The 270,498-nt window shown below is 41.2% G+C and overlaps 3 protein-coding genes and 1 long non-coding RNA gene across 8 annotated transcripts; 2 read left to right on the top strand and 2 right to left on the bottom strand.

Annotated features, from left to right (window-relative positions):
• Positions 1-32,355: 32,355 nt before the first annotated feature.
• Positions 32,356-39,282, bottom strand: ISCA1 (iron-sulfur cluster assembly 1). Its single transcript, XM_052777689.1, has 4 exons — positions 39,128-39,282; positions 37,497-37,550; positions 35,662-35,767; positions 32,356-32,803 (listed from the first exon to the last, which is right to left on the bottom strand). The coding sequence occupies exons 1-4, from the start codon at positions 39,206-39,208 to the stop codon at positions 32,655-32,657; spliced, it is 390 nt and encodes a 129-aa protein (XP_052633649.1). The 5' UTR covers positions 39,209-39,282; the 3' UTR covers positions 32,356-32,654.
• A 3,898-nt stretch (positions 39,283-43,180) lies between these two features.
• On the bottom strand, positions 43,181-80,742 carry TUT7 (terminal uridylyl transferase 7). Of its 5 annotated transcripts, none has more exons than XM_052775962.1 (29): positions 80,629-80,742; positions 75,090-75,610; positions 69,509-69,684; positions 68,832-68,948; positions 67,648-67,825; positions 67,075-67,163; positions 65,998-66,049; positions 64,116-64,185; positions 63,118-63,244; positions 62,244-62,363; positions 61,120-61,251; positions 60,189-60,369; positions 58,683-59,827; positions 58,407-58,557; positions 57,657-57,743; positions 56,714-56,814; positions 56,164-56,221; positions 55,375-55,478; positions 54,312-54,401; positions 54,110-54,223; positions 53,924-54,001; positions 53,114-53,291; positions 52,344-52,391; positions 52,137-52,228; positions 51,537-51,652; positions 47,497-47,822; positions 45,564-45,640; positions 45,316-45,379; positions 43,181-44,186 (listed from the first exon to the last, which is right to left on the bottom strand). In XM_052775962.1, the coding sequence occupies exons 2-29, from the start codon at positions 75,577-75,579 to the stop codon at positions 44,119-44,121; spliced, it is 4,629 nt and encodes a 1,542-aa protein (XP_052631922.1). In that variant the 5' UTR covers positions 75,580-75,610; positions 80,629-80,742; the 3' UTR covers positions 43,181-44,118. The 5 variants fall into 5 exon arrangements, with proteins under 5 accessions (XP_052631922.1, XP_052631924.1, XP_052631923.1 ...); XM_052775964.1 differs by having other exon boundaries at positions 43,181-43,646; XM_052775963.1 differs by lacking the exon at positions 80,629-80,742 and adding an exon at positions 76,312-76,329.
• On the top strand, positions 79,770-83,650 carry LOC128136665 (basic proline-rich protein-like). The gene is made up of 3 exons (XM_052776585.1): positions 79,770-79,791; positions 79,945-81,067; positions 83,602-83,650. The coding sequence occupies exons 1-3, from the start codon at positions 79,770-79,772 to the stop codon at positions 83,630-83,632; spliced, it is 1,176 nt and encodes a 391-aa protein (XP_052632545.1). The 3' UTR covers positions 83,633-83,650.
• A 6-nt stretch (positions 83,651-83,656) lies between these two features.
• On the top strand, positions 83,657-152,374 carry LOC128136427 (uncharacterized). The gene is made up of 7 exons (XR_008233361.1): positions 83,657-83,690; positions 85,562-85,648; positions 136,094-136,222; positions 136,751-136,857; positions 137,693-137,844; positions 147,600-147,652; positions 147,741-152,374. It is a non-coding gene; the product is annotated as an uncharacterized LOC128136427 (long non-coding RNA).
• The last annotated feature ends 118,124 nt before the right edge of the window (positions 152,375-270,498 follow it).

Raw genomic sequence — 270,498 nt, 5'->3', positions numbered from 1 at the left:
AGAATAGATTTTTTTAATAATAATAATAATACGTACAATAGCTTTGTCTAGCTCAGAAACAGAAATTTATCTTGCAATTTCAAAGCCATGTTGGATCATATCCCTCTAGTTAGGGAGATATGTGATTTCCCAAGTGGGAGCTTTTTTCCCTTCTTTTTCAGTTTTTAAGGATAAGTGGATCCTTCTTTAGCAGCCCAGCACAGCCAAAGTCTAGAGTTATAATTTGACTAAAACCAGGGTTTCAAATGTTTAGGGAACTGAACTCTTCTTTGAGATTCATAAAAACACAACGAGACTCAGAAATCAGCTCATTCGTCTTTGTCAGTAAGACAAGAAGACATTAAACACCAATAAAAATATTCATCAGGAATAACTGTGCAAGCAGAAAAAAAAAAAAAAAAGAGGACTGTCTTTAGCTGGGATCACTGGTTGACTAATTTTGCCCTGCTTGCTTACAGGCAGCTAAAATTCTGGAGACATAACCCCATTATTTTCCCTGTCTCGCAAGGTTATCTTGAGGAGAGGCAGTTCTGTCCAGAAGATCGGGGGGGGGGGGGGGGGGATCATTTAGCTATAGAAATGACTGACAAGTCTCAAAACCTGATTGACTATAAAGCCTGTCTTTAATAGGGAGAGTGAAGGTTTTATTAAGTCCAGCACTGTCCTCAGTATGGATCCAATGAGAAGAAATTAACTTGATTTGAAAAAATACAGTGCTATGCAGTTTGCAAAAACTGATTCTAAGAGCACTTAAACACATTGATGGTGACAGAACTAGTTAAAAATATTTATCAGCAGTCATCACTTACCAGTGTTTCAGAAAATACCAGTAACTGGCAGAGAGGAAGTTGTGAAAAGCTCAGATGCTGCAGAGCAATGGTACTTACGTAAAAAAGGAGCAAGTGCTCTATTTAATCTTCATAGCCATCATTTCTTTCCCTATTAATTAATACTTTACAACTATAACCAATCTTGCAGAAAAATTAGGGGAACATGCAACATTAATAAGAATGTATCTTTATTTAAAAAATTAACAGCCATGTATTTTAACAGAGAACTAAGAAAAATACAAGTTTTTTTCTTTAAACATAAACGTGGTAAAGCAAAGAAGTCTTGAAAGAAAACCACTCATTTTGGTTTAGAAGAACAAAATGGATGGCATATAGCAGTCAGACCACTCAGCATGGTTTCCTGTTTGCTATATAGTCACAATCCTACGACAATCTTTCAGAATTGTATTCTAACACTGCTTTGAAGCCAATAGGAACGCACATCTACATATGTTAAACTGCAGAAAAGTTGAGGATCTCAGCAAGATGTCTTGGGACCAGTACCAGAAGCAATACACTTCATAAGGGATTGTTTATATGGGCTTCACAGGACAGCATGACCCTCAACCCAAGGGTTGAGCTGGCCTTGAGAAGGAAGCCAGATTTGTACTTGGAAACACTACACACTAGGACTGAGTGTTAGTGTCTTACTGCTGCCAAAATACTGTGTCTGAAGAGCGTGGTCTAGTGTGGTGTGTTGACCCTGGCTGAAGGCCTGGTGCCCACCGAAGCTGCTCTATCACTCCCCCCACTCAGCTAAAGAGGGGAGAGAAAATATAACAAAGGGCTCGTGGGTTGAGATAAGGACATGGAGAGATCACTCAACCAATTACCGTCACGGGCAAAACAGACTCAACTTAGGGAAAATTAATTTATCGCCAATCAACCAGAGTAGGGTAATGAGAAATAAAACCAAATCTCAAAACACCTTCCCCCCACCCCTCCCTTCTTCCCGGGCACAGCTTTACTCCCAGATTCTCCACCTACCTCCACCAGCAGCACAGGGGGACAGGGAATGGGGGTTGGGGTCAGTTCACCATATGTTGTCTCTGCCGCTTCTTCCTCCTCAGGGGGAGGACTCATCACACTCTTCCCCTGCTCCAGCGTGGGGTCCCTGCCATGGGAGACAGTCCTCCATGAACTGCTCCAATGTGGGTCCTTCTCATGGGCTGCAGTTCTTCAGGAACTGCTCCAGCGTGGGTCCCTTCCATGGGGTGCAGTCCTTCAGGCACAGACTTCTCCAGCATGGGTTCCCCATGGGGTCACAAGTCCTGCCAGAAAACCTGCTCCAGCATGGGCTCCTCTCTCCGTGGGTCTGCAGGTCCTGCCAGGAGCCTGCTCCAGCACATGCTTCCCACGGGGTCACAGCCTCCTTAAGGCACCCACCTGCACCAGCATGGGGTCCTCCCCGGGCTGCAGGTGGATATCTGCTCCACCATGGACCTCCATGGGCTGCAGGGGGACAGCCTGCCTCACCATGGTCTTCACCACAGGCTGCAGGAGAATCTCTGCTCCGGCACCTGGAGCACCTCCTCCCCCTCCTTCTTCACTGACCTTGGTGTCTGGAGGGCTGTTTCTCTCACATGTTCTCACTCCTCTCTCCAGCTGCAGTTTCTGTGCCCCCCGCAACTTTTTTTTCCCTTCTTAAATATGTTATCCCAGAGGCGCTACCACTATCACTGATGGGCTCAGCCTTGGCCAGCGGTGGGTCCATCTTGGAGCCGGCTGGCATTGGCTCCATGGGACATAGGGGAAGCTTCTAGCAGCTTCTCACAGAAGCCACCCCCGTAATGCCCCCGCTACCAAAACCTTGCCATACAAATCAAATACATCTAGAAGTAAAGCAATTTGCAGAAGGCTACTGGAGGTGGATCGGCTGCATAATTCGTATCTGTTCCAGAGGTATTTTTGAAAATCAAAACTACTGTCTAAAGTGAAGCAAGAAAATTAGATGTGCTTTGAGAAAGAGGGATTAAAAGCACTCAGATCTGTATAATAATGGTTATTTATCATTAGATAAAGTGGAAACACAGCAGTAGATAAGTGATCATTGACATATGCATATATATAGCTGGCATAGCACTGAAACCAGGATGGATTCATGTGCAAAAATTGAAAATCAGCAAATTAGTCAATGGTAAAGGAACAAATGTCAATGGTAAAGGAACATGTTTATCTATGTCACAAACATTAAAACTGATGGTGGTGCACATTTTTTTAACATTGAGAGTTATCCCATGAAAGATAAAAGTATTCAGCAGATGACTTTACTATACCAGTTTTGTCATGTTGCTAGGACTCTGCACAGAAACTTCATTATACACAGTAGGTTTTGATAGATGTTAAAATGTCCTTAAAAAGAAAACACCTGAGGTACAAAGTACTTTACAGCTGATGCTATGGAAATAGGACATTTGTTTTTTCTTGAACTCCTGGACAAATAAATCAGGAGAGTTAATCCGTGTGAAAGATTGTTCTGAAGTGTGGGTGTACTATGTTTCCAGGGGGTGCCTGAAATATAATTGCTTGACATGTACAATCTACATTTTTTAGATATTACCAGCCCAGCATTATGTGTCTGTGCTTTATGTGATATTTCTGGTATCTCCATGAATGAACAAAACTAATGCTAAAATCCCTCAATACCTCTTTCTCTTTTCTATTTTAGAAAATATCTTCTAATTTTGCATTGTGCTTTTTCCATTAACTGAAGTACAAGGATGCTAATTGTTTACCTTTCTAGCATATGGGGAAAGAGCTATAGCATTTTTAAGTGCTGTGTTGTAACTATTAAGAAGGGATAGGTTAAGCCCTGCTGAATAAGCCGTGCTTGATTAGTTCAGGCCCTTCTGAAAGTTTGTTAGTTAATTAAGATGTATTACCTCTGTGGCTTGATGTAGAGTACATCTCAAACACAAACGTGTTTTCTTTTCTATGATTCCATGCAATCTGGTACGTTACCTGAATTCCTGAGTGCGTGTAAAATGTATTGTAACTGTAATCATAAGATCTGTTGATCACACAAGCAGCTGATCTCTTTGATCTGCACTGTTTAAACACATGTGTGAGAGATGTGGATGTAGCCTTTACTTCAAATGCCATCATTTTCTGCCTACTTGTGAGGAAGTGCATTTTTTAAGTCGCACTGCCTTGCAGTCAGAAGAGAAAAATAAATGTCTTACTATATTCCTTGCAAAACTAGCAGTTTAATAATCTTGATCCTGAGGAGTTCACTTGCAATTTTTTCGAGGGGGTTTCCTGATGTTCTCTATGGTCATTGTACATACATACAAATGCACAGGTAGTGCATCATTGCTGTAACCAAATTTCCCCATGTACACTAGAGCATTCCTATTTCAACACCTATACTCCCCCAGACTGTTAGATGTGAGCTCCACCTCTCTTGTCACCTCTCCAATACTACAGAAACACTGCCAGTTCATCTTTAAAAGATATTAAATTTTTTGTTCTAGCTGCACTGATCAGGCAAGAAAGCATTGGTCTAGCAGAGAGAGAACAGATTTTAAGAACTTTGATTCAAATCCCATCCCTGCCATTGGCTTCCGTGCAGGCCTGGGCAAGTCATTTAAAATCTTAGATTTGAAAATGAGTATCTGTCTCATAGCCAGGGAAATGATACAGAGCTGGTGTAGAGTGAGTTTTGGCAATCACTTTTCACTTTTTTATACACATTACTACTACCCCTGGATATTTTTAAAATGAAATTAAAAATCAAATGCTTATGTACCATGTTAACTATTTCCCTTACTACCATGTGGTTCATGTGTATCCTATGTTTCAGAACTCCTTGAACTGGTAGAATTTCAGATGATAATTCATGTCCGTACTGGAATAAAAGAATTGACAAGGATTTGGTTTTTATGGAAGCTTCCACAGCACTAGTAGTTGAAGCTTTGTATTCTTTCTTCTGTTATGAAAACACAACACATACATATAAGAAGATCAGCCACAAGAGCTAATGATGAGAAAAGATGGAGACTTACAGTGATTTCTAAATGCTGAAGAACTCTGAGTATAACTCCAACTTCTGGCCTAGATGAAACAAGATTCAGGGCATTATTTTTAAGTCACCTTGGTCACACAGAGTAGCATCATAATGATAGACTTGTTCTCACTGTCCAGGTTGAATGCATCTTACACACAGCCCTCCTCCTGCCCCTCTCCCCATCCCTCCACCCCCCCCCAAAAAAACAAACAAAGAAAACAGATTATGTTACAGAAGAAGCAAATGTAAGAGCAATCGTATTCAATTAGATCCTCATCTTTAGACCCCAGACTCATGCTGAAATTTAACCCAAACTATGACGTTAGCTGGGCTCACCTTTCCTTTAGTAAAATCCTCCCCCCCCCCCCCCCCGTGTCTTTGGTATGTTGACAGCTCCCTTGTCCTACTGTGGGAAATAGGTTTTTCATTCATAGGATATCCCTGAAGGTTGCTTCAGAATGTTCATTGATTAATGTTACTCTTCAGCATTGGTTGCTGCCATTTTCTCAGGAAAAGTAGTACCTGCAGGCAACGGCTGTATTCACTCTTGATGGTTCACCTTGGTTACATATGTAGCCAGAATTAAGTCATTCTTTTCTCTTCCAGAACAATATATAAAAGATTGAGTCTCTTATTTTCAACTTTTTTAGCTTCCATATTTGTAAGCCAGTAAGGGGAATGCAACACATTCTTTTCTATGGATGTTTTACTGATGGACAGATTTCTGTGATACCAGTTGCATATGCAGTAAAGGATGCCAGATTTGCAAGCATTTGCTGCAGCCTTGTGCATATGTATACAGTCACATGCACAGGTCACAGGCTGAACCTGTTTCTCCCAGAACACGGGCTGCCATTTGCAAAACTTTGGCCTATTTGACCGAAATTCAGAAAGTGCAGGTTCTAGCCTGACCTCTGCTGTGCACAGTTAAAGTACAACTCAATCTTCTCTATTCTTAATAAGTCAGAACACTAATGCTTTTTCCACCTAATGAGGGCACCGAGAGGCTTAATTTATTAGGGACAGCACATGGCTAGTCCAATATAAATACATAAAACAGGGTAAAGGTTACTAAAGCTCTCTCCAGACCTTAAATGTCCACCCAGGAAACAATGGCCTTGGTCCATATTTTCTAGAAAAACTGTCAGTGACACAAAGCTGCAATTCTGCAGGGAAGGGCGGTGGTAACTGACATGGTAACCAAGTACAGTTTTGGCTAACTTGCCTCTCTTCAGCTTATAGGAAGCTAGAACATATAAGGATCATTTTATCACTTCTTCGTGCCAGGGTCGCACTAGGTAGCAGGATATGGTAACGTATGATTGACTGTGTAATTACCTGTCAGCCACAGTATTTAGCTTTGATGGTGCATCTTGGTACAGGGGTCTGGTCCCTATAAAGCACAGGCTGATTTACACCTCTTTACACGAATTCTGCACTACGTTGTACACAATACATGTACTGCATATGCAGGTATAGGGCAAAAAGGGAAACAATGATAGAGATCATGTGGGAACTGCTAGAAGTACTTTGGAAATGCAAGTGGGAAACTGAGAATTATCCAGCAAGGCAGTCTGTCTATAAATGCACGAGTAGTAGCAAGACAAAAGAAAAAGTATTTTCAGTTGAATTTACAGAGGTTCAAAGCACAAGTTTCATACAGTGATATTTGTTAATGTGAAGGCAATGCTGTGTTTTCTGGGACTGATGCCTGTGAGGCACAAGTGCCTGTGTGTGTGAACCTCATTTGCTATCTATCTCATGAGGCACCACAGGGAGCTAGTGTAGAACCACAGCCTTACCAGTGATTTAGCATGGAGACAAAGCAAAACATTTCCACTAGGGCTGCTAGCTAATTGTTCACACTTGGGCTGAGACTGCTGCCAACATTAACTCACTGGCTACACGAGCCAAATCTCCTTTTGTCATCAGCAGTTCAAAGATGGTATGTACAGGATGCCACTAAAATTGAGCAAATGGTGTTTCTATACTCCCAGCATACCACCAGGAGTAAGAATGCATCGCCTTTGGAATGTGTCACATCAACAGCATTTCCAGGTTTTGCACTGTAAAAATATAGGTACCACAGCAAAGTCTGAATGTTCAGGTTAGACACAGCCTCTGTGACAGTCTGTTGCTTCTGCAAACCTGCAAGAATTGATACTGCACAACAGGCACATTTAAAAAAAAAAAATCCATTAATTTTGCCTCGCTGTTATTTGAAGGGACAGAAATAATTAGCAAATAAATATGCAGCATATGGAGATAGCCACCAGATGGTAGCAACCACATAGTATGGGTATCTGTTGAATTTTCTTAATTATATTGGATTTCTTGAAACCATGAACACTCATGCATGTGTTTATACATGTGAGCTCGATAGGCTGCCCTGTAAAAATACTACATAAATTGTGAACAACTGCTCAAACTCTCCTACATCAAAAAACACCAGTAAGAAACATCCTCCACGGTCACTTTGCTCCTGTTAGCAGAACATATCCTTTATGTTCCTTCTGGCAAACAGGTGAGACAAAATTGGGATATTCACGAAAATCAGCAACATGGTTGACAGTAGTCTCTAGTCAACTGTTGTTGCATTGTCAAATTTGATTCTTAACCTAAAGTCAAGATTACTTTAGTGCTTACTAAACTCTTTTGCTTGATAGCTTCTGCATAAAGGTTTTAAAAGGGAATAGTGTGCAGTGGAAGAACCTTTTTCATGGTATTCATCCACTACTCTATGCTAATACCATCTGCTCACCAACACACTAGTGAGGCCCTGGCCTCTAGACTGCTCTAGGCAAACACAAAAATCTGCCCTGTCCCATAGAAAAATAAATACAGAACTCCTGATCAAATAGTGCAGTTTGCTATATTTCTGCTGACCCTCATTTACACAGCTACAGGGACTGCAGCAGGCTTCTATAGTCACAGCTTCTCCAGACATCAGAACAATGTAACATTTAGGAAACAAGGCTTTCCAAAAGTGAGTGTGTGTATAAGGGAGAGTACCTCAGGCCTTCTGGAAGCTTCCCCTGCCTTTTGTTTCTGGGTGAAGCGCAAAAGCTTGCTTATGGCATGCTAGGGCTAACTCCTGAAGTCAATTCATACTCCTTTGCACAACCATGGACTGCCTTAGGTCCAACAATAAACTGCACATAAGCACCTTTCATGAGCTGGCTGCCTTGCAGCACCAAAAAAGCACAGCTGGCCCAAAATAGACCAGTTCATTAGATCTGCATGTCATCCACTGCACTACCCTGAATAGCTCTTTGTGGCCACCACTTTTAGAAGTGCAGTCAGAGCTGGCCCTGATCCAACATCCATGGGCCTTTATAGACTTGAAGGCTCTAAAAATAATGCATTTGAAATAATATACTCAAAGCAAGAATGTGACAGCCCACTGGAGCATAGCTCAGCACAGACTGTCTCTCTTGGTGCCTGAGGAGAAGTAAGTGGGGACTAATTGCATTGATCATTTCTCTCCCCTGATTTTATGAACATGATTTTTAAGAGCCTGGGATCCATTGCAAGTACAAGCAATTACAAACCTGAGAACTGTTTCCCAAGCTATTGCTGCCAAGAGACTTATGCCTGCCCCAGAGTACTCCAGGACATAGGGAGAGTGCAAACTTGTTCTCACTTTTTTTGTAATGGCTGCTTAGCAGTGCTCCAAGTCTGCAGACCTACTGTTGGGCATGATCTCTGTGCCACTCACCTTGCTAATATTAATCCCCCATCTCACAAAGAAAGAACTTTTCAAAATCTTCCCTTATAACAAGGCAACCTTAGCAGGAAAAAAAATACCCCCCCACCCTCCCATCCCCAAACATTAAAGAAAACAGGGATTTCCTACCTAGACCCCATAATACATTCCCACGTCTGCTTTCTGAGTGACTGCAATTTCAGGCGGGAAAGAGGATCCAGGCTGTCTTGAGGTGTCTCCATTCAAATTTAATGATCCCCCTTCCCTATACAGAAGGCAAACCCATGAAGCAATTGGAAGAAGAGCCTAGCAGCTGTCCTTTTTCATATCTCAGTGTATCTGCTGTGATTTGTACCACATCTCCAACACTTGCCATACTTCAGGCTCTAGCATTTTCTTCAAAAACCTGCAGCCTCTAACTCTGTTCTCTGCAGTCCCTCAGGAAACCAGAGACAGGGCCTTGCACCTGCATTACACAGAATTTATAACTGTTAGTTGTGACAATCATTTACATGTAGCCCTGTTCGTGCTACTCTGGCAATGCACAGGGACTTCTGCAATCAAGAGAAGCATAGTTTATATCTGCTTTGAGACAGTGCATGATTTACAAGGCATAATAAAAGATACTAAAGACAATAGCTCTTGAATATTATTTCCAGCTGTGCTACTTTGTCGGTGTGACCGTGGGAGCGCAGACTCTCTATTTAAGTTTCCATGCATATGTTTGTTCCTTATAGTTGCCCTAATGCTTTTTTAGCTGGTAAGGTCAGTAGTTGTCCACTGTGTATAGGTGCACCATGCATATAATACAACAGAAATGTTAAGCTACAACATCATACAAAAGAAAGCAAGTATGTTAAAAAGCTAAAACTAACAAGACAGCAATATTTACTTGTACACTGGGGCGGGCGATATTACCTTGTAAATGTTTTTGAAACTTTCTCTTACACTGCCCTGTTCATGCTCACAGCTTGAGTCACCAAGTGCCTGTTTCTGAGAGCCTGAGGACAGCCAGTGAAATCCCCACTGAGATTTCTAAGCCGTGCATGAATGCAGGAGAACAACGCCACTGTCAAGCATTACTTGAAAAACAAGCAATCACACAACCTAACAAACTTGTTACATGTTAGAACAAATTGTTGCATATTGTAGCGTGTTACACATTATAGCAAGTCTGTACAAGGCAAACAGTTACTCCACTGCATAACGGAGAGAAGCTTCTGCTGCATCATACCACCACCACATGTTACCCTTAAAAGATAACGATAAAGCAAGATTTTGGTGAGGATTATAATGTTCTGGTGGGGATGGACCACTTCTTTCCAATATAAGAAATGTCCCTGGTTCTTTGTGTTTTACATATAATTTACAAAAGAGCCTGGTCTTCCATGCCATCTACGGTATAATCGTAGAGTGAAGCTGTGCTTCAGATGTGAGAAAAAACAACCCACTGTGACACTAGCCATTCCTAAATATGCAAACCATTACAGTACTGATCACGGAGCAAAAAAAAATGGCGTTGCCGCATTGGCAGTTGTCAGAGGCAGCCTTAAAAGGACAACCCCCCCCTTTTTGTTTTATGTATTCTCTTTGTTGCATGAGAACCCACACCACGTTTGTAAGCCTGAAATGTCAGGGAGCTAAAGAAAAGTTGCCTAGAGTGACGGGGTGGAGGGGTGGGGAGCAGAAGAAGGAGGAGATGGGAGAGGTTTAAGATCAGCTTTAAAGATGTAACTTCTAATCATCTTGCTGTTGCGGACACATATTTAGCTAATGGTCACAAAAGTATTCCAGACGCCTTTAGAAGGCCTTGAACAGAATAAACAAGAAGACAAAAAAAGAAAGATGCCAATTAGAAGAACACAGGTGCACATTCCAAGACAAAGGGAACTTGGCACGAAGAACCTCAATTCGGCAGTTTATCTTAACCAATTAGGCTGAGACAAGTTTCGCATGTTTTAGTTAGTATAACCAATTGTGTCCTATGTTTAGGCGCGTGTACAGAGTTAGTATAACCAATTGTGTCCTATGTTTATGCACGTGGACAGAGATAGTATAACCAATTATATTTTAGCTTTTGGCGTGTGGACAGCTGATGTTTAGCTTGACAAGGTATATAAGCACGCTATTTGGGCAATAAAGGGAGAACAACTTTAACCGTATCGGTGTCCGGTTGTTACTCGGCTCACGTCTCCAGATGGTTCCCTGCTACAAGTGGCACCCGAACAGGGACCGTCAGCTTGCTGAAACCTCCAAAGCATCGCAGAGCAGCGATACCGGGAGGCTGGATCCGACAGCTTGCTGGAACCTCCAAAGCATCACAGAACAGTGATACCGGAAGGCTGGACCCGACAGCTTGCTGAAACCTCCAAAGCATCGCAGAGCAGTGATACCGGGAGGCTGGATCCGACAGCTTGCTGAAACCTCCAAAGCATCGCAGAACAGTGATACCGGGAGGCTGGGGACGTGAGCAGAGGTGGGCACGAGCCGAAAGTAAAGCATCGGAGCCTGGAGTTCGCGCAGCTGAGCGACCCTCTGCAAAGGTAAGAACCATCATGGAAGATGAGGCGGCGGTTCGGCTCCTCGCAAGTATCCTCTCTATGAGAGGGCTCAAGGCAGATATTAAAGGGATTCAAGCCCTTGTTAAGTGGGCCCGGGAGAAGGGACGGTGCCAGTCAGCTCTGCTTTTCTTCAGCCCGCAAGAATGGCGAGAGGGGGAGGAGATGGGGTCCACGCTTTCCCAAGAAGAAGAAGCAGTAGTTAAGCTCCTCCAACATATACTCTCAGAGAGGCATAAAATATGATGAAGCTTGTTTAAAGCGGCTTTTACAAGGGAGCAAGGACAGAAACCTTTTAATTAGTGTGGGTACAGCTTTTGAGCTTAGTACCTGGGAAGCTATCGGAACCTCCCTATGGGATGAAATTAGTGACGGGTCTAAAGAAGTTAAAGGTCTTGCAACTTTATGAAAAGTAATTAAGACAACTCTGCAAGAAATGAAAGCAGATCGTAAAGCGGCTGCGTCTGCTTTTGCTGCTCTCTCTCCCACCACAAGCGAAGGGGAAATGCAGGGAGAAAAACATAATGCAGTGAGAGAGACTTTTGGCTTCCCTGGAGCTTGTCCGCCTGCTTCTGTGCCCTTGAATTCCGCTCCACTCCCTGGGACTGCTGATATTAATCAGCTATCTGACAGTTCCCAAGCCTCCCTAACCGTACGCTTAAAGGAAACCCTACAGAATCAGGAAGTGAGTAAAAATCCGCCTACGAGAAAACAGCCCCCAGATATTGCCGCTCAACATGAACAAATTATACCTAGCATATACCCTCTGTTGCCTCCGTCTATGCCTGGGTCACCTCAAGAGCATGAAGAGGGGCTGGAGCTCACTTTGCAGCAGTTGCAGTCAGTAATAGAAAAGCTGGCACAGCTGGAGGCTGCTGTGAAGCGAGAAAAACTGCCAGCCGTATCCTTTGATGCACCCTTCCCCCCCCGCCCCGCCCTCTTCCTCCTCCCCATCCTTCAAACCCTTTTTTACCTCTGTCCCCTCCTTGTCCTACACCTATACCTCTGCCTTCTCCACCTCCCAGGGAACCGATCCCCACCTTTCCAGAAACAACGGACCCCCGGAATAAACGGCGGGGAATTATTCGTGATGCCTTAATTGAGGGAGAAATCACAGCAGCTCCCACAGCGTTTCCGGTTATTGCAGGGGCTGGGGGTGGACCTAATAAATGGGTTCCATTTGATTGGAAAATCATAAAAGAAACAAAGGTTGCAATTGTTCAGTATGGTTTAAAATCTCCTTTTACGCAGGCAGTTTTGTCCCATATATTTTCTGGGTCAACCTTAACTCCACATGACTCGTGAATGCTTGCTAAAACCTTGTTGTCGCTGTCACAAGAGTTTTATTTTTTCCATAGGTGGCAGGAACTCTGCGATGATGCAGATGCAGGAAATAGGGGACGTCAACAAAACGATCCCTTATTTCAATGTGCTGCTCAAATGCTGATGGGTTCTGGACCATTTTCAAACGCCACTTGGCAAGCTCAATTTGATACTCAAGTTTTAATGCAATCACAGGAATTGGCATTTAAAGCTCTCCAAAGCATACCCGAGCAAGGAAAGGTTTCTCCTTCCTATGTTAATATTCGGCAGGGAGAATCTGAATCATTTGCTCAGTTTATAGACAGACTGCATACCGCATTGGAATCTCACACAGATCTTGATAGTAACATGAAGGTTAAGTTGCTTGATCAGTTGGCGTTTGAAAATGCAAATGCGAAAACAGAGCAAGTATTGTGCACGTTACCTCGAGGTGTTACTGTTAGTGAGATGTTAGAAGCTTGCGACTGTTTGGGTGAACAAGGGAAAGCTGCTCTTTTTGCTTCTGCATTTGCCACAGCAGTGCGACCTCTGCTACAAACAAAATGCGGGGAAAGGTCAGGAGGTGCAATGTAAAGTTTATGGTAAGGTCTCTGGTGAAACACAATGCGATCGATGTGGGAAAAGAGGCCACATGACTAAAGAATGTAAATCAAAGTACCATGTCAGCGGCAGGGTTTTGGGAAACTCCCAACTGAGCGCGAGATCCCCGCTCGCTACGACACAAATACAGGGTGTCTGGACAGCATCCCCTCCGCCACAGCAGGAAGTGCCAGAGTGGACGTGGCAACAGCAGTAGAAGTAACTTTGTTGGACACAAAGGTGCATTGCATTCCATCAAACATGAAAGGACCTCTTGGTCATGGATTATGTGTGATATTGTTGGGGTGATCGTCAACATCTCGACAGGGGATTTTTGTCTTACCAGGAGTAATTGATGCTGATTACACTGGTGTGATCATGATCATGGTCCAAACAATAACGCCACCCGTGAATATTGTGAAAGGTGCACGCATAGCGCAGTTAGTTCCGTTTGAATCCCGAGTACCAAAATCTGGCAAACTTTTGCGAGGAGATGCAGGATTTGGATCCCTGGTTCACCTGCAGTGCTATTGGCCTTAAATATTCAAAAGTCTAAACCAGAGGAGACAGTGAGAATTATGGGACCAAAAAACGAAACCATTGTTTTAAAAATGATCATTGATACGCGAGCAGATGTTACCATAATTCCCAGAAGTAAATGGCCTAATAAATGGCAGCTAATACACACCACTGAAGAGATTTATGGAATTGGTGGGATGCGATCCACTAGTGTGAGCAAAGAGCATTTAAATTTCTGTTTTCCTGACGGCTCTGAGGTGAAAACACGACCATACGTTTTGAACGTTCCCATGGCATTGATTGGGCGAGACATCTTGAGTCAACTGGGTGAGAGGCTGACAACTCAGGGTTTTTAATCACGGCCATTGAAGGACTGCCAATCCTAAAACTGAGATGGAAAACTGAAACACCGGTATGGGTTGATCAATGGCCACTCAATGCAGAAAAGCTGTCCAAGATTCAAGAGTTAGTACAAGAGCAGCTAGAAGCAGGACATATAGTTCCCTCTACTAGCCCATGGAATAGCCCAATTTTTACCATCCCAAAGAAAAATGGGAAATGGTGTTTGTTGCACGATCTGCATGCGATCAGTGCAGTAGTGCATGATATGGAAGCCTTACAACCTGGATTGCCCTCCCCGGTAATGATTCCAGTACATTGGAACATTTTGATTATTGATCTGAAAGATTGTTTTTTTTTTTTTTACTATACCGTTACATCCTGAAGATCAAGAGTAGTTTGCTTTTACAGTACCATCAATAAATAAGGCAGAGCCTGCACGATGGTATCAATGGGCAGTTTTACCACAGGGAATGAAAAACTCTCCTACCATGTGTCAACATTTTGTTGCTTGGGCTTTGAAACCAATCAGAGAAAGATTTGCTCAATTTCTGATCTATCACTATATGAATGATATATTGAATGCAGGGAAAAAAATCACGGAAAGCAGCTTGTGTGTGGCAGGAGGATGGGAAATGGCAGACGCACATGCTGCAAGGAGACGGGCAAGATAGCCTGCAGACCTTAGAGCTCAAGGTGGTCTGTTGGACGGTCTTAAAATGGATTGATGAACCTTTGAATGTGGTGTCTGATTTGCTGTATGTCATCGGAGTAGTGCGCCGCATAGAGGACGGCCTACTGAAGCGTACTGCCAACCCTCGGCTAGGAAGTTTGTTTCAAGAATTGCTGCACGCCATTAACACAAGGCAACATCAGTATTGTGTCATCCACACTAGAAGTCATATGTGGGACATTGGCCTAGGGGAAGGAAACGCCAGAGCAGATGCTGCAGTCAGTTGGATCACACACGTGCCTCCCTTGAATCAGTTTGAACAGGCATGGAATAGTCATGCAAACTTTCATCAGAATGCCCGTGCGTTGCGAAAACAATTTAGACTTACACATGCGGAGGCCCAAGGAATTGTTCGAGCATGCCCCCAGTGCAGCCGTCATGGCCCAGGCCTCGGTTTGGGAGTCAATCCAAAAGGCTTGTGAGCCCTTGAACTGTGGCAGATGGACGTTACCCATGTAACAGAATTTGGGCGTCTGAAATATGTGCATGTTACAGTTGATACATTTTCAAAATTCATTTGGGCCACTGCTTTACCTGGAGAGCGAGCTCTTCATGTAAAGAAGCATCTCACAGCTTGTTTTGCTGTTATGGGGGTCCCAGAACATATTAAGACAGACAATGGCCCAGCTTACACAAGTCAGAGCGTTTCTTGATTTTTGGCTACTTGGGGGGTAAAGCACAGCACTGGACTCCCGCATTCTCCAACTGGTCAAGCTATTATTGAAAGAACACACAGAGTACTAAAGGACTATCTTGCCAAGCAAAAGGCTACAGAGGAATTAGACCCTGTACAGCGACTACACAAGGCTCTTTTTACTTTGAATTATCTGTGCTTAACGGAAGGCAGGGAGGAGCTGCCTGTGGTCATACATCATACAACAGGTGAAGGACCATTGTGGGTACCAGCACGATTTACCCGAGCTGCACAACAACCGAGAGAAGCCGACAAGAACGAAGAAGACATCTGTGCCTCCACAAATCAGCAGCCCTGCTGGCCTTTTAGACAGTGTGTGTGAAGTTTGAGAGAAAGATACCTTGTAATATTAAGATGAGCACTAATCAAAAGATTGGCAATCGTTTGAGCCCAAAAGGGTACCATTTGTGTATAACAAGTCTGTTCCTACAGTGCGTGATGAGCGTCATAGCCATACATCGCATTAACCCTCAGGTAAACAAGTGGGTCACATGGGCAAATGAGACGGGACAGCACTCTTTTTGTTTGGCAATGGCATCAGCTGCAGATCCATTTCGCACTTGTTTAATTGGAATACCCCAATTTAATGCAGAGGATTTTAAGAGTCATAGCACTGGAAACTGTAGCAAAAGTAAGTCAGTAGCACGGTGTGCTGCGCAATTAATTAATATGGCAAACGTCTCGTTGCCCTGGGACCCGCAAGAGCTAGATCTGCTGGGTTCAATGCCCATTGACAACTCTACCAAAAACATAACACAAACTTGTTTTGTATTTGGCAGTTCGTTATTTGCTGGCACAAACATGTATAAACCTCAGAGTTGGTCTCAGTGGACCGATATAACAAGCCGCTCTACGATATATGGCTATATGAATGCAGGAGATTTTTGTGGTACCAGCCGCACCGAAAGTCAAAAACAAGGCCTTGGCACCTTAGGAGCAGAAACAAAAGGCAGTAAGCAATCTATATGGGTAAACAATACTGCTAAAGCCTTACCCCCTGGAGTGTTTTTAATTTGTGGCGACCGAGCTTGGCAAGGCCTGCCAAAAAATGTAATAGGAGGACCGTACTATTTAGGTAAGCTCACCTTATTTGCACCTACCATTAGGACTTGGAGGAACCTTACAAGAAACCACCCTCGGAGCAAGCGAGCAATAACGCAGTTGACTCCCGAGTGCAATGATAATGTGGAACTTTTGGGAACACCTGCAAGGGTAGCGTTGTCTCTCCTCCTCCCGGGTGGTGCAGCAGGGAACGCTTTGAACAATTTAAATAAGCTTGCTTGTTGGACGCAAAAGCACTTTAACACAACTGCTGACGTAATCATGCAATTATTAGCTGATCAGAGTAGCTTGTGCCATGCTGTTTTACAAAATAGAGCTGCCATTGATTTTTTGTTATTAGCCCAAGGACATGGCTGTGAAGATTTTGAAGGAATGTGTTGTATGAACTTGACTGATCATTCTGAATCCATTCACAAGGCACTGTCGCTGATGAAGCAATGCATGTCTCATATTACAGTGTCAACATCTCCATTTGACGAGTGGCTAGCCAGCTTGGGCCTTGGTGGATGGCTGGGAAACTTATTTAAGGAAGGAGTTCATTTGATTGTTTATGGATTGATATTTGTTTTAGCAGCATGTATATGTGTGTCACGCATAAAAAAGGGTTTAGAAAAGATAGTAAGTCAGGCCTGGCTTGTCCAAAAAACAAAAAGGGGGACTTGTGGGAGATTCATGGAAAATGGGGGACATTTCTTTGAGCCTGATTATTTAGAGTTAGCATAAGTAGGCCGCAGTTAGCATGAGTGGGCCAGAGTACGTGACAGCTGCAATATGAACGGACTTTGAACCACCAGCAAAACAATGGACGTGAGGAACTTGGACAGTGGAGCAATTAATAAACAAGATAACAGAACTGCAGAGGCAAGAAGGAGCTGCAAGAGCTTTAACGCAATTAAGAAAGCTGTCATTTCGGCTTAGAGCATTTAGCTGCGGGATGGGGATTTAGGAGTTGGTTTGTATCTTTGTTAAAAATCGGGGTTTCTTTTATTCTTGTGTATTTTATTAGGTATAATATTGCTTTTACTGTTTAATTAATTGTGTTCATAGATCTTGTAGGTTACCTTGATCAACGTGAAGGGTCAAGATTCTTTGTGCATTGCAACTGCATCACAAAGCCCATGAACCAATAGACAGGGTGGCTATGACTCGTGCAGTGCGCCTGGCCAGCAAGCGCATGTGTCATAGGCTCCCCACGTTGCAACCGAGGCGGATTTTGGCACCTGCTGGCCACGTGTGCTGAAATCCGTTCCTCTGCAGATGTATAAATACCGGGATTTTCCGAAGAGCATCGGGCTGGTGTATGGCAAGGCCATCGTTGCCTACGTGGGGACGCCCACATAAAGCTGGCACCTACCGATTGCTGGGCTGAGTTTGCGGTGCAAGACGGCACAAGAATGTATGGATGGTCCATCTTCCTCACAGTCCTCGGTTGGATGTAGTCACGGATACTGCCGCAAGCCAAAGAAAACATCTGGATGACCCTGGCTGACGTGACCGGACAAGATTGCTTATGCCTCCGTACGGCAGCACCAAGCAATCCCTTTTTCACAGGTTTAATAGGGGGTTCCACTGGCATCAACGAAGTTTAAGAACTTATTGATGGAAACAGTTGATGAAAAAACAAAAAAGGGGGAATTGTTGCAGACACATATTTAGCTAACGGTCGCAAAAGTATTCCAGACGCCTTTAGAAGGCCTTGAACAGAATAAACAAGAAGACAAAAAAAGAAAGATGCCAATTAGAAGAACACAGGTGCACATTCCAAGATAAAGAGAACTTGGCACGAAGAACCTCAATTCGGCAGTTTATCTTAACCAATTAGGCTGAGACAAGTTTCGCATGTTTTAGTTAGTATAACCAATTGTGTCCTACGTTTAGGCGCGTGTACAGAGTTAGTATAACCAATTGTGTCCTATGTTTATGCGCGTGGACAGAGATAGTATAACCAATTATATTTTAGCTTTTGGCGTGTGGACAGCTGATGTTTAGCTTGACAAGGTATATAAGCACGCTATTTGGGCAATAAAGGGAGAACAACTTTAACCGTATCGGTGTCCGGTTGTTACTCGGCTCACGTCTCCAGATGGTTCCCTGCTACATCTTGCTGCATAGCAGAATTCAAAGACCCACATTAGACAGTGAGGCTTCCCCTGCAGCGCACAGGCAGAGTGCGGTGAGCCAGCTCCAGCACCCTGCATGGAATAAAGCACTTCAGAATTAAACATCCAACATCACAACCATCACTGAAAGTTAGACTCTCACATCTTCTAATAAAGGTAACTACAGCTGAGGGGTAATAGCTCCAATTACTCCTCAAAAGGTGTAGCAGATACTGAAAGCTTGGAAAAATAGACTAGATTTCTCCTACATAGCTTTCAGTTACTCAGATTCAGCAATGATGTTAGAATAATTTGTATTGAATTCTTTACTGTAAAAGCTACTACATCAATAAAAACATTGATACAAAACACAGGTTAGAGTGCCTTCCTCAATCACATTTGCTTTCCCTCCATGGACTTCTCCAAAGACTCTTAAGCAATTTTACTTGTTTTAGCTTGTCCGTGAATTTTAAGCATCATAAATACAGCCAAAGCTGACCTCCTGGACATTATGCAATTTTGTTTTATACTAGGAATTCTGTCTTTTCTGCAAATTACAAAGAATGAATTATTATGATAATGCTACAACTGAAGCACAAGCACTAGTTTCCTTTTGTTTTATAGGCACTTGTTCTAAGATCTACACAAGCTTTAATTTGTGTCATATATTCTATTCCAGCAGTATAAATTCATCTAAATAGAAGTAAGATTCACATTTGGGGTATGCTTCTATGTGCAGAAAGAATTAGAGGTATAGAGTCTGCTTTATCATTCTGTAGATCACTTTGTGAGGGAAGGACACTCTCCAGTGTGACACTACCATCAGGCTGTGATGCAAGAGTCTCCAGGAGCTAAGGCAGAGTCTTGCCTTTGGGCAGCATTAAAACACCTTCTTTCTTTAAAGGAATAATTTTTACAGCGAATTTATATTATACTCCTTCATCTAGAACACTTTTGCACACTGTTTTTCAGAGGCAGTGCTTTCTCTCAGCAGTACATATCTGGGAAATTGAGCTACGTATCCTTTCAAAATAAAATTCTAAGGCAGGGACAGCTATTACCAGAAAACAGCCAGGATACTCACTTACTAGTCATCTTTCTTACATCAGAAGAAATCCATTTCACACTTTATGGTCCTAATCCCAAGTTCACTGAAGCCTGGGAGGTTTCACTAATTTCGATGGGGTTTAGGTCAGATCACTGAAAAAAAAAAAAAAACCAACCCAAAAAACAACAACCAAACAAACCACAAAGTAGTACTTCACCACCTAGCTGCCAGCCTCTGGGTGGGGATACAATTAAAGCTGAGCAAAGTAGAACCTAGCTGAAGTTCTCACTCAGCTCTTTCCCACACCCCTTATGCATCTGAGAAGAATACTTTACAGCTTTAGAGCAAACCTGAAATTCTTACACAGCTCTCACCCAGTGGGATTTCTGAGAGGATGACTAGTGGTGGGTAGCTAAAGCAGCTTCAGCACTCTTTCCTCAGGTATCTTCATAAACACCATCTGATGCAGCAGGACTGCACCTATGCTTGGTATCTCATCCTTGAAGAAATGACTGTTTTTATCTGCTATGTTTAACTGTCACAGGTGCCTCCAGGGAATAACTTATTTGCATGGTGAAGACAGAAAAAGAGCACAGTTACCAGGCAGCTGCCAGCAGTGGAGACCTCTGAATAGCTTGAAGAGAATGGTTGTGGGTGTTCTGGGCACCTGGAAAGAAGGGAGTCTTTTTGGCAAGGCAACAACACTAGACTAACTGATTAGCAATGACAACCAGGCAAGCCAAAGATGTTGCTAACACTTGGAGGCAGGGTTGTAGGTCTGGCAGAGAGATCTCCTTTGTAATCAGAACTGAGGGAATCCTGACATAAAGCAGGAGACTCTGATGGGTCAAAGGAGAATGGAAGAGGAGGGAGGAATACAGCCGGGAAATTTATCCCTGAAACAAAGCAAACTGAAAGAGGGGCTGTTCCCCAGGCATTTGGAAGTAAAGACTGCTTCATGACTCACAAGGGTAGACTCTTGAGAGAAAAGGTGATTAAAAGAAACCCAAGTCATTGTTTGGAAAGAGGGTAGAGGACAATGAAGAAATACATAGAGAGATGGATATGCAAAAATAAGAAGAGAGAGAAATAAGAAGAAGAGAGAGGAGGAAGGACATACCTGAGTTCCTTAGTCTGGGCAGGGCACAACCCTGTTAGGTAAGTGGGCTGATTAACCTAGAACATGCCTACTCTCAGGATCACACCTAACCTAGGGCTATCTCAGAGAGCAGTTAACTGAGCCAAGCTCTCTAGACTGGGAATTACACTGAACAGAAAAAGACATACTACTTGTTATATAAACAGCAACTTATTATGTTCCTGCAGAGAAAAAGAAATATGTGTACTTTGCCTGAAAGGTTATGTTTCCCTCCAGCTGTTCCACGTCTGAGTAACAGCACAACATTTGGGAGAGAGTAATTTTGTTCTGCTGTTGTTTGTACTGCATGAGGAGGTCATGCTCCAGGCTCAATTTCAAGCTACTACTACAGTCTGAAGAATAATTTAAAATAATGATAGCTTTTTAATTGCCTACAGCACTTACAGTTTTATTTGCTTTCTCTGCTGAGCTGCAGTCATTCCTGTTTAAATTCACAACGCAGAACAAGATATGCAGGATAAACAGAGAAAATTATTGAATCCTTAAAAATCAAAGGGAGGACATAGTGTGCCTTCTGAGTTTTTCCCTGTAGTATCTTGAAACATCTGTAATCTGCTTCTCTCAAAAAATTTTGGAACGGCTGTTTCCTCTTCACAGTGCCTTTATACAATTTCCATTGCAGTCCCCTCACATTGTGGAAGATCACATAAGGTATTTCTGACACTGGCAAAAAAGTATGTATTATGTTAAGATATACGTAATACAACTTTTTCTCTAAAAAGAGTACACTGTAACAAGGCAGAACACTGACCTCACCATGCTATGATTTAAACTGATGTTCAGGACCCAACTCTTGCAGTGAGGGATCCACACTGATAAACACCTACATTGTTTGTTGTTGTTTTTTAGAAAAAAAAAAATAGGCCTAGTCCTGCTTCCACTGAGACAAGTAGAGAGATTTTTACTGATTACAAAGTCAAGAGGAAAAATAATTCATATGTCATCATCACTGTTTGGCACTCATATTGCCAGTCTCAGGCACTATGCCAAAAAATGGCTAGACATCAACACTTAACAACTGCATGCTCTCACAGATGTGGGTTGCTGGCAGATCATAGAAGACAGGTTTGTACTGATGCTGCCTATGTTACTTCTGCTACCTGAAGTAAAAGACAGATCTTATTTCAGCTTGTTTCATTCTGTTCCCATGTTAAAGCCTCCATGGTCATTTAGGCATGGATTTTGTTGTCGTTGGCCTCTGAGGAACATCTTTGCAGAAACAGTATGAGAACCAATTGAAACTAGCTTCCTATGCAGTTGTCAGCTTCTTGAGGGATGTAAGGAAGTGGACGCTATGGCAGTCTTCAGGTGCAGAACCACCTAGCCAAAAGTACTGTAATTGTGGAAAACATACCGCCTCCACCAAACTGTTCCTTGGAGGTTCAAGGTTATATCTGAGAATCCAGAAGCTCTAAAAATGGGTTTAATTCTTCCTAAGTTATGCAGGAAGGCCACTTGGAGCCATTAACTGGTGTTTTTCTCAGACATGCATGCACACACAGACACAGAAAGTAATATATGAAAAATTGATACAAAGCCCTAAAGTACTTCGAAGTCATGAAGATGGGAAGGAGGGGAGAAATATGGAAAGTGTTGCTTTGGCACAGATTATCCCCTCTGTTGTTCAAATGGGATCAAAGATGCTCTGCTATGGTAACCTCCACACAGAATGGTCACAGTGTATGCAAGCCATTAGCTGTAGCAGATCCATAAAAAAAGCCTGTTAATACACTTCAGAGCAGATGCAGATTTAAAAAACCAAGGTGTCATTCATTTGAGAATCCAGTGTTTTGCTCGAATGAGGAGAAAATTGTTTACATGAATCCAACTCCCACGGAAAACCAAACCAAAATTCCCACTGAATACAATGTCAGGAGCAACTAATGAGCTTGTAAGAATTAACTACATCTGCACGCACAGATCTGAGAGAGTTCCCAAATGCCTGTCATGATTTTGTATATGTTTTTGATATCTCTTGCAGGGTTTTGTGGAAAAATATGTGTTTGGTATAAATAAATGTAGCAGATGTTTGCCCACTTTTGCTTTGACAAACATCTTTTTCCATGTCAGAGATAATCATGTTTCTATTATTTGGAAATTGTTTCAGAGTATAATATCTGAGTTCTTACATTCAGGAACTGTCTCTTGAAATTCAGGCTCAATTATTTTCCTGCTTTTAACTTTTGGTCTGTTGTTCCTGGCTAATCTCAATTGTGCTACTCTGAAGCATCCATAATTATCAGTACAGACTGCTCACCATCAGAAGTGTGTAATGTAGAAATGGAGGAAGTCTCAAATGTTGGCTGGAGCTTTTTCTTTTTGCTGAAATGTCATATCTTGCATAATATCTCCCCACCGAAACATTTGTCTTGGATCAAAGAAACTGGCATAGGAAGGCAATTTTTGATCAAAAACACATAAGGGAGTATAAGTTTTTGCAGTGGGTCACAAACATCAGCTTTTCTGTGCTCTTCAGCAACAGATATTTTTTACTTTGGTTTAGACAGCTATTTGACATCTTCAGATATGAAACTGTCTGGGATTCTCTTTCCTGTTCTTGGTGATTCAGCATTTTCCTTTTCAACATCTATTTGTGAACAACTGCTACTAATAGACTCATTAGAAAGAAAGCTGTGTTTGTTACATGGTGCACCATTCCAGTTGTTAGATCTTACTGCTGACTGTATAGTATAAAAGAGAGAGATGTGTGCTTGCTCCAAAAGTGATGGATACTTTTGCTGCTCATTTTTAATATTTGTGAGGGGTGACAACAATTCTAGTACCTGAAAAGAATATAGGAACTTTTTCACATTAATGGCATAGGACTGTAAAAATAAATTCTATGGATGACTACGAAATTTTCTTTTATTAGTAGTATTATTATTACTTAAATTTTTTAAAGACTAGGATTTTCAGTAAGAGTCACGGTTTTGTAGCCATTGATCTTCAAGCAATACAAACAAATCATCCTTGCCACAAAAATCTTACAATCTAAACATAGTATAAAAAGTACTCATGGGCTAGGTATAAAGATAAAAAGCAAGATGATCACAGAAGAGACCAACAACCCATGTTCCCAGCACGCCACAATGACAGAATACATTCTCTTTGGATTGATTTGTTACATTATGCGTATCTTTTATAATGTTTATAACAGACTGTAGATGTCAACTGCTCCATGAAAAAAAATCTCTAATTTTCCACATCATGCCTTGATTAATAAAATTGTCCAAAACTAGTTTAAAAATGTAACCTGTCTGGAACAATGTGTAAGGATATATGTATAAAACAGATCATTAAGAGGGAGAAAGTGAACCTAAGGAAGCTGTAACATTGTGTATACCTCTGCTTAGCTCACCTCCAGCACCCAGTGCCAGCCAATCTCTTACTAGGAAGTTGCAAAGGCGATGAACCAAACCATGAGAAGGTTGTGCTATTTGTTTGCTGTCCTATACTATTAAGTATGAGATCCAAATATTATGCATTAAAAATAATTTTATTTTACTGAAAACTCATGAGAAACTGACCATTTCTGTATAGATGTAAGCAGCATTACTTAGTCTGGAAACTAGTCCAGACAGACTCCCCCTGTTGTTGGGATTGCAGTGGCTTGTTGGTTTATTCAAAGAGTACTCAAAGTTTATGAAAGAAAGCAAGTGAGCTGTTTTCATTAAGATAAATGACCATTTAAGGCCACACAACCTAAGGGACAAAGCAGAATCGGATACCTGCCTCTTACTGATCTTCTGACCAAGTCTACTGATATATAGAGCACCACCGAGAAACAAAATCACCTTTCCATTTATGACATGAAGATAAGACAAATACTTATTTTTTTCATAACAGGGGCAAATGATACTAACTGAACTTCTGTGCCCATAACTACGGAACTTGAAATATTAAACTGTTACAAATTCTGGTATAAATTCTTTTTTCACCACAAAAATTCAGTACAAATGTATTTGTGACTCTTAGCCTAGAATATCTTTGTACTCTGACAGTTCCACTATATTGAACAAATAAAAACTTGGTACTGTAGAGCTACCTAGTCAATCAGTCCATAAAAAAAATCAGCATAAAAGAAAGTAGATGACACAGAAAACCTACAAACTGCTTTTACACTGTTACAACACTCACTTTCAAATCAAGAGAGAATGACTGTTTCTTCTGCTCGATATCTTCTGGCAGTATATCTTTCCCATTTTGATCCGTTGTGCCTTCACCATGCTGAAAAAAGAAAAGCAATTTTAATTAGTAATTAAAAGACATGAAAATGATAGAGAAACAGGATTAAAAGGAGATGAAGAGGAAAAATACAAATGCCCAAGAGGGAGTCAGTCCCTTATTGCCCAGTGTCTGGTGAGCTGTGGTTCATCTGTATTATGCATCACAGCACTTTGCCCACCAGAGTTTAAAACCTTCTCAAAGATGGCAGGATTTCTCACTTTCCTTGTGAGATGATTCCCAGGCCAAGAGATTTCTGCAGCAAGCTCATCCTAAAATACTAGATTTTCCTTACTTAGCATGATTCTTTTTTTCCCTGGTTTCCCTTTTCCTGCCATAGACAAATCCCCTGCTTGCTTGCTGCCTATGCATCCTGGAAGAACAGCATTTTCTCTCCTTTGCTTACATTTTGCCAAGGCACACCGGTGCCTTCTAAGCTCACTTTATGGGTTTCCCTAGTGGCCTTCCTGCTGTTGCTATGCTTTCCCCTGAATTCATCTTCCACATCCCAGGAAGGCAGACAGGAGCAGAGCAGACCCCCCCAGGGGGCTCCTGCTCAGCCGGGTGCCTGCGGGTTGTGATGCTGGTGACAACTTGGGCCTACCCAGCTCTGTGGGCCCTGCCCCTGGTGGGCCCCGCCACACGCTGCACACAAACCACCATTCTCCCCGTGAGATGGAGTTCATTAGGTAAGGAGGGCAATGAGGCCTGCACAGAAGAGCGGCTGGCCCCTCGCCCCAGGGCCAGGGAAGGAACCACCACAGGGAATGCCCACGGCCATCTCCCCGCCCTCAGCAGCCTCGCTGAGGAGGGTGGGGCAGCTGACCAGAGAGAACATGATTGGTGTGCTTGGTGGGTGGGGCGGGGACAGAGCTTGAGTTAGCCAATAGCTGCTCAGGACAGTGTGTTCAGGGAGTGCCAGAGGGTGCTGCGGGGCAGCGGCGGCCAGGGTTGGGGAAAATGGCTGCCAGTGGCAGGGCCTTAGCTTCCCTGCGCCTTGTTTTCTCTGGTTGGCTCCCCAGCAAGGAGGGAATGGGGAGGCTTGGTCCTTCTCTCGCACCCAAAAGGGAGGGGAAACCCCACGTTGTGGGACTGCAGTCCCTAGCTCTGGTTTAGCAGGTATAACTGGAGGGCAAGGCTGGTGTCAGTCACCGGGTAACTCTTGGGGCTCAGGTTGCCCCAACAACAAGCATCAGCAAATGGCAGCTCAGGTTGGCACGATGACAGATACAATACTTTATAGTTTTATATGTATTTGGCTAAATATTTTACCTTGGGTGAAAAATTCCTGTTTTTCTGCCTGTTTTCACTCTTCTCTCACCTCCTGCCCAAAAGGCCACGTTCTTGAATTAGAAGTACGCCAGCCTGTGGCAGGCTTGCTTTAGACAGTGGGTGAGTATGAGAGAAGCTTCTTGAGCTGTCGGGGCCAGAGGTATCAAGCAGAGCAGAAACAAAGACACAGCCTTCACCGTGCACCAAAGCATCCCCCATGCAAAACTCAGTGCTGGCGAGTTCCCACCAGAGTGCTGTTTTCCAGGAAATATTTTTCTAATTCATAATAAACCAAGGCTTCCATTTTTAAAAGTGCGCTCATGCAAAAGCCTCTTTATTGTGACATATGGGCCTAGTTATAATGCAGGACTGTTTTAACCAGTTTAAGTACAGCACTGACAGCACAAATTTCAGTAAGATGTAGGATGGTGAATGTGTAGTTCTAATGTGAATAGTTTTCTTTTAAAGCATCCAAACCTGGAGTTCAAAATCATTTTTCTGAGTCTTTTTAAACTGCTTCACAGTTCCACAGTAGGCCGTGCCTATCAAATGGGGATGGCAAAGTTCCATGTCACATGTTTAACAAGCCTTGGGTTTAAGGGTTGCAAGAGGATTTTAATGTTCTAAATTATTTGTAGAAACCAGAGGTTCTTCATGAAAAGAATATTGTGGGTGCCAACTTGCAATATCCTCGCAGGAGGTGTTTCAGGCTCCCTAAGGCATGGGCAGATGAGCTCTAGTTCTTGATAGGGTAGTTTAAGTAAACTGCACTCACTGTATAACTATTTATCACTTTGCTGGGGTTTTCCCCACATTTCAGCAAGACTGAACAGGTTCCTTTCTTGGAGCAACTAACTTCACAGTGCAACACATTAATGTAAACTCGCTGTCAACAGTTGAGGCTCAGGCACTTGTTTCACAAACATGCCGTAGCAGTGGCAGCCTCAAACAGAGGGGACAAGTACACAGGAACTTCCTAAAACCACTTCAGCAAGATTTGCCAATGTTTGTTTGGTTGAATCTCAGTTCATAGCTCAAATAGTAAAGGCAGAAATTCAGAAGATGTATGTCAAGGGGAAGCAATATGATTTCTCTTCTCAACAAAGTTTCCAAACAGCAGTTTTACATTACCACTTTTTATACCCAACTATTGGATTTTCTATTTATTTATTTTGGGGGAGTATTCATTGGATAGTCAGCAGAAATAAACATTGACTATACGCTTCAGCTAGCTCTCATTTACAAATGGGAGGACTGCACGCTGCAAACCTCTTGTGAAAACAGAGGCTGGCAGGAGGGACTGGTTCCTGTTCTCTACCACCTATGTGTTTCATGAAATCCCACAACATTACATGCATTAGCACCTTGCCTTTTCTCCTTATTTGAATACTTACTTGCATTTAAGCTTCTTATGTGAAACAAACACAAGGAAGGAAATAATATAAATAACAGCAAAGTAATCCAACTTAAACATGGTTTTGCCAGACTCCATACAACTATTTAGTATTTAATCAGGAGGACTACTGTGATTAGGAATGAAAGGTCTATGTGAATGACTCACCATGAGCAAATTAAGGATTAAAACATGTGGTTGAAAAAGGAAGTGGCTGGCTGCAAATCCTCTGTATGAACCGAATTCTGCTACTTAGGTTATTTCAAATTTTTGGAGGCTGTCTCGTTTCATTAGCTAGGAAGGGGAGCTTATTCCTGCTGTCTGGGCTTAGCTTCAGTAAGCTACAGAAGGAATTTTTCATTAAAATCATATGCAATAAAATCATTATGCAATCAGCAAAAAACCCCAGATAAGTAAGGTGTTGGGGATGAGAGTATTTCTGTTGTGAGTGGAGACTATGCTGTTTTGTGAGATTCTTTGTCCCGCTGGACTGTACCATCCTAGCAAGGAACTTCTGTTACGCTTAAAGCAAACCGTCAGAAATAAATCTGCAGTAATTTGGAGACGGACACAACATTGATGAGGTACATTAACACACTACCAGCAAGGGGAGGAATGGTGAGAAAAACATTGCTTCAACAGCCAAGGCTGGTCAGAAAACTCTGCTCTGCTCCTCTCTGCATCGGGAGCTCTGAAGTGATGTGACAGACATGTTGCATTTCTGCAGTCATCTGCCATCCTTCAGGAACAGGTAAAAAGCACGGAACAATGCGAGAAGGACAAACAGCAGAGCTGAACAACAGTACAAGCCAAAGCACTCCGGTATTCAGGAAATGCAACAGAAACTTTGAACACGGGGGTCGGGAAAGGGGCGATTCGCCTTTTGAAACGCATAGGATGGAAACTTGCTGCCACCCCGTGGCAGCAGGTGCCCGCTCCCATGAACTAGAACCCCCAGCCGTCTAGGAAGAGAAGCGGGGCCTCGGCTTAGGACCCTGCCCCGAGGCAGACACGGTCTGGCACCCCTGGGTTCCACCGGGAGGAACTGCACCGCGGGAGCGCTGCTGCCAGCGACAGCACGCACAGCCTGAAAAACGGCCCACGGAGAGGGGCCGTAAAAGACGAGGGCGAAGGCCTTGCCTAAATTCAGCGGTTCATCCTCCCTCGCTGTCTCTCTAAGAAAAATGCCAGATATTGCACACAGAAGTTGCTACTGAAACGCTGCTCAGACCCAAATGCGTGTGGGATTGTGCTAAGTACCTGCATTTTTGCTCACCATGTTGAAGCAGCGTATCTCGTGGCTGTTAAAAGTGGCAGTATAGAGCAAAGCAGCCTGAACCGCTCACTGTCTGGCAGATGACTTTACAGACAAAAAGCTGTACTGGTCACCATAAAAAGTAATTTTTCAAGTACTATTTTGAGGGTTCTTTTGCAATGAACACAGAGGTGTACACTCTGCCACATCAGACAACTATGGAATTCTTCTTTCAGAAGAGACTGCAAAATTTTAGCGTTAAAAAAATTAACCTAATAAATAGCCAGGCAGCCAGTGTAAGCACAATAGTGGTACAGTTGGAGAGTTTTTCCACTAGTGAAGGCACTGATTTAGATAAATGAGGAGAATAATTACAGTAAACCCCCCAAAACTTATAGAAGCAACCCATGGCAGACAGGATTTAACTACAAAAGAAGAAACCAACCTGTGTTTCCTCGACTAAATTTCACAGTCCCATTACCTGCATCTGATTTTTAATATTGGAGTTCAAATTGATTTTTGTCCCATTACCTGTTGTCAGCATGACTTGCGTATTGAGCTGCTCAATGTTTTCCTAAACAAGTTGTTCTTCCTGAGCCATTCAGAGAGAGCTATAAGAAGGGATGGATCAGGAACACTGACTTGCAGGTGCAAGCAAGTGGTTTTTTACAAGTTCTGTAAGAACTCCAACAGAAAGGTAACCGTTGCGTTTCCATGCTCCCGACTGTATGAAGGCTTTGGTTCTCTCACTCCAACATCACGAATATGCAATTGAACCAACAATCTCTAGCATTTTTCCAAAATCTATTACTTCGCCCCCTATAGTTCAGAATCTTCATATAACAGGAAAAGGAAAAATGGCTTTAGAGGTGGAAAGACTGTATCTAAGAGAAAACCCAAAATGTGTCATAAAAGTAGTACACTATGGCATATTAGTGCCATTATACAGCACTGAGGTGGAATGGCCAGGAATGCCCTTTGACTGTCACCCTTAAATTGCCTAGCCAATTAAAAACCTTTTATGCCAACAGTTACTTTGATCAAAATCATTATCCTGCATTAAAACACACCACAATGACTTTTTGGCATGTAGAAGCCTTCAAAATAAGCATCTTGCCTGTTAGAATTTTTACCCTGAGAACAGCGTATCACAAAGTTTAACAGAAATTTATGCATTAACAGCCCACCCTTCCAGTACGTGTAAATACCTTTCTGTACATAGTTAATTAATTTTTTTGCCATGTTTCTATGGTATTCCAATGCTGTTAATATTTGGAAAAGTTTAATATTTCTGAGAAATATTAACTCAGGTAACAGTAATATTCTATCTGCTTTGTAATCCCAGCATACAAACCTATTCTCTCCCCCCAGTGATTGTTTATTACTGTAAACAAAATCTTTCAAGATAAGAATATTTCATGTTTACCAACAGGCAGTGTTTATTACTATAACTGAGAACTCTACATACAGTATTGCACAAAATTATGATGGACCACTCAACAAAACCATGTTGCTACACCACCATAAATAGCACTTTAACAGAATTTTAAACACATTGTGCATTAGGTGTCTTAGTAAAGTGACAATTTAGAGTATTATTTCCTGGGAGTACAAAAGTGCAAACTTTCACTCAAGGCATATACACAAAACACATGAAAAGGATTGCTATATGTGCCACAGGTCTAAAAAACACCAAAACCAACCAAACTCCCCCACCCCAAAACAAGTTAAATGAGTAAGTACTAGCACTCTTAGCAACCACCAGTGCTACCACCTTCACAGTCTTGCCCTCCACCAAGAAGCAGAGAAACGCAATCTGAACAAAGGCCCTTAGCTTGGAGTTTTAGACATATTAACGCAGCTGTATCACATTAACTGCTTTTTTTTGTTTGGCAAGACTTCCAGCACTATAAATGCACCTAGACAGTGTATTACCACTAATTCCTGAATTACTATATGAAGTAAAGTTAACTGTGTACAACAGTTGATGGTTGAAGGAAATGGTGTTTTTACATCAAAAGGTGATATAGTATACAACCAAAATTCAGGTATTTAATATTAAACTACAGGTGTGGAAATTCTGACCTTCTGTTCCTATGCTCTACATAAAACAGATCAAGAATTATTTTTTCATTTTTCTTCTTCCCTCTACACCTGGGAAGAGGTGTAGAGGGACGAATAAAAACCTAGCTGCAATCCTACATCTTCAGCACATTACTATCCGAAGTTGTTGACAGGCATGAAGGTACAACTGTCCAGATTCAATGTGACCTTTGTATTTTCAACATGCAGCCTTAATGCTCTCAGTTCACTCCCATCTCAGCACCTTCTTGTCCTTGACTGCAAGACCCCAGTCCCTGTTGTCCCCTGCTTTTCATCTGAACCCTTTCCACCAGCTGTTCTGATCAGTTGCCCAGGCAGACACATTATCTTCTCTCCTGCAGAAGTGAGCAGCTTAGCTGCACAATGTCATCTTTGGACAATCAAGGAAACATGGAGATAAAAGAATGGAACAGTAGTTCTCTCATATCACTTTTTGGAAGGGCCTGGGGAGGCATTTACACTTCTGCCTAAGCACCAGCAAAGAAGAGTTGAAGACTTTATAAGCTTGAAAAACACTGGTTTACAAAACCAGAATTCCAATAAGGAGAAAGCAAGTGTAAATTCCAAAGAAAAAATGGCCTCCTATAAACGTAATATTTTAATTACTGTCTAGATTAATTTAAAACAATTACGAAATACTACGGATTTTTAAATTATAAATGCTTTTTCTTCTGTTACCAAACTTCAAGACAGGAGTTAAACAGAAGTTACTGTAAATTTTGGTGAAAAACCCTAGCAACTACAGAGGTCAAGCTGTAACAAAAGTAGTAGCAGACATGAGTAAAAAAAAAAAAAAAAAAGTAATGAGAAGTGTAAGATTTCTCTCTCAAAAAAAGCATTCATAGCGTTTGGTTCACAGGTAGCACATTCTGCGAACATGGGGAATCAAAATCTGGAGGCAGTTTTACCAAAGTTGCAATTTAAGTCAAGAAAGATAAACAACAGAAATGTGAGAAACAAGACCTGTGTGTATCTTGCTTTAGTACTCCAGTGCCTCAATCTATTTCATGTTCTTGAAAATTACTTTCTAAGTACAGCAGATACTGTGCCTTCAACAAGGAAAGGAACAGAATTAAAATTGGGTTAGCCCATTTTTAAGTATTTCTGCAAGCAGCGCTATGGTAGCCTACCACTATATTAATACATGAACTTCCTTTTGGACTTCCCTAGATTTACAGGAAAATAAACCACCAGAAAATCCACACATAAAAAGATCAAAGCATCAGAAAACTACACAAACAAAGCAAGCATCTACATAATCATAGTGAACTCTGAAGCTGAAGACTGTGTGCCTGTGCATATAAATCTTTATAAACAAACACAGATAAATGGTTGAGGGTTTTGGGGGGTTTGGTTTTGGTTGTTTGCCCCTCAAGTCAAAGCAGAACACATAGGCAATATATTCTTTCAAATGGGTTTTGGATGGAGAAGCGAGTAGAGTGGACAAAGAAAATGACAAAGGAAAAGAACAGTGAGATTTTATTTCCTCGGCATGTGAAGGTACAGAGATGTTACTACAGCACTTAACTGTTCTTACCTTTTGGATCCCAACTCATCACAAATTACAGCATAACTACATCGGTGGTGGAATTTAACACACAATTTAAATTTTCAAAATTATTTAACTTTATTTTTCTTCACGGTACCCACACTTTATGCAGCCTACAAATGTGAAGAAAATGCATTTGCTTCTGAAACCCATCATAGTAAGTGTTTTGGGGTATTCAAAGTCAAAGAAGTAGTCCTGAGATTTCAGATGTTAAAGCTTTCTCCACAGCCACATGTTCCTTTGATGTTTGGATTATTGAAGACAAATTCACTGGACAGCTTGTCTTCTACATAGTCCATTTCAGTTCCTAGAAGTGTCAGCTGTGCCTTCTTCTCAATAAACACTCTAACCCCTTGAAGACAACAAAGGAAAAAAAAAATTACATACAGCAAAATCATCATTCACTTTGAAATTCTCTTTTGACCAGTGATAAAAAAATGGAACCCAAACATGAAGGCTACCAGTATAACTTGGTTTCCCTGGCCTAACATGGGGCACTTTTACCACTATTTATACTCTACCTATAAAAGCCTTGCAACAGTCTAGAACTGTTATCTGTGTGTGAGCATGCATGTATGTATTTTTTGAGGTGGGATTTAAAAACATGATACCCAGGGAAATACACTGTAGAACCTGGGAACAAATCTCAGCTTCAATACTTAATTCCCACACATTACAGTCAGTAACCCATTTCCTACCATTCTTAAAGTCTGTGCATCCAACAAGATGCCCCAAATCCTCAAAAAACCAAATGTTCCTCTCTCAAAATGATTATTTTTTGCTCTGCCAAAATATTAGGTCTACGTTAACTGTTAGCCATACTGAATCCTATAATAAGGCAAATGTGTGAACTTCCAAAGATATCACAACCTTTAATGTTTAAGAATTAGTAGTTCATTTTAGGAACTAGAAAGAGCTCCCTTTTCGAAGTATACAAAGCACCTACCTCTCTGGAAAGTTACTGAACTTTAGAACTGCAAATCTGATACAAACTTGCGAGCGGACAGCTTTAGCTGCCCAGACTAGGAAATAATAAAAATAAAAATGTAAAATTGTATCAGTAAACAGCAACAAAACCTCATTAAGTTATATGAGAGATTGCTGGAAAGCTGTTTCATCATGGTAGACATTGAGATAAAACACACTACTAACACAACTGAAGTCTGTGGGCAACCGAGTTGAATCTACACATTTTTGGGGTCAGTTTGGACAGTAACTGACAGTGAAGGCTAAACCTAATGAAGGAGTTTATGGACCTGATGCCCGAAGCAGTGACTTACTACCTAAAAGCCAGAAAATCTGTGCTGGGATCCAAAGCCACCAGCTCAGTGAGCACAGAGCTATATAAAAGACAGAGCCTTCACTGGCAATCTGGCTAGAAGCAACCAACACAAACCAGAAAGCACAGAGGCACACGTGAAACATTGCCTGGCTTTGGAATGTAAGGCCTCTGACCTGACTGAGGGAAACTGCTTTTACATTCCTTAAGATCCAAATCAGGAAATGCCTTCTGAAAAATGTGTTTTCAGCCATGTAAAGCTAAAGCTCAAAGTCAAACAGAAGAGGTAACTCCAGAAGCCTGCTGAATTTGAAATCAAGAGGCACTTGCAGAATTAGGTGGCAGTCCCTATCTTACATACTCTGGTTCAATTTAATCATTTGCTCAAGTTCCAACTAATTCTCTGTTTAAGAGAATGAAATCTATGAGTTGGTCACAGGTATTCTGAAGACAGCTGGAAGATGGGCTCTGCCTAGCAGCATAGCTTCTGTAAGAAAATAATTGTGATATCCCACTTATATTTACATCTCTTACTTTGCCACCAAATTAAAAGTAATATTCCTGAACATAACATAACAGAGTTCAGTAATGCCCCAAAAAACCGCAAACCAGCCTCACAAAAGGAATTTTAGGAACTTTTAGAAAAAGAACAGAAACCAAAACAAACACTATTATGCTTCTGTAAAAACCCGTATTTGACAAAAGATGACTCTCAGAAATTTTTATAAAAATTGGAAAAAAAAAGTACAGAATTGTGCTGGTTTTGACTGGAACAGAGTTGATTTTCTCCAGAATAGCTAGTATGGGGTTATGTTTTGGATTTGTGCTGAAAACAGTGCTGATAATAGAGGGATGCTTTAGTTACTGCTGAGCAGTGCTTACACAGAGTCAGGGCCTTTTCGGCCTCTCACCCCACCCCACCAGCCAGTAGGCTGGGGGTGCACAAGAAGTTGGGAGGGGACACAGCCAGGACAGCTGACCCCAACTGACCAAAGGAATTTTCCAGACCATATGACATCATGCTCAGCATCTACAGCTGGGGGAAGAAGGAGGAAGGGGGGGACGTTCGGAATGATGGCATTTGTCTTCCCAAGTAACTGTTATGCATGATGGAGCCCTGCTTTCCTGGAGATGGCTGAACACCTGCCTGCCCATGGGAAGTGGTGAATGAATTTCTTGTTTTGCTTTGCTTGTGTGCACGGCTTTTGCTTTACCTATTAAACTGCCTTTATCTCAACCCACAAGTTTTCTCACTTTTACCGTTCTGATTCATTCCCCCATCCCACGGTGGGAGAGTGAGTGAGCAGCTGTATGGGGCTCAGCTGCTGGCTGGGGTTAAACCATGACAGAAACTTTAGCAATAGACCTATCATGGGATGCTCTATGAAATTAACAAGCAGCAAGCTTAAATACCAGCATATGAAAACAATTTTTAAAATACTCCTAAAATCATAGAATCCGTTGTTACAAAGCAATGTAAAAGTCAAAAGCATAAAGAGGTTAAAAACAAACTACGAATCAATGATGAATAAGACTAGTTAGAGAAGATCATCAGGAAAATCCCTTGCAAATAAAATCTTTACTTTGCCAAGCCTTACTTTATGTATGCTGATAAAGTAATCCTTTATATATGCATTGTTCAGTATTACTCTCTAAACATCTGCTATTAGCCACCTCCAAAGACATGAATGATGGACTAGACTATGCTGGTAGAGTAGCCTCTGATGCAGAGACTGCAAAGCTGCAGATTTTAACTAACTGGTTACTTCAAAACAGAAACTAAAGTGACAACAATTCCCGTAACCGAACAGTAGGACCTCTTGCTATAACTTGTTACTTCAAGTAAGTTCTAACCTTGACCTTGGCAAACCTGTAATAGGTTATTCTTCCCCACCACCACAGAAGTTTGCTCTGCTGCATCAGAAACTCACCATCTTGAACTACTTCTTCATCAGAATCTCCTTTCGATTTCGTATACTCTAACGTGTAAGAAAGTCCATTGCATCCTCTTGTACGAACGCCTACTTTAACGCCTACCTAAAAAAAAAACCAAAAAAACAAACCCAACACCATATTCGTGACTTTTTTAAAACCTGAATGCCAAGATAAAAAGTATGCGGAACAACAAAATGCTGACATTTATTATTCTCCACTGCCTCAAAGCAGAAGTGAATTACCTTAATGGATTAAGAGGTAACATTTTTTTCCTTTTACAAAATTGACCTTTTGCCAAGGTAAAAGCAAACATCAGATGTTTGCTGCTGTGGATCAAGCCCTGAAGTATGTTAAAGGTTTGAGGTAATAAATTGTTGGCACTCCTGTAGGTGCCTGGTCTCATAAAGACAGTCAAATTTCAAAGATGGATATTTTTGTGACTTCAAATTAAAGTTTACTCAGATGCTAATTCAGGCACTATGTTAAGATTATTGACAGTAACATAATTATGAAGCTGTGAGGTGAAGACAAAGGCAGTGACCAGATTTTCACAGAACTCTTGCAATGGTGCCGTCAGAAAACTTACTTCAAACTAAAGTTTTGAAAAACATACTTTGATTTCTTCATTACCTCTATTGCCAGTCTCAGTTAAAAAGCAATCCCTTCCTTAAATCAAGTATGTTTATTTGCTCACTGTTTTAATCGACCTTAAAAGCCAACCTAGTCAATATGTTTGTAACATTCACAGTATCCAACAAGTCTGACAAAAAGAGCAGCTGTGTAAGTAAAGAACTGAGAAAAGGTTTTAAAGAAACAAAAAACTGTGCACAATAATATTTCAAAACTATCTGTACCACTTTCCACAAACCAATGCTTCATAACTGAAGGGGAAAAATTTAATTGTCTATCTCCATAATCAATGTTACAATAAAAATGTATCAAAATGTATCACTTGTCATCAAGTGGGATCTCAGAAACAGCGTTTGATCTCTTCAGACTGAATACCTTTCTCTACAGGAACTGCTACAAATAATGGGCTCGAAAACACACACACCATTTATAGCAAGGGGATGACTGACCAGCTAATCTGTAGGCTTAGGGCTTCCTTAGGATGGTTTAAAACATTAGAACAAAGAGTCTAGTTAGTTGCAGATGTGCAGGAAGCAAAAGAAACAATGGGCCTTGTATGAAAGTTAAAAGAAAAAGTCTTCCTGAAATAATACACACTGTAAAGAAGAAAATCCAATGCTTGTTTTTATAATGATTAGAAAGCAAGACTCTGTGTATTTTTCCCCAAGAAGAAAAGATGACAAGCTCAATCAGTTATTTGGAGAAATGCTGATTACTTAAAATTAAACATTGTCTAGCAAATTTCCTAAGAATTAGATGTTTTCGAATGGGTATGAATCTAACTTTATTATTATATAGTTCACAATGAGAATTCCTACAAGAACTTAATAATGTCTTAATATCAAGAGCTGAAGATCTTTCCTTCCCAGAAGTCACCACTATGCGATACTAAAAAGCTTCATTAAAATATAGCTCATAAATATTTTGAAAGTTTAAAATTTTTTCAACTTTATCCATCTCAAAAGTAACTGTACAGTGAGACGTCATTACAGTCAGTTATTTTCTGCGTTTTATTTTATAAAGAAATGAAGCTTGTTATATAAGCAAGCTGACATATTTCCCCTCCAAAAAAAGATGCCAACATCTCCAGTAAACACCTCAGTGTTTATTTAAAGCTTCTAAGGTAGCCAGAAATGCTTTGCGATCATGAGCTGTGCTAATACCTTAGCACAATCTACAGGTTGGCCCTATTTATACTTACATGCTCAGGTTTATCCTTAAGAAGCTGTTTTATCTTCTGAACAGCTGATGGCGTCTGAAAAACAAAGACATATGCATCAATTTGAAATGTTTTTTTTTAAGTTTATTTGCAGTGAGTGCTTGCACATATATAAAGTGTGCAACGTACTTAGATGTACCGTAAAAAAAAATTCTATTCTAACTCTGTGTGCTCAAATTTTCTTAGTTTACATTTGTCCCCTATCTGCAAAGTCCACCTTCAGCATCAGCCACCTGTCAGCATTGACTAGCCTGTGTTCTGCTTGAAACTGATGTCTGATCTGAAGATATGCACTCTGCTGTTAAAAGGAGGATTGCTGAATCTAATCCATGCAGAACACAGTACCTCTTCACTCCCCTCCTCACCCACACTGCCAGCAAACAGATAGTTCAAGAACTGCAGTCCTTAATATTACAGTGCTTGGTGTTGCCTGCCCCCCCCCCCCCATCACTACCACAATTCAATTAAGTAGTTCTGCTCTTGTGAAACTTTTGTCACATACACCTTACAGACAAGTCAACTAGGCACGGAAGTGTTTATGGCCTACTTCTCTTCCCACTGACCTAGAGGGGAACTAGTGGCTTTACAGCACATAAATTCACTGTTCATGCAGAACTAGTTGTTGCAGAAATGTGAGAACACAACACAAACATAAAAACTTCCATTACATGCTTACAAGTTTCTAAGACACTGAGCAAAGGAAAAGCATTAGTAGTGTGAAGTTCTTACTGTGAGCAGACTTAAACACACAAAGCAAACTACAGGTGGACTTACAGTAGAAAACCTTTTCTAATCACCGCTATTAATCTTCATTTGTTACAGAATCAGTACTGAACAGGCATTACCTGCTCTGACAAACGATTTAACCATATGCACTTAGTCTGCCCCTGTTCCTGCAGGGAACTGACTGTACCTTCCTCCGCGGTAATCCCTCTCAACAGTACGGCCTCCCCAACACTGCTGCTAGTAGCAAACGCCCTTCCTCAATCAAGAGAAGGATACAAAGCCTCCTTGGAAACAGCCTGCTCCTCAGCTTCTGTAGGTAATGCCTTTCCATTTGTTGCTGTTTTTTTTTTTTTTTTTTAAATAAATACGCCTCTCCGGGTGACTGTGCAAAAAGGCCCCCCCACCTCCCCCTCCCCGCACGAAGGGGCCGCACCGGTGCTCCCCCTTCTCCCGCTGCCTGCCCCCGCGCTCCCGCTTTCTGCAAAGGGTGCCTGCGGAGGGAGCAGAGGGGCGCGGGGACGGGATGGGATGGGCAGCGAGACGGGCAAGGCGCAGCAGCTGCCCCTCGGTAAACTCAGGAGGGGGAAGAGACCCCTTCAGCCTCCCCGTAGCCCCCTCCCAGGCCGGCAGCCTCCCAGGCCGCGACACCGCCCGACTCAGCGGCGCCTCGCCCGCCCACGCAGACAGGCAGAGCGGCGCGGCCCGAGGGCGGCTGCGCACCACCTGCCCTGCCGCGGGGCGGGCGGCAGAGGCCGGGGAAGGCCCCGCGGCCCGGCCCGGCCCGGCCCGTGGCGCAGTGCTCGCACCCGTGAGCCGGCGGGACCAGCAAGGCCGGCAGGGACCGGCAGGGGCCGGGCGCTGCCCGCCCGCGGCGGCGCGGCACTGACCAGGGTGAGGGCGGCGCGCGTAGCCTGGATCTTCCGCTTGCTGACGGCGCGCACCGTGGCCCTCACCACCGACGAGGCCATCGCCCCCCTCCGACCCGTCCTCTGCCATGGGCGCCGCCGACGTCACGCCGTGACGCCGGCGGCGCCCTTCCAGCACTCGTCCTTATTGGGCAGCGGGCCGTGATCGGCAGGCGGCGGCGCCTCCGCCCCCTTCGCCCGCCCCGAGCCGGGGGACGTGCGCCGCCGCGGCCGGGCGGTGGCGGGGGGCGAGAGGGGCCCGTCCCCGGCCTGCGCCGCGCCCCCGGCCGCGGGCGGGGCGTCCCGCTCTGGAGGGCTGTTCGCAGAGATGAGCGGCGGGGTTAGCCGGGGCAGCCGCAGCAGGAGGCCCCTCCCTTCGGGCGCCGCCGGCGGGGGAAGAGCCGCCTAGGGGAACGCGGCGGCGCGTGGGGAGCGGCGCACGCGCGTATTCACCGGCAGTCGCACAGACGAGCGCCCCGAAACACCTTCGCGCGAGGCCGTTCCGTAGGAAGCGGCGCGGCGGGCGACACCCACGCGCGGAGGGGGCCCAGTCCGGACAAGCCCCTCGGCCGCGCGAGCTAGAGCGCGGAGACGGCGCCCGCCGCCATCCCTCACGGGCGGCGCGCCGCCTCAGCCGCGCCCTCTCAGCCCTTCCCTCCGGGCTGGCGGCCGGCGGTGGGAGCCCAGCCGCTGTGCCCGCCGCCGGCCTGGCGCACCGTCCCCGTTCCCGTTCCCGTTCCCGTCCCCGCCCCCCTCCGCGCTCGCGGCGGCGGAAGAGCCTGGAAGCTGCCGGGAGAAGCGCGCTGCCGTTCCCTAAGCGCTCGTGGCAGGCCGGGGGGGCCGGCGACTTCTGGGTACTTGCGAGAGAAAACCCCGCAGCCTCGGCACAGGAAGACGAAGCCCATTGCTTTTAACTGAATGATGGCTACGCCAGAAGGGAAACGAGCACCCACTTTTAATTCCCTCCTACAGCATCCTTAAGTATGCTAGGTAATACTTTAAACCCGCCTTTACAAAGTCCAAGCTCAAGCAGGGCGCCCGCTTCTCATCACCAGATCTACTTTGGGTACCCGATCCCGGGCACAGCCGTTTCAAAGAGCTTGACAGTAAATGCGTAGACATTTTTCTTTTTTTTACATACGTAATTATGCCACTACTCTTTAATGAGGCACAGTACTTCTACCTCAAAGATAGCAAGTGTGTAAAAAAAGTTGTATTTTCTTTAGCTACGCAAAACACGTCTTTGACACACAATTTGTGCAACTTGGGCACACATCCTCGATGAGAACACACTCACTTAGGGGTGGGAGGGCTTAAACGCACCATCAGCCTGCAGCTGAAGTCAGTAACATGCCTGCTTGGAGGGGGGCAGCTTGTGTATGAATGGAACCAATACCTTCCTCATCATTCACAGTCTACCATGCAGGCACGAAGAGCTTTACCTCCCTGTACTTCCCTAGGATGCTTCCAATCGTCACTCTTCAGTCACCTGTCTGCTGAGTGAATCTCAGCATGAAAGACTGAGCATGGGCTAGAACAGCAGCCGCCTTTGAAGGTGTTTTTTATCTTCAGCACATTACCAAAGGAAGATAAAAGCCAAAGTTGGTATTAAAATCCAAATAATTCAAGTGAATAATAAATATTGATAACTTCATCAGTATGGGGAAAAAAACCCCATTTTTCTTTGCTAGCAAGCTCCTGTTCTAAGCAGTTATTTCAGGCCCCCAAAAAGTTACTTAGCAGAGATCATTTTTGATGTGACTTCCGCAGTTCTTACAAAAATGCAATGAGGTTTATAAAAGAAATCACTGTGTATTAAATACATTTAATTTTCATTTGTAATGGATGAGAAACCAGTTTTAAATGTAGCTATGAAACAAATCTCACCAGAACAATTAAATCGGGGGAGAGGGATGTATGGTAATCCAGTAGTTACAGAGCTGAGATTAAATTGCCTGTTTAATGACAGACAGTTAACTGTGCTGCATGCCTGAAAGAGAATTTCATCCTCCTCCTTTTTTCAGCACTGATAACTAAGTACTCATAGCACAAGATATTTTCCAACTTTGGAAACTCGGACATCAAAAGCATGTGAAGTTCCTGTGAAATATGAGAATAGCACTTTATTAAAAAAAAAAAAAAGCAGCAGAAATAAACAGTGCTACCAACTCAGTGTCCCTCCATATCATCAGAAGGACTAAGTATACGGGTGGTTCAAAAGAGGTCTTTTAAACTATTAGTTTAGTAGTATTTATTATTACATTTTATTAGTATGAATTTAGTAGTAAACTTATTTTAGTTTATTACTACTACTTTTGATACTGTTCTTTTTGTAGAAACTTTTTATTAATGCAGTGCACACTTTCATAGTTTTTCTTTGTATGTGGAAAGTCACTCCCTTGAGAATATACTCCCATAAGGCAAGCAGGATCTTGGATATCAAGAATTATTATGAAGAACTTACTTTTCTCCAATTTTGATTTTCAATCCATTTCATAAATTTTACAACTTAAATCGAGCACATATGTGTGCCTCCTCAACTCTGTTTATTCTGTCACAGATCATTCTGTAAGTTATGACAGTGCTCTTTAACTACTCTTTAAGCAAACAAAGGATTTGTTAGTTACTAGTTTAATGCTTGCAATATATAACCCAAGTTTGAGGGGGTTTATTTTAGGGCCATGTTGTGGTTTAACCCAGCAGGCAGCTAAACACCACACAGCCACTCGCTCACTCCCCCTGCAGTGGGACGGGGGAGAGAATTGGAAAAAAGGTAAAACTCGTGGGTTGAGATAAAGACAGTTTAATAGGACAGAAAAGGAAGGGAAAATAATAATAACGATAAAAGCATATACAAAACAAGTGATGCACAATGCAATTGCAGCATGCCAATACGCAGCCAGTCCCCAAGCAGCAGGCCGCTATCCGCCCCCCCCCCCCCCCCGCCCCAGCTCTCCCCCTGCCAACTGCCCCCAGTTTTATTGTTCAGAATCCCTTTGGCCAGTTTGGGTCAGCTGCCCTGGCTGTGTCCCCTCCCAACTTCTTGTATCCCTACAGCCTCCTCGCTGGCTGGGTAGCATGACAAGCTGAGAAGTCCTTGACTTAGCGTAAGCACTGCTCAGCAACAACTAAAACATCAGTGCGTTACCAACATTATTCTCACCCTAAATCCAAACCATAGCACTATACCAGCTACTAGGAAGAAAATTAACTCTATCCCAGTTGAAACCAGGACAGGCTATGAGATTACTAACTATATTAGAATGTGTAGTTGCATAAGGAAGCAGCAGCTTCAAAGTGGTAAGACTGGTTGACCTGCAGAATGAGTTTGCATTCATATGCGAGTTTAGAAATTTCACCGTTGAAAACTTCACTGCTAAAGTACCAAGTATCACAAACAGAAGAGGGCAAGTATGCATACATCTGAATTATTTTTGTTTGTTTTAAACAGCTTCTATCTTTGAGATTATGCCATAGTCTCTTAGAGGCTTACACACTTCATTCCCATCAGCAAAACTGAAAGTAACTCTGAATAGAGGGCTAAATAAGGCATACAGAAGGCATGCCAGCCTTTTTTGGAGGGGGGGGAGGGGGAGGAACGGGGGGGGGGGGATATAAATGAAAAACTGCAAGAATGAACTTATTTTTGAGGGAAAACCCGACAATTTCATATTATGAAATATGCTATAGAAGACAAAAAGACAAAGTTGGAATTATTTTTTGTTTGTTGCTAGCTAATATTTTGCTTGAAAATATATTGAGGAAAGAAAAGAAATTATTTGTGAAAGTTGCACATCTAAGAGTTTACAGATAGGTGGCTACAGATGGATGAAAACCAAAACAGGAACTAGGATCCCAGTTCCCTAAGACCACTTTGGTAAATCTAGCTTTCAAGTTTAATAAAAATAGATTAGTAAGGAAAAAAATTAAACATGACATTTCTAAAACCAGATAATTCTAGTAAGTTATCATTAATTCTACATTTAAGTCAGGAATACTGAAACTACAATCTAAGAAGAAATACAGAAACTTAAGTCTGATTTTTTTTTTTTTTTAATTTATTTCAAAGTCATAAATAACAGTGGTTTCAATTTTACCATGTAACTAATTCTTTTCTGAACAAGATAAGACGGTACATTACCAGCTCTGGAAGGACTTCAAGTAAAGCTCAAGTTCATACTACTAATTAAATTCTTGGCTGGTACAAGGATCCCCTTCACATTTTATGAAAATGAACATGTGTTTTCCCCGGTTGCCAAATATAATACCTCTATTCTTTAAAGCATTTTTGTCTGTATCCCCAAGGCCTTGAAAAAGATTCTTAGCAGCATCAAACAGGACTGACCTGTTTCTTAGTCTTTCTTTCTTCTTGTACACAAGCACAGCAGCAAATGAACTCCCATAAAATCACAGAACAGAAACAAACCCAAGAAATCTCAATGGCACTGCTTGACCAGAGATTGTTTTATGTATGTTTACTAGTGTCTATGTTTTCAGTTCTCTACAGGAAAAAAAAAAACAATGTAGCAGTCTACAAACATTTCAAACACTTTTACACAAGGATTCAGTAAACAATCAACATTAATAAATATTATTTGCTCCTTCAAAAAATCAGTTTTTGAAGAAAATATAACGTATTTGGCTTGCACACAATTTTAGTACACTTTAAAATAGGTGGAGCGAAAAAACCTTGAAAACGGTCCATTTTTAGTACCTGCCCTTTTGTGTATGATTTACCTAGTAAACAAAAAAATTATGGCTTTCTATTAAAATGCTCAAACAATCTATTTAAGAGCAGGGGTCTGTATTAAAATCCACAGTTGCTTGTACTAGTAATCTAACACCCATATTTCATTAAACTTAATTTGAAGGTTGTCTGTGCTGCTGTCCTGTGAATCCAGATGCTTTAGCCAAAGAAAATTTTTTAAATGAATGAAGGGCCTGTATTGCAATTCAACAGTGCTTAATATCCCTCATGATTCTTGTTGGGTCCTCTTCTGTGAGGCTTTTCCCTGAGTCATGTATTTATTGGAAAGGCTGCCTAAGATTGGGAGGAAGAAAGCATCACACTTTAAAAGGTTTAAAAAAACCCCCAAAGACAAGACATAAAACAACTGAAACAGACAGGAGAAGATTACTGTTAAGTCAAACTATAATGAAAGCACACACAGATCAACTTTAGATCATTACCTGCTGGAGGACAGTAGGAAATATTAAAATATAAAATTGAAAACTAGCATTTTTTTTCAACTAAACACCTAATAACAAATCATTTTGTGTTTAAAATCCCCAAACTTAGATTTGAAAAAGCCTTGCAGTGAAAATAGAAAATACCATGTCTTCCCAACAAAACTGAGAATTTAATTTGAGATACTTAGTTGCAGTTTAGTTTTCCAAAGTTTGTAAAGACTATTTAGGTCCCCCTTCAGGTGCCTCAGAAGAGATTTACATATTGTACTGAAAAAACCCAAGCTGCTAAAACTTTTGCAGAGTTGCACCAGAAACTCAAAGTAATTAAAAAAGAGCTGTTGCTTTTCAAATCTTCATTGTACATGTTAATAAGTATGTGAAATTACTGTAAGGAAGCTGCATTTGTAACCATACATCTAGCAAAACATCTGCTGATCCAGAGAGAGTACATAAAGGCCTTTGTATTATCATCTGACTGCTACCTGTAAGTGTAATTTTAACTTCCTTGCATTTTGGCAGCTCAGACCAAGGATGTGCTTTGATAGTCTCTCCTAAGTTAGTTGATAATGTGGAATTCTAGACAATTACTCTGAGAAAGCCTCACAAGAAAGCACTCCACATCATCCCTGAAGAAACACAGAACCCCACCCATGTATGCCGACACAGGAGAGAAGAGAGAGATTGATAAAACCCCACCATATCCTTCTGCAAAATAAATCTACTAGAGTTAAAGAAAAAATGCACAAAACTGACATGCCCAAGTTTTGCCTCCAGAACAAAACGGAAAAAATTGCACACTTTTCCAGTAAAAAAAAAAAAAAAAAAAGTGGCTTCACTTCAGAATTACCTAGCAACCTGTTCAGACTGCTGCTGTGGTCAGCAAATTAGGCAGAGTTCCCATAAGGACTGATGGCGAAAGCAAGTTAAAAATACATGCTTTTACACAGAATTTCTGAATTGAAATGAAGATATATACCAACCTGACTGGGGACTCAAAAATACTTTTCCTTTTTGTTTCTTTTTTTCTTCCTGTATAAGCAGTCCCTATAAACAACATATATGCATTGATGAACCAACAAAATTGGATCATGTCATTCCACAATAAAAAAAAAAAAAAAATAAAAGGCCCTCCCTGAAAGCTTAAGTAAAACTATTTTTAGTTACTTTATATGGACTTTAGAACATTTAAAGAGAAAAAGATCAAAGAAAAGGGACACTTGGTATTTACCTGATTTAATCTACCAGCATGTTTGGCAGCGCTGGGTACAGAAGGGGATCCACACAACACTTCTGGTCTTGAACCACCTGGAAAGATCGTAATATAACAAAGATTTGCTAATTTGAAACTAGTTTCCACTTCAGGTATCATAAGATATAAAAATATGAAAATATTTGCAATCTATCTTCATAGTACATAGAAGATAGGACATTGTTATTTTCCTCGATTTTGTAATGTGGAAAACTGGCACAATGAGATGAAATGCATCTATAGTTAAGCATCTAAGTTAGGAACCTACAATAAATTAAGCTCTGTATTCTCCTCCAGAATCAGAGGGAGACATGGAACTTCAAAGAATGAATGGTGATATGGTGGTAAATGAATTGTCCATAGTCTTACAAAATGTAGCACAGCAAAGAACAAAGTCTGATCTCTTAGCTCCAGTTGTTCATAGTCCTCTATTCAACTAGAGAGAACACTTCAGGGACTAAGCAAGCAAAAAAAGCCCAAACTACAGCAATTCTCTTCAAATTCAAATACAGTAATTCCCAAACTACAGATAATAGGTTAAAACGCCTACTCTAGAATTTATGATTTTAGATATATGTACTGTACAGTCTCAGTGTAGTTCTCATATGATAAATGTTATAAAATACAATGTCACTGATGACAAAACAGTCAGGCATACTCCCCTTTACCTTAGCAAACGCAGTATCATGGCAAATGGAATGGTAGAAAGAAATGCTCAATGAGACAAGGTCAAAGATAATGAAACTCAAAAGTCAAATTTAGACTTGACATACACCTTCAAAAGGTCAGAAGCTGAACATAATGTGGCTTCGATTTTTAAACATCTTTTCTTTCCACCCAACACTTCTAGTGGTCTATTGAACTAAGAACACTTCTCAATACCTTTAAAGTTCTGAATATATTTGCACCATTTTCCTCCCACTTCCAGTACCTGCTTAGCACAGTCTTATGCCTCCTTCCACCAATTACATCTGATTAAGATGAATGACAGAACATTTTTTGCTAGTAGAGAAGAGCTGGTTTGAAGTTATTTTTATACAAAGGATTCCTATTTGTCACTTTAAGAGGTCAAGTCATGAGTAATCTGTAAAGCAAATTTTTCTAGCATGAATTTAAATGCTCCTAGGTTTACCTACAGGGAAACAATAATACTGAATTCCTTTGGAAGCTAACTAAAAGTACCATTCACTGTCTTAAGGAGTCTCAGTTTTATCTTAGAGTGATTTTCCTTTACAACACAGATTATGAGAGAGCCGTCTTCTCTGAAGAATGACTTAAATACTGCTAAGCAAGTATTTAATTATTTCGTTCAGGTCTGTCAGTCAGGATCTGGATTTGGGGGCATTTTTGTAATTTTTTTTTTTTTAAGTCAAAATTGCAAACTGACTCCATGAAAAATAAGACAGATTGCAGTACCCCTCCATCTGCTGAGTTGGCAGGAAAATTCTTTATTGTACTTCATTCACAATATTCTATCTGAGCAATCTGCACACTTTCATAATGACTTTAGGGTCTTCTGGAATAATTCTGGTTTAGAAGATGTGAAGAGCTATAACGCTAGCTTTTGTTGCAATTATAATGTAGTGAAAAGAGAAGCTGTAATCTGAGATGTTAGCAAACTCTTATATAGTGAGGACAATGGAAGCAATTTCAACATTCAACTCATACCCTTTCTACTACCTGCTCAGAGAAACCATGTCAAATCTCTGGGGATACAGCAAAGTTCTGAAAGGTAGGTGAGGATGAAGGGAAAACTGACTAAATGTGACTACATTTAAAAAAAAAAAAAAAAAAAAAAAGGCATTTACATGATGCCATTCAATGCAAAAACCTTACCCATTAGTCAACCTTGTTAAAAACACCAAAAAACCTAAGCTCTGTTTAAAACTACTCAGCTTGATCAGTTTCATACCTGTAGCTCCTTTATACTGTGGGCATTCCTTTTTAATATGACCTTCTCTTCCACAGATAAAACAACGTTTCTCTCTTACGTCCCTGTCTTCCAGGCGCTTCCACTTTTCTGCTGATTGCCTGGGAGTCTTTTCTCTTCCAGTTTCCACAACTACCCTTGCTAGTTTCCTCTTCTGAGGTGTACATAGATACAACTTTCCCTCCTTGATTGAGGTCTCCTTTTCTGTTGTTTTAGTCTGAGTTTCTTTCTCCTCTTTGCTTCTTTTCTCCTTGCTTTCTGTGTACCTCTGGTTTTTGGTATCTTCATAATCACGATGCCGTCTTAGTCTGCAGGAGCAAAAAAAATGCTGCAGAGTTCATAGGCCTTACATACATAAAGTAAAAAAACCCAAACCAAACCCAAGTGCTGTCTACAGACAACAGATATATTTCATGTATTTCTTCAGTGGGTTAAATAAAGTGAATTGATGTACCTGTCCCTTTGACTCTCCTACCAAACAGGGCTACACTGATGCAACACGTTTAATAATTTAACCTTACAATTAGATCACAATACAGCCCTAAATTCTAATAATTATATCTCAAAAAATATAAACACAACAGAAAATCTGCGTGCTAGAGTTGCAAAGACAGTGGAAGAAAACAAACACCGAGCAAAATGCTAACAAAGTATAAAAAATAGGGCTATTAGTTCTGGGTTTTTTTCTACTTGTACAATTCAATCAGAACTCACTCCCTTCCTTCTGGAACCGTGTATATTCACAGTATCTCTAAAATTATCTTCTACTGGGAGAAGCTTCTAACATTCTATGTGACTTAAAGATCTGGCAGTGGGGAAACAGCTACCACTGCTGGACTGGTTTTATCTAACTTCTGTATACATGACCTAGAGCAGGAAACATCAGTGAAATCTCCAAGTCTGAAGATGCTAACTAGGCTCCTTCAGTCAGTCAGACGTAGTGCTAATGGCAAGCAACTTGAAAATACCTCACAAAACAATGAACGGGCAAAAGAATGGCAGATGAGCTTCAAGGTAAGCTTCCCTTTTTTTTTTTTCAAAAAGGGAAAAAAGGAAGACTGGGGGAACTACAGGCTGGTCAGTCTCACCTCTGCCTGGCAAGATCATGGAACAGATCCTCCCGGAAACTGTGCTACGGCACATGGAAAACAGAGGTGATTGGTGAAAGCCAATATGGCTTCACTAAGCGCAAATCATGCCTGACAAATTTGGTGGCCTTCAGCGATGGGATTACAGCATTGGTGGATAAGAGAAGAGTGACTGACATCATCGACCCGGACTTGTGCAAAGCATTTGATACTGTCCCGCACAACATCCTTGTCTCTAAAATGGAGAGACATGGATTTGACAGGTGGACCACTCAGGCGATAAGGAATTGGCTGGATGGTCTCACTCAGAAACTTGCAGTCAACAGCTTGATTTCCTTGTAGAGACCAGTGATGAGTGGTATCCCTCAGGGGTCCATACTGGGACCAGTATTATTTAACATCTTTGCTGGGGACATGGACAGTGGGATTGAGTGCACCTTCAGCAAGTCTGCAGATGACACCAAGCTGAGCGGTGTGGCTGATACTCTAAAAGGAAGGGATGCCATCCAGAGGGACCTTGACAGGCTAGGGAGGTGGGCCTGTGTGAACTTTATGAACCCCATGAAGTTCAACAAGGCCAAGTGCAAGGTCCTGCAACCAGGTTGGGACAAATCGCAAACATGGATAGAGGCTGGGCAATGAGTGGATTGAGAGCAGCCCTGTGGAGAAGGACTTGGGGGTACTGGTGGATGAAAAACTGAGTATGAGCCAGCAATGTGTGTTCCCAGCCCAGAAAGCCAACCATATCCTGGCCTGCATCAAAAGAAGGGAGCTGATTCTGCCCATCTACTCCACTCTCATGAGACCCCACCTGGAGTACTGTGTTCAGTTCTGGAGCCCTCAGGACAAGAAAGACATGGACCTGCTGGAGCAGGTCCAGAGGAGAGCCACAAAAATGGTCAGAGGGCTGGAACACCTCTCCTATGAGGAAAGGCTGAGAGAGTTGGGGTTGTTTAGTTTGGAGGAGAGAAGGCTCCAGGGAGACCTTATAGCAGCCCTCCAGTACTTAAAGGGGGCTTACAGGAAAGATGGGAGGGACTCTTTATTGGGGAGTGTAATAATAGGATGGATAAAACACTAAGAACAGGACAGAAGACATCATTTTTTTGCTACATAAAACCATGATGTACCTACATATGAGTACTGCATGTTGGTCTGGTCTCAATATTTTAAGAAGGAAGTAGTAGAGTTAGAGATGGTACAGAGAAAGGCAGCTAAAATGATTAAGAGTGCAAGTGCTTAAGGAAGAGATACTAAAAAGGCCAAGACTCTCCAAGCTGGAGAGAAGCTAGAGGGTGAACACAATCATGGCTTACAAACTCATCAAGGCAGTATCGTTGTTAACTAAATCCCACATGGCTACATCTATGGAATGCTTATGAAACTAAAATGAGATTGGCTTTAAAGAGATGAAAGAAAGTACTACTTTACACATCAGTTAGCATACTTATAGAACTGCTTGCCATAGAAGACTATTAAGGAAAACAGAAGAATCAGGTTCAGAAAAAAACCAACCAAACAAAAAGGACAAAATCATAAACGCCAGTCCACAAAGTACTGCCAAAGCGGGGCAGGTGTGTGCTCTAACATCTCTTACACAGCAACTGCAGATGCTGGGGGAATGCATGAGAAGAGATTACAGAAAACAGCCAACTAGTGTGCCCTCCATAGACAGCATCGCCTAATGCAATGGCTGGACAAAGGACTCAAATGTATCAGTGGTCTTATCCCATAAGGCATTTACGTTCTTAGATGCCAAATCCTGCTGACTTTCGCTCTAATTTTGTATAGAACCTAGCTGCGTGTATGTAGTGAACTGGGGTTTCACTCCAGAATGCAAAATTAAAAATCCATTGCAACTGAGACAGCAGTTTAGACTGAGTACATTTTCACAACACCTTCAGCATTCTTTATTTTAAACTACCATCAGCTACTGTACTTGCATTTGCTGAAGTTGAATGAATTCCCAGATTAACAGTCTGAACAATATACATTCACAATTCTCTATTGTGTAGCAGAAAGGCTACTTCATCCAATCCGATGTAAGCAGCTTTTTAGCTACTTACATAAAAGTGCAGGTCATTTTTATTTACAGCTTTTAACATAGACAGACTCCATTCACCTTACAAGTGAGCATGAAGGCTTTCAAGATTTTGTCCCCTTGAAGTTTATTTGCTGATTTTCACTATTTTATAGACATGAAGTCTTTAAAGAGCTTTGTCTTAACTAGGAAAAAAAAATCAATGGATCAGCTTTAAGTTTAGATGGTTCACTATATGAAGAGCAGGAAGATCAGTTTAGCATTCATTTGTTAAAAGAAGACAGTTGCTGAATTTTGGACATCTGGTTACTCAGGATCAGGAAACCTTGTCTCGCATGTAAAACGGGACATTGTTCTCATGTGTGTGTGCTTAAGAAAAAGAATGCCGTGACATTCTTGTCTTGCTTTTTGACATGAATTGCATGATTCTGTGAACATGATAAAAATGTGTCTTGCTGGGAAGCAGCAGGATTCTATAAGTAGAAGCTATTAAATGAGAATATGTAAAACGCTTTCATGAGGGCTTCTCACAGCACACAGCTATTCAGCTCTGCATTTAGAATCTCTTTGACTGCTGCTCTTCTATATAATGAAGTGCAGAGTCAGCATTACTACCTTAAAGTTAAGTAGTTCTGCAGCCTTCTGTGAAAAGATTCTGTTAAAAAACTCTACAGATGATGCTGGCAAAAGTTAAGTAGTAACTCAACATAGACCAAAAATTTAAAAACCAACACTATCCACCACTGCCAAAACTGGTATTGATACATTTTCATTTCAACAGTAAAGGAAATAATCTGCAGCATGTACAAGTTTTGCTTTAGCACTACTATCCTAATCTTTCTTCTAAACAAACCTAAGGAAAAGTTCCACACAGATGCCAAAACTATACTCACTTTCTTCTCATGGGACAATCTTTCATGAAATGGCCAATTTTACCACAAGTTCTGCAGCATCTATCATTTGGTGCCAATTCTCCTTCTGTTAGTACCTCTGGATCAAAAAAGTACTCCTGAAGAAGAAATCGTGCATTTAAAATGAAAATCCATATACTCGGGAAACAAGACAGATAAGCAAGTGTTAAACAGCAGTAAGAGTTACAGAGAAGAATAAACCTGGTGTGTGTAGCTGAACTCCTGAAAGACCTGATGAGATTAACTGGCCACTGGCCTGTTCTTTACAGACAGCCTGCTGACCACCAGGTCTGCAAGCTCTTTTTTAACACGGCAGGTTTTAAGAAATGTTAAGCTGGTTTTGATATGGATTAAAATATGTAAGCCTGTACAATGAAGCTCTGACTTGATTGTATTCTGCATGCCAACACATTTTACATGCAAACAACACAAAACCAGTACTCAGTAATAACGCCCATAAAGATTTTTAGAGTACCATTGAAATTTAAGAGAGAAGCGCTTCAAGAGAGTGTAACCATACTCCTGCAAGTGGTAAGTTACGCACCCAAGAACATGCACATACTGCTTTTAGAAGCAACTTACCATTTTTGATGGATATTCTTTAGGAAATATTTTTATAGGGGTACCAAATACCCTTCTGCCATTGATAAAAGCCTTCATTATAAAATTTGTCACTGGGAAAGAAAGAAAAAAAAGAGAAATCATCAACCAAGCATCGAACAAGCCAGTAAAATAAGATCCAAGACAAGATCTTCACTTTGTATCCAAATTTGTTAACAGAAGACTTACTTTTTCTTGACAATCCAGCTCCAAGATTATGGTTCAAATCAAAGGGGTCTGTACAAAAAGCATTACAGGCATTACTCAACTCCAGGGCAAGATCAGCAATGTATACATACAAATGAACAACCCAAGGCAGCTATTCCCGATACAGAATTAATATATTGAAATTGAACTGTTTGCAAATTTACTGAAAACAAATTAACTCCTTGGACAAAGGACCACAGCTCTTCAGCTCTGAGCTGACTGAAGTATTGTAAAAGAATAATTGAATGAGCAGCCAAGAAAGTAGAAATTCTTTCCATGACAGTCATATGGGCCAGAAAGTGGTTTAGGGAACATTTCCAAAATGTGTCGCTGCATTTTCTTCACAGAGACCATGGTATTACTTAACAGTATAATCATACACAGGGTTAAATCAGCCATGTAAATATGGACTCAGCTAAACTTAGTGTTTGTGAGAAAACCTCAGTTGCATTACAGCTAATTTCTTTTCCAAAGGATTTGGTTAAAACTTTTTTTCTGTCAGTTATTGTAATCATGAAAAGTATGAAGTCTGCTTTGCAGCTTCTTTTCAGTAGAGATTCAAAAAAACCCCAAACCTAAAAATAATTTTTAGCACTGCTGGAACTCAATGGAAATTTTGCAATGATTTCAAAATATGAGCAAATAACAACTTATAATCTAGTAATAGAAAAATAAGCCTTGTGGAAAGACCAAATTTTTCATGTGGGCATTAAAGAAATTCCACACATTCATGTACTTCACGTGATTTTTACCTTCAATTACAATGTATTTGGAGGTCCACTGCTTCTTGAAAGTTGTAAGCAGATTTTTTCTCCTAATACAGATGACATGCTCTTTAAAATCAAATTCTTCTGTGTAAAAACGGAGAAGTCCCAGCCACAGTTGCCCAATAGATTCAGTGTTTTTGCCACAGTCTGGCCAAACAACTGACTGAAAATGACAGAAATATTTTTACTTCCAGTAATTACATTAAGCAGAATAATTTTGTTAACGAATGTAAGTCTTATTTTATAAAGAAACACAATTGACTTACACCAGAATACTTCCCTCCCTTTCATAATTGGTATTAATAACCCAATATTGATTTTAAAATGGTGTATTTTTAAAAATATTAACAACAAAAGTGGAGAATTAATAAAACTTCTAACATTAGGTTTTGTCTGTTATAAAAAAGAATTTATTAATTCACTTTATGTGCCTATTTAACAAAAAATTACTCAACAGGATTAACCAGTTATGACTAGATACGCAGCGGGTATTTGTAGGAGTTATCTCCACCCAGTAATGTGACACACAGAGCAATTAATCATCATTAACACCTTAAAATATTCTTTTAATCTAGTTTTTCAGATTTTGCAATTATGTTTTTTCCACGGATGAATTACAACCAACCATATTCTAAAAGCTTTACAGCATGGGACTGGGATTTTCAAAGCAATAGCTACTCTACTTCCATTTCTATATTCGACCACCATATTTGAGGACAATGTTTCTTAAAAGGAATTCTTTTTCATTTGCAAAGCTACAGGTAACACCATTTCAAATTAACCTGATTTACTCACCAACTCCTCTATCTTATCAAAGAAATAAACGTTCCAGCCATCAACTAAAATTTCAGGCTTTTTTGGTTCTTTGTAGATCTGAAAACATAATATTAAAATAATTATAAAAGCCCTTCACATTCAGCAGTGACATTCTACTGGTCAATACTGTGTACCGGTACTCATTTCTTTCTTGATATACTGTACCTCTTGAAGAACAGGGATGACAGGTGGATTTCGCTGTTGAAGAAAATAAAGCACCATAAGAGTATATGCATAAGAAGAAAGGCTACCTCGAGATGCATCTCCAATGTCACATATCTAGAAAAAGAAACATGATTTGTATCTTTTATGGTTATCATCTCTTGCTGGAGAACTTGTGCTTCTAGAATGTCTGAAATACACTTACCTTTGTAAAGACTTTCATTGTGTAACACAGATATTTTACTCTAGGATCAATGGCTGCATATGCTGACAGGAGTCTTGTGTTATGCAAGGCCTATAAAAATAGGAAAGTCATATAGAAAATACAGGAGCTCTGAATAAATGAAGGAATAAGCCGAAAACATGAAAAACAAAAACTCTTGTGTGCTCAAGAAATGCAGATGTGAAGCCCTGCATAGTAGAACGTATATTGACAAAGGAAGCATTCAACAATGAGGTTATCACCTCCTCTGTTAAAAAGCTGATCAACATCCTTAATCTGCACAGAAGTGGTACAGAGCAGCATTCATAGAACAGTACTTCAGAAAGGGAAGCATTAATCTACTACTGCATTTTCAAAATACTTCATAGAAGTTAAATTCTTGAACTAAGAGATTTCAGCCCAGAAATTCAAGAGCTATTGGCTGACCCATATGGATGCATAACTTCAAGAAGAAAACTTTCAGACTTACTTAGTGGTTGAGGTATCTTCCTCAAGACTCCCTTTGAGCTCATAAAAACTTTAGAAAGTTTAATACTTGACTCTAAAACTTACTTTCCTTTGATGTTTCAAGGATCTGGCTTTTGAAGTTCAGAGACACTGAAAACAACCCCAAAATTTGTTTTTGAAGTATTTGGCCAAGAACTTGTGTTTTTTTGTGAATTCTAACACATGTTCCAGTTCAGGCAAGCTGGGTTCAAAATCACTATTCCAGGTCTCAAGGCTAAGCAAGAGCCATGACAGAAAGTGGAGAGTAGGAAAGCTGAATCTTTCTCATTTACAGAAAGACTTAAATACCTAAACGACTATTTCTTACTATTGCTGAAGAACTAATATATTTTCTCAGGGAAGTTACAACTCTAAAGTCGCAACTATGACTTCAGTCATAGTCAAGTAAAAAAAAAAGGTTCGGAAATCTACAACTGCAATAGGTAATTGGCAACAGTTGATTATTGAACCTCACAAAAACAATCACTTCAATCTCAAGAAGCAGACCCACATTTTTCTGTTTAAAAAAAAAAAAAAAAAAAAAAGGAGATCACCTTACCAGAGTATTATATAAACTGATGTCTACTTCAAGACCACTTCTGACATGGAAAAATTTGACAATTGGGACTTTAGCAGTTGTTATAGGCAAGACATTTCTTAAACCTAGGATGAAATGTTTAATTACTGAATGACTGCAATACAGTCGTAACAGTATCAAATGCTCTAAATAACTCCAAACTGTAGTAAAAAGGCTAGGCTACAAAATATAATCTTTGTTGATATCAAAATTGTATTTCAGTTATATTTTAATATTGATATTAGACATTTGTCAAACATGATGAATCTGCCAAGTATCATATATACAAATATACATTTAGCCCCCCATAAAACAAAGATCAGTCTAAATGTTATAGAAAACTAAGCCTAAGAGATCATTGATAGTTCACTCCATTTATATTAAATTCATGTGAGATACACCAAAACAAGCATTATAAATAGAAAAAACAGAATTCCATTGGACACTTGTATCAGCCTACCTTTTACTATTAACTTACTAGGCACTGAACATACAAATACAACCTAACTGCTAACTTGAAGCCTCAAGCTTTAACTTAAGGTTTGTTCATATGCATGTAGGTTATAAATGTACCATGAGTCCAATTCAGATGTGGTCCTGTAACACTACAACCTCATAGACCTACATATGCAAACAAAAATAAGTCCAAATGTTCACAACATAACCTCAGTCTTACTAACATTAAGCTCTTAGATACAGTTTTATAGTTCTCACTACAGCAACAGAAGTCACATAAATGGAACCACTTATTTTAATTTTCAAGAAAGTTACCTGACTCTTTCTTGAGAACTTTTGCTAAATCTTCAATGATTCTGATGCAATCAAGTCCCTAAGACATTAAGAAAAAGAAGTTGAAAGTTGTATCTGCTACAAGTATTTTAGGCAAACCTTTTATTACTTGCCATTAAGCTTAAAAACTGTATAAAACCGAGTTTCATATTTTACAGAATTATGTGAATACCAGAAATTGTTTCAAAATAGCACTTGTAAATCAACACTAGATAGTATCTTAACATAGGCTTTTAAAAAGTTTATATTAGGCATGAAAGGAGATTGATGTTCTTTTCCACTGTCTCCCATTCCTAGTTGTTCATGCTACAAAGCATGTTACTTATCTGCACAGGTAACATGAGAAGTAACAGTAGTGCAGAATTCAGAAGAAAACTGACTACTGAGAGTAGTTCTTAAACTTAGGCCTTTGTGGCACCTATTTGTGTTTTCTTCTAATCTGAAAAGCTTCTATTATTTTATAAATTTGTTACACTATATAAACAATATAACCATAGAATTTTGCATTTATTTAAAAAAGTTTTCAAACTACCTCAGCAGTTTCCAGCCCATCCATCGTCATACAGATATCAAGGTCACTTTGTTTGAAGCCAAAGCCATTTTTTGAGGAGCCAAACAAATTCAGCTTGGTTCCTGTAAGAGATGCAGTGGGTTATAACCACATATAGACACAGAATCTCAAATTGTATATAGCTTCAAACCAGCATGTCTTTTAATACAGGCATGAAAACATTACTATCTCTCTATGGTACATCAAAACTTATTATCAACTTTGCTGATGAGGAAAGAATCTCTACTGTCATTGGTTCAAATGAGCAGTCTGACAGATCCAGAAACAAGTTACTTTTTCCAATAATTAAATCAGCATGCTGAAATCTGATTAAAAAAATGTTAAGACTGCTCTCTACAGAGATTTTCAGGATAAGAGACATATCTATCCACATACCAGGCTGCAGCCATAAAATCTTTTGCTAATTTTAAAAGACTATGATTCAAAGTCCAGGTGTTACAGGTAAGAACTCCAGAAACAAACAAAAAAATTTAAATAGCTAGGGTCTGCGGATAGGTCAGATGTTCTGCCTGTATTTTAAAATATTACAAAAACCAGTAAGTTTCAGTAGGAAGGACTACAAAAAGTTTGTTGTTTGTAAGAGCAGATACAACAAGAAGTCTGACTAATGAATAAGGCTAAAATAATGATTACAAAACTGTTCCACTACTGCTTTGATCATTTTCTCCTTAACTTGCCAATATTCTTTCCTACTAATGTGTTGTATAAGTCGAAAAAGAATTAAACCAAAGCCTTAAAAGACTTAAACCAGAAATTAATGTAATGAAGTGCAGCAATGGTGAACAATATAGGTTAAATGTTCAAAACTAAAGTGTTTATTAGGCTGATAGGATATGTTTTCTTGGAAAACACTCAAATATGAACATACCAAAGTATAAACATAAAGCTAAAACTGCCTAATTACCTGGGAAATCCTGTCTAATGAAGTTTTCCAAGTTTTGTCTTATATGTTCCCGAGCCTGGTCCTCTACAACATTTGGAGCAAAATCATCTTAAAAAAAAAATGACAACGATTAAGGCAAACTGATCTGTAGGAAGATTCAACAGCAAAGAGTCAATTGAAAAAAGTAAGGAGTTTACAGTGGGGAGGGGGACAGAAAAAGCAGAGGACAGAAGATTCACATGTGAAGGAAAGAAAGCAAAGATGAAGTAGAAGAGAAATACCTGTTCAAAGAAAAACATTAATTAGACAAATAATGCATTTTGTCTGGTCAGAAATGGCGAGAGAGAAAGGAGGAAAGTTGGGTCACTCTGAAAAGAACAAAAGTGGAGAAGTGTTACAAAACAGTATTTTGACTCCATTTTTTCTAGAACACTGAAGCCTTTGTTTAATAAAAACCACAAGTTAAGAAGAGTAACGAAATTCAAAGTAGATAGAAATGTAAAAGCATCTGTCAAAAACCCCACCCTATAATCTGTAATCAGGCAGCCAGTGTGTGAAAGATAAACATAAACATTTTGTATTTCTCTAGATACAAACTACTCAGTAGTCCTGTTAAAGCCCTTACAAATTTTAGAATTGTTATCTAAAAAGAGTTGGCAGCAGTGTAGCAAATAAACTGGCCTCCTTTATAACACCATTAGCCTGTGGTTATTTTATTATTTTTGCAATTCTTTTTCTACCAAACAACAATATTCAAAGGAAAAAACTTACGGTAACATTGGACACAAACTTGATCTAGAATAACTGAAAATTTGGGTGTCAGTGCTGGCAGTGGGTCAAGCTCAATTTTCTTGAAGTCTTCTGGACAATCCCTCTTTAAATGACCTTCTCGTTTGCACAAGCTACATACCACTGTAGGAGACTGCATGAACAGAAAGCAAGAATGGTTTTAAAAACTATAATACTTTAATGAATTTGAGCAACACTTCCATATACGTGATAACAGAACATAAGCAATACGTTTATGTTCTGATACAGCTTGCTTACCTTGCCCTTTGTAAAAGCTGGTTTACTGAATTCATAAAAAAGTTCAGATTCTGAACACTGTTCTATTGCTGTGTTCTCTTCAAAAAGGCTTCCCTTCTCAGTAAGATCCTCTTGACTCAAATTGATCCTCAGATGTCCATCCACATTTTCTTCGAAATGTTCATTCTCATACTTATTGGGGATAGAAAAATGTTCTTCTTCCTCTGACAGCGCATCATCATCTCCAGATCCAGTGTATGTGTTATCTAGTTCATCTCCCGCTCTTACAATAACACGACACACTCTCTGGTTTAGAAGACTTGGTTCTTCCTCCTCTTCCTCCTCATCATCCGAGTTAATCATTTGGGATTTTTGACTCTGTGCTGAACATAAGAATTTTTTGGGGGATTCATCCAGTTCATCGGTACCTTCAGTGCTCTCCTCATCAATGTCAATCTTGCCATCCATTATACCACTGCACTCTAAGCCAAACTCATCACTCTCTGTAAGTGCAGCATTTTGAAAACCTTCTAAGTCTGAAGTACTACATGTCTCTATATCATGCTCATTCACTGTAACAGGGAGATCACCACTATCACTGTCTTCATCTATTCCCTGCTCAGCAGTCAAGATATTATTCCATCTTCTTTTTTGTTGTTCATGTTCTTCCTCTTCCTCTTCCTCCTCTTCCTCTTCATTTCCACTCTCTGTCTCTTCACAACTTGGTTTAAAATCCTCATTATCTCCAGAAATAACTTCCTCAATTATACAGTCTGAATCTTCATGGGCAATTCCCAAATGACTTATATCATCAGCCACTTCTTCTGTGAAGCTTTCTGAGCCATCACAGAGTTTTGAAGGATCAATTCTATGTGCCTGGGGCATACCTGTAGTCTCCATTCTGCAATCTTCCATTACTGCTGTTTTTGTTCTACCATCCAAGTTTTGCAACTCAGAATTTTCATGCTTTATAGCATCTTTTCCATGGTCCAGCATTTCGGATTTCTCCTCAGTGGCATTTGGAGAGGGTTTTTTGCTCAATTTTGCACTTCTTTTGTGAGGTAAGGCAAAATACTTGTAAGTTGCTCTCAGGCAGTGAAGAATATACTCATACACTAGCTGACTGTTCAGAGTTCTTGCCACATTCCTTTTGACTGAATATGGGTCTAGTAGAAAGAATTGAGCCAGAAGTGCAGGAGTTAACTCTTTTTTAAAAAAAGTACATCCTTACAAAATTTGAATATAATACTGTTAGTTACTCTAAAACATTGTGTAGGGACGCAAGATCTATGAATTGTGCTGAAGACAATTTTTAAGTCCACTTAATTACTTTTGATAATGTTGGAAAAAATACCCAAGAGAAATATTACTTAAATTCATTTTTTTTCAAAACATATTCTACTATAATATCGGGAATCACAGTCCAATATTGAAAAATGCTAAGTTATTACACACAATGTCAATAGCCAAGACAGCACCCTAGAAAATTAAAGTTAACAGTTCTTTAAAGTCTGTTGATATAAATACCTTCCACAGCAATGCGCTTTTTAGGCCAGTCCTTTGATTCACGAGACACTGCTTCTTTGAGTCGTATGCTAATTACTAAATCAGCCATATTGAACTCCAGGGCATAGAAACGAAGCAGTTCTACCCAGAGCTGACCAGCATGTGCTGAACACTGCTGTCCTGATTCAAATACTAATGGAACCTGTCAATTAGAGAAGAAAAGCTTAAATAATATTTAATGCACAGGTGTTTAGCTGTTACACTTCCTTGAATTTCATCTGTAATGTAATATTACAAAATTTATAGTTGCTTCTATACTCCTGCAATTCCAATAAAAACTGCACCTAAAAAATTGGAAGAGATAGTATAAACTTAAATTATAAAACTTCAAAATGAAAGACTGCAGCAATGGTAAAGAATAGCATCAATGACTAAAACAATTTCTCATTGAAGTGTTTATGCCATAATTTATAAATTTCCAAGAAGATAACGCATCTAATCTAATTGGACAGAAAGGATTACATAGCCCTTTTTTTAGCAAAGCCTAAACTGTATTGTTAACTGTCATAACATGCAATCATATAGTGATACAGTTTCTTGCAAAGTTGTTATAAAATAATTTGTAAGAACAGTTCAAAGCTAAGAGGAAATATTTTTCATATGCTTAAACTAATTCTGAGATAAAATTGCTTCTACTCTATAAACTATATTCTTCCCCAACAGATTAAAACCCAGGGTCTTAGCAAAGAGTTTGAAATAACAACTAGTTTCCCACTAGCCTCTTATCACCAAGAAGTAAGCATAGCAAGCCTTGTATCAAGCAGTAATCCAATCTCTTAGCTCAGCTTGTTGTTTTGCAACATATACACAAAACAAAAATAGAAGACAGTTCTTTTTTCGAGAACGGCAATGACTGCTAGACTGCTACAGAAGTAAATTAAGTAATTCAGACCTTGCCCCTTCTAGGGGAAGATTCTTGTGGCAAATCAGAATCATCAGTGGGGTTATGCTCCCAAATCACAGCATTGTTCTCAACTTCTTTCAGATGAAAATTAGTTAGTTTGTTTAATGAGAATCCTCCAATCTAAAGGAAGCAGAAAAAAGAAACATATCGCCAAACATCATGTGAACTTTAAATCTTACCCTCCCCATGGTAGTAAGCCAAATTAAAACAGAACAAAGTTTAAAAATAGCTGTTCCAGGCCTAGAATATGCCCCAATCTGCTTCTCTTTTCTCCCTATGCTGCTCTAGAAAAAGCTCTCCAGAGTTCAGTGCTTTTGGAAGGGTATCCGTATGTTATAGAAACTTGTCTTTGCACATTACACAACCACAAATAAGTGTTTTTTAATTATATGACCATATACTATAGGATGTTTCTCTCATTCAGTGCAAAGAGTAGAGAGGCTTTGGGAATAAGTCAGTCATGTACTGAAGGAAATTGTTAACTGCAAGGTCCATGTAATGGAAACTGGAACATGCACACTAAATATAACAGGTGACTGTAAGAACAAAAGTGGGTGCCATGAATATAACACCTGGATGGTGTTCTGGAGAATTGGATTCTGGATTTGTGTCCATAATACAACTTCTGATATTAAGACACACTTCAGCTTCTAAACCCAAGAAATACATGCTCTAAACCCCTAGTCTGATCTGTCAGGCAGATATCACACAAGCATGCTCCCCAGCTGTGGTCTACGTTTTGAAGAATTAGATGTCAAAATCCCAGACATTGTTTTGGGATGTAGCTATGTGAATTCAGAGTTCTCAAAAGTCTGGAAGAAAGGCTGAAGAAATGACGAAGTAGATTGTTATGAAGTGCATGATTCAATGCCCAGCTCTCCTTACTCACAAAAGGGGCAACAGAGCACTTAATGACTACGACTGTGAATTGCATCCTTACAGCCAAGCATACAAAGGTCAGGTGTAGTCTGGCTGAATTCACATTCTTTCTGAATTCCTGCAGAAGTAGCTGGCTTATGACTTGCTCAGAATAGCAAGGAGCTGACAGGTTACACACCACCACAGGTGACTGATCCTCTCATTCTTACTATTCACTGTATTAACACACATACCCATGATCCCAAATAGACAGGCAGAAAAGGCTCTTTCCTCTGTTGTAGAAAGAAAATAACCATTAAAGCAAACACGTAAGGTGACAAGCCTCCCTCTTCAGGATGATCAACACAGCACAACTGTAAAAATAAATTGTGCAGTCATTAAGGTTTCAAGTGATACTGTGAAAAATACTCTTTTAATTACTGTTCAGAAGTCTGTCACATTAAATACTGACAGAAGCTCAGACATCTTTGAGCTCTTATGAGATGGATTTTGTTCTCAAGGCCTGCATATTTACTGGAGTCATGTTATTACCATAATATTTTCAGTGTAGGAGCCATAGGATGCAGACTGGCAAAACAGACAGCATACAGCACATTTGCAAAAATGATGACTCATTTTACATAGATATAGTACAAGTCAAAAGTTTTTCAATCTTCTTAAATCATATTTTAATTGCAGGCACACAAAGTTTTGGAACAAGTTATTTTAATTCACAATAAAGTTTTCATCTACATGTGGAAACAAGTAGCTTTTTCCTTTCAAATTTTCATGATGGGTTAACTTTATGGGAAACTGGTAATTCCACTTGAGACACATTCCTCTGACTTGTTTGGTAACAGAGCAGGATACTTACAGTCTGCACGCCACTGGCTGAAACTTAAAATTCCACTTCTGAAATTTAGTGGAACATTATAATGCAAAAATGATAGTTATATAATTTATAAAATGTACAATTTATAAAAAATTTAAAAATCCTTTTTCCCCACACTTTTTCTAAAGACTGTTTCAACAACTGTTTTCTAAAAACCACGCCTACAGTCTTACCAGCATAATATCAACGTTCATTCAATATTTATTCACAGATAGGAGAATACAAATGACTCTTACCTTTGCCCAGTACCTGAAGGCAATCACTAAAGGTACTACAGTAGGTTCCAGTTTTCCAAGTGTAGCCAAATGGTTTGTTGTCAGACAAGCATTCTCATTCCCTGCACTCACTTTGCAAATAAGGCCACTAAAACCCAAAAAGAAACAAAGTAAAAGATCTTGGAAGTTTTCTAAGAACAGCCATAGGTCAGATAACATCTCACAAAACAGTGTAGAAGGCTGTAAGGAAAGACTTAACAGCCTCAAAAAGACACCATGTCTATATTAAGAGAAGCATGGAAAACCAATTTGATTTATGGTTAGGCTGAAAATATATACATTATGATTGTCTGTAAAAGTGTTTTCAAATACAATTCAAATTTAATTATTTGTTTCTAATGACACTAATTCACTGCACTAAAAAAAAGTTGCAGTACTAATTTCCTTCATGAATCAAAAACATCTTCCCATACCACACACATTAGAAAACAGTTCTATGCTGTTTCCATAGCACAAGAAATATTTTCAAACACTGAAAGATCAAGGTAGCAGCAAATAACCAGTAGTATTTCTGTATCAGGAGCTGTTTATAGAATGTTTAATAAATCTTAAGTGATATCCATTAAATGGGCAAAATAAAATGTCTTTCACTTGCTCTCAAAATACTAGTGAAGGTAAGCAAGCTGATCTTGCCCTTACAGAAATCCATAATTTAATGTGGTATCTACATTACCTATACGGAAGGAAACTTTCTGCTTAAGCAGTTATTCCAAATGGAAGGGTAAGGGTACATGCTGGAAGCCATAATGGTTGAAGGGTTTGTGAAATACACAGCTGAGGATAGAACAACCCTTACCCTCTTATTCTAGGCTAGGAATGACTTGCCCATGAGTGTTAGTTTGTGTTTCAAAATCCATGGAACTGTAATAATTTAGTACAGAAACGTCATTTTTCAGATGTTGGTACATATAATTTACATTGCTATATACTATTAGAACACACAAAGTGACAACCAAGACCTTTGCTTTTCTCTGCACACCACCACGGGTATTCTAGCGTGGAAATCTGCATCAACTTCTGTAAAAGATTCTAGGCGGGAGAAAGAAAAAAAAGAAGCCACATTAATCATGGTGTTGACAAAAAATATGCTGAACTGGATGCAACTAGAGGAGTACAGCTAGAACTTCAACTTCTTAGTAAAATTACTATTTTGAGACATACATCAGTACATCTGATAGATTAATCCTGTCACACTTTTAAAGCAGGTTTTTTTACACGTGATGGGAAGATTATGGTCTACACTCTATAATAAGCACTGTTAAGAAAATACTCAGGAAAAAAGGAACTTTACAAAATTCATATACACAGTAGGTAAAATTAAATAGGTATATTTTGGTTAAGTGCTGGCTTCAGTAATCCAGGCATACAGACAGACCAATGATATCTGTAAAACAATGTTAGTGTGAAAGATGAAAAAAACAGTGTTATGTCAGTACTAGACAGAAAGAAAATACCAAAATTTATTTTCCCAGGTAATCTAGACATACTTGGTGTAAGTATAGAACAGGCTTACTGACATGATGTAATTTCTTCTTACTATGCTTGATTTTTTATTTTTTTCCTCTTATTCTTAATATAGGTTTCCAAATACAATTCGGCTACATTTTTATCTTGACACTAAAAAAGTACAGATGCAGTCCCTTCTCCAAGTGGAATTTATTGATCCAAACTGGGCTTATTTTTTGATCCCTCACTGTTTCACTGGGCCAGGTAGAAAGGAAACTATGAAACAATTTTAAATACCCAACTCAAAAATTCTGAAATGACAAGGTTTTCTTGATGTCACCTAGCCATTTGGACACCTGACTTCTTTGAAAAAATATCTTGCTTTTGTCACTGGGGTACCTCAAATGCCTAATGCTCTGTCCCTGTATTGTCTGATTCACAGAAAAAGGCTTTGCATAAGATGTTAATGGAAATACTGCTTGCTTTTAAAACACATTAGAGATCCTAACTTCTTATGGGATCTGGGTCTTCATTCCGCTAGTCTGGTTGAACAATAACCCCATTCTCAAAGACTATAATGGTCATTTGACCAGACAAGAAGATGCACATACAATGGGGGTGGGGTTGTAATGAGAAAAATCTAGGTCATTAAATAAATGCATGTTTAATATACATGTTTGGAACCAGATGGTCTGATTTCCCAACTGCGGGCATAAAGCAAGGCAAGAAAGTAGTAAAGCTACTTTTTGCAATCTGCATTTAAAAAAGACAGTTTCTTTCCCATCTTTTCATTTTTTTGCCTGAATATGCCTGAATCAGTTTGAGTAAGTGCATTTTTTTAAGATCTTAAACTTTACTTGCCTGTATGGCACAGAGTTGTATTCATTACCTCAAAAAACCCATGTGTCTGTATACAGTCGTTTGTACGTGGCCTCACTGCACTAACGGGCATGCGCACATAATTATAGGAAAAGAGACCACAATCTGAAAGTATGTTACCAAGCTTCTGATCCCATACTAGAAGAGCTTAGGCTACTTTCTGTACTATACATGGCTAGAACAGCAGGCTGGGGAAAGAAAGGCAGCACAGTCTACCTTAAGTTTAATGACATCTTCACGTATAATGTAGACGAAAACCACCCACTAGGAATTTCTCATATCAACACAAATAATGGGACTTCAATAGTCATAAAACTGAACACCAAACCAAAGTTAGTTCTGTCAATGTATTATTTCCTGCAGTATTTTTCAGTCTCATCTTTCTAAAAAAAAAAAAAAAAAAAAAAAAAAAAAAAAAAGAGTAGCATGTGGTTTACCTGTTCAACAGAGGTGGAATTCAACAAGAGTAAGCAGTAATAGTTTAAAGGAATTGAGAAGGCAGCAACTTTTTCTTACCACTGTTCTGGAGACTTTCTTGCACAAGTAAGAGAACATCTGGTTGAGTCATCTGTCAATATAAGTAATAAAGCTGTTTTCACAGCTGTCAAAAACGTAATGTCCCACAACTCAAAAAAACTTTAAAACATCACCCCTAGGCCACTTCTCTTTTTCTTCCAGAGGGCAGCAAGAAAGAAACAAAATAAAAGCAACTATGAAAAAAACTTCTCTTAGTCCTTGGCTATGGCTAAATTGTAACAAAAGCAACACCAACTCTGCTTATTTTGAAGAAAAAAAATTCTGGAGGAATTCTAAGTAAAGCTATTTTTACCTCTGTCAAAGACTTGGTTGTGGAAAAAACCCACCAACAGAAATACTATATCTGTGTGCTTAAGTATGATTGCCTTCTGACATAGTGGATCTACGTCACGTCAATGACTGGAATCATAGCTTTTTAAAATTATATGCACTTTATGAACTTGGATCATTCTTTTTCCCTACAGCATTTCCATCTTTGCTTCCTAGAAAAAATAGTACATTTTAACTATGGGACTGCCAAATCAACTACAAGAGGTATACCTATGGAATCAAAAGCTTTTCAGAGTCCTTAATTTCTTTTCAATGTTCAAGCATAAAGACATTTAGAAACAACTAGCATGACAAATCAAGACTTTAAATTACGTCACATATAGATGACATAAGATGGTTTCATGGCTCAAAAATAACCTAGCAATCAAAAACTCTGATGTACATATGTCAGTATGGAAACAAGATCATGGAAGTAGCATTTAATCCAGCTGTAAGAGAAGATAAATAATTATCTGTCTTGTAGGACTGCTAGGAGTACAGATGTTTTAAGTGTTTTCAGAAGGAAGATTTGATAAAACACAAACCTGTATTATACTGCCTGACCATTACTGGTGTATGAAGCAGGAATGTTATTTTAAGACCATTTTAATGTGATAGCTGTTTTACCCAATGCATTTTCATAACAAGTGCTACCACCACACTATAAGTTATATTTAAACTATAATCTACCTAAAGGTGCAACATTCAAAACCACTTAGACATACTTAATAAAATGGTCCTACTTACATTGGCAGGAAACTGGATATCTATGTTTATGTCTGAGGTTTTGAAACCAAATCTGCTGTAGGAGGAGCCATACAATCTTAATGAGCACTCTGCAACAAAAAGAATTATACTGCATTTACTCTACACCTCATTCTAAGTCTGTAGCTACTTCACACCATTGTCAGTAGATCTTATCTACATATAGATTTGATAACCACAGGAAATGAAGAAGGGTCTTCCAACAGCACAGAACCCTGTTAGTAAATTCTGCCTTCCATGCTGTTGCTAAGTAAAGGCTTATCATGAAGGTCAAATGCCCCCCCATGTCCTGTTCATCTTCACTTTTTACTACAGGTCTGTTTGGGTTATGAGCACCCTTGCAATTTAATTCTGATACAGGGTTATATTGCCACATCATGTCATTCAACAGACTAGTAACTAAATATACTGTTTTAGAATTTAGCTAGCCAAGGCTTTTAATTAAGTTTTCACTTCACAAGCTGTTGGTATTTGGTTCTGGTTTTGGTTTTCTGTTGTTTGGTTTTTTTTTTTAAGTTGGCATATCTAGCATTTAAAACAAATTGCAAATAATACCTGGCAATTTTTGACGCAGTAAGTTTTCCATCACTGCTTTAATGTTGAGCCTTTCTTCTAGATCTTCATTATTTAAGCCAAACTCCTGCACTACATTTTCAATAGCAACACCAATAGCTTGTATCTGGGAAGGTGTTGGAGGTGGCAGAGCAGTCAGCAGCTGTTCTTCTTGCTTTTCCTTTAAAGATAGTAAGACTGATGTTTTAATGATTTTCTTGAGTTGCTTAATGCACTAGAATGAATGCCTGCAACTCATCCCAAGTAACACTACCACAGGTTTTCCAGATAATGGAGGTAATTGGAAGCAAGAACATCAAGAGAGAAACTGTGACAGGTGTAAAGAATTAGATATTCCAGGAGACTTCAGTAATGTGCAGAGGTATATATACGTATATTTAGAACATTAAAAAAAAGTTGCCAATTCTTTCATCTCCTATGAAGTGGGAAAGGGTAGGAGTTAAAAGAATTAAAACCTGCAGAAGACAAGTATTTTTGTCAACTTCAAGCTGAGAAAGTAGAAGGAGCAGAAGATATTAAATTAAAATAAAATCAACAGTAAAATTGAGGTTATGCTAGAAGTTATTTTTATGTTCATAACAAACTTATTTCCTTTACATACAAACAAATCTGTAATACTCCACGAGTTCTTAATTTTTACAGTATTTCTGAATTGAAATCTTCACCCTGACATATAGGTTATAATTTATAATTCTGTCATACCAACTATATTTGCTATTGCTGCTCCTCATTGCTCTGGACTTTGATCAAAACTCTTTATTGTTGAAATATGCCAATGAAATATTCAACAAGAAGAATACACATAACTAGTCTACAAAAAGAATTATAGAACAGCAAAACAGAATAGTCAGTTGGTACATCTTTTTTATTACACTTCAATCACCAATAACAAAATATTACTGAGTTATACTTTAAATGAGGACTTCTTTTAATAATAGGCATGAAAAAGTACAAATTAAATTCCAAAGCTGAGGGCAGAAGCAAAGTGCAGGTCCCAAGTTTACTCTTTTTACCAGTATCACTAAGTAATAGTTTTTAAGAAGATTCAAACACGGTGAAAAATAAATGCAGAATCATTTTAGAAGCAGTGCAGTTTCCTTGTCATTAGTAGGGTGAAGACAGTTTCATAAATCTGCATTTTATGCTTTTTCTTGTCCTTAACTCACCTTTAGGCTCTTCTTGTGTCTTTTCTCTTTAATATGCTTATGAGCAAAAGCCACCGACTCAATCAAAACATCACACAGTTTGCAGGTATATTTAGCTGATGGGTAGCTTCGAGGTTGCTAAAATAAAGATAGTAAAAAATCCTAAAATACAGAAATATACTACCTTCATTTCATTCAATACCCTTGCTAAGTTGAATGACTGTAACTCTGAAATCCACAAACACTCACTTCAGCTTTCCTAACTCCATTTTTACAGTCTAAAAGCTTGCATATCGAGTATAATGCCAGAAGAATGGTGGTACTGGGTCAATAAAGCCCAAGACCTTGTCTTTTACAGTGGAAAATACCCAATGCCCATGGAAGAATATATTAACTGAAAAAACATACAGTAAAACTTTTCTAGTCCACTGCCCCAGTGTCTAGTGATCTGATGTTAATGCATGACCTAAAGGAGCTGCCATTTTCTGTGCTTAAATTGCTGCTAAACCAAGATTTATTATAGTAAAAAACCAAAGGACAACCTGCCTTCTCTTGACAATTCATTAACAGCACCCATTTTGTATGTTACATCAATTCTATAGACTTTCTAGCTACAGTCAGAGAAATTGCTCAAAGTGCATCCTCTATATTGTATTTACAGACAAAAAAATAGGAAAGGTTAGTAAAGACAGTGGCACCTTCTTCAGTCTATAAATGCAGTCTCGCTTCAATCGTTCTTCAGCTTGCTGCAACCCTAGAAGTTCTTTTGCTGACAGCACAGATTCATCTATGACTGGACCATCCACTTCATCTTGATCATACTCATCTTTTCTAGTTCTTCTTGATCTTCTTGGCTTCCTAAGCTTCTTCATTTCTTATAAAGAGTTACAAGAGAAAATATGTCAAATAACTTAAGAGCACCACACAGCATTTTGTTTGGTTTTTTTCTTTAATTATCATTCTACTATTTGCGAGTCAAAGAAGATATGAATCGTCTACCCTGCATGGTTTCATAATCTGTTCTGTGCAAGTCTCATAACAGCAAGTGTGTATATTTATGTCATAACCTATAGTACCTTTGCTCCGAACTACTAAAAACCACAAATTTGTCCCACTGAAGTCACCAACCTTATATAGTTTTGTTATAGCTGGCAAAAAACCCCCAACTAAATGCAATAGATTTCACTGCCTAGTTAGACATACCTGTATGTCTTTATAATGAAAAGGTAGAATACATCCAAAGATTTCAGGGTGCCTGGTCAGGTTTAGGTAGACAAACAAGCTAGAAAGTGAACTGACCCATAGACCACTACGAATATCACAGAATTAGTGAGTGCAGGCCAATCTGAATGATTTGTAAGAGCTAACAGCACTATGATACAGCACTGCCATGGCTTAGCTAACATACTACAATTTATTATCACCAGTAATAACAGCCTGTTAATGTCACTCGCCTTTCAATTAAACCAGCATATGGATCAATAGTGCCTGCACATTATTAAATAGACAAGTGGAAAAAAAATAACCCCTATTGGCTACGTAAGTCAATAGATAATGAACTTGCTAAGTATTTGCACACATTGCTTAATAAAGCTATAAAACTGGCAGAATAAACGTGCTTAGAAAGCTTGTTATCTTTACAGCAAAAGTTCTGGAACAAATTAATGTAAATACCACTTCTACTTTTAAGCAAACTTTGTCATCATTTTGAAGCAGGAATTGCTACTGGTCCAAAGAAAACCTGTGAAAATTGTCTCAGGAATGAATATACACAGGCCAGATTTTCACACATGACTTTAGATCACATCTTACCTTCCATTTGAACAGCTATATAGGATGTCCAGATGCATGGAATTTGTAAAGTTCCCTGCTTCTGAGAAAGTTTATGCAACTTCCTTAGACTCCAAAACCCTTATCACAGCATGTTTTCATTTGTAATACTTAAAAAAAAGATAAAACACAAATGCTCTACCAAATACACTTACAGAGTTTCTTTCCTGTGACCACAATTTTTGTCTCTAGTAATTGGCAAAAGGGAAACAACCTGACTGTGTCTTTTCAATCAGTTGTTTGATTCAGTTCACCAAGCAGCACGCACGTGCTAGTGTTGTAAACAGGACCAGGACAAGAATGGTAATATTTCTCTCAGCAGCAGCACAAGTTTATGCTGGAATAAACAGAACTTAGACTTAATATGTTGCAGGGACAGTACTCCAAAGGAAGCTCCAAGGAGCAGAAACAGAAGTCTGAGTCTCTGTCCTGGTTTCAGCTGGGATAGAGTTAACTGTCTTCCTAGTAGCTGGTACAGTGCTATGTTTTGAGTTCAGTATGTGAAGAATGTTGATAACACTGATGTTTTCAGTTGTTGCTCAGTAGTGTTTAGACTAATGTCAAGGATTTTTCAGCTTCTCATGCCCAGCCGATGAGAAAGCTGGAGGGGCACAAGAAGTTGGCACAGGACACAGCCAGGGCACCTGACCCAAACTGGCCAACGGGGTATTCCATACCATGTGACGTCCCATCCAGTATAGGAACGGGGAAGTGGGAGGCAGAGATTCGCGGCTCGGGGACTGGCTGGGTGTCGGTCGGCGGGTGGTGAGCAATTGCACTGCGCATCATTTGTACATTCCAATCCTTTCATTATTGCTGTTGTCATTTTATGAGTGTTATCATTATCATTATTAGTTTCTTCTTTTCTGTTCTATTAAACCGTTCTTATCTCAACCCACGGGTTTTGCTTCTTTTCCCGATCTTCTCCCCCATCCCACTGGGTGGGGGGGGAGTGAGTGAGCGGCTGCGTGGTGTTTAGTTGCTGGCTGGGGTTAAACCACGACAGTCTCTGAACTTTACACAACCCTTCCATTTCCCATGCTGACTCTCCTGCTCAAACTCCTAAGACCTGCCACAGTTGTTTGACTACATTTTTACTGATCAGTGTAGACAGAACCTGGAGAAAAATGGGTATTAAAGTAATGTCTTTGCAGGAAAGCATGTGACAACTACTTACTTACCAATTATTTCTGTAACCACTAAGTAACTTAAAAAAAAATTACAAAGTAAATGAATACTTCTAATATTTGGTAGTTACAGTAGTGACAATCTAATTACAGGTTAATGACTAAATAAAGTACTAAAGGCAAGATAAAATTAAAGCTTCCGCAGAAAAATCAGTGCCCCAGAGATTTGGTAAACTCCTTCCTTATAAGCTACAGTAAAAAGGGATAAAGGTAAAGGAAAGGGACAACTACATAAAGGATTTCAAGTAAAAGGAAATGCTAAAAGAAATGTTTTTAGTAATTGTTTGCTTCTTGACATAGAATTAAAGCTTCTGAAGGGACCTCAAGAGGTGAGCTATGCCATGCCTGTGCTTCGAAGCAGGATGAAATGAACTTTGTCAGTCCTGAGCAATGCTCACCTAACCTGTTTTTAAAGGCCTTCAGGTACATACTCCATGAGCTGCGCAGACAATCTCCCCAGTACTTCCCCAGCTTTACCATTAGAAACTTCCCCTTTATTCCTCATCCAAATCTTCCCTGCTCAATTTTAGGCCCGTTGCTTTGTGTCCCATCTATTGGAAAGATGCAAGCCAGATTACTACATCAGCTTTTTAGTACTTTTCTAGACAGCTAAAGACTGTTATCATGCCTCCCTACCCTTTCCTTTTGCAGAAAGATTTGAGATGGTTTACAGTTTGTGTAGTTTCTATTTTCTATGTACCCTGGCATTCTTCTTGCTCTTCTTTGGACTGTTTTCATTTTACTCATTCAAGTAGGGTGCCAAGGCTGGACAGAGCACTGCAACTGAGTTTACCAGACTTAGAGAAAAAGGAATACTTCAGGCTGTGAGTCTGTTTTCATGCCTCACAACACCATGACACTGACTACTCAATATCATCTTCTGATTCACTACGATTTCAGATTCTTCTCTGAAAAAAATACTACTTTATAGTAACTTTTCCTCCTTTATTTGTACAGTTGACATTCTTACTGAAACAATGGCATTTGCACGTCTGTTCTATTTCATCCTATATGTGGGACATTTCTCCAATTGTGCAGTTATTTTAATTGACCTTTCTGCTTTTCTGCATTCAGTTCCTACCAGCTCCACAGCATATTTGTCCTGGTTTCAGCTGGGATAGAGTTAATTGTCTTCCTAGTAGCTGGTACAGTGCTATGTTTTGAGTTCAGTATGAGAGGAATGTTGATAACACTGATGTTTTCAGTTGTTGCTAAGTAATGTTCAGTCTAAAGTCAAGGATTTTTCAGCTTCTCAAGCCCAGCCAGTGAGAAAGCTGGAGGGGCACAAGAAGTTGGCACAGGACACAGCCAGGGCACCTGACCCAAAGTGTCCAACGGGGTATTCCATACCACGTGACATCACATCTAGTATAGGAACTGGGGGGAGTGGGGGCAGGGGGAATCACCGCTCAGGGATTAACTGGGCATCAAGCAATTGCACTGTGCATCATTTGTATATTCCAATTCTTTTATTATTACTGCTGTCATTTTATTAGTGTTATTATCATTATTAGTTTCTTTTCTGTTCTATTAAACCATTCTTATCTCAACCCACGAGTTTTACTTCTTTTCCCGACTTTCTCCCCCATCCCACTGGGTTCGGGGGAAGCGAGTGAGCGGCTGCGTGGTGCTTAGTTGCTGTCTGGGGTTAAACCATGACAATATTCAAATTTAAAAGCACACAGTTAATAAGCATGCTGTCTTCATTCATCATCAGAATAGTGTAATAAACATTGAACAGAACTGAATCCTCATAGATGCTTGCTCAATGCTTCCTATCATTCTAACAAAATCTCTGGTAAGTATTTTCTGAGTATAGTTATGTAATTAGCTCTGCAAGTCTCTTGTATTAATTTCATCTAGAGAATTTTCCTCTAGTTTACTTACAGAGCTGTCACATAAGCGTCTAAAGTACTACAGCACTAGTACTAGCAGTATCTACCTACTGCTTCTCTCATGTCCACAGGGGACTGATCACTATTTTAAAGAAATAAATTAGAAGGAATTGGCATACTTTTTTCTTGACAAATCCATGTTTGCTGCTACTCATCTCTCTGTTACCTTTAAAATACTTATAGCAGATTACATTATTTGTTCCAGAACAGATTCCCAAGATTAAAGTTCCATACCATTTTTTTAATTCCACTTTTAAGAGACGCTTGCCCTTTCCTATATGCCAGTAGCTCACTTCTGAAAAAGTTCTCAGGTATGATTGCCGGTGGTTCCAAAAATCTACTTCAGTGAGTTCCTGAAGTTTCACAGAAAAAAGTTCATTAGACCCAGCAAATTCGAGAACAAACTTGCAAAAGCATTCTACTCTGCTCTCTCCTCATCTGAGGTTGAGCTTAAGTGTGCAATTTACTTCTAACAATGAGAGACACTGGGCACCTGCTCACAGTTTACCCTCTTAGTGGCAGCTGATATCAAGGCAAAGGACATTCAATTCCTGGACTTCCCAGTATCAACCAGCAACAGCTTTCCTTCTCAGCAGGGGGGCAGATCAATACTGACTTTGGCCCCCAGTCTTAACTAAAAGAAGACAGATCTCTTGTTAACAGGCAGTTGTTCCATGTTAGCAGCACCTCATTAGTCTTTCTTATTTTATCTAATTATATTCTCTTCTTTAAAGCCTCCTCTTTCTGCTTTGATCTACTTACACTTCCTTCTAGTACTTGCATTCAATGAAGACCTTATGATATTGATCACTTTACCCTCGCTTAGCTGGTTCTTCCTTGCATTTCAACACTTACGGCTTGTACTCTCATTATTAGTACCAACTGCCCATAGAGAAGTTCAATATGCATGGAGAGTTAGTTCTGTGTTATTGCTGTATTACTGTTGCTAGTATTAAGTTCTCACTACACCTACAAGGCATTGTTTTCAGTCTTCATTAAGACATGTTGTTACAGACCTCATCAGTAGCTCCAAAATCCTACCCTGTATCAATTTAACTGAAACATCCCTTGTTAGCCTTGACAGATTCAATCAAATTGTACCTGGAAAACTGCAAACAGGGACACTACACAGATGTTGCAGTCTACTTACTCCTACCACTTCTACACTAACTTATAAAGACAACACAATTTATAAAACAAGTTCTGTATCATTCGCTGTAACAATTTGTTTAAAGTGCTGCAGTATAGTACAGTCAATAGTTTGCAATATATGACAGAACAAAGATGATTTTTTTGCTTTAACAGTGAATCTTGGAGGGGCTACTTTACTGGATAGCTATGTAAAAAGCAACAAACGTGCTGATTACCAGAGTTTCCTTTCTGTGTGTCTGCCACATCTTCTAAGTCTTCCTGAAGTTGTCGTCTTACATTTCTGTTTCCAGCACCTTCAACTTCATGAAAAGAGTCCTTTCTTGCCCTGCCATGCACAGGAATCCAGGCAACAGATCTGTACTCTCTCCAGCTGTCAGAAGTACCATGGTGGTCATCAGATACCCACTTCTTCATCTGGTCTCTTTGGGTATCATTTAACTTTGACCCTTGACTGTAAGTTGTGTTTTTAAGTGAATTTGGGCTACTGAAAACACTACGTGGCCCTCGCCTGGGACTGCTTCTGTAATGACCTGGTGTCCCCCTTTTCTTTTGCAGGCTGCTATCTATTTTATTGCTATGGCCATTTCCATATTCATCCATGACTCGGTAGTCTTTCTGTAAGGGACTTCCTTTTAATTCTTCCTGATGTAAAATTTCCTGTTCCTTATTTTGTTTGGCAAAGCAAGGTTTTGCAGCATCTCCCATGGTTATTGCTGTTCAATTTAGTGATTCCCACCTAGAAATTAAAAAGTTAAAGTTGTATTTTAAAATTAATCAAGCAATAAACATTGGTTATTATTTGTTATGAAAACCTCAACAACCAAAGCCCAGGCTCTGTAATAACATCAAGGCAAGCAAGTCTTGGTGGAAAGCAAAATTTGCTCCAACCAAACAAAAGGCAGTTCAAAACTCAGCTAGGTTTCTTCTCTTAAAATATCTAACATCTATGAGTGGTTCACAAATTGCAGAGACAGCCTATGGCTTTTTTGAGCATTAAGGTCTAGACGCCTTTAGGACAGATAACTACTTTTAAGAGTCCACATCAGTCTCAGCTCAGTACAGGAAAGCTTTGAAAGAATGACTGAAGGAACTTCGTAGCATGTAGAGTATGTAGAAGGCAGGAACAAGGATGGCCCCAAAGCCGTTCTATATCATCTGAGTATTCCCCTTTCCCCACAGTAGGCACCGTTCACTGTGTTAGGAATGAAAACTGTGATCAGAGGAGACAGAGACGTAGAAGTTGAGTAGCAATCTATCTGTCAGGCAAATATGATACAATGATTAAGAAACAATGCCGCACTCCCAGTCCACTCTGCACATTTTATCTATACTGGCATTCTGAGGTCTCGTTACTCGGTATTAAGCACTCATATTTCATATTATTTTAGTATTCTCTAAAACATCTGGGCTACCGATTTGCTCTTCCCCGCCCCGCACTTGGTCATGTCCATGTTCTTACTGTAAAAGACTTCCAGGGAGCTGTAAGTCCAATGTTAGCATAAACCCGTGTGGACTGTGAAAGGGGGAAATACCTGGAAGAGACTGGCTAAAGACACATAAGCACCAACAGTCACATCAACACTGAATGGCAGGGCTCATAGAAAGGGCTTTAAACTAGGTTCGAAGGGGGCAAGGGATAAAACTAGGTGCACCAGAGATGAGCCTGGGAGCAGCATGCCGATGTTAGGGGTGGATTCGATGACCCAGCTCAAATGCATCTACGCCAACGCACGCAGCATGGGCAATAAACAGCAGGAGCTGGAAGCCATTGTGCAGCAGGATAGATATGACTTAGTCGCCATCACGGAAACATGGTGGGATGACTCCCATGACTGGAGTGCTGCAATGGATGGCTACAAGCTCTTCAGAAGGGACAGGCAAGGTAGAAGAGGTGGTGGGGTGGCTCTCTATGTTAGGGAATGTTTTGACTGTTCAGAGCTACACGATTCTGATGACAAGGTGGAGTGCTTATGGGTGAGGATGAGAGGGAAAGCCAATAAGACAGATATTGTGCTGGGAGTCTGTTATAGACCGCCTGACCAGGTTGAAGAGACGGATGAATCATTCTACAAGCGGCTGGCAGTAGTCTCAGAATCGTGTGCCCTTGTCCTTGTGGGGGACTTTAACTTTCCAGACATCTGCTGGAAATACAACACAGCAGTGAGTAAACAATCTAGGAGGTTCCTGGAGTGTGTGGAAGATAACTTCTTGACACAGCTGGTGGGTGAGCCAACCAGGGGAGGAGCCTTGCTAGACCTGTTGTTTACGAACAGGGAAGGACTGGTGGGAGGTGTGATGGTTGGAGGCCGTCTTGGGCTTAGTGACCATGAAATGATAGAATTTTCAGTTCTTGGTGAGGCAAAGAAGGTGGTCAGCAAAACCACCACTATGGACTTCCGGAGGGCTAACTTTGGCCTCTTCAAGGCACTGGTTGAGAGAGTCCCTTGGGAGACGGTCCTGAAGGGCAAAGGGGTCCAGGAGGGATGGACATTCTTTAAAAAGGAAATCTTAATGGCTCAGGACCAGGCTATTCCCATGTGCCGCAAGTCAAACCACTGAGGAAAACGACCGGCCTGGCTGAATGGGGAGCTTTTGCTAGGACTTAAGAAAAAAAGGAGAGTTTATCATCTCTGGAGGAAAGGGCAGGCAACTTGGGAGGAGTACAGGGATCTTGTTAGATTATACAGAGAGAAAATTAGAAAGGCGAAAGCTCAGCTAGAACTAAATCTGGCCACTAGTGTAAGGGACAACAAAAAATGTTTTTACAAATATGTTAACAGTAAAAAGAATCCCAAGGAGAATATCTATCCTTTAATGGATACAGAAGGGAACGTAGCAACCAGTGTTGAGGAAAAGGCCGAGGTACTTAATGCCTTCTTTGCCTCAGTCTTTAATAGTGAGTCCAGTCATCCTCAGGGTACTCCACCTCATGAGCTGGAAGGTAAGGATGAAGAGCATAACATACCCCCCTTAATCCAGAAGGAACTAGTTAGGGACCTGTTACACCATCTGGACACTCACAAATCTATGGGACCTGACGGGATCCATCCAAGAGTACTGAGGGAACTGGCTGAGGTCCTTGCCAAGCCACCCTCTATCATCTATCAGCGTTCCTGGTCAACAGGGGAGGTCCCAGAGGACTGGAGGCTTGCCAATGTGACTCCCATTTACAAGAAGGGTCAGAGGGAGGATCCGGGGAACTACAGGCCTGTCAGCCTGACCTCGGTACCAGGGAAGATTATGGAATGATTTGTCCTGAGAGCACTCACATGGCAAGTCCAGGATAAGAGGGGGATCAGGCCCAGTCAACATGGGTTTACGAAAGGCAGGTCCTGCTTGACCAACCTGATCTCCTTCTATGACCGGGTGACCCGCCTAGTGGATGAGGGAAAGGCTGTCGATGTTATTTTCCTAGACTTCAGTAAGGCCTTTGATACTGTCTCTCATGGCATACTCCTTGAGAAGCTGGTGTCTTGTGGCCTGGACAAGTGCACTATTCACTGGGTGAAAAACTGGCTGGATGGCCGAGCCCAGAGGCTAGTGGTGAATGGGGTGAAATCCAGTTGGCGGCGGGTCATGAGTGATGTTCCCCAGGGCTCGGTGTTGGGCCCTGTTCTGTTTAATATCTTTATTGATGATTTGGATGAGGGGATTGAGTGCACCCTCAGCAAGTTTGCAGACGACACCAAGTTGGGAGGCAGGGTCGATCTGCTTGAGGGTAGGGAGGCCCTACAAAGAGATCTGGACAGGCTGGATCGATGGGCTGAGGCCAATTGTATGAAGTTCAACAAGGCCAAGTGCCGGGTCCTGCACTTCGGTCACGGCAACCCCATGCAGCGCTACAGGCTTGGGGAAGAGTGGCTGGAAAGCTGCCTGGCAGAGAAAGACCTGGGGGTGCTGGTTGACAGCCAGCTGAATATGAGCCAGCAGCGTGCCCAGGTGGCCAAGAAGGCCAATCGCATCCTGGCCTGTATCAGGAACAGTGTGGCCAGCAGGAACAGGGAGGTGGTTGTTCCCCTGTACTCGGCACTGGTGAGGCCGCACCTCGAGTGCTGTGTTCAGTTTTGGGCCCCTCACTACAGGAAAGACATTGAGCTGCTTGAGCGTGTCCAGAGAAGGGCAACGAAGTTGGTGAGGGGCCTGGAGCACAAGCCTTATGAGGAGCGGCTGAGGGATCTGGGGTTGTTCAGTCTAGAAAAGAGGAGGCTGAGGGGAGACCTTATCGCTCTCTACAACTACCTGAAAGGGGGTTGTAGTGAGGTGGGTGTTGGTCTCTTCTGTCAGGTGTCTGGAGACAGGACAAGAGGAAATGGCCTCAAGTTGAGGCAAGGGAGATTTAGGTTAGATATTAGGAAAAATTTTTTTACTGAGAGGGTTGTCAAACATTGGAATGGGCTGCCCAGGGAAGCGGTTGAGTCACCATCCCTGGAGGTATTCAAAAAGCGAGTGGATAGGGTACTCCAGGGCATGGTTTAGGGGGCGTGGTTGACGGTTGGACTTGATGATCTTGAAGGTCTTTTCCAACCGAAATGATTCTATGATTCTATGATTCTATGAATATTGTCTGATTTAAATATAGCCACATACAACCAAATAAAAAAGGTTTTCTCTTTCAAAAGACACGGATGCAGGGAAGGCTGTAGGGCATTTACAAGAAGCACTTAAACAGCAGGAAAAGGGTAGAAAGGCCCTTCTGTTGCCTTTAATATGGGAGTAGGGTACCTGATTTTCTTAACTGTTTTTTTAAGTCCTGCAGGCCCCAAGTGTCTGCTTTCTATAGGCTTGAGGCCTTTAGTGTTTATCCCCCTCTTAAGCAGAAGAGGGTTTTTTTGCTCTTACATGAGTGACAAAACAAGTGGGATTCCTGTCCTAAAGACCTGAATTCATAGCCAGTTATGCACGACTGTGGAGACGCAGGTATTCCAGCTAAGAGCTTAAAGAAAAGTTTCAAACGCAAAAAGTGAACTCGCTCCCTATTTTCGGAAAGAAACTGCTGTCAAACCGGAATTTCAGAGCGACCTAAAACCAGCTTGTTTTAGAGTCATCCCCATAAGCAACGCCCACACCCAGCCACCAGGCTGGATGACGCCATACTCCCCGCACTGGAAAGGAGCAGAGAGTCCAAGTTTACACTCGCCTCTGGCTCCCAACCACGACGCGAGGTGCCGGCCTGGCGGGGCCGGGGCGGTGGCTGGGTGGGCTGCCCCGCAGGGTCAGCGGCAAGCGCAGCCGGGGGACGACACGGCTCCCCGCGGGGCCAGAAAAAACAGGCAGCCCTGGCCAAGTTGCCAACGGGACCCAGGCGGCGGTGTGACGATACCGACCTCCGTCACCACCAGGCAGGAAGCACGCTGGGCGGGCTGGGGCTCCCTTGCTCCCACGCGGCAGCTCCCGGACCCCTCCTTCCAGTCCTCCCACCGGGCCACAACCCCCCACTCCAGTCCCCTCCCCCCCCCCCCCCCGCTCCCCGAACGACCGAAGGCCCGGGGAACGGCCTGGCGGAGGCGGGAGGCCAGCCAGGCGGCTGGGGCGGCGCGGAGGCGGACTGTGGCGCGGCGGAGTGTGGCGCGGCAACCCCCCCTCCCCGTCCCGCTCGCCCCTGCCCCGCCGCCTCAGCCGGACAGCCGGCGGGCGGAGGGGCCGGCGGCGGCCCAGGCCTGGGTCAGGGGTGGTGCGGAGCGGTCGCCGGGGGACACCGCCCGCTGCCGGGGAAGGCCTCGCCCGGCCACCACCCGCCGAGAGACGAGCACTCACCGGCAGCCGACGGCCCGCCCTGCTACGGCCGCCCCGCCATTGTGCCGCGGCGGAAAAGGCACCGGTCCCTCCGCGCGGCCCATCCGCGCGGGTCTTCCGGCAGCCCGGCCCCGCCTCCCGCCGCGGCACCGGGGAAAGGCGTGAGGGCGGGATTTGTAGGTTCGCGTCGGCGGCGGGCGGGAGGGGCCGCCAGCGGCTGGCCCCGGGCCTCCCTTCGGCCTCGGCGCCCTGCCCGCCCAGTGCGGTGTGGGTCGCCGGGCCGGCTGCCGGTGGCGAGGGTGGTACGCCACGGCCAGCCCTGCCAACGCAAGACCCACGAGCGGGCGTGGAAGGCTCTTCCCGGCGGCGGGGAGGAGGCGGCCGTTGGTGTTCCGTGGAGCCCACCTCCAGGGGAGAGGTGTATAGCGCGCACGGCGGTCGTCTTCCTGGAAAGGCAACGGTAAGCAAACTGCACGGGCGTCAGCAATCGCCAAACCAGTACGATGCGGATGGTCCCTGAAGGTGACGTCGTTTGCTTGTCCGCTGGAGAGCTGAAGACGTTGCCACGCCGCTGCGTACCAAAACCAACCCCATAGGGTCTGTGCACCTCATCAGACTGGCCACCCCAGTCGAAGTCGCTAAGGTTCGGAGCAGATCGCTCTTGAGAAAGAGAAACATGAACTACAGGAAGTGGGAAAACCCAGGGCAGGTGGGGAAGCGGACGTACACCTGGTTTCCTGTAGAAGAAAAAAGTTCTACTTTCTTTATCACTAAATTACCCTTCTCACCGAGTTCAGTTTGTTTTGTGAATATTGCTTGCACTTGATCAGCCTCTTCCTCTTACAACTGCCTCTGTTGAAGAATAACTCTGAGATTTAGAATAGTCTGACTGTTTTGTGCAAGGTCTATTTTGTATATATCAAATTAACAAGTAAGGCTGTAGTCAGAAAGGCACACACTTGGCATTCATAGAGTAAGGACACCCTGGAACATTTAGGCGTTGATGTTCTGAGGATGCTTTGTGTGCATTGCCCACTTGGCGAGAATACTCGAGGTCCATCAGAGAGAAAAGAAACGTTAAGGATAATTGGATCTAAGAAATGTAGGAAGTGACTGATAAAAAGAAACATCCTGCCCCAGAAGGTGCCAAAGGCCGGATGATTGACAAAGAAGCGTGAACTGGGGGAAAGGTAAAGGTAGCAGGGGGAGATCGTGGCCACCGACTCAATTCCAGGCTGGAAGAACTTGCCCCGCCCCCACAAGGAGCATGCATGCTAATCTACATAGCAAGTGAGGCTAATTTAAATATAACTAGCCAATGGTAGATGAGATGGTGACTACTAACTAATGCATGTGAATTTAGGTGGGTTTTTACTAATCATGTAACAGAATAAATACATTGTTTTTCTTTGGTGTGGTGTCCTAGCTTTGTGGAATTACCACCTAGCACCCATCTTTGCACAAATATGAAATAAATAATGTCTCTCCCGAGTGTGTGATTATTGGGTGGTTGCACACTGGGAAACGAATCTGCTTTTCAGACAACACCTCTTCTTTCTGCATGCCCTCTTCACTATCTAATTACTGCCTAGTTTACTCTTAGTGCTCTTTTGCATCCAAATTTATGGAAAAGAGGTGCTCTTAACCCACCTCATGAGATGGTCCTCATAAGAATTCACCTTCCCGTTCCAATCCAGACTTCCTTAGCAAAATGTGTACAAATACACAGACTTTGAAGGGAGGTGAATAGTAGAGACTTCCCAAAATTACTTATGGTACCTTCCAAAGACAAGACATTATAGCTTTATAGCCTAGTGCTTTGCATCAGCACAGGAGGCTAAGAAAAGTCTCCTGGCAAGATGCTCTCTGGAGAGGGCCTGGCATGAAAGGATAGCTTAACTTACCAAAACCTTGCTGTGAGCAGATATGGCTGGAATGCCAAACACAGAAATGTTCCTGATCCCTGTCTTGCCTCCTTCTTCTATAAAATTGTTTGAGTGGCTGCAGGCTCACTATGTTTCATGTCATATCGATTGCGGTGGGTCAAACAATGTTTGGTCTTATGGAAGGTCCCCACTAGTGCAGTCATGCAAGGCTGTCTAAAGTTCCTGTCATTTTTATGAAGTTAAAACTGTTGTTTTTATGAAACTCACAGATTCTGTTTTAGATTTCAATTAGATGGATAATTGTATACTCAAATACTAGCATTTTCTATGATCAGACAAATACGAGAGGAAGTGAGCTAAAAGGGTCATACGTCCTAAATACACATGGTGCTCGGAAGACCCAAACTTTGATTAGCTGAGATTATTTTCTAAATAGGTAGCATGAAGATACAGTTAGTCAGCTTTTGTGAGAAAAAGTAAACTTAGCATACTGAATACAAATATACTGAAATGGAAAAGAGAATTAGCAGATCTTGTTAAATTTATCTGGACTAAAAGAAACCAAGAGAGAGAAATTGAAAAATGTTAAAAGAGTACAATTCACTAAATGAAGATGAGCCAGATACATATAAATAATAAGACTGAACGTAAAGGACAAATCACAGTATTGGACATCACAGAATCATATTTTATTTTTGAAGAGATGTAATCTCTGCAATTTCTTGAGCGCTGATCTTGAGTCTGCCACAGACTTTTTGCTCCAGCTTAAAGCAAGTCATTACATTTCCAGTTTCTCCATAACTACATCTACTTAGCTCAAACAAGTATTTGGTACATCTTTTAAATAGCTTTTTTGTGTATTGTGCAGCAGATACCATTTTCCTTTCAGAAAGCTTGCCCACCAAGAAAAAAAAAGATTGAGGTTTTCTGTGGTTTTGTGAGATAAACTGAGCCAATTGGGGATTAGAAACCTGCCATACTGGTGCTAATAGGGATGGGATTGCCCAGGCATAGGAATGGTGGGAAGCAGAGGTGGAGAACCTGTTTTTACTGTGACTCAGCCATCTCTTGGAGCCTCACCCCATACCTACTGTCTTTGTCACCTCAGCATTTCACTGTTGCGACACTGTCCAGCTTGAAAAGCTACTATGAAGTATTGAAACTGTCTACCTCAGTGGAAGATTACATCGCTTGCAGGTAAGTCAGAAAACCTGTTTGCCAGATATTTTACAGTGAGATTTTCCTGAAGACAGTGGAGCTGACTCATTTACATCTGAAAAGAACTTAGCCCAGTGTCCTGTCCCATTCCAACTTCTTGTGCACTTCCAGCCTACTGGCTGGTGGGGTGGGGTGAGAAGCAGGAAAGGCCCTGACTCTGTGTAAGCCCTGCTCAGGGGTAACTAAAACATCCCTCTATTATCAACACTGATTTCAGCACAGATCCAAAACATAGCCCCATACAAGCTACTGTGAAGAAATTCAACTCTGTCCCAGCCAAACCCAGTAAATTCTCCACCCCTTATTCCATACCATTTACATCATGTTCAGGTCCCACTCTATCGCAGTACATCCTCATTAACCACTCCTTTCCCCATAAAACGTCTGTGAAATGTCCATAAATATCCATAAAATGTTCATTGGGTTCATTTGGTCTATGACTTTGGGCTTCATCTGTTACGGTATTCACTCAGGATAGAAGAGGTGGTGTGCCTCATGGAGTTACTGGGCACTAAAACCAGCTCAAGTTGGGTCACTGCTGCACTTGCACTGCTTCCTGTGAGGTTTGTCCTTTGTTGGTTCAGGTGGTTTCTGCTGTAGTACTTCCTGTAACATGCAACTCAAATCACGGTTTACAACTATTTAAAGGTATATCCATTGCATTCTCCCCCTGGTCCCTTTGGACTAGGCTGTAAGTTTTAACATTGCAACAAATTCCTCCTCTTGCCTCTAGCTTGACTAGCAGTGAGAGGTTCCTGCTATAACACCTTTGATATATGGTAGCCATAGCAGTGGTGACATACAGCATCATGTAACACTGCCATCATACAATTCAAATCATGGATTATTTTCACCCAGGATTAAATCACCTTCAGGTACACATTGGACTTCCCCATACTTTTGCATTACCCACCAATGGCACCCAGGTCCTTGAGTGAAAACAATCGCACAAATAGATTTACCCTTTCCTGAAGAAGGAGTAACCCAGACTGTTTTTCTCAGCCAGTTGCTTATATGTACTACAGGGATCTTATCTCCTTGCACAGTGCACTGGGGTTTTGCTTGGGCAGGGCCAAGTCAGCTGGCAGATCCTCTAGTGCTAACTAGCCAAATGGCTTCTGCTAAATGTGTATCTCTGTGCTTGAATGTTCCAGCACCCATTGGTCTCAGCATAGTTTTTAGCCGTCCATTGTGTCTGTATGGATTGTCCGGCTCATAGTTCACAAACAAGTTTCACCATGTCTGGTGCACACAGGCGACTCATGGGGGGTTACAAAAGCAACCCAGCCTTGGATTGCCTTGAGGCCCTGTTTCTCTGCAGACAGGACTCATGCAGAGCTGTGTAGATAGCTTAGCCCTGGGTTGTCTGATAAGCCCTAAACTAAACAGGGCGGTGGCTGCGCCATTCAAAGAACCAAAACCCGAATTGAGCCTTGAAATCCCTTAACAAATAGTATGCCCTGAGTCTCAATCCAACCACTTTTCAGTTGCCTGAGGAAGCAAGGTAAAGAAAAGCTGGAGGGTTTCAGCTTCAGTTGCAAACAACAGCCTTGTGTACTCAAACAATCACAGACCAGTGAAAGAAAGAAAGAAAAGGGGAAACTCCACTCAGATATACATAACCCACTCATGCATATATCATATATACATAATCCACTTGGGCACATATAATCCACTCAGATATACAACCCACTCAGGCATATATCATAATCCACTCAGATATACATAACCCACTCAGGCATATATCATAATCCACGCAGGCATAGTCGTACACACCATTCCACCAGTCAGGGGATTAAAACCCTAAGAACAGGGTTGGAAATGAGGCAGTCACTTCTCCAACTATACAGCTGACTTGTGAAGAAGACCCTTCCCCGCCTTGATCAGGACACCAGTCGAGGTAGCTTCCCTGGGATTGAGAGCCCTTACCTGGAGGGGTAAGTGAATATTGTTTATGCTTTAAGTTTGTAAACACGTGTGTGCTCGTGATTGTCTGTAACCACTTGTGGTTGTAATAGTGTACTACTCTTGCTTTTAAAGTTGCAATAGTGCATTCTTCCATTGTATCTGTAAAACCTGCAATAGTGGCATGTTAAGTCTGTAAGTGAAGTTCAAATAAATCATTTGCTTGAACCTTGCAGTTAAGTCTGTAAGTGAAGTTCAAGTCGTTTGCTTGAACCTTGCGGTTAAATCTCCGAGTGAAGTTGAAATTGTTTGCTTGAACCTTGCAGTTAAGCCTCTTTCCACCACAGTATTGTTCAACTTTCCCAGAGGCTGGTGCATGACAGGGGATGTGATACACCTAGTCAACACCATGCTCCTTGGCCCAGGTGTTTATGAGGTTGCTTTGGAAATGAGTCCTGTTGTCCGATTCCCTTCTTTCAGGGATGCCATGTCACACTAAAACTTGCTTTTCAAGGCCCAAGATAGTATTCTGGGCAGTGGCATGGGTCACAGTGTATGTTTCCAACCATCCAGTAGTCACTTCCACCACTGTAAGAACAAGGTTCTTGCCATAGCGGGTTCATGGTAGTGTGATATAATCAATCCGCCAGGCTTCCCCATATTGATATTTCAGCCATTGTCCTCCATACCAAAAAGGCTTTAGCCGCTTGGCTTGATTGATTGTGGCGCATGATTTACATTCATGGATAACCTGTGCAATGGCATCAATGGTCAAGTCCTGTGTATTGGCTTTGTGTGGCAAGGTTTTGGTAGCGGGGGGGGGGTTACAGGGGTGGCTTCTGTAAGAAGATGCTGGAAGCTTCCCCTGTGTTCGAGAGAGCCCATACCAGCCGGCTCTAAGACGGACCCGCCGCCGGCCAAGGCCGAGCCAATCAGCGGTAGTGGTAATGCCTCTGTGATAACACTTTTAAGAAGGAAAAAAAGTTGGGACAGATGGTATTTTCGGCAGCCGGAGAGAGGAGTGAGAACATGTAAGAGAAACAACCCTGCGGACACCAAGGTCAGTGAAGAAGGAGGGGGAGGAGATGCTCCAGGCGCCGGAGCAGAGATTCCCCTGCAGCCCGTGGTGAAGACCATGGTGAGGCAGGCTGTCCCCCTGCAGTCCAGGGAGGTCCACGGTGGAGCAGATATCCACCTGCAGCCCGTGGAGGACCCCACGCCGGAGCAGGTGGGTTCCCGAAGGAGGCTGTGACCCCTTGGGAACCCCGCGCTGGAGCAGGCTCCTGGCAGGACCTGCGGATCTGTGGAGAGAGGAGCCCACGGAGCAGGTTTGCTGGCAGGACTTGTGACCCCGTGGGGGACCCATGCTGGAGCAGTCTGTACCTGAAGGACTGCACACCATGGAAAGGACCCATGCTGGAGCAGTTCGTGAAGAACTGCAGCCCGTGGGAAGGACCCACGTTGGAGAAGTTCGTGGAGGACTGTCTCCCGTGGGTGGGACCCCACGCTGGAGCAGGGGAAGAGTGTGTGATGAGTCCTCCCCCTGAGGAGGATGAAGCGGCAGAAAATAACGTGTGATGAACTGACCGTAAACCCCATCCCCATCCCCCTGTGCCGCTGGGGGGTTGGTAGAGAATCCGGGAGTGAAGTTGTGCCCGGGAAGAAGGGAGGGGTGGAGGGAAGGTGTTCTGAGATTTGGTTTTATTTCTCATTACCCTACTCTGGTTGATTTGTAATAAATTGAGTTAAGTTTCCCCAAACTGAGTCTGTTTTGCCCGTGACAGTAATTGGTGAGTGATCTCTCCTGTCCTTATCTGGACCCACAAGCTCTTTGTTATATTTTCTCTCCCCTGTCCAGCTGAGAAGGAGGGGGAGTGATAGAACGGCTTTGGTGGGCACCTGGCGTTCAGCCAGGGTTAACCCATCACATCCTGCCCTTGATCATGAGCCCATTTGTATGTTGCATCCCTTCCTAGATGTCCTAATGTGTCATTGGCCCACCGAGCTCTAAAATGCTCACCCTTATGTTCCCAGTCCAGATCCACCTGAGCCACTTCAATTCTAGCAGCCTGGTCCACCTGCTCAGTGTTTCGATGTGCTTCAGTGGCACGATTCTTGCATATGTGAGCATCTACATGATGTACTTTTACAACCAGGTTCTCTGCCTGAGCAGCAATATTGTTCCACAATTCAGCAGCCCAGATGGGTTTACCTCTGCTCTGCCAGTTGGTCTTCTTCCATTGCTGTAGCCACACCCACAGGGCATTTGCCACCATCCGTGAGTCAGTATAGAGATAAAGTACTGGCCATTTTTCTTGTTCAGCAATATCTAAAGCAAGCTGGATGGCTTTCACTTCTGCAGACTGACTTGATTCACCTTTTCCTTCAGCAGTTTCTGCAACTTATCATGTAGGACTCCACACATCAGCCTTCCACCTTCGATGTTTTCCCACAATATGACAGGATCCATCTGTAAACAGGGCATATTGCTTTTCATTTTCTGGTAATTTATTATACAGTGGGGCCTCTTCAGCACAAGTCATCTCCTCTGGTGACACTCCGAAGCTTCGGCCTTCTGCCGAGTCCATGATCACTTCCAGAATTCCTGGGTAGTCGGGGTTTCCCTTTCAAGCCTGTTGCATTATCAGTGCAACCTACTTACTCCATGGAGCATCAGTTGCATGATGTGTACAGGGGACCCTCCCTTTGAACATCCAGCCCAGCACAGGCAGTCAAGGTGCCAAAAGGAGCTGTGCTTCAGTACCAACTACTTCTGAAGCAGCTCGAATTCCTTCATATGCTGCTAATATTTCTTTTTCATTTGGAGTGTAGTGGGCTTTAGATCCTCTATATCCCTGGCTCCAAAACCTTAGAGGTTGACCTCAAGTGTCTCCAGGTGCTTTCTCCCAGAGGCTCCATGTGGGGTCATTATCCCTGGCTGCAGTGTAAAGCACGTTTTTCAGATCTTGTCCTGTCCAGGCTGGCCCAAGTGCTACTGCATGAACTATCTCCCATTTAATTTGTTCAAAGGCTTGCTGCTGCTCAGCGCTCCAAAGTCGTTCTTCCAGGTCTCTTGACAGAGAGGGTTTATGATCAGACTATAACCTGGAATATGCATTCTCCAAAAACCCATGACACCTAAGAAAGCTGGTGTTTCTTTTTTGTTAGTTGGTGGAGACATAGCTGTTATTTTATTGATCACATCCATTGGGAGATAACGATGCCCATCTTGCCATTTTATTCATAAAAACTAGATCTCCTGTGCAGGTCCTTTGACCTTACTTTGCTTTATGGCAAAACTAGCTTCAAAAGAATGTGGATTATTCTTCTCCACTTCTGAAACACTTCCTCTGCTGTGTTGCCCCACACAATGATGTCATCAGTACACTGCAGGTGTTCAGGAGCTTCACCCTGTTCCGGTGCAGTCTGTATCAATCCATGACAAATGGTAGGACTGTGTTTCCAGCCCTGGGGCAGTCGATTCCAGGTGTACTGGATACCCCTCCACATGCAAGCAAACTGTGGCCAGCAGTCTGCTGCCAAAGGGATCAAGAAAAATGCATTAGTGATATCAGTGGTTGCATACCATTTGGTGGCCTTTGGCTCCAATTCACATTGGACTTCTAGCATGGCTGGTACTGCAGCACTCAGCAATGGTGTGACTTTGTCCAGGCCATGTTAGTCCACTGTTAGCCTCAACTCTCCGTTAGACTTTTGCACTGGCCATATGGGACTGTTAAAGGGTGAATGAGCCTCACTGATCACTCCTCGGCTCTCCAGTCGCTGTATCAGCTTGTGGATGGGAACCAGGGAGTCTCGATTAGTGTGATATTGTTGCCAGTGTACTGTCATGGTAGCAATTGGCACCTGCTGTTCTTTAACCCACCACAGATGGATCCTCTGAAAGAGCAAGAAAGTCAGACAGCTATTTAATTGTCTCCATACTCATGGCAGCTATACCAAAAGCTCACCAGTACCCTTTTGGGTCCCTGAAGTACTCTTTCCTGAGGTAGTCCATGCCAGGGATACATGGAGGCTCTGGACCAGTCACAATAGGATGCTTTTGCCAGTCATTCCCAGTTTGGTTTACCTCAGCTTCCCACACAGACAGTTCTTGGGATCCTCCCATCGCTCCATAAATACAGATGGATTCTGCCCCTTTGTAATCTGATGGTATTAGAGTACACTGTGCACTGGTGTCCACTAGAGCTTTATACCCCCATGGGGCTGATGTGTCAGGCCATCGAACCCTCACAGTCCAGTAAACCTGGTTGTCCCTTTCCTCTGCCTGGCCAAAGGCAGGGCACCTCTATTCCTGGTTGGAGTCTTCATTACTTGATTTTTGTAACTGCAAAACAGAAGTCCGTTCATCAGGGTCAAAAGTATGATCAGCACTTCTACTCTGCCCAACAGAAACCAGAGCAGTAATCTTCCTGGATGGATGCCTTTTGGTTGTTGTTTTTCTTTGCAGTTCCTGTAGATGAACTTCTAGTCTCCAGATAGGTTCGCCATCCCACTTCCTCATGTCTTCCCCCTGGTCATGCATGAAGAACCACAGGGTTGCACATGGTTTGTGCCACTGGTACCCTCTCCCTTGAACAGAAAAAGGCTGACTCTTAATAGCTGAGACATTGTTTGGAGTGGGTGAGGAAGACCTATACTTCTTGAATTGCTGCGATAATTTTTGGGTCAGTTCCTTCACAGCCAACACACAGGGAAGAAGTAAGATTATCTTTGTATTCTGGGAGTTGTCTGGCCAATCCATCCGTAGTTGGTGCCTCCATGTCTGTCCAGCTCATCATTGCCAGGGTGCTGGAGTATGACATCAATGCACTTTGTATAAACTTTCCCCACATGGACTTCATGCACTGAATTTCATCTGGGTCTTTGGATGCTTGGTCGTTGTGCAGGTTGTTACAGATGACCTCCACCACGGCTAATTCCCTCAGATACTGGATACCTCCTTCAGTGGTCATCCATTTACTTTGGGAATTTGCAAGTTCTTCCTTGAAGGAATACTTGTCCTTCACACTTGACAGGAGTCGCTGCCAAAGACTGAGGACTCCTGCCCTTTTTCTAATCCCTTTGTCAATGGCCTTATCCTTAGCAAGGGATCCCAGCTGCTGGGGGATCCTCTAATCCCATCCTCTAATTCCTGACTATTGGCTCCAATATTCCAGCATTGGAGTAACAAGCTGAGAATTTTCTTGCCTTGTTGACAGCTAAAATCTTTTTGCATATCTCGCAGCTCACTGAGGGATAGGGATCAGGTGGTTTCTGTCTCATTTATGATCTCCATTTCTTCGTCCTCCTGTTCTTCTGACTGCTTTGCTGCAGAATGGGCTGTCTTTTCTGATTTGTTCTCCTGCTCCCTCTTAAGAGAAGCTTCTTCATCCCTTAGTAAACGAGCTGACTTCCACTTCCATTGTTTCTTTTTAATTATAGGGGTGACTGATATAGTCTCTGGTTTAGCCATAGTGTCTGTTGGTATGTTTTCAGATCCAGGGACCCTTTCTTCTCCTTGAGGGTGCTGCATAATATCAAGGAGTGTTTGGTAGGTGCTGGCCAGGCCCCAGCACAGTGCAGTAAGTTGTGCCACTTTGGAATAGCCAGAGCATTTTTTTTTAAACATTCTACCACTTCATCAGGATCATGCACTTGTTTGGGAGTGAAGTTCCAGACCATTGGAGGTGAGAAAGTTTTCTAGATACCTGCCCATATTCTCCCACATGCCTTGCCACCCATGACCACGCTGCCACAGGGCCTGGGTCATATTTCTAAATAGCTTGTTAACCTTAGAAAAAGCTGAAACAATATTCCTAAGAACTACCAATAGAAGAATTTTAACTACCCAAGGATGTTCAAGATACTGAAAAGCTTTTGTAACGAGGTAGAAAACAACAGAGAAGAAGGTGGTGAAGGTGCCATTCTGTATTTCCTCCACAAGAAACCTCTCAGAGGAAGAAGAGTAAGTGTTAATTGTCTTTATGGGACAGTACCTGAAGTACAATAATGGCTTCAACACAGAGTTCAAACACCGGATTAAGCCCAAGTCCAGTGTTTTAATAATAAATCTCCAGGCAAAACATCACTAAGTACTACAGACCACAGCAAACTACAAAAGCCAATGCCAATCTTCAACATGCACAGCAAAAAAAAGAGCATTGCACAGATCAGATAAACTAGCATCAAGAACAGATGAATCAATATCGTGACCTGCAACTGTTAACATATATAAATCCCTTCTAATACACTCTGGTCAAACCTATTATTATCTCAAACCCTTCAAGTCCCATGCTGGGCTCCAAAAAGGACTGTTGTGGTTTAACCCCCACTGGCAACTAAGCACCACATGGCTGCTCACTCATTCCCCCCCCATGGTGGGATGGGGGAGAGAATCAGAAGGGTAAAAGTGAGAAAACTCATGGGTTGAGATAAAAACAGTTTAATAATTAAAAAGAAATAATAATAATAATAGGAAGAAGAAGAAGAAGTAGAAGAAGAAGAGTAAGGAAAAGAGGGAAAAAATAACAGAGAAAAATAAAACGCAAGAAAAGACAAGTAATGCAAATGAAAACAATTGCTCACCACCAAGTGACAGATGCCCAGCCAGTCCCCGAGCAGTGCCCTTCCCCCTAGTTTTATTGCTGAGCATGACATCATATAGACTGGAATATCCCTTTGGTCAGTTGGGGTCAGCTGTCCTGGCTATGCCCCCTCCCAACTTCTTGTGCACTTCCAGCCTACTGGCTGGTGGGGTGGTGTGAGAAGCAGAAAAGGCCTTGACTCTGTGTAAGCACTGCTCAGCAGTAACTAAAGCATCCCTCTGTTATCAGCACTGTTTTCAGAACAAATCCAAAACATAGTCCCATACAAGCTACTGTGAAGAAAATTAACTCTATCTCAGCCAAAACCAGTACACCCAGTCAAAATCCTGGATCTTCTCAACTTTTTGTTGAGGTGTTCAAATATGGATTTATTAGTGGAGAGCAATCTAATGAAAATCTCCAGGTGTTAAAAATGAAGTGATTTAGAACGAGCCAGAGAAGGTATACTGTATAAGGCAGAGGAGGCCTTATGTCAATTATATCTTTACATCTGGGAGCCTACTGGGGAAATGCATGCAAACCCTACCATAAGCTGCACCTTGACACGGAGGGAGAGCGGGACAAACGCCTGCATTTCTTAGAAGCTAAAAAACCACCGCTGGCCGCAAACCCCATACATTTCAGCTTCATTTCTGCTCACTAGATGGCAGCAGATTCAAAAGAATTGCTGAAAAACTACAGCTCAACCTGCCCATGAAAGTAGAAGTTAAAGACATGCTTATGCAGCGAAATAAAGGTGTGATAATAAAATGTGATTAAAAATTTAGCTAGTCTGGGTAAGGACAACAGGGAGCAGGAAATGGCAGCACAGGCTTCAGCCTGGTCTGGCAAGCAGAGTCTTCTGCCACAGTTTCCATACAACTTGTGCTTTGCCTGCCCTCCCTGGCTGGGGTTTCTGCCATTCCCCAGGCTCACTAGATTAAAGCTAGCATGCCTGTGCCTCCCTGTGCCACATCCAAGCACTCATTCTCTGTGTCAATAGCATATACGAGAATATTTTAGAATAAGTTCCCACTCTGTGAGACTTTCCTATTCTAACATACTTTCACCTGAATACTGTCTTTGCCCTGAAGCACAGAGGCTGTGAAAGAGAGGCAAGTGAAATATATTTAGCTAACCATCATAATTATCTTGAAAAGCTCTAAATGACCACTGTATCTGATCTTTTCTTGTGAATGGATTCAGTTGCCTCAGATTTACAACATGCCTATACCTGTTATAAAATTGATAACTTGAGAAATAAAGGGCCTGGGGAAAAATTTCATAAATGGAAAGGGTGACACCTTCTGGTGGCATAGGTGGAGCTAGAAGAGATGTCTGTCCAGGGATGTGGATCTGTAAACTTCATTCCAGTTCCTGAAGGTTTGTCAGTACCATTGTCACAGAATGGCTGAGGTTGGAAGGGACCTCTTGGGATCACCCAGTCTACCCACCTCTCTCAAGCAGGGTCACCTGGACCAAGGTATCTAGGACCAAGTCCAGTTAGGTTTTGAGTATCTCAAAGGATGGAGATGCTGCAGCCTCTCTGGGCAAACTGTGCCAGACCTTGACCACCTCCACAGTAAAAAAATGTTTTATTGTGATCAGATGTAATTTAATATGTTTTAATTTGTGCTCACTGTCACTTGTCCTGTCAGTGGGCACCACTGAAAGGAGCCTGGCTCTGTCTTCTCTACACTCTCCCATCAGGTATTTTTACACACTGATAAGATCTCCTTGAGCCTTCTCTTCTCCAGCTGAACAGTCCCAGCTCTCTCACCCTCTTCTTTCTATGAAAGATGCTGCCTGCATTCCCTTCATCATCTTTGTGGCCCTTCATCGGACTTGCTCCAGTATGCCCGCTTCTTTTTTGTTTTGGGGAGCTCAGAACTGGGCCTAACACTAAAGGTATACCTCATTAGTGCTGAGTAGAGGGGAAGGATCACCTCCCTCGACCTGCTGGCAATGTTCTTCCCAGGAAGCTCTTGACCTTCTTTGCTGCAAGAGCGCGTTGTTGGCTCATGGTCAGTTTGGTGTGTGCCAGACCCCCAGGCCCTTCTCTGCAGAGCTGCCTGTCAGCCGGTTCAGCACCCAGCATGTACTTGTGCCTGGAGTTGCTTCTCCCCAGGGGTAGGACTTTGCACTTCCATTTGTTGAACTTCATGAGGTTCTTCTGGGCCAATTTCTCCAGCCTGTCCAGGACCCTCTGGCATATCAGCCTCTCCTCCCAGTTTTGTACTGTCTGCAGACTTGGTGAGCGTGTACCAGTGTACAGGTCATTCGTGACAATGTTGAACAGTAGTGGCCCCAATATCAACCCTCAGGGCACACCACTAGGAACTGGCCTCCAACAGGACTTTGTGCCACTGGTCACAAGCCAAAAGCTATAAGGTGAGAGACAGCCACGCAGGCAAATCCTCCTAGCAGAAGCTTACGTGGCAAACCTGTGGTGCAATGTAAATGGCAAAGTGGTTCACGTGCTGGTACAGCCTGCAGTCATTCCCCCCAGGAACTAAGTGATACTGGCAAGGGGACTTTCTGATCTGTAGGACTGTGTCTACAACAAGGCTTTTGCTGGCATAAGCAGAATGTGTGATTTTTCCATGGCACTGTGAAGTGTAAACCAGGCTTAATGTGTGAAGCGGTAATGAAGCCTGGTTGTGACGACGTCTCATGGCAGACATTCCAGGATATGTGCTCACCCCATAAAACAGATGTCTTCTACTCTCAGAGCAACCAGGGGATTTTGACAAGATTGCTGATGTTACGGAAAATATTAAGCGATAATCCCTTCCATCAACATAATTCCCGGTTCCTCAGCTAGCTAAAAATGTTGTAAGTCTTTTATTAGTGGATAGTTTTACAACACCCATATGTTTTTTAGTTCCCAGGTTAACGGATTTTTTGAACATTATAATAAATTACAGGTACAGAACATGACAAGTTGCTCATTTCTTGTTGTAAAAAGTATATATATAGTATTGACTTCCCTAATTTACTGTTTATAAGAAGCATTACTTTGTAAAAATAATAAATACTTTCATTAAATACAGCCTACATACATGCAGGTAGATGTACATATATGTGTACATATGTGAATGTGTAAATATGAGGGGGTCACATACTCACTTCATTTGAACTGATGTAGTTCTATTGAGCTTAATGATAGAAAATAACTAAAATTCAGGAAACAGCATGGACCAAAGGTCGTCTTACAGCAAGATTTTCTCAAGATGACTGCCTATAACAACAGGGCTAAAAATTCAAAGTTGTGCACTCTGTGTAGTCAGAAGTACTGATCTTCCTCCACTTCAGTTTCTCCTGCATTCAGTGGTGGTGCTTAGTATCTCTAAAAATCAGGCTGGCTATGATGTAAGACGTGCTTGTTATCTTTAGGTATTTAAATTGAAAATGTTTGCTTATGTTTTAAAGTAAACTCGTTATGGCTGTGCTTTGGTACTATGGGTTGTTGTAAGTAAGAAGCTACAGGCAGATGAAGAGGAATGAGGCTTTGTAATATTGTTCATTTTGGGGAGAGTTTCCCATGTTTTTTCCTCCAAACACCATTTTTGGAGCACTAAAAATCTACAGTTACACAGCAGGACAAGACCCAGAAAATTATTCAGCTCTGAACAGTATAGGTGAACAGAGCTGTTCTGGAAGTGGTCCCCACGGGCTCATGGGAGGACCTGCGCTTTGTCCTGTGGCACCAGCCCCTGTGGCGGGAGAAGCATGTCCTTTGTGCCCCTGTAGCTGTAGCTCCTGTCTCTGGCTGCTCTGGATAAGCGGGGAAGGACAGGCTTTCTGGGGCAAGTGTGTTGGAGGTCAGATGCTGGATGCCATGTTTGTGCCTGAGGGGCATGTGGAGGGTTTTCAGGTGTTCATTGGGAACAAGCACTGCCTCTCTGCCGAGGCTGTTGGATGCCTGAAAATCTAATGTAAATATCCAAAGTCCCCAAAATCTCCCCAGAAAAGATTTCAGGCTGGAAGAGAGGACATAGCTGAGGAAGTCAAAGAACAGCTCTGGAAGTAACAAAAAGGAATAAAGGGAACTCCCGAATAAGGTAAATTTTTTGGACTAGTTTTACCTTGCAAGTCCACGTATTCTTAAGAGGGCAGCTGACATGAGGAAATGTGGGTTTAGCTCCTGTCAGCTTTAACTACACAGTGCTGGCATTCAGGGAATTGTTAGCATCATTATGGGGTGGTTTTCCAAACAGTGGAGACACATTATCTCTGTGTGGAAAAGGTCTGCCTTCCTCCTAAAGGAAGCAGGACAACAATTATTCATAAAAGACAAACAAATACTACTGTGTTTTTTGTATTCCTATCAAAATGTACAGAACATCCAGTGTTAGAAACATGTTGTAGTATCTTTTCACATGCATCAAGTTATTTGTATTTAGGCAAGTTTAAAAAGCCCCTTGCGTATATGAGGAATGTAGGAAGATGTAAATATTTCTGAAATGGGGAAACTAAGAAAGCGCACAGTCTTAAGCCAAAAGCTTTAAGATTGTCTTTCTGATGTTGGATCATTAGATATGTGGATTAGAAGATTATTTGGAAAGAAACCATGAAGTTTTGCCTGGACATATTGATATATATTGTTATTTACAGTTTCCAAGAAAGTCTGTAGGCAGTTTGGTTGCAAAAATCAGAGATTACACACAACACTGCCGGTTTGTTTGATAAATGTACTAGTACATTTGCCCTTTGGAGCAAACCAGTTCTGCCTTTAACAGGTCATTTGTGACAAGTAATAGTGAGTGAACATCATAAATAAACTCAGAGTGGTTTAAGGCCTCTCTGTAGCATAGGCAAAATTGAATTTTGCTTCCCTATGGGTGAGAGCAAGATAGCTCTTTGGGGCAGAAAAGTGTGGTTTTGTGGTAGGGGTAGAGCTGGTGCTGGGGAGAAGGATGCACGTAGGGGAAGGAAATTGGGAGGGATCAGTTGGAGGCAGGAGAAGGGGGCTCAGAGGAGTTCCTGGCAGTTTCAGGGAGCTGTTGGCAGGGGAAGGAGGGACTTCTTGCAGAGGGAAGGAGGGAAATGCAGAGTTGCATTTCAGGAAAATTTTTTAAGGAACATGGCCAAAGGTGCACAGAGTTATGTGTGGGAGAGGTAAGAGATCTCTGAGGCCCTGTGATGACAGGCACTCAAGCAGTAGGAAGGACGTGAAGTTGTCACACTCTAGTTCGCAAAGGTGAGTGTGGTCGCAGCCAGTGTGGGCAACTGGGTGATGGTGAAGGCAGGGCTGCAACAAGTAGCCTTTTTGTCTGGGGTGAGCCTCCCTCATTAGCACACACTCCTCCAAACCCACACATTGCTGTTCTTTATGGCTTCAGATGTTACACTGGTCTCTTTGCACAGCTGTTGCTTCATATCTCTTTGCCCATTTCATGCCTGCTGAGGATCTGTAGTAGTAATGGCAGCAGCTGCAGGGAGGAGACAACACTGCTTAGGCTCCTCTGAAACACCTTGCCCATAGGATCTGATGGTGCACGCCTGCCTTGTGTCAGCTCTTGGTGCTTGGATGGAGGCAGGTACCAGAAGGAGTTGTTGCTTTGGCCAGGGCCACCCATTTTTAAGGATATTTTCTCACTCCTTCATCTTCCTCTTGTCTTCCCCAAATTTGCAATGTCAAGCTACTGCCTACTTGTCTGAAGTTGTTTCTGAGGTTGTTAGCTTGTAAACAGGCTGGAGCTCAGAGAGAGTGGATAAGGTTATTTACCATATTTCAATCATTAACAAGACTCCCCTCAAAACTAAATTTACATTGCCTCAAACAAACTTTGCTTTGTAGTAATTCCAAAGGCTATTTAAGAAGAAGCGTGTCTTCAAAATCTTGAATATACAAATATACAACATACAAATTTTGAATATATGAAAACTTGAGTATACATTTATTCAAAACCTTGAATATACAGTCTTGGATATATATCTAGAAGTTATGTGAAACCTGATACCCTTCTTGCACACTGGATTGTAATCTGCAGTAGTTTCATTATATTTATGAAATACTGTGGAATAAAGTATGTTTCAACACAAAAATGGAGTAATGCTATTTGGCTCTATGTATTATTTCCCTGGAATTTCAATAGTTGTATTAATAATGAGAAATGGGCTTGGATCAGCTCTCACGCAGATTACCAGCATCTTCGTCCTTCCTTTGTCTGTGCCAGATCTGGCTCTGTCTCTGGGAACATGCGTGTCTCCCCGCGTGTTGGTGTGTTTGGGATCATGCAAGTGTGTATGTTGATGATGGCAGCTTGTTGCTGCCAGACCACGAGAGGGACCCAAAGACACGCATTGCTTTCTAGTAGCCCCTGTGAACTCGAAGGATTGTTAGCTTCCAACTCGGGTTTTCAGAAAGTAGCTTATTTTCCTCTAGTTTTAGTTTTCGGGAGTTTTACGACGACTGACCTATAAGCTTTCTGAGGGAAAGTCTGAGAAAGGCTCTTACAAAAAAAGGCTGCTTTAGATAACAGATGGTTTTAAACAACTTTGTCATGGCTGCCTAGTGCACCGAGAAAGGCTGCGTGGCATCTAGATTGATAGTCATAAATCATATGAAGACATTAAGAGCAAGGCATCTACACTCATGTATTATACTGTGTGTGCATACAAGATAAATATTAAAGAAAATTAGCATCTGGAATTTTCCCTTTATTTGTATTTTTGAACATGTAGCCAAGCAGACAACTGCTGATGTGATGAGACAGTTCCATAAATTAGAGGAAAACCTTATTAAAGTTGCTCCATAAATATAATAAATTGGAGACACTCTGTATTATGCAGCTTTGCTGCTGCAGTAACTCACTGTTCCTCCAACAGTTGTGCTGTCTCTAAAGTGTACACTGCATGTGCAACCAGGGCACCTCTTCTGCGGCAGTGAAAGACATCTTTGATATGGGCTGGTTTGATCTGGAAAGAGCAGGACTACCTGGATTTAGGCTGCCTCAGTGTCCTCATTAAGTAGTTTTGAGAAATGTCTTCCTTAGCAAAGAGATCTCAGATACTTTCTCATTTGGGACTTCTACCCTTCCCTCTATATTACACTGTGGTCAAGAGACACAGGGTTATATCCATAGGGCTGACTCCTGGTGCCCATATATACTGCTTTAGCCAATGTAAATAGACGTGTTTTTCTGTTTACAAGAGTAATTTCCACTGCGGTGGGGGGAGGATGACTAGGGATTATTTTACTGCAGTGACAGCTCCTTATTCTTCAATGGAAAATCTAATGCTAGTGAGTAGTGATGTGGTAATTTAGCATCATTGCCAATGACAGAATACTGTAATACCGTTCTGCATCTGGGTAGCACCCTCAGTCTGAGATCAACTTGAATGACTATCATTAACAAACCCACCTGATGTGTTCTTGGAGGACGTAATACAGTGTTATCCATGATTTACTGTTAGGGCAGGTGGGCCCAGGGAGTGATTTCCTTGAGGTAAGGGAGTGAGTCAAGAGCAGGACTGAGACAAGTCCCCTTCTTGGCCAGGGAGGAGAGGAGGTGGTCTTCTCCACAGACTTGCTCTTCTTCTGCTGTCACCCTCCAAGTCACCTCCCCAGGCTGAAAGGTGCTACAAAGTCACATACATGCTTCAGATATGCATCCACTGTGGAGCTACTGCAGGGACTTTTCTCTGTCCTGTACTCAGGGCACGCCATGCTGAATTCAGCCCAATGCGAGAAGGCTGTGAGAAGTCAATTCATATTTTCACCTCTGTGCTGTACACAGGGAATATACAGTATAAAGTGCAACGATAGACTGACATTAAAGACGGTTCCCTTCCTCTCTGCTTTTTCTGGCAGCAGCTGAACATGCACTGACAACACACCTTCCATTACTAATATTTTGAAACCTAGAGCAGGAGAGTGCCTCAAACCACAGCCTTATAACGTAATGAAGAATACACACAGCTGCAGTAACAACCACATAATTATTTAATTAGTTTTTGACAGCTTCAAATTGCACAGGCAAAGGAATGCATGAACCGCACATGGAAACCTGCCAGCAAAGGTTTTACACGTACACAGATGGTTTTAGCTATTGTAAGCGCAAAGCCAGGTTGCTGTACTTTTACTGCAAAACCTAATAGCACATCATGCACTGCAGAAGTTATATCAAGGGAATAAAAACGGCATATGTAATTATTTCTTCTCCTTTATGTCATAGTGTTGTTTTATTGTGTTTAACTTCCCATAACTGAGCCCTGTGAGACCAAAGATGGGACTATTTTAGCACTAATTTAAGTAATCTGTAAAGTAACAGCTTCTTTGGGCTTTTGTAATAAGCAATTATAATACCACTAATTAACATTATATATCACTTTCTATTTTAAGGTCCTCTTATGGATATGAATTAATTAACACCTCTGTTGGGAAGTTGAGTATTGGTATTTTTATTTTGAAAAAAAGAAGACTGAATCTCAGAGAAGTGTAATAATTTGCCAGAGGCCACAGTGTGATTCAGGGACAAAAGAGACATCGAGTTAAGGATTTCCTCAGTTTTCATTTGACTCTATGGAGAGCTAGAGCAAGAAATTTCAATATAGAATTGAAGGAGAAATAATTGCCTGCCACAAAACAGATGAGGAGGGCACTAGCATTAGTAGCAATCTGTCTTTGGAAAATAGATTATTCCAAAGGGGAAGATAATAATTTAGAAGTGAAGCGAAGCCTAATGTACTGTAAATATTTGCTCTTCTGCTGCTGCAAAGCCAACACCCATCTCCCAAGTCACTCCAAAGTGTTTATGATTTCCATGTGTAGTGAGCTCCATGATTTTATATTAGAGGGGAAGTGATTTCTCCTGAGTGCACCTAATTAAGTCTAACAGTTAAAATAAAACATGAATTAATTCAAAACTTCACTCCGCGCTCTAAATGAACGCAAACGTTGTCTGAGGTTTAAAAAGTTAAGTCCCCCTTTTTTCCACACAATTGTAGTTTTCATATTTTCCAGCCTTCGCTTTTTACGGTTCTGGCTGGGATAGGAAATGCTAAAAGCCCACAAGAAAAGGCTATTCCCATAGAGCTGTGTAAGATATTCACAGCAAAAACCTAAACCATGTGGAACACATGTGGTTTCAAGTTTCACAAGAAAGTCAAAACCCAGACTCTTGTTTGTTGAAGTTTGTAACATGGTTTGAACGAAACTGGGCCCATTTTCAAGCAAATCTGGTCAGATTCCTGGTTTTGAGTTGAAACCATCCAACATTTGCAGTTTGGCAAGTTCTGAGAAGAAGTCTTGGGGCCTCATCTTGCTGATGATTTGAGGAGGACTTGCTGTGGATGGGTGGAGGGGACGGCAAGGCTGTGGTGCCCAGCTGGTGGGATGGGGGCAAGACCATCGGCTGAAGCTTGGGGGCTGTGAAAACAAGCACAGCATTGCTGGGTCTCCTGATGTAGAGGACTGCAGTCAAGAACAGTTGTGTGAAAGTCATGTGGCTCACATCCAGTGCGGGAGATCCTGGAGAGCTCCAGCACACCCCTCAGAGGGCACCTTGCTACGCCTTTCCATGTACTCCCAGCACAAGCCTGAGAATAAAGGTTAGGAGACCCCAAATACTTCAGGACTGTATCCACCACTACATTGCATTTTGTAGGATTTATGTGGATATCATTGCAGCCACAGGGAAAACACAACTTTATTTTACTTGCAGAGATCTCTCTGACTAAGGAAATGAAAGACTATGAAGAAATACTTAGCACCTGTGATGAAGCCATGCACATAAAAGTTTTTGAAAAAGCTAATTCCAGTTAAGAATATTTGCTTCACTGTCCTTCAATAACACACTGGAAATTAGCATCAAGAGGTACACACTTTTTAAAGAAAAAATGTATATAGGAAAGAGTCACTTGCTGATGCTGCAACCTCAGTCTCTAGAGATGCTATCAAAGTAAGAATTATGAGCTAAATTCTAGTATTGTAAGGATGGATACCAGAGAAGAATTTTTTCTTGTCTATTCCTAGAAACATCTTTAACTAAGCTACTAATACTACTGTAAATTATTGAAACTGAAAGGTTTTAAAATCAACCTTACCTTTAACTTTCTCTGCTGCTAATTGCTTTTAAAATTTCTGTCACTGCAAGCACTGAAAATAGGTTAGAAAATTCACAGTCAAGGTTTTAATAATATGACTACAACGGACTATTCCCTTTATGGACAAGTTTATTTCTTGAGCTCATACACATAGATACTAATACATTCTCCCACATATATTTCTATTTTAGGGAATATTTAACTGAGAAAATAAAAGCTGTTTTTTTCTGAGGCCAAAATTTAAGCAAAGAACAGAGCAGGTGCTTTCTGAGTACATGGAAAAACAACATATGTCTGTGTATAAATTAAGACCTCCTCATCAGACTAATGAATACTGAGTATAGTTTCCCTGTTTTCTCTACCGGTATTTTGTATGTGCAGTTCTGTGATTTCAGCACAGTAAGGGCAATATTTATGCTTACAAATTAAATATAGCTCATTACAGCTCCAGTTCTTCCATCCGCACTCACTTTGATTAAGCATAGGTCAGTCCTGTGCCTGATAATTATTTATTACCCTGTCACTACTTCTTTTTTTTTTTTTTTCCCAGATGCCTGTGTTTTGGATTTAGATGACATGATAAAGTACCTTTTGCTAACAAATCTTTTAATACAGCATAATTCTGCTCTGAATCTCAACAAATGTCCACAGTGTGCAACTTTCATTATTCACTCCTGCTGTTGTTCCTCTTAATAAAAATTCTAAAGGAAGCAGACACCATCATCCACCAACCTGCTTCCCCAGGATGCCGTCTGACCATACATTCATCTTGTCCAGAACTAGCTGAAAATCTCCCATGTGACTGGGTTTTCACCACTTCCCTAAGTGACAAACAAATGCCTTTGTGGTTTCTGTCATGATGCTGTTCTCTTGTTCAAAAAGAACTTGTGGGAAACACCCCCAAACCAGCCTTGTTTTCTTTTAACACCATCCTTTTCCCTGGTGCCTTCAAGAAGCAGGCAGCCATTGAGTTTTGGGGATGCTGAGAGCACTAGCAAGTTATTGCTGCCCTGCACTCACGGTCTGTCTGCATCTACTTCTAACGTCTTTCCTTGGTTGCAAGCTCTTTTGGGCAGAGGTTGCTTGGGCAACGATGTCCCCACTGCAACAAGCTGTGAAGGAGCATCTACCACCTCATGGAAGTCCACTCCAATATCTCCCTTGTCTTCACACTGCCCTGGCGCATGGGGCAGGTTCTGTACTGGGCACACATCTGGTTATGCCATCCCTTAGCAGGTGATCACAGCTACAACAAGGGCACAGACACAAAGTGCTGCAGAGGTGGCCTGAGGCTTCTATGGGGTGGAGGTGACTGGTGGGAATGAGAATTGCAAGTGCCCATCTGGGCTCTGCTACCAGGGACAGTGGCCTGAGAAAGTCGCAGAGTGTGAAAACTCCCTTTTGTTCATAGGACAGTAATCATCTTAAAAGTCTTTAGGAACAGAAATGGAAATGTAAGAGAGTCCAATTTAGTTCACCATGGCAGAGTGGAAAATTCCATCTGTTCTGTTTCACCACCAAAATTTATTTTATACTTATGCTGCGATATTTGTCAACATAATTATAACAGAGAAGAGTAATTCAACAAAAACCCAGGAGGGGCATATTGTTATTTAAAAATCATATTAATTTGTAATGATTGCATTGCAGAATGGCAATATTTCTGTTTGGAAAGTTTCTTACTCAATTCTAAGGTTCAGTTATGCTGAATCGCTAGTATTTAACAAGAAGATCAGTAGACCTGAAAAGAAGAGAGAGAGAAAAACAGAGAAAGCTGAAGCTGCTATGGATACTGCCAAACCACTTCTCAGCTTTGTAAAATCAAGCACACGGGCAAGTTTCCCACCACAAAATCAGCATAAATACCTTTCCAAATTGCTTAATTTTTTTTTGGCAGTTTCCACCCCAATATTCTGATGGCAATTTGATAACCTATCAAAAAATCTTAAAATAAATTTTCTTTCAAAAAGAGATTTAGAAGTATTTTGTTGCTTGTTTGTGCAACATATCTTTTGTATTTCTTGATGCTATATCAAAGGTCCTGGCATAGCGCTGGCATTCTCTTGCTTCTAGGAAGCCTGATTCTGTCTCCTTTCCTCAGATTGACTGACTTCTTACTCGACAAACAGCTTAATTCACTTCAGCAGCTTGGAGGAATTAAACATAGCACAATCTTACCTTTAACAATTAGTGCTTATTATGTTGGCTGTTTTTCCCTACAAAAATTAAATATCACTGTTTCACAGATTTTTCCAGTGGGAATTATTGTGTGGAGTTCCACATTTAATGTCACTCCATGCTTGAAAACTATTTGTAGTGCTTGCTTTGGATTACAACTAAACAGCAAGTTTTGATTGAAAGAATGGCTGTGACCCAATCGTTAACTACCATACATGTCAATTTGAAATGATGGAAATAATTGCCATTGACAGTTTTACTTTGTAGAAACCTATTTTTCTCCCTTCAGAAACTTTTTTATCTTGGTTTACTGGAAAAAGTGAACAAACACAAGGAAATGCTTTCAAAATTATCAGCTTCTAAAGAACACCAGTAATCACTTTGCATAATCCACATCTGGGCTCAATCCAGTTTTCCTTAATTAGCTACAAATGCAATGCCTGCTGCTATGTCTCAAATTTTCACTGCATGTACCTATTAAAGTGGAAAATGAATTAGATTCTCAAGTTAAAGAGTATTACTTAGGTGGTTAAGTGGATTTAGAAACCGTGGCATTCCTTGTACTATAAATAGTACAAAGGTGATTATTTTTCAGCTTTTACAACCAGGGCAGTTCCATTTTGTGAAGATCACAATGGATACATACCCTAGCCAACAGATATTTGACAGGTCACTAACCAGTAAATCACACACAGACACTGAGGCCTTCTGTTCATCCTATAAATACAAATATTATTGTAAAACAGTGAGTAACTATATCTTTGCTGAGTCTGAGGTCCATATGACTGCCTTTCATGTTTCCCTTGTTAAGGCTGGATGTGGTATTCACATCTACCTAAAAGCCCATGCTGCGTTTATATCAAGGGGATCCAGTTAGCTGACCCACACTGCTCCAGCAGTGACACTGTTGTCCAAAGGATGGGAAGATCAAGCAGCTAACTTGCCCCGGAGTATTCTATTGCTCTGAGATCTGGGATAAAAGATACCTGAAGTCATATATTTTGCCTGCGCTGGGAAAAGAAAAGAGGTCCTCCTCAAATTTCTGTTGAACTTGTTATCAAAAGAGAATATGGCCTACTAAACATGCGAGTGGCATGGGAGTAGTGCAGGTAGGTGAATAGCATCTTCCAGCCCTCTACCATGACTAGTTTTCATTTCTCACTGTGTCATTCATGTATATATGTATATGTACGTGTATGGCTTCAAGTTGTACTAGGGGAGGTTTAGATTGGATATTAGGGAAAATTTCTTCACTGAAAGGGTTATCAAACATTGGAACAGGCTGCCCAGGGAAGTAGTTGAGTCACCATCCCTGGAGGTATTTAAAAGACATGTAGATGTGGCGCTTAGGGACATGGTTTAGTGGTGGACTTGACAGTGTTAGGTTTATGGTTGGACTGGATGATCTTAAGGGTCTTTTCCAACCTTAATGATTCTGTGATTCTATGACGCTATGCATCACTGTCCAGTCATAACATCCCATTTTTACCAATGGTCACCCAAACAAGAAATACAAGAGAGTCCCTTGGTGTCTTGTCGACTGGAGAAGGATTTTGAAGTGCAACACCATGTGTGTGGGGCCCCTGGCATCAGCGTTGCCATTGCCATCCCTCACTGGTCCCTTCTCTGAGCCTGTGCCAAACCCTAGCTTTGAAAAGGGAAAAATTATCTGCTCTTGGAGATAATTTTTTTTCTTAAATTAAAAGCTGCAAGGGAAAATGCAACAAAACTTGAAATGATTTCCTGTCTCTGCCTCTGCTTTCTTTTTCCCCCAAATTCTTCCTTACTGATGCATTGTTAAAGGCATGATCCAACCCTTAGCCAAGCCAACGGAAGCCTTTCCAAGGGCTTGAGAATATGATAGATCAATATCTAAATGGAAATGTAAAAATGGCTTAAAAGCTGATTTTTTTTCTAAAGGAAAATGATGAAAAAGCATTTGGCACTCAGACCAAGAAACATGGTTGCTAGGCTTCATCTTGATTTCTAAATCCCTGGGAACAAATCTGGCAGGCCACTGTGCTCCTTCAGCTCCTGGCTGCAATGTGTGGGAAGGAAACATGGTCCTCAGGTTCAGGTCAGTGTGCATGCATCTGAGGATCTGCTTTGCTTCCCTCCCACTCCCAACCTGCAAGTGCTATGCACCTCTTTGTGAAGATAGACTCAATAAAGTTTGTAGATACTTTGCTCTGTAGCAGTCCCTCGGTACAGAAATGGCTTAATTGAAATAAAATACACCATTCTTTGACTCTTTCCCTCCCTGCCACCCTAGGCCTGTGTAAACCTGATGTAGCTCTCTGAAAGTCACTGGAGTTATGCTGCTGTAAGTACAGGACAGTGCTGCAGCGAACAGCTAGCCCCTTTCTCATAATCCACCATGCATAGGCAGCAAAGTGGCCCCAGAAGGTTTCCAAGGAAAGAGCACTGACATGGCTGCCTCCACTGCAGTTGCATGGGACAGATGTGAGACATGGAAGTCCAACCTAAAGGAAGGACTCTTAAAACTGAGAATTTGGAAGACGTTTCTATTCTATTCTACAATAACTCCCCCCGCAATGTTCCCTCCCGTCCTTCAGAACTCAGAGTGCGCAATAATCTCACACTTGAAATACGTGTTTATGAGGTACCTGATCTCTTCTTTGGTGTCATGGGACAGCTCTGGTGATTTGACTGGAACCAGACTGATTTATATGAGTGGAGGCTCTGGTTGACTGTGTCTGCTCAGAGTTTGGCCCATGGCTGCAAAAGTGTGCAGAAAAATCTATCCCAAAATATGCTGTCCAGCTGTTTCATGCCCCATTTATTAGTGACAGCAGCTGGGGCTTATGCTTTTCTGCTTTCCAAAATGTGCTACTAAGGAACTGAAGATTGAAAGAATTTCTTCTTCTGTTCACATTTTCAATTGGTTGTCTTAGGTAAGAATTTCTTTTGGAAATGCTGTTTAGTACTACCCACAGCTATTTCCAAATTAACTAAGTTTGTTTTCTAAAGAAGGATTTGAAAAAAAAATTAACGACAAATTGGAACCTTATGGTCTATTAAAACTCGCTGCTAGAAAGAAAGTTCAGTGTGATTGATATGTAGAAATTATCTTTTTAAAGCCATTAAAATGCTGTGTTCCAATCTTTGAGCTCTTGGGAGAAACCTTGCTAAATTGCTTCCTGTTGTCTAACTTCTGAAAATATCCTGTCCAGAAGCAACACAACAATAGAATTGTGTCAGGAATACAAACATCAGGTGAGCCACATGCATCCACAATTGTGGGGAAAATGGCTTAGTCTGTTTGTTATTCAAATATTTTGTTAGGTAAGAAGAAAAGAAAACAACAGCTGGAATCTCTAGATGCTCTGAGTGAATCACTCACTTCAGAAACATTACTGTGTCAAGGACACTAAATCCAATGTAACCTTGGCAACCCAAAATATACCTGGCTGAACTAAAAGTAAAAAAGAAAAATACACTAAAAATTGAGTTGGTAAAGAGAGAGGTCATCCCACTGGAGTCATTCGGTGATATTTCGATTTGGATGAAAGGCTTTTACCCTGAAATACATACACACAAGGGCCTTGGTGTTTCTTACAGATTTCATGCTAAGTTGATGCTCTTTCTTTGAGTATATTTCTAATTCAGCAACTAAACCAAGGGCTGCAAGGGAATTTTGCTGAAAGCCTCAAAACTGCTGGGCTCAATTTGTTCTTGAGACATAAATGTGAATTATGCGTGCTTGTTGCTACCTGCGAGCTGGCTGGAGCTGATGGCAGGCTACAAGCATTGCAGTGCCAGCCTGGCGAAGTTACAGCAGCAGCAGGCAACTGCCTCATTTTCTGGCTCCCAGCAATATGTGGGTGAAGAAAAATAATGTTAGCATTTGGCCAACATCACATGATGGCTTCCAAAATATCAGTTCAGCAGGCTTCTCTCATCCAAGAAAAATGGGCTCTTGCTGGGTATTAGCAACACCCTGCCCCCTCCCCCCCCCCCCCCATAATCAGTGGGTGTAAAATGTGAACAGGATGTTTGCCAGGGAGCTTTCAGATCCAGAGCTGTGAATGGGAACTGCATGCTTGGAACGGAGGCATGAGAACGGTCTTGCTGTTTGCATCCTTTTGTTCCTCTGACATTTTGGGATTTTATGTGGGTGTGATGACAAATCCCCCTAAAGCCCACAGAACCAAGTCATGAGTTTCAATGCAGGCTACCAGAGAAGGATTGCTCCTCAGAAACACGGCTGCAGGGGAACAGAGAGCAAGCCCTGGTATGCGCTGGAAGGATTAAATTGTGCCCAGGCTCCCCTAGCTGGTTGCACTCGAAGTAAAGGCAGAGGAGGAAGCACTTCAGCCCACTTCCACAGCTGCCCCCCTCCCTACACCCGATAGCCCTGCCACTGCCATTGCGGGCTGCTGCCCAGCTGAGAGCCTCCCGCAGGATGCTCTAGGCCCATGCAGATAAGCATATTAGCACAGCTTGTATCTGTACAATTGCATTACCGTTTGCACAAAAGCATGTTTCTTCTGGCTTGCACTGAGCTGTAGCACAAATGAATATCGGCTCCAAACCACTTAGGGTTGCTGGTCCAGGAGGATTTGTCTTGAATGAGCCCCTACTGGCAGCAGTATTAGGCTATGCGTGCAGCTTCATGGGCAACTCGAAAGATAGAGTGGGGAGATTGCAAGGCTAGGTGTAAAAAGGAATAGTTTAGCTGAGAAGGAAGCAAGCTGGGAATCGGAGTGAGATTTGGGGATCACAAGTCTGAGAACCCAGCTTGGAACATTGTCCCAGGGAGGGTCATGCAGCAGGGGACAAGGAAGGGCGAGCGTGATGCCACGGACCGCTACCTGAGTGACGTTTTCACTGGTGCACTTCATGAGTCCAGGGAAGGACAGTGAGAGTGGGACGTTTTATCAATTATCTATTCATTACTACACCAGCCTTTGCAAAGAAGAAAAAAGAGACTTGTCTCAGTTATGGTAACATTTTCTGCTCCAACTGAACTTCAATTTAATACCATCAAAAAGTGAGCTAGGGGATTTGTGTGAGACTCACTCACCAAGTGAGGAATTTCACATCTGAGATGATTGTCATCTGTCAATACTAGATAGACTGTAGGTCTGCAAAAGAAGAAAGAAAAAATTCTGTCAGTTGACTGAATGGAAAAAGAGTAGAATTCAGTTGCCGTGGACCAGGCTGCTGTGTTTTAGGTTTGAAATCTATTTTCTTTAAACAATTCCTTAGCCCTGTGGAAAAAGAAGTCACCATCTTTTTCTTTCACAATGAAAAAGAAATTACTTTGGATTCAAAACCTCAAAGAAAACATGTGAAAGAAACAAAAATTTAGAGCAATATTGCTGTACAGACAGAAAGAAGACTAAATCTATTATGATACAATTATATGCCTGAGAGTGTTATTAATCTTAGAAGTGTTTTGTAGCATAAGATTCCAGGATGTACATGATTGTGCTCATATCCAGGGTTTTAAATATATAATCCCTGGCATATGAAAATAAACATAGACCTCCCTTTACTTTAGGTCATACTGTGTTTTGCCCAGGTTGGCAGGGGAGTGAAAGAGAGGCAGAAAGAGGAAAATGGAGATGAAGTGATCAAAAAATTGAAAACAAACCATGAAGTAAATAATAAATAAAACTTCTAGGACTTAGAGAAAAACTCAGAGTGGTGAAAAAGCTTAATGCAAAAATAATGGAATCCAAAGCTGTAGAAGACACTCTTTTACACGTTTTCTCCCTCCGACAATTTTAAGGTAGAATGACCAGGACATTTCCATTCAGGAGCAGGAAGAGGAGACTCAAAAGTTGAGCCTCCATCAATGTCCCAAAAATGGCAATGGGCTCGAGGAACGTTCAGCCTGAGGAGGGTCCTTCCCCCCTCTGGGAAGGCCTGCCTCTGTAAAGTCATCACATTGTGCTCATAAATCAAAACTATGCTTTCATTGAGAAGAAATCCAGACTCAGGCTTCTAAATGCACAAAAAAAGAAGCAAACCATCTCTAACTGTGCTAGCAGTGATATAATGCAGATGTTTGTGACTGGGATTAAGATACTTTATTATTTATGGCCTAAAGACAGATACGTTATCTACTCTCCAACCTATTGGATAGTAGCTGCTATTTTTGCTACCTGTTTGGCTACTTTATTCCTGATGTCCATCATAAAATTCAGATGTATGTCATCTAGAACTGTTCAGATGACAAATTTAGTTCCACGTTTTCTTCTGACACCCCCATCTTTGCAGATATTTCATTGTTATTACTAGTTAAAAGCTGTCCAAGTATCTTTAGCAGTGAAGATTAATGCAAAGAAATTACACATCTTCTCATCAATATCTTCATCTCTCTTTACTACCCTTTATCGCCTGTCTAGTCATCAGACCTCTCCCATTTCTTTCACACACTTGCTGATTCAGGTACACCTAAGTGATCTGGTAGTGTTTGGTTTTAGGCCTTATGCTATTTGCCATGGAAAATCCATCTTAATCCTTTTCTTTTCTAGATCCTACTCTAATTTATATTCTTGTTTATTGACTTTATCTGTGTCAAATTTCTAAATTCTGAAGACTTTCTCTTTTCCTCAAAGAACCCCGCGGCTACCCCGCGGCTATCTAGTTACATCGATAAGTCTCTTGCCTTTCTGGTTTCCTGTCTTATTTGGTGGTGCATACATTTTCTGAGTCTCAGTAGTCATCTTTCATATCTAAAATACTTTTTGGGGTTTTACTCCCTTTAAGCTATTGGTTCTTTGTAACTAACCTTGACCTTTTAGTGAAGTCTCCCCTTTATAAAATATTGCTTCTTTCTGAGTTGCTTTCCTGGGTGTCAAACCTAACTATAACAGCTGCTGCTAGTCAGTGGCATGAGTCCTCTTCTTAGGTGAATTAGCTCCTGTATGTTACTTAAGACTAGATCAAAACTAGCTTCACCTTCTGCTTCAAAACTCCTCCAAATAGCACATACTCTGAGTGTTAAGAAATTGGGAGTTTACGTTTGGGGCCATCTGGGGAGACAGTAACAGCAGATCATGGAACTCTGTTATGAAGCTGAAAAGCTGCTTCTGGTTGAAAAGCCTACACCCCTAAGTGCTTGAAAACTGTTGCCAATTTTGCTAAAGAAGTGACTGATAGCAGTGTCATGTTGTCCTCCCCTGTGTGAAGCTCATGCTGGGGGAAGATGAAATCCAGCTGAGACAGGAATGGTGGGACAAGAAGACACAGGGTTATTCTCCAGGGTCTGAAGCAAGCGTGTACACCCTCTGCGTCTGCAGCTGCGAGTCTCCTCTTGGCATCATTCTGTTCTTATTCCTGCTCATCCTCTCCCTGGCAGGTTTGCTAGAAGAGGACGTTCAGCAGCAGATGCTACAGGTCCCCAGTCTGCTGGAGGGGCCAGTGGGACCTGCTGCTGTGGAAAAGGAGGCTCCCTAAAAGAAGCTTTCCCTCACCCTGTCCATGAGTTAGTTTTCTGCTCTGTTTTCCTTAGTCATCTTCTGTTCCCCTCTGCTCACACACATCTCATCCCTGCCCCAGCCTCCTGGCCCAGCCAGCCCCTGCCTCGGTCCCAGCCCCCACCCCAGCTAGTCCACTGGCTTCCCAAAATCCTTATGCCCAGTCTCCATGCCTGCATACCTCTAGCTCCACATCCGCACTGCCTTCCTGAGTGCCCTCACTCTGTTTTGGGTCTCTGGTTCTGTCCTGTCAGCCTATATGGCCAAACGCCAACCAATTCCCACTCTGGCTTGCAGCATCCATGCCTGCTGCTACCTGGTTATATCGCCTTTGAAACACCCATGCACTTGGCAAGGCAGGACTCAGCTGGCACTTTAATTACATGCAGCAATGAATTACAGCTGGCCATTATAATTGCAGATGAGCACCCCCTTTCTGCAAGCAGTGATGGATGGATTTAAATTGTTCTTGTCACCACCTTCTAGCTAGGAGGGGGGAGATGGTCCTGACATGTCTCCCACTGTGGTGGATTTGCATGTAACTCTGGGGGCATGTCAGAAACATTGTGGGTGCCCTGGAGCTAATGGCCCTATTAACTAATGGGAAATCTAGTCCCCAGCTCCTCTATGTAGCTTCTTGCATCACTGCTGCTGAACATGAACCATGAGCTTGGCTTCCTCCCCAGAAACCCATCTAGGTGCCTTGTGAAACCAGCCCTGTTTGCCTTCCTTGTTTTGAACAGCTGATTTAGTCTGGTGGAGCACAGGAAAAGAGCAGGTGTGTTCAACCTGGTGTCCAGATTTAGAAGTTATATAGCTTGTTTTGCATTGCAGACCTCTCAGGGGCCGGGGAGGTGAGGAGCATGAATGGATCTCCACACAAACCTTGCTGGCCGCGCTTAAATGTCCCCCCGTGAGCTGCGTATTTCTTGTAAACTTAATTGCCTGGGATTAGGGTCTATTTCCTGCCACCGCCTTTGAGGTTAGAAATTCTTTGGTGCCTGGAGAGCTTTTGCTCGGCGCTTCGCGTCCCATCCGCGGGCAGTCTGGGGCCGGCGCTGGCAGAAGCGGCCGCCCTTTTCACCAGCCGCCGAGGCGCCCCTTCACGGGGAAGAAACGGCGCGGGTGAGTTCGGAGCAGAAATCCCAGTGCCAGGGATTTTCTGGCCATGGGGAACCTGCGGGGATTCCTCTAGGTGGCAGGAAGCGCACGCCCCGCTACCGGGGTGCCGTCGCCGCGAACACCGCGGCTGGCTGCAGCTCCCTGCCGCAGCTCCCCAGCCGCAGGAGTTTATGAACTCGTAAGAGTATAAGTGAGGGTTATTCTGAGACGGGGATTACGTTTTAAGAGTTGCTTGTCCACCAGCAATCTGAGTGACGGGCCCTGACCACGGAGCTTGTTTGCTCTGTACCGCAGGCTTTCGGTTTCGTGCTAAGGTTAGCCACTAAGCCATTCCGTTCCCTTCAACCAGGGTAATGCCGTCCAGGGTTTGCTTACCTATGTAGCAAGAAGAGGTTTACATGTTTTCAAAGCAATAAAGTCAGCATGTAGCCGGCAGATATAATGAGCACCACATAAAACAGTTGGAATCTGGGTGCCTGCTCCACTGGCGTGCTAAAAAAATGTTGGTATGAGCTTTAGCGGATTTGATTTTAAGGCACAAGTCAAAAGATTGGATTTTTTCCCCTGGCTGTGAACTCTTTATTTCTCTCTATCCCAATTCATGTTACTGGCAAGCACCAGAATATGTCCTTCAAATGGGCCTGAGCATTAGTTTGGAGAGTGTCCAAATGCGTAAGTGACCATACCGAGCGTGTACTGTTGTGGTCTGGTCTGTCCGCTGTGACCAGAAGGGAAGACAAGGCTGCCTTTATACCCCCACTAACCCTCACCTGGGCAGGGGCTGACACAAACCCTTCACTCACGCAGGGCCCTTTTCTGCCCTCTTCTGCACCTGCTAGCAGAGTCTCCTCCCCAGGACAGCTCTCCTCCCTGGGCACTCTGCACGTGGTCTCATCCTGAGCTCCAGCTTCTCCCCTGACAACTCCTTGCCCTTGCAGGAAATGGCAAGCAGATGATGGAAAGCTATGCGCTGCTGAGGAGCTCTGCTTTATCTGCTATATTTTTCTGCAGAAAAGGTCCCTTTGGGCATCAGCTTTAAGTTCTCTTTTCTCCCCAGAGCGTGATGAAAAGGACCTTAGAAGGGCTGTGGCTCTGGCTCTGGATATTTGGTGTGGACCAAGTTACGCAATGTACTGCTGTGACATCTGGAGATTCATTTTTGGCCCATTTCTTGGGGCCATAGTTAACATCCACATGGGGAAATCTTGTTTTTAAGAACAAGAAGGACTATTCTAGTTTCTAGTTTTTCTGTGACCTCATTCAATCTGAATCATGTCCAGTATACTTCTAGCTGCATCATTTACAAGGATGAAGGAACTGGGTTTTTTAATGGTGGCACAGGTTGCTTAGGTGAGCGTATTGATAAGATGAAATTTTCCTGATGAGTAAATCATGACCAGAAACTTAAGAACAGTAAATACTACTTGTTCTCTTTAGTTAGAAAATGATGTTATTTTCATTGCACCTGTCATTTAAATCCTATGATTATTCTTCAAAGTGATATTATAGAAATTTGTAGTTATTAAAATCATTTCAGATGGGATCAATAGTAGTATTATGCACCTGCAGAGTGATTGTCAATCCAAAGAGTTCAAAGAGCTTTGCCAGCATTATTTTGACCTCCAGCACCACTGTCCCAAGCAACATCCAGATGAACTAATCCCAGTTTTTAAGTTGTTCTCAAGTCTGCAAAGAACTGAATGCTAATAACCCTGCTCAGTTTACCTCCACTCTTTACCCATGAGGCAATCAGCTATTCATTCCAAAAAGCCTGAAATAAAAGGTGCTGGTTTTGAGTCAGAGGGGAAAGTAATGCTTGTGTTTGCACAATGCACATCTGTGTGTAATTAATGAATTCAGACTTAATGCAACACCAGGTCTGATATATAACTCAGTAGCGATCAGATGTTCGTGCTGCCAGAAACCAAGCCCCAAACCACATGCAGCTCGCTCTGTCCTGTCACCTTTATTCAATTTCCATCTCTGTCATTGGTCAAGATGTGTCCCTCTGATAGGTCATGAACTTGTAAATAACACAAAGATGTTGCAAGTTGTATTATTTTTTAATGACATTGTTGGTATTCTCAGGGATAAGTCCCTGCATTTTGAAGGTAAACTCCAAGAACATGAATAGCAATTTTGAAGCACAGATAACATGGTCTGTAAGTTAGTCTTCATTAACAAGCACAGCGTGCAATACAAGTAAGCTGCAGTGCCGTAAAGCAAGTTCTTTACCATCTCTTCTATCACATTTCATAGAAGCAGTTCGTTTACAGTAGATTAATGTCCTAACCTCTTAGCTTATTAGTGTGAAACACAATCAACCCTATGTAATAAGATTAGACAGCAGGAGCTTAACCCAGTGCTAATTTTTAATACATTTTCTCCCAGTTAGAACATACGATGAGAGCTAGTAGACTGGAAACTGACTATCTGTTCATGCACAGTAGGAAAGTCATCATTATTTTTCACAAAAGTGATCAGTAGCAAATAAATATTTCTTGTGCTTTACATTTTTGTGCTGCTCCACCCAGATCTGGGCTCTTAGCTTTAAGAGGATAATAAAGCTTTAATGGTTGGACAACATTACCGAACAAGACTCAGTAAGATCCTGGGATAGGAGAGGTCTGATCTGATTACCCTGCATACAGGATTAAGAAATGATGGGCAGGTAACTTCAGTTTCTGCTGGAGACAGTATTTCATGTTGCCAGTTGTTCTCTTCTGTAGTCCTTTGTAATGAACGAAAAAATGCTCAATGACTTCAGCTAACTATTCCTGAAACCCTGGAGTGGTAGTATGAAATTTTCACCATTGCTCAGTGCTGCACGTGATGTGATTTTTACTGCTTGCCACTGTTGCCTTAGACCTGCTGTTATGAAATCAGGATTTCAGCAAGTTGCATACAATGCTGCCTGCCACATGTTTCCCTGTTGTCTATCCTCACAGGCACACGTTCCTCTGTTGGAAGCCCCCTGCAACCTCACTATCAGGAGGGAGGACGTCATTTTCTAAGAGGTGCATGAGGGACAAAAAGCTAAATTCCTTGGTGTAATTGAAAATTCCATGCAGAGCTTGCTTACCATAAGGCTTTACAGTTCCAAGACAAGAGGAAGTTAGCTTTGCATAGTGAGAAACCACTGTGGCTACATAGTCCCCTTAAAGAGGATTGCATGTTACCTTGAATTTTTATATAACAAAAATAATCTCAATAGCAAATCTATCCTTTTTCCCCATGGCTATGTTTTATCAAAAGCCATCTGTATAACAAGGAGCTTTTCAACAATAGGAAAGTCATTTTGTCAGTTGAACATGCTATATAATTAAAGGATTAGCATTTTCTCTGAAATGGAATTAAGAAACAGAAACAGGTCTGGAGTTAACTCCTTCATGGTTAGATGACTGGCCAGGGATTTAAAGGTGCAAAATTTCATTGGGAAATGTGCATTTTGGCTACAGCTGTGCAAAATACTGCTGTGAAGATATTTTGGACTGAAATATTTGGAAAATTTTCTGTCAGAATTTTGATGGAAGGAGACTATTAGAGGAAGAATGATGTGAAAAGCTGGAACGAGGACAAAGAAACGTGTATTTTCCAGTCCAGCAACGCTTCTGTCTCCTACTGCAGACGGTGATCTCAAACGCATACACACACTCACTTGCATACACATTTACCTAAGTCTGAAAATATGCAAATACAAACTTTGAGAAAATACACCTTTTCAGTTTTTACATATTCAACGTGGCAAGTCTCCAGCACTTCATAATAATTCTGTGTAACTTGTTACTGGGGCAATACATGTGTCTGAGCATCACCCACTTGCATGTGGATTTTTGGGCCTGCCCAGAACACCTGGATACCAATCAGTCCTAGCAAGGCCATGTGTCTCTTTTGTTACTGCCTTAGTTATGGGTTGTAAATACTGAGACTAATTTTATCTTTCTTTTCACAGGAAGCTAAATCTCCTGAAATTATCACTATAGTTTTAGAGGAAAGAATGGCATGGAAATGCATGTATTTTTAAGATGAGGAATTTCTCACAAAGATTTCAAAAGTTTTTTTTACACCCAGATAACTAGCATCTTTTCACAGTTTTGTGGGCCCTGTAAGAAATTGCAGGATTAACTGGTGAGCAGCTATCAAGAGACAACCACATGCATGTTCCTGTCCAGTTTACTGTGAACAGCTTCTGTTTCCTCTGGCTTTTGACTGTTAGGATTGTGCAATTTCCCTGTCACTGGACTAAGGACACCAATGGGTCATACCATCTGCACAGAGATCTCATGCTATCACTTTTTCTCTCACCTTTTCCTTTGCTTGTGTCACCACAATTTCTTTGCCACTGAGGTTCATGACTTGAATGGTATCTTGATGCCATCTTCTGCTTTGGTTGTAGCCTTACTTTTAGCTTGACTTGTAGCCCCTGGGGCTATACCTCAGCTCCTGCATCTTCCTTCACACTGGAAGAGGCATCTTCTTTCTCTTTTCCTCTCCTCAGGCAAAGCGGTTGGGGCCTTCCTTGGCTCCTGCTGTGCTCCCTGCTGCCTCTTTATGTCCCAACCAGGCAGAACCTCCTAGGTACAGGCTCTTGGCAATGCTGTGATTCTCCTCCTTGCCTGCCATTCTCATCACATCACATCACATCACATCACATCACATCACATCACATCACATCACATCCGCCTTTCACTGTTTTTGCTGGCCTCCCCTAAGTCACCATGCATCCTCCCCTCATGTCATCATGGGTCTGCCATGGGCTTTTATACATCACAGGGTGCAAGCTAGCTCTGAATGGGCTGGTTTGGGGATCAGGAGCTGTATAGTCATAAAAGCTCAGGGCCATCTCTTGTTATCCATCCCTGCTCCACTTACCCCAGGCAGAATTTGTGCTTCCTTCACAACTACCCTGGGTGTCTTTGCATGGTACTTTATTATGCTGCACTGACACACTTTGCACTCAAAATGTGTAGTTTTCTCACTCAAGGCCTAGAGAATTGACCTTTCTGCTTGTTCAGTGGTGCCCTTTACTGTTGCATGTCTCCCACTCAGTTTGGTCTATGACTTGTGACTGACATACAGTATCAAACCCATGAAAAATATTCTCTATCAACTCCAAAGATTTTTAAAAGACTGTCATGAGGCTGGGCAGGTGAAAAAATACATGTCTTTTGTTTGTGGAATGAGATGTTTCATTCAATCCCTTCTTTAAAATTTCAGCTCCATTAAATAAAATTAAAACTGAAGTAAAATTGAAAGACTTCATTTTGGAATTAGCAAAATGTTTTAAATACATCTGCTGTCTTTGCACTAAAGAAGGCTCCAGGCATAAAACTCCAATCAGTTCTATCTAGTAGAAGAGCTTGCACACCAATTTGTGTGTCTGCTTGTCATGGAAGTGTCTCTCTGCTATCCTCTGTCCCCGTCACTAAGCATGAAACACCCGCAGCACTGTTTCAAATGGTCTTGGCTTTCCCTCAAGCCTTTGTCTCAGACCAGCTTCTGTCACAAGGTCTTATGTTAAAAAATGATAGCTTGACAAACAGTCATTTTAGGAACATTTTGTTTGTAGTGTTTTATCCTGACTGCACTTTATATTCTCCATCAGCCTTTTGTATATGTCTTGTTCCAGACAAACAGTTTGCAACAGGGAAGGAGTCTTTGGATAGATCCTACTGGTACTACACTGTCATCTAAATGGAAATTGTAGAGTAATTTATTAATCTTTCAGTTCCTTATCACAAAGTCAGATGCAGCGGGGCAGGTGTTCATACATGCACTCAGAGACACACACGCACCCTCTGCTGCTCTGCAACACTGCAGACTTTCCCCACCTTTTTGGAAAGAAGACGCATGTGTGCACTAAGGAGAAAGGGGGTCTTGCATAAACTGCCCGTCCTCCCACAGCAGACATTTCATTGCATTATAGAATTGCACTAGAAGAACTAATGGTGTTGGGGGGAAGGATTAAAACCCTCGTTGATCTCCTTTTTGGTAAAACTAGGCCTGCTTACTTCAATAAATAGAGAGGAGCCTAGCTCTGCATTCTTTCTGCTTTTATATGAGCAAATACTTTTATATGAGTAAAAATAATGACACTTTCCAAGAAAATTACAACCTTCTGTTGCCTCCTTTCTTTTCAATATTGAGTTCTAGTTTTAAAAATCTTAAAGAAGCCTTGACAGCTAAACAGACCTCACATTTCCCCATTTACTTGTTTGGAAGACCTAATTTAGCGTAAGAAGTCTCTGTGTACAGAAAGGAACAGGAAAAAGCAACTAATAACATTTGTGAACGGTTAGCTGATGATTCTGCCTCGATCCATAATTTTGGTGCAGAACCATGTGGCTGCTCACTTCTAAATCCAATAGAGCCTAAGGGTTTAGAGGATAGACAGCAGTTCTGCTTGACTGTGTCCAGACAGACACAGACAAGAAGGATTACCTGTGCAGGACTAATGCCCTCTAGATAGGTGATTAATGTGATGCAAGATAATTACTTCTGACATCTCTCATTCATTCCTACTTTAAGGAAAACAGTGATGGTCTGGTGCAGATGTGTATAGATCATGATCATGTGGCTCCTGACACTGCTGCAATGATCCCTTTGCTCCGATTCAGCTCACATTAAAGCCAATCGGAAATTTTCTGCTGGCTCTAGAGGCAGCTGGCTAAGACGCTGCTGTAGAAAAGTCTTAGAAAGGAGTTGTGAGACAGAAGGAACAAACCAGTCCCAGCACCCTTGACTTTAATGCATTTAGTGCTCAGTGATTGCTGCAGCAGAAAATCTCCCCCCACACTTCATGCACATGATTGATAGACACAATTTTCCAGCGTATTGCTCTGCTGTTCTGAGCTGCTTCCAAAAAGGGATAGTCTGCTTTTTTGCCATAGCAACTTTAGGATCTGCTTCTGGCAGGCTGGCACTGTGCGTAATCATTCTGGTTAAGTTTCTAGCCAGCAAAGACCATCAGGTCAGTCTTAGCAAATGAAAAAACAGCTGTATCGACCGAGCCGGTCTACCACAAACTCCCTGCAAGAATTTTCATGGCTGCTTACTATATTCAGACATGAAATAAAATACCCACAATTCAAGTTGTTCTCTCCCCAGCTTTGCAGCTCGCGGTAATGCACGTCATCCCTAATTTGAGCTGTGATAGCGCAGCTATGCACAGTCCCACCATGCTGCCCAAAATCCTGGCTTGGATGAGGCCTCTGACGACCAGTGAAGGTGTCTGGGGAGTGGAGGTCAGTGTCAAGGCCTGGGCATGTCTCACCTCCCTGGCTGAGGCTCTTTGGCTGGGAAGAGCCATCATGGGGAAGCTGGAGGCAAGGGCTGCCCCTCCATCCCCAGGGAGCTGCGTATCATTGGGAATGCTTGCCCCAGCCCTGCAGTATGGCTGTGGACCAGTACCCCGCGATCCAGACCCTGATCCGGACCTGCTGCTGTGCCCTGGGAGAGGTCTGGAGTTGTTGTGGCAGAAAAAGAAGACTTCCTTCCTGGCAGATCTAAAAAACCACCTGGGTGCATTGCAACAAAATCTTTGTGTGCAGCTAGTGGACCATTTCTACTGGTTGGGACCTGTTCCAGTGACTCTCACATCTTCATGAGGATGTGAAAAATAATGGGGTTTTTTATTGGTTTTTGACGTTACAGAGATCGATCATGCTTTTTTAATGTCAGCTTTCCGCTGGTATCTATTGAGCATAGCTTTGGGCTTTTACCTCACCACAAAACTATTAACCTATATCCATACTGGGCCAGAACCTATATTGCTGAAACTGTTCAAATACACTGTAATTCAAGACTACTTCAGAATAAAATAGTTTCAAAGTGGCTGAGCTGGCCAGGATTGATGGGGCCAAACCATTAGTCCACACTGACTGGTAAACTATATTGACCCATTTTAGGCTAGGGTAATTCCTTCTGGTGTTTTGAACCCTTTCAACTTAAACAAATGTAGATTGAGTCTTAGGAGGTGAATTCTACTCTAGAACTAGATTTTTCAGCCTTTGAACCATTTTTAATATAGAAGCTGTTCTTCGATGAAATTAATTAAAACATGTAAACAGTTTGCTTTCTGCAAACTTTTTGTCCTAAAAGTGAAAATTTGAGCCTGGGAGGGTGGAGTGAAGGCTGGTCCAGCTCTTTCAATTTGGAAATATCAAAACACTTTCAATCAAAAGCAATTTTTTCTACATCCCCAATGGGAAACATTACCTTTTTGCTCCATCTAACATTAAGAAATCTCTGCATTGCTGTGATGTTTTGGGGAAATTGTAGTTCAGCTGCCACATGTCCCCTCCCATCTGGCAGCACATTTTGGTGGGATGCATAATAGATACAATCCTCCTGTGGTACACCATGAGGGATCAGTCAGATAACAGTGCATATTAAGTAATGCAACACAGTCATATAGTTGTCACGTGGGAGAAGAGAGATCATACAACTGAAACACAATTTTCTGAAAGCCACAGAGTTTTGCCACAGTTTGTAGTCAAACTGCTTCCAAATAAAACATTTCTCCCTGGTTCAACATGCTGAAATCTTTTGTGTGAGCTTTCTCAAGAGAAACTTTTGATTTTCAGTTCCGTTCAATGTTCACAAAATCATGTAATCAGCTTGGTATTTGGAAAAAAGGGAAGCTACTGCCTTAAAAAAAAAGCAGCTCAATCTATTTAGTAAAATGGCAACCAACTATTTAGCTTATTTGTCCTTGATTCTTACAAGAAACTCTTCTTTACTCTGGCAAGTTAAACTCATAGTTCATAGCATATTGTCTTTCCAGTAATGTATCCTTTATCCAGACACAGTACTTATCTCAGGACCCAGGGTAATGTGCAGAAAGAGATACTCTGAACTCACACTCTGTACTGAATTATACTATGGTATTAGCTTGAGATGGGGAAGGTGTGTTCACTAACCTCAAGAAATCATCATATCCTTTGCAAAATTTAAAACTTAATGGATATTTATCAACAACTAACATTTTGTCTCTGCAGAAGAGATACAGTTACATCTCATATGTGTGATTTTAATCAACTGTACAGTAAAGTTGAAATAGTGGAATCTCTGTTATTCTACGTGTTAAACTTAATCTGGTGCCTCTAGCTGAAAACAATATTCTTAAACATCTCTCAATTATTAACGTAATATACATAACCTAATGCCACAAAGCTATGTTATAACTTCTTAAATATGTATACTATCTTTACAGTAATTTATCTTTGTATTTTTTATTGAGTTTATGTAAGATAATCTCCTCTAGAATATCTAAACAAAGCAACTAATATATTAATTGAAGCATTTTAGAAATGCAGTCTACCAGAGCTAACCTTCACTTTGCTGAACCCTCTAGCACTTGTTTGATCTAACATCCATCTTTGAAGAGATTTGACAGTCTCTGTGGATGAAGGGATAGCACGTTGACCATAAAATTTTGCAGTTTTCCAAGATGGTTCACTAGGACTGCACATCAGGTGTGTTATGTGGCCCTTGCCCCTCACTTTCAAGGTTACTGGAGACATCGACTCCCAAGACTCGGCTGAATAGCTATGGTTTAAATCCACAGCTGGTGCTTAACTGTCAATGGATTAAGTAAAACACCAAGAGAGTGTAAAGAGGTAGAAATAAGCAACGTGACTTGAACAGAATTAATTCATGCCACATAGGAGCTGTGCTTACACCTTCCCACCTTTTTTTTTGTGGTTCTTCTCTTGCTGCTGGCAGTTTCTGCCCGGGTACAGAAATAGCAGGTCTGACATCCCGCTTTGATGGTGCAGGGGGTACTGTTTCATGTGAACTGGGTTAGATAAGCACCTGGATCACAGGATGTTTATCCAAAGCAAATGGAGCCCTGAAGCTTAGATTATGGCAGGTAAGAGATCAGATCAGCCGATGCCAGCGGAGCCTGCAGGAAGGGACATGGGACATGACTGAGTGACAAGATACGCCCACAGCTCTGTGCCAGGGCCCCTGCTCTCCCTGCTGCAGGAGCACTGTGACACACAGGAGGTGACACACCATCCTCTCGCTGCCCATCCTGGAGTATATCAGATGTGGTGCAAGGGTTCATGCCCCAACACCTGCAGTGTCCTTTGATGATGAGGAAGTTAGTCTGCTGGGAATCCAGGAGCCTGCTCACTCAGTCCTTCTGGCAAATAACACCTAAAATGAACAAACTGTTGGACAATAACTATAAACAAATAACCTGCTTCAAACAAAAATATTATGGAAATCACACATGATGCTTATGGGTAATCAGAACTTGGAAACAGAGGTACCTGATAAGGAAGGCTAAAAGTATTAGTTAAAAAAAAATCTCTGACAAATAGGGGTGGCGTAAAGGGAGGAATTCTAAAAAAATTTCTCACGGTGAAATGGTGACTTAAGGTGTACAGAATGGAAGAAATTCATACAGCTCTCTCTAGCTGGAAAGAGCCTTTCTAACCTGCTAATGTTGATTTTCTTATAAACCAACCCTGAAAGAGTAGCAGAGGACTGAAAATTCTGATTTAATGCCAGTATTTGAAAAAGTAAATAGGATAATCACAGTATGTATATAGCTGGGTAGCCTGGCAGAGGTGTTGAGTGAAGTTGCACAAAGGTTGTTACAGCAAATCATTTTAGTTTTTCAATAACAGGCCTCGTAACATAACCTTGGTGTCTTTTCTGAGGAAATCTGATGTTTGAGAAAGATAACAGTGCTGCTAGCTTATCATCATCATAACGATTGTGTTTCACCATCATTGCCCAAAACAGCCCTAAGGTTTGCTCTGCACTACTATGATATCTGTAAGTGAAAGGTGTGGGAACTGGCAAAAGCCATTTAAGCAGTTTGGTAGCACATCAGCCAGTCTAAGGTCTAATGTCTTTTAATGCAGAACACAGTGGCTTCCAGCAGACTGACCACAGTCCTTTGGAGCTAGATCTGGTATGTTTGTGTCCTATAGCCAATAAGCACAATTAGGATGCTGCAGAGTCTACATGAGCTTTTCATTATTGGTATTGTACAGGTAGCAAAGAGAAACAACAGAATATTTGACTGAGTCCCATTTGGTGTGCAGATAAAAGACACACATTCCAGACTTAGCACGGTAGTAAAAATAGAGCGTATAATAGACATATATTAAAACTTGCTTGAAAATGACTGAAAATGGAGAAACAGTGTGCTAGATCATTCCCAGTATGCTTGTCAGAGATCTGATTTTGGCCAAACAATGCTCAATAACTTTTTCAGTGTATGGGAAGAACTTATGAAACCAGTGCTAGTGGAAGTGGGAAAGAATACAAAAAGTGGAATTTGTAAATAATTGCATGGTTTCATCATCTGTATGTACTGATAAGAGTCAGTTGGTAAATAGAGCAATATGTCAGTGCTGGACCATAACACTAGAAAAACAGTAGGAATAAAATATCCTTATAAAATATGGAACTTTACCCTGTGGATCAATATGAAAAACACATAAAAATCATATTAGGCAGCCCATTAAGCATGTGGTCTTATGGCAACATAGCAGCTAAGTTTGTGAATGCCATCCTTCACTGCAGATGCAAGAGGCAATCAAAATAGGAAAAGGGGTATTATCTCTGTCTCCAACATGAATAAGAGCATTACTGAAGTATGGACCTCGTGCCCTCACTTCAAAAAGGGCATCAAGAAACTGGAGTGTGTTCAGAAAAGGTTTATAAGCATAACTCAGTGTCTATAAAACATACCTGACAGATTAAGATTTAAGAGACTTAGTCTATTTTATTTACGCAAGAGAAGATTTAGAAGTGAATTAATTCCAGCCTTGAAATGCTTACATGGAAAAATACTTCAGATTATGGCAGACTCTGATTTAACAGGAAAAATCATATTGAGATCAAGTGGTTGAAAGCTGGAATGAGACTAGCAGATGACAAATGAAGCGCAAATCTTTAAAAGGGAAACTACCTAAGCTTTGGAACAATTTGGGTATGGATGTGGTACATTTTCCCACACCTGATGCTTTTAAGTCATACATGGATATTTATTCTAAAAGATATGCATAAAGCTCAAACAGAAACTATAATCTTGGTGCAGAAGTTATTGGACAAGGTTTTCCTGGCTTGCAAAAGGTAAGACTCTATGAACCTAATGCTCCCTTTGGATGCCTGGTTCTGTCAGCCACATGAACATTGCAGTAATATGGCTAAAAAGGATCTATGGTTAATTGTGAAGCTTAAAAGATCTTCTAGGTAAAGTTATTCTAGAATTCCATCTATGATGCCTATACAGCATTTTACAAAACTTTGAAAAACAGCTGCTCTCTGTATTTCTAGAGCAGGACCAGCTGAAACTCATCAGAAACAAGATAGGACCCTAACATCAGTTATGACGAGTACTGTAACCTCATGTGATCATGTTTCCAACAACTTAGCATGTGTGACAAGCCCTTTGTCCTGCTGCTCTCCTCAGACTGAACTGGGATTCACATGCTTCATGCATGAACTGTGAACTTTAACATCCTGAACTCACAGAAGCCCCCCAAACATCTTTAACATCCTTGAATTCAAGACATCTCAATATAACCCACTGCTAATCCTGAGAAGCTAAATGCATGTATAAAGTGCTCTGAGCACTTTTGGGAAACAGATGAGAAAGTACTCGTGCAAGGCTATATATTGATGGGTGTATACATTAGGTACAAACACATTGAGTGATGGAGTAGAAGTTATATGCTTGTGGATTCAGAGCTATGATTTCATGGCCAAAATACAGTAAATCTGCAGATCTCTGCAAATCCCTAAATTTTCCTGCCGTTTTGCTCTTCCTGTGTTCTATAGACAGGTGGTCTACAGCAGTCATTTATCACTAAAAGAACCACAAAGCTACCTTTGAATGACTCACATCCAAGTAATTCTGCATGCAGTTAGTAGAGCCAAAAGATCCCATCGGCGATGCCCTGTCCTCCTCGCCAGACGCCATAGCTGTCCCCAGCAGCCCTGTGCAGACTTGCTTTCCTTCTTGTGGGAGTGGATCGACTTTATTCAAGTCCATCCTGTCTCACTGTGGGTAGATAGGTGGGATGGTAACAGCTGATCTGGACGGGTCAGATGTCACACAAAAGCTACCTGGAGCAGCTGCTGAACGAGGAATCACTTGGGGTGAAGGGGCAGGACAGGGCTGCTGGGGGCCAAGGTAGTTCAGTGCAGCTCTGCTGATCACCATCCTGTTGCCTTCTCTGCAAAAACTGATCTTTTTGCCACCCACCAAAGTTGCAAGCTTGCCTTACTTCTTCACCCTTCAGGGTGTTGTGTATTTTTTCACCCATCAGGGCATTGTTGGTCCTAGCTGCAGTGTGACATGTGCCAGCATCTGGCCAGCACATGCCAGCCTGCACTGCCATGCCAGCCATCTCTGAGGAAAGCTTTCACAGGGAAGCCACAACCCTTCACATGTTTCCCACTACAATTTCAGATTTCTAAACAGAGCATTCTTCACCTGCCCTTTAATCAGATGAAACTGCTTATTTGAAGGAAAAAGGATCTAGGGTGTTTTCTACTATTTTTCATTCCAAGTATTTCTGCCAGGGTTTGTGAGCGATGACTTGTTCACTCTTGCTGTCCTGTGCTGGGTTAGATCATTTCTTCCAAAAGAGCAGTAAACTATTCATGCGGGATATAAATCTTTGAAGAAAGCTGTTTTTCTGCTGACCCAGTAACTGGAGCTTGTTACATATATTAACTGGGTTTTATTTTAATTTTTCTTCTGCTCAGTGGACGCTTACCACTGTTCTCTCAGCAGCCCCATGAGGTACGTTTGACCTGCCCATTCCCTAATTGCCTATCACTGGACACAGAGACTCTTGATGACAGAGGGTAAGAAACCCTCTTAAAATCCAGACCAAACTATTCCTCGTCTGCCTTTGGGTGTTTTCATTGAGTCCTTTCCTCTTCTTCTATTTTATTTTGTGGCTGTAAGACACCATGGTGGGATAATCTGACTTTGAAAAAATAACAGCAAAGTAGAGAGGGGGTTGACATGGTCTAGTGCTGGCAATAATCCTGCTTTGAGGTGGAGGTTGGACTCAATGACCTCCAGACATCCCTTCCAACCAGCATTTCTAGAAGTCTATCAACTCAGGCTAAAATATATCAGCAGAAAAATTCAAGCGGTTTTACTGAGGGATGACTGTTCTGAGCCAATCCAGCTTAAAATAAATCTATGTTTTTAGTCAACTTTCAGAGTGCAAAAGAGACAAAGTAAATTCTATTTAATTCAGTGAAAAAGCAAGGTTGTATGACAGAGCTGTGTGAGCCATTCCTGTTTTTATCCAGAACAGGTTTGCCGGCTTTGTGTCAGAAACAGTTTACATGGATTTGCAGGTCCTAAAGTATGGAAATGTATGTATTTGAACAAACCCAGCTTCCCCTCACCCAAATCCTGTTGTGAATCCAAGGCAAGGTTCAGAATCAGTAGTCCTATGGATGTTTGCATATGTTCACCTTACACAGGATATGGCCCATAATGAATAGTGTAGTTTGAAGAAGAAGGATTACAGAAGATTATGGTGGGAAAGACTTTCAAGAACCACTAATTTCAGCCATGAATTCCTGTTGATTAGTTTCTGAAAGCTAAGTTGCCCATACTATGTTTGGATGATTGGTATGGTGAAAACTGTTGGTAACTCACCAGTTGTACATCCTTAACGCCTTTGCAAGAGGGTTGTTACATGGCTTGGCACTTTTGCATGTATTGATAGCAGCCAGGCAACCCAAATACGTTCCTTTTTCATCCACTTAAACTGCTGTATGGGATCAAAGCCAACAAACATATCAAGTTAGGGCACAACAAAATATAAGAATAAGCCTTGCATTTCTTCCACTTTTCCTGCAAAATAATTTTAAAGGTGTGGTACTGAGAGTTACGGCTCCATTGGTAGAAGAAGCATAAAATGGTATTGCTTAATGCATTGAGTTGCTAGTATCTATGCAAAGAATCTAGCAAGAGAATAAATCACCCATTGTTGATTTATAACAGCATAACTTGGTGATAGAAAAAGTGTGAGGTGAGAATCAGGCCCATACAACTTCCTTTTTGGATTCATTTGGGTGAAATCCCAAATGCCCACACACTTAGGCATTATTATCCTCAATTTGCTGTTTTGTGCAACTTTATTTGGTCAGCTCCATATTTAGCAGAAGTTGGAGGCATTCCACTGAAGTCCTATGGAGAAAGCCAGATGATCAGAGCTTCATAACACAAAGGAAAGTTCAACACTTGTTGGAATGTATCAAGAGAAATGTCCCATCCCTCCCCAAACTCACATTAAAATCTGGAAACAGTGCTAAGGATTTAATTTAGCAAGTTTCTTGCACAATAGCCCACTCCACATGAAGACAATGATGTCTTTCTACTATCATTTCATTCAAAAACCACTCTTTTTTTTGTTGCATGAAACAGTAACGGCTATGCAAATTCATTTTCTAGCACAGGCCCAGAGTAAAATCCCACCTTTACTGAGAATTTTGCTGCTGACGTCAAAAGAATTTTATGGACTGTGCTTGCACACTTGCATATGGATGAGAGCTTCATTCAGTAACCCATACCTTTCTTTCTTTCTTTCTTTTGCTCTAACAGAGCACGTAGAGATCCAGTTATCCTTTGTAGTGAAATTGCTTATAAGACTGTAAATTCAAAATTCCCTTAGAAAAGTTTGCAAAACAAGACTTGCAGAGATAATATGAAATATATCCCCATCTCCCTATGTACACATGCTGTATGGCATACCATTATATCATTTTCCCTGTGTCTGCCATAAAAGGCAAGAACTTGAGTGTAGAAGTCAAGGGGCTGATGAATGTGTGTAATTTACTGAAACTGTTGGGCTAATCCCCTCCCCCCACCCTCGTGGCTGAGCTGTGAGAGCCATAAGCCAGCTGGATGAACTCTCTGAAAGGAGGAACAGATACGATACGAGCACTCTGATAAGAAACAGAGCATTCACTTGTCCTAGTTACAGTCAGAGAACAATCAGCACCAGATCGGCTCTCTCAAAAGGTGGATGGCTTTCTTGCACGAAAGATATGCTGCTGTATTTAGGAGCAAGGCCAGATGCTTTGAAACATATGGAAGGACCTCTACTGGCATGCATTATCTCTTATTTCAGGAACAAGGCTTTGCATGTTGTGACTGTAGCTTTTAAAAGTGTCATGTGGACCCCGCATTATCCAAGTGTTTCTTAGGTATTGCATGTGAGGGTAAAAAGGGTTTTGATAAATGAAATTCAGAAGCACAGCTTATTCAAGTTCTTATTTACATCCAAGCATGTCTCCATGCTGGTGGCAGGAACAGACAACCGCACATCTCAGACCATATGCAAATGGATTTTGGTGCCTGGATTAGAACTAAGGTGCCCATTCCAAAGCTGTGACTCTGAAACCTCCTGTGGCTACAGCATACCTTACAGATATCTAAAAACCCTTCGCTCTTCATGCTGTTTTAATGCCCATGGTTCTTAACAGCATGTATTGGTGAATGTTCATGGGCAGTTCATATATGACAGAGCTAAAGAGCTTGCAGCCTAAACAGCAAATGCCACTCCTAATCCATGAAATCCTACCTAAGCTTCCCAAAGGCACATGAAATTTTGCTAAGCATTTGCAAAAAATACATGTCCTTCCAGAACAGAGCTTGGAACGACAGTGGCAGACATGATTTTATATTAAAATAATTGTGTGTAAGTGTTAAATTGGGAGATAAAGGACAGTGTCCATTGCCTTTTATATAATAGCCTATCTGGATCACTTCCCAAGAGATGGGAGGCTTTGAAGTAAATTACAGTATCTTCCTGAGGGTTTTGAAGACACATCAGTAAGGACACATTGCTTTTCTTACCCCAGTGCAGGCTGGAATACTGTAGAAACACTCTCCAGTCTTCTAGCTGAAGCTGAGCAATTAGAAAGTAGTCCAAGATGTATTGGTCCAGAAGAGAAAGCCCATGAGAAGCACAGCGAATGGAGGCTAGAATAAAATGCATGATCAGCTGTAGAAACTGAATTGAACTTGCCATACCATGTAGTAAAAATCATGAAGCACAGGAAGTACTGAATTCTCTGAGCAATCTAACAAAGGTCTTTATCAGCTGCTTTCCAGATAGTTTTAGTTCTTTGACACAATTTATTGATTTGTCATATTTCTGGTTAACTTTCAGTTACAGTCAGATACCTGACTACTAACCTTTTACAAATATATTAGGAACAAGAAGATGACTTGGAGTAGTCAGCATGGACTTAGGAAGGGGAAATCACTCCTGACCAACTGGATAGCCTTCTATGATGAAGTGACTGGCTCGGTGGACAAGGGGAGACTAGTGGATGTTGTCTATCTTGATGTCTGAGAGGCTTTTTATGCTGTCTCCCATAGCATCCTAATAGACTAGTTGATGAAGTATGGGCTAGGTAAGTGAACGCTGAGGTGGACTGAAATCTGGCTGAACTTCTGGGCTCAGAAGGTTGTGATCAGTGGCATGAAGTCCCATTAGAGGCCAGTCCCTAGTGGTGTATGCCAGGCACTGATACTGGAACCAATGCTGATTAAAACCTTTGCTAATAACTGGGACACTGGGACAGAGTGCACCCTCACCAAGTTTGCAGATGATACACAATTGGGAGGAGTGATTGGCAAACCAGATGGTGGTGCTGCCATTCAGAGGGACCTGGACAGCCTGGAGAAATGGGCTCAAAAGAGTCTCATGAAGTTCAATAAAGGGAAATGGAAGGTCCTTCCCCTGGGGAGGAACAACCCCAGGCACACACTGGGAGCCTACCAGCTGGAAAGCAGTTCTGCAGAGAAGGACCTGGGGATAGGCACCAAATTGGTCAATGTGCCCTTGAAGCAAAGAAGGCCAACAGCTTCCTGGGAAGCACATTGCCAGGAGGTTGAGGGAGGTGATCCTTCCCCTCTGCTCTAGTGCTAGTGAGACTTATCTGGAGTGCTGGGTCCAGTTCTGGGCTCCCCGGTACAAGAGAGACACAGGAATACTGGCGCAGGTCCAGTGAAGGGCCATGAAGATGGTTAAGGAACTGGAGTACCTCCCGTACAAGGAGAGGCTGAGAGAGTGGGGACTGTTTAGCCTGGGGAAGTATGCATAATGTCAGTATGCATAAATACCTGATGTGAGAGTGTAAAGAAGACAGACCCTGGCTTTTCTTAGTGGTGACAAGACAATAGGAAATGAGCACAAATTTAAATACCTTAAATGCAGGAAAAAACTTTTTTGCTGAAATGGTGGCTGAACACTGGCACAGGTTGCCCAAAGTTGTGGTGTCTCTATCCTTAGAGATATTCAAAACCCAACAGGACACGGCCCTGAGCAACCTGCTCTAGGTGACCCTTCTCTGAGCAGGAGCTGGGCTAGATGATCTGCAGAGGTTGCTTTCTGTCTCAGCCATGCTGTGATTCAGTGAGTCTGTAATGTTCAATTGCCACATGACATTGGGAGGCATGTATGCTCATGGCAATCTTTTCATCCTCCTTATCACCACAAAGACAGAAACCCAAAATAAATTCATTTGGACAAATGTCTTTAGTATCAAAGAAATATCTTTGACAAATAATTCCTTTCAGCTGTGGGGTGGACATGAGGATATTTTTCAGTGATGTGCCAAGCAGCTCCATGGCTGCATATCAGTAAATAATCATGAGTCACGTGGACTGAGGGGAGGAAAAATGGAGATTCTCTTGGCAGCTGAAAAATTGAAGAGATGAGAGAAAGTAGGAGTGAAATAGTGAAATCTGTTTCCTCTCTTTCATAATGCAGCCTGTCTTTGTACAGTAAAAACTTCGGAGCACAAACAGTGCCGTGTTTACACAGGTAAGTTAAAACTAAAATTGAAAGTAAAATACTCATCCAGACTAAAAACAAATCCTACCCTCACTCTTGTTTTTAATTTGTCTGTAGTAAACACTCTTCCGTTTTTTACAAAAAACAACCCCCAATTTATCCATAGCATCCTAGAGAAGAAGTCTTAGCTGATTCAGTACTGCACCATTTCCACATGACAAAAATCAACATCAGAATTTGAAAGCCTTAAGTAGGTCATCTGGATTATGGGTTTTAACATATGTTTTTGGCCCTTGCCTCATTTCAAGTTTCACAGAACATCAAGATTGATCATCAGGTTTTAACAGTAGCTCATGACTGTTCAGTGACCTCCCCCTCCATCTCACAAAAGTGAAACAAGTTTGTACCCACCAAATTTCAGGTTTGCCTCTTCCTTCTGGAGCTTTATACCTCCTAACCAGAGGCCTGTGAGATCCAGCTGGCAGCAGTGAGCTGGCCATGTGCACTCAGCCCCAGACATGAGCCCCTGTCAGGGCAGGGGAGCATCTCACTGCCCCAGCATGGAGCTGGAGACCTGGTGGGGAAGGTGACTCCCCCTTCAAAACAGCTCTCAAGCTTTGCTAAATTTTGCTGTCACTCAGCTCTTCTACAGTTCCTTGCTCTAGCAATTTAGTAGAAAGTTTCTGTCTCAAGCTTTTGGTAGTGAAAGTGATTTTAAAAAGACAAATGGGGTAAACAGCCAATAAAAAACCCAGTCCTCTCCCAGCCAGCAACTGTAAATATGATTCTTTTCCCCGCCTTGTGTAACCTAAGAGACAGCCAGAAGCTGTTGCACAATGAGTCTTTTTTTTTCCTATTCAGGCTGTTTTAAACCTCTTTGTCATTTCTCAGAGCTGAAAAGAACTGAAAAGTTCAATTTTGAAGACAATTTCTTCCTCAGATCATGATAAGGGGCCAAGGAAGGCCTGACAGTAGCTATGTGAATCAGTCTGTGCAACTGTTCAGTCTGATCACGCAGCTTCTGCTTGGAGAGGGAGAGGATACGCTTTGGCAAAAAGCACACTGATGTAAAAGAAAATGTTGTTTGTACTGAAATACCACCTAGCAGCTTGGAGGTTGGTCTTGGTGTATCTTGGACAAGATAACCATTGCGGGTATTCTGAAACCAGCAGAAGGGCTAAAATAATCTCCTTGAATGGAAGGAAGCTAGCTCCTCTTTGGATCAGTCATTACTTCTCTGAGCTGCTTCAGATTTAAACAAAAATATTTCTTCACCCAGGGAAGGGTCTCAGTCATTTTCTGCTCTGTGTCTGGAGCTTCCTGACAGGTCTTCTCCAGCATGGCAAGACATGCCCCATCTGCCAAAGCAAAGTTCCCTTTAAATACCTCAGGTCTGCAGAAAACTTTATTGTACTAGCAGACATTTTCTTTCACTGCTTAAACTGGCTTCCCACAAGAGCAAACTTTGCTGATTGAAAGGCGTTCATGTTGGGTTTACATTTGGGTTGGGTTTTTTGGCCAACATAACAGCATCTTTTCAGGCATTGTGATATCTGCCACCATTGGGGAATTAGTTGCACTCCTGAGAAAATAAAGTAACAGAGACAAGCCTTGCTGCAAAGTTGACTGTTTAGAGTAAGTTATAGCAATATAACTTACCTTCAGGTAATGCTGGGATCTCTCTGGCGTGAAGTGTTCTGTGCCACTGGAGCTACATGAGGGAGCTGAAGGGCATCATGGAAAACCCAGAAGGGTGCCCTGTCCACATTATAGGGAGAAAGGTGAAAGAAGTGTCCTGATATTAGCAGTGAGGAGCTGAAGGAGAAATTAAACCCCACTCCCATTAGCACCAGCCTCTCAAGTTTCCAATTTGCTAGTGCATAAGACCTTTAGCATATGAGGATGTGGTTGAGACGGCATCGGGCACACCATGTGATGAGATGAGGAAGCAGCACAGGCTGCAACCCAAGAGGCAGTTCACTATCATGGCTTGCTAGGGCATCAAGCTCCTGCTAGGTGGCACATCTGAGGTCAAGGATTGTGTTGCAATCTCCCTGAAAATGCCTGAGATGATAGGTTGACAGGGATGACCTGAGATGACAAGGGAGACTGAGGCAGGGGCTGGCTGTATCTACCTTGTGTTTAGTGTGGCAGGTAAGAGCAGCCCAAAGTCCAGGCTTAGGTCCTTATGTGTTGGGGTCTGGGGTCATGGTTTGCACAAGGTAATGCTGTGACTATAGGAAGGAATTTGGAGTTTAACCCAAATCTGATTTGTTTATCAAAATGTGACAGTATCTCTAGTGTGTAGTGCTGTTGGAGAAAAAAAATCTGCATATATTTACATGGATGAGAGCTACTGTAGCTGCTCTAAAAAGAAAGATGTTTTAAATTAAGAGTTGTCTGTTTATTTCTTGAGAGTGTGGTGTGGTACAAATAGTAAATGTATTGAAGACTTAAAGTGCTTCTTAACAAAGCACTTGGAGCTCTGACTATTTTTGGTATTCTCATCCTGCTGCTTCTCTGGAATCCACTCATAAAACATTTTCATAGGAGCCTCTTTTCATTTTATATGCCTTTTGAGGTACAATTAGTTCTCAGAAGAAATTGTTCTATATTCAGATGTAAATTCACAAGTCCAATCTTATTTCTGCCCTTTTAACAGATTAAATCATCTATCTTCACGCCTGCTTTTAGTGGGACACTGCAAACCACTTTTAAGTCATGCAAAATACATTTTTATGGACATAATTTGCTGGAAAGCTGCCAGAACCTCTTGTCTCATTTGAGTATGGTCTTGTGGGAAACAAACATGAGGAAGAAAAGCTGTGGAAGATGAGATATCAATAGAGCTGCTAGAAGATTATGGGTAAAATTAGACTGATTTACGGAACATTCTGGACTGGTTTTTAGTCCTGGATATAACATGCCTCTATGAATGGGAGGTTACACAGCACACAATGAAAAATGTTTTCCTGACTAGAAGGTTTCATTTATATCTCTGCCAAAAATAAAATAGTCTCTGATTTACAGTTCTGCTGGCTGAACAAATTGTTTGGTGTGGAAACTTCGACAAAATTTTCTGGCCTTACTTTTCTCATTAGGCATCTTTCTCTGTCCCCTGAAAACATACTTCATACTGAACTCAGCCCTCTTTATTCTTTCTTTCCTTTTGAGTTTGATCTCTTCAACATGGTGAGTTAGACTTTCAGTCATTATATCTGCTTTTGTTGCCAAAGTCGTCTCTTCTTTCCAAGAGTAAGACTTTTCCTCCTGTGCTCTGTATTATTTTCTTTTTAAAAAATAATAATTTATTTTATTTAGCACATCTTTTGAAAGTCCTTTTCTTTTGGTCATCTCCATCTGTTTAGGGTCCTTCCAGTACATCTCCCTGTTTAAGGTCATCTACTTTTAGTGACTACATTAGCCCTGATCACACCTGCCTCTGGACCATTGGTACCATTTAATGCTCCAGATGAGATTTCAAAGGATCCCATAGTTTCACTCTGTCTCTTCTCTTTCTGTGCTCTAATATGGACACCCTTGGTTAGGACATACTCATTCACACTTCTGTGAATGTCATCTAACTGACAGATGCCATCACACCACCCAAGGCAGTCATGGTAAGGATCTGTGAACCTCTTGCAAATGAGCTTGAACCTTGTACTGTCTTGCAGGTGGTATTGCTACTTTAACACAGTGGGACATCCAGGCTAAATAGTCTTACATTGTAGCATGGCTAGGTAGCCCAAGCTCTGTTGTGCAATGTGAACATGCTCCTGAACTTCCAGTCTCCTCTTCACATGAAGACACACACAAGCAGATGCAGATGCACAGGTTTTACCCTTGTCTTCATTCACAGAGAGATTTACCTTGTCATTAAAATTTGAATCTATGCTTCTCAGAATCCTGCCCTGGCAAGATGTTTAAGAACATGCTTAAAACTCACCAAATTTCAATTTATAGCACTTGCAGCATCCACATAAGGCAGCCGTTTCTCTTTTCATGAAGAATGAACACCTGAATAAATACCATCATGACAAGTAACATAGCTCTCCAGGAAGTATAAAATGAAGTTAATATGTGGCTTCACGCTCCATAGTGCAGGTCATATTGTTTGGTATATTCTTAAATCTCTGCTGTATTGCAGATCTGGTAGGTATGAACAATGAACCCTAAAATTTGAAATCCCAGCTTCTCTTGCTAAACCATATAAATAGACACCCCCCCCCCATGGCACGGCGGGAACCATGGAACCTGCATTCTTTCATCTCTTCCAGCAAAGGACCTTTGTTGATGTTCCAGGAGACAGCAGTAACTATGTGGGTGTGAATGAGGGCTTTCTTCTTCATTATGGATGGCTGCAATCACTGGCAGTGGAAGGGTGCTGCCCAGAACGTGTCCCTCAGGTACATTAGGGTCCTGCAGGCACCTCTGTTGCTTTCATGTTGACTTCTGCAATAGTTAGTCACAGGTCAGACTGATTTCAGTAAAATTCCTGTTGAAGTCTGATTTACTAAGTATTTACAAATACAGTAATCATTGGAGAATGGGAAAATGATGTGGTAGAAAGTCATTTGGCTACTGTATAATTAATCCGGTGCATCAAGAATGAAGTCAACAGACTTTTGCCAAGGGGAAGGGATGTTTTACTGCTTTAATTTGTCCTTCACATAACTGTGTTACCAATGTGTTTTAGTATTCTGCCTATGAAAGACACTCAGGATCTCACTTTTTCTGGATTTCTGGATGAAAGCATGAGACGCCAGTCTTAATAAGAACTCATCACCACTAACTAGACGCAGACTCTGCTACTGCCAACACCACTTAGTTGGAGGGTTATGCTCCCAAGTATTTAATTGCAATCTGGAGGCAGAGTTCTTATCATTCTGCAAGACCTAGCTCACAGATATCTCCTTTTTTTTATTTTGGTGTAGGAACCACACGCATCTGTCCAGCCCTGAGAGTCTCTTCATGGTGGTAGGACAACGAGTGCCTTCAGTTCATGAGTCATAATAAAGCAAAACCAACACCAGAACAAAGGGTCTGTCTATCAGAATTCCTTCTACTGGAAGAAATTGTTTGACACTTAAGTTCAATAGCAAAAAAGGCCCTTTGCCGTTGCTCAGCTTTGCCCATGGTCTCAGTAATGAGGCAAAGGCAATTGTGGGACACACTCTGGGGTACTTTGGCCGTTGGTGCTTGCATATGCTTCACTCCCCAGCCCTCTCTAGCAGCACACTAAATGCACTGAGATGGGACACTTTGCTGCTGCCTGCTTCAAAACAGCAGCAAGTGCCTTTTCCAGCTCCTTTTGCTCTCTGTGTCAGGTCACTGAGGAACTGTCCAGCAAATGAGTGCCTTCTAAAATTAGGATGGCTTGGAGATTTCTTTTGTGCCATTATGTCTGAGGCCTGTCAGGGAGAGAAGAGAAATACTTGCAATTTTCAGGCTAGGACAAAGCTCAGTAATTCAGGACTAAACAATAATGAAAAAAGAGGCGAATCACAAAAGAGAAAGCTGGCCACAATCGCTATTACAGCCTCTGCAGCTGTTCACACCATGTTCAGTGCCAGAGATAAAGAAAATGTCCCAAAGAGCAGGGCATTAGTACAGGGCACAGACCTTAAAGGCCATTTGTACTTGGCAGCGGAAGTTCCCAGAGTCTGAATGTGATAGACGCAAAACTTAAAATCATGGCATGACTATTAAGACAATTAAGGAATTCTTAATTACTTAATTCAGGAATTCTTAATTCCTGTCTGCCTCCTGCCTCTGGCAGCGCAGGTAGTTCAGTGCTGGTGAAATGAATGTGAAGACAACTGTCTCCATCTGCCTAGCACAGGACTTTGGCTCAAGCACCATTTTCCTCATTTCAGTGTCCTATGCTGGTCCTTGCCATGCTGACTGCCTCTGGAGGAATGCTGCAAAGCACCATGACATATCACTCCTCCTCTCCACTTTGCCGCTGAAAAGCAAATTGTTAAGAAGATTGAGGACAAGATCAACTCAGCACCTGTTTGAATTCTGGGTGAGTGGCATCTTCTTAAGGGGCTGTGGTTTGGGAGGTGTTACCAGCTGGAACCACTGGGGATTATTACACTTATTTTAGTCAAGCACAGGTTAGTCTTCTGCCAGATTATCTAGACTTAGATAATTTTGCTCAGAACAGGGTTGTTAATGGACATTTTGCTTATGGACAGCTCTCTTCCCTGCCAGCGTCCACAAGTGATTCCTTCATTCTGCCTTCTTAATAAGTGCAATATTAAAAATGTTCTCTGTAAAGCTGAACCCTATTATCACAAGCTCTCTCCATTCTGCTGGCTCAAGAGAGCACAAGACTCTTGAAAGTTCATGTATAGTTATGAAGAAAAACTGTAATTTTATGCATAAAATATTATTTTCTGTTATGTCAAAATCAGTGTCAATTAATTATGCCTCAGAGTGGTCAAGTTTCTGGTCTTGCCAGGAACAATTTTTTCTCAGTTTGGAATCAAATATAAGCATCTTTTCCAAAAAAGTGTGAGAGTGCCTGTGTGCATATGCTTGCTTTTCTGATCCATTTGTTCATTAATAGGATTTTGGGCAAGAAGTATTTCTCACTCCATTTTCATATAAACTAGTCAAAAATGACTGTGAAGACTGGCATTTCACTCACACATGACGCAGGGGTGCTGTTCTGCCCCTTTGCAAAGCACCAGTGTGTTTGTGCACCCAGAGTAGCAAAACCGAGGTTGTTGGGTTGGATCAGCCACCAGCTAGGACTAGCATTTGCGGCTGTACCAAGATACACTACAGCACTGGTTCCTATTGAAAACAAAGACACAGGCGCATGCTACAAGGGTGTATTATATCATCATCAGATGGTTCATATTATTCCCTGACAAAATAATGTATCAGTATTTATTATGAAAACTAACTGATTTGGTCCTGTGTCAATTTTATTTGCCATCAATACTGTTTTAGTTTTTGGTGGAACTCTGCCAACTTTTCCTGTTCTCCTTGCTCCAACCAAGCCCCTGAAAGCTGACTTTCACAGGCTGTCTGTGATTAGACAGTGGGGTCTCTGTAAGTGTGGTCTCATATGAGCAGCTGTATGTTTTTTCTGTGGAGGGAACTTGTCATTAAAGAACTGAGAAGATGAGTGGGTGGTACCTTGGACTGTTTTTCTTTTAATTTGGCCCTCGTTTACTTTAGACACTATGAAGGAGTCCGCGTTAGTTGATGGTGCCCACAATTCACTTGTACTGATGAAGGCAGCTTGACAGCTGCATAAATCACTGCTAGATACCACTAATAGATTGCTGCATATGAATTTGTAGAGGACCACCCAAGCACAGCTCGGGGGCGGCCTGCAGTCACACTAGGCTTGCACATGAGTACAGTAATGCAAATTTGCTTAACTCTTTGTTAGCACTTTGTTAGTTTTCCTTTTAAGGAAGGTATTGTTGTTTCTTCACTGGCTCTTAGACTTATTTGCTAGACAGGTGAAGAAAGTCGCCAGTGTCCAGTGCCTCCCACCATCAATGGTTGCAGGCTTGAATTGAGTTTTATTTGTTTGTTCATGGAGGGATACCAGCTTATTTTTTCATCTTGAATTGTACAGTCTGGTGGGAGGGAGAAGGAGAGTGAAAGGGGTGGGAAAAGAGAAATGAGCTTCTAGCTCAGTGTAGGTACTTCTTGTACGCTAGAGAGAAAAGCTTGGGTAGGGCAAAGCGATCATTAAATAGCTACAGTATGCTGCCTGTCTAACAGCGAGGCATTGTATCCTGCCATCTCTAATTGAAGACACAATGGAGGTCAGGACTTGGTAACATACCTGTCAAAAGAAATAATACAAGAACACAGGAACAGGAGCTTGTTTCTAGTGGCTGTATGTGCAAATCTTGATGAGGAGTTTAGCTGCCGCATTAAAAGCTAGAAGGCTATTGATCCATTGCCACCTGACATGAGCCAAGCCCAGGGAAGCATTAATCAATAGCAAGGTTATGTTATCCATCATGGGACATGGGTTTAGAAGTTGCAAAGCCTTCAGATTCTTATTAGATGCTCTGTGTCACCTGCAGGGCTCTCTAGGGCTGTTGCGTCCTGCAGCTACTGGCCCTACGGCTTTCTGCAGTGGCAGCTGCTAATGGATTCTTGACCTTTTGTTTAATGACTATGGTATCAGCAGCTTTATGGTTTCCATGTGCTTTATTAGGGAGTACTTTTCTCACTTTAAAGAAATTACAGACTTGTGCTAACAGAGTTCACTCTTCTGGCATTCCCATCTCAGCCTGCTGCGGTGCTATCATGGTAAAAAATTCCCTCTCTTTCTTCCCAGATTAACATGAATCAGAACACCAGTATAACACCATCTGAAACATTTCTTCCTTATCCTCTGGTTGGTACTAGAGACAGGAGTATCTTAAATAGGAATTTCCATATACCACTCTCACAGCCTGATCTCTAACCTGAATGGACATACAGAGAGTCAAAACATCATAAATGTGCATTTCTGTAATTTGCATGTAATTACCATAAGTGTGGGCAAAATTACAATTCACAGCTGGCTTTTTAGTACAAACAGTCATTTGTATGGGCAATTGCAAAGACTGGGTGTATGTATGGTCATGGTAACAGTAATGATGTGTGTGTGTGCATGTGCACATGTCTGCATTGAAACTCTATGACCTGTCTTGTGGGAAGGAAGTCAAAATCACAGGCAAGTATTGTATAACTCTTATGAGGGGTCAGCAAGGGAATTACTCTGCATTTCCTTTTTTTCCTCTAGTGGCCCTTCATTTCTTGCCATACCTGTTGCCGTGCTAGCATCTGGAAATTCCCTCTTTGTGTCAGGTAGTTTGATTTGACCAGCTTTTGGCATCTGAAAGTCAATTAAAATCTCCTCTGGGACAAGCACCCTCAGCATCACAATGCCCTACCCCTAAAGTCTCAGCCTGAAGGAGGCAAGTAGTGAGGAAAGACGACAACCTGCAAGAACTGACATGCTTGTTCACACCTGTGGGGAAAAAAAAAAAAAGGAATTTGAGCAAACATTCACAGTTACCTGAAGCTTTTTCCTGTTTAAAAGAAGTCTTTGTTTTCCAATCAGAGACTAGCAATAATACTTTCTGACTTAAAGTCACTTGTACTCCAATACTGGATATGATAGACTAGTATGTATAACAGTATTGACCATTAACAAACAGGAGATCTGTCAATCAAGAGTTTTAATTGCAGGTAAAAACACTCCAGAAGTGTCTACTAGCAGTGAACTGAGCAGACAGATGGGCCTTCAATGTAAAGATCATTTAGCATATGTTTCTTGGCAATAGTCTAATGAGTTACATGTACTGTCAGCTATTTTTCATAATATGCCAAAGCTCAACATCACACCTTGCGCAATCATGAAAGCACAAGTGGTTTTGATAAGTCTAAAAGGCCTTCAACAGTTTTAAGTATTTGCTGCATTCCGACACTCAGTTACATGTTCTGAGAAACTGGCAAGTGGGTGCAGCTTACAAAGGATAGCAGGGGCACTAAACAGGGTGGTAACGAATGCCATGCCAGCTCTCAGATTACATTTATTGACTTGGTACCTCTAAAGTAAAGAAAAACCTTTATTAAAAAAACAAAAAAAAGCCTAAAACATACTCTTGTGCACATCTGGTTTGGCTTTATTTCTTTAAAATTAGATTTGTTTTCCTCCTCCACTCACAGGAAATATATTTAGGAACAATGTTCATCTTGGAATGGCATGCAGTGGTATGGCATGCTGACACTTTTTGAAATCTGTTTACTTTCTACCAGTCAACAGTTGCTAAGATGTTCCTGGAATGAACAGTGGTTTTTACCCCTTGAGTGTTTGGACCTTTGCATCCAATTATAGTACTTCTTTATACTCATGATTAACCTCCAAACTGCCTTGATGTCTGGGACACCCATTAGCAGGGGTTAAAAAAAAGCTTAAATGAGCTTGTGCCATGAGATGCTGTGTTCTTCAAGGCTGCCTCGGTGTCTCCCTGTCTGTGGTTTCCTGGTGCTAGGTTCAGTGGGGGTGGTCTGCCCCTCAAAGTGGCAATGCCAGGCTCTCCCTATGAGACACCAGGCTCCTGTGCTGGTCCCCTTCCTGCTGGTGGTGGCCGATGCTCTCATACCATTATGAGGAGGCATTTCTTGGCTTTAACTGCAAAGCTGTTACGGTTTTGGGTATGCACCAAGATGGTCCAGAAGGTAATTTTACATTGTTTTGTTTCTGGCATTTCTTGACTAATACAAAAGACCCAGAAAAACAGCAGTAAGTTTTGGGTTCTCTCTGCTGTTGCATCTGTAAAGAAAATTTTGCGTCTCAGCTCTATAGCAGCTGTTCTCTGGGTTCAGGGGTTTGGTCACAATGTTACTTGCCAGGTGTGGTGGCCTCAGTTACAAGCCAGACTCTTGGCCACGCTTTGGTAGGAGCTCTCTGTCCTCCAAAGGTCACAGCAGGGCCTTGCTGGGACAGTGCTGTTGGTAAGAGACCATGAGCTATGCTTTCAAGAGACCGTGGACCCGGCCAAGCCACAGGACTGTTTTCCACAGTTCCTGGGGTGGCTATTTATCCTGGCTGAGCTTATGGCCTTGGGGTTTCACGAGTGACCCTGCTCAGGCCCTTGCCTCTCCATGGGTACCCTTGCCATCACTTGAGACAGCTTGCTAGGAGATCATGACCCCAGAGGACCATCAGTGCAGTGGCACAGGTGTGGACTAATGAGAGATGGGGCAGGCACCAAACATTTTTACTCCATGTTGCTCAGGCTGCCCAACTCAAAGAAGCTTTGGCAGTTAACCCTCCCCACTAGTCACCCCTAAAACAGCTTACACAGGCAAAGCTGGATCTTGCTAGACATGAAAGGCAGTCAGTTACATTAACAACTGGAAGTTTGCATAATGACTTGTGTGAATGTGAGCTGGTCTTGAAGCTGTGCAAATGCTCTAAAACCTCTGGGTGCTAGGTCTGGGCTGTGGAAAACCTGCCTCCACAAGGAGACTGGGAAAGCTACTATTCAGTCTAGAAAGGCTGTTTCAGGGCTATCCTCAACTATATGTTATTGTATAGGACATATGGCCTTGATGCCCTTTCAGAGCTGGATGGTATCAGGAAAGAATTTTTTGTCAGGAAGAAGGGTGTAAGCAACAGTCAACAAATACTGAGCAGACTAATGAACACTTAAACAACTTACATGCATTCTGAGTCTTTAAAATTATTTATTATTTTGTGCTACTTGCCCAGTAACTCCTATGGATAATTCTTTGCATCCTTGTGATTTACAAACTGCTGCTATGGATTCTTCAGTATTCAAAATCTGAGATGTGTTCATCAGCATTTTTTTGTTTTTTTTGTTTTTTTTTGAAAGAGATCATGTGGTCACACACAATCATGTCATACAATATGTCTCTATTTGCTGGTTAGACAATGGTCTTTAAATTGATGGAGTCAGTTGTGTTTACCAGTTCAAGTATCAGGGTCTACAAGCATTTCCTAATTTCCACACAGAAATTGGTGGCATCACCAGCATTCCCCCAGGACAGCTCAGTAGCATATTTGAGACCATCAAAGAACAATGCAGTCATTGCAGATCTAAGGTGACTTCTGATTCTTAATTTGAGGTAATGTTTCTGAAGGTTTTTGTGTTCAAGTCCTATGGCTGTGCATATTTGCCACTGCCTGCCAGGGCGAGTGTTAGGATCCAGCTGGTTGCTTTCTGTCAAATGGCTGTTTAATGAGGCAGCCCAGCAGCTGCTCTGAGCTGCTGCATTTCCAGATGCATTGTTTTGGTGTGAGAATTACTGTGTTCCAGTAATTTAAATTATATGGTGGTCAGAAACAGTACCTGAGTACTCAGAAACACTACCTCACTACTCTGTGAGTACAAAAGCAACAGCCTGATTAACTGAGCAGTAATTGGAAATTTTAACTCAAGGCATCTTTACAAACAACTTTGCGGGCTACAAAGGACTAGTTGCAGTCCTCCGTTGTTACCTCATGGTTCACCCTTGAAAAAGCGAGGGGGAAAACAGCAACAACTTGTCTCTGGCATCTTATTTTAGCTATCAAGAAACCAGGTAGTTTTTAATAATATTTAAGAAGCTAATGATAAGGTAGCAAAATTTGAAAAGTGATTAACTATAGAACAGGTTGGATCCACTTAACAGCCTCTTTAATATGTACTTTTAAAAGGTTTGTTTGTAACAAAAATGAAGATGAGAAAATTAACAACAACATGATCTGGGTAAATGCTCTTGTTTTCTTTTAATTCTTTTTGGTTTGTGTTTCTTTGTCATTAAAGCTCAGCTAATCTCTTGTATCTTGGAGCCAATTCCTACCGGCAGGGTGAAAGGAATAAAAAACTCCCACTGTCTTGGTGATAAGTTATCTAAAGAAAGATCACCCATTACACAAACTTTCTCTGTTTATCCTTCTCGGATGTTTTGAGCTTTGGGGAGGATTAAAAGGAAAAAAAGATGAAGAAGAATACATGCTAAAACTTTAAAGTGTCCTTTGGGAAGGTATGTAGCTAAGTAAATTAGCCTTATTCTCCTCTCACTTACACTAATGTAACCCCAAAAGAACTACACAGAATTAAAGAGAACAGCATCAATGTAAAACCAGGACGACGGAGAGAAAAATCAGTCCCAAGCTGCTTTTAAATACATTGGAGTTGCACTTAAATGGCTCAGGCTTTTCACAGATTGTTTTATATGAGTGCTGCACACCGTGCAACCTGAGCACATAGAAACACTGAAGTTGAAAGATGGAGCCAAATTCTAGAGCTAAACTTGTGACTGCTGCAGAAGTACAGATCTGAGGTTTGCTGCTGGACCACAGTTGCATCATGGCAGTAGCCAAGTTTCAAGGTCGAAACACACTTATATTTTAAGGAGGTTGCAACAATAGGAGAGAGCAAACTTTGTGGCTTGGACTTATTTCTGTTTCATATGTAGTTTTATCAGTGAACTTTCCAAAGCTTGTGCTGATATTTCAGCTGGAGCACATTCATATAATGCTACTGAAATCACTGGAAGTTCATCAGTTAACCCAGCCTCACATACACAAATCGTAACTGCTTCCCAAATCGGGATTTTACTTGTCCAAATTGATAACTTTGAAATACTTTATGAGGAAATAACTAGAAATGTCCAAAAGCTAAGAATGGTTCAGTTTGTCAAATATTTTTTTGATCTTGTTTATGGCTTTTGTGTCTTGTAAATTCCTATCGATTTTACTGAAATTCCACTGAAAATATATTTCAGCTGGTTATGATCTTAACTGTCCCTGCATGATCCAAACTTCACTTGCAACAAGGGCCCAAAAGCTGTGCAAATCTTAGAAAGGCTTCCAGCAAGTCCAGAGCTTTCTAACAGAACATAGGACATCTTACATGTGTTGTTAGCAATCTCTCACTCTGCTAGGGAAAGAAAGTCTAGGATTCAAAATAGTTCTAAGATCAGAGTGCTGGTGAACACGTACCGACAGGGTGAACTGTACAGTCAGTATGCCTAACTGTAGAGAGGTATTTCTGAGAAAAGGTGAATCTTTGAGAGATACTACAGAAAAGTAGTTTGAATTTTGTACACAAGTCCTGGAACCCACTCAGACCTCCCTCTGTGGATTCCCTGTTACTGAGAACTATACAGAAAAGTTTTCTGGACTCTATTTTTCTCCAGTGCTGCATAAAGAGTGGTGTCTAATATCTTCCAAATTAAATAACAAGCTTGGTGTCCAAATGTTAGGTCCAAAACCTACGTCCAACGCAATCCAGAGGAAGCTGGATCATCTTCAGAAGTGGTTAAAGGGATGAAGCCAAAGCTGACAACATCAAAGGCACGCTCTGATTCTCTTACTTATCTGGGTGAAAGGATGTTATCGTATCTTGGGAAGTCTCTTCTGCTTGAGGATACATTCTCATGCCCTCCTGCAAACATCTGATATTTGTGTCTTAGCTGAGGAACTCATCCACTGCAAGAGGTCAGATAGCCACCAAGGAGTTCATTATAGAGTTGGAATCTTCTGCCTTGTGGTAAGGAAGGAACATATTGTTATCATTAGAATATTTTAACAAAGGGAATATCTGACTCACTCTCAAACTAGTGTTACTTGTATTTACAGCTTCCTTGTCCTTACTGACCTCTGAATTTCAGTAAGCAGCATGAAAAGTAAAATGAGTCATTACAGAATAAGTGCTATAACTTAACCTTTCAGGCAAATTACATTTAGGAATCAAGAACTTGCAATGAGGGTGATGGTGGGACTGAAGGAACCCTGAATAAATCCTGAAAATTGACTGTCAAAAGGGATACTCAGCAAGTTAGGCTAAACCCTATAATTATAATAATAAAAACCTGAGAGATGCCTGATATTGCTGGAAAGAGGCTTTCCTGCCACTTCTGGATATGAATGGTAAAAACACAGAAGAAAGAGGCATTTATTACATAAGTTATGTCACAACCCCTTTGGCCACTCCAGTCAGCTCCGGACAGTACTTCAGGAAGACACTTCTGGTGCAAAACCTCTTGGAAATCTGGGCCACAGACTTCTCAACAGCAAGGAGTATAAGCTGAACTTTCTAGTGAGAAAACAAACCTCTTTCTATGCTTCCATACAACATGTAGTATTAAGGTGGTATGGTTGGTTACTAGTTCACCACACATGGAAAAAGCAGTTGTGGGGATTCCAGCCTCTCCTTGTGTACACAGAAGAATGTCTGCATGTGGACTGCTGTGATATGACAAAGGGGTTGCCAACTGACTTACTGTGACAATGGAAAGAGAAAGGATTTCTTTTAGCAAATGACATGATATCTATCCATTTCTCAGCAAATATCCGTCATTAGGAACTAGAAAAACTCTTTTATCCTGACTGCAAAATGATCCCTACCTAGTACATAGAAGAAGACATAATATGACTGGTCCTGGGGTGCCCAAATCTGCCTCCTCTGACTGGTCCCAGTTGTGGCTTGCAGAAACAACTGAGCTCCGTCACCCTCCTGCCCTGTTCAAGCTCTCAGATAACACTAGTGGAGCTTTTACAATGCTTGGGCTCTGCCCTACTGCATCTTTCACGCAAGGGTGTCTTAAAGAGCAACACAAACCAAACCCATCCTGGTCCTTGAATTTTTTGAGACCTTGCCCCATCCATGTGACTAACCATGGAAAGCAGAGGTGACTGTACCCAACTGCTCCATGCGACTTGGTGAGTAATAAGACTGAATCACCTGCGTCACCTAACTTATCATTATCACCATTATCAGTCAGTCACCTCAGCCAGCTGATTGCACTTGGTCAGTCACTGCAGTTCAATGAAGTGTGGCAGTGATTCCATGGCTCTGATAGACCTTGTATTGTGTACAGAATAGCTATTAAGCTTCCACGTATTTTCTATTTTCCTTCTGTTTGTTTAAAAAAAAAAAAAAAAAGGACCTTTTAATATTTAACAGACATAATTATTTATGGTTTTTATCAAGCATGAACTTTACTGGGAGCACTTTGTGGTTGTATTTTAGTAGCATTTTAACTGCAATGAATAGCCTAGGTGTAAATTTTTGCTTGAAAAATGCTTTCTGCTGTATCATGCTACTTCCTGGAAATAATACCATGCTGGGACCATGCTGGGATATCAGTTCAATGCTGATTGAGAGAGAAGAGTTCTGAATCATCACCTCAAAACCACATTCTATTTTTGAGCCTTAACAGATTACAGTTTTGTAAAAAATAATATTTCATATGTTTAAACATTAAATTTCTTATTCAATTCCATCTCCTACCCAGCCCAGGTGCCAGAACAAAAGAACAACACGGGATCGATCCTTTTTTCTGAAAGGGTAAGCCATCTTTTGATTAAAACCAGATTTATAAGCAATGATGTACACTATCTCCTTTCTCCTTACATGGGATTTCATTGTTTCTCAGTAAATATCTACCAGAATTATGTACCTACTTCACGTGCCAAGATGCAAATGTATATTTAACACTTGTATGCCTAAAGAAGGAAAAGATTTTGGGAGCTTCATGTTTTCATCATGCCCAACTCCTGACAACAGAGAAGAGTGATCTTCCTGAAGCCAGAGAGTATATGTGAAATGAAGCTGTGTTTGGAAACTGCTGATTCAGGAATTCATTATAAAAACAAATTAATGCCACAAGAATCATCTTGTCCAGTGACAAAAACACATAAAGCCCAACTCTGCAAAGTTTGAGCAAAACCTAAGGCATCCTAGGATTCAAAAGGCCCTGGGTTAGCTCTGGTGGCATCACTGTCATTAGGAGCCCCATTGACTGAGATTGTGACTAGGGATTAATGAGTGGCCTGCCTTCTCTGAGGGTACAGCTCAGGGAGCTGGTCTGAAAACTGGCAGCATGGTGCCTAAGCAATTCTGTAATACAGCCTTATACTGACATTTCATATGGATGTAAAATTTGTCTCTGCCTTTTTTAGCCATACAAGAACTTCATTTTTTACTGTGAGCGGGGAAAAAAGAGAGAAGAAAGCTCCTAGGTAAACAGGTAGTGGGCATGGCTTTCTGAGATTGCTGTAATTAGAAAAGCCTAAATGATCCTAATCAGATTTAAGAAAATTACATGCAACAAGAAGCTTAGCTAAGTAAGCCAACTCTCTTGTTTTCCACTGGCAAAAATGATGAGTGGCAGCACAAGACTTCATTTCCTTTCCACGTGTTCCTAATCCTTCATTTATGAAGCCTTCATTGTCATTAGATAGGTTTCTTTAGCCCCATCAAAACAAAACTGCTCTTCAGCATGATTCCACCTGTTTGATACAGTGGGTGTGGGAATAAGCACTGCCAAATGAGAGACTGTGGGGTGTTAGGGAGTCAGGCATTTTCATAAGGCTTTTTTTCATCATGATCTCATGGTAAGATTTAGCCTTTGCTTGGGTTTCAGTGCCAACCAACTTTTTCTGCAGTCCTTTAGCACAGGTACCAGAGAGTTCACTGGTCTGTTTGACAGAAATTTAAAAAAATGTAACTAAATATTTTATGCTTATTGTTGGTAAATAATCAGGGAAAGAGAACTAGGGTGGTAAAATTAAGAACCCTTGTAGCTGCAAAACTGTGCTGTGACAGTATTGCTAATTCTCCTTATGCATACTATAATGAGATTCATACTAAGGCTGCATTTTTTCCATTGCATTCCTTTTTTCCATACAAGGTGTAATACTTCCTTGACAGTTATTTATTTTGAAACCACTCCTTTGAACAAGTAATCACTTTTAAGCCATGCCTGTAGTCTGCTAATGGCTATTTAACACCACCTGTGCAATCATTCCAGGAATCTGCCTCTGTCACTCTTGACACTAGAAAGTACAAAACAGTAAGATCATAAAACTTCCTCAGGCATAGGTCCCACTCTGCTCCCAGCCTCACCCTTGCAAATCTGGATGAAGATCATTGATAACAATGGGACTGTTATGAACTGACCTCAGCTTAATTGAGAGCAGGGTCTGTAAGGCATAATAAAGCTCTCCCATATTTCACACCAGGATAGAGGTGCAGTGAGGCTGATCAACTGCAAGAGCAGCATTGTTCTGAATTCCCTCATGTAAGGCCTATACAGGTGCAGTTAGCTTGGCTTCACTTCATATTTTTAGGGCTAAATTAACTGACTTTCTTTGGAAAAGTTAGTACCAGTACTTCTGTGTTTTTAAACCAACTTCAGGTCCTACTCGAAGCAAGGGCAACTTTCCATTTTACTTCCTGGGGATCAAAACTGGATTCCTGTTGCTTGCTCCTGTGAGATGCTGAACACCTCTTTTGAATTGTGCAAATGTTATTGAACATCTGTCACAAGGTGTTTAGCACTTTGGGGAGACTGAGCTGACGTGCATCTCTTACCCCTGTTAATAAGCTCCCAGTTCAGGTAACTGTACACTGCACTTCTGGGTGGACAAAGGTTCCAGTGTTTAGTGCACTTCATCTAGGTGACCAACTCTTTAAAAATAGCAATTGATTTAAAGGGTACAAGTCTCCCCAAGTAGTAGTAAATGGCGAGAGCTGCATACGAACCTGCAGAAATTTCAGCATGTTTTACTTTTAGGAATTCTTTTTTTTTTTTGGAGCGGGGGGGAAGAGAAGCTCCATAATCATAAGGGTTTTGTTACTCACAGGACACATTCCTGACTCCTCCCTGTAGAAAAGCCTGATGGCCTAATGTCAAGAATGTGCCTGTAAACTACTAATAACTCACTACTCCTGCCCTTGCCGTACAGTTTCTGGTTTAAAAGGGCATGAAAGGTGCACACAACTGATACTTCCAGGCTTGCTTCAACACTTACTGACTGGTCTTTCATGCCAATATAAATCACAGACATATGGGAGTCTGTACAGATGAGTGTGAAATCAGTGTAACTAAAGAAGGGGACAGCGTTTTCTAACTCACATCCCCGTTTCAGGTTAGATTTAGATCACTGTTTCAGCTGGGAATGTTCTTCAAATTGCAATGCCAGGTCCCAACAAATGTTGTTATTTAAACTGACAATTCAAATTAAATATTGAAATTACTTTTTTAAAAAAATATTAATACGATTACAAGTTTTTCGTATTCAGACAGTCTTTCCTGGATGAGATTTCTGAGCTACAGTCTTTACCCAAACATTTTATTTCATGGAACAAATTGATGTTTGGCTTTATTTGGTACTGCTTTAAGAGGAACGCTGGGCCTGAAATAATTTGGGCTTTTCCACGAAGTGGGAATTTGGGTTTCTAGGCCAAGAGAGCCTATATATTGAGGCAGACCGGGTATAGCAGTGCTGTGGTGGACAGTGTGCCTGTTTTGCATGATCCTGGTTAAGTGAGCACAAGGCACAAGAGAAACAAGAATTATGAGGCACAAGAAATATTAAGTGTTGAGTCATTCTGTCCTCTGCACAGAGGGTTTGTCCTGTGATTTTCCTCTTACTTTTTCCAATGCCTTAAATAACCATATCATTAGGCTGACTTTCCCCTCCATCTTCCAAAGTGACTAACAAGATTATATTTGTCTAGCAATGCAAGTTTTGAGTCCTTCTGTCTTCCAACCTCTTGTCATAGTATGCGTTCCCATAACACACTGCTCAGTACTCTGCAGTAAATCTATTTTTTCTCCCTTGCTTTCATCCAACTATCCCCATGTGGCACAGACCCACCTGTTTAACAAGCATCTCCATGCTTTCTTCTGTGTGGCTCTCATGCATCATGCCACCTTCCCAAACCCAGTCCTTGCTTAGATAAAGTCTGCACTCTTTTGTTTTTTGATGTCTCTTAAAACCCTTTGATGCTTGTCGAAAACTTCATTGATTTGTACAGACCATCCGTTTACTGCTCACTGATGACCTCTGCCTATCACTGAAGTGCAACTTCCTGGGGCAGGAACTAAATTTTCTTCAGTAAAGAGGCTAGTATAGCAGCTTAAATCACTGTTCCAAAAAGAAATGCAGCGTTTCAGCTCTAAATGCTAGTTTGGGGTAACAAAGTCAACACTGATCAATTTCCATGGACAAAATTAATTTTTAGGAGATTCAGATTTCTCACTTTTCCGTTTTATTCAAGGTTTATCAGATTTTTGTTATAATCTCTCACCATTGTTCCCCCCAAAATGAGGATGTTCTGCTAAAAATGACTTCCTCATGTACCCTTCAGTGCATCATGCCTCGCAGAAGTGAGGCAAAGGAGGTTGAGGGGATGCTACCAGCTGAGACACTGAATTTCAAGAGCAAACTTGAGAGATTTAATGATCCTGAAAGTTGTTGAAACATTGCTGAGTATTTTGGTTTTGATAGACTATACTTATAGCTCACAAAAGCAGCTACAGTCTTGTTGGTTTAATGAATGAGTTTTTCCTGTGAGGCAAACTGTCTTTGTTCAGTATATTTTTACTTTGCCATATTGATCTGTGCCAGAGGAAGGACGGGTGCTTGTAACATGATCCCACAGCAACAGAAAAGGAAGAATAAACAACAAGCATTTGTTCCTTAAATGCCATTGCTAATTTTGAACATTTCCTTCTGTTTGAAATATAGCTTGTTTTATGAACAAAACTCAGTCTGTGTAAACCCTAGTCTTCTCCCTCAGGGATTTCAGGGCAATCTTGGTGTTTTGGAGTTTGGAGAACTCCAGATTGTTCCTGGACATCAAATGATCTTCTCCTGGGGTAGAGGCTATTTGCAGGTGCAGTGTGTTCAACCACTCCATGATCTTTCACTAACTGCTTTTTGTGCCTGTGCTGCAAAGTCCTCTCAGAGTGAATAGTCCAGGTACACCTCTGGTTTCATTGTGACACTGAAAAAATAAAAATATAAAATAGCATGGGAGGAGTAACACAGAGGCCTGTGCTTCTTATCTGCTATATGTTTTATAAGAAGCGGTATAATCAGACAAACAAGCAAACCATCAACCCAATTAGTAAATTAAACTTACACTGTGTTAAAATATTAAGGGTAAAATAAATGTAAAAAAGGGCAGGAAATGCAAGGTTAAGTTGCCATTCCATCTTATGCTAGCCCTGCTTTGTATAGTGGCACTTCACCTGGGGAGTGACCATTGTGAAAGGGTCTTCGGGATAGAGTTTCACCTTTAACTCTTGCTTTCCTGGCCTATGTAATTTTAAAGCTAGTGTATGTCACGTTTTGGAATCCTGTTTTTTCCTTCCAGTTTTCAAATGTGAGTCTAGAATTATTTATGCAGCTTTTCCTTACAAATCGTGACAGATGCAAACTGTGCCATACACTGAGTGTCTAAATCAAGCTCAGTACACACTAGCCCAACAGTGTTTATGCTGCCAATTAAAGGCATCACTTTTTTGAATTATATAGGGAGTGAAATGATCTCTGACAGCTGTGAATTGCAGAAAAAGGGCTCTATTGTTCAAAGAACTGCCTTTAATATAGAGAAACCCTTGCTAAACTTTTGATTCCCAAGTATGGCAAACATTAATTGGCCATAAACTTAACAAGAATCGGTTCACTCATTCCACAACTTTTGCTCCACTCTCCCACTTTCCTTCTCATTACTTCCCATTAGTCTCTCCTAGCAAGTGCTTAACTCAGAAACACCCCACCCCCCACATTCCCATGTTTCCATCTTTATGCCTTCAGCGTTCTCATAGTATTTTATGTAGCTCTTTCAGCAGTGCTTACTCTGCCAGATGACTTCTACAAAAAACAGTCTGGCTGAGCACAGGCAGCCTGGCAAACTCTCATGGTTTTGTCCTAAGTCTTGTGCTCTACTGCTGTGTTTCTTAAAATCCAAATCCCAGAGATGTTTTAAGAGGCGAGAAGCTCATATTTCACTCCTTTGAGTGTAGCTTTCTAGTCTTCACAGTTTCAGAGAAAAGATTAAAAATGTTACCTGAGCACTTCCTAGAAAAAACAAAATGTGAAAGATCACCAAAAGGTATTGCTTTCTTTAAACCTCATACTCTTCAAGCCAATCTCATGATTTTTGGATTCAGATTTCTTAAAGGAATAGCAATCTTGCACTACATTGAAACTACACATGTAAATCTTTATCACCTAGTATTTGCCTAGTGTGCTACACAGGAGAAAATAATCATAGATTATCATAATCACAGATAAATCCACTTCAGCATTCTCCTTATTCTAATAAAATTTGAATTTGAAAGGCAAACAAGAGACTTATAAAGTACAGGAGATATTTTTAATAAATAGTTTCAAAAAACTAACAGCACTCCTTTTTTGGCTTTTCAGTAAGGACTTTTCATTTTTTTTAGGCTTGTAAAGGTCTAGGAAGTATATAGAGAAATCTAAGATGAAAAATTGGAAACAGAAGAGAACAAATATCAGAAAATCCTATGTACTGTTATTCTGAGTAGAGATGTGAGAATGATGTTAATTTTCTAAATGATAAAACACATCTCAAATTCGTTCTGGGCATATGGCTGGTTCTGGGCTGGTTCTTCATGTGGATGCACAGTTTAGATTTTAGATGCACAGTATTTTAAGATCATCAAGTGAAATAAAGGCCATTTGTGAGAGCTGCTTTGCAGACCCATGCTACTTGCTGGGCCCCTTCTGGGTGAACTATCCAACAGAGCAGTAGAAGGAGGGATTAAATTACATGCCTGGGGCCACAGAGATGGGGACAGTTCTCCATCTCTGGTTTCTCAGCCCCTGCTGTAACAGCTGAATGAAGTTGTCCCTCTGTTTCTCTGCCATTCTTGTCATATTTTCTTTTCCTGTGTCACCATCCTGTCTTGTAGATAGTCTGCAGTGCTGCATTTTTAAGCATTTAGTACCTCCTGTGGCTAGGACTAAGCTTCTACAATACTCTGGTTTTCTGTTGCTGATCCTACCAATAATATCTGCCCTGTGAAGAGAGGAAACGTTGCTCTTAACATCTTCCTGTTGGTGAGAAGAGTGTATATATTCTGCATAAAGCTTTCCTTTTCATATCACTTTAGGGCTGGAAGTGTCTAACAGCATGTGATTTTTTACAGCAAAAAAAAGAAGAAAAATAGTCAGAGGTGAATTGCAAATCACTGAGGGGCAGATATGCACTAAAGACAGATGATACTAACCGATATAGCACCTCTTTTTTTGTTAGGTCAGAACTGAGATATTATTTTAACCTATTGCCCAGTGTTTGTGACTCATTACGAGGTTGTCTGTGTGGAGTTCATGAGGTGTTATGTCTGCCCAGAACAAACACAGAGCTCTTTGACTGGTCTCACGTTACTTATAATTAATAATTAGATGCCAGAGTCTATTGCTCTGATCCATGGCTGTTCAGCATATCAACATGAACAATGCAAGTGTGGTAGTTAAAATGATGCTGCAGGTTAGAATTTGACAGGCATTTTTATTTATGACCCCTGAGGTAACATAATAAACAGTTTATGTTAGTAATTTCCTTGTACAAAGATTGACATAAGTTTGACTTGAAGGCCTTTACTAATAGCTATTATTCTCATACTCATAAATGTTTGGATTTGTGTTGTATTTATAAAAATATTACACTTCATGTTAATTTGTCAAAGAAATTTCTATGGTCTAGCAACCAAACATTAAATAATGGTATACTTGCTTATCTATCACGCTGAATAAGAAATGAATGTGCAGATGGCGGATGTAAAGGCAGAAAATTATTTTTATTCCCTATTCTAAATATAGGAAATTCAATTATACAGGAATGAATGTATGGCAGACATTGCTTTATAGTAATTAATAATAAAAATTGCTACTTGATGAAGTGAATGACCTAATGATGAAGTTTTACAGTACTTGTCATGTTTGGAAATCAGGGTTATTATACATGTTCTTCACATACCAACTATGTCAGGCTTATGGGCTAGTGCATTCTTATTTTCCACACACCAAAAAAATCGCTCTTTCATAATATTAAGAAATGATATTGATAAGAAAAATAGGAAACCTCCCTTTTCCCCTCCCCAGTCCTATAACATATCATGTGGAATGCGAAGTGCTATCTCTTTGGGCTGAAAAATAAAAGAAATATAAGAAAAAACTAATGAAATACAGGTAGTCTTCTATTAGGAACCATGTAAGTTGCAAGTCAAACTATGGCAGGTAATTGTGGATCTGCAGCCCATCTGTTGTCTGGGCTGCTCAACAGATTGCACAACAAGTTTGTGTTACTGAATGTGATACTTCTCACACCAACTTAATTCGCATCAGTGAAAAGTAAGTAACTTTCCATGTTAAGAGTGGAAGTCCAGCTTGGACACCAGCACAAATTCTTTCTCTAATGCTGATGAGGTACGTAAAAAAAGCCCTTCCTAGGGCAGGACAGGTGCAGACGTCTGTGCAAGGTCCTCCACAAGTGACAGCCAAAGAGTGCCTGCATCTTGCAGGCAGCAGAGAGCTAACCGGGGTGGGAGAGTTACTGGTCCCTCCTTCCCTTCAGTACACCTCCTCCAGGCTTATGCCACTGCCTTTAGGTAGACATCAACCAGAAGAAGTCTTCCACTAGCATTTTCATTACTAAAATAAAAAACCCCACTCTTCCAAAGACAGCCCAACAGCCCTTCCTAAAAATTTGTTATTCCTTTAATATTCACAGCCTTCTTGGCCTGGCAGAACAAGATGAGATGACTGGCATTTTAAGGTATCATCTCAGGGAAAGATTTCAAGAATTGCTCCTCAGATGTCTTTTTTAACTCTGATAAACTAAATTACAATATAATCTACAGCTACACATTATCTGGTGTACAATAACACACCTGGGATACCTCACTGCTGTAGTAAGCAGGAATCCATTTATATAATTTCATTACTACCAGTATTATTAGGATTGAACATCTGATCGTATTCCTTGGAGAAAGGAATCATCCTCAGTCATCCTCAGTATTCAGTTTAAATCACATCTCACATTATTCTAACAGTTAATATACCCCAGCACTTTGTTGCCTTATTGCCTAAATAACAATAACCAAATATTTATCTGTCAAATTAATGTTATGTATCACATCCTATTTTCCTTTCCTATTCCACCAATTAAACAAGATCTCTCCACTTAGTTTTGCTTCTCAGAGACTCACCTTCTCTCTGTTTTGTAAGTAACACTATGAGTACAGAAAGACCTAGGATGGTCAATAAAATTCTATTGACGTTTTAGGTCTAGACAGTCTTTGGCCTCTCTGGTAAGTCAATGAAAATTAAAATGGCAATCAGGAAGATATTTTTATAGTATAACTTCTCATTACTTATCCACATTTCACGTGGAGCACTAAACAGCAATAGCATGGTAATGATTACCAATTGCTGCTGACCTGACTTTAGTTTCATGAATGTACAGCTTCAGCATTAACTTGCTTGGCTCAACTACTTGTTTACTCTTCTCTCTTTCCAAGGTTACCTCTTTCTTTACATTGACTGTAAAAGGAATCAAAGGAGATTAGCTGGTAAGTTGGCCAAGTCATGCACTTGGCCCATTTTCAGCAGGAACCCTCAAGGAGATGCTTCCCATGGTTATTGTCCTGGTTTCAGCTGGGATAGAGTTAACTGTCTTCCTAGTAGCTGGTACAGTGCTGTGTTTTGAGTTCAGTATGCGAAGAATGCTGATAACAGTGATGTCTTCAGTTGTTGCTCAGTAGTGTTTAGACTAATGTCAAGGATTTTTCAGCTTCTCATGCCCAGCCAGCGAGAAAGCTGGAGGGGCACAAGAAGTTGGCACAGGACACAGCCAGGGCACCTGACCCAAACTGGCCAACGGGGTATTCCATACCATGTGACGTCCCATCTAGTATAGGAACGGGGAAGTGGGGGCAGAGATTCGCGGCTCGGGGACTGGCTGGGTGTCGGTCGGCGGGTGGTGAGCAATTGCACTGCGCATCATTTGTACATTCCAATCCTTTCATTATTGCTGTTGTCATTTTATTAGTGTTATCATTATCATTATTAGCTTCTTCTTTTCTGTTCTATTAAACCGTTCTTATCTCAACCCACGGGTTTTGCTTCTTTTCCCGATTTTCTCCCCCATCCCACCGGGTGTGGGGGGAGTGAGTGAGCGGCTGCGTGGTGTTTAGTTGCTGGCTGGGGTTAAACCACGACAGTTATCCAGAGATAATTCCAAATCTAAAGGATCAAAAGACAAACTGTTTCTGGGATTTTTCCAGATAAGGTAGAGCCAACCATTTTCAAGAACCCTCAAATACTATTAAATAGCAATATTGGCAAATCTTCAACGTTGCAAACGTGTTTTCTAACACTTCTCTGGGTAAAACATGCAAGAAATTTTAGAATTGCTTATCAGTGGTTGCAACTAGGAAAGTCTGAAATGGCCAAGAGGAAATAGTTCATGGTCCAAAACTTGCTGAGAACAGTACGTTGTTACTAACCCTGACTCCAGCATACACTTAGTGATAAGAGCAGCTCTTCCAATCAGTGCATCCCTTTTCTCCTTCCTCCTTTCCTCTTTCCTCTTTCTCCTTTCCCCTTTCCTCTTTCTCCTTTCCCCTTTCATCTTTCCCCTTTTTAGCTCTATGTGTGAGGAATAAGCTGCAAATCTCATTTTCTCTTCTTGATTCCTCTCTCTAGTCTCTTTGGATGTTTTCCACAATGAACTGGGTGCTTGTCTTTGGCCAGGATGAGGTGACATTGGACTTTCTATTCATGACACCTACAAAACAACATCTGTCAGAGCTTTTTGCACTTACCTGACTTGCTTAGGCAGCAGGAGAGAGAGGGAAGGATGAGTCCACCAGGCCTGTTCTTTCCTTCCCCTTCATTTAAACACACTGCACTAAGAAATGGACACAACCTGGCAAGGCTACTAATGCTACAGAAATGTTGCTTGGTTGGCACTGGCTGCTTTGCCAGGACTGAGGAAAATCCTCCTGCTTAAGCAGTTGTCCTTGTTCAGTCTCACTCTGGAGAATATCCAGATCCATGGGAACTTCACAGACTTTGCACATTTGATCTGGAGCTGCTACTGGCTGTGACCCATGCCTACGCCAAAGATGATAGGCAAAACAGTGAGAGCCATGGAGTGTGTGACAGGATGACTTGCAACAAAGCAAGTCAGTGCAAGGAGAGAGAGGGAGAAGAGAAAAGAGGGAAGGAGAGGGGAGGTGAGGATTTGGGAAGACCTAAGAAAAGCCTTCCAATGCCTGCTTTGAGCATGGAGTTGAAATTCCAACCTGAATTATCTTATGATCCTGTAAAGTGCTATATATAAATGAAAGGCATAAGGTGACCAGAAAGTTCAGAATACTGTGGTCCTGTGTCCCAGAGGTCACTCTACTTTCTCATCAAGTTATTCTTGTGCAGTCATAGAAAGCTAAAAAGGGCAGGTACTTGGCAGTGTTAGGTTAATGGCTGGACTAGATGATATTAAGGGTCTTTTGTAACCTAAATGATTCTGTGATTCTATGATTCTATATAGCTCAGGTCCTTACTTGCATGAATGCCAGTCCTTGTTTTGATAGATACACTTAGTGTCTGATAATGCTTCTATTTTTTTTTCCCCTTGAGTAAAGAAGCAAGCCCCAAGAAGCCACAGATTTACCTCCAAGTGAAAGACAACGCCTAGTAATTAACTTTATCGCATCCTTGTGTAGATTTCACTCAGAGTTGTAAAGGAGGATAACAACTTGGCACTTCCTGCTGCATGTCCTCACAGAGACTTGCAGGCTAAAGCCTGTGTCTGGGACGGATGCTGACCTGGATTAGTGGAAGAACCTGAGCTACCAGATCCATTCACATAGTGCCCTGGGGCTGCCTATTTGGGCCCGACTTTTGTCCAAAGAACATGTAAGATGGGAAGGAGAGAAATAAAACAACACAGATCTGCTAACCAGAGTGCCCCCATCGAAGCACCCCCATCTTCTGCCTGACTGAGGCTATTAGTGAAAATAAAATGCCTGGACTGAGCTATGCAAATGTAAATGTGCATATTACAAGTCTTTTTATTTTTTTATGCTCTAGTAGTAAAAATCTAGCTCCTTGGCTAGTTCAGGTCGGCTGCCCCGGCTATGGCCCCCCACCTCCCAGGTTCCTGTAAAAATTAACTCTATCCCAGCTGAGCCCAGGACAATGCTCTAGTAGTAAAAATCTGGTAATTTCCCAATAGCACAATATATTGAATTCAGTGTAATACTTTTGAAAAATGTTGACTGAGAGGTTGACTTTGTAAACTGAGAAAATCCAAGGCAAGTAGCAGCAAAGGAATCTCCGATAATTGATTCAAGAGTTTCCACACCAACTATTTCTTTGCCTAGATTTCCCATACAATTTCTGTGCACTAACAGAGAGGTTATCTCTATACGGTTCTCAGGGGGAGCTAATCTTAGTGGTGAATACTCACTATTTGATGCAGATTAATGTAGGAAAGACAAAATAAAAAAAGTTTCTTCTGCTTCCTAGTGATTGCTGTGTCTGATCCATCTTTAATGAGTTTTAAGCTAACTGCTTACTAAGAGATAATACATGTCAGATCCGGAGCTACAATTTATGCCTACAGTTCCATTGACTTCACTGGAGCTACTCCTGTTCTCCCCAGCTAAGTATGTAACCCCTTGAAGTTCTGGGAGGAAGTACATTACATTTTTCAGCTGGAAAAGTGGACCCAAATCTTTCCATCCTGGGCTCTGAGCCAAGCAGCATAGCTTTAGCCTTTCCCACATTCAGCATCTACTTGCATTTCAATAGCAAACCCTGGAAACTGTCAAAAACTGCTCTGGTAGTGGATCTGGTCCTTGTCTACAGCTACATTACTGACATGTATATCAGTGCTTTCAATAAGCTTACAGTCAAATGCCTTTAAAGACTGTGGAAACTTGTATATACATCTTTTAATAAGAGAAAAACAGATGTCCTTACAATCAGTAATATGGGAGTCAGTGTACTCTTATCTGTGTCACCCTTAGCTGCAGGTCTTTTGAAAATTGGTTTGAAAGAAAAGGCTGTTTTTTTCATGACACTTGTATATGTTTTGTAAACAAAGAGCATCAGCAAAGTTCAAATGTACTGTGACTTCACTAGCTGAAAATATTCTGCCTTTAGATGGGGTTCAGACAGATGGGCCTCAAATGCTGCTCAGGCCCATTTGTGAGCCTGCAGTGGGTTAAGTCTTCCTCCTATTGATTGTGTGGATGGTTCAGAGTAACTGCAATTTCTGCAGCGAGTAAGGGCAGAATTTTTTATTGAGGGAGTCATTATTAGAAGTTTAAGTGAGCAAGCATCCCTTTCAGAGTGAAATTCCAAGCTTTTCAAAGTCAGTGGGAATTTTGCCATTGGCATCACTGGAGCGTGTATCATTCCTGAAGTTCCTAACCCTTGTCCACGCCTGTTGAAACTACAGTAAGCAAGGCAGGCTTGCCTTCTTCATATGTGCACTCTACGTGCCTTTGAGGACATATGCGCTGAATGAGAAGGATTCAGCTCATTTAGGAAGGTCAAAATTGCTACATAAATAGTTGTCTTTCATCGTAATTGCTGTTCTTCATAAAAGCACATTTTGGGATTGAAGCATTGTGGCCTCAGCACCTAATGCTCTTGCCAGGGTATATTTGCAATCGATCTCATACGTACACGAATTGCTACCAAAACCACCCAGAAACACAGAAAATGCCAGTACTCAGAGGGCACCTGCCATTGAAAGCTGTGTCCAGAGTCTGCAGTTTATGAAGTGTTAAGTGGCAGGAGAGAGTCCCTGCCCCAGCCATGCCGCAGCAGGGCAAGCCTCCAGCTCCTCACAGCCCTGCCCTGCCCCACCATGGGCTCCACTGAGCCGGGCCCACCCACAGGCCCACGGCTGGGTTTGGCCTCGGCCCATCCCCGGGGAGGTGCCCTCTGCCTGGGGCTGAGGTTGCCCTGCTGTCCCCCGGCTGCCCCACTCCTGGTTGGGGCGGTGGGATGGGCCCTGGATGCTAGGGCCTGCCCTGATGGACCCCCATGGGGGACCCCAGCCCCAGGGAGTGTTCGGCTCTTCGGCACCCCGACAGTGGCAGCCAGAGTTTCCTGAAGGACTTCTCTCATCTGTCATAAGTTTTGTTGCCTAGGGAGTGTGTGATAAAGTGTCTTTTTGGCATGTTTGGGAGAGGGATGGGTGGGAGGGTGTGGATGGGAAAAATGGTCCTCTCTTCCCCTTTCAGCGTGCAGCTGCAGATCCACCTCCGTCTCACCTTCAGGATTCAAGGAAACCAGAGAGACCAAGACAAACGCAAAACTCGCACAAAGCCCCAGACCAGCCTCTCCTTGCTTTGGTTCTCTTTAAAATGTCACTTTCAGAAGCTCTGACTGGAATTTGGTGTCGGCCTCTCGCTGAAACCTCAAGGGCAGAGATGCAGGTCTGTATGACCCTCCCATGGCAATGAAAAGCAAGGTTTGTCTGTGCCGCCCTTGTCTACCAGCCCATGCGATGGGAAAAGAATGTGTTATTCTTTGGAGTCAAAGGTGGCCACCTCCTTTTTTTGTCAAACCACAACTGCCTGCTGCATTTCTTATGTCAGCTTCTGAAGTCCTTCCTCTGCTTTCATTCATCCTTACCTGACCATACTCCCACAGAATTTACAGTCCTTTTTAGCAACTCTTTTTATCAGATAAGCTGGGATGCTAAAATAATGACAGCATACATCTGGCTAAAGTGGTATTTACTGTTTTTTGATTTTGGTGGGATTCTGCCTGAGGGAATGCTTTTATTCATGCCCTGCAGATGGGGAATTGAGGCATAGATTATAAGTGATGTCCAAAATCACACAGTGTGTTTGTGACTGAGCTGGGAAAAAGGGCTTCTGATTAAATTATCAGGCAGAAATAAAATGAAAAAAAAAAAGCAACAATTTTTTTCATATGACACACAGTTAAACAGTGGAATTCATTGTCACAGGCTGATGGTTGTATCATAAAGGCCAAAAGTATGAATGGATTCAAAGAGGGATCAGACAGCTTCTTGAGGGAAAAAAATAATCAGGGTCTATAAAATATAAAAACACACATACAACCTCCAGTTTAGGAACTTTCTAAATGGCAGGAAGGTGGAAGCTGAGTTTTGGCAGGGAAATAGCTACTCTGCTGTTGCCCTGTTCTCATCTTCTAGTACCTATTGTCTGATCTAGGATTCTGGTATATGTGTATGCATATGAATATATATACACTTATAGATGCACATACCTTATAGATATATACACGCATATTCTTTCTCTCTCTCTCTCTCCCCCTTATGCAATGTCCTTATATGATGCCTTTTGAGAGCCTGCCCAAGGTTAATAAATTCTTAGAGGTGGGTCACGTGTTTGATGCAGAGTCCAATACATTCAACAAGAGGATCCACACAAGGAGCGAAGCTAAGAGAAAGTATCTCCCCACCCAACAGGTCATCTTTGGGTTGTATTTGCTAGAGTAAGAGATAAGCACAGCTCCAGGTGCTCAGTCCAGGACTGCAGTCTTGGATGTAGCAGGCTGGCCTCCAGCCAGCCTGCGGTGCAGGTGGAAATCACAAGAACTGGTCCATGCTAGCACTGATGAGACAAACCTCAAATTACAAGGCAGCAGTGCTGGATGCAGCTATAGTACTAACATTTTCAAAGTCTCTATCTGGAGGCCTCACAGTAAATATCTGTGGAGCTCAGTAGAGTCATCTTGGTTTAAGACAAGAGATCTGCAACTTTGGCTCATCATGCTATTGATACATGATACGTTCTGGTAGCCCCAGTGCAAGGACTTCTGTCCTTTCCAGCCTCCATGGTCACTATATTGTAGCTTGTAACCCAAGCACCCAGCTTGCAGTTGCCTCCCACTTGGGAACACTAGGAAGAAAACTGTTCAGACTGAGCACCCTGAAGCCCATGGATGTCTATTATGCCAGCTATAATTTGGCCCAGAAGATTTAGAAATGAGGCAGTGTCCTTTCTGCTCCTGGTGCTGGAAATGTAATTTTAAATGGAAGCTATGTCACAGCATGCAAATGGAGGGTGCTTATGAAGTTGGTTGAATTTGAGGCAGCAGATACGCATCTAGACATGATTCTTTTTGCCTACACATCATGCTCCATTTTAGAGAAGCATCCTGGTTTGCCTAGTCCCTCTCTGATGCTGTGTTATTTTCACTGAGCTCCAGTAGCTGTCCTCTCAGAGTAATAGCTGCACTGTTCCTGCATTCAGGATCAGAAGCCTTCACTCAATGGGAAACTGCAATGCTTGCCACATATTTATTGGAGAGTACTCTATGAAATGCCATGTTAATGGAGCATAACTCTCTCTATGAACAGAGCCTAAAGAATTCTCTGTATAAACTCAGCTTGTTTTAAACTGTTTTTCTGCGGTTGTCAAAACTCTCTGTAGTATTTTTCTTTTGATTGTGTTTTTTTCAGCTGTCTCTTTTTGCTGTGTGAAGCTAATGGATGATTACATGAGGAAAAAAATAGGCATGCTAGGAGAAGTGGCAGAAAGGAACTCAGGTTTGTTTGGTTTTTTTTTTTTTTTTTTTCATTTGTTCTGGTTTACCTCAAGCTGCCCTTTGGGGTGTGATGTTTGGCTGGTTACTCTTGCTCACTGCCTCTCTTTTCCTTACATCTTTCTGATGTGCATAGCATATCCTAGGACATAAAAAGAGCTGGCAGACAGGATAGTTAGGAGAAGGATGCTGTGAGCTTGATCTGGCAGAGTTTGCATTGCATTGCAATTTCAAAGGAAAGGGAAATCTTTTCCCAAATTAAAGCTTCAGGAAAAACTTAACACAGTATAAGAGCAACAGAATTCTTTCTTCTCCCCTCCCAAATACAATGAAAACAGATGTTAAAAGAAAAAAAAAAAAAGATTGGGGTCCAGATTTTCCTCTGTTGTATGCACTATTTCTGATCATGTTATTACTGAGCTCAAAACCAAAATTGGCTAATAAAATGAATGGCTAGGTCCCAGCTGAAAGGCAAACACTAAATAAACATAGCAAAGCAAGTTAAAGGTAAATTAGATTCTAAATAGTTGGCTCATTTGAATAATTTAAAACATTTGTGTTATTTTGGGGAGGAAATGTATTTTTCACACTGTTTTTAGAGCTAGGTGAAATTATAACTGGAGATACCCCTTCAAATGGCTGCAAAACATAAGACTGGATTTCACAACTACAAAACACCTATCCAGTCTTGCTGACTTCACTGGAATTGCTAAAACACAGTGCCTCTGAAAATCAGACTTAGTATCTAACTACTCTTGGCCATCATGGAGCGCATCACCTTTGTATTTGAGGAGTAAAGGCTCATGGCTGAAATCTGAAGATTTAAATCAGCATATGGCCACTATTACTGGAATTTGGAAGAAGTGCATTTTCTCTTTTTTTTTTTTTCTAAATAAGCAGGTTCTCATTCCTGAAGGATTTATTATTCAAGGTCTTCTAGCTCTTGAAATCATACTGCATTTGGAAAGATTTCAGTTGGTAAAGATGGTAGAGACTTTACAAAAAGAAGTGATTTCAGGATATTTCCACTAACCCGGCCAAAATCTTTTCATATAGCTAGACATGATTTGGTATTTCCAAAAGCAAAAGTGAACCCTTCTCTTCATGCACTTTACATGTAACCTGGTTTGGAAAATAACCAACCTTTCCACTCCGTGTAACTTGTCTCTTCTCTATTTGGGTATGTTTCGTCTTTGATATTACAGGCAGAATGCGCATGTGTACCCTTTCATACTTCAAATTTTCCCTGGTATACCCCTGATCAACCATGATTTGACAAACTGGTTAATGAATTAAATCACAGTTGCTCACATTTTAAAAAAAACAGCCTATGTCAAATGTGGATGAAATTCTCTGTGTGATCGGACTGACTTTGCATGTTTAAGGAACCTGCTGATAGGCTGCCAGGCACTTAAAGATGCACTGTAGTGCCATCAGAACCCCATAAAAAGTTTAAACTTCATTTGCTTTTGTGCTTTCATTTTCCATTCTTTGCAAAGGTGAAAGAAGTTTTCCCCTCAGAATCCTTTCTGGTGTTAGACTGCCTGTACCACCCATAAGGATTTGAATAACATGGGGATCTTTGGTTGCAAAATTTTTTAATCAAGTATAGTATCCCCTAAAAATAGGTTTGCTTTTACTTTAAGAAACTATTTTCCTTTCCAATGTTCAGGTATAGTATGATCTAATTTGGATTAACAGTTGGTTTAACCACACCTCTGAGCACTGGGATCTCAGTGCGGATGTGGTTCAGCAGTTCCTGTGAGGCACTGCTGTTTCTGAAGCTGGGACCCAGAGCTGATGACAAAGCAGTGTAGCTTAGAGGAGGAGGAAAAAAGGTAGCAGTGGATAGCCAGCCTAGGAGGAAAAGACAATGAAGTTTGACTAAAATAGGATGGTAATAGCTGCTTCTTGAGGTAAATTACTCCCCTTCTGACAGCTTTCTGACCAGAAGTTCACAATTAATCACATCTGATGTCATGTAAAAGGAGTGAATAGTATGCAGAGTATTACTGCACATTCATGCCTTTACCTTCCTGCATCTTGGCTACTGAAGCTGGAGTTTCATGTCAAAAGAGACTAAAATTGTAAGACTGGATGTTGGCAGATGATACTCTTCCATGTAGTGATTCAGGGAGTCTGGTGGAGACAAGGGGGAGAGCCCCAAGTAGAATAAGGAAATATTAACTGATATGCTATTTAACTGGGCTATAGATAGGCACTTTTATTTATGTGTTCGCATTTTTTTTAACAAGTTTGTATCTGGGTGTGTGCAGGGATCATCTGATTCAGAGAATCTGATTCTGGAAGTTAAAAGGAGACCACTGAAAAAAAGAGATCACTCTACCAGCAAACTTATCCTAGCTGAGCTATGGGCTGAGCTCTGATACCTTGCAGGTATCCAGTGTGGGCAGGAACAAGATGACCACACTGCTGTTACTGACCACACTACCAAAATCAGAAACTGAGACACCTAAGTGGAAGCAGTGAGAGATCAACTGCACATACTGAATCCTCCAGAGGCCAGGGACTATGAGCATGCTCAGCTCCAGTCACTAGATGCACCATCTTCCTTGCCAAACCCATGGCTGATGCTTGTGAACTCTTTTTAGAAGGAGAAGATGAGAAACAGGTCTCATCTGGTAGTTCTTAGTTTGTCACATTACATTTGATTAAAATCTGAACTTGGCAAATCCTTGAAGATCTTATTCTTGAAGGAATGCTGCATGCAGTGCAAAGCAGTTGCTGGATTATTTTTTTTAACATGGCAAAGGGGCTGTAAAGCTTACTTCGGGTTCACAAAGGAAACTTGGATGGTCAGTGAACTGCAGACCAGGATCAGGTGGGTGGTCTCTACTGCCAGTCACGAAAAAAGAGTATGCCAAATACATACAGTTCCCCCCTTCTCTCTCAGTGTTTTAGAATGCTAAGGCTTTTCCAGGTTGTAATAGCTCATAATGGTGTTGTGTAGTTTCCTATCATGCAAAACGTCAGAAAAGAGTAAGGTCCTTCTGAGATGGGTGCCCACAGGACAGCTCAGCATTTTGGAACAGTTGTTTTTTAGCCTAGGGGAGTCTTACATTCAAGCAGCTACACACACTGAATTGGCCAACTGTCCTGAATCTTCAGTAGCAGTTCAGTGGAAATTTCCTATCACCTGATTGCGCCTGTGAGCACCCTGAGTTTTATTCACATTCAGAATCTTACTCATCTAGAAGCCAACCTGAGTTTCAGGAAAGGATGCCTGTGCCCCTATTCTACTGTCTATAGCTGTTAACTGCAGGCAAGCTTGCACCTCTTAAGAGATTTTATCTCTTACTGTTAGAAACAAAGAAAACACATTAGAAAACAAGCTGCTGTTATTCCAGTGTTCACCTAAAAGTGACAAGGGCAGGAAACCGGCTGTAACCTCAGGCTGTTCTCATGCCCTTGTTATTCCATTAGGCAAGAGAAACAAAGAATGACACCATGCATTGGGCATTGGTGTCTAGGGACCCTACGTGGAGAGATGGACACCTTTCACACACTTATTGAGGGAATCCAGTACAGTATGAGGATATGCTGCAGCTTATTCTTGAAAATTAAGTATTGCTTGCAAATCAGAGAGAAGGTATCTGAATCACCTCCTGTGGGCACAGAGTGGCTTCCTTTCTGCAATGTTGTGACTAGAGCATGAATCTGTGTCTCCATGTGAATTCCTAAACTGAAATGTTTTGGAGATTTTAAATAATCACTTGCAAATTTTTTTCTATTTTTTTTTTCTTTTTTTCTTTTTCTTTCTTTTTCTGAAGAATCAAAGTCATTCAGCAGGAACTGTTCTGCTGCAGACCTAGTAGAAGTGTCGCTCTTTTTAAGATAACCACTCTTTTTGTGCTTGGCTTCCAGATCTGCTAGATGCCGTATGCTTTAAGCCCCTGGAGTCTGAAAGGAGTCCAGGAGTAGCTCCTGGCTGGGGTCTCTACAAATATACTTGGGCACAGAAGTCCACTGTATAGCATAATTCCCTGGGAACTATGACTTACAGTTTCAGCTTGCTGTCTTCCTGAGACTAATGCTGAATCCTCAAACTCTGACACAATGAAAAAACACCCTTTCAAAAATCTCCTGTAGTATTTTACATACTGTTTAACCTTTGAGAGACACTTGATGAAAGAAAGTAGACTTGGACACACATGAATACATATGTGCATACACACAGGGCATTTCTGAAAACATTATTTTTCACAGGATTAAATATATGCAGATGCATGTATATGCAGTATAAACTCCCCCTGTCTTTTCCTTTCCAGTTCCCTTGCTGCTCTAAACCAGTATATGTCATGGGGTCAAGCTGCAGTCCTCAGTACAGCTCATGCCACGTGCTCTGAACCCTGATTTGTCTTGTCCACCTTGCTTTGCTGTTTCCAGTGCAAAGCCATTCCCTGAGCCTCTCCACTCTTTTTTTCTTGCAGGTAACATCTTGTATGACTGTGTGAGACTGTCTGGCTTTAGCTCATCTTGTACTTCATGACTTGCCTTTTGCAAAATCCTTCCTCTGTACAGGAGGAAGGGCAATTGCTTCTCTTCTCCTTAGCATGTCTTTCTGTTAGTCCAGTGGATCTTCACTGTATCTATTCTGGGAGTGATGTAATGTATACTGCAAGATCTTGATAGAGGCATTAAAATAGACAGCAATATCATAACTCCATTAACATCAACAGCAATTGAAAAAGTATACTTTTGCAAATCCCATAGATCACCACAAGGACTAAGTCATGAATGGTTGCCATGCTAAGAAACTGCATTTTCAACAAATAAATGATTTTTCTAACTCAGCTCTACATATGTCAGGCTAATGTGCTTGAATTATATGAAACTGGTTATGTCATATTACTTGTGTATATAATATATCATCTCATATAGCTTCAATAAGTAAAGCATATTATGATGTACTTATAGCACATGTAGACTGTATGTATATCATATGTAAAGCGCATTATATATTAATATAAATTTAAGCCTAAAACTCCCATATATATCTGTATCCATAAAAACTTTGACATGTCCTTGTAATACAAGGAGCTAAAGTAACTGTCTTGGTTCCCCCAAGCTGCACATACATGCAATGCAATATATCCCATGCCTCCACTTACATGTCATAGCCACACTTGCTTCACTGCTCCCATCCACCTGGGGAGCCTAGAAGTGGGAAGGGAGCCCTTTTCCTTGTGACCCACTGAACATGGGCTTTTGGGAGACCAGGACTGCAAAATGTGTCATTGAGCACACCTGTCCCCCCTCCTTTTTTTAAACAGGGTTAGGTTGTAGACAAATCTGCATGCACTTTAGAGGAAAACCCACCTTAGTGCTGTGAGTGCAATATTGAAAGCTGCAAAGGAAGACAAATGACATAAACAGGGTGCTTCCCATGAGCCAGGCTGCTGTTCGATTAGTGTTTCTTCCTTTCTGTTCTCTGAGTCACTCCCTGTCTCCTTCTTTAGCTTCCTTCGGTCTACCTCTCCCTCTCGCTTTCTCAGGTGGAAAATAGGATGTGGCCCCCTCAGTGTGTCTGTCAAACATTTTGGCTCCTCAGCTAATCTTTGACCGGACCTGACTATGTCTTTTTCAGTGAAGCAGATGATTGGTTTCCACTTAAACCTTTGGGATCCTAGGGCTCAGGAAGAATAACTCCAAGCACTGCATTTGGGAAAGCTTTATTAGCAAGTTAAAAGTGAAAGAAAGGTAATAATTGCATTTAAACAATCAACCAAAGCAAAGCTCACCTCTGGGTTTATAAATTTGTAGGGAAGCCATAATTACAAGGGTCCTGTGTTGCTACATTGCATTTGCTTTGAAAACCAGACTGCCACCCCGCTCCCACTGGATGCATAATTGGGTCCTCATAGGCCTCTTGAATCAAAGTAGTGTTGCAGTAAAAGTTTATTTATCCAGTGCTCATTAAAAGAGAAGCTGAATGTAAAACTCCCACTTTGGGGATGGGATTAGATAGCCCTAGAGTATTCCTCCTCCCATGCCCTTTCAAGGTTTTTTGTTTCTAAATCTGCTCAGCAAGAAAAAGTAAATTGCCAGAAGTGAGATTAGTGGAGAATATTGTCCCAAGGACAATAAGGCTTTATTGCAAGGCTGGTATGAGATCCCTGCTTCAAAAAAACTACAAGACCCGGAGGTGTGTGAGCTCTTAATTGCCTACCTCTGATAAACTAGCAGTGAAAACAAAAAAAAAAGAAAAATCCCATTCAGCTGTGAATTAGCCTGGATCAAGTCCACTTGCTAATCAGAGTTTAATGAGGATGCTGCTGGTCTTAACATATTCAAAATGTTCAAAACTGCCCTGGCTTCATGTTTGTGCAGTTGGTATTTCCTCTCTGCTGTCACTTCTGCACACAGACCCTCATGAATCTTTAGAGAAGATAATTATGTCTGGGGCAGGCATGGTAGGGAGAGTGGGAGAGTATGTACCTCAGAAGGAGTGAAAACGTAAGGCTGAGAGTTACTCAGCTAATTCATTCCCATATCATCCAAATTGTCTACGCCTCAGCTGCTGGAATAAATACCCCTATTTGCTCATTGTTAGTCAGACTCATAGAGCTTGGATATATAGCAGGATTTCTAATACTGTATCACAGTCAGCCTTTATCTGTCCTTGCTCTGAGGGGAATCCATGGGGTAGCTGTATGTGCCAGTCCCAGGGTTCAGGAATCACGGGTCAGACCACTTGCAATCACGACTGCCATTTGCTGTTTATACAACCCCTGATAAATATCAGAATCCATGTAAATATAGCCACTGTGCCAGAGACCTTGATGTGTAAAATCAGGAGATGCTTTGACTTTTGTTGGCTATACTGAAGTTAGTGAGTTAGCCCACTGCAGTAGTTACATGGCTGAAAGCAGAGGCCTTTGTGCATCCAGTAGGCTCCAGGGCACTGGCAGAAGCAAGCGGGCACTGGCAGGTACCATTTGATCCTCATTCCCATCCTACTGTTCTAAACTACATGCTATAATGGCACCAAATTAAAAAAATATCTGAACAAAGAACAAGAACTCAAGATTTTGATACCTTATAATTATGGGCTTGATTTGGGATGTGGGACTGACCACATGAAGCTATAAGAGCTTTTACACAAACCTTTTGGCTATGCAGACCAGTACGTGATACTCATACTGTGAGATAAAAGTACATCTTCTGTTGGCCAACAGGATTAGGGCTGTATGTTCAGTCAGGGACTGCTGATCAGCAAAGATGTTACTGAGTGCAGTTACAGTGGGTCAAGTACATGCTGTCTTGTGCTCAAAGCTTAGTTTGTCCACAGCCTACCCCTCAAAGTCTAATAAAGCTTACAAACTGGTTATAAGGCTGTGAAGTCTGTATGCTGCAAAGCATGGGTTACCCACAGCCTGATTCACCTTGCCCTGATTTTATACTTCTGTGAGTGCAGTGGAGTAGCTCTTGATTTGCAGCAATGCAAATGAGAGGGAAATCAATTGTGGGAGACCAGGAGTGGCTTACTAACATTCAGATTTTCTTGATTATTGCATAAAAATTGCATTAATCAAGCTTCCTCTCTGTCTTTGTAGAACAGCTCTTCAAGATGGCAGGGAAAATATCAATTTACTATTATCTGCCATGAATAATTCTTGTTGAGATTCTTGTTTAGACAGAATATTTTCATGACTTTTGCAAGTGTGTGGCCTCACAAAATCCAAACTGCTATTGGTTTTAGTGGAAGTAATATGTTGAGGCAGGATATTATTCATTTAAGGTTGGAACTATGTGTAAAACACACACTAATTGCAGCTGATCCCAGGAACTATGTGTAAAACAGACACTAGTTGCAACTGATCCCAGGCTTGCTTACCCTTAACATTCATGTCATCCATTATGCAGTTAGAAGATTTCAAGTACGGTTTTTGCAATGGTATCTGATAGAGAGATCAATCAACCAATCAAATCTCTATACTTTTTTTTCCTCTAAAACCTAGAGGAATGATATCAATCTGGCAGCAAGTTGGGAGTTTATTACTTAAAGCACTAATACCTGGTGCTAAGGCAGTGCTCATATTGACTGCACAAGGGATATTTGAAAAATTAAAACCTGCTCAGTAATTAAAAATTGCCTTAGTTAAACAGTTCGTAAAGACATTAAAATTTTTAATGAAAAGGCACTTTCAATCAAAAGGCCATTGTCCAAAAAAAGATCTTCAAGTCAATATCCCATTATGGTCTCTGAGAAAAAGGCATTGTCTTCAAAAAATACTTATGGAAGCATGGTCCAATACTACAGAAATGTAGTACAAATGCAATTTAATGTAATCTGACCCCATCACAAATAATGTTTTAGAGCAGCAAGGGAAATGAGAAGAGGAAAGGCAGGGCAAGTTTATACTGCATACATATACATCTGCATATATTTTATGCTTTGAAGAATAACATTTTCAGAAATGCTTTGCAAAACCTGTATAAAACTTGGATGGTTCTCTGTAAATCTTCTTCTATTCTTGCTCTAAACTTTCATCAGCTTTAATCACAGACATGATGGAATCCCAGTGCTTCTTAAATAGTATGCATTAGTAAACAAAAACTAGCTACAGCTACATTTTTTGCGTTTTTACATAGTTGATGATTTAGTTTTCCTTCTCTTTTTTACCAGGAGGCACACCTTATCTGAGAATCTACATAATAGAAACATTTTGTGACTAGATACTGAAAGAAAAGATGTTCACATAATCTGAGTATAAACAGGATCTTTTTAAAAGAGCACATAGTTCATGCACCATTTAGAAGCAACAGATTTCTTTCCAACAAGTGATCATATTTGATACAAAGAGGCCTGGGTAAGCCCAGCCAGATATGAAGTATTTGGGTTTAAGAATGCTGAAATGTTCCATCTGGATGGTAAATTCTTAAATGAAGCATTTAGACATTTCCAGAACAATTTTTTTGACATTTTCAAAATAAAATGTTTTGATATTTCTGAACCAGTCTTTTCTCCACTTTTCATTCTGTACATTGTTTTGCCATTTTGACATTTTGTTTCAGTTCAGGACAAACCCAAATATTAAAATATCCTTGCAGTAAGAAATTCCAAATTTGGACCAGGTCTGCTTCTGATAATGAATGATATGTAAAGTTGTTCAAGGTGTTATGAATCTCAAACAAACTTTGGTTCAGGTTTGAACTGCAGCTGAAGGTTCAAAACTGTTCTTATTTTACCCAAATTACAAGGCAAAACATGCCAATGACTTTGAAAGTCCTTTGCAAGATATAGAATCCTTTTGTTCCAGAGTAATCTGCCAGAATTGAAAATATATAATACATTGTTAGAAGCTTTAAGGAATGGCCATAAAATAAGACTTATAAGACAAACTATTCAGGCAGTGAAAGGTCCTAATGAGACCCAGTGCTTGCATTATAGCTAAAAAAGGTTAGTAATATTTGTAGAAGTTCAGTGTGTAGTTCGAGATCTAAATTGTTCTCATGTAAATCCAGTCATAGAAGGCTCAGTTTTCTCTGAGTGCTGAAAAGACTATGTGTTGCCCAGTTAAGGCTCGATTCTTATCTCTTTCTGGAGATGCCCTGTTTACTTGAAGACAGATAAATGAGAAAGATGGATGTGGATGGTGCAAAACCATCACTAGAAGCATTGGACCTTACTGCTCTTTTATTTGCCCCGGGATCCAGGAGTAACTTCCGCTGAAGCCAGTGAACCAGAATTTAGCTCCTAGTATGGCTTTTTGCATCTGTCCTGTGCATAGAGGCTGCAGTAGCCACCCTAGCTGAGCACTGGCGATGCACAGCTGAATGTTCTATCATGAAAGAAAGAGGAATGGCTGGGCCACTCGCTGCTTTAACTGATTTGAGCTACAGACTGGAACACACTGAGCTGTGCAAAAAAGCTGTATATCAAAGCAGCTACTGGGCTGTTGTTGGTATCTGCAGGAGACTGGGGCAGCCTGGAATCTGTGACATTAAAAAGGTAGCGTAAAGAAAGCCTGGACTCCTGGGAGGTGCAGGACGTAATTTAATATCATCCCATTGGCATAGAATAAATGCGAACGAGGGAGAAAAGAGGCCCATGGTTTACAATAGGCTCAGTAATACTTCATGCATTTCGAGCAGGCGCAAAAGAACAGCACAACAAACGCTTCTAGAAGTTTCCTAAAAAGCAGCCTTTCTGCTTAGATAATTTTTCAAGGGCTTGGTATGCAGGAATGAAACAACATTTTAAAAAGAAAATTTCCAAGTCACGAACTTCTTTGAAGGAGTTCCCAACTCCTTCAAAACTCAGAAAGGGTTTGTGTTCATTTCAAGTTTTGGGTGAAAATTTGGGTCAAGTTTCAAGATGGTTTCTCGACCTCTAATTACTATTATTAGCACTCCTAAATGGACTCTTTAGAAAATCCCTTGACTAAGGAGGGCTGGAGTGAGCTAATGAGTATGAGAGGGAGAAGAAGGTCCTTGTTTGAATTTTAAATACTCCAGCTCACTAATTGGGGACCAACAGAGAATGCTTCTTTTGGAGTGGAGAGAGTTCAGGGGCAGGTGGGAGCAAGAACAATATTTTTTAGACCTGTCACTTTAAAATATACCTACTGCTGCTTTGACGTGGGACCAAATGAATTTTTAAGCAACAATAAGTAACCTTATCCTCCCTTTAGGCACTTGCAGGGCTTATTTGTTTTTGTTTTTAAAAAATGAGCTGGGCAGGTTTTTCCAAGGTCTCATGGCTTTAATGAAGAATAACAATCTCTGATGATCCTGGCAACAGGCATCTTTTCTTTTCCAAATAAAAATGAAGAAGCAGAGAGCCTCGTGCTTACAGCTCTGTTATGTGTTAGACCAGCAGAGTCCCCACTAACAGTGCTGTTCCAATTGGACACTCTTCCTGTCTTCCTATATTTTTGTTTTCCCTTTTTCTGGTAAATATATTTTGGATGCTCTTCCTGCCATTGCGTGCATCATTCCCACCCTCAGGACACACCCTGATTTTTTTCCTCAGAGGACTTACAACTTCAGTAGCCTTATCCAGCAGGGAGATGTCCAGAACTTTTTTTGTGACAGAAATCTATTTCAGTGATCACCACCTGAACACAGCTGACATAAATTCCACATTTTTTCTTCTGAAAAAAAAAAAAAAGGATGAGTAATGCATTTACAAAAACATACATTTCTTCTTTTTGTCTACAGGACTTGTGGAAGCTGTTGTACATGCTAATGTACAACATTATGAATCCCTCAGGAACTTAGGGATGATGCGGACTCATACATTAGACTCATGAAAGCTCTGCAGATTGGGCTGTACCCAGTATTTCAGAAGGCACTTCCAAGTCACGAACAACAGAGTATCAAAGTGACTCCCTGTTTCCAGGAACATTTTCTTCTTTCTATAAGCCAAGGAATCCAATGAACTGAAATATTTAATTTTGACTGATTTTTGGCCAATTATTTTTTCTTTTGCAATTACACTTATATAGTCAATTCCAGCCATGTGCAGCTATACAAAGTTTAAGGATTACTTAGTGGTCAGCCCAAACTCTCCCTTGTGTATAATGTTCGTGCTCTCCGGCTGTACAGAGAACTGAGTCCCACAGTTCCGTGGTGACAAATTAGCTGGGGGCTGATGTCTGACTTGGAGTAAATTGCACACTCAGTTCCCATCCTACACATATGCTGCTATAGCCCTGATTGTTCTTCTACTGATAAAATAAAGAAAGCCTCAGTTGTATTTGAAAAATTTGGTTCTGTCTATGAAAATGCTTTAACACCAATGCAAGGCAACCTTGCTCATCCTTTTGTGTCTACAGAGAGCTGATGGAAATCTGCCAGAAGTATTGCAGCCTGATTTTACAAAATAGTACTGATGAGAATGGGAGCTTAGTTAATCTAAAGTGTCTCAGAAAGGGTCAAAATGTGCTTATACAGCTACAATTACACGGTGTGTTGTGTCCCAGTCCTGCCATGTGCTGAAGCCTATTTGATTTCTTGGGCCTTTCCAAGGCACTTTGGCACATGCTGGTGGACTGCGTAAAATTAAGAAGCGACATATTGCTTTTGTCCCCTTCCTGCATAACTGTATCATTCAGTTAAAGCAGTTTTGCTGACATTGTGCTGACATGTTGATTCTCACGCGGAAACATAGGGAAATAGATGCTAGGATTAAGAGGAGAGACTGATCTTATTTGCTCTTACTAAATGGTTTTTAGTACACTGCACAGAGCAATTCTTAATTTTTGTGTGTGCATTTGCATTGCATTGGAAGACAGACCTAACTGGAGAAAAAAATGGGACCCAACGTGAGCTCGTTACTACGCTATAAACATACACTCTCACTCCAGCTATCAGCTCCATAGCGATTTTGTTGCTTGCTTTTCCCATTTGCTGGGCAGGCTTTGCTCTGCTCCTTAGGCAGAGGCAGGCAGCTGTTTTCAATATCCAAAGGACAAACCTTGAAATAAGTGCGAGGTGGCATCCTTGCACTCTGGCTACAGATTATGAAAAGATTTGATAAGGGGAGGGAAAAAAAGTAAGAAAAGTTGGCAGCTGCTTTCTACAGAAGCTGTGCAGTCAACCTCTTGGAATGGACTTAAACAGCTTCAGAATAGGTCACCTAAATGTATTCTCTCTTTTAAGTAGGTTTAAATAAAAGCAGACTTCTGTTTCTCCTTCCCTTTTCCTTGACATCCCAAGGCAGTGCTGCCTGTGGGAAGCCAGGCACATAACGAGGGGGATGTGTGGGACAGATGGAACTGGTTTTCCTCAGTGATAGACACATGACTCTTCTCCTTAGGCCTGCCATGACTTCAATAGCTCAAAAATAAGTTGGGCACCAGAAATGGACCATGAAGCCAATGAAGGCTTCTTTCCATAATACATTCATGTTCCTACAAACCCCATATGCACAGAATATGTCTTTATCTTTGTGGCACTGTGCAGATACTTATGAGCCTACAAGGAGAGGGTTTAAGTATCTGGCCAAAACTGACCAACCTCAAGTTTGCCAATGACACCTACAGGTTAGAAGGAAGGATGTGGATGGCTTTTTGTAAATGTTTACCCAGGTTACAATCTTTGAGGTAGACAGGTGTCCTCCTTGCCATGCCTGGCCCAGAGCTCCCAGCCAAAGAGTGCTGCTCATGCCCTTGCCACCCCAGCCAGGTTCAAAGGCTCTGGAGAGCCCAGAAACATTCAAAGATTCTGTTGCTCTCATTTGTTAATGAGTTCAGTGCCAAGCATGTGTTTGTGCAACTTAGCACTGGGGAAGCCAGACTTGAAGTGCCTCTGGTAGCAGTGCTCCTGTGTAGGAGTCCAGGCCTCAGCTCTCCTGGGGCATTTGCAAAATATGAGCATAACCAAGACCTTGCTAGCTGTCTATGCGTGGTCTTGGTTATGCTTGTATTTCACAGATCCTCAGTGTTACTTAGGTACCTAGCACATCTCAAGAAACCCAAGACCTATTGACATCAAGGACATGAATTGAAGAGGAGATCAATACTCAAAGTTCAGCTTTGAAAATTTGACCTGGAATTGTTCTAACTAAAAAAACATTTGAGTATCTCAAAATATGGGCACTTACATCCCTGGCTATGTGTCACAGGGAGTCATTCTCTTGGGCACAGCTGCTAACTGGTTGTAGGGTAAAAAAATGGGCTGCAAAGTACTTTGTGTGTGGACTGTCAGCAACCATATACCTGCACATCCTATGACAAAAGTTAAATTCTTTCTGCCTGCCCAGTTTGGCCCATCACGTGCATATGTAGGGCAGCTCGAAGGCTGGGCTGTACCAAACGCTGAAGCAGTGTTCCTCATAAGTACAGTTGTTCAGCTTGTACCATCTGCTTCCCAAGCAGCAGCCGGGTCCTGCAGCTTGCCAGCCTCTCACTGGAACAGTCCAAAGTCTCAGGCTCTGGATGTAAGGAATATGCCTATGCACCTGTTGCTGGGTATCTGTATGCATACATACCCTAATTGCCTATGCAGATGATTATGTAGAAGCTCTATTATTACGCTGTTACATGCATATCCAGCCTTCGGGGACTCTGGTGTGCATGTTTGCAGGCATGGAGTGGTAGAAAAGACATTATAAATCATAATTTACGAAGTAGTTTTTCAGAACAGAGCTGTGAAATATTCACAGAGATTTAGATTAGAAAGAAAGCAAGAAAGAAGAAGAGAGAAAAAGAGTGAGAAATAGAGGAAAAGAAAGACATCTTGAGTATGTAGATGTTGCTTTCAGAAACGAGAGACATCTGTTTGGGAAATGAAATCTGTCCAAAAAAATGAGGAGGGGGCAGGGGAAAAGGTGAAACATTGCCAGTGAAATAAAAGAAAATCTCAAACTTTCCCACAGAAATCTTAGTCGAACCAACACAGAAACAGAGGAGTTAAGAACAAAGGATTTATTTCCAAAAAGGAGCCAAGGCAAAGATTGCCAGACAGAAAAAAGTGTCCATGGAATCATTAACACTGCAGGAGTCAGGAATGATGGTAACCAATAGCATCCAGCAGGTCTGGATACGTTTCTGTTTGTTTTTCACTTTTTATGTGGAAAGCTTTGGCAGACCCCAAGTGTGGAAGTCATCTTTTCCCCAGACCATCTTTGGTGGTCGCTCCTCCCGTGAGGCAGGTCCTGCCTCCCCTTTGGCTGATTTATGCAGCTTGCTAGGCACAAAAAGCATCAGAAAACCACTAGCTCTGACCGCAGAATCTGATCCCTTCATGGTACTGTCACCATACCAGCCCCTACCCAGTCACCCACAGTGGGAACTTGTCTGAGAGAGGTGGGCACTTTCAGGCTCTATTCTTCCTTAGCAATCCCAGGCTGTCAAAGTAACCCCTTGGAAAGCTGTCAGCCAACATAAAATCGATTGGCTTCCAGTTAATTTGTGTGGCATGAGCCAGCCTGGTCGCTGTACTGGTGTGGGAGCAGTATGTTGTAACAGCAACCTTGTCCCCAGCCCCCCAAATTGTGCCAGATGCAATTCACTTTCAGAGTCAGAACCCACAGGTAGAAACAGTAAATCAGAAGTTTGGTGCCTAGCAAACATCCTCTGGATTTTTGTTTCTGTTATGTAGCCGATTCGCTGTTGTATTGACAGAAAGCTGACTGCCATAACAAATCTCCAGCACTGGGCAATTTGGGTATCCTGTTGTTGCTTTCAGTAGTGAGGATTTTATAGGCATTCCTGTGAAAACCCCACCTGCTGTGGGGTTGCTTTCTTCTTCATAGATCCACAATCTGGCTCCTTTTTTTTGATTGAATTACCAGGCTTCAAAGAAGAAGTGGACAGTAGAGTATAGAGAGCCAGGAATCTTAGCGACAAAGAAAACAATTGGTATTACAGATGCATTGTAATACCTTTCTTTATTAGTAGTAATGCTTGGAAGAACATAAGTGTTTTTAGGAACAGGCTGGTTTTTAATATCCTTTCTAAAATGACCTAAGAAGTATGCAAAGGCTCCATAACTTTAGCCTTATATTCTGTATAATTTGAGGTGCTTAACAATTCAAAATAGACATTGTCATCATCACAAAGCATATAAAGTGTGGGTGGTGAAGACTGCAGAGAATCCTCAATCCTGATTCAGACTCCATTGTTGACCAGAACAGAATCTGGCAGGAATAAAAACTTACAGAACTTCTTGGAAAATGAAAATTTAAGTCATAAGTAACACAGGAAAAAACAAACAAAAAACAATGGCAAATAAGAAAAATATGGGAAAAATTCCACTGTCTGTCCCTGCTCATGGCGTTCCCACTTGCAAAATCGTTTTTCATTCCTTTCAGCAGCGAAGCATTTATAGCTTACAAAGATTACATTAGTAATGAAAACCACCTTAGGCAAAAAAGAAAAAAGAGGGGGAAAAAAGTGAAAATAACTAAGGTACAGAAAACACAAATGGAGATTTTTTTCTCAAAGAGATCTGAGCAAAAATCAAGCCAGAATTTCAAAATTTGTCCCTACAAGCATAAACTATTATTATTATTATTACTTTATTAAAATTAGTCCAAAAAATTTGTATAAACTCATGTTCTGGTTTAACTCACATCAAGGCGATACCAGACTGACCTTCAGATCAAGGACTCAAAACTCATTCCTGATACTTTCCAACCTTTTCCAAGCACAGCCTGGTTGTTGGTGGGAACCTGATCTGGCATCTACTGTTAACATGAGCTATATTGGGAGTATCTCTGCTCTGGAGTGCTGGTAATCATAACGCTACCTAGATCCAATGTAGCACTATTATCCCTTGGAAGACCTTTGGACAGGACCACACATATTTGGTGCTTTTTATTCAATTGTTGCATGTTTGAAATTGTAAAGCAACCATATGCATTGAGTTACTGACGGGAAGATCATATATTTTTAGTTTTGCAGAAATAGTAGCTAAACTGCTGTGTGTTTCTCACTCCACAGTGTTTATCCTGCACGTTTTTTTTTTTTCCATTTGAGATAAGGGATGATTATGGCTTACTTAGGTTGTGTTGTTCAAAGCAAGTTCAACTATATTTAGTGTTTTCATTAGTGAAGGATACACTGAAGTCTTCACTTATCCTGGCCTTGTTCTACTATTTTGTTGACATCATCAACCCTAAAGATTTACTTGGTAACAGATGTCAAAGAGCATAGGGCAGTGAATATAGATAAGCAACTCTCATTTCAAACACTGTTTGGAGAAACAGGATGACTACTGATCAAAAATTATAGCCAAATTCCTTCATAATAAAGACCTCGAGACCAAAGCCATAGGGCAGTTCAAAAGCAAGCTGTTGAGGCCATCAAAGCTACACTTTGAGGGCAATAGGAAGAACTTTTGACTACACAAAACTGGATGAAAACTGAAAGGAAAAGGCTGAAATAGATGTTGTGCTGCTGTTGTAATGGTCAAACAGTGAAAGCAAAAAGTGTTTCTAGTGTACATATAGAGAGTAAACATGTCTTGCTCTGCTAGCTGTCTGGGATTCATGACAAACCGAAGACTTAAGAGCTTCAGGCAGGGAGTGCAAAGTGGCAAGGAGCTCTGTGGAAATTAAACTGGACAGTGCCTGACTTTGTTGTGTTCTCTAAAGGAAAGAGGAACATCTCAAAATCTGTTTGGTGAATTGGAAGTTAGGCACTAGGGGAAAAGTGGACCCTTCACTTTCTGATTTTCTGTTCAAATGAACCAATTATTTTGCTGACCTCAGGGTCCGAATTTCAAAGGGGACTGAAAACAGGCTTAGGCCTGCTGCTATGGCAAATTCCAAAATACCCAATTACTGACCTCAGGAGGAGTCAGCATTCCTGAGATTAGAGTCACTGGGAGTTTACTTCACAAACTCACTTCTCATAATATACTATAGTGCAGACACCATTAACCTGCCTTTTTCAGTTAGCAAATAAGATATGTCTCAAGGCAAAATAGTTATTAACAGCCAGTGGTAGGAGTTACATCTCTAATTGGAAACAGCAACATCTGCAGGAGAGTGCAATAAAAGCATATAACAAGTAAATGTGTTAGTGGATTATGAGGACTCTAGGTCATCATTTCATAAAACAGCTTTAGCAGAAACAATGAATATTTCAGGGCTTCATAGATCCAAACTAATTCTGGGCAATGAAGAGTGTCCCAAGGATTAACTCTGTTCTGACTAGCCAATTCGACCAGCATTATATTGGCATACTTCCCAGATTTCCTTATTATTTGCACTGCATTTATTTTGATGTTTACACTGTTTTGTGGCAAGCTAATTCTCTTCTTTTCCCCCAACTGGTGTCAGGATGCTGCTCAATAACAAAGCCTTTTCACGTCAGCTGCCTGAGGTAGAGCTATTGTGTCCCAGCTGTCAGTTATACTAAGACATCTTTAGGTCTAAGTTATTCTAATATGAGTGACCTGCTGTTTCTATATACAAAACTCTTCCACTGCTTTTATAATTAAACACACAAGGCAAAAGCCTGAAAGCTGAGCACCTGCTGAGCACCCACAAACTCCCGCCTGAAATCTGAGCACCTGCTGAGCACCCACAAACTCATGCTGAAGGCTATCGGTATTGCAGATATAGAAGTTGATATATTTAAACATACAGAATACATTCTTTATTATTCTCAGTGTCTAAGGACATATCTTGCCTTCTGGGTCAAGCTCCACTTGACAGAGTTGGAGAAGATTTCTAGACCTGGTTAAAAGAGAAACTCTTAGAGAGTTTTTCCTAATTTCTCATTTTAGATTTTACTCAGTCCTTGCTAAGTTAACCTCTGTGTAATTTCAGATGACTGAAAACAGTCTAGTTTACAGCTCTTCTGTATACCATTCTAAAGTTCATCTGAATTTTGGAGCTGAATTTTATTTTGTAGGTGGCAATGTTAGGCCTTAAATTATGACTTCCCAGCTGTCAGCTGTTCTATGGCCTAGGGTCTCTCAAGATGGACAGCAAATACATAGTTTTGTCACTTCTTGCAAACATGCTGAAAACAAGGCATGTTCACACTTTCTCAGATGTGCTCCGGAAAGAGGCAGTTATGTGCCTAGTCATTCACATTTTACCTACAACATACTTTTAGTCTTCTCAGGATAAAAAAAAATTATTGGATTTTTACCAGATCAGATCTCATACAATTCACTGGCATGACATTTTGAAGGGCATAATATATCATCACAGCAGAGGTCAATATGAAGAGAAATGTCTTTAAAACACAAGAAGAAAAATGTCTTTAAAACACAATCTGTCACTTGACAGCTAAAATAGATCAACAGATTCTGCTCACAGAGACTTTGCTCAGAACTCAGTCCTGCAAATGCAAGAGCATGAATTTCCCAACAGTATTTGGCTCTGTTTTCAGAAGCAGCAGTACAGTAGATAAGCAGGCATCCCCACTTTCTTTCTGACATTTTGCTTGTTATTGTCCAGAACCAGATTATATTTCCAGCACCTTTTATTGCTGTTCCATGCAGGCTCTGTGGAAGGAACAGCTCACATCCATTCAGCTAAAGCAGGCAAAACTATTCCCATGTTCAGACAGGAAAAAAGCATCAATTTCCTTGTCCCTGCAGTTGTGGATGGCAATATGATGTTCGCATTCTCAAGTTTTATAGAACAATGCCTCCCTCCATGAAATTCCTGAAACAGGCAGCCTGCCAGGGGCATATATTGCAGCTGATACATCTAGGGGCCTTTTCACTTTTCATTACCACCTTCTTATTTCTTGTTAAATGAGGTTTGTTTCAGTAGGATTACCACAGCCATGACAGCAATGTGGTACAGTCATTCACAATTTAGAAGGTGAGACAGTGAGGCAGCTCGGGCCTACGAGGACTACTGGGCAACAAGAGGAGCACATAGCTGCTTTCTGTTTCTTCATGTATCTGCCCTGAGTTTTGCATAGATAACAATGTACTTTTGCTAGATACATCACTTAAACTTACAAGCTGTAAAAAGAAAGCAAAAAAACCCCAAAGGTTTGAGAAGCTGATGAAATGCTTATTAAACCTCCAAATGTTCCAGCTGCACTTTCAAGGAGTTTTGGCCAAGGCAGGTGGAGGTGGTTGTGTTATGAAGTTGTTCCCATTGTACTTTTTGTATGTCTCTGCCATATGTCTATGGCTCTGAGCAGACTTCTTTGTGCTTCCTTGAAACTGTGGTAGCAACTACTGGAAAAGGGAGATGTTAGTGATGTGCACAGTAACCTGAGCATCAGCAATTATGGGTGTGAGTTTTCTCTAAATTCCTGAATATGGAGGCATTTCCCTGTAGCTGTTCTCTTGTTGTAGCCAGATTCCCATTCCCAGGACAGGGCAGAGGAGGTGGGAGCAAAGGGTCAGCACACTGGTGGATCTACTGCTCTGCTTCTAATGAACTGCAGCAGAAGTCAGCCACTTTCTTAATTTGTGAACATTAAAAATATCAACAACAAAAATTCTTCAAATCTACAGCCTGCCCTAAGCATGTACTGTAGTAAAATTAAATCCCTAATAAAGTATCTATGAAATGAAAACCAAACATGTTCATCTTTTGTAGTTCCAGCCTCCCCTAATGGAAAATGGCTGTATTTCAACCAGCCACATGTCCGAGCTCTGGTTGTTCTCACAAGTCTGAATTCTTCCCTTAAATGGGATCCATCCGAGAACGGGACACTGTTGTTTCTCTTTCTGCAGACCTACATGGCAGTTAGAAACAGCACACAAATGAGCTCAGTCTTGCAACACTGAGGTCCTCTTCAGTGAGGCTGGGCCCTTCCAGCTCCAGATGAAGATGTTCAGACACTTGGAGAAGCCAGCAATGCTTGGTTGCTCAGGACCGCTCTGGCAACCAAAGGATAATGGTGTGGTAAGGCATTTAGACATGCCAGCAGCATTGAAGGCAGCTTTGAAGGGCAAAGTCCCTCTAAACCACCAGAGTGGTGTAGAGAGCTGCAAGTGGGAATCACAACTGAGCCCAGAGTGCTGAGTGCAGTTTCCTTAAATGGGAGAAGCCAGGCTGACTCCTTGGCATCTCCCACCTAGTTGTTCTGGTATTACAGACACTCAGCATGACACAGCAAAAGAGAATGGATGAATAGTTACAGGGCTGTAGTGACACTCATTTTTATTTAACTCTCTTTGCATTAATCGGGTTGTTTAAATGGGCCCCGATGTAAATATGAATTGAGTCTCTCTGGATTTGTTTGTTTGCTTCCCTAGGAAGTTTTTGCACAGCAGAGACAGAGCTGTCTCTTATTAAAGCTTCGTCAGACCATGAAAGACCAAAATGCCGGAATAACTAATGGTCTGTAATAGACCGATTCTCCTGGTTGCTGCATCTCACCTTTCCCCAGGAAGCATAAATACAGGGCAGATTGCTCGAAAACATTACCAGAACTTATCTCAGCGACTTTTTGGTTTTCTATAGGCTCATGCTGTTCATGCATGGTAGTTCAAGGTGTCAGGATTTTACAGCTTTGCCAACTCCTTTTCATTCAGCATTCCAGTGCCACTGATTTCCCAGACTTTGACATATACACTGATGTGACCTGGGGAATTTCTTTTCTCATCTGTTCATTGTATGAGAGTTAAGCAGTGCTAGGCCTTGTTATTTGTACCCTCCCCTATGGTTCTCTAAAAAGCCAATGCCTTTGCATAGCAGAAGAAGCTGGGCATGTTAATTTAAAACAAATAGTATCTATTCACGGTAGTTAAATGTTCCCCATGATACTGATGGCAACAGTTGCTGTTCATGGAAATGGCTTCTTTCTGCAGTTTGCTGGGTTTTCCATGTTGAATAATGAGCCTGTCTGAACAGCCCCTTGCACCTAGTATTTCCTAATAACTATCTCCGTGTCACTCTGTGCTTTGGCTTTCCTCAAGACATCAGAATTTGTTTCTCTTCCATCATCTATAGGGAAGTGGGTGGATTTTAGGCCGCCTCAATATGGCCCTTGCTGTGCTAATTTCTTTCTGCGAGGCTGAATTTTATGCTCTAGCTACTGACTTGCTGCATACGCACAGATTGCTCCTGGTGACACCAGTGGAAATTATTGTGTGGGCACTTGGCTTGTCTTTGCAGCTTGCTGCTGCATGCAGTGATCTGGAACGTAGCTGTCGTCAAGTCCCCTGATGCTGTCTGACCGAGGTTCTGGTTTCCTCCGTAACAGGTATTCTCTGCATTTAATTTCACCACATCTCACACAAAGGAATCCCCTTTTGGGAGCCATGGAATTGGCACTGCATTGTGCAGCAGCTCTGGACAGGGAAACAGAAAAATGTCTCACACAGTTGTTTGAAATGAATGACTCGAGAGAGATGAAAGGTACTGCCGCAAAGAGCCTTCTTAAAATTTAACAAGACAGTTATTTGATATGAAAAAAACAGATGATTAAAATTGTGCTATACAATGCTTTGCACAGTTAAATAATAGATACAGTTTTGTGGTATCTTAAAGCCATCGTCACAGGATAATGCAGTTATTAAACAAAATCTTTGTGTGGTGTCAGTTATGGTAGTTTTAGGAACCATTTCTCCCAAAGTCTGGAGGAACATCACTAAGAAGATAAGTAGGAAGTGCGGGGTACTCCCTTCAAACCCACTTCCCAGGCTCTCAGCCACACATTTCTTGCTTCCATCAGTCTTCTGCTTCTGTTTTTTGTCACCCCAAAACACAAAGCACCCCCAGCTTCAGCGTGCCCGCATGTGACACACTAACTGTGCCCTTCGATGCTTGGGCGTGAGCAGGCAGGTGCTGATGCCCATCACCCCTGGGCATACAAGGAGCTTCCCTGGGCACAGCTACCACCCGCCGAGGCCTGCCGCTACTGCCCTGCACCCAGAACCTGCCTGCGGGCTGGGCCAGCCCAGCAAGTGCTCCTCGGAAAGCATCTTCAAGCCCTCTAGTAGCATCCCCCTCTGTGGTTTTGCCTCTTGGAGCCCACTGGAGCCTCCTCAGGGAGCTGCCTGCCTTTGTAGCTCATAAGGTTACGCCTGGCTCCCATGTGAGGCTGCACTGGTCCCGTGCCTTTCTTTTGCACTAGTGCCGAGCAAAAAGCACAAGAAGATGGGCTGCGAGAGAAGGATCCTGGGGGTCAACTGCCAAGGCAATGACAAAATACTTTTCCGCCACAACTGCTCCTGCTGACCTGGTCAATCAGCATCACAATTTTAAGATCTCTCTCACTCCAATAATTTGCTCTAGCATTCCCCTATCAGCAGCTTTTCAGGGGCTAGAAATGTTTGGATATTAAGACTTTAAGCTACTTTTTGAATTATGAGTAGAAAAAAAAATACAGACTTTTTTGTTACACCTTAAGCCAGCCTAAGTTCTTATTTTCTTCCAGGCCAAAAAAATTCTTAATCGGCTCCTTCTGAACTTGGCAAGAAAATGCCCCCCTGGCTGCAGGAGAAAGAGTGAACACATCAGTATATAGGCCAAAGAGAGGCTTTCCCCAGGCTTTAAAGGCCTGAAGATTGGGGTGCCTGTTGCTGTGATTTTGGCACTGTCAGAGTCCCCTCCCTCCTGGGGGGGCAAGCGAGTGGGGCAACTACAGTAAGGTTGGTTTTGTTCGTATGCTTCTGCTGTCGGAGCACTCCCTGAGGCATGGCCAGGGTCCGGAGGCTTGAGCTGTCACCTTCATGGTTTTGTATTTTAGGCGATTTTACACAACCTGCCTGATTTTCAGGTGCTGCCTGATGAGTACTCCTGGACTGCTTGGAAAACAACCCAGCGCTCAGCACATTGATAATCTACACCTTTGAATTTGCACCTTGAGCAAAAATGCCAATAAGCTGCTCTGTTTGGACTGGGGAAGATGGGAATGAAGCCCTTAATAAAAGGGGTAAATTAAAGGGTGATAATGTAACACTTGAAGTAAATGAAAAAGAGACACTGGCTAATGAAACTCAACATGGCAAAGTGCAGAAGTTACACTGTGTAAAGGGTGCTAATTTACTGCTCCATGAGAGACCCAGGTGTACTGAGTTCTCTGACTTCATGAATCCTGATGGTGAGACCTTGGCTTGATTGGAGTTAATGGGAATGATGGTTCACCAAAGCCATGACTTCAGCGTTAGACTCCCTCTGCTGCTGCTTGTGACACCTCATGCAGCATGTGCTGCAGTACTTCAGGTTTGATTCTGTCCAAGTCATTACTTTTTGCTTGCTAGAAAGCCACAGAGTGTTACATCTGTTTCTGATGGATCATTGAAGGAACTGAAGACTATGCTCACCCCTCTGATGATTTGGGCAGGAGAAGGAGGAGAGGGAGTAGTTACTCGAGGCTGGATTTTCAAAGGTAAGTCTCAGATGCATTGCCAGGTAACAAGTGGATTAACCAGTTATTGAGCATCAGCTGAACTGTGGTAACCAATCCTGCATGCATTTTAGCCCAGCACAAACTCAAGCTAAACACATTAGCCTACTCTTTCACTAAGGCCACTGATGTGATCTCGAATTTGCCATGCTAAACCACTTATACTCAGTCCCTTATGATCTGTATATCTGATTGTCAGACAGGATACGGACAGTCATGCTCAGGTTTAGACAAAGTTTGAGGGCATGGAACAGGTATCAAACATGGGATACAGAGGGAGCAGGAACAAGAGGAACTAAGGGGTGTGCCAAATTTAGGATTGTAAACCAGAGCTGCAACTAAAGAGTTGAGAGACCATCTCTAAAGAGCAAGATGTAAGGGTAAATCTATAGGGAATGTCTGGTCAAGTATCTGGGTTTGCTTCATGCTCTGACCCTAGGTTGCCCAGAATAGCCAGATTTGGTGCACAGGGACCCTGGTTGGGCTGGGGCTGCAACCATTGAACTAGCTGTGGGCTGACACATATAATACTTCCAATACAAAAAGCTTTAGGCATCACTGCTTATTGTATCTTTGATTACGTTGCATTTGTTTCAGTTGCTTGCATGACTTGGAAAGGGGAGACCAGTTGATGGCTTGACAACATATGCAGGTGTCTGTCACTTATGGTATCTTGGAAAGAATAATTTCCTCAATTACTGGAATGTTTCCAATGGGTAACAAAGCTGCTCTTTGTCCCTCTGATCAAATACAGCAGTGCAAAAAAAAAGCTGCAATCCCTACAAGACCTTCCTCCCACAATTCCCCTCTAGATCTTCAGGCTCATCTAGACTGAAAACTTGTATTTTTTGGTCTTATGTGATCAGCACAATCAAGTGGTAAATTTCAGTCTGAATTAACTATCTTTTTTTTTTTTTATGTATATTAGGAGAAAAGCAGAAGACGAAAGGAAAAAAGTGAAGGATCCCTAAGAAAGCTCATCAGCTGATTCCTATTCTGACCACCTGCATAACACATACAGAGCAAAACTGAGATGTGACCTCAGCTGACAGGAAGCCTGACTAGAACTGCAGGTCTTTCATAGCGATATGCATTACCTTGCACTGAGGGGTAAGGATGTAAAAACCTAATCCCTCCAAATAATTTTCCTTGCTTTCATTTCAGGAAGGAGGGTAGAAATAAGGAGGTCAGAGAGATAAGCAATCCTTTTAAAATGTTTAACCAGCTGAGCAGCAGGTCCTCAGGTGGTGTAAATTTGCATTGCTCTGGGGGTGCGTAAACATCTGACTGAACTACCTGAGGCCTTGATAGAAAACAAGTAGGAAATGAAATGAAAAGTCTATTATAAAATCTAAAATGTAAACAAAACAAAAAAACACAAAAAACCACAATGCACAATGTTGATAATCAACTGTTTTTTTATTCAAACCATGTTGTTAGTTCATATAAAATGGCAGGTCAGATTCAAGACAGTAGATTCAGAGACTAGGATGTAATGCCATCTTTTGCACTCTCTGCTTATGCCTCAGTGGGAAACCAAGAGCAGAATTCAGCCCTAAGGGGCTAAAAATATTTATTTTTCAAACTCAAGCTCTGCTTTGTTTTATTTTTTGAAGTACAACAAAAAAAAATTTCTAATAAAATATGACGACATGTACTTACTTTATTTTCCTTACCTCTCTGAATCTAAAACAAAGACAGATCAAAAATGTACGTAACATTTTCGTATTACAAGAAATTATTCCTAACAATTTTAATGTCAAGTTTCAGCTTGATGTGATTTAAAATGGGCAAGTTACAAAGCCCTAAAAAAATGGGGTTTTATAATGGAAATGCTGACAGACCCTTAACTACAGTGGCGTTGCTGGGCGCCACTCTAATAAAAGGTGGCAAGGATCCAGGAGTCTTCACAGCTGCATGTCTAAACTTTATTAAGTATCTGACTATAGTTTGCAGGTCCTCGCCAGATCATAACTCATTTAATTCTGACACATTCCAGTTTATAATTAGTGTTGTACTAATATGTTCCTAACTGGTACCAGGGTATTTTTAAATATTTTTTTTTCTCCTGTAAAACAAGGCTGTTCCCCAAACCTAAAGATGCACTGACATTTGGCAGCCAAGCAAGCTCTTTTTTTTTTTTTTTTTTTTATCCTTGGGCTGAAATAATTCAAATGCTAAAGGCCAGTGTCTGCAAAGGAAGCATGAAGAACACTGAAACATCTGTAATTCCCAAGGCAGGAGAAATAAAGCAATTTCTAACTTTCTCTAAGCAAAGTATTTTAATTGCCTTTAGCATCCAGTGACAAAACAAATTGTTCTTAAAATACATTAGTAATGGCTTGCAATTAAGAAATAATTGTAAAACCAAAATAAGCAAACAGAATTCTTTCAGTACTTTGCCAAGTAATAAAATAGCTGTGCTAATACATGGAAGGTATAAACTTATTTATTTAAATCTACTGTTGGGTGCCTGCCACCTGAAAACCAGGACATTTGGGGTAAGCATACACTTCCATAGCTTATTTGTGTTTCACAGTATCACCGATCATTGGAGCACGACTGACCCTTTACATGCAGGGTTGATCATTACTGACACTGAAATCCCAGCTTGTGTTGGTAGCTGTTGTTCAAGGTTCTTGGCAGTTCATTTCCAGCCGCTCCTATTCATTTCCAGGCTGCTGCATCTGTCTGGGCAGGTGTCTGGGCAGGTATCTGGGCAATGCCCTCTGCTGATGGTGGTCTCAGAGCAGCCAGGGAAGGTGGACTAGAATAGCGTGTAATACATCTTTCCAAACATTGAGAAGCTAATCAGCACTGTTCTGGAAAGCTTTCTGAAGTCTTCAGTGGAAGCACTCTGGGCTTTCTTTAGAGGGCGGTCCTGCTGAGAACTGAGAGGGCCATAGGGCAGCGGCCATGTGGGAGTGGGGTCTCCTTTTAGGTAGCTCTACCCTTACAGCAGAACATTAAAAGACACTGAATTTCGGGTCAGAGTCATTCCATTCCTCCACAGAGGCATAACCCTCCCACCTCCTTCTGCAAGAAGAACTTTATTGGTCTTTAGAGGTAAGATCCTAAACACAACCCAAAGCAAAAATCCAGCAGGATTTTGCATCATGCTGCCTGAATTTATGGGGAACTGAGCTCTTAAAATGTAATAAGCTTTTATAGCCGACTGTACTAGCCACAGAGACATGAGCAGGTACATTCAGTTGCTGATCCAGTAAACCATTTCAGTATTTATGGTAAAACACAGGATGATGTATTTACATTTTATCAAATATAACAACAAAGAATGCAAACAGAGAATTGGGATTATGATAAGAATTAAATCATCATTATGGCCTGTTTTTTTGATGGTATTAAAGGATAAGAAAGATAATATACTTGCATGGTGCTCAGTATTATATGTCTAGTTCTTCAAATGCATGTTTTTGAGTCTATGAATAACTATAATTGTGGAAGCTCCTTTATCACATATTGGCTTCCTAACTTTCTGTAATTCTTGCAGTGTACATTAGCTCCTCAGTGGCTGAAAACTTAGAACTTTTCGTAACCAATTCATAGAGAGAAACCAAGGTGGACAAACTCTTCCCACCTATAACATGAGGCTTTGTGAAGGTGAAGAGAGCTAACCTTCCCCTTCATCATTGACTTTATTTCACAAAAAAAGCTTCACATTCACTTGAAAAGCTGCCCCCTTTTTTCTGATTCGGGGCCACAGGCATAACATGCAGCTGCTCAGCACCCAGCCCAACATAAACCTTATAGCCTTCAATTAAATTACAGACTAATGTTTGACTCACATTCAAACAAGTATGAACATACATGCAGATGACAATAGGTGATAATTCTGCAATTTTCAGAAAAAAGAAAAGGAAGGAAAGGAAAGAAAAGAGAAAAGAAGAGAAAAAAAACAACAAGAGTAAAGAAAAAAAGCTCCATATTTAAAGAGGCTTTTGGCACATAATATGGAAGAGTTGACTTCTATTAATATATGTTTCCATTTCCCAAATTACTGCTTTAGAAAGTGAAACAACCTGACAAGTCAGAAATATGTTGTTACCTACCTGCCCAAAATTTGTACACAGAAACTTAAGTGTTTGCTACTGGCAGAGTTGTGTTAACTTCATTTCTACATTAGCAAGAATTAAAAAATGCTCTTTTGGGCCTCATAGTTTGTCTAAATGTCCAACTCCTGGTCTATAATCAGTGGCCTAAAAGGAATAAATTATGGATCTACCATACCTTTGGATGTGCCAAGCTTTGTACTGGAAGGAAAGAAAAAAATCACTCTAATTATCCATGAAAAATTCAGCAGAACAGGCTTAGAAATACCAGACATGATTTTTAGGTAAAATGAATTTCCTTAGAATTTACTAATAAATTATTAATTTATTTACAAGTTAAAACAGGTTTTGAACTAGTTTAAAACTATCTTTGAAGAAAGTTGGCGCAAGGTTCAGACCTGGATTGGGTCTGAAATTATCTGAGTGGCATCACAAAAACACTTCAAAAATAATCTCATGCACTGCATTTTTAATGTTTAATCATCTGTGTTGCTACAGGTTAACAACGGCGTCTCTCCCTCAGTATTTTACTACCCTTTTTCAAAATGTTTGCTATATATGCTGTCAAAAATATTTCCAGTATTTCTCAGAAAAAGCATACCTGAAACAGAGCTAGTCTCCAAAGGCAAGGCCCACCTATCTGCCTTCTCCAACTGGGTCTGAGTGTGATATCTACCACCACTATAGTAAAGACACCACCGGTGAGCCATAGGCACCTGGTTCCATCTGAGACACCATTCAGCCTCTGAGACATCCTTGCAGGGCTCATAAAAGCGGCACAGGGCCTACAGCAGGTCCTGATTTGGTACCCTGGAGGGTAATGCAGGGTGTCTGAGGTGGCAGCAGGCTCTCATGTCAAGGCAGATGTCAAGAGCCTCATCCTGTGAGCCAGGCTGCAGATGGGATATCCCAGAGCTCAGGGAATCAAGTATTTTTACCACAGCTGCCATTGCACTTGCTGAAGAGCAAAGGTTTCCAGCATTTTTCAGGTCACCAGGTTGCTGCCAGAACTCTAGTAGAGAAGAAATGAAACATGGGAAAAAGTATGCAAAAACAGGCCTTGTAATTTGGAGTTCCTGATTGTTCCCTTGCTCCAGGCATTATTGTTTCAGTCAAAGCATCAATAATTATTTAACTGCACAAACTGTTATGGACTATGATGGATGATCACAGAATGAACAGAAGAAAAAGAATAGGCACTTGCTCTCTGCCCACTGCTCCCTCCCCACAGTTGTTTGCTGTTTCGCTCTTTCAGGTTCTTTCTGTTGGTTTTCTAGAGCGAGCAAGTCTGATTTCATTTTTAAAAGACCCCTGTCTACTTATTCAGGGGTTTGAAACCTTCATGTACATGACCCAGAGTTCCTCTCTGTAAATGATGTTCAGATTCTTTTTTGTGTTTTTGTTTTCTTAGTGGAAATTAAGATTGATGCAAGGCATTTGAATCTTCGGGAAATATATGTCTTGGAGTTATTCATTGTCTCTTTCTACTCTGAAACAGAAAATTTACTACATCTAAGTAGGACTTACTTTAATCACTGGCCTTTGTGTAAAAGACTGGGAGACATACTGATCGACTAAAATATTACTTGACAATCATTTTGTCTTCAGTCATGGATTAAATCATTTCATGTGTATCATTTTCAATCTATCATTAATATTTCTTTCTTTCATCTTCCTTTCTCTTTCCTGTTTTGATTTCAGTTTGCTGTTGCTGGAGACTTTGAAGGGAGACCCAAAATGACTATCATCTAGAATTGTCATCTGTAAGAGCAAAAGCAGTCTCCCAGCACTTCTTGGTGATTTTTATTTCCTTTTCTAGCACTCTGTTCTTCACACAGACATGCACAATGTGGTGTGTGTCCAAGACCTCTGCAAGGATGAACTCCATATCTGTGGATGTAAAAGCACAACTGCCTCCTGCTCCAAATGATCCTGGTTTCATGTGTAACTTTTGCCAAAATGATGATACAACAAGCAGCTGTGCAGAGGGAGAGAATGCAAAAGACTCCAAGACTGATCTTGAAGATGAGGAAAGATCTTTTCTCCTTATATTTCATTTACTCTGAATTCCTTGTTTTAAATGAGGTTGCAAGATTTCATAATGTTCAAAGCATGGCATCTGGTCTGTGCTTGTCTGAACTTTTGCTGAATTTTCTTCAGTTCAAGCCAAGAAGATAGGTCCCAGACCTGTTAACACAATTGCCAATAATTGGTGCTGGATTTGCTGGGTCATGAAGGGGAAAACCAAGAAGCAAGGAACTCAAGCGTTCTCGTCTGCAGAGGCATTTATGAGTTGAACTTATCAGGCCTTCGACTATGCTGTACCCAGCCCTTTTAAAATGCTGTTTTCCAGAGGAAAAGCCAAACTGTGGCTGCCCCTGACATGCTGGAGGGGCAGAGGTGCTGCTCTCTTCTGCAAGACAGCATGGAGATGAGCGCAGTATAACTGAGCTGTGCAGGCAATAGAGAGGCTTAATCGTATTAAAACACTAAATAACTGAGGGTGAGACAACCACATGAGAGGAGCAGGCATTTCACCTGGCTGGCGGGCGTCTGCAAACCATCTCCCTGCGACTGCTCTGTCTTTCCATTACGCAGCACTCACCACCACCACCACACTCCAGTCGTCCCAATGTGATGGGCTGGGAGGGTGTCAGTGCTCCTCAGGAGCTGTGGTACCCCATCACCTCCTGGCACTCCCAGGGCAGTACCACCACTCACGGCAACCTCTGCCCTGCCCTGAGTGGGGCCATTTGGCCCAGCATGCTCATAAAACCCTTCCAGTGCTTCTCCTTTACTGCTGCTTTAATGAAAGCAAGCTCAACTTAAGAAAATATACTATATTTCATTAATTGTAAAATTTTATTGTAGGCCATGATTAAATAATTTTCAAGCATCATTGAGTCATGCGGAGCTTTGTTTTCCAGTGTAATGCTATTGGTAACCAAAGCCAGTTTTATATCCAGACCACATGGGGCAATAGTCATAAGAAAACAAAACCCTCTAAACCTTTACAACCTAAAATTACACTTGCAAAGCATTATTATCATATATCTTATTTAAAATGGGGTACAATGGTTTTTCTGGAGACTAAGGCAACTTCAGAATCTTCTATTCATATTCATTTCTGATAGAGCAGAGTCCAGGGAACTGTGAAAGAGCAGATGTTGTCCAAATGGGACTAATTTAGCCGGGCTGTTATTTTAAAACATAGTGAATGCAAATACAGCATTTAAAATTGGTCATGCCTAGGGCAATATCTTTTGCTGAACTTATGTTAACAATTTTAAAGGTATAGCAGTCTACAAAATGTAGGGCTAACTTTCCCAGGCCCTCTGAGATGTGGAGTTCCTCCTTTAGCCTGGCAGTTTTTGCTTTTGTAATTACGGTTTTTACAACTACAGTATTTGTGCACTTTCAGGTACTCTCAACTTCAGCCCTGAGCATGAGGCCTATAGAGTTCTGGGCTGGCCAAAACATCTGTAATTTTAGGTACGGTATTTCATGGTCTGTTTCTTCACCTTATTTCTTCAGTGTCTATAAAGAAAATAGTCACAGTTGGTCTGTGGAGATGTTACTTTTTTTGATATTGAAGCTCCTCTTTGTCACTTTTGTCTAAATTTTCCATGGAAAGGCAAACATTTCCTGAGTAGTTCTTGCTACCAGGGTTATCAAAATGTTCAAAATGTACGGAGGGGTTGAGCCTGCAGCGTGCTTTAATGCCATATAGAAACATTTGATTCAGTTCATACATTGGACACAACAGACCATAATTGTATAGGTTACTGCTCTACCTTTTCCTGCAGAGTTTCTCAAACCTTAAAAAGCATCTCAGCAGCTGACAGCTACAGCAAAGCAGGGAACCAGGTAAAGCCAAAGCTGCTGGTCAGGGATGCTGAAGGATGTATTGGGAGCAGCTGCAGTTTGCATCTACAACATTCATCACACCTATGTGTGGCTGTCTGCATCCTTAATGCATGTGCCTGTCCCTCCCTGTGCCATCCCCTCCACTGCCACGCTCTCCACAGCCCTCACTCTCATCTAGAGGCTTATGATTGTCACGGGAAGGGAACAAAGTGCAGAGTGGCCACAGATGTAAGAGGCAAAAATGAAAGGATGAGGTTTGATGGGTAGGTTAAACTGTGGTGGCAGGGAAAAGAGAAATGGAAACCACAGGACCTCTGTCACCGCAAGGAAATCGCATCCAGGGCAGGTAGGGAGTTTCAGGTCTCTATCATAGAATTAGCAAGGACAGCAAGGCCCTTGCAGGAAGCATGCAAGCCATATACTTTATGTTGCATTAGACATCTGACCTAATTACATAGAATTACCCTGTGCCCGGGAAGTGCCTGCATCTCTCTCTGTTGACTCTGTAAAGAATGTAATGTTCATCCTCTGAATCATACCTAAGTGAGATGTCCAAATTTGGTGGTGTGAATAACCCTCTAGGAGTAATAAATAAAACCCTGCTGAGCTTAGGCAGGAGGTGTGTTTTGGTAGTAATCATGTTTACTGTTCCCAACTGAATAAGCATTACTCTTAGATTCAACTTTGTTGTGAGAAGACTTATAGTCTATAATTTCAGTATCTCTTTCTACAAATGCTGTAAAGTTTACTTAGCATTTCAACCAGTTCATTCAGTGTCCTGGCCAGTAACATTCACATGGCCAGAGTGTGGAAAAAGGCATCTTTTTAGGCTGCTACCCTGCACACCAAGAGTTCAGTCTTAAAAAGTGATTGATGATGGCTAATGTCTCCATTTTTGATTCCCAGTTTGAGATACTGAAAGGCCGTCTGACCTTCAGGAAAAGGTTTAGTTTCCCTGAATGCCATACTCCATTACGATGTCTGAGGATGAATGTCCCAAATCATTACTCACTTTTGAGATTTTTTCTTCTTTTTAAGCTCTGGTTATAAAAGATGAAAGGTGCTCTTAGCCTAGTGGTCTGCTGTAGGATATAGGAATTCCAGAGGTCTTCCTTGGTAGCTTTTCTGCTCTACCACTCTATTGCTTTCAATCCTAGCCAGATCAACTGAGTTATCTACCAAACTTATCTCTGAGATGACACACAGTGCCAGATAAAACAGTCTGAAAGTTGCAGAAATGATAACTTATCTCTAGATTATTTAGTAAATGAAAATGTAAACGAGAAAAAACATAGAGAGGGAATGTTCTCTGAGTGGAAACAAAAAGCCACTACTGAGTAACAGGATTTGAAGAAGTGAAAAGTTTCTTGCTTGCTGAAAAATCACTGCTCTTAGCTTTTTCCCTGTTCTGCATTGACTAATTGCCTTGGCATCTATTTCTTTAGCTAGCAATAAGGGTGCAGTTTTCATGTTCCACCCTTTGCTCCCTTGCTGGTTAAATCATAAAAACGCAAGGCCAAAAGCATTCTTGTCTACCCTACGTATGTTGCAGCTGGTTTTCTGCTGTGCTCTACCTTCTGTATCTCATATGCTATATATTTGTCTCCTGTGCAAAGAAAAGAAGAAAAAAGGCAGTAAAAGGGCAGTGTTAAACTCTTTCAGTACCCATTTAATGCATAAAGTGCATCCTCCAAGATTCCAATTGGGCACCATCAAAATAGAAAGGAATGGGCATGCTACCTTTCTCTTGGTCATGCTGTATTGCTGGAGCTGAGAGAGAATAGCCCATTGAAGCCACTTCGCCCCTTCAAACTATTCACCAAGAAGGGTACTTGAGATTTGATACTCAACTTGAGAGCTGAGAGAGGTCTTAAAATAGATCCTTCCTGCTGTTATTGCTTTGTGTTACTCTATGGTTACTGAGTCAGGTTTGCAGAGTTCAGGTAGGCTTCTTGGTCATATCGCTAACTCTGTGGAAACCTTACGTGGAATATCTGGGTTCATCTTGTCTAAAAAAAAGAAGTGCAGTAATATGGAGCAAAGCCTGTTATATACGCTCCAGGAGACTACAAGAATAGATGCCTTAGAAAAGTAGACAGATAGAAGGAAAGAGAGGGAGAGAGACATAGGCCTGCAGGCCTGCAGGCAGGCAGGCAGACATTAGAAAATCTGTCCTTGACCTTCATATGCCAAAGAAATTATTTTTGTTTGAGGTGGGGGAAAGTCAATCCCTTAAGGGAAAACAGAGGAGGGGAGAGAGGTAATGAGGAAATGAGTCAGACACAAAGAATTGTTGGCAAATATAGACACTTCCTAGTAAAGGGGGACGGTTTTCAGCTGATCTAATGTAAAAAACCACAGATAATATGTGCCTGGTTTTTATTTAGTCCCCCTTGTAGCTAGAAATATTAGAGTTTAATAAATGGGGAAAAGGTGAGAAGCAAGACCCTTTTCTCTCTCTTCACTGCTTCCCCACATCACCCAGGGGAACAAGTTGAAAGTCTGAATCAGTGTTTTTCTTTGGTTTTAGCTTTTTTTTTTTCCTCCCCAGATAGAAGCTTTGAGAAGTGGTTCCACTGTAACCATTTAAAAAGAGGTAAAACATGTGGTTTCTTCACAGGGCTGTTTCTAATCAGATTGAATTAACTTGCGTAACTGTATAATTCTAATGACGACAACTGATATTTTATTTTATATTTTGTTAACCAAGGAACCCTGAAGTACTCTAGACTCATTGATAAATCCCTGAGGTTGTCCTTGCTACAGGGGCTGGTGAGCCTGAAACATCCACAGAGTCCTTCCCAATCCTTCCCAGCACTCAAATTAATTGCAATCTGAGGGGCTGGCTAGACATCTACTAAGATCCTAAACATTACAACCTAACTAGTATAAGATCTATCAAAGCACAGAGCCTGTGGCTTATTGCTATTGTTAAATCAAAGTTGTAGTTATGAACAGCAGAAATATCGGGGGCAGAGCAACTCAGGTAGAAACAGCCATGGTCAAACATCAAGAATGAGGCTTTTTTGCTTGCTTGGAAACAAAATATGAGGAAAAGACAGAAGGTTATGTACTCACAGGAGTATACAACTGCAGGCAAGGATGGCCAAGTTAAACAAATGAGGAATATGGGTGGAAGATCTGTAGTTTGTGAGAGAAGCTGAGCTGTAAAAATATTGGTTAATTGATTAATGTATCAGTGTTAGCCTTTGTCACAAAATCAGGATCTTCAGCCAGTAAATGTTTGTTGAGGTCCTGCTTTCTCCTGTGAGGTACTGACTGAAATTACTGTTCTGACTTAAGACTGAATTTACTCTTCTGATTCAACTCTTGTTTGTCTGGGGAATCAGAAATTGGAATGGCACATCTGCACCTTGGCCCCGAAGGTACACAAGTGCCATACACCTGGAAGGCAGAGCTCCTTCTCTGACAAAGTCACTGGGATTTAAACAGTTGTGCAACAAGGTGGTTTTTATTAACCTTGTTGTCCATAGGGCAATCACTGCAGTCCCATTCCTTTGTGATGTGGGAGGGGATCTTTCCTTATTAAATATATATGTATTTGATCTTTAGTACAATTTGATCTGAAACAGCTTTTCCAAAATAGTTCTTTGAAGTACAGACCTAGGCCATTGGAGGAAGGTATTTGCCATTTGCAGAGTAATGCATCCTTTTTACAGTGATGTGTTTCCAGCAGTGTAAAGTCACTGTATTGGCTGTTTGGGGCGGGGCGGGGGAGCAGAGAGGGGAGGGAAGGGAACCATAGCCTACACGTCCTGGCTGCCTTCCTCTGGCATGTGTTTCACAGGAGGTCAGGCTAGGCTAGCCTATATTTGGCTCCTCTGGCTTTGACCTACAAGTCTGTGAGTTTAAGCTGTTGACAAAATTCCATTATCTTCTTTCTTTGCTACAGCTATGAACAGACATTGTGCCTAGATGAGGAAAACTATGCACAAAGAAGAAAATCCCTTAACCTCTTTCCTTGAGGGCACAAACATCTCTTGATGCAGGGTTTATCATGGGCTAAGGGGAGACATTTTTATCACACCTCATGGTGAAAACACTGTCATTATGGTGAATGAACGTAGTGACGTTTCTTTATTCTTTACGATATTGTCATGGGTGTTCCAATATGCTTTTCTTCCAGGAGGCAAACATTTCTGCCTGGGATTGAAAAGGTGTTGGTTCTCAGTTTTGCTCTGGATGTCAGATAGAGTGAGGGCAAATCCAGCTGAGCAGCACCCTCTCCCACTGTCCTTGATGTTGCTAAGATGCACCTGAATTATAACAGCCCTCTAAGAACATTTATATCTGCCTCAGCATTCTGCATACATCACAGCTAATGGCACAGAGACATCTCCACTGGACAAAACCCATGGCAACCATCCAGCCCCACTGCAATTTGGGATAAGAGAACTCAGCATGACTGCTCATCCTGACTGCTAATAGTCAGCCCAGAAAGCCTCAATGTCAGAAACAGAATTTAATGAGAAATTAGCATTGGCATTGTTCAAAATGCATATTTTTTATTACAAACATGTTTCAAAATGGAAAACAGCTCCAAATGCATTTGCAAATATATGTATGTGACAACTCAGCTCTGTGCTTTCTGTGAGTTACGACATAATCATCCTGCTTGGTTTTGTTCCTTCCATTCTGTGATTGCTATAAACTTTGGCAGCTAAACCTTCTAGAGAAATTTCCCCAGGCACAACTAGTTAATTGACTCATTTATTGGTTGCCTGAAAGTATGCAGTGTTAGCAATTCCTCCCATTCAACCCTTTTTGTCTCTGACAGAATATACAATGAAACGTCACTGAATGAACTACCAGAGGTTCATTCCACTCCATTGTCTTTTTAAGTTCCTTTGGTTGTGGAAAAAGTACTGAAGCAGATGACTGCCACCAACATAAATACTGATTCATCCTGTATAAGTAACCTTACACTGGCAGGACTCCATCAGACCTGTGACACAGGTAGCAGTCTCTCAAGAAGAAACAACAATCCCCACAAGTGTTAAAACCTTTTTAGGAAACAAGATGTGCTCTATCCATCTTAATTATTTCAGATGTGCTCCAAAGCACTTCAGAGAGCAGACAGAAAAAAAAAAAAAAAGGGCTGCAGTGTGCTCCTTCCAACTTTCTATTATCTGTCGTCACCTGGGGTATTCCCTGAGCTGTCATCTTGCATCATTTTGTAGATGGAGATACTATTGATGTTAACAGGACTTCTGAGCAAAGATGAAGGATACTAATGTTGGTATTTTCCTGTAAAGCTTCAGCTTGAACTTTTGGTTTACCAGTACTATCCAGGCCTTTCAAAAATAATCACATGGATGTTTGACCTGTAAAAGAATCACTAGGTAAAATATTTCTACAACCAGATATGCTGAAGAAAAGATATCAACCAGCATATGCATTATCAACATAGGTGCACATTGACTAGAGTTTTATTACAGATCAGGATTTGAGAGACAGTTTTGTTTTCAGTCATACTTGTTTAAACCTACTGAGGACAGTAAAGTTAAAAAAAATCTGGCAAAAAACTGCATTTGGCCCCGTGTATTCATTAAGCATCAAAGGATTTGTGCTTTGCTTTGTTTGACATTGCTGAATTTAAGGATATACTTTGAATCTTTCAAAGAACAATTACACTGTCAACATCTAAATTGGAAGTTGTTGAAATACAGGCACTACTGTTCCATTTTCACTGAGGGTTTGTGTATCCACAGAGGCACAAAGCTAACCTGATGCGTCAGTCACACAGAATAATCTTAACTCTTACAGCTGAAGTCCCAGGGAATCAGCTCCATTGTGTGGAAGTACTAGGACATGGCTGGCAGGCACCACACTATAAATTGTTGCATGGTAGTTAGAGAGTACATTGCCCTCACTGGGTCCTAATTTTATATCTTTGTTTAAGCACAAAGACACTACATTAGGAACTGAACTGCAGAACTCCTGAACTGCAGGTTCTTGCCTCGTCCTTACTGTCTTTCCTGAGCAATGGTAATTGGCCACTGTCAGAGTTGGAGGAGTGGGCTAGGTGGCATTCCTGTGAGTACCTTGCCACCCTCATGGGGAGTTAGGCTCAAAGAAGTACGACCCTCATTCTCATCAAGAAGTCTTCAGCAGACCAGTAGCTCCATTGATTTTAGTGCATACATGTGGCAAAATGAGGTGATCCATATCTGGCTTGTATGGCCACGTTTTTCAGGCTAAGCAGTGACTACCTTGGAACAGAAAGCATTACTGTTAAAAATCTGCTTATACAAGCGAGCAGGACAGCCAATCAGATATGTGGCATTTCCATGGGATTCTGGCTTTAGGGCTACCTATCAAATGGATCATTAATGAATCAGGTTCTGGCAAAAGCACAGGAAGGCCTGAGGAGAAACCTGGGGAGATGAGCTGGCATTCCCGGTGCTGGTGTCCCTACTTCTTGCCATGAGCTTCACAAAGTGTAAAAGGGCAAACAGCCAACCAAAGGTGGGAGCCCTGCCTCAGTAATTTCCTCAGAAACTCTGTCAGTGTAGGACTCTTTTCCAAAGATCGTGGTGGCAGAGTGCAACGTTATTCTACCTGCTCAAGGTTCTTCACTGCCTGGCATTTGTTTCTCAAGGTGGCAAAGGAAGCTACACCACCCATACGGCATCACCCTGTAGCTGCTGTCTCATTCACTCCAGCTCTCTTCCCATGCCAAGGAGAAAGAGGTAGGAGCCAAAGGCATACTAATCTGCCTACTCAGCTGACAGTCTTTTACAAATGGTAAGTTAGTAAATTTTGGTAGATAACAGAACGAATAAAGACCAAAAGAGAAAGGCCAGAAGAACACCAGGGAAGAGAAAGGTTTGTTGGGTTTGGGTTTGTTTGGTTTTTTTTGTTTTTTGTTTTTTTTTTTTTCCAAAAAGAAAAGAAGCAGGAGGGAACATTAATGATGAAAAGAACACGAAGAGGAGCATAAGGAGCAGCAGGAGAAGGGAAAGATCACTTCAGCATGATGTGGTGGGGAGTAAAGAAGGCAGAGTAGGAAAGAAAAGGCACTATTGCAATATCTTGCTGAAAATGAGATGAAGTAAAATCATTACCTCAGTTCTGCTCTTATTCTCATGCTTGATTCTTGATGTAACAATGGATACACAAAAATGTCTTCTAAACTGCAGGTAGGAAAGTGTCAAATTCATTCCTCTTAGTTGAGATGTAAGTTAACATCAAAATCTGAAGATACTTTTTTGCTACTGCAACTAATTACAGAAATTTCTTGTTAATTTGAATATAAATTGAAGGATTTCTATTTAAGTGGTCCTACATGCACAGCATGATGTTTCAGAACAAGGTAAGTGTAGAAACATTTGGAAAAATGGTTCTTTTAATGATACCAGGCAATACTGGTATCTTAGCAGATCTCTTAGCAGAGATTCTTACTCTGCTAATCAAGTAAAGTTTCATCAATATGTAATTATTTCTAATGATGTCATTACTACTAAAGAGAAGTGCCAATGTCTATGGTGGAGACATTTGCCTTTTATACATTTTTATTCACTGCAAGAGATTCTATGATTTGTAGCTCTTTCTGCAAAGGATCTTGGGACAATACCACTTTGAGAAATTATGGGGCATACTGAAGAAGACTTTTCTCTTTGGCAAGCTTGTGGGACAGGAGGACTGACCTGAAACTCCATTTAATTTGATGATCTCTCTTTCTAGGATGAGAGCTCATGTAGTCTAGAGTTTCTACTGCCAAAGGCAACTTAAAAATGGAAACCCAAACCTTACAATCTCTGTAGCAACTCTGGAAGTGGTAGGCAGTGTCACAACTCCTAGACTTTGCCTTGTCATCTTCTGGTTTCTCATATCCATGTTACTTTTTGTCTTCTCTCTTGACCCAGTGGTCATGTTACATCATTTTTATAGTTTTTCTAGAGCAACAGAACAGAAGTTGGTGTGTTTGCTGCCAAAGTTTCCAAAGTAGTTCACATTATCTTATGTCAACCAGGAACAAATAAATGACCTTAAGAGTAGAGACACCAAGGAATTCAGAATTTAGCCATGAACATAGTATTAATTTTGTCTCATAAAGCAGAGTCTGCTGCAGCATCTTTTACTGTTATCCCACCTATCCATTTCAACTGACATAGCTGGAGTATGGGAGATGACAAATAGGCCCCTAAGGAGAGAACTCAGATGTTGTTTTTTTCTGGTTTTGTGTACCACATGATAGAAATACAAATTAGAAGGTAACCTTGGCAGAATGAAGGATGTATTTCATCTTTGTGTGCTTTTGGTTCAAGTAGTTGCCTCATGCGGCTTAATCAAAATAAAATTAGCCCTTTCTTCTACTTTTTATCTTAGCAAAAGAAGAAAATAATTACCATGGGGGGCTTTCTTCTGACTTTGTGCCCTGAAGGTGAGCTTCCAAGAAGCAGCTCTTAAAGGTTCCTTACCTTGAGGCACGAATAAAATCTACCTCCTCTGCCCATTCACATATTTTCTTAATGTGTATTTATGCACACTCACTCATAGAATGTGATTGTCTATATATCACACTTACAGGAAACCAGGCTAAAATAACAGCTTTAATTTTTCTGCTACTCCCAAAAAAGTATTTTAAAGCACCTATAGGTGCTTTTGAGTGTTTCACAGTTAGGCTAATGAAAGGTATTTCTTGAAAGTTGAAAGTTGTTTTAAACTTTGTCTAAACAAGAAGTTGAACTTAAGTTCTGCTAATGTTTTCTTTCTTTTCTTGAGCCACCTGCCTGTACCCCATTTCCTTTAGAATTTGGTCTTTTCTGGTTTGTATTCTACCTTTTTCCAATAGTGCAATCTGAAATACTAACCAAGCACAAGCTGTGTTATGAAAGTTTTCTGTGACTGGGACATCAGCAAACCAAAGACTTTCAAATTAGACTCTACAGGAAAGAGGCTCCCCTGTTGACATGTTGTTGCAAGATCTTTCTTGAAAAACTTCATCACAGCAAAGGAGGCAATTTGGCAACAGCCAACTGAGCAATGGGTTCATGCCATTAAGCTGAACAATTGGAGACTTTGTCTCTATTACTTAGAGCTGCAGAATGTTTTGGTGTTTGGAAATACTGTACAGATTCACACAAGTAAGAGAAAAACAGGGAGATGCAAAGGATGAGAAACAGCATTTACAATGTGTGTTAGAGGAGAGGCTGATGGCTTTCTGAGCCACCTCAGAGTCCTTTCTTCAGTCACCTTTTCAAGGTGTGCCTGGACGAGATGATGCACACAATGAGGTGATTCCTCATTTACAGGTTTATGTGGTAGCTGCAGCACCAAACTGAGAAGATCAGATTTTCTAGAAAGATGCAGGCAACACTCCATTGGTGTGAGAAAGGCACAGTTGTAAAGCTTTCAGCACAGCTTGGATGATTTACATTGGCTCCAGAAAGTCTTGCATGGTCAACTTACATTCCCATTGTGACAGAAAAGCACAAACCATGTGAAGAAATTTGGGGGGTTTTTGTGTCCCCACAACCATAATTTTAAGTGGCCTTTCATGAGAAGGAAGGTGCTGTTCCAGGAGCAATCTATGATTTCTGAACAATTTCTGAGCATACAACTTCTGAACAGGAAATTAGTTCAAGACACAAGTTATCACTGGCAGACCTCATCTATATGCAGAGAAAATATCACCTACAGCTTTCCTGAGATTGGCCCATGCTCAGCATGTCTTCACTGATTACATATGTTGCCTGCAGCTGCGTTTTGATTGCACACACTGTATCCCCAAGCTTTCTTGCAGAAGAGGGTTATGCAGAACATGCTGTTCCATAGGAGCCTCCTTTTAATAAAAAGTCTGTCTTCTCTGCTGTGCCTGTCATAACAGACATAAATCAGTGTCAATATACCATTCCAAAAATAGTCTGGGCCTGCTCTACCTTCAGGCAGCCTTAGAGAGTCAGCAGACACTGCCTCTGTCCCAAGACCTGGAGAGAGGCAGGTGCTTCTTCAGCACTGCTGAATTTATGATCGTTTGTCAACTGAAAAAGAAAGATGAGTTTCATGAACAGGCAAGACCTTCCTGTATTTGACCCTGGGAGGTTTTTTCCTTTTCCTTTTTGGCTCTGTGTATCTTATCAGTGGCTCTTTATGCCCTCTCAGTCTAACTAATTGATTCCTTTCTCTTGTGATGCTTTTGTAATTGGATTGTAATAAATCATACCCTGTTGTTTAAGAATGTGTCAAATATTGTTTTAACTTGTCCAATGCAAAGAATTGAGAACTGGAGCCTGTATCATAAAATGACATAGAATTTTGCTGGTATTAAACAGACACTTAATAATTCTGCTGTCACTTACATCTGCATAAATCCAGTATGACTCCACTGGCCTCAAGTACATTCTCAGCATTTACACCACTGTGAGTGATGGCAGATTTTAACTCTTCATTCCTGTGGTGAGATAGATGGACTACAGGCCAAGATATACAGACTGCATTGGGAAAGCAATGAGTAATGCTACACAATAATTTGAAGAGACTAAATTAAAAACAGTGATGGTTGCCTGAGGATGCTGTGTTCATGAAGAGTGGTGGCTAAGAAGTACCCCTTTGCCTGGTAACTAGTATTGTGATGGATCCCTCCCATGGATAAAACTAGAAGTTCTTAACATATATTCCCTTAAACTCAGTAAAGTATTATTTCCTCTGCTGACAGGACTCAGTATGAACATGCTACCAGGCAAAGACCAGACTTTTCTCAAGAGAGCAATTGTCTTCCCTATCACTGTGAGTCAATCTGGTCTCCAGACTGCTCCAGTCTCCTCTCCCTGCAGCAGACTGGCCAAATGTGCCAAATTATGTGTCAAGGTTTTGGCAGTGCATCCTATTTCCCACAGAAGACCAAACAGAGAAGTGCACTCTTCATTTAAATCACTGACTGGACTGCAACCATTGAGCTCTTTTATACAGGATAGAAAAGCTCATGTTTCAGCTGATACTTTACATGGGGACTTCTTTTTCCATTATTGTGGCCACATACCACTGGCAGCTGTACATATTAAAAACAATGTTTAATCCTCCACAGGCCCTTGACAGCACTGTCCACACATCCTACAAGTAAACATTTTATACTCAACTGCTTCAGAATTTCATTAAAAAAAAAAAAAAATCCTAGAAAGTAGATTTCATGTTTTGTACCACTTTACCTGCAACAAGGAGGTGCATTCATTCTCTTCGTGCACCTATTTAAAATCCTGGGCATGAATCATTACAACTGAACTATATAGAAGCAAGAGTGGTCAAAGCCTGTTTTCTTTCCCTCTCTAAAATGCCAACAGAAGTGTTAGGTTAACAGTGACTCATTAAAGACCACAGAACCTTAGCTGAGGTGGTTGAACTTCAAGATTTAGTTACTAAACCTGAAGAATGACTTGTTTCATACACTGATTGGGGATTCATTATAAAGACTCACTTTAAATGAGGAGTGGACAGGCTGCTACTTCTGACTACATCCCACCATCATGGCAGATCTTGGTGGCATGTGTTAGAAGTCAGGTCACAGCTAGGGAAACCTGACCACAAGATGGATGACTGCTGTGGACCCAGCCCTCTTCTCAGCATGGGCCCAAAAGTGCAGAAAGTCTTGGTGCTGGTGGTTTAGAAGTGGCACCCTACAGTGCTACGAGCAGAGCTTCGCCCATAAAAGTATGCTTACAGCTCTTGTTCTACTGCCTGTAGCTCACATTCCTTTGCTTTAATTTAGGACATGTGGAAAAGTGCAACATATCTTTGACATATCTGGTACGGCTTTTGATTGAGGGTGAGGGTTTGCTCTGTTTACCAGGTTCTGTGCATTTCCAGGCTAAATTGGGTCCACTGAGATTTGCAGCAGTGACTGTATGATACAGCTTGGGTTTTTTGAAGGCCCTTGATTTTGTCTTGTATTATATTCAGGTCTGCATTTTTATTTACTGGGCCTAATTTAGGAAGATCCTCTGGTTTTCTTTCCACTTCATGTACATCTTGGAAAATAAATGAAAACAGGCATGACTCAAGCAATAAAAAGTTCTAAATAAGGAAAAGACAGATAGGAGCTTTTGGAACTTTTAAATGAAAACCTGATACAGGAAGAAGAAATGAGTCTAACAAATAAACTTCCTATGTGTTGAAAGATCAAATGGAATCAAAAGTTGAGCAGTTAAGATAACACATATTTACTGCCTATGCTGCAGAACAACAGCTCTCTCCTTGCAAGCAGAACAATCAGAAGGAGCCTGCAAAACTTATCACTCGATGCTTCATAGTTTATTCTTCATTGTTCACATTCATATGTAGCCAAATCTTCAAGTCTTGACCTGCATTATACTCAGTCCCTGCCAAGATAAAATTGGCATTAGCTCTATGTTGTTGCTAGTGCTAGAGCATATGAAACATTAAGGGTGGTGTTTTCACAACTACTGTTTCTCAATAGCATGTCCAGGAATTTCATGGCCTTTTGAAGGAATTCAACATCTTGTTCACAGTAAAGGTCAAGAGGCAGCCATGCACCTAAATCACTTACACTACATTGAAAACACTACTTTAGAAGGACTAAACTGAAGTCACAGGAGCTTGGCCAGAGAGAAGCAAGATTTCAGGTGGGAGTCCTATGGAAGGTATTTAGTTTACGAGCCAAAGTGAGATTCCTATGAATGCCAACCTGCTGCATGCCCCAGCTTGTGCCTGACAGCCTTGCAGTGCTGTCTCGTGTATCATCAGCAGAGATCTTAGAGAGGGGAGCTGCGCTGACAGTCCTACCGGCAATGCTCGGGGCGGAGTGCATGTCATTCCTCTCCTCTCTCACAGCAAAGTTGGCTGTACAGCATGGTTAGTCATCGAAACGTGCTTCGGTTGGTAAATGGAGTAGGAGAGACTTGCAAGATTCACAGGGAGAAGGCGTCTAGCAATGTTCCTCCTCTGTTTTAATGAGCACTCTCTGAACGCAGCAGATGTTACTCCAACAGCTCCCGAGCTTCTTGCAATGCCATGCACAGTGCCAGGCCTTACTGGAGGGAAATATGAATTCCCATGCCATGCTTTTTGTTTCTGTGGATCTAGCCAAGTCAATGGAATAGTCACCCTTTTGATATTTGTAAATAAGTTAGCATGGCATTTTCACTGTAGGAATTAACTGAGTACCTAATTACAGTGATGGAGAACTATTCTCTCGCAGCCTAATTAGAATATTGAAATACTGTATTTAACCTCCACTAAGGCCCATGTATGTCTGTGTGAACAGTCTTTCTTTAAAAAACAAAACCAAAGCATCAAAATCACTCATGGGCTTATGTGTTGGTAAAAAGACAGGAGCAAACTTGCATATAGTATGTCCTACCATGAAGGTATTTTCTGTGAATTGGGCCGTAAGATTGCAATTCTAAGCAGCCACACAATTAATTCTTCAGTTATGCAGTCCAATTAGGACAAATGCTTCCTTTCTAGTTTAATTAGAGATGGGTAAGCTCGTTTGAGCTTATTTGTATAAAATATGTGCTCATTAAACAAGGCCTGGATTTTGTTCAGCTTGTTAGAAATGTTGTGAAAAAAAAAAGCTTTCTCACACTGCTTCTGGCCTTTTTAACCCTTTAAAGACCACAAGTCTGACAGTCTATCAGTTATCCTCAAAGTACAGTACACTTGCTTCAGCCAGGAAAAGAAAAAGGGTGATTGTGCTACAGTTGGTATATTTGTAAACTTCATGCTGCCATGGAGATAAATATCTTTTACTCTCAGATATCACTCATTGCAACATCCCTCCCTGTGGGCTAATGCAACTGATGATGGGTTCATAGGATTTGCTAATCTTCTTTTCAGAGCTCCCTGGCAGGAGAATGAAAGAGAAACTCTGGGCCTGATGCACAACCTGTCTTTGCTGAGAAAAGAGCAGGGGACCTATGAACCAGTATGTGAATGTCTCTGTGGGGAGTGAAGTAGAAAGATTTACACGAAAGCCATACAGTATGAAGCCACAAAGGGCACAAAGTCAGTTGAATTGTCCCAAGACAATGCCAATGGTTTGAGCATACAGTTTTCTCCTTCCCTCCTCTTACGTTAATTATTTCTTTTATGAGCTCATTTATTCAGCAGAGAGTAGTTCACTTCTGTGGTGAAAGCACCTGCATGAATCTCATGCTGAAAATGCCCTGACATATGACGTCATTTATTCAAACCACACTTGCAGAAAATCGAGCCCTCTGTGCTTGTGATCAGGGTGGATTTTCTCCTGACATGTTCCTTCGGCCTCAGGTCCTTGAAGTGGGAGGGAGGAAAGATGAACCCACCTTCCAGACTACACATGGGAACAGAGAAATGAAGCCTCACCAGAGTATCAGGCATGGCTGAAAGCACCCAAGCCTTGGCAGAAGCTGTGGCACAGGGGAAATGCCAGAGTAGGAAGTGCCCAGATGGCTAGAAAAGGCACGAGGGCAGGCTGTCAAAGATTAAGCTCTAATTTATCCCTCCTGGGGCCACACACTCCCCCACGCTGTCAGCAAAATGGACTAATGCAAACCGCAGGCGCACACAAAGTAGGAGATGGCAGCCTCAGCCAAAGGAGCTCTGGGGCACGCCAGGGCTATCTTACAAATGCAAATCCACCCCTTTTCTCCTGCACGTGACGGGGATTAAGCATGCAACGAGTGCGCATTCAAATATTGTGTGCACAAACACAGCCCTTGCCCTTTGAAATCCTGGCCCTGAGTGCATCTGGTTTCTGCTGCAATGCTTGGAGCCTGGGTTTGAGAGGCAGTGAAGGAGGAGAAAGCTTAAGTGTGGTTCCTAGGTCTCCCAGGTGATTTCCACAGGGCAGGAAAAAGCTCAAAGACTAAGTGAAGCTCGGATTTGGGGTTTGGAGCCCATTGTTCAAAAGCAGAAAGAGAACAGGCATGGCTCTGGAGTCATGACTCTCTTGGCCCAAAGAGTTGCCTGTAGCCATTTGCAGGTTGACAAATCCTCTGAATCAGAGGGAATATGTAGCATATATACAAGATGTCATTCTACATTGTGTATCTGGGACCACATCTGAAGTCTACTGAACTTAATGGGAACCTGGACTTCAGAGAGCCCGTGGTGGTATAGCAATGACATACAACTCAGCCCTACTGGCAGGGGTTTCGGCTTTCTCCAGTGCATGTGCTGACATTCTTACTGCCTCAAGACCCACGCTCTCATGATTGCCTTGTGGGCAATATGTGGTGTGAAATAAAGACACTGTAATTTTCTTAATTTTATGTAACTCCTGCAGATTTATGATGACATCATGATATTTATGATCTTGTATTTTCACAGGTGTCATGTCGTCATCTCTTAGTCTGAAGAATTGCTTCATTACAGCTAAATCGGATGGGGTGGAGGGGAAATGCTGGTTTTGAGCTGGGACCTACTGGGACCTGTCATGTTGTATTAAAAAAATAACCAAATGCAGACCTTTTTGCAGCCATGTGTCAGAGGAAAATAACAGCAGAATCTCTTTTTAAGGATATGCTGGTCCCAAGTTTTTGCTTTCAGAGGGAGAAGATTTCCTAAACAACCAGGAAAATGCAAAGGGGAGACCTTCGTAATTGGTAACCTGAAGAGCTAGCGCAGAGCTATTTCTTCTTCTCTGTCTCACTCTATTGACAGACAGCTTGTAGCAAATGGAAACACTAAAAGAGAGGACCATGACCTAATGAGTGGAGGGTCTCCCCATCAGTTCCACAAGGGGAAGCTCTTCTGGAAGAAGGCAGCATGAAATTTGTTCTTACTTTTACAAGTGAATGATGCTTCCCCACAAAGAAAATATTTTTTCTACTCCGATTTTCTGCTGTGGGAGCATCTAGAATCATAGGGGCCACTTTACCAGCACTGTGCTTGTCCCTGAAAGTAGTAAAGACTTCAAATACTTTGCAACAACTTAATAAATATGTAGGCAAAAAAGGAGTGGAAATAAAATAGTGGAGACATGTCTTCCAGTATGAAAGAGATTTCAGAATTTTTTTTTTTTGATCAGGTACTATAACAGTCCAGATAGTGTTAGTCTGGCCATGATGGCCAAATACAAGTCTATTTCATTTCAGCTTAGGATCCCCCAACTTCACTTTCTGACCGGTCTCTTAACTGGATCCTGGCAATTTTATTTTAGAACTGGAACTGGGCATCAGAGAAGTGACTGGCCTAACTTCCAGCTCCCATGCACCTTAGCCCTCATTTTAGTTCAAACTTGACTTTAGCTGACATTATCCCCAGAACAGCCAGGTTTAAAATGTGTAAAACAGTTTCTTCTGTTTTTCAGATGGTATAAATTACTTATCTGTAGCAATGGTAGTTTCTGATCTTAGCAATGGTAGTTTCCTCTTGTTACACAGAGAAGAAAGAAGGCAAAAGAGCTACCTGAGGGCATAACTTTAAGGCCAACCATTGTGTGCCCTGCTATGGCTAAAAGCTTTTCAGTCAAGTAGTTCAAATAACTCTATGACACATAAATATTCTCAAGAACTAGGCAATACATCTTTCTAACCCTGATTTTATACCATTTTTGCTGAAAATAAAGTACCTGCATTCTCTACAATGAAGTGTGTCCTTAGTTTTTCTGCCCTAACCACACTCCCATGAACTGACAGAGGGATGACACAGTTATTCCAGTTAACGCTTGTCCAAATATGCTAAATTCACCACAAGCAATTGCCCTGTGGGTGAAAAACTCTTTGAGTGATCACACAGCCCGGAGAGAGGGAACAACTGCCCTGTCACTGCACCAAGCACTTGGAACAGGAGCTATACTCTATGTCAAGTTAATGAACATTTATAACTGCAAGAGGTTAAAGGTGGAAGGGGAGTGTGGATGATAGAGATACCTCAGGAGTTTGGCTGACAGATAACAGGGAGGGCTGAGAGATCTGTAATAAGCTAAGAAAAGCTCCCTGCGAGAAACCTTGCGGAGTGAGGAATGTGCCCAGCTGCACCTGCTGGAGTTGCTGCTTGTCCCACTGCCTCTGGGACTGAAGGGAATATTTTTCATCAGGGACAGAGGGCACAGGCATCTCCCTATCATTGCACTGAACCAAGAGCTACCAAACTGCTATGCTCAGGAAGGTGTTAATGGGGTCCTGACAACTGGGGCTGAGCCTGAGCTAGCACCAAGGGGATTTTCAGGCACCATCATTGCTTGTTTCACCAGGCAGTGAGTCAAGGAGGATGCACGACTCCTGACATCAGCATTATCCCCCAGCAGAGGTTATTCATGAAGATAAGCCGCCTTAGGATAAGATGGATAAGCCTTGCATAGACTAAAAAAAAGGGATAAAATTAGATGGCAGGAACTAATAGGTATTTTTCACTGTGGAAGGAGGTCATCAAGGGAGCCTACAAGGTTATGAGCCAGGATTTCTGATATGGAAAAGGGTGTGAAAGATATTAGAATCTGCTGATGATATCTAAGCTATTTAGTACATAAAGGTAAAGCCTGATTAAAAAGAACTATGGAAAGGCCTCACAGCACTAAGACATAAAACAAGAAAATGGCAGATAAAATTCAGTGTAGATACCTGTAAACTGGTGCATGTTGGAGGAAGAAAGTTCCAGCTTTACTTATACTATCAGCAGCTCTGGTATGGCTGTTTCTACATGGAAATAGGATCTTGGTTTTCACAGAAAATAAAAAATAAAAAAATCAACCACTGTTCTGTATGGGTCAAAATAGCAAATCAAGTGCTAGGAATTATTTGAGAAAGAATAAATAGCACAGCAGCAAATATCCTTTATGCCACTGTATAACCTTTTATTGCCTCACACCTTGAGTACAGTGTGGTCCCTCAAGGACATAGAAGAAATGGAAAAAGCAAAAAGAAAAACAACAAGAATGATCAAAGGAACAACTGAATAGACTAGACTTCTATGAGAATGACAACTGAGGTGGTTGTTGGTAGTTGCTAATAAGGCAATCAGTTCAATGGGAAAAAATAATAGGTAAAGAGCATTCACCATTTCCTCTGTAGCAGGAACAAAGGAACATCAAATGAGATGAGTACAGAAAAAAACCCCAAAATATCTCTGCACTGAGAGTGTGGTTAAGCTGGGGTGATCCACAGGGTGCATCATGAGAGTGTAAGTGCTAAGTATGCAGGGTTTCAAGACAGAATTGCACAAATTCATAGAAGAAAAATCTACCGGGGGCTACAGCTTATGAAGACCCAGAAAATTACTGAACCACTTATAGTTGGATATTAAGAAAACATTCAAGAGAAATATGCCTTTTCCCCCGACATCTGGCATTGGACACTGCTGGAGACAGGATCTTTGGCTATGTCAGCCTTTGGTTCTGATGTTTTTCCTAAGCTTTTGGTCACCTTTCTGTTTGCAACATACCACAAACTATCCCTCTGGCACTGTTATGACACAGCTGCAAATGCTTTTATACTCTCACTACCATCATGATCCAGATAGCTGCTAACGTATGAAATCTGCTCTTATCCTTGAGCCTCAGTAGGGCAGTCCATTCCCCAAACCAAGGTGGCGTGTGATTAACTTTGGGTATACCAGTCATTAACTTCTGTAGGATTTGGTTTAAAATTAAATACCTGCTTAAGAATTTTGCTGAAAAAGGAAAAAATTCAGCTAATATTTCTATACTTTGGTGAATGCAGCTCATCACATTTATGTCTTTCAGCTGCAAGAAATCATACCACCAAGCAATCAGAAATACGTATGGAAGCTAGTAACTCTTTCCCAATAGTTTTAATTCATCCTCTCTCTGTCCCATGTTTCAGACTGAGGTTTTTTTGGTTCTAATTGGCAAGTGCTGACAGGCTTCTTTATAAACAACATCATACATAGTTTTTGATTTTTATTTTTTTCAGACAGGTGCAGGCCAAGAATATGGCTCACTTTTTGTAGCTGGATAGCTCTTATCTAGCAAGATATTGGTTGCTGAATTAGAGGAAATATTTCATCACAGGCAAAATCTTAACCCACAGTAAAACTGAGGAAAAGATAATGGCAATTCTGACTAGTCTGGGTGAATGAAGTAACACAGGCTTGCAAAGAGACATGATCACATTTCTAGTCTGTTCTATTATTTGTTCACCTCAGGATATATTTCATCACCTTCTTTTCAATACCAGTTTTAAGCCTTCGAAGAGATGATTACTTTGTGCAAAGTATCCAAAATGATGAAAAATTACAGTGAAGCAGGGAAATGTGGAGAATCACTGAGAAATGTACTGGTGCTAGATCCCACAACTTTGAAGGCATAGTTAACTACTTTCCAGAAACTGGGCTGCTTTGAGGAGTTAAGACAGAAGAGCCAATAGCTATAGGCAAGTTGCCCAGGGAAGATATGACATCTTCTCTCTATAGGTGACAAATACTGCACGCAAAGCCAAACCCTCAAATTTCCCCCATTGTCTCATGGGATAAGATGGCAGGACAAGGTCTCTCCTCAGCCTGTCTAGACAGGACAAATAACCCAGCCCCAGAAAAGTTTTCCTCCCAGGAAAATGAAAGTGTCTGGAGCCAGGGGACATAGTACAGCCTGTGAACTGCGGTAATGCTAATTGCTTCTTCCCTCCACGACACCAAAACAAAAGTAGGCCCGTCTTTGGGTTTGTGGCTGTGGAGCAGAAGGGGTCTGCACGCTATTTCAATGTCTTCTGCATCTGTGCAATCCGATTTCCTCTCATGCAACTCCTAAGAGACAAGGGAGTGAAGTTATTCCAGTTTTGAAGAATTTATTTGAAACTGTAAGCAGACTGCCTGAGCTCACAGGACAGCATACTGCTGGCAGCAGGGGGTCTCTCCATTTCCAGTTCTGGGCTTTCATCACAAAATATTCTGCCAGGACCAGAGTTCAGACAGCCTCTAGGCACTTCTCTGGAGAGCCAGTCAAACCTTCCCACGAATGCAAAGTGGCTGCAGGCAACCCACATGTGTGAGAGCCAGAGGAAGAAAGCAGGGATGAGAAATTTAATTTCTCATCGTCAAAAATGAACGACTGGAACCTTATGTATGCTACCATTCTGAGGACTACATTACAACACAGTTGACTATGTCTCTGTATAACCATGCTATTCAAGTCTTTTCTCCACTCTGATCAGGGTAGAGCCATGTCCCCTACAATCTTTTGAGATACATCCTCTTCTTTTGGTTGGCACAGCACAGTATGGCACTAGGACTCACTGAGGTGTTCTGGTCTCTGAACAGATGCCTCAGACAGACCTTCTAAGATTTCACTCTCATGGGAGGACTTGCCATTTCTTAGCCAGGAAGATGTCTACTTTGTCCCTGCATGTCCCAGCCACTTATCACCCACCATGCAGGTCAAGTTGTGCTCCAGACACCTGTATTCTGCACGTGGGAACGTGTGACGAATGCCAGCAGGCACGTGGGTACCTTCAAGGACTGTGTCTTGCTTAGAAGTTACTGTGGGGCAGCAGGCAACAAAGGGCCCTGAACAACACATGCACATATCATTTAATCTAATCTTATGCTTCATTACAAGCTACGTTAGACGGCTTTGTGTACAGAAATAGATCAGCATCTACTCATATTCATTAGCAGCCCTGGGACCCAGTCTGTTTTCGGTTTGACTCCTGGAGTGTCTCTCTCTCCCCCCTCTCTCAGGGAGCCGAGTTTGGATTTTTTTCCAGAACACCCACCCACCTTGTGTGAGCCTGGACCCAATTACTGCACAGCTCAACCGGGTCTTCGTGATGAGGCCCATGCAGTTTCCCCAGCCAGAAAGCCAGGCTGTCTAGGAGGTTTCTCCAGAAGAGTCGCTCTGTTGCTGGATTGAGCAGATCTGCTCAGCCTCGTTGGCTTTGAGTCCCTTGCTTGTGACCCAGTCTACCTGTGGCAGGGGTATCCAGGCTTTCTGGTCCACCCTTGCAGGAGCAGCACATCAACATCACACCTGGAGCTATAAATCTGAAATGACACTAGATGTGCCCATGGTGATGTGGCTTGGTCACAAGGCTGAGCTCTCAGCTGGCTCTTCACTGTGTGTGCTCTGCAGAGCCATAGGTATAGCTCCCACCTCTTACACTGGCCTTGCCAAACCAGTCATCATGTAGCTGTCATGCTTATACCCCCTTGCATATCCATGCAACACAGTGCCATCCCATGTGAGGAGTTCTGCCCCTCCTTTTTGCTCTTCAGTTGTCTCTTTCACGCTGTCTCTTCCACTGTTTCAGCCCTGAGACCTGTCTCTGGCTTCCCACCCAAACTCCCTTCTTTGCCACTTAAAACCTGTGGCACAGTGTATTTCAGCTAGAGAAGAGTTTATGACCCTGGGTATGCAGCAAGGCCATGCAAAATAATTGCAGCCTCCTCAATCCATTTCAAACATGTTATGACTGGATCTTCTCATCTGATTGTTTCTGCAGCTTTGGAAAAGCCAAAAATACGAGCTCAACATCTTCTGCTCCTTGCTATTTTTAAAATTTTTTTTATTTTATTGGCCAGTGCAGTGAGAGACTGCAGAAGTGCCTGTTTGGTTTGACCAAACTTCTCTGACAGATGTTTTCCAATTGTGAAAGAATCTGACCTTTATTAAAATCAAGAACTTCTTAATGTTGTGCCCAAACACTGGAAACAACAGCATAGTTTGGTGGTGATTTTTGTATTTTAAAAGGTAGATTTCTAGCTGGGATAAATAGTACTTGTATTTGTTCTTGTTTTGTTTAAATTAAGATCCAGCTCTATTGGCTGTTCTTTGTCCATTTGCCTTCTAGCATTGTTCTGAGCATCTTTGAAGTCATAAAATGAGACATCTCAATTAATGGCAGAGAAGTGGTTAGTAGAAGCGAGTACCAGAAACCCACTAACTCACTAATCAGTTATTAAATTGACTTTGTCAGACCATAAATTGTAGCTATTGCATTTCCCTATAAACAAATAGACTTCCCTACTCTGACACTGAGGGCTGACATCTGGGATATGTTTGAAACCACAAAATGGGTTACACATATCATTTCTTCCAGACCATTCAGAGAGATAAACCAGATTAGATGAGGTAAAGGATGAAACCAAGGGTGGTTTTGGTCCTCTGTTCCCCATACTTCCTATAGCTTTCTGTCTCTTTTGAGAGACTCTGTATGCCAGCAAGTTCCTTTGTTATTTATTCCAGTTGCACTCAAGTGCACAATTCATTATGGGCAAATTTTCTACTTTTTCTTCTAGCAAAAGGAAAGCCGTGTTGAAGTTCTGACTCTGATGGGCACAATGTTTACTCTGTTTACCGAGCATCAGGAAGGGAATGACAGGATATTCACTTTCTGCAGGTGAGACCTTCTTTCAAGCATCCTCCTCGTCTTGCTTTCCCTTTTCTCAAAGCTGCCCTTTGGCCATACAAGATTTTCTACCCCTCTCTACGGAAATCACCTCCTTACTGCCAGATATGGACCCAAATAGCTTCTGACAATCTTGGAACAATAGCAAAGTACTAGATTGAGATGGTTTCCTTAATGACAAATGAAATGAAAATTCTAGTTACAGTGATACAGGTTTGAGCAGGTTTTGGATGTTTGGCTTATAGTTTTTAAAAACACACAGGCATGACTACTTTTCTTGCTTGACTCCAGAATCTTAAGTGTGCATTATGTAAAAGAAAATTTGGGCTTTTATTATGCCATTTTATATAAAGATTATAAATTATAAAGATAATTTATTGTCTCCCTCCACTACCACCCAGATTTAACTATTTTTTCTTTTCCACCCCCAAAATCTATTCTTTCTAAAATAAAAGAGTCCAACACCTATCTGGAACAACACAAACATGAGTAAAGCCCAAAGGTATGGCTTTACTCCAGAAGATAAAATTTTGCAGAATAACTTCTGTTTCTAAAATGATGTCAGTCAAATGGGAAAAGTGAATGGACATCATGCTTTAAATCCTTATTCCAGTGTTTGGGCTTGAGTTTCAAAATATGAATTGCTCATATATTGAAGGGAAAATAAAAGAGTACTTCTATACAAATTTGGCTGTGGAGCTGTAGTCTGTTCACATGATCATTTTCTCCTGCTTCTACCAATACGGAATCTTTATCGTTGAATTTTGCTTTGTGCTTTATGTTGAGCAAGCCAAAAATCAAAGTGCAGTTCAGATACAACCACAGAACAGTTCATTCATAAAGCTGGTGAAATACAAATTTTGCAAGGTTTTCAGCCGAATACTGTAAGTGAGTCCACATTAGGAGACACTGGACACAAGTTTGTTTTGTAGATTTTCAAACCTGTGACTAATCAAAATTCATTTATGGAGTGCATTGCAAAACCTGAAGCCAGATGTGTTTTGCGTCATTTAGGGTTTATTGGGTACATTTAGCTGCTCTACTTTGAGAGCACAATTTTTTTTACTCTCTTCATTGGGCAATGTTTGCACACAAAAATTCTCTAAGCAACCCACAACTTGTCTTTAAAATCTTATTTCTCTTTGTAGCTGAACACTTGTAAGTTATAAATATGACCTTATCAAGACCATGTGACACTGCTTTTCCTAAGATATATGTAGGTATCTACACTTAGGATACTCCATGCAGTGACTGTCCACACATAAGAAACCTAGTGATAACTAGATGTCCTCAATAAGGAAAGCAATGACAGAATTCTCTAATATATTGTTTGCCTATACCTATTTATCATGGAGTATTAATCTACAAAAAAAGACAGTAAAGAAATTGATTTTTGTAATTTGATAGGCTAAATGCATACTAGTTAAAGGACAGCAATGTACTCTGAAGCTCAGTTAGAAACATGCACATGTATTTTAAATGCATAATCCCAAGCATCCAGAAGGATTGTGTTCTGTATCATCCTGAATGACTTTTAAAATGGATTTATTGTTAGAAAAACACCTCAGAGCAGAAACTGTAGTAACAACGAAACATTTTATGCATTTGAAAATACAAAAAGCAGAACTTTTTTTGGCTTTTCCATACAGCAGGTAAATCCATCATTTTTCAAAACTCAGTTAACTCACGCCATGGATGATTTCACTGCAAAACTATGGCTTTATTACATTTCTGAAATTCCTGTAGCCAGTGTCAGCCAGAGAATGTTCAATATCATACCTGACAGAGATACAGAAATACAAAAAACATTTGCAATTTATGTTAGAAGATTTTGAATGGCCTTCTTACTTAATTCTTTTGCTCTTCAGTGTTTTGTCTGAAGAACTGCTCTTCTCAGTTAAGAGACAGCCCCGTAACGACAGTAAGAAACAGGCTTTGGATTACTTAAATTATTTAAAACATTACAGCCTATTGTCCCTAGAGGGTGGAGCTGCACACTTATATAGAGAAAGCAATTGAATCAAGGACCTGTTGTTACCTAAGTTCCATACTCCAGTAAAATCTAGATTTTATTCCAAGTTTATGGTAATCTCAGCTCTTGTATAGCCCTGTGAAGGAAGAAGGAGATCATAACTGAAGCATAGTTTGAATCTGATTCATCCAGCAAAACCCAAGCAACAGCTCAGGTTTGGTCTCACCCTTGTACATTGATCAATACCTTATGCAAACATACTGACCCATTAAGCAGAACAGAAGAAGCTAACATTATACAAGAAAAAGCTCCAGCAAAACTCTTAATTTCACAAAAAAAGAGAAGACCTCTCATTTCAGAAGATAAATGCTTTATGTGGTAACTACTACATATAAGGTAACTACTACATATAGAGTAACTACTACAAGAACAGCAAATCTCTGTGCAGCACCTGCGTCTATTTTATAAAGTATCTTGTTGAGCCCAAATGAGATGGAGTAAATGGATAAATTAAAAATCTGTTTCACCTTTGGAACCCTCTTATAAGTATAAAAGCCTTAATTTAGACACTAGAACTGTTTGGTAGGATTTGTTCGGGAATGTAGGTTTTGAAAAGTCTTTGCTTAATTGTGGTTTTGTTAAGAAAATGTTTGTTACTAGCATTACTCTTTGCAAGTCAGCTGCTAAAAAAGCTCTCCTTTCTCTGATAAATAGCATGGGGCTAGTTATATCTTTTCAAAAATTCAGTTTATTTGTGGGATATTTTCTGTATGAGAGAAGTCTTCTGCTACAGAGTTTTTTCTGATTTACACTGGTCTCTTTCTCCCTATACTCTGGCTCTTGCTGATAAATTTACTTGAGTGCACAAAGTGAACAGAATTTCGGAGCCAAAAAGTGATTTCTGCTATTTTATATAGGCTTGTGTATCTCTAAAGCTCTGGCTGTTCTTCTTCTGTCTATGTAAAGCACACTTAGGAAACAAGGGGAGCTAAATTTTCTCCTGTGCATTCTTGTAGAATCCAACACTACAGCTAAAATGGCACTAATTTTTCGATTTTCCACTATATTGACATTTTCAGAAGAGTATAAGGACAATGAAAAATTACATATCTTGAAAATATCAACCACACACAATTCCTGCAAAGAAAAATTACGCATCCTGGAAATATTTTTAACGACATGCAATTCCTGTAAAGCTACATGTAACTTTTAGGACTAGACCTGGTGGTCAGAAAGGACTTGATGTTGTGCCTGGGCAGGCAGAGTCCACTCCTGTGATCCTGTAGCATCTTTGTGAAGCTGCTGGGGAGAAAAGTGACCATTCTTTAACAAGGTATGAAGTAGAAGATGTATATATATTTACTGATCCTCTTCATTTAGGCTGGAATCTGAGCTTCGCTATTCCTTGCATCCTTTATAAAGCTAGATGAAAAACACAAACCAAAAGATGGTTAGTAAGCATTCTGCCAATTTTTGGATTAGAAGGCAGCACACTTAAAATAATGTTCCTGAGAGAGTGCAGGTGTGTTATACCCGGTCAAACACACAGTTTTCCTCCGTATTTCTGCTTGTGTGTAGCCAAGCTGGGGTTCCCTGAGGAAAGATGTAAGGAAAGCTCATGAGGGACTGAGTGTGGGTTATCTGGAAGAAGTACTCCTTTTGGGTTTCCTTTTTATATCATAGTGACCTTCCCTCTGTATGAAGAAAAGGCATCGTATGTATCTTACTGGCTGGTTTTTGGGAAAAGATCAGCATGCTGCTTGAGTTAAACGCCTCATGTCATGTAATGACTGTGTTGCAGGAAAGCCATTTGAAAATCAGAAACAAATAGTGATGTTTATGACTGCTTTACTCAGGACAGAAAGAAGTGAGTGAGTTGCTGGAGAAGATGCAGGTTTCTGTCAGGCTTTCAGAAAAAAAAAGGGAGGTTATTTTGCATAAAACCACCCATACACAAGTGGAATCTGACAGTTTTATTCTGGACAATGAGCTACTTATTGCTCTGCAAATTTTTCTAATTTCTCCAACAGACTACAAAGGAAAACACCATGGAGAAGGGCTGTGGAAGAATTAAACTCTCACAGGGTTTTCCAGGCTCTGCCCTTTCTTCCCTTCTGGCTGCTCACCCTCCTGCGCGGCTGTGGGTGCATGGAGGAACTGCGTAGCTCTAGCCTAGGATGGAGGACTGGAGAAGCACATGGACATTGGTCATTGCAAGACTGCCACAAGACCACGCTAATGGCACTGAGATTTTCCTTGAAACCAATGAAGAGATAAGAAATGGACTTCAGCCACAGAAAGAAAATATCCCTTCAAAGATGTTATGACTTAATTTTTGAAACATTTGCTGCTGGAATGCAGCATTACAAAAAGGGTACCTGCTTGACAATGTATCGCTGCTCCTGCTCAATATGCTTCATTGCTTCATTTATGAAGAACTGACATTTATAATGTAATTGTTTTAAATTATTTGGGTTCTTTTATGTCTAAATATGCACCTTTTAAAAATACTTTTTTCATTAAAATGTATAAAGCAAAGAAATGCAATATATTTTGGGCATTAGATCAGAAGACTTTAGTTAGGTCTTTTTCCCATGTCACCTCCTAAGGGGAGTACACATTAAATTGCATAGTTTGTATGGCAAAATAAGTACAGCTTTTCATCATCAGTGATTCTCAAAGAAAGCTTAGTTTTCTAATGGGACACACACTCCTCTGCTCGATGGTGCTCCGAAAGCAATCTAGATATTTCTCCATTAAATAATTGCAAACATGAAGAATATTCCTCTTATTGCCATTGAAAAAGTCCCTGAATGAGCTCCTGAGGAATTTGGGCTTAAGATTGCTTTCAGATTTGTAACAGATTGGTGTTTTTTAAAAGTGTGTGTGCGCATGCCTGCATGCACACACGCGTGTGTGTCTGCACGCGCGTGTGTGTGCACGTGCGTGGATAGATATAAAAAATACTCATGGTCAAACATCAGTCAAACGGAATATAGTCTGTGTTTTGGCTTAGACTGACAAAGAGGAAATTAAATGCTTCAAAGGATTATTAAACCATTCTAAAAAATGGAACATTTAAATGAGAATAGGAAAAATATGAAGCAGGACAGGAAGACAAAAGAGAAAGGCATGCCTGTAAAACTAAACCCAACAGATAAGTGTCCTGCTGTCAGACTTCCAGTAAACATTGACTGGCAAGCTTGGTCTTGACTGACTGCCAGATATGATGATTTTAAAACATATGCAAGGCCTTATAACCAAAAGAACACCTCAGATGTGTTAGCTACCACTTCTCAAGCTTTCTCTTTCTCCTTCCAGTGCTATGCTTAATATATTATATATGGGCACTTTTTCCACTACACACCCCTCCCTTCCTAATTTTCATAATACAGAGTTTTGCTTCAAAACCCACAGCTATGCTAGGCGAGAGCTAGAAGCTGCAGCTCCTGTGAAAGGGGATTAGGAGTACTTAGCCCCCCCAGGAGGAAGGAGGGTCAGTTTGCTTTTTCTGGCTGCTACACCACAATTTTCTTGTTCATAGCAAGGAGAGGATACATCTTTTTTTTCCCCTCCTTTCTTTTAAATGGCGTTGAAGGTAATCTGGATTGTTTTTAAGATCTTTAAAAGATCTGTTTTTAGTATCCTTAAAAGTGACTCCAAAAGTTACTCTAGAACCTTTAGAGTAATATGTATTAACAAGTGTAGGCAAGGCTGAGTATACTCCTAATATGCAGTAGCTAGTTGATAAGAAAGCCAAGACTACTTTGCCCTCCAACTTACTGCATTAACATCTGCCAAAATAAAACCTTGGCTTGCCAGAAAATTATCAAAAAACGAAGGCTATTGTGTCCTAGAGACTCCTCTGCAACAGAGCCCTGAGTTTTGGGGGCTTCTTCAGCTCTGCAGTGCCTTTTCTTCTTACCTGCTAGCGTTTTGAGGATGGGACATATTAGCTTATGCTTCCACTAAACAGCCCTCAGTAGTCCAATTAATAAAGTAGTCCCGGAGAGGCTTTAAAGTCAAATCCCATTATAATTAACCAGAGTGATTCTTGCCTTTCTAAACACCCGTACCTTTTAGCCTGAGCTCCAAACTGCTTCCCAAAGCAGCTACATCCAGTGTGCTTCACACTCTTTAGCAGATTATTGCAATTAGGTTTGTGTTATTGCTCTTAATTAAGCATGTTTATCACAGCTTTGTACAGCCAGTTGAACTATTTTTCTTGGAAACATTTATTTTCTGTGGATGGATCATTCTCAAAGAGAACCTATTTTTGTAAAGATGATAATAATTTGGAATATTTTCTGGAAGACTTAATAAAAAGTTAGCCTCCAAGTTACTGATACATTGTTCATATCAACTCTTATGTTTGTTTACTATTCATAGTTCCTAAACCACCTTGTTTTTATGCTTTTTGCAATTTTGTTTTCTAAACTGTAACAAATCACGGCAGTGTACTCATAGCTATTAGCCTTGCTTGAACGCAAATAAAGCTCCACTCCTTCTCCTCAGAGAGGAATCCCTTCACTTGCGAGTAGCAAGTTATATGGGGGAATAAAATATTCCAGCCAATTATCCAAGTAATTTTTGTTTTCACACTCCTTTGCTTAAAAGACAATGAGATTGCAACCAGACAAAAAGTTTAGACCTTGTCTGCAGTAATTTTGGAAATATTAAGCTATTTGAACAGTGGGTTGTTTTGGATCTGTTTCTATAATGAAAAAGAAATTTTTTATGCATTTATGGTGGGTTACTCTTTTCATTCAGTCTCTAGTACCAAGGTGTGGTAAATGAAGTCTTGAACACTGATTTTTAGATAGTTTTTCTACTACATGTCACCCTTTGCCCAGGTGGTGTGCATTGTCCTACCACCATTCTTTCTGTATCACTGTGTTAGTGATGCCATCAGCAGCTGTGTCAGATGACTAGGACTATAGGGTACATTTTTACTACATGAAGCAGATGCTCTTCTTTATTTAATGTTGATTAAAAATCAATCTGTCTTCTGAGTCTTCCCATCTGCAAAACACATAGTCTTAGGAAATGCAGCTGGGATTTTGATTAAATACATGTTTTCCTTTCCTCTTCTTTTAAAGGTATGAATGAAACATGAAGAAAGTGACACCCAAACTTCTGTGGTGTGTGAAGGTTTTGAAATGCTCAGCCAACTTTTTCCTTTTTTTTTTTTTTTCTTCAGCCATATTAGATTATTTCTTACATCTGGGTTTCAGGAGAAACAGGAAGCTGATAAGCCAAATGACCATAGGGATTGCCTTTTTGGATGTTTCAAAGATGTTGGCAAGAATGAGATAAATCACCTCAGACCTCAGCTCTTGAGGCTTTGGTGAAGGAAGAATGCACTGTTGAAAAGGCTTCAGAGAACTCTGGAGGAACGCCCTTGGCAGGGAGATGGTGGTTGCCATAATCTTGTGATCTATAGTCACAGCTGCCTGAAGTCCACTCTAGCTACAACAGCTATCGGTCCTTAACCAAACCCCCATTTCAATATGGACGTGTTTTCTTGCTGCTGTTCCTGTCCATTCTTCTTCCCACATCCACATCACAGCATGAAATCCTCACTAACTTCAATGATTTAGGTCAAACCTGTACAGAGAAGTAGCCAAACAGAATATATGCATCTTCCTCAGTGACTTCATTAATGGGATGGAAAAAGATCCTGGGGAAAATAGTTTATCTTCCAAGGCCATCACTATTTTGACATAATTATTCTTATCTTCCTGAAAGCGAAAAGACAGAAAGCGAAAGTTTTAAGACAGTAGTGTGATTTCTGCTGTGCTGTATGTGCTGATCTATCTATTGACAGTATTTGAAGACATTTTACTGCATCTTCCTGAGTGTGTGCTAGCCTAGCTGGAAGATGGGAAACTGCATGAACCATACTGGGATTTTGTTATGGTCCCTGGGAAGGTAAAACCTTAAAGACCTAATTGCAAACGCATTTCCCATGGACAGTTCTCTTACTCCATTGCAGCCAGTACTATGCATGTATTACACTATAATTTCTATCATGTATTGCATAGTAATTAAAAGTCAATTAAAAACAGCTCTCCCAGCAGTTTACTTGATATTTGCACTGTATAAACAGGAACCTTTGAATCACGTAGTGAAGAATGCTCAGTACAAAAGCTAACATGCTCTAACTAATTTAGGAAAAAACTGTCGTAAGCAGCATTTTTGTATTTTATAGTAAAAATCTTCTATTTGTTACTCATAGTTAATATCAGTGTCTAAATAATAGGTAGAATAGTAAAATCATGCTTAGTTAGTGTAGTACTGCTTTTGGAGAGCCTAGTGAAGGACTCTTTATATGAGCTGTTGTAACAATACCAACATTCAAGAGAGGAAAAAGGAAAGTAGAATAATCCAGTTGTCCCATTAGAGATGATCAAAGTTTGGAGATTCGTGGTTTCATTCATAGGCTGGGTAAAATATGCCTTGAACACATCAAATCCCAGTTCTGGTGCATGTGATTCTGGGATCAGCACATGGAAAATAATGAAGTGTATGGCTTCATCTTTCTTCCCCTTCCTCCAACAAAAAGTAGAAAAGCTGGAAGTCTGGGAAAATAAGAGTCAGACATAGCAATTAATTCAGGAAGAAGCTGTTTGAATTAAAAATATGAAAAATCCCAAATGGTGGATGTTTGGGAGTTTAGTTGAAAATAAAACAAAGTTGGAAATCCAGCCTGATTGTCTTTCATTACTTAAAAGTTAAAATTGCCCAACTATTTTTTTTAAGGTATTTGAGTCATGTCTTATTCTTTACAGTTGTTGGGCTTTTTTTCTCTTATACAATGGCATTAAAATGATGGGAAAATACTTTTTGTAAAACTGCAATATGATGTAAAATTTTGAAAATATGCTACACAGTTAAAAACAAAAGAACCAACCATGAAATCAATGGAGAACCTGACTACAGTCATGTTTTCCCATATGAATGCAACAGATAAAAAATGTAATAAATTCATTCATCTACACCCACTTTAAATATCTGAGCTGATCAGTAGTTTCACTGATGTGCGGCCAGACTTTGAAGTCTATCTTAGCTCTCTGGAATTCGACCAGCCACTTTCCAGACCATGTAATGCATTGCAGATCTTTCCACATTATGTATTCCAGATGGTCATATTCTTTGTGTATTTTGCCTTTCTTATTTAGGTTACTGGGGTAATTTGGGAATAAAACTTGCATGCTACAAAGTGACAACTGACATATTGTTATGCTATCAAGCTGCTTAGATACCGATGATGGACTTTAATGAATGTGTATGAAGTTTGGGTTTGTTGTTTTTTCCCCCTTTCACTCATTTTTATGCTCCTGGATAATGAGACACTGAATGTGGCAGATTCTTCATGCATCACATGTAAGGATTGAGTTTCAGAGGTGCAAACACCCACAACCTTACATGAAATTAATCAGAGCTGGCAAAACTTAGCACCTTTTGTAGATCAAGCCTCTGGTGAATGCAAGTTTCTCCTAGGATTTCTGTAATATGGAAAGCAGCCCATAAATTGAATTAGCTGAGGCCACCATGCTCACTTTAGGGACCAGATTATCTATATCATTGCAATCTTCTGCCTGAGGTTCAGTTCAATGATTCTCACAGGTCTCAGCAAGATCTTATCCACCACCACCCAGAAAATAGCAGGTAGACAGCCAAGTAATATAAGGCTTTCATTCTCCTGAAAGATTCTATGCGCATACTACATCTTGGGAGACATATCTATGTCATTTGTCACTCAGACCTCAAGATGGATCTTCATCGTCTGCTTCACAATGTCTGTCCTCCATACACCTAGATCAAAGCCTTGGGTTTCCTAAGGCTACGTTATTCTCATCTCCCTGCCCTCACTTTGCACTAATCTCTCATTCCTTCCTTGAATCTGATAAATCAGGAGAAGTTGGAACCCATTTGGAAAAATGTAACTCCAGAAACCACTACTTCTTGCATGTTTTACTACAGTAAGTGGAAAAAAAACTTGGACAACTGCCAAAAACCTTAGAGGAACATGGATCTGAATCCTGCAAACATTTAGGCAAGATCACAGGCAAAAATGCCAAATGTTGGCAATATTGGGGGCTATTAATGCTATTAGCAAAAAACCATTGTGGAATACCATCTAAAATATATTGCCACAAGTTTTATTCGGTAAACAGATTAAAATTTCATCACTGTGGACAAATAACTTTTGTCTTTTCCAGGGCAGTGCCTCAAACAGCATCTGTCTTTAAGAAAAGATACTTCTGCTTGAAGAGCTAGCTAATTGCAATAGCTTGTTTTATATTGGTACTCAGCTAATGCCATCTGGAAACACAGGTGTGTCTGGGAAACTAGGTTTTTCTTCAAATGAATATTCTTTGCTGCAGTGACCTACTGTGTCCACCAAAGCTTGTATGAGCACTGACGAAGTACAGACTGTGAACTTGTAGTGGGGCGTGGGGTAAGAGCAGATTTGTCAGTGATACCAGAACCCACACCATTTTCAGTCTTTGGTCATTTTGACTGTTTGCAATATATTTTTTTTCTTTAAAACCTTCATTACTGTCCTTTTCCCTAAAAACATCTATGGTCTTTCAAACTTCAAACTGATGAAGACTGAGCCTCTAAATGACTAGCTTCCTGGCACAGCAAATGTTGCTTAGGTTGCAAAGGCAAAAGTCATGGAAAACTAACTCCCCAGTATATTGTCTGACACCACAAAGAACTAATGGAAATCTCTGCTTTCCTTCCTGCATGCAATTTTGGTCCAGCTCCCAAAATGGCACTGTCTGCTATAGATCGTCCTTGAGCATAGCCTAATGCTCTTTACTGAGATGGGAGTAGCACAGCTGAGGATACCTCACCTCCAAATGTTATTTTCTGTCTCCTTCTGGAGACGTTTCCCAGCGCTATCTCAGACGCCTCGTGGTTGCTTTCCTGGCCTCCGGCAGTGCTGTTGTGAGAGCCAAGTGCTCACTGGGGCTCCTGTTTTCAGGAAAATTCTGGGGAAAGGTATTGGCATCAAAAAAGTTACTGGATGTCCCCCAGGGAGTTATGACTGCTTGACTATTTGTCCTATGGTTTTCTTGAGTTCCCAGAAACTGTCCCATACCCTCTAAAAAAGGCATTTTCTTCAGTACTCTGCCAGCCCCTCAGATACGTACCAGAGGAAAGAAATGCTACAACTGTATTTGTAGAGCGATAGCATGGCTACAAAGTAAAACTACAATCAAATTTCACCCAGACAGTGTATTTTGTGCACAGATTTTGCACGGTTGTTTCCTTAGCTGTTGTATTTGCAAATAAGTTTTCCTGTGTTTATTCAGGTTCCTTCTGGAGCTCTTTTTATTTTCACTGTATTCATAGGGAGCACTTCACACCAGCTCAAATTAGGAGCTCTCTGAATGTGGTGTTAAAATAACAAAGCTCTCCCCAGTATATATCAGTAGGTTGGTGGGTTTTTGCCAGCACCTGTGACTGACCAGCTGTTAGCAAGGAAGAAAGCCATGAAGCTGAAGGGTGCTTCTTCCATGTTCTTTAACAAACCTTCACACACAGAATAACACAGTTGAGCCCCCAAAGACCAACTTCTGTTTTCTGCCTTTGCTCACCAAACAGGAAATGAAGCTATCTTCATATTTGCTGCAAGGTATAACATCAAATGAAAATACAGCCTCTTGCTTTAAAAGAGGAAACTGCACTCTTTGCCACAATAATATTTGCACAGATCCCCAAAAAATCTTCTTGCCCCCTCCTTTGGGTTAATGTTAATTGTTTATGTTAATTCTCAATAGCTGTGGTTCTTCAGCACTGCTCTGTTCAATTCTCCTCTCCATCCCACTGCAGGGGGCAGGGGAATGAGTGAGCGGCTGCATGGTGCTTAGTTGCTGGCTGGGGTTAAAGCATGACAGTTACAAGCAAAAACAATGCAAATTTCCCACCTCCATCTTGTCCCTCTGTCCCTTTAAATAATACATTTCTTTAGTAGCTGGATCTGCCTCCAGTGCTGAGACGTCAGCTCCTGCTGGAGAAAGCTTTTATATTTAGTGTCCTGAGTCAGTAAGGATTGAATTTTCCTTCATCGTGGACACCACATCTCTGTCATTCCAATTATTCCAAGAAAGTGTGAACTGTGATGGGAAAATCTACTTGGTTTAAAATATGTTGACTTTATTGTATCTTAAAACACGTATCCTTCAGCTACGCTTTATCTGCACTTGTCCAGACACCTGGCACTGGGAAATCAAGGCCAGCACGGTACTCAGGGTAATTCTCCAGTTATTAGAGTCTGATTCTAATACTAGTTAAATATCTTGCAAACTTTCCATGTATTTCAGTGACAGCGGAATACATTAACTGGCAAATAAATGCAACTTTTACATAGTCTGGATTTGATTTACTGCTTACATTGAAAGATGTCAATGAGAAACCACCTCAGTAACACAAAGTTGAAGCATCCATTTTGAAACTGTTGCAAGGTCTTTGATTTGCTGTTGACAAAGTTCCCAGGATCCCGAAAAGTAAATAAAAGTAGGACGGATGATGGATGCCCATCACACACAGTTAATGATGGATAACCCTTGTTCAGCTGCATTGAAAACATCTGAAGGTCTGCTTGTCTGTACTTATTTCATACAGATTAGCTCCTCCGTCGGAAAAGCTCACATGTTGTCCGTAATATTGAAATGTGGATTTCACCCTACTAGAAACAGAGTACCACCAAGACTTTGCCTTCTTTTTTCTCAAACCATAAACTCTACGACAAGCACACTTTCATGAGGGAAAGGGGCTGCACACGCATGTGCCCCCGCCTCATGCACACATGCCTGTCTCACAGATCTTCAGCTCTCCAAACCCTTTGTCCTGTGTGTAACAGTGACAACTGTATAACAGTTCAGCATCCTCTGTCTCTCTCTGGAGTAATTGTAGAACCCTGATGTCCACTGAGAGAGCAGGCAAGCTGCATGGGCGGCCTGTGGCTGGGGGGCCGGGGCTGAGGCATAGATGACCTTATGGGTACCCATAGCAGATTTACAAACCTAAGGGTCTCCTCCATCACTAGCATACAGCCAGTGTGTGTTGTAGATGGGCATTTGATACAACAGTCTCCTGTAATTCAAACTGTGTAGTAGGTATGTAAAGAGTTTTCTTAATTCAAGTTCCCTTCTTGAACACTTTCATTATTACTAATAGGCTTGATATTGCTTATTGAAATATAAGCCCATGTGATTACACTGACATACGCATGCCTTCAGTAAGCCCACGGCCCTGCTGACTGCACTTTAAGGGATATCCTAAGGCAGAGGAGAAGGTCTCTAGAAACTTCACTTTAAGATGAGATAGGAACAGGGGCCTGGTCTCAACTTAAAGGGTAGTGTTGTGCTTTGCTGTTTAAGAGCAGAGGCAATGCGATAAACATGAAGAAGGGAGGAAGGCATAGTGCTAAACATAAACCACACCAGTTGTTGCAGACTATGCTGCAGTAATCTGATCTGGCAGAAAAAAAACAGGCATGAAGGGAACTGACAAAGGTTTACATACCAAGAAGGGAATATGGAAGATCCGTTCAAATGCATACAGAGACAAGTAATCTCAGATCTGGTATAACATGTATGTCAGTCAGTCCAAGAGTCAGGGATCCAGTGAAAGAGGGCAATTACAAATCAGTTGTTTACAGTCAAAACTATTCTCCACTTTTAGGCACCTTCTTGTCAACTGAGGATGTCAATCACAACAGTGCATAGTCAAAGCTGAGTGAACAGCAAATTTTTAACTCCTCCCCACCTTTTTTTCATTCCATATCACAGTCCCACTGATGGTACTACTCAAATTCCAACTCAACCTATGTGAAAAGATGCACACGTTAGAAAAAGCAGCATTCATATCTTATTTGTGTATTCCCTTCTGAATCCTCAGTCCATGATAAGTAAGGATTGAAGATTGCCAGGCACATAGGGCATGGAAACCATTAGCAAGCATTTTTTTTTGCAGTGAGAAGCTGAAAGTTTACATGGCTCTTTTCTAAAAACAGAAGAAATATGCGGAAGTTTGAATAACAAAGATTAAAAAATAAATTAGTTGAGTTCAATGTGTTTCACTATCAAGAGATATGTAGAGATACAATGACAATGATGACGCTGTATTAGCATCAATGGCACCTCTATGGCATGACCAAAGCCATGTCTCCAGAGGAGCAGAACAACAGTCCTCCTCCAGAGACACTGTTTAACAAGAATATTTGTCACAATTTTGACCAGGAAAAGGAATCATTTCCACCTATGCCCTAGAAAGCTCTATCTTCTGATATTGTTTTCCGTGTTGCAGCCTGGGTTACAGATGAAACATTTCAAGGACCCTATTAAATGCTGGCAGCCTGTCTCTGGCTTCAGGACACTTTTCAAGAGTTTGGGCTGTCTACCCAGAAGGGGAGGTGCTATTTAGGGAGGAGGGAGCACATGAGCCTGGGAACTTTTGAGCCATTCCTCTTCTTCTTCCCCAGCATCACTGAGGGGTGAGACAGGATACATGCCTGCCTTGCCCTCTTAGTGCCCATTTACAGATGATAGATATTGCACAGGAATTTACCTAATCCTTTTTTCAGGGCCTGCTGGCACTGCCTGCCTTCTCACCCTCTCCTGGCAGCAAGTTCCAGAAGTTCACTGTGTGCACTGTAAGTGAACACCATTTTATCTGACTTAAGGTGATCTATGAGTTTCACTGAGTGTCCCCTAGCTCTAGTATTGTGAGATTTGCTGAACAGCATGCCCACATCTGAGTTATCCACCCCCTTTATGATTTTGTAAAGTGCCATACCACGCCTCAGCCTTCTCCTCTCTGCACCAGACTCGCAGTTCTTCTAGCCCCTCCTGCTGAGCCTGCTGCCCTGCCAACCTAAGCATTTTGCTTTCCCTCCTCTGTGTGCTTCCCAACTACATTACACCCCTCTCAGGCTTCAGAGACCACCTCTGCACACAGCACCACAAGGTTTTATTAGGTGGCAAAACAATGTCCTCTGCCATCAGGATCCTTCCAGTTGTTGCCCAACATCTTGTTGGATTTTTTGCGCAGCCAGGAGGGTTTACTGAAGTAAAATGGAGGAGAGAGCAAAGCTGCACCCAGAGACTTCAAGGCTTTGGCTGCAGAGAATTGGCCAGCAGAGAAGGTCTTCACAGAGCTGCTGAAAGCCCTGGCTGGTGTGTCCAAGGGCGTAAACAGCGGCTTATGACAAGTGCTTGTGTACGATGAGGTAACAGCTTTGAGAGGGAGAAGAAACTAGAACCAGCTTTCGTTCTGCATCTTGGTAGCTCAAAAGCAAAGAAGTGCTTGTTTTGCTGTTTCTTCTGAAGAGGAACGATGGCCTGGACAAAGGGTCACTGCTTAGGATGAGCCATGTTTTCTGTCATAGCATTTATTGGCTCAGATTGAAACGTTTTAAGGTGAAAATTAAAAAAGAAAAATAGATGCCTCAATCTTTAAACTTGTGGGTTTTTTTCCTTCAGTGTTGAGACAAAACATGTTTTTCAGCACAGCTCTCAGATAGCTAGCCAGCTGGCTCACATGCTCAGGGTGAGTTGTCAGTGTCTGGCAGTGTCCTAACGGATGACGTATTACTGGTCAGAGATCGGAGACTTGGTGTTCATGCTGTGGCATCACTCACAAACAGAGGTCCCAGCCTCCCATGAGGAGCCACAGTCACCACTTCTCCGCTGCCTTCTAGCCAGTGCGTTATGAAAGCACAGTATCAAAAGATCCCTGAACTCCCATTCAAACCACTGCAGTGCACTTTTTGTAAGAGTAGATTTTCATTAAAAGCCATATATCCCATAGAACATCAAACCACTTTTAGCAGAACTACCAAAATGCTGATTATGATAAGTATTTCCTCCAGGAATATCCCTTTTACTTGGGTTTCTTCATGAGTCCCAAGGAATCAGCGGGCTTCCCTTACAATTTGCTGTGGAGCTAACAGTGTTTGTTAAATGTTGTCTTTATATGAAGCACAACTCATATTCAAATTTATCATTCACATATTTTTTATCAAAACCCCTCCATTACAGGTGGACCTAAGGAAAGAGAGATAATAATCTGACATAATTCATGTAGTGAGGAACTGACACCTCCAGACACTCTTTTCAAGTGGCATTGGCATTAGTTAAAATTTTCCACCTTTAATTTAGGTAATCTCCTAGTTTTCTATAGACAAGAAAAACATTTCAATAATGACACCCACAGCTCCAAATCACTACTTAGCACATAATGAACTAATTTAAACCAAGTCAATTTGATTCCAATTTTCCACCATGTGAAACAGATGCTTTTGCCAAGGCCAAAAGCCGAACACAAAGAACAGTAGCATGTGAGCACATTCCTAACTCTAGGTGTAAATCATGCCTACACAGTACTATATTTCAAACAACATTAAGTATAAAGTAGAAAATAAATGAACTTACAGGCTTAACCACTCTGTGTTTGCCATTTCATTCCAGATCACTTCATGGTCCTAAAATTTTGCTTTTTATTAAGTTTTCTTTGTTTACTTGTTTGTTTGTTTTGGTGATGAAAGGAAGGTTCAGTAGCTGTTTATTTTGTTTGTTGTGAGTGTGGTTTTGTACTAAAATGTTTGTAATACTTTGATGAAAATATCAAACTCCACAAGACTAAGCTGCTGAAATTTGACCTTTAAAATAAACTACTGTGTAAAAATAACACCTTTTTTTAACCGTAATGCATTCTGCTCATACTGAAGCAATGATGACTGCAGTACATAAGAAAACCTGTCTGCAAAATATGCAAGTACTTTGAGCAATATACACATTAATGTACTTGCATTTCAAGCTTTTGTATACTTTTTATCACCACACAGCATCAAAGGCAGGGTTTAGGTTTATTAACAAAGACAAAATACTTGTATCTCTCTAAAACTGCCATGTGTGGCTGACAATAGGACTGTAATAACAAGCTCTTCATTTAAAAGTTGAGGCTTCACGTTTTTAAGTCATAGATTACACAGAGCACTTTCTAACACAACTGGCATGTCTTAACAAAAAGGAAGTGCTAGCTTAGGAAAACATTTGATGCTTTCAAGATGCCGTGCTTTTGGGAAGGGGATACATACCCAACCAGCTCCCTTCTGCTACTAGGGAAGGTAGGGCTGTATCCTAACAAAACCTTTGCTAAAAGAACAACACTTTGGTTCCCAGGAGGGAAAAGGAGCTAATTGGCTGCTGGGCATGTTTTGTCTAAGCAAACACAGTAGAAGTCTGTTGGCAGCCCTGGGACCTGTGGGAAGCGATTGCCTGAAGGAAAGAGGTGGTGGAATTTGTTATATAGTGTTTTCCTATTTCTTATCAATCCAATGGCAGGTTCAACTGTTTATCCTTGCTTTTATTGTCCGATTGCTAACTTTAAGCTGTTATTGAATGCAGTCTGTAAGTGAATTCAGAGCCAAAAGAGCAAGTAAAGCCACACAGAACAAAGTCTGAGATGGTAGGAGCAGAGTACACCTGTCACACTGCAAGGTCATTTAGACAAGGGAAACCATTTGAGAACCTTCCTAGAAAAAACATGGGGTAGTCAAATACAGTCATATCTAGTATGTTCTGCAATCATCCTGTGTGGATACAGTGTGAACTCTGACACTGTGAAGGACCAAAGCGCAGAAAATTACACATTCAGCAGGTAACAAAGTACATCAGTGAACCTGACTTCTGTGTATCTAATAAGTGTATTAGAATATGCCACTGCTTTGTTTTGACCCATGTTTCAGCCTTGATGCTTGCATCTGCTCCCACCTACCCTGTGTGGTGTCTGATCACCCAAAGACAGGAGTGCCAGCAGCCTTTGCTTACCATGTTGCACCTAATCCAGTCCATTTTACTCCACATCCAGTACATGTTTTGGGAGGACACAGCTCCACAGGTAAAAGCTAAGGGTGGAGTGATTGTTATAATGCAGTCTCTATAAGATCTGCCATCTTGTGTTGTTTGGGCAGGTGGCAAAGGCCACTTTCACACAAACAACTTCTGGAACACAATAGGAGCAGTACTGGAGAGCCACCATTCACAGCAGATGTGTTTCAGGAGTTCTATTTTGGACTAGCTGTGATTTGGTTTTGTGCTAAATGTCCATTAGCAGTGGGAATACAGTCAACGTGCTGCTGGGGTGTGTCTTCTGGTTTGGTTTAACCATAAAGGTATGCAGTTGTGTGCCCTGAGACCAATCAGTGATCTGAAACTCCATGTACTAAGCAGGAGTGATCAGTAGACTCTCTTGAAAGCGCTCTCTTACCTAAACCAAAACGCTAGTGTTACCTAGTGGAACTAGAGCAGCAGGTCCTTCTGTGGGCCAGCAGTTCCTGCTGCTGCAGCTGTCCATGCTGCTGCAACTGAGAACTCGTAGGAGTAATGGGACCTGACCGGCACAGTGGCATGTCATTTCACGAGACTGATGGTCTCCTCACTCTTCTGGTTCCATGATAGTGTAACTCTATTGACAGATACTGACAAAACCAGAAATCCTTCCTCGGTATATGCTTAGTATATAATGCATATGTTAAATAAAAATAAATGCTCTATAACACAAATTTCATGTATTCTGATGTAAACTCTTCCTCAAAACAACTATATACCAATATGGAAGTTCAGGTCAGATGGTATCAGGTGATTCAAGGAGGGAAACCAAGCACACTTGCTATTTGTGGAGTAGGTGTCAAGGGCAGTGTTACTCCCTGGAGTAGGGAGTAACACTGTGGTTTCACCAGAGCTACCACCACCTGTGCTAGACTTCAACCTCTTCCAGAGACTGAAAACTGTACTGTATGCTATAACAGTGCAGGAAAGGGTGAGGTGGAGACACAAGCAGGATAAACAGTATGGCCAGGTACCTATGGCTAGACTGCATGCACCTGACCTGTAGACTGCTGTTTCTGTGGAAGCTTCCCTTTCCTCCTCTGTGACCAGCAGGTGACTCAGCTGTGGTTTAGTTATAGATCCAGCCAGGCTAGCTAGGTAGGTATTGCATGTTCCCCAGCACACCCAGGGAGCTTGGCGAAAAACAGGTTGTTTGGGGATTTTTTCAGCATTCCAAATGAAACAATGAAGGTAATTATTTCTTTGATTTGGAAAATGATATTGAATTTGTCTCTAATTACAAGAACTACCTGGATGCTTTCCCATGTTTGGGTTTTTTTCCTTCCCTCAGGAAGGTCTTTCAGCACAGCACCATTATTACAATCCTCCTCTCCCCTAAGGGATCAGCCTTCCACTCCTTGCTCTGGTGAGGGTCCCACTGGCTCTAACAAGTGCTCACCTTGAGTCGGTGCTACTGGGCCCTCAGTGTGTAATGTAACTGGAAAAGGGGGGGAATACTGGATCTAATGGTCCTTTTGATGAAAAAAAGTGGTTTCATGTTTATCAAAACTATTTCAGCTGCTTTAAATTCACCTGAAAAGAGAGACTGTTGGTGCGTCAAATATTTCACTTGATGTTCTTTAAATGATACAAAGGATCCATACATGGTATTTTAATATTTTCATTGCAGTACTTTTTTTCAATTTCTAAAAAATAATAAAACATATAAGAAAATGCTTTGTTTCATTTAATGAAAAGAATTTTATTTCAGATTCTACTGAACTGATTTTTTGTTTTGCTTAGGTCAAGCAAAAATCTTTAAAAACCCCACATATAACAAGGAATTCCCTTCTCCCCTTTACATTCGTGCTCTTTAGACTGACCAACATCAATGCAGTCTCTCTAGAAATCTGCAAGTGTGAACAACCTCAGTCTGAATCCCACCTGTTTCCCAACTATCTCAGATAGCTGATAGATCTGTCACCATCAGCAGGTGACAGGGCACAAGAATTTGACCAGCTGGTTCAATAAAGAAATGCTGCATCAAACCAGATCTGGTGACTCTTCAGTTCTGCAGGTCATTTCTCCACAGAAAATTACTTTCTTACTGTTTCACTGTTTCTTTGCTTTCAGAAGAGAAAATTGATTCTTTGGAAACTTCTTACTGGAATATATCTTATACCACTATATCTCATCTAATATTAATGTTCCTCATACCAGAGAATCCCAAATAACCTTTTTTTTTTTTTTTTACTTGATAGTTGCCTCCCTGGAAAAGGACATTGAAACAATGTGTTATCAATGCCCAATAACGTACAGCTCTGCCACACTGCTAAACAGGAAGACTCTTATGGACAAGCAAGAAATTTAGTTAACTGGTCCATCAAGAGAGGCATCAGGAAAGAAGACTGTAACTACTGAAATACCTCCTGCTGTGCCTCCGGGCTCACAGGGGACATTTGACCTGGGGCAGCCTCCTGCATCTGACACAGACCGGTGGTCCCACCTTGTTGGCCTCTGGGAGGGGTAGGCACTGCTGCTCTCTCATCTTCAGTCCCGTTTTGCAGGCAACAGAAACCAAGAGTGTGTTGAAGCACTTGAGGATGACGCCAAGGTGACAGGCGGTGGCATCTGCATCCTGAGGGTCCCCAGCCCCCAGGAAGGGGGAAAAGGAGAAGGGGACAGAGGAAGCATGCACTCCCAGGTGAGGTGGGAAAACACAAAAGTACTTGCTTCAAGGCTGAAGAACCGGCAAAGGTGACTGCCCTTACGTGCATCCTCAGGAGCTGGAGTCTCACCAGCGTGTGAGGATGCAGTGAGGCATCTGTCACCCAGCTCTTTTCACAGTGTTTAGCTCTGTTGTTTAGGGCACTTTGAGGTCTTACAATGGATCATCCAACCTGCTATGCTTTCTCTTTCTTTGCTCAAACCTAGCCATTTGGCTGGGAAAGTTTTGATGCATCCTGAAGTTTTAAAAGTCAGGATTTTTGTCGTACTGCATTCGTGAATATCACCACAAAAATAGCATAGCATTGCTTTCGCTGGACCATGTGTTAAATGCTTTTCTTTTTCAAGAAAACTCCTCAGCATGCGTTAGGGTTTGAAATTTTTTTATCTTCTTAGTTTGATATTTCGCTAGATGACAAAAACCCCTGATTCGATATTGTTTACCAATGATTTCACGCAAAGAACCACACACACTCATTTTTCCTTCTGGAGTCCAGAGAGAAGGAACCAGAGAAGAAAAATGTGGACTGACCATATGGGTTTAATTGTTCTCTTTCCAAGAGAATTAAGCAGTCTTGAAGGTCTTTATTATACAGTATTAGAAGTTGGTAACTGCATCAAAAAAGTGACAGAGACAGCAGACATGGAGTATGAGAAACTGGAGATATCAGAGGTTATGAAGACAAGTAAATAAAATAACAGCTAAACCTGTTGGAAGGCCAATATGAAATTCCAAGAATATAACTCTGACATTGAAGGATTTCCTACTTCAAAATAATGGGACAACTTTGCTTCTAACTATATATAAATGCAGGAGTGTAATCTACGAAAAAGTCATATGTCATGGTTAGCATTACATAGATCACAACCATCTTACTTCAGTCATTTTTAAACCATCTAATTCCATTTCGAAACATAATACCTAGAACTGAGCCAAGCCTCTTGCTAATGCATTTATTAATAATTCTGGGCCCCTGCTTATTTGGGAACATTCAGGGCCTCAAAGTTCCAGCTGGGTTGATTCATACTGACTAGAAATATGTCATATTGTATAGTCTGTGATTGGATGGAAACCGTTCACATGCATGTTTTCATTTGAACCCAGATAAGGATCATCACCCTTTCAGAAAAACAAAATGGATGTGATTAGGTACTATGTATTTCTAATTACTCACCTCTGCTTGGTATTCACTGGAAGCAACTGAAGTGCCACACTGATTTTTGCAGCTGCCTTTGCAACCTTCTACCTATTCAGTGTATAACTTTTAGGTACACTTTTGAATGTGCAGAAATAAAAAAAAACGATGCAGCTTGCAGCACAACCTGAAAAAGTTTTTGTACTTCCCAGGACAGAGGAGGCGCAGTTTAAATATGCGTATGATACTGAGGTCAGAAATATTTTTTCCCTTACAGTAAAGCTATACATATAAACGTCAAGTACATGCTAACCCTCCTGTGAGGTCAGATCAGTGGCTCTCCTCAGTATGCCTTAGCCTGGCAGCATTTGTCAGTTTGGTTTCCTAATGAACTCCTGTATCTAGGGTAGACATGTGACCCTTGCAGAATGAGGCATGTTATTTTAAATTGCACACAGATGTGCACACGTCTTCCAAGAGGCCAAATCCTGCTCACTTCACTCAGGGCAAGTTTGCCTTGTGGCTTTGGCTCCATTCTCCTAATTTCATTTCTATGCAAAGAAACTGCTGCAGTTCTTAGTAAACACACTCCGCTTACCCTAGCTTGTTGGGGCTCAGACCGTGACTTCAGATGTGTCAGGGAAAGCAAGGTGATCAGTGATTACATTCTTCATTGTCCCCTGTGGGAGTTAGCAGAATAAGCAGAAGCAAGAGAAAGTTAGGATGGAAATCTAGGATCCTCTTTTCCTTTATCTGCTGGTGTGTCTCCGTGACAAAATCATGAGAGATGGACAGGAACAATGTACCCCACTGAGGGTACCCAAAACCTTTCTTGGGGCAGGAGCCAAGACCTGAGTAGAAAGCCTGGCTCAGACGATCCTCTGGGGACCGTGCAGCCATGCACTGCTGCGTTTGCAGTTATACTTGCTGCTCTGGCTGCCCAGCCCTAAGTGAGGAAAACATTTGCAGGCAGAATTTCACGCGACGGTTTGTTGCCTTCGCTCAGTCTCATGGCAGCGCTGTGACCCCTGGTCTCCAGCAGAGTAGGCTTTGGCACACATGAAGCACATAGCTGTCCATGTGTTGGGCTCTTCTTCATGAGCCTGGGGCAAGCAAATGTTGGATAAGATACTCTGTAAGTGCAGTGCATTCATAGTTTGGGTAGAGCTGGCTGAACTGCCTCTTGGGCCTCTTGTCCATGGGAGGAAGAAACCACTGTAGTCTGTGTCAGTTAAGCTAGACGTGTGCTGAAGGCATCTTCCCACATTTTGCAGCCAACATTTTGTGAGCACCAGCAGGTATAAATTGATGCCTAAGTCAAAACACAAGCTTAAAACACAACCTAATCCAGGGAACAGCTTCCTGCAATGTTGTAGGATACACAGCTGTTCTTATGAGCTCTACCTTGCTTTAATGCTATGTAGCATTAAAACTTTCTTTTGTCTGCATTGAGCTTATTTGCAGGTCCAGTCCTGAATCCAGTCCTAATTCTGTTTAGCAGCCCAAACTCTTCTGTTGAGGGCTGTTCTGCTGCAGAGAGGACAATATGTTGGTCCTTACTGCTATTATTCCAGTCAAGTATTGTTAAAGTTACAGACGGTTCCCTCAGATCTTTACTCAAGTCATCTGACACAGTGAATTTCTACTTTTTAAACCTTTTGAAAAAACATTCAGCTAATCTTCTGGGCTCTGGTTCAGGAAAGGACACTCCTAATGTTAAACATATGCTTTGGAAGTGTCATTTGAACTAAGGGATCTGAAATACGTGTTTCCATTAAAGATTGTAATTAAATGTTGATCTGGGTAAGAGTGTGTTCTGCATGTTGGGCAGTAATGAGGGTGACCAGGGACAAAAAATATCTACTTTGTAGCTATGCATTAGCTCTACATTACCTGCTGACAAAACCAGTACTTACACAGGAAAGAAAGAAATGTTGATTATAAAGTAACCAAAGGTATGGCTGCACCTTGCTGTTTTCAGAGAGATTATTAGATTTAGGGCCTTAGTTGTTTAAGGTCTTTAGTGTTTGCTTGGAAGACCTGAGTCCTTCCAGCACTCACTGCATTCAAGGGCATTCAGTGCTTTGCAGGATTAAGTCCAGCTACACAATTTTGAAAAAAATCTCTCTTTGATGCTTGGCGGCTATATTTGAAGTTCATTTTTTATTATTATTATTCATGCATGGAACACAGCCACTTCAAGCACATTCATATGTCTAAAACTGAGATGAAAACAAATATTCTGGGGTTTAATAGAAGTTTCCAATTATTTCTTTTTCATATGTGCGACTTTGAAGATGGAGCTTTAGAACACATTTTTGGGTTGTGTCCACAAACACATGTGATGAGGGCAGTGTTTGCTGTGTACTACCTGTAGCAGGGAGTGAATATGCTAGAGAGCTGGAGGGGTCAAGTCACTAGCTACTATCACCTTTCGCAAAGACAAGAGAGGTTTCAGGAGACTTTTAATGGCAGACATATGTCACATGATACCTCAACGGTCTTCCAGGTGTCAGCTGTAACATAACACTTCTCACCTAAGACAATAAATTGGTCTGAATTTAGCAGGAAAAAGACACCTGGCTGAGTACTAGGCCTGATAAGCAAGAAACAAAAGATAACCAAAAGAAAAAAAGAATTGGATGTCAGGAAATCTTTTACAGATTGCGCGCACCCACCCCCCCACCCCCCCACCCCACCCCCGCCCTTGGGACTTATTTTAGCCATTTTCTCATCAGGTGTCTGATGGAAACTGATCCGTACACCGCCCCGATAATTGCCCCGGATTCCTGAGCCGTCAGTCCTTCGGCGTGGCCAGTAATGAAGGCAGAGGAGAGAGAGGCTGGGATGTGCCTGCCTGCCTGGAATGCAGCTGGAGCTGAAAGCTGACACCAGCTCGGTGGAAAAGGGCTTGCGAGCAAAGGCTGTCTCCACGACAACAGAGTATTTTCCCTGTGATGCATTTACACAGTGGGGTTAAAGTTCTGTGAAAGCAACAGCTGTTGTAAAAACATTGTATTAAATATGCTTAGAACTGTAAAACGTGTGCTCCTCGTGTTGCACTTTGCTCGAGAGAAATGTGGAAACCTGTGGTATGTCTGAAGGAGAGTTTCTGCTCTCTCAGAGGCTGTTTTATAAACGTCATGCTCCATTTTCAACTTTTTCCTGTTGAGAGAGCTGCTTCTTCAGACCATTTTTCTCTGAAGTTGACTTTCAAGTTAAAAGTTAATGACTAAAGCATGGCTGGGTCTATGCCTTACTTTTACCCCTTTAAACTATACTGTCTGCTGGAAAACTTGACTTCAACTCTGTGCGTGCTCTTGTGTTTGGGCATAAGCAGCTACAAACGAAGCCTGCTTGTCCTGGTACCACCCTTATATGTGGCCCAGCTCTAGTCTGCAGGTCAGACCACCAACACTAATATTTTCCATCCCCAGAGAGCAAATCTCCTGCAATGCTCTCCTGGTACAGACTTTGCTAAGCTCTGGGGAGAAACTTCCCACCTAGATAAAATATTACCGGGTTCGAAAATCAGGGGCTGGCACAGGCCAAGGACTGCTTCAGAGCTGTTCTTTCACTCTTGTTTTGCCATTTTTAGAGGCTTTTAAAACCATTATGCAGTTTTCAAGTCAAGAAGCAAAGAGCTAGATGCTGTAAGGGCCTCATCCCGTGTGACCCTCCCTGAGAGGGACCACAAGGGCACAAGGGCACAGCTACACAGATGCCCAGTGAGCCCCTTTGGGCACTGATACGATGGCTGTATTTTTGGTCCCTTCCATGCAAACTTTTTAAAAGCCTATAGTGAAGTGTGTTTGCACCTCTTGTTTAAACTTCTTCCACCTTTTCTTTTCCTTGCTTGGGGTTTTGTTTTTGCTGGAGTAGGAATCCTTTTTCTACTGAAAATCTTTTTGTGCTGGAACAGATAACTTTGCATATCTTTTTAATAAAGTTTTCTTTATTTAATAAGAGGTAGACTGCAGGATGACTGTTCTTCTCTTTAAATCCCTACTGTTCTTCCAGAAAGTTAGATTTAGGAGACTGATATTCTATAGCCTGGGTTTATTTATGATTTTCTGTTTCACTACATTACATCCTCCACGCTGGATTCTGTCTTTTCACTAGAGATTTTGTCGTCTTTTTCTGAAAAATTTTTTTTCTTCTCCCTTCCCAGATGTGCTCAGAATATATAATACATGAATATTTACTGGATTTTCAAGGCTACTGGGTCTGAGCCCATCTAGGCAATATGAACCTGCCCATCCCTAGCAATAATACTAATAGGAAATTACTCTTCCACCCAAATCAAGTTTCAACATCTGGAGATAGCTTGTCCTAATGGACTTGGCAATGGTGCCAAAAAAGCTTCTCCATCCCTCACCCAGCAGCTGCCGTCATCACAACAGTCCAGCTCCCACTGGGATGGCTAAACATTTCTGCAAAGCTGTTTGAGTGTGTTTCAGGAATCCCAGGAAAGAGGGCTTGAGAGGAGGGTGTTGTTTGCACATGTGAACTCACAAGTATGCCAAAGAAGGGAGCAGGAAAATATTACAAACCCCATTCTTCCCCACCCCTTGAAACATATTCAACCAATTAAAATAATCAGTGTAAAGATTAATTTTGACCATATGAATGTATGTGTGGGAAAAACTTGATGATTTAAAATATGTTGTGTTTTGGAGAAGATCATTCAAACACATGCCTGAACACATACATATGAGGAGAGAAATCTCAATATCTGGGTTTGATTTACTTCGATGCCCTTGAAGGTACAAACTTCACATATATTCTACATCCTTTGGAACCTGGCAAAACAGGAGTTGTGGGCTTTTTACTGCTGCCAGCATCCACGTGTATTGGATTATGCTGTTGTCCCACTTCATGTTAGAGACTGGATCTTCACGTGTAGTTGAATGTCTGTCTGAAAACACAAGACCCATTCATCTTCAGTGGTAAGAGCATGCCTAAGCTGCTTCAGCAGTTTTGAGAATCTCAGCCTAAATAATATTAACACACTGGAAGTGAAAAGGTTGTCTTACTTGAGACAGAGTCAAACCCGTTGATTTCAGTTGAAACTTTGGATGTTCAACACTCCTCAGGTGTGGCTTCTGTAGGGGGAAAAAGCCCTAGCCACTCAAGAAAACCCTCGAAATTTTGGGAGCCAAACTTCCCCAGGAGTAAAGGAGGCTTTTGAAATGCTCTTTCAAGAATTTGGCTAGAGGAACAGGGTGGGCCAAATATCTTCCAGCTGGAGTCCGGAAGCATGTTTTTTGAAACAGTACAAATGACAGTACCTTGACCACTTTGATTTGTGGCCATTCCAAATTTTGAAGACATTTTCTCATGCACCACTCCTCGAATCCTCTGTCCACCTGAAATGCACAGCAATCAGAGAAATGTCTTCAAGTTCAATAACCAGAAGGCACCACAGTGCCCTCATTACCAGAGGGCTCTAAGCAGTGAGGATCATTTTATTTAGTTGAAATCCTTCCAAACATCAGGTTTTTCCCACTTTGTTTTTTAATATTTTCTCACAACCCCAGAGGTTAAGGGCCAGATCTTCAAACAGAGCCTGTGACTGGCAGTATCTCAATTTGCGAGATGGAAGAAGAAGGGATTCTGTCTCCAGGGGGAGACAAAGAATGGAAAGCACTTAAAATTTAGGGGCATTTTTAAATAACCCCTGTGCCTATTCCTCTCACTTCTGGGCTATACTGTTAGTAATATCATCACAAAATTGTTCTTCAGATGCAGGCTGTGATTTTGTTGGCTTCCACTCTGCTTCCTGGGGAAGTCACCAGAAGATTCACCACTGACTGACAACACACAGCAATGAGTGTAGTTTAAAATTTCACATTATGTGAGTCTATGATTCAGGGCAGTAAGAGGCATGTTTTTTAAAAAATATATGTTTACAGCTACAGAGACAATATATGCATTCCATCAAACAAAAGTTTTTAAACAAGTGTATCTATAAAAATTAAGTAGCTGATTCCCCAAAAAGCCAAAGCCTTAATTCCATGATGAACCCATTATGCTGCTCTCAACTGGTACACAATTCTTGGTTTTTATATCAGAAAAAGGACATTGTACTTTTCTTAAGCCCCAACCTATATGAAATCCTATTGTTACGGCATTCACCACAACAATAGCCCTTTGGGGCTCTCAAAATGCCTGGCTGTCAATTAGGTTACTATAAGGAAGGAACAGGACATTGTTTACATCACAATGCAGCATCAATGAAGGTATATACATTAGCCAGATGAATGCATTCTGCTGTGTTTCAGTAAGCCCAGTGCAATCAATGCTGATACAATGAATATCAAGCAGATCTCTGCTAACAGACTGGGCAGGTATCAGCTGCACCATAACTGGGTGCTCAGTATAACTCAATACGTGCTGTACTCTGCAGATTGGCAATGTTTTGGAGCGCTTTGCTTCAGGGGAAGGCTGTAGATGGGAGGAGGGGTTCAAAGATACCTAACAGCCTGGCACTGACCCATTGAAAATAAGGAAGCAGTTTCATACAGCCTCACCATTTGCCTTTGTTATTAGGAAATAAATCAGCCTTTGTTTTTTCTGGACAAAGTGAAGGAATGTCATTATGACTTATAAATTGCGCAGTTACAAAACAATCAGGAAATCTTCCCATTTAAATCTGAATAACTTTAATTGTTTGGAATTTAAACTTTAGTCTATTGAGTGAAACAAATGCTTAAATAGAGCTCTTCATTGAAATTCTGAGTTTGAGCTGAAACCCGCATAAAAACACTGTGAGGCTGGTTAAAGACTGAGCAAATCTTACAGTTGCATCATTTAATACCTTTTGACTGAAGATGAGACAAAACCCAGAGATGGCAAAACGGCAAATTAGTGTGGTTTCTAGTGCGTTACTTATGCTATTGCAAATGCATTCAGAGTGTTATCTCATTTCATATCAGTATACCATTCCCTCAACTTTGCCTGGAGTCTCAGTCCTGAACATACTGGTGCATTAGCAGTTAGTACATTAAGTCAAAACCACTGAAGTCAAACATATGCAGAGTTCCTTGCTTGCTTAGGGAATAGCATCAAACATTTTTATACAGTGCTTGCTCCCAGGTTATCAAAGGTTGTCCAGAGAAATTGTTATGTCATTGGGATAAACCTCTCTGACTTGATGACAGCAAGGTCAAGCAAAGCCTAGCAGAAGAAATGGTACAGTTTTTAAGAAACATGTAGAAGTATTCTTCTTTACATATACCTAAAAGTAAACCCTCCACCTAAAAAAATGCCCTTTTGTCACTAGGCAGATGAGCTGGCATCACTGATCTGGCAACTGGAGCTGCAGGCTTAGAAATGATCTGTGAATAACCTCAGCACTCTGATAGCTATGATTTTATTGGTGCTTTTGTGGTGTAAGAGCCTCACCAGTTCTAGATTTCCTTTTTCCAGCCTTTATCTCCAGCTAAGCTCCACCCCTTGTGGATTTTCACACTGTCCCTTCTCAGAGATGACCTCTCTTCCACCTCTGACCTCTTTCAGAGTTTTCACCCTTGCTTTAACAATTGATTTATGATGTGCCCATGAAAGGGTCAAGCCTACTTTTACGGTTTGCTTAAAATATTTCTTTTTTGGGTAGATACAGAAGTGGTGCTTAATAAGTGCTAAGTAAATAAACTAAGGATTGGAGACAGCTTCCCTTTTCTGCTAACTACTAGACCTCTCTAAAACTCTTTGTAACAAGTGTTTACTAAGTCTTCAAACAAATTAACTGATAACTATAATCATTTTGTGCCTAATGAAATGTGTCAAGGGTTTAGGATTTCCAAAAAGAGTAATTTCAAATTAAGTTGTCTCACAGTTCAGTGAAAAGGCAACTGCTAAAGATAATTCAAGGAGTTGTATATGTAATGGACAGGAAGTCTATTTTTCTTTTTGTCTGACAGATCAATCTTCCACAGGAAAAAAAAAGGCAAGAAGGCTACTGGGCATAAACTTTCATTGCCTCCAGCCTCCCTTAGCCAAAACTCCTTTTCACCTCTCTTCAGAAGTCAGGACAGCAGGATCAATCAATCACCTCAAAGGCAGATTTTGTTCTTCTGTTTCACTTGTGCATTACTCTTTACATGCACCATAATTTATCATGCAAATTCAGTTGTGGTTTTTTATGCGGCCTTCATCATTCACTGTGTCTAAAAATCATAACTGCATATATTTAGACTAAAAAAAAATCAATTGGATATTTGTGCTGGTATTTATGAAGCTCTAAGTAAATACTGACTAGATGACAATGCTTATCCTTCTTGCCATAGATCACATCACACATGAAACAATTTGGAAATATGAAGACTGTGTTTTGAGGCTCTGTGTTTCAAGTTGAACTGCACACTAACCTTTTCTCTATAAACTTTGTCACGTGTGTCTCTCCCCAAGTTAAATGGCACCAGATGATATTTTTACAGATGCCACAAGAGACATTCTCTTGGTTTCTTAAATGTACTGAATTTTTTTCCTGGCCATTAAAAACTTGATCCTGACAATTTTAATAAGGAAAGAGACAGAGGTTTATTGCTAAATTTTTCTCATTTCCACATTTCCTTGAAATGCTACCAAAGTGGAAAACCTGCCAAGATAACACCTAGCATTCTACTTGGCTTGAATAGAAAAGTTCAGAGAGGCCAAATTTAGATGATCTTTCTCTCTTTAACATAAAAAAAATATATATATATATTAAAATGTTACAGTGCTTGCATGGTTTCAAAGCATGGAAAGGAGAGACACCAGGTGAAAAGGAGTGGTTGCAAGGTCTTGCTCAGCCTTGTTGGCAGCGTGCTCGCTGCTAACCACTGGTGCAGGATCAAAATGCCCATTTCTGTCTGTGTCATACCTGCCCCCTTGCCAGAGCCAGAAAGAAAGGGGATGCAGTTTTGTTCCCATCCACCCCATCTAAGAAGAACGCAGAAGGATCAGACAGAGCAGAACAGAGGGTTCGAAAGGATCGTCTCCGAAACACAAGGACTGCTGTTAGGGCTGGACGCTGTCTGTCTTGTCACCATCTACCTGTGTCATCGCCAGGCACAACGAAGTCTATTCATTAAAGGCCTTGCTCCAGGCTCCTTTGGCATGCTTAACACTTCCACTGACTACAAGGGCCTTTGGAGTGTTCAAAGGATAAAATACCAAACACTATTTATAATTTTGCTGCCATTGGGAGGGTGGCTGAAATCCTAAATTCCTTTCTCAGCCCATGCTCAGTCCTTGAGCTGAATGAATAGTAAAAATAAATAAATAATAACCACGAAAAAGATGACCAAATGAAAGCACTGCCTTTGTTTCTGTCCTGTATGTGGAACAATGTCACTTGTTACATGCTGGTGTTTGGAAAGTGGCTTTTCATCTTGAAAGTTTTCTGCTCATTTTAGTCCTTTTGCATTAATTCCCCCCGCTAAATTAATCTATAGGAAGCAAATTACCCTTTCTTCTCTTGTTCAGATCATTTAAGCCAGTAGACCAGTGAGCTGATAGGACAGCAACTAAAAGAGTTGGAAAAAAGTTTACCAAAAAAAAAAAAAGGAGCTGAAAATACTTACAAATCTTGACTACACTTGACAAAAACCAGAAGTGGCCTGTGAACTATCCATTAGCTGAAAAGCTGGTATAGATCAGTGTCACTGCATTGAAGACAATGGTGGTTTGTCAGCTAAGAAGCTGGCCAAGTGGACAGAAAGAAAATGGTCTTTTCTGGCAAAGAGTTTAACCAGCTCACTTACTCCTTTCTGAAAACTTCTTTCCACTGCCTTCAGTGGAAAGCTTTGACTTGGGAATATTTTGAGTGTTGGTGAATAAACACTATAAATACATTTCTGTGTAACTATGTCAATAAAGTACTCAAAGTATTAAAGGCTAACTGTGCAGGTTTAATTTTGTCATTGCCCCTTTTTCTATGCTATAGCTGCTTTTCAACAGCACTTTTAAACAGAGAAATTTAAAATCCATATTCTGAAACCCTGGGATAAGGGCTTGTTGAAAGCTTTTCCCCTCCATGCCTAGCAGGAGCAGTGACTGAAGCTTTGTCATCCTTCTGAACTGGGGTTTCAAACTTCCCTCCTTTGAACTCAACTAGAAAAGCTTTCCTTGACACTAATGGTGCAGGAGCAGGACCTTTTCTTCAGAAAACAGTCTGAACCTGGTACCTAACGTGAGGAGCAGTGTGCGTACATGTCTGGGACACCAAAGGCAGCCACCTAGCCTCCGCATCCCAGGAATTTATGATTGTCTAAAAGCTGACTTGATCAAATCTCTTAGGTATCCTGATCTGGAGAATAAGGAACAAATGAAAGCCGAGGATTATAACAAAACCAAAATGGCAATCATAGATATTAATGCTGTCATATACATGTATTAATTGCAGCAATAATGACACATATCCAGTAAGCTTCTGTTGCGCTCATTTGTAGCCTTCTGAAATATTCTTAATGGAGTTTGAAACTTTCCATGCTAAGCAGCAGTTTGTGCAACCTACAGACCCTGTGGAGTTAGGGGAAGAACAAAGGCTTAGGACATGACCGGACCTGGTCTTTAAGGTCCAGCAGGGTCAGAGCAGTGCCCTGTGAGCACCTCACCACAATCCATCAGGCAGAGGTCACCAGCCCTGCAGTACTGCTGGTGGCAGGGATCACTTCCACGCCTGCCTCAGGCAGTCAGCTAGATGAGCTCACACCACTTCCACCAGCAGTTTAAGGTGACCTATCCCATTTTGCCTGAAGAGGAGGAGGGAATACTCACTACTTACCTTTCACAAGTGAGATGTTCCTGTAGTGCCCGCTAGCCAAGACATGTTATTGATCGTGAAGAGCACCCAAAATCTGCAAAGCCACGGCTTTGTGTCTTGAGCAAAGGAGGCACCCCACTGCAGCTCCTCTGCCCTGTCTACCTGAAGGTAATGTGGAGACACTGGTTAGCTTCTGGTCCTCCATCTCCATTCAGAGGAAGCGGTTCCTGTCATCCAAGAAGCACCTGGCCATACCGCTGAGAGAGAAGGGATCTTGAGTTTTACAGAAACACTGGGGGAAACTGCAAAGGATTTACAAACAACAGGAACAGGAACTCATCTTTCCTTCATCTCACTACTTGTGCCAACAGAGCACAGGGCCTGCCTTAACCACTGCTGCAGAAGCAGCTGCTGTCCCCGTGGATCCTGTTTTCTCTTTGGACTTCACTAAGGTAACCTGGGATTTGGCACAGCCACTAGGCAAAGAGGCAGCATCAATCTCATGACAAGTGAGCAGTGTCCTGAGGGGGCTCTGGGAAAGGCAAAGACAACATGGACCTTCATAGCAAGGTTCTACCATGCTGCTGGCAACACAGCCCTGGATTGGATTGACTATGGGAACACTGTTGTCTCCAAAAAAAATCTGCACAGAAAAATCAATTTTCTTCAGAATTTTTGGTGGAAAAAATACTTCCCCAATATTTTGGTCTTTCCCCACATAGAGTTTGGTTTCAGCTAAAACAAATAGTTTTATTTTCTAACATGGTTTTTTTTCCAAAAGTGAGACCCAGAGAACTCCCCATGGAAATCAACTAGTATTTTGAAGCAAGCTATGGACGTGGAGGCAGCACTGGATGCTGGCAGCAGAAGCCTGTAGTAGATCTTGGGAACAAAATTCCCCCAAATTTAGACTAATATAAATACAGGGAAAAGCTTTACAAGTAAGCGAAAGCCCACAGATCCTTTTCCCCCTCTTCTGCCTCCTGCCAGTTTTCCCACAGGAGGACAGGAGAAGACCCTGAGAGCAAAATTTGTCCCACTGCTAGGACTGAATAAAGACTACTGTTCTGGGCCCATAATCTTATTTTTATAGGGCCAAATCCTGACACCACAGACACTCAATGAATCCATGTTTATTTTAGTGGTGAGTGTAAGTCAGGTCAGGAATTGACACACAATATAAAGCTAAACAGTGATCTTGGCTTGAGTCCTAAATCTTCCTGCAGTTTTGCATAGCTTCGCTATCATGATAAATGGCTCATCTTTGTGGAGGGAAGAATTCAGTTTCCAATAAGATGTTGAAAATGAACTATCAGTTCAGTTATCTCTGCAACCAGTTCCTACTTGAGTACCATTTCAGTAAAACATAAGGATGTGTTGTGTCATGACTGTCCTGTTGGAATCAATTTTTAAAAGGGAAGAAAAAAAAATTTTTTTAAGTTTGGGGGGGGTACTGCGAATTTCCCCCTAAAACATTCCTGTCATGCTGCTTCATATTCATTAATTAGTCTGAGGTTTCCCTCGTGTTTAGTTTACAAAGCCACTTAAACCCACGTACCCATTTAACATATTTATGACCCCAGTTTTCTTTCTTTTCTCTGAGACTGTACCGTAATTGTTCTCTGGACTCAGGGACTGCAGAGTGCCTTCACTGATGAAAAGAGACAACATAAAGAAGGAAATGAATGTGTGAGGGATGAATACCTTCCACAAAACAACTGGGTGCAATTTGGCCCATGGCCCCGGGGGTCACTTTAATAGAGTGGAGCCTCAGTCTCTATTGAGTGTATGGGAGACTATTAACTCTTAACAACTCAGTCCCAGGTTATTTATTTATTGCTTAAATGATTTGTTATTGCTACTTGAATTTAATATACCCTCTGGGAACCGAGATGGCAGCATCATGTTACAGAAAAACTACAAGTTATTTTAAAACTGTAATTGAGTTTTTATGAGCACCATAAAATCTTTCTGAACAAATAACTTACCATTAGTCAGAAACTTCAGCAGGAAATCTGTAAAATTAAGGATTTATTAGAACAGTACTGTATTTGTGTGTTTCTCAGGGAAAGAGAGGGTTAAATATTTGATGCTTCAAGTATTTATTTTATTATTTGAATGTAATACTTAAGTAGCACCTGATGTTTTCAAAAGGCCATATAGATACAATATTAACAAAATAAATCATTCCTTTCAGCCTGGGAATACCTCATGTTCAGGGGTCTAGACTGGTGCACACCTGTTCAGTATGAATGTTTTTTCAAACAACTGCAGGGTATCTGCAAGGAATAATGACAAAGCTCCACATCAGTTCTGCTAAGTGGACTAGTATTCTGGGTATGTTTGTGCAGTTACTGGTTTTCTCCATCCTTGTCTATGTGCTGCTCTCCCCTCTGAAGGGTTGTATTGGTACACTTCTTTAAATCACCCACTTCCCCTTTTGCTTTTCTAATCTTAATGTAATTAGGACAACTTTCAAAACAAATAGCACATTTTGGGGAGGGGGGACTGGGGAGCAGGGGGTAAAGGAAGGGAAGGAGGATTGAAAGCATCATAAAAAGTGGACGCAAAATGAAATGCTCAGAAAAGTAAGGGGAAAATAAAAGTCCTTCATAAAGAATGTTAAAAAGTAGGTTTAAAAACAGAAAGAATAAATGTCAGCTTTAGTATTGCTATAAGGCTGGTATCTGTTCCCAGTTGTTTCTAATAGTGCACCCAAAGGTGTTCATTAGAAACACTGAGAACTGCAGAACCAAAGAGATCTCCTATTTTAACATCTTGTTGCTTGAAATCCTGCCATATCCTTACATAAAGAACTATTCTATGTTAGATTTTCTCTTCTTGAAACAGAATGATCAAATCTGAATACAATACAGATGTTCTGATTATGTGATTGATGCACATAATCCTGTAAAAATATTTTTATCATACCCTTTTCCATCCTTATTATAAACCAGATAATCAGCATTTCTGATTGTTTTAACATATTGTTTAGATAACAGTTACCTGCAGAAAGTCTGAACAAATTATATATACTCATTCTCTTTGGTCCTTTAGATTCTACAAGTTCAGAAAAGTATGATTTGCATGCATTCTGTGGTTTTCAACATGCTCAATTCTTCTTGGTCTCAATGGACAAGTAAGGAGCAGTACATGATTAGATATGAAAGACTTCCTTGCAGGATTGCTGGCTATGTCATCTTAAGTATACTTTCTTAATCTCCAGTGACTAAAGCATAGTAGTTAAAACTGCTTTGCACCCTGAATGAAATTCAAACACTAATGGAGTTACCTTTCAAACTTCCTCCTGACACTGAGAATTATCAATATTCCAGTTTTAGCCTTTGGGAATTTATGCACTGACAAGAGCTAAAACATGGTGATGTCCACTTATTGTCTATTACTCTGAAGTTGTTGGCCCAATCTGATGTTTCAGCAGTCTTAAATGGTCCCTGCTTCTACCGACTCTTGCTGGCACTCTGACTGCTCCTCACTCCTGCCAGCACATCTCTTGGCATGAGATTCGTCTCACCTGATTTCACATAGTCAATGGAGAAACTCTGACATTTCTTAAGGGCACTTCGTAACACCTACCTTAGGTATGTTCCTGGCAGTGGAATGAGCCATCTTCCAGATATGGCTGTACATTTCTATTGACTAGAAAAGCTTATATATCTCTTAGATTAAATGTCCCTGAGACATTTATGTTTGGTGAGATTAATTTCACCTCTGGTGTCCAAAGAGATGTACACAGAACATGAGAAACACACAGTTAATGACAACTGTCATCCAGCCCTACAGCCTAAGATGGCCAAAGATGGAGCAAGGTTCTCCTGTCTTCCCATCAGCTGGCTTGTGGGCAGTTCTTTCTCCTCGCACAGGTCCCTTCTGACACTTCTCAGCTTCTGCTGTGAATGCAGCAGCATCCTCTGCATAACTGGCATATTCTCTGCACATAAACCTATATGCCACATGGTCCCATGCTCCAAAAAACATGAGCTTCATGTGAAACAATGGGCTGGGGTCATTTAACTACTTTTTATCGGAAGGCAGGATGCTTGCTGCAGGGCAGAGAACTGCAGTAAGACAAGGCAAACCAGGAAGAAAATGAAATTTCATACAAAGGAGGAAGTCTTTATTATAATGAATGGATATTTAACCGGCACAGGTCTAAACAACCTGAAGGTTTGGACCTAATACAGTTTTACTTCCAAGTATGTGAATATTTTTCTTCTTAGAGCTGTAGTCTGGCTTCACTAACCCTCCAAAGAAGTCTGGGCCTTGAAAATGAAAGCATCCAATGGAGTACAATACTTCACAGGAAATTTAGTTTCTTCAGGCTTAACATACCGACTAGAACTTAGCGCAGAATTTCTATCCAGAAGTGAAAGGTGAAAGGTTCACAGACAGGAAAATCAATCTATAATCATGAAAACTGATTTTGCCTGCTTTGAGAGTTGTCTTAGACAAATGAGCCTTCACTAAGATTGCAGCCTTCTGGGTCCTAGCCTCACTAGGCACCTCCTGGGTCCAAAAACACTTCCAAGGAGCTGCTTCTGATTAGCCCTGGAAGAACACCAAGGAGTCTGGAAGACTTCTTTGGATAATCTGAGCTGTAGAAGGATGCTTAATCTCTTAAAAATCTCCCCTATACCTGCAATCTTCTCTCTCCCACCATCATAATCTCAGAGCTTGCTCCAGCTCAATCAAGAGGCCTTTTAAAAACCCATATTCTCCTACGTGTCAGAAACAGACTGGGAAGGATGATGCTTTTACCATTAAACACCAGAATAATTTTTCAGGCAGCCTCCACAATTTCTTTCTGCAACCTACGAGAGTACCTAAACTGCTGCATCTATTTTAGATATTGTTGCATGCTGTGTCTGACTGAAGCTTATTAATGCCAAATGTCTTGATTTTTTTTTAACATCTAGCATGTTTATTTTCAAACAGACTAGAGCATCTTTAATTAGTCTCTGTAGAAAATACATCAATAACATAACTTGACTAGTTAATTATAATTTAAAAAAAAATCTAGTATAATGCTTTGAATATATATTGTGCTTTAAATGTAGAGAATTTTCCGGTGAGTAGAAACACCACTTAACTATTCAAAAGTTGTATGAGTGATCCTATTCCATTTTCAAATTATTTAGCAATACAGTGCTTAAGTTATCACACCACACTGTAACTCAGATTCCCAAATACCTATTCCTCTGTGACATAAATTGTTCTTTGTTTCATGGTATAAAAAATATTTGAACACTATGATATACCAAATGGCTGCTCCATGTTCAGAGTGCTTCTTTGGCATGTGTATACATAATCCTTGCAAATTTTTCAAATATGACCTTTCTTTTGTAACAGAATTTATTAGCTATGGTGTGAGAGTCATTTTGGAAATGTCCTAGCACTTTAGGATTTTATTGGACCTCTTGCCTACATAAAACTTTCTAGACTGGGCCATTTCCTTCAGAGCCTGTGCCCTGCATCGACAGTGCCAGTGGTGTATGGCCTGTGACAATGACAACTAAAGTACCAGAATGGATTTCTGTACCCAGGTGATATTAACTCTGATACTTTACTTGTCTTTTCAGGATTTATACCAGTTTTCAATCCTGTAAAGATGTATTCCTAATGTAGTGGCTTTCATTTTCTGCATCTTCAGGTGAAAAAAGCTACCCCAAAATGAAAGAATCCAGCTGGTTTTACTACAATGGTACCGTGGAAGGATAATTTAAGTGTTAGGCCTTAATTTTAGCTAGGCCCTTACCCTACATATATTCTATTTATAAAGCATTAAAATGGAAAAGTAACTGCATATAACTTTCCTACACACATGATATGAAACAACTGTTCTGCTACTTGAACTTCCCACTTTATTTAGGATGCAAGCTGCTGGTACCTTCCACCCTCCTCTCTGTGCTGTGTTTGATTGCTTCTGTAAGACACCCAAAAATGGGAATAACATCTCACCCAGACAAGCACGTTGTATGACTTCAACAGTTTGTAAAAAGCATCTTTCAACCTCTCACCTTATTTCACACCCTTTCCTGTAACACAACATGTCACTAATCTTGCAGATACTGCTTGAGAGAGAACTGCAGAAAACTTGTGGGATGTAGCACTGGGGCATTATTTCCATAAAGACAAGCTGCTCTTTGCCAATTCACCAAGAGGTTCAAAGAACTAAAGGTTTCATTTCCTGAGTAAGTTTATCATGTATAACCCAGGGAGAACTCTGCTTCATGCACTATCTAAAGTCCTATCAGGCTGATGTATGCTAGTTATGACTTTGTTCTAAAATAGCACATTTTTTGTAGCTGTGTAGTCCTCCTGAAAAAAAGGGAATGCCATAAGGCAAAATGATGAGTGCAGTGTCCTCCTGCACTCTGCAACAGGGCCCACCATAGCATTAGCTAACCCTGCCGTTTGAAGAGCCAGTAAAGCTGCCCCCTTACCATCGCAGTGCCTGGTTGCCAGCAGTGCAGCACCACTGAAAATTGGCAGCTCAGGCCAGGGTGGATAAATAAATAAAGGCATCAGAAGACATAGAGTAGACTCTTGTGCCCTGTTCCAAAGATACAGCTGTAATTAACTGCATAAACTCATTCACTTTCCACCTAATAGAGTTTAGGTCTCCAAAATACTGAAAAACTCTGAAAACTTCACACAGCTGATTAGGTGTGAATAAGTACAGTACTGCCTGCAGACATGCATGTTCTCCCAGCTTTGGTGGATAAGAAAACAACAGGGCCTTAGCTGGATTTAATGGCTGTTAATGGACGGTTATCTGCATTTATTGGCCAGATCTTCATTTTTATTGCAGTGAATGGGAAAAGATACATATCCGTATCATGATAGAAATACACGGTCAAGTACAGTAACAGTCCAGAATTACATTGTGTATATGTCTACACTCAGATTAAAAGCGTAATGTCACTGCTGGACTAGACCTTGTTGAAGAGATTAACAAGGGATAGCCAGAGAGCATCTTCTCTCCTCCAGTTACCTGCATTTGGGAGGCCACTAGTAAGTGCTGCTTTATTTAAGTGCATCCCCATAGTGGGTCTGAGGTAGCCTGAGGTTTTTGAAAAAGTACAAATGCCAACAATAATGTAGGGATCAAAAAATCAAATAATTCAAATTGTTTTCTACAGGCCTCAAGTGAAGAATGTTGTTATGATGTTATAAATCTCTGTGTGTATGAGAAGTACAAACCATCAATAAAAAGGTCTGGAGGGACTTAAAAAATTGAATATCCTGCAGAAAATTAGGCACCTTATTTTCTATTGATGGGAAAAACAGCACGGTTAAACTTACATCCCTGAGATAGACTTACCAAAATGTTTTATAGTAAGTAAACCCACATACTGGTTTTTTTCCTAGAATTGATGGATCTGCCATTATAATGTCTCACAGTGGGCTGCAGTCCAGCAAGTAGGAGTGTAAACTGCTTGTAATGAAATACGTAAGTTTAGAAATGTGACTGTCAAGTGCCATTATTCTGAATCTAACAAGCTGACGGAAAATAGTTCAAAAATAGTAGACCATCTACAAAACGGAGATGTGGCGCCAGCTTCTATTCCATATGTAGTATAACTGCCTCAGAAACTGCACCAGCAGCAGCTGGCATTCTGAAAACTTAAGAAAAAGAACACCTGAACTAGTAGAAATGCATATCAGAGCCACTGGGGAGCATGCCAATATATACATAAGGAGACAGATAAGGCAAGCAAACAAACCTGCCTTATATAAACTAGAGTTCTAGAGGGTGCCCTACCTTGGAAAAATATGGGCATGCACATCTGGGTATGTATAGATGATATGCACACCCATCCACAGTTCTTTAGAGCTGTGTCTAAAGAACAGTTGGATATGTAAAGGAGATGGCATGGTCTACCTCTGGCTGATACAGAGTCCAGAGAAACAGGCAAAACTTCTAAACCCTAAAAAGTACGGATAAAAGGAGCAATTTTTGCTTTGAGTAGTCACTTCTGGTATTTATCAGAAGTAACAATTCAAAAGATTGTCAGAAGTCAGACTTCTAAAAAAAGTAGAGTGAATGGCACTTAAGTGCATTAGGGGATTCATGGGTCCAGTTTTGTAAGGCAGGCAGTTGCTTAATTAATTCAGATGTTCAGGTTCCATATACAAGTTTCACTCTGATCTCAGATCTTATTTCCATCTATTACTTTATTTCCATCACTGCCTATGAGTTCATGAAGTTTTTGCTTTGGTTTAAGTTACTCCATAATTAGTTCACCAAAGGAACAAAAAGCGTGTTGCTGCTGCTAGATATGGAAAGTTTTAAGGATGTGAAAATCACTACTACATTGCTTTGAATCCTCATATTGCTGGGTCACTTATTATCTTTGCATTAAAAACATGTCAATTAAAAAATGCTGCTGGCCAAGGAAAGCAAGTGCTCGAGAGAGGAGTCCAGACAAACAGCTGGAGTAAATCAGATATTATACTAATGGCAGACAATGGAAGGATGCTGATTTACATCTTCTGTGAATCCAAAACCCAGGCATTCTTGTAAATCATACCAGTTTTTCTGGGAACGTAGTAAGGAAGTGTTTTATCTAAACTTCTTGTAATACACAGGGCTTTTTTATGATTTCAAAATTGTTTAACTTTTATTGGTATGAGTTTACAGCTCTTTGTTCCCTGGACCGTGTGAAGAATGGAAGCAGGGGGACTCACTGCTATTTTACTTTTAGCTGGTGAATCATAGAGGATGTCTCACATTTCATTAGTGTTTGAGTCCTTAACTCCTCATATTTCTCAGGTTCTTTTCCCCTTTGCACAATGTATGTGGGGACAAGAATGTGTAAGTGCCACAGCTACCCCATTCAGACTTTCACTGAATTGGTGTAATTGGATTTTGCACCTCAATTTGCAAGATACAGTTCCCCTGAAAACCAATCCATTTTGGCGAGCAGAAAAATAAAATGAAATAAAAATAATAATAAAGACAGGGCAGGCATTCATTAGGTACCAGGTCTCCACAGTCTTCAGCTGAGAGACCCCAGATTTCAATGTACCCTGAAAAGGGTGATTAATTTAAAGTGAGTGGAGTCTGTTTCTTTAAGACAAGCTCATAAATCGTGAAAGATCACCACTTCTTTTCAAAAGGCTCTCCACGGTCTGAGTTTCCCTTCTGGGTCAGTAAAGGCATTGAAGTTTTAATGGCATGCCATGGCAGATTACACGATACAGCTGTCCCGGCACCGTGAAAATTAAGTTATGCCCCGTGTCAGCAAGGTTTTTTTCCCTTTTCTTTCCCTACCCTGCCCCCTTCACTCTCCCTCTTTCTTTCTCTCTCCCTGTCCCCTTCTTCATTCTCCTTTCTGCTGGGAAGTGCGCATCCGAGGAAGAGGTGGGAGCCCGGCGGGAGCTGCTGCCAGGGCTGCTCTTGAGCCCCAGCTATTGAGACTGAGTAAATGGAGCTGATGGGTGAAGAAGAGCCATCAAAATGGAGGCTTTTGTTCCTCCTCCTCCTCTCCCCAGGCCCGGTGGCAGAGGCAGCCCTCCCTGCTCACTCACATGCAAGCACCTACTCTGCCTTCCTGCCGTCGCCGCCGCCGGACACCCGCCACACTGCATGCCTCTCCTCCGCACCCCAGCGGGTCCTGTGCTGCCCACCCCTCGACTCCCTGGCTCATGCACCACCAGCCAGCCCCCCTGTGCCGCTAAGTACTGTCACAGGAGGCTTGCGCTCTCCTTGCCCGAGATGCCTTTTTCCCACAGGTCAGGGCCTCATGCATTGGCGCACACGTGCACGCGCTTGCACGCCCGTGCACAAACACAGCTTCTTGCATTAAAAGCAATAGCAATACAAGCTGGCACCCACCCCTCCCCACCACTATTCTTCTAGCTCTCTATCTTCACTCTGAAAAGAAGGAGAGAGCAAAGAATTTATTGCAGCATGAGAAATTAATCACATTAGTATTTAGTCTGGCAGAGTGGGGATGTGTGAATGGACAGAAGAGATGAGGAAGCAAAATGGAAAGAATTGGCAAACCTATCTACTGGTATTCTGGGTCAATCATATCCAATCTGCTCTTCATTTTTATGACCTTAAAAAATTCAATCTCTGAATAGTAATTTAAACATATTGATCTGGGGCTTGATGCTCTGATTTCTTTAAGGAACCTCCGGAGAGATGCCCACAACCGCAAACCACAGGGGGCCACCAGTTGAAAATTACTGTTCTGTACAATATTTCTAAGACCTCGAGATACTGACTTATGACAGGAGATAACCCCTATGTCTCTTCAATCAAGTCAGAGCCGTTTGGAAAATCTTTGTTTTGGAAAATCAGTAAGTTAATTAAGACTTCGAGTAGAAATACTCATTCTGATACGAAGCCAATATGTTGGCTAGTTTATCTCTTCCAGTCTGAGCCTACCTTTAATGGATATATATAGATATACTTTACACATATACAATATTGTCCCCCTGAAGTGCTTGCATTACACCATATGCAGTAACTTATCCAAAAGTTTCTGGCTTTAGACTTGCACACTTTGCAGTTAGCCTTCTATTTTAACCCAGGACAATGATTTCAATGGGATTATTTGTCCCAGGGCTCACTAATGCAGGGATGCTCTGATTAAGCTCTTTATTTGTTCCTCTGTTTCTGTGTGTATTGATAGTAGAGGATGAAGTCTGACTACCTGCATATTCAGACACTTCTGGTTTATGAATACTTGGTTATATATTGAAGTATTCTACATCAGAATTAATTTGCTAATAGGACTCAGCGATTTTTCTGTGCCTTCCTCAGTTGTTCCTGGGTACAACCTGACGTTCACAGCCAGCGTATCACTCAATATGCTAGAAGCAAGGATTTTTTGAATGATTGTAATAATAGTCTAAATACTGCAGGATGAAATAATCTGTATGTTGCCTTGTATTACCCAAACCATGGGCATATAACTCAAGCACACAAAACATTAAGGACATTTGCCAACACGCTAAACTTCAGTCCACCAGAAAACGTCCAGACCTGGGACAGAATGAAATTTTTGCCATTATTCTTGAGTGGTTGCTTGCAGTGCTTTTCACAGGTGTGACATGAGTTCCTGAGAAGAGGGGACTTTGAGCCAAGGGACTCTGGATCAGGAAACATTGAATAAGAAGTTTTAGCAGCCTTGTGCCTCCTTATGTACTTTCCATTTGTACTTGGCACAAATGATTTGAGAATTGAATCTATATGATACCATTAGATGGGGATAGGGGCAGAATAAGGGTTTTGCAATTTATCTCCTACATAGGTGATGTATGGGCATTAAATAAAAGCAACTTTCACAGCACTACAATAATTCTGCTTGGGTAGTAGCAGAGACAATGACATTTGGGACCAACTCATCCAATAGCTTTACCATTGCACTTGTTTTCTTGCATACCTCAGTTTCTTAATACACATCAGTGTGGGGAGAGAGCTGGCTGTTATTCCTATTTGTGTTGTTGTTATTCACAACAAGTAAATCTTTCCCATGTTTTTTGTGATAGGTTCAGGCCTTTATTGAGTGAGGAGAGCTGTGAGCTGCCCAAGAGCTGTTTTGTTGGCAGGGGGTTAAGGAGAATTGTCTGTCACATCAATTATCTGCCCTTGGGCTCTTAGAAAGAAGGTGCCTAGAGACCGGCCACTTCTCTTGCTTGTACGTCCACACACATGGACACCAAAACAGCTCACACTTTGATTGGAAGTTGCTCTCCCCCTCTCTCAGCAGTGCTGCAATCCATGTTAAATCAGCTCATTCCTCCTTCTCAGTAAAACTAGACAGGCCCCTGCTTTGAATACACTGGACCACACAAGGGAGAGGGGAGAAATAACTTTCCCTCAACCCTTTCTCTCCTTCATCATTTGGAAGCCTGTGTTCTAATAACAAATGGTGACTTAAAAAAAAAAAAAAAAAGAAGAAGAAAGAAAAAGACAAGCCTTCCCTTCTTCCCTTTTTGGAGCGACAGCTCTGAGCCTTGGTCAGGGGAACCCATGAATTGGACTTGCAAAGGGCCCGGGAGGGGTCCCTATAAATCTTCCCCACACAGAGGAGGCTGTCTGTCTACTTCTGGGTTGCTGCTCATTGTGACGAAAGCTTAACTGTTTTACTTTCATTCAGAGGAAAAAAAAAAAAAAAGTCACATAAACCTGAGGTTTATGGATATTGTTTTATTTCTTTGTCTTATTCAAAGGCATTTACTTCCTTCATTATTATTCCCTTAGAAAAGTAACTGACACATTTTTTTCTACTTTGTTTATTGCCTACTTTTCTTTATTCCTCTCTCCTTATGCTGCTGTTTGTTTATGAAATGGGAACTATATTAAGTCACGCAACATTTGTGAGAATATAAACAGTCACTTCCTTTGGCTGCTCATCCTAGAAAGACCAAGACAACTAGTATCAAAATAATAAAAAATAAATTTAAAAGTGATTATATATAAATCCGGTGTGCCTGTGTGTATAAACACATACATGTATACACAGAGGCACACAGACACACAGACACACACACACTTGATACCTTGGAGAAACACCAGCTGTAATTGCCACAAACTAAACGTGGCTTTATGTTTTCTCACTGATGCTTTTACCCATCATATTCTGCCCTTCTGCTCATGACTAATTTCTTGATCCCATTTCATGGGTCACAGAGTAACATACCAACCCATTTAGTAGCAGTACATACATACTTTCTGGATATAGTTTGAGTATGATGTCACCAAAATTACAAGAATATATATTACTAAACATCACCAATGCACGTGAATTCTTATTGTAAGAATGGATTATCCAGCTTTCATGCTGTAAAATGTAATTTTTATCTCCACAAATTACCCTATGATGTAATCTGAATCTGAGCGCATAACAGGCAATTTCTGATTCTGAAAATTAGAAACAGGATAATGGAATTGTTAATTTCAGCTTTCATGCACAGCAAATTATCCACGGTCTTTCAACATTTATCTTAAGGAAAAAGTTGTCTGAAGACTGAATCGAAGACTAAGCATTGTAATATGAAAGTGAAGCAAAGATATTTTGAAACAGAAAGCTCACTCCATCCATTTGCCAATGATGTTACAGGTAGACAGCAAATTGTATCATTTACAGTTACTATGAATTTCACCCGGTTCTCAAAATCATTTGACCAAATAAGAAAAATTAGACCAGCAAAATAAGGACAGACCTAAGCGTGCTGGGGATGTGTATGTTCCTTTATATCAGAAAGAGGAAGGGAGAAAGGCGTTTCCCAGTTCTTAGACACTGGCTTGTTTGGCATATTGTTTGTGAGCAAAGCATGTAAAGTTGGGCAGTTTGTTTATGCCTGCATGTGTGTGCATGGGTGGGTGAGGGGACTTTGAGAATTCCTAATCCTGCAGCTCTCAGGACCTGGAGAGTTGTACCCCATCTGGGGTAACTGGATTAAAAATCTTTTCTCATTTCAAAGGTTTGATCTCAACAAGGGTTTGATGTGATGAAATCAAAGTGGCAGCTTGGATTTGAAAACTATTTGGATTTGAACTTCCTGAAGTCTAGATGTGAGGGAATGGCTGCGGTGGATATGAATGTGTGGTAACTGCACTAATGCCTGTGTAAAGAAGAAAGTTATGCTTGAGGAAATATAAAAATATCCCATTTCTAAAATAATACTGATTCCAGTGAGAATAACCTTACAGTAAAATAACTTTTGTCAACTAATGATAAGTGGCTCTTGTGCTCCCTGATTTTAATGCAGCCCCTCAGTGACAATAATAGAAGACCTGTTTGTCTTGACACAGGTGAAACTAAAATAATTACAGCTACAAAAATTATATATTATATGGTAATTACTACTATTATTTTGTTGTCCTTGTCACTAGCTAGTGTTTGAGGACCCCAAAGACCTGAGAGCAGTTCATTCACCTATCCCACAGAAGGGCAGATCCCACATGATTTTGAGCAAATCACCTTCCCTCTTTCACAGTCTCAGTTCCTAATCTGCAAACTGGGGATAATAGTAGCATACCCATTTCACAAAGACTTTCTGAGGGAAGTATGCTACAATGCTTTCAGGCATTCACAGTCTTTGCGATGAAGCCTTGCAACTAGTTCATGCATTTTTGAAATGAAACACAAATCAACTTCTCCATAAAAGCAAATAATAATCTATGGCTCCAGGTGTAATTTCACATGCAGATAGAAACACAAACTTAGAGGAAGGGTTAATAAATTAAGTTATACATTTATAAGAAAGTTCACACAAAGAAATTTTGCATATAACCCCTTAAAAGGCAGGTACTCAGGATGAAAACATGCTATATATATAAAGGGCCAACCATGAAAGGCTACAGTAAAGGCAAACAAGACAATCAGTGCTGCCTCTTTTGTAATCGTTATATACTGTCTATGTGGGATATCTTAGCTCTGTGTCCTATTCAACACCTACCGAAATTGACTACTGTTTTCAAATGATGCAAGACCATAACTTTTATATAGAAGAAATTATGCCCATTTTTTGGTACATGGGAAAGTGAAAAATCCTCAGATTCCCTCTTCTAGCAGATATTTTCTGTTTAACTTAGACAAAAGCATCATATAGTATAAAGAATGGATTACAAGGTTTCTTTCTGAGGCATGAAAAAATTTTATGTAGGTTTATAATGAAGGACTGTAAAAACTTATCATGAATACCCTGAAAAGCTCACTATGTATGAGAATGAAAAACATCAACAGCTCTTCACTGATGACATTTTGGGGTCATCTACTGAAAGAGTGAAACTCAACTTTCCAAGTGACAGACCTTTCTCAAAGACCAGTGCCAGCCTGTATAACCATGCACTGCACATATCAGTCCATTGGAAACCCCAGCACCTTCCTTTCTAATTGCAGATTCACTTTGACCTTTTCTTGCTAAGATAAACACACAGCATATAATATATATATGAGTGCCTGAACATGTATAAATATATACAAGAAGAAAATGAAAAAAAGGATGTCTTCTGCAAAATTGTCTCTCAGATGAAGATGGAAAATTGCACACGAGGGGTGTCACTCAGCCTGTATTCTTCAGAAAATCTCGGACAACTTAGGCATATTTCTTGAAATGACTGAGATCCAGACTTGTGTTTTCAATATACCAACTATTAAATTTTACCTTAAAAGAAAAAGGAAGAACAGCATACAAAAAGTAATAGTGCATTTATGTACATCTGTAAACAGAATTCAGCATAACAGAACCTGTGCAAGGTAATATGCAAAAGGATGGAGAAAGACGCTGTGGTGTTAATAAACTATTGTAAGTTTTATAGTTCTGTCTTTCAACTGTTTGTTTCTTATGTAAACACCTACTATGGCCACGTCTTGAGTTTTCCAGAGTGCCTCTGAATCATCCAGTCATGTCCTCTATGCCTGGTTGTACTGGTTTTGGCTGGGATGGAGTTAATTTTCCTCATAGCTGCACATATGGTGCTATGCTTTGGAATCGTGACCAAAACAATATTGACAACACACTGTTTTGGCTATTGCTGAACAGTGTGTACAGTGTCAAGGACTTCTCTGTTTCTCACACTGTTCCCCCAGTGCACAGGCTGGGGATACACAAGAGATTGGGAGGGGACACAGCTGGGACAGCTGACCCCAGCTAACCAGGGGGATATCCCATGCCATATGACATCATGCTCAGCAATAAAAACTGAATGAAAGGAGGAGAAAGGGGGTGACATTTGTGGTTATGGTGTTTCTCTTCCCAAGTAAATGTTATGCATGATGAAGGCCTGCTGTCTTGGAGATGGCTGAACACCTGCCTGCTGATGGGAAGTAGGGAATTAATTCCTTATTTTGCTTTGCTTTACCTATTAAACTGTAAACTGCCCTTATCTCAAACCATGAGTTTTCTCACTTTTGCCTTTCCAATTCTCTTCACCATCCCCGGTGGGGAGAGAGCAAGGGGCTGCGTGGGGCTCAGCACATACCAGAATTAACTCACAACACTAGTCCAGATCAGCTACATCTTGTCAGATGTTCTTAAAAATTGTCAGGGAATATCTAGTCCTGAGTAGGTACATGTCCAACTTTAACCATAAGAAGTAACTTAATCCCTTCTTCCTTGAAACAGCCTTTTATATTGTTGAAAATTCTTATCACCTCTCCTCACTATTTGACTTTCCTTTCCTCTCCCCATTTTCACAAAGAGTTTGTCTTGGTTTGGTTCCTGAAGTTTCATCTACTTTTTATGAATTCTTGGAAATAATGGCTAAAGGTTCTGTCTGAAATTGCCTAATCCAACTTGTTAAGTACTACAGGATCAATCTCCTATAGACATATAAATATCTAATAGATTTAACGACTGTATCAAGCTTTATTTCCCTATTCTCACTTGAGTTCTTGCCCGTTATTTACTGATACACTAAACTAACACAGTAAGTGATCTTTTTAAGGAACAGTTTGTAGTTGAGGAAACTATAAATGGAATTAAGCTTTCTGGCATTCTCACCATCACATGCTCAAAAGCAGTGTGTCAAGGCCATTTTTTGTCTTCTTGTATCCCTTATGCACTTACAGAATTATTTCTTTATGCGCTTTATTTATCTCTCAGCTTATATGTTAGCTTTCTGATGTTAGTCCTGTATTTCTGTGCTGTTCTTCTATGCTGTAATTACTTTAGATAACTTACTCTTTTTTTTTTTTTTGTACTCCCACTTGTCTTAGAGATCTTTGAGGATATCATGGTTTGACGATACTCTTGCCATCACAGAGATAGTTTCATAATCAGTCTCATTCAAACTATCTTTAAACAGAAGATATCCAGACAGGACACATTGTGGCTGTCCCCCAGGCTAATACTGCATTATACTCCTAAGGGGTCAAGAATAAAAACCTGTTTAAAACCATAAAAAAAGAGGATTTTCCCTTCATGTTTCTAGTGGCTCTGGGGGAAGGCAGGGCCGAGTAGTGAAGGATCTTGGGTAAAATCATAATTCATAAGCCAGCCTGAGATCTGTGGCTGAGTTTTTAAAAGGCAATTGGTGTCAATAAAAACTGTGAATACCTGACTTTTCTGGGGAATTAAACTCCAGTTAATTATTACCTTAGTATTGTTAAACACTATTGTCTCTGCTGACAGTGTTAACTGTGCTGTCTCAGTCACCATTTTGAAAAGCTTTTTGACAATAACCTCTAAAAACAGATGTCATATTTTCATGAAGTTTTACGTCATCATACATATGTCATCAGTAGGCTATATCAGGTGTTCTAGACCTGAGGAATTTGGTCCAAAAGGTATTTCTGGCTTGGTGAGAAATGCCTTTTCGATACCTGTCTCATTGAACAGGACCCAGATCATTGATCTCGTGTCATAAGGCACTACATTATTAAGGCTAAAAATAATACTGAGTTCATGGTGAGTGGATGAGTTCTGGGAATATCCTCCAAGCCACAGCGCTGCTCTATTCTCTCCTTATGGTGGGAAATACAAGCAGAAGAAGCAAAGCACGCTATGACCTTTTGGCTGAATGCCAAGATGCTGTACCACCCAGAGCAGAAAAGACAAAATGCAAGTTTTTGTATTTAAGTACGAAGCTCATGATAGCAGTCTAAAAAGAAAAGGTAGCAAGCAGTGCTGGACATTTTATGAGTAAGTGTATTGAGAGAATCCTAATAATGAGAATGGCAAAAAACCTCTTTTAAAAAGGCAGGAGATCAAAGTAGAATTTGTCTTTAATAACTAGAGGTGCTCAACAATTCTTTTTTTTTCTAATCTGTGTCATACTCATTGAATGGACTACAGTGAGGCTACCAAGGTAGCAGAAGACCTGGGCTATAATGGTAAAAAATAATGGAAATGTATATAAACTGGGGAATGTGCTGTGCAACCCTTTGCCTGGTAAATCATCCCAATTACTGGGCATCAAAAGTACCACAAAAATCAGTGAATTTAAATTTCCAACTCTGTATAGGTCACAGTGTGTTAGCTATCTTTTAAAGAAATCAAAGGGAAAAAAAGACTAAAGGGCTTGCCCTGTCATGCAATAAGCTTTGACAGAAATGAAAAATCTAACCTTGTTGCTTTCATTACATTCTGTCCTCAACTAGACTCATCCACTGTGAACTGAACTGAGACACCCAAGACATTGCATTTAGGGCAGTAATAGCCATTTGCGGTTATTACTTTTCAGATACCTCAAGCTAGAAGTACTCTGTCATGATTAATTCTCTGAATCAATAGGTTCAAATCCATCCACATATTCTTGAACTTGGAAACCATCCAAAAGAAGGGGAAAGAGTGTCTTCCTATAGTTCATTTGCAGATCTGCTCCTCTTATTCCCAACATATTGTAATAAAACTAAAGGTAGTACAGAAAAGAGCAGGAAGAATGATCAAAGGGATAGAATGGCTCCAAGGAAAAAGGAAGCTTGAGAAAGGATGTGGAAAAGTGCTATAAAATCACTGTGGGGCAAGGAAAAGATGTGAAGAAACCTTTTTTTCCCCACAAAAAATAGGGTCTCAGGCAGCAAAGTCCTACTGAAGAAAAGGAAAATCTTCTTCGGACTGCAGAGTTAAGCAGTAGAACTCCTTGTTGCAGGCTGCCAAGGATGCAGAAGGTGTAGGTGTAACATGACAAACTGAAGGCAGAAAAATCCTGCAGTACTTCCAGAAAAATAGAACCATTGGTACTCTAACTCTTACACTGTTTCTTCATTTGTCATATATGTGAAAGAAAAACTGTAAGCTACAAATTATTACTCTGCTGAAATCTCAGAATAAATCTTGGCTGCTGAAGACAAAAACAGATTGCTGTAAAAATATGAGTACATCTGCATCTGCAAAGTCCTCCTGTTCATGTTGAATGAAAGGCATGCAGTGAAATTGTGGCAGTGTGGATTCAAATCACATGGGCTGACTTGGTTATATGAGTTTTCCTGTCCCTGCCTAACTGGAAAGAGCTCCTGCCCTGCAAGTTCACTAAAGGATAGCCATGTGACTCTAGAAATTACTTGTTAGTGTGGCAAACTGACACATCACATTAACATGCACCACTCCAGTCTCAGGAGGAGAGGCTGGGTACTCAAGTCAGCACTGCAGAGACTTAGCCTGGGAGCCTTTTTGGAGCAGTGGGATAGGGATGGGAAAAAATGATGCCCCTGCCAATAGCAACCACACCAAAGGTACCACCTCCTTCTTCAGCATCTTCCCCAAAACCTGTCTGTCTGTGGTGCCAGCCTCAGCACCCTGCTCTCCTAACTCTCCATGATGCTCTTCCTGCCTCAGGAGTAGTGGTGCTGTCTGACGGCAGCAAGTAAGTAGGTGGTTTTTTGAACACTGAGTAGAAAAAAGACAAGACATTCCTGTAAGTCTTCAATACCACTTCAAAACAGGGAAACCAAGACCAACACAGATATTCAATCATACAGTTTAAATGCAGCCTTTGTCTTTTGTGGGGATTAGTATAAATACTTGATTATATTACAGGTTAATAAACATGAACGTTAGTGTTTTGTAAAGAGCAACAATTCATGTCTCTATATCCTACCTATATCCTGACAGGAAAAATGATTTTGCAGGGGGTGGAGATAAAGATAAAATCATAGAGCACTTCGTAGGAAAAAAAGTGTTAAGCATTCAGCAGCATTTAAAAATACACACTTCCTATATTCCACATATGTGTTAATTTTATTTACATATAGTATAGCCAAACATTTTAAGAAAACCCATGTCTGGGCAAAGCAATATGCATATTATTGAATCAATACACACCTCAATTTAATATTTTGCTACTAAATGTGTGGGTATATTTAGTATTAAAATGTCTGTGTCTGTATTTGAATGTGTAATGAGCCCCAACCCTGTTTTAGTCTCCACATTTAGTTGTTTAAAAGTGCAGGTTTTAATGGCAATATTTTCTTTAAAAGATCTGGGAAAATAGTTGTGGAGTCAGTTCCTATAGAGATTACAGAAAGTGGTTGTCTAAAGGATAAAATTTTGCTTAAAGTCTCTTCAGTTCTGCCTCTTATCTAGTAGTCACAGTTATGCCAAATGTCTTACTATTTTTTCATCAGTGAGCAGATAATAACTCAAAAGCCTCAGCCAAAACAAATTCTTTGAAAAGATCTTATGAAATCATTTCTCCTTGCAAATCCATAAAAATCACCTCAGACTCCTTATCAATAGAAAGGCTTAAAGAGGGTGCAGAAGTCGTTGAATTATGATGTGCTTGTTTTAATGAAATTCCACTCCTGCTGGGATGTTCCCTGCAGATTTTCCATATTTCAGCATGGGAAAGGTTTGATGCTTTCCTGCCGGTGCCAAGAGTTAATTGAAAACATTTCAGGATAAATTCAGCTTGGGGGCCAATGCTCCCATTCCTTCATTATTCTTAACAATAATAGAGGAGTAATACAATTATTAATAGGCATGTTGTAT

This window comes from Harpia harpyja, chromosome Z, assembly GCF_026419915.1.
Source record: "Harpia harpyja isolate bHarHar1 chromosome Z, bHarHar1 primary haplotype, whole genome shotgun sequence".
Lineage (NCBI taxonomy): Eukaryota > Metazoa > Chordata > Aves > Accipitriformes > Accipitridae > Harpia > Harpia harpyja.
This window is presented reverse-complemented; position numbering and strand designations above follow the sequence as displayed.

What these genes read in the sequence shown, in the direction of transcription:
- ISCA1 (XM_052777689.1), bottom strand. Translation starts at nt 39,208, where the DNA reads ATGGCCTCGTCGGTGGTGAGGGCCACGGTGCGCGCCGTCAGCAAGCGG. An exon ending in CGCGCGCCGCCCTCACCCTG is followed by an intron (nt 37,551 to 39,127) that starts GTCAGTGCCGCG and finishes TTTGTTTTTCAG; the next exon opens with ACGCCATCAGCTGTTCAGAA. An exon ending in TTAAGGATAAACCTGAGCAT is followed by an intron (nt 35,768 to 37,496) that starts GTAAGTATAAAT and finishes TTTTTTTTTTAG; the next exon opens with GTAGGCGTTAAAGTAGGCGT.
- TUT7 (XM_052775962.1), bottom strand. Translation starts at nt 75,579, where the DNA reads ATGGGAGATGCTGCAAAACCTTGCTTTGCCAAACAAAATAAGGAACAG. An exon ending in ACTGCGTCAAAAATTGCCAG is followed by an intron (nt 67,164 to 67,647) that starts GTATTATTTGCA and finishes TTTTTGTTGCAG; the next exon opens with AGTGCTCATTAAGATTGTAT. An exon ending in CATTAGACAGGATTTCCCAG is followed by an intron (nt 56,815 to 57,656) that starts GTAATTAGGCAG and finishes CATCTCTTACAG; the next exon opens with GAACCAAGCTGAATTTGTTT.
- LOC128136665 (XM_052776585.1), top strand. Translation starts at nt 79,770, where the DNA reads ATGCACGACTGTGGAGACGCAG. An exon ending in GCACGACTGTGGAGACGCAG is followed by an intron (nt 79,792 to 79,944) that starts GTATTCCAGCTA and finishes GCCCACACCCAG; the next exon opens with CCACCAGGCTGGATGACGCC. An exon ending in GTCTTCCTGGAAAGGCAACG is followed by an intron (nt 81,068 to 83,601) that starts GTAAGCAAACTG and finishes TTGTCACCTCAG; the next exon opens with CATTTCACTGTTGCGACACT.